Raw genomic sequence first — 288358 nt, 5'->3', positions numbered from 1 at the left:
GATGACTGTCCAGAACCCCAAGAAGTCTTAGTTAGCAAAGAAGCCTGCTTGCAGTTTGGTAGATAATGTCTCTCTGGGGCTGTGATTGCCCTCTTCCAGCTCTGGCTGCCTGTCACTGGAGGGGGATGGTCTTCAGCTGGCTAATTCTGTTCAGTCCTTTGTTCTGTGCGCGGTCCTGGCGGTGTCTTAGGTTAGAGCTTTTAGCGTGGTATCTATCCCACAGTCTGGTTTGCTAGCCCAAGTTGGTTCGCTCTGATTACCCTCGGGGCATTCAGGCCAGATCCTTACTCTTAACCATTGCAGCCCGCGCCTCCCTGCCCAGCCCCCACCTGCTAGTGGTGGATGCAGGCATCTGCACTGCTTCTTCGCTGGGGGAGTTACCGTTGGGCTCCTAATCTGTATGCTTTTGAACTGTGGTGTTGGAGAAGACTCTTGAGAGTCCCTTGGACTGCAAGGAGATCCAATCAGTCCATTCTAAAGGAGATCAGCCCTGGGTGTTCTTTGGAAGAAATGATGCTAAAGCTGAAACTCCAGTACTTTGGCCCCCTCATACGAAGAGTTGACTCATTGGAAAAGACTCTGATGCTGGGAGGGATTGGGGGCAGGAGGAGAACGGGACGACATTGGGTGAGATGGCTGTATGGCATCACCAACTCGATGGATGTGAGTTTGAGTGAACTCAAGGAGATGGTGATGGACAGGGAGGCCTGGCATGCTGCAACTCATGGGGTCACAAAGAGTCGGACGCAACTGAGCAACTGAACTAAACTGACCACATGATGTACCAGGAAAAAAACAAAACCTGATTAATGCCTGATTAAAGGCATTTAGTGGGAGAAGGCAATGGCACCCCACTCCAGTGCTCTTGCCTGGAAAATCCCATGGACGGAGGAGCCTGGTAGGCTGCAGTCCATGGGGTCGCTAAGAGTCTGACACGACTGAGTGACTTTCACTTTCACTTTCACTTTTCACTTTCACTTTTCACTTTCATGCATTGGAGGAGGAAATGGCAACCCACTCCAGTGTTCTTGCCTGGAGAATCCCAGGGACGGCGGGGCCTGGTGGGCTGCCATCTATGGGGTCGCACAGAGTTGGACACGACTGAAGCGACTTAGCAGCAGCAAAGGCATTTAGTGAGTTAGTGGTAAGGTGTAGGAGGAGGGGAGATATCCTTTAGTTCTGTGATTAGATTTCAGTCTTTTAGTGAGCGTGTGTCCTTGACTATGAACTTCATAATTGCTTCTCAGTTGCATCCCTCCTTGCTGCGTGCGTGTGCTCAGTCCCTTCAGTCCTGTCTGACTCTTTGCTACCCCTTGGACCGCAGCCTGCTAGGCTCCTCTGTCCATAGTATTCTCCCAGCAAGAATACTGAAGTGGGTTGCCATGGCCCCCACCAGGGGGCATGGATCAAACTAATTTCTCCTGTGTCTCCTGCATTGCAGGCAGATTTCTTTTATTCATGAGCCAAAAAGGGAAACCATATCCCTCCTTAATGGGACACAAAGGATACAGCAGACGGAAGTTGGATGTTTTCCTGCCCCCAGGTAAGTTAGACTCTGAGAAAATACCAATAGGTTAGGTTCTGGTAAAATATTGTCTCTTGAGGGCAGGCCTTGCTAAGAAGAACATATTTCAAAGTAATTGCTCTTCCCCTCCTCCTGCTAAAAACACAATGGCATTTCCCCCAATATTCCCTGTGAAAGCCTAGTAAAAACCATGGAGGTAAAACACAGAAGTGAGCTTTCTCATGATTGGGTCCCCTTGGAGTTTTTAACTTTCAGACTTGTCTACACTTGAGCCCGAAAGTGAAAGTGAAGTCACTCAGTCGTGTCCGACTCTTTGCGACCCCTTGGACTTGTAGCCCACCAGGCTCCTCAGTCCATGGGATTTTCCAGGCAAGAATACTGGAGTGGGTTGCCATTTCCTTCTCCAGGAGATCTTCTCGACCCAGGGATTGAACCCAGGTCTCCCACAGTGTAGGCAGACGCTTTACTGTCTGAGCCACCAGGGAAGTCTGGCCTACAGCAATTCAGTTATTACAGTTTAGATTTTCCTACCCTTGTACTGGCTTCCACAAAGATTTATGGCCTGGAAAGTTGTGAGTCTCTCTCTCCACTTAGGGCTTCCCTGATAAAGTGAAAGTGAAGTCGCTCAGTCGTGTCTGACTCTGTGGCCCCATGGACTGGAGCCTGGTGGGCTCTAGGTGCCAGTCTGTGGAATTTTCCAGGCAAGAGTGCCAGAGTGGGTTGCCATTTCCTCCTCCAGGGAATCTTCCTGACCCAGGGATCAAACCTGGGTCTCCAGCATTGCAGGCAGCCGCTTTTACCGACTGAGCCACCAGGCTTCCCTGATAGCTCAGTTAGTAAAAAATCTACCTGCAACGCAGGAGATCCTGTTTTGACTCCTGGGTCAGGAAGATCCCCTGGGGAAGGGATAGGCTACCCACTCCAGTATTCCTAGGCTTCCCTTGTGGTTCAACCAGTAAAGAATCCACCTGCAATGTGGGAGACCTGGGTTTGATCCCTGGGTTGGAAAGATGCCCTAGAGAAGGGAACTGCTACCCACTCCAGTATTCTGGCCTGGAGAATTCCATAGACTGTATAGTCCATGGGGTTGCAAAGAGTTGGACACAATGAGTGACTTTCACCTCAGTATCCACTTCTGTATTTCTCTAATTTGGGAAGGAGCAATTTGTCCTATTACCTCAATTCTCTGTTGGATCCAGGAAGAGTTGTTGACTTTCAGTTTTTTTCCGTTTTTTACTTGATAGCAGGCCATAGTAATGACTTCCAAGCTCCTTACATGCTAGAATGGACACTGTAGGTTCTTTCCACAGCTGTCACTCAGTAAGAAGAGAGTGGATGCTCTTACCTGAAGTTGATGTCATCACTTGTAGAAGAAGAAAGCTCACACAGGACCCAGAAAAAGAAGAGGATTTAAGCTTCATCATGCCTGGAAAAAGAGACAAGTAGAAAGTCATAGACTGAGATATGAGGCAGGAAATGTCAGGATGCTCAAAATTAAATCAAGATCATCAATAGGTACAACTTGGGACTCTCCTTTCAGAGTATAACCCCTCTCAGTATTCAGTAAAATGTCTGAATTTTACCATGTCTCCCCACTTGGTTCTTATCAGGAGAGGCCTTCTTAATCCCTCTTTCCCATAAATTCACACTCTGCTTTTTTCCTCTTTCACTTTATGACCTAACTGACTAAATAAGCATTTCCTATGGCACGTGTAACAAATGGAGCAGAAAAAAATATCTTAAGTGAATAAATCAGGGGAGGGAATAAAAAATGGCAAACACAAAAGCCTGAATGCTTAAATATGCATGATGAAATAAGGAGAGTCTTTTTTGGATTATGTCCTTGAACAATTAAGATGAGATCAAATTATGGTGGAACTAAAATAGCTTGTCAACAATTTTATATATTAATTATAAAAAAGAAAGAGTGCTGAATTATTAGCTAGGTATCTTGTATTTTATCTGGCAACCCTCTTGTAACTCATAGAAACATGTGAGTTGGATTACAAAGTCAGTAAGTAAAAAACAAAAAAACATGAGATAATAACAAGAAAAAAAGGGGTTCAAATATTTATATATCTTTAAGGGAAGTGTAAAACTGTATTCACATCATAGCTATGTGCTAAAAAAATGAGTTAAGAGCTGAAGGAAGAAGTTCCTCTGGTCATGGGAAACAAAATCTGTCTACTATTGAAACTAAACAAAATTAATCTACTTTCGAAAAAAAAAAAGAAAGTCCTATTTGGCCTTTATAAAGCCCATGTGAAAATATTTAAAGTAATTGTGCTTAAAATTTTATTATTGTACATATCTGATAGATATGACAAATGATTATCAGCAATGCTAGCCTTTAAACAATTCACATCAATGGATAAAAGTAGGCAATTGTTGGCATAACACCCAGAAAAACAGATTACAGTTTCCAAAGGAATGTAATCTCTAAATGACTCATAGTTATTTTGGTATCTCCCTCCACTACCTCTCATTCCTATTTAGAATCATTAACTTAAATTTTGAATTTATGAAAGATAAATAGTCATTTTTAAAAGCAAGCTACAAAAGAAATAAAGGCACATGTTCAGACTTATAACAAATGTTCATATTTTTATTTGTAATACTCCATAGCTGAAAATGGCTCAAAATTTTACATACAGATAAATGGATAAGCAAGTTGTGATATGTCCATATGATGTAATTAACTCAGTAATAAAATTATTATAATAAATAAATAATATATATTTAATAAAACAAATATATAATTAATTAATTAAATTATTATATTTCAATTATTCCTCATTAAATTTTTTAATCTACTTTTAAAAATACAGTTAAAACACTAGTAATATTCTTTTATGGGGTACTTATATTTAATAACAATACGACATATACTTAAGGAAAGGATTCTTGGTCACTGGGGATACCTACCGTAGTGTCTAAAGCATTGGCATCACTGTAAGCTTTTTGATGTCTTTAAAAAAAGAGGCTAGGGAAGGGGTTCCATTTCTGGGACCCAGTGCAGATAGGATTGGCCTTTAATTGTCAGCAATCGAAAAATGAAATATGAAAGCAGATCTTCCTTTTTTTCTTATTTTTAGCTGCCCTGGATCTTCACTGTGGCTCATGGGTTTTATTTGCCCCGTAGCATGTGGAATCTTAGTTCCCTGACCAGGGATGAACTGTATCCCCTGCAGTGGAAGGCAGATTCATAACCACTGGACCACCAGGGAAGTCTCCCAGATCTTCTCTTTTGAAACACCTCACTGTCTGTCACTTTTCTAAATCTACAAGTACCACTAGTCTCTGATAAAAAGATTGGCAAAATACTACACAATTAGAGCTAAAAAAACCCCTAACACCATGTTTAAGGAGGTGGAATATAGCCTTATCCTTATCTATCTTTCACAAACTGGTCACTTACTTGAGCTCCAGAATCCAGAAGAAATTTCTTTCCAGGTCCTTCATTAAGTTGTCTCAGTGTCCAAGGGTGAATCAGCCATGCTGCTGTACTGATAGTCGGTAAGAGACACTACAAAGTGGGTCCTGTGTACCACAGCGTCCACCTATTGCCTGCCACCTATTGCCACTACACAGCGTCCACCTATTGCCTGCCAGCTGAACTTGTTTTTATTCTAAATTGAAATCAATATGCTTTAATAGAGACAACAGCAAGGTGCCTGTTGTCTGTATTATAAAATCTCAAAACCACTTGCAGCTGCGCCTTGCATGACCTGAGAGAACTCATGTTATCTTTGCAAGAGACATGTACTGACATAACATGCCTTAGCCTGAAATGACATCTGAGCTCATCAGTCTTTATGTGTATTCCCCTGGACTTTTCCTTTACATCATGAGAATTCTGGGGAAATCTTAAGGGGAATTCTTTCTCTTATTAACAGACATATGCCATGCAAGTTACCTATGTAAGCACAATTTAAAATTTCCTCTTATTCATCCAGCCCTACTGAATACTATCTATTCTTCCCTACAACTGTTTTGTTTTCCTGCTGAAAACCATATTACATTCAATTTAGAGAAGGGCACAGGACAAACACTGGGAAAATAATTTTCTAAGCTGTTTTTAGTAATGAAACAATGGAATTTTTAAAGTAAGAGGAGCCTAGAGAAAGCTTAGACAGTCTGTGCTAGAAATTGTCTGGTCCATAGGAGACTTTAATGACAGCGTTCTAAAAAGGACATGAACCGAGGTCACTAGTGCCACGAAGTACAGCTATACGAGCTTATGGAGGACAGAACTTACAAGCTGATACGTGCAGGACCATGGACTAACCTCTAATTCTCCCTCTTTCATAGCAAGCTGTTCCGAGGCCAGGCACTGCTGAACTGAAGGCAGCATGGAGAGAGTTCCTCCTGTGATCTTCTGCTGTAATGCTCTACTTCTAAGACATGAGAAGTAGGAAGCATTCATGTGACTTTAGTCTCGTATGCATGCTAAGTTGCTTCAGTCATGTCCGACTCTGTGTGATGTTATGGACTGTAGTCTGCTAGGCTTCTCTGTCCATGGCATTCTCCAGGCAAGAATACTGAAGAGGGTTGCTGTGCCCTCCTCCAGGGAATCTTCCTGACCCAGGGGTCAAACCCAAGTCTGTAACAAGTCTGTGAATATGTCCTGCAATGGCAGGTGGGTTTTTTTTTTTTTTACCACTAGCGCCACCTGGGAAGTCCTGACTAGTCTTAGCCTGCTTTCTTGAGCTAACTCAGACCTTTTGAGCCATTTCTGCTGAGCTCCAAAAGGAGGGTTTGGAAATGAGGGCCATCTAGACTTTTTCCTCTATATCTCTGACACTTGGAGGTTCAGTAAATATTCCTTCCCACTGTGTACACAGACCGGACTAATCTGTTTTTGGACCAGAGGAAAGTTTCACAAGGATTCAAAATTTGCTATTCTTTCATCCACATAAACTTTAGGATTACCTAATAATTTTCAGTTAAAAACTGTTGGGATTTTGATTAAAGATAATTGACATATCAAGACTTCTGATCAATGATTATGGGTATTGCTCAATTTATTTGAGTCATCTTTATCTGATTACTAGCAAGTGTAATTATCTTTTTGTTAGACATTAGGGGTTTTCCCTTTGTGGAAAACACATAATAAAATTTTGTCTTAGATGAGGATCCTGGGAAACTGTCTCTAAAATGTGGAATTGGATATAGGAAGTTTAATTGGAGTATATACTTGGGATCAACACCAAGAATCAAGTGAGTGAAGTAGGATTTAGCAAGAACAGTTGTTGAACTGTAATGAAGCAACAATGAAGGTTGGTACCACAGGAAGCTGGGATGGTCCATTAGGGTTGCTCCACCATGAGGTGGGGTTGGGAGTTGTAGACCCGCGTACAACTATAAGGACAATCATTGGTACAGATTTTCCTTGTACCTGAAGAGGATGCATGACCTGTGACAAGGAAGCTTTGGTTTGCTTTGGTTGAGGACAACTCCCATGAAGGCACTTAGCAGAGAAATTGTAATCACTGGCATCTTGGGAATGGGTGACTCAGTCTTGAAGGGAGATCTGGAGGGCCTACCAGAGCATCTGCTATATACCACCCCATGCACTGCTTGATCCATGTGCGTTCAATAGTAAATTAATCTAGAAGTCTCCATGCTGTCTTTTCCGAGTGAGCTTACAGCTGATCTTAGGACCACAACTAACACCATCTCCCTCTTCTGCTACTTATTCTAGATTCCTCAACCTTTCAGCTATTCCTCTCACAGCATCTCTGTGAGCCTATGTAGCTCAACTAATGTGATGACTGAGCTTCTGATCCCTGAGATATGTAAGACCTTTATTACCACAACCTTCTCAAGTGATGAATGTTACATTTTACCATTTGCTATTAATATTTGACAAGTTGGGTGTCAAGCAGCAAGAAGGAACTTTTGGAAGTCATGGAAATGTTCTATACCTTGAATGTGGTCATGACTACAAGATAGAGATTTCTAAAAATGCCTCACACTATATTTTAAAAAGGTGCATTTTATCGTATATAAATGGTATTTCAATAAAATTTTTTAATTGAGAAATGGAGTAACAAATGAAGCTCTAATGGATTATCTGGCTGCCAAACTATGTAAATTATATACTAAGAACCTTAAGTGTTTGTTGAAATGACTCAGAAGACTTAGTTTATTAAAAAGGTTTTATTACAAAGGACATAATCCAGTAACAACAGAAGGGCATGCACTGAAAAGAGTTTGGAATTCCCAGAAGTGGTCTTCTTGGTCTACCTGTAGGGTAGCCTCACGCAGAATATGCATTGCCTCCAGATCTCGGATCACCACTGTGTTTGGTGAAGCATTCCAGGGCTAGAAAGCCCCAAATCTACCTATGGGGGGGTCTCATATTGAACTGTTCACATAAATCTATTCCAGCTATGTGACTAGACTTAGGCTTTGAACCCTGACATTACCTACTCCCTCCCCCCACCAAAATCTGGTGCTAATCTTAAATAAGATTATCATTCCTAAGCAATGAAGACAGACTGATGCTTCTGGCTTTGTAACAACTTACAGACCCATGGTTTCAGAACACCATTTATCTTTAATTGATAGATTTTACATTATTTACCAAGGGTCAATAGCTCTAGAGATAAGCATTCAGTCAATCCAGACCAGCTGAGATTAACTGATGCTGTAAACAAACATAGTCTTCCCTCCCGCCTGTGTATGCCTCTTCCTGATGATAAGCATAAATTGCCCCTGTCAAGATAGTGGCAACTTTCCTCACCTGCTATTTACTTGGCCTGAGAAACCCAAACATTGCGTGGAACTTCTGATTCCGGCTATAATGAAGTAACAAAGATAGGACCTAACATTAATAAACAATGATTAAACAAGAAAAATAAATAAAACACACGAAATAAATTTTAAGAAATGGATTTTTTTAAACTGTGGAAACAGACACAATAAAATCAATGAGGCAAGTTCTAAATCATCTAGGCTTCTGGGAGGCAAGATCTGATTACAGTTAGAGGAACAGAGAAAAGAAACAAAAGGGCTGGCTAAGTTGAGAAGATCTAATAGATTTCAGGAAGATAAGGTAGAAGGAAAAAGTAAGGCTGAATTCCAGGAAGAAGGGATCCATGAAGGAAAAGAGCTACCGAAATCTTCAGTTACAGCACCTTGAACATTTCTGATTATTAAATAGTACATGTATAAAGTAAAACTCCACGAAACTGGGCAAAGGATGATTAATATTGCCTTAATACCATCACCAAAGGCACTACAAGAAAATTGCAGACCAAAATCCCCTGTGAAAACTGATTCAAAAATCCTCAACACAATACTAGTAAATAGAAGCCAGTAGCATATTAAAAGGGTTATACAACATGATCAAGTAGGATTTATTCTTAGATTAAAAGGATGGTTCAATACAAAAAAATTGATCAAAATAATATACCATATTAACAAAATGAAAGGAGAAAAACCACATGATCATCTCAATTGCTGCAGAAGAAATATACAACAAAATTCAAAATCCTCACATGATACAAAAAACAACTAGAAATAGAAGAAAACTGTCTCAGCATAAAATATATGAAAACCCACAGTGAACATCATTCAGTTCAGTTCAGTTCAGTTGCTCAGTCGTGTCCGACTCTTTGCAACTCCATGAATCGCAGCATGCCAGGCCTCCCTGTCCATCACCAACTCCTGGAGTTCACTCAATCTCACCTCCATCGAGTCGGTGATGCCATCCAGCCATCTCATCCTCTGTCGTCCCCTTCTCCTCCTGCCCCCAATCCCTCCCAGCATCAGAGTCTTTTCCAATGAGTCAACTCTTCGCATGAGGTGGCCAAAGTACTGGAGTTTCATATTCAGTGGTAAAAGACGGAAAACCTTTCCTCTAATATCAGGAACAAGGTAAGGATGTCCATTTTTGGCACTTCTATGAAATGGTAGATCAGCAGTAAGATTATCTGCTTGCCAATTCGGGAGACATGTATTCAATCCCTGGGTTGGGAAGTTCCCCCGGAGAAGGAAGTGGCAACCCCACTCCAGTATTCTTGCCTGGGAAGTCACATGGGCAGAGGAGCTTGGTGGGCTTCTGTATTGGCAGATGTATTCTTTACCAATGTGTCATCTGGGAAACCCATGTATATACCACTTACATCTTTTGTCTATTGATGGATACTTGGATTGTTTCCAAATCTTCAGCATAGTGCCTAGTTCACAATGTAGTATTGTGTTCTTCAAATTTTTTTGAAAGCATAGACCTCGTGTTAAATTGACCACAAACACACACACACAAAATCAAACATAAAACAAAGGGACACGGAAACTTTGGGAAGTATTGGATATGTCTGTTACCTTGATTGTGGTGATGGAATCACAGGTGTTTGGGTTTGAACTCATCAAATTGTACTCATTAAATATGTTCAGTTCTTTGTATGTCAATTATACTTCAATGAAGCTCTTTTAAAAAAGAAAAAGAGTTCATGATTAAAGTACAAGTGCTCTTTCTCCTAAGCTATTGACAGAAATGTTGCCTCTCAATACTGACAAAGATTCTTTGCTTGATCTAACATTAGTCAGGGTCATGAGGCTTTCCTAGGCCCATCTGTGCACTTCCTTATAAAATTTCATTTTACCAGGAACCTTGCTAAATCAGTTTAACCAGAATCCCCACACCCCTCTCACTATCCAATAGCCTCAATGTCTGACCAGGTTCCTCATCCTCCACCATTACCTGTATCATGCCTGATCACCTTGACCTGTCTTCATTCAGCAAAAATCCCTTGTCAGATTTCCCCTTACTCCTGATGTTTCCTCTTAGTGCTTTTGTTCACTGACTTCCACTCTGCTGCTTGGCAATAAATTCCCATTTGCCCCTGCTGAATTTGGAGTTGAGCCCGATCTTTCTCCCCCCACTGTAAAATTCCATTCCATCTTACTTGATGGTCCTGCATAAAGAATGTATGACCATCTTTCACAAATATCACTGAATATTTTTGGTACCATGGTGGCTCCCTTGGAGAGAGAGTTTGGGACTTCATCCTAGCAGTCTTCAATATTTTGTTCACATATCCTCTAAAAGGATTTAAGTAACTCTGTAATCCCTTGAGAGCGTCCTAGGTAGTTCAGTGGTAAAGAATCGGCCTGCCGGTTCTTTGGCAAAGGCAGCAGATGATCTAACCAATTTAGATGTTGCTGTAAAAGTATTTTTAAGATATGATTAACATTTAAATCAGTAAGCTTAAAGAAAAGCAGACTACCCTCCACAGTGTGGGTAGGCCTTATTCAATCAGTTGAAGACCTTAACTAAAACTAAGATTTCCCAAAGAAGAAAAAAGAAGAAAACATCTGGCTCATGGCTGTAATGTAGAAACCTTGCTTCTATTTCCAGTTTGCAGAACTATCCTGCAGATTTTGGACTCAAGACAGCAATGTCAACTCTTCCTCAGATCTCCAGCCTGCTGGTTTGCCTCACAGATTTTGAACTTGCCAGTCCCCACAACAATCTCCTGACTCAGTTCCTCTAGTATATATATTTATAGACAGATATTCATACATATGTGTATTATATATATGATAGACTAATTAATATATATCAAAAATGGAAATTAATATAATTACCTCTCCCTGACCCAAATGACAGAATTCCTTAAAATCGCTGAGCCCAAAGCTAAAATCCTAAAAATAACCTTGCTAAATTAGCAGTTTCTCTCTCCATTAGTCATTTGGAGACCTGAGTTTGATATCTTTTATTATATTTTTACAGTTAAAAGTGCTGATAAAAGTTTCCAAGAAACAAGCAATATCCCTCCATTTCTAAAATTCTGGTAGAGAAGAGAAACTAAGCCAGAAGCTACTTCTTCAGAGAGATACAACTGATGAATCTTTGACAATACTAATCATGGGGAAAAAGTAAATATGAATAAACAATATTAAGAATGGAAATCACAATGTAATTGCAAAGTCAAGAAAAAATAAAGGTAATAAGACTGAAACAATGATTGTATACTAACATATTGGAAAATAGATGAAATGAGAAAATTCATAGGAAACAATCAACAGATTATGGCAGAGACTACCATTTTTCCTACAGTATTTGTTATCTTGTCCTTCTATCTCATTAGAACTTTTTTTTTTTAAGTGAGTACGTAGCCCAGTGAAATATAAACCACATTATTCAGCATCCTTTGTAGTCCTGGAGGCAGATGAGACAATTAAATATAAGGGTAATGATGGTCCTACTCTGAAGAAATATCCACAGAAAGAGGGTGTGTTCTCTTTACTTTGGTTCAGGTACTTTTATGTAACTGCATGGAAAAACAATACAATTGAAGAGATAACTGGTGACTGTGGAATGGACCTCCTGCCTTAGTGAGAGAGAGGAAAAAAGACATTGCCGTCCTGTTTAAGCCATGATTACTTGGAGTTTGCATTAACCTGCATCTAAATCTAATCTAGAAAAAAACAAAATTGATGAACTGGATTTCATCAAAATTAAAAACTTCTTATCAACAATACCATTAAGAAACTAACAGAAAAGACTTCAATCAGAAGAAAATATTTGCAATGTATACATCTGACAAAGGGTTTGCATCCAGAATATATAAATAACTTTTACAACTCAATAAAAAATTTTAAAACAACCCCATTGAAAAAGATTTAAACAAACACTTCAGAAAAGAAGATATATGAATGGCCAATAAGCACGCTAAAATGTGTGCAATATTACTAGGTGTTAGGGAATTGCAAAGTAAACTACACTGAGATTTCACCTCAGAGTCACTGAAATAGCTAAAATAAAAACACTGGCAACATAACACCCTGCCAAGGATGTGACAACTGGAACTTCTATATACTGCTGTTGTGTCCAAGACTGGCAGTTTCCAGTAAAGTATATATCTGCCCAATAACTCAAAAATTTCTACCCCAAGGCCTTAATCCAAGAGAAATGAAAACACATCTATAAATCTCTTTGTATAAGAATGTTCATAGTGGTTGTATGGTCAGGCCACTCAAGATGGCCATTCTCTTGCTCTCTGTATCTCTCCTCTGCTCCACCAGTGTTTGCTTTAGCTATGCCTTAGTTACATGACGGATCTTCTTTCTTCCCCAAGTCCCAGGTAATGATTGTTCCAGCTTTAGATCAGAACACTCCACTATGCTTCTCAAAAGGATGGTTAGGGACATGCCCCTTTGCTGTTTTCCCTGGTAAACAATGAGCCCACTAGATATCAATTGCCACTATACTGATAATCTCCCCTGCCATCAGACTTCCCTTGTGGCTCAGCTGGTAAAGAATCTGCTTGCCATGCAGGAGATCCAGTTTCAATCCCCGGGTTAGGAAGCTCCCCTGGAGAAGGGAATGGCTACCCACTTCCGTACTGTTGCCTGGAGAATTCCATGGACAAAGGAGCCTGGTGGGCTACAGTCCATGGGGTCCCAAAGAGTCAGGCACAACTGAGCGACTAATATTGTCACTTTCCTCCTGCCACCAGGAGTGAAGTCTGTCTCCACGTCTTGCCTTGCCATCCACAGTACATGGTGGAGTGTGGCTCTAGGACCTTCCTTCAGACATGTAAGCTCCCCCATTCATTAAACCATTGATATCTCTGTTGCCAACTCTGGGCTCTTTCTTCAGTCTTGAAGCTGGGTAAGCACAGCCCTTGTAGTCCTGTCAAAAACCAGAAATAGGGGGCCGCCCGGTTGGGGGCGCTGCTGACGGGTGCAGGAGACAGGCGGGGGCCCCCGGGGTGGTCGGGGCCGGACTCGGCGCCCCCGGGCGGGGCCGCGCGGGCGGGTAAGAAAAAAACAAACAAACCAGAAATAGTCCAAGTGCCCATCAGAAGGCAAATAGATACAATGTGGTGTATGGATAAAGGAAATATGCTATAGGGCACAATGAACAAGTGCATGCATTTTTCAAAATTCTTTGAACTGCACGCACGATTTATTTGTTGCACTGTAGTGTTAAATTATCGGAGAAGGTGATGGCACCCCATTCCAGTACTCTTGCCTAGAAAATCCCATGGACGCAGGAGCCTGGTAGGCTGCAGTCATGGGGTCCCGAAGAGTCGGACACGACTGAGCGACTTCACTTTCACTTTTCACTTTCATGCATTGGAGAAGGAAATGGCAACCCATTCCAGTGTTCTTGCCTGGAGAATCCCAGGGACGGGGAAGCCTGGTGGGCTGCCGTCTATGGGGTCTCACAGAGTTGGACACGACTGAAGCAACTTAGCAGCAGCAGTGTTAAATTAACCTTGATTATAAACAGGAGAATGATTCTATTGATTATCCTCATTGTTAAGGGTGGGGAAAGATAAATTAATTGATAATCAGTTGAACCAGGATGGGAATTTTTCTAACTCCCCCTAATTTTTTCCTTCCCTGGGGACGTTTACCTGTCTCTACATGTTAGAATCTCCTTGACATTTAACAGAGCTCATTCCTGAGGTATGAGTGGGAAAGACGAGGATAAAGAGGAAAATACTGAGCCGGGGAAATCTTAGAAAATTTTATTTTTGAATATTGGCCAAAAGCAATAGTAAAACATGGTAAGTTGTTCATACATGAAAAGATTCACTATAAAGAAAATCCCAAGGAATTGAAAACATGAAACAAAACAAAAAACTCCTGGAACTGATAAGCAGTGATAGCAAGATTGTAGGATACATGGTTAATATCCAGAAATCAATTGCTTTTGATTCTATCTTTGCCGTTCCTTGGGAATATGTAATTATCTAAAAATTAAGATTCTAAAGTGGGAAATTTTATCTACTCTCATAAACTACAAATATCTGTAATCTTGCCTACTTTTGATAACTTGAATGCTGATAATCCATCAAATGACATCAAAAATTGCTGCTCCACCCTTTGAGATTTATTGATGGGACATAAGCCAAGAAACCCACAAAAATATCTGAAAAATGAGGTAATTTATTTTAAAATCATCTTATACTGAAACACATGCACATCTGTAGCCCTATCTCTCAAAGAAAATTACTAGTAATGTAAGCAGCTTTTGGCAGGATGTAGTTTTTTGCAGGAACTTTACAGAAGGACCCTTTGTCTTGTCACTAACCTTAAACCAGGCACCTCTGGCTCTACTCATCTCCAGCCTAAGTGCAACTTTCAAATATTTTGATCACAGAATGCCTTGACTAATCTATTGGTTCTTTCCATACATCAAAGCAGAAAATGAAGAATAAATAATTAACAGATGACTAGATCTTTTCTCTAGCATCCCCTTCAGTAATTCTGGCAACAAATCGTGTGAACAAGACAGAATCTAAAGAAAAATCACAAGAAGTTGACAAGCCTGCACACAGTGGGGGATGGAGTCTACGTTGACCCCTATCTCAGTGATTAACTGAGACTGTTACTGAATCCGAGCTCGCTCTGCTAGCCACATGAGAGGCCAATAAATCTGAGGGACGAGATACTGAGACAAAGAATATGGCTATTTGGAAAGTCGGCTGGCCTAGGAGATGGGAGACAAAGTTTGTCAGAGTCCGGATGCCAGGTTCTTTTAGAGGGTCAGAGAGAGAGGCAATGAACAATTTACGTAAAAAGGCAGAATAGAGAGAGAGGGGGAGTGAGGAACTAAAGTCAAAAGAGTCCTCAGTCTTGCAAAACATCTCAGGGAAGGGCCAGCCTTTGGAAGGGGGTGTGTTAATCTCTTCTATTCACAGGTGAGCAGGGTCAGATTATCTTTCCGAACCAAGGCACTTTAGTTTACCATCAGGCAGAGGGGCAGGGTCTTCTGAGGCAAGTTATTATGTATGATTGTAATAACAAAAAACGAAAAGCAAATCAAAGAAACAGCTTCCAACATGGACTCAGAATTGGCTTCTTACCGACTCAATGGACATGAGTTTGAGAAAACTCCAGGAGATGGTGAAGGACTGGGAATCCTGGCGTGCTGCAGTTCATGGGGTTGCAAAGAGTTGGACATGGCTGAGGGCCTGAACAACAACAGGACTGCTTTCCTTTTTCCCTTTAAAGAACTTTCATGACAAAGCAGAATCTTCAGAAGTAGTTTTTTGGGGGACATTGAGTCCATCATCTCCCCAATTTGCTGGCATTCTGACTAAAGGCAACTTTCCTTTCTACCAACAACTGCCTCTTGGGTACTGATTTTCCAGCAGCAAGCAGCCAGTCCTAAAATGGTATGAGTAACATTTTAGTAAGTGTTTCCCTGGTGGTTCAGGTGGCAAAGAATCTGCCTGCAATGCAGGAGACCTGGGTTCGATTCCTGGGTCAGGAAGATTCCCTGGGAAGGAAATGGCAACCCACTCCAATATTCTTGCCTGGAGAATTCCATGAACAGAGGAGCCTGGTGAGCTACAGTCCATGGGGTCGCAAAGAGTTGGATATGATTAGATAACATTTTGGTATATTTTCATGAGTGCTTACAAAACTTCAGCATGCGTGAGAATCACTTAGAGAACTTGTTAAAACACGCACCACTGGGTTCTACCCAGAGAGTAGGTGGAGTTTCTGATTCAGTAGATATAGTCAGGTGGAGTCCAAGAAGTTCCAGGTAGTGGCAATACTATCTATGGATATCCAGATCACACCTTTAGAATGACTGATAAACACCATAATTGTATTTTCCAAAATTAAACTAATTGAGAAATAATACAAAGATTAAGGCAGATTGTGAAATAAAATGTCATTGCAACATTTTAGTCACTCAGTCATGTCAGACTCTTTGCAACCCCATGGACTGTAGCCTGCCAGGCTCCTCAGTCCATGGAATTCTCCGGCAAGAATACTGGAGTGGGTTGCCATTCCCTTCTTCAGGGGATCTTCCCAACCCAGGGATCAAACCCAGGTCTGCATTACAGGCAGATTCTTTACCATCTAACTACCAGAAAAGCAATAATAAATCATTGGTATAAGATACAGTTAGCATATATGAGTGGGTGGGTGATTCATGACTCTAGGATTTAGGCATATGACATAGAGTCAGACAGCTGCTAAATTTACCTCCGCTGAGAACACATGTGGTCCACTGGAGACGGGAATGGCAAACCACTTCAGTATTCTTGCCTTGAGAACCCCATGAACAGTATGAAAAGGAAAAATGATGGGATACTGAAAGAGGAAATCCCCAGGTCAATAAGTGCCCAATATGCTACTGGAGATCAGTGGAGAAGTAACTCCAGAAAGAATGAAGGGATGGAGCCAAAGCAGAAACAATAACCAGTTGTGGATGTGACTAGTGATAGAAGCAAGAGCAATATTGCATAGGAACCTGGAATGTCAGGTCCATGAATCAAGGCAAACTGGAAGTGGTCAAATAGGAGATGGCAGGAGTGAATGTCAACATTCTAGGAATCAGCGAACTAAAATGGACTGGAATGGGTGAATTTAACTCAGATGACCATTATATCTACTACTGCGGGCAGGAATCCCTCAGAAGAAATGGAGTGGCCATCATGGTCAACAAAAGAGTCCGAAATGCAGTACTTGAATGCAATCTCAAAAATGACAGAATGATCTCTGCTCGTTTCCAAGGCAAACCATTCAATATCACAGTAATCCAAGCCTATGCCCCAACCAGTAACACTGAAGAAGCTGAAGTTGAATGGTTCTATGAAGACCTACAAGACTTAGAACTAACACCCCAAAACGATATCCTTTTCCTTATAGGGGACTAGAATGCAAAAGTAGGAAGTCAAGAAACACCTGGAGTAACAGGCAAATTTGGCTTTGGAGTACGGAATGAAGCAGGCCAAAGGCTAATAGAGTTTTGCCAAGAAAATGCACTGGTCATAGCAAACACCCTCTTCCAACAACTCAAGAGAAGACTCTACACATGGACATCACCAGATGGTCAACAACGAAATCAGATTGATTATATTCTTTGCAGCCAAAGATGGAGAAGCTCTATACAGTCAGCAAAAAAAAAAGACCAGGAGCTGACTGTGGCTCAGATCATGAACTCCTTATTGCCAAATTCAGACTTAAATTGAAGCAAGTAGGGAAAACCACTGGACCATTCAGGTATGACCTAAATCAAATCATTTATGATTATACAGTGGAAGTGAGAAATAGATTTAAGGGACTAGATCTGATAGACAGAGTGCCTGATGAACTATGGACGGAGGTTTGTGACACTGTACAGGAGACAAGGATCAAGACCATCCCCATGGAAAAGAAATGCAAGAAAGCAAAATGGCTGTCTGCGACCAAAATGATTCTTTGTGACCCCATGAATTGCAGTACACCAGGCCTCCCTGTCATTCACCAACTCCCGGAGTTCACTCAGACTCACTCACTCACTCAGTCCATTGAGTCAGTGGTGCCATCCAGCCATCTCATCCTGTCGTCCCCTTTTCCTCCTGCCCCCAATCCCTCCCAGCATCGGAGTCTTTTCCAATGAGTCAACTCTTTGCATCAGGTGACCAAAGTACTGGAGTTTCAGCTTTAGCATCATTTCTTCCAAAGAAATCCCAAGGCTGATCTCCTTCAGAATGAATTGGTTGGATCTCCTTGCAGTCCAAGGGACTCTCAAGAGTCTTCTGCAACACCACAGTTCAAAAGCATCAATTCTTCGGTGCTCAGCTTTCTTCACAGTCCAACTCTCACATCCATACGTGACCACGGGAAAAACCATAGCCTTGACTAGATGGACCTTTGTTTGCAAAGTAATGTCTCTGCTTTTCAATATGCTATCTAGGTTGGTCGTAACTTTCCTTCCAAGGAGTAAGCGTCTTTTAATTTCCTGGTTGCAATCACCATCTGCAGTGATTTGGGGGCCCAAAAAAATAAAGTCTGACACTGTTTCCCCATCTATTTCCCATTAAGTGATGGAACCAGATGCCATCATCTTCGTTTTCTGAATGTTGAACTTTAAGCCAACTTTTTCACTCTCCACTTTCACCTTCATCAAGAGGCTTTTTAGTTCCTCTTCACTTTCTGACATAAGGGTGGTGTCATCTGCATATCTAAGGTTATTGATATTTCTCCTGGCAATCTCGATTCCAGCTTGTGCTTCTTCCAGTCCAGCCTTTCTTATTATGTACTCTGCATATAAGTTAAATGAGCAGAGTGACAATATACAGCCTTGACGAACTCCTTTTCCTATTTGGAACCAGTCTGTTGTTCCATGTCCAGTTCTAACTGTTGCTTCCTGACCTGCATATAGGTTTCTCAAGAGCCAGGTCAGGTGGTCTGGTATTCCCATCTCTTTCAGAATTTTCCACAGTTTATTGTGATCCACAAAGTCAAAGGCTTTGGCATAGTCAATAAAGCAGAAGTAGATGTTTTTCTGGAACTCTCTTGCTTTTTTGATGATCCAGCAGATGTTGGCAATTTGATCTCTGGTTCCTCTGCCTTTTCTAAAACCAGCTTGAACCTCAGGAAGTTCACGGTTCACATATTGCTGAAGCCTGGCTTGGAGAATTTTGAGCATTACTTTACTAGCGTATGAGATGAGTGCAATTGTGTGGTAGTTTGAGCGTTCTTTGGCATTGCCTTTCTTTGGGACTGGAATGAAAACTGACCTTTTCCAGTCCTGTGGCCACTGCTGAGTTTTCCAAATTTGCTGGCATATTGAGTGCAGCACTTTCACAGCATCATCTTTCAGGATTTGAAATAGCTCAACTGGAATTCCATCACCTCCACCAGCTTTGTTCGTAGTGATGCTTCCTATGGCCCACTTGACTTCACATTCTAGGATGTCTGGCTCTAGGAGAGTGATCACACCATCATGATTATCTTGGTCATGAAGATCTTTTTTGTACAGTTCTTCTGTGTATTCCTGCCACCTCTTCTTAATATCTTCTGCTTCTGTTAGGTCCATACCATTTCTGTCCTTTATTGAGCCCATCTTTGCATGAAATGTTCCCTTGGTATCTCTAATTTTCTTGAAGAGATCTCTAGTCTTTCTCATTCTGTTGTTTTCCTCTATTTCTTTGCACTGATCGCTGAGGAAGGGAATGGCAAACCACTTCAGTATTCTTGCCTTGAGAACCCCATGAACAGTATGAAAAGGAAAAATGATAGGATACTGAAAGAGGAACTCCCGAGGCCAGTAGGTGCCCACTATGCTCTGGACATCAGTGGAGAAATAACTCCAGAAAGAATGAAGGGATGGAGCCAAAGCAAAAACAACACCCAGTTGTGGATGTGACTGGTGATAGAAGCAAGAGCAATATTGTATAGGAACCTGGAATGTCAGGTCCATGAATCAAGGCAAACTGGAAGTGGTCAAATAGGAGATGGCAGGAGTGAATGTCAACATTCTAGGAATCAGCGAACTAAAATGGACTGGAATGGGTGAATTTAACTCAGATGACCATTATATCTACTACTGCGGGCAGGAATCCCTCAGAAGAAATGGAGTGGCCATCATGGTCAACAAAAGAGTCCAAAATGCAGTACTTGGATGCAATCTCAAAAACGACAGAATGACCTCTGTTCGTTTCCAAGGCAAACCATTCAATATCACAGTAATCCAAGTCTATGCCCCAACCAGTAATGCTGAAGAAGCTGAAGTTGAACGGTTCTATGAAGACCTACAAGACCTTTTAGAACTAACACCCAAAAAAGATGTCCTTTTCATTACAGGGGACTGGAATGCAAAAGTAGGAAGTCAAGAAACACCTGGAGTAACAGGAAAATTTGGCCTTGGAATACGGAATGAAGCAGGGCAAAGACTAATAGAGTTTTGCCAAGAAAATGCACTGGTCATAACAAACACCCTCTTCCAACAACACAAGAGAAGACTCTACACATGGACATCACCAGATGGTCAACACCAAAATCAGATTGATTATATTCTTTGCAACCAAAGATGGAGAAGCTCTATACAGTCAGCAAAAACAAGACCAGGAGCTGACTGTGGCTCAGACCATGAACTCCCTATTGCCAAATTCAGACTGAAATTGAAGAAAGTAGGGGAAACCACTAGACCATTCAGGTATGACCTAAATCAAATCCCTTATGATTATACAGTGGAAGTGAGAAATAGATTTAAGGGACTAGATCTGATAGACAGAGTGCCTGATGAACTATGGACGGAGGTTTGTGACACTGTACAGGAGACGGGGATCAAGACCATCCGCATGGAAAAGAAATGCAAGAAAGCAAAATGGCTGTCTGGGGAGGCCTTACAAATAGCTGTGAAAAGAAGAGAAGCAAAAAGCAAAGGAGAAAAGGAAAGATATAAGCATCTGAATGCAGAGTTCCAAAGAATAGCAAGGAGAGATGAAAAAGCCTTCCTCAGCAATCAATGTAAGGAATTAGAGGAAAACAACAGATAAACAGTGGATATTTATAAATAGGCCTGTGGTCATATCCCGATAAACATAATAGAATTTACCACTTTGTTCTGTTACAATTAGCATATTCTTTTAGGCAATGGAGAGTCCAAGTACAAGTCCTGAGGCTCTTTTTTCGGGGGGTCTGGTTTTCCGTTGGTATGCCATTTCTATAGACACCAGGCACAAAGTTCAGAGTCCATTGGGAGGGTGACCATGTGTGTACCCTAATGTTCACAGCCTGGCCTAAGATGGAGTCCAGCTCTGTCTGTTTCCTCCTTCAGAACCAGAGATCAAATTGCCAACATCTGCTGGATCATGGAAAAAGCAAGAGAGTACCAGAAAAACATCTATTTCTGCTTTATTGACTATGCCAAAGCCTTTGACTTTGTGGATCACAATAAACTGTGGAAAATTCTGAAAGAGATGGGAATACCAGACCACCTGACCTGGCTCTTGAGAAACCTATATGCAGGTCAGGAAGCAACAGTTAGAACTGGACATGGAACAACAGACTGGTTCCAAATAGGAAAAGGAGTTCGTCAAGGCTGTATATTGTCACTCTGCTCATTTAACTTATATGCAGAGTACATCATAAGAAAGGCTGGACTGGAAGAAGCACAAGCTGGAATCGAGATTGCCAGGAGAAATATCAATAACCTTAGATACGCAGATGACACCACCCTTATGTCAGAAAGTGAAGAGGAACTCAAAAGCCTCTTGATGAAGGTGAAACTGGAGAGTGAAAAAGTTGGCTTAAAGCTCAACATTCAGAAAATGAAGATCATGGCATCTGGTCCCATCACTTCATGAGAAATAGATGGGGAAACAGTGGAAACAGTGTCAAACTTTATTTTTGGGGGGCTCCAAAATCACTGCAGATGGTGATTGCAACCAGGAAATTAAAAGACGCTTACTCCTTGGAAGGAAAGTTATGACCAACCTAGATAGCATATTGAAAAGCAGAGACATTATTTTGCCAACAAAGGTCCATCTAGTCAAGGCTATGGTTTTTCCAGTGCTCATGTATGGATGTGAGAGTTGGACTGTGAAGGAAGCTGAGTGCCGAAGAATTAATGCTTTTGAACTGTGATGTTGGAATAGACTCTTGAGAGTCCCTTGGACTGCAAGGAGATCCAACCAGTCCATCCTAAAGGAGATCAGTCCTGGGTGTTCATTGGAAGAACTGATGCTGAAGCTGAAACTCCAATACTTTGGCCACCTCATGCGAAGAGTTAACTCATTGGAAAAGACCCTGATGCTGGGAGGGACTGGGGGCAGGAGGAAAAGGGGATGACAGGATGAGATGGCTGGATGGCATCACTGACTCGACGGACATGAGTTTGGGTAAACTCCGGGAGTTGGTGATGGACAGGAAGGCCTGGCATACTGCGATTCATGGGGTCACAAAGAGTCGGACTCCAAATTCCCGGCTCTTTTCTCTGGATCCAGTTCTAACTGAAACTTCCCTGTGGGAAGGGATCTGATTTCCACCTTCTTCTAAACCAAGACAGTTGTAGCACAGAACTAGAAAGTGCTAATTCCTAAAGTTTGTCCCAGATAGCACCTGTTTTTTGTCCCATATCCATTTATGAAAGGATAACAAGCTGTCATAGACAGCTGCCACAAAGGGTAGAGATGGTCAGAAAAGGACCCCCCTGATGAGAATAGATGAGTCATTGGAAAAGACCTTAATGCTCAGAAAGATTGAGGGCAGGAGGAGAAGGAGATGACAGAGGATGAGATGGTTGGATGGCATCACCTACTTCAGTTCAGTTGTCACTCAGTCACATCTGACTCTTTGAAACCCCATGTTGCAGCATGCCAGGGTTCCCTGTCCATCACCAACTCCTGAAGAGCGGCATGCTGCAGTTCATGGGGTCCCAAAGAGTCAGACATGACTTAACAGCTAAACAACAACAACAACAACACAGAGATTTTTAATTTTAGAGACTTATAGAAAGTCAGCATTTTGAGGAGTTTCAGAATATTTCAGGGAGATAGTTGGTGTCCCAAAAGTCTCAGAGAAATACAGAAAACTCTAGATATTTACATATTTTAGAAAGATATTGAGAGAGTTGATCAGAAAGTGTGAAAAAATCAGAGAAAGATTGAGATACTTCTCTGACACACTGACTCCTACGTGCCGGGAATGTCTCAGAGAACTTTTGACATCTTGCTGCAATTGAAAAATGCCATGACTCCCTCATCTATCTACAGATATTGTCTGTGGGAGTTTAGCTTTGATCATGGGTGTGAGAGGGAGTGAAGAAAGAATTCCCACCTATTGGTTTCTCACCTATTAGAACTAAAGAGCCTCTTGAGAGAATGAAAAAGCTGGCTTAAAACTCAACATTCAAAAAACTAAGATCATAGCATCTGGTCCCATCACTTTGTGCCAAATGGGAAAACAATTAAAACAGTGACAGATTTTATTTTCTTGGGCTCCAGAATCACCGCAGATAGTGACTACAGCCATGAAATTAAAAGATGCTGGCTCCTGGGAGGAAAAGCTATGACCAACCTAGACAGCATATTAAAAAGCAGAGACATTACTTTGCCAACAAAGGTCCGTCTAGTCAAAGCTATGGTTTTTCCAGTAGTCGTGTATGGATGTGAGAGTTGGACCATGAAGAAAGCTGAGTGCCAAAGAATTGATGCTTTTGAACTGTGGTGTTGGAGAAGACTCTTAAGAGTCCCTTGGACTGCAAGGAGATCAAACCAGTCAATTGTAAAGGAAATCAACTCTGAATATTCATTGGAAGGACTGGTGCTGAAGCTGAAGCTCCACCATTTTGGCCACCAGATGCGAACAGCTGACTCATTGAAAAAGACCCTGATGCTGGGCAAGATTGAAGAAGGAGACGACAGAGGATGAGATGGTTGAATGGCATCACTGACTCAATGGATATGAGTTTGAGCAGGTTCTAGGAGATGGTGAAGGATGGGGAGGCCTTATGTGCTGCAGCCAATGGGGTGGCAAAGAGTCAGACAGGGCTGAGCTGAGCGACTGAACAACAGCATTGGTTTTTCTGCCCAGGATGGTGGAATGGAAAATGCTAAAATTTGTCCTATGTCTCCTCCCTGTGGTCATCTGTTGAACTTCACATTCTGAAAACTGTTTCAGGGGCCCAGGCCCAGACTCATCCCAGTCAGAATTACCCGCTTTAAAAGCCTAGATCTTATAATTCACACATGACTATCTCCCTTCTCTAAATCCCTATCTCAGTTTAAATAGTTATAGTTGTGTGCATTCATCCTGCATTTGACACCACCAACAGCATTTCCCATGGATGCAGAACTGAGCAGTGTTTTCTATTCTCTCTTTAGTATTCACAAGCAAGCCAGGGATCCTGAACACTGAGCCTAAAAGAAGTGAATTCACTTGTCCACAGTTACACAGTTAGTAAACTGAAGTGCTGTCATTAAGACCTACCCCTGTCTTACTTCAAATCCCTCATCCTTATTCTCTGTCCCCACCTCCGAGCTCTTCAGTTGAATTTCCTTAAAGGAAAGCATCTAAGATCTGCTTTATTTCTGCCAATCACAGGCCAAGCACAGGGTTGGATACACAGTAGAAACTTGGTGAATAATGATAATTTAAAACTAATTGATGACTGACTGATTGATCACTTATTGATCAATGCCTGATTGGGGTCAGTGACTGCTTAGAAAGCCCTCCTAGGACAGATGGCTTTCCTGAAACCTAACAGGCTTGGTGAGACCACTGAGATATGTTACACCTCCATTTGCTGCATGATACAAAGGCAATTTTTTCCTGCATCACATTTGCCAGCATCAGCACGGGGGAGCCAGGAGCCCTACCGAAGCGGGTAAACTTCCAGAGAAAAGTTCCACAGGGAAAGGAGAGGAGGGGTAAATGCTGCAGACCAACCAGAGTGTCAGAGTCTAAGCTTCACACTACGGAGTCTAACAGAGCAAGCATCACACGCCTTCTCGTTGTTGTTCAGTCGCTGAGTTGTATCCGACTCCTTGCAACCCCATGGCCTACAGCATGACAGGCTTCCCCGTCATTTAACTGTCTCCTGATGTTTGCTCAGATTCACGTCCATTGAGTTGGTGATGCCTTACAAGGGGCAAATCTCTCCCTCAGTGAGACTCCTTCTTTCCAGTTGTTGGCACGTAACGCTGACAGCTCCTCACAGGCGATCAGGCTTCTAGCTGCAGAATAAACTCCAGGTGAGGGGCCTGGTCCAGTCCGGCAGGCGTGGGGCCTAGCTGGGGACTGGAGCAGTGGGAATGGGCTGGCGAGTCTCTCAGAGTCCAGTGCAGGAGGAAGTCCAGCTTAGATGTTGGGATACTGTGCTCAAGCCTTGCTCCACCACTCGCTTGCCTCCTGACCTTGGACAGTGACTGGAATTCTCTGAGCAAGGACTCTAACTTGCTTGTGGTCCTTTCACTGAGTCCTTGGGGAGCCCCCAGGCTGTTCAGGGTCTGAGCTCACAGTGGCCCATCAGAGCTGTTGTCACCCTAGCTGGGGACATAGCCAGGAAAAGCCCAGAGTGGGCAGTGCTCTGATGGGGAGTGCATGACCCCCCAACCTGGCCACTAGAAAGGCAGCAAAGAGCAGTCTGAGGAGAGGAGGGGAGGAAGGGAATGATCTGTCAGTCAGCGGACCTCCTGGAGGAGCAGGAAGGGCAAGAGCTATGCAGCCAGGGCCTTGACCACCCACCCTAGTCCCGTGTGCCCAAGCAGGAATCCTCTGCAGTCTCCTGACAGTGGGAGCTGTCCAGCTTTAGCGCTCCAGACCCTGGCCTATCCTGCTGGTGTCTCTCCTCCTTTCTCGATGCCCTGAGCCTAGACCACCTTGGACACACATACAGTTCTGCACAGACCCTCTGAAACTCTTCTCTCTCATTTTCACTAGAGGGTGAAAGAAGCTGCCTCCACCCCTTGCCAAAGGGAAGCAGGAACGGTCACCAGGTCACTCTAACAACTTTTTGCAAAGCAATTGCCATGGGATTCTAGCTCAGTTCAAACAAAATTTCAGCTGGCCCATGGAGTGTCCTCCAGCCAAAAATGTCATTATTTGAGCCCCACCTCCTGCAGTAAAAGGCCAGTCATCTGGGCTCAGTCACGGGCCAAGAGCGCCAGGGCAAGTGAGACCTCAGGGTGAGTGTTCAGTGCCAAGGGAGTGGCTGTGGCTAGGGCAGCAGGTGCCCTGAGCTTAGCTGTTGCCATGGTCTCCATGGCATGACTCCCCGGGTGTCCTGACTCACTTTTAGAATTCCAGGGAGGATACTCGGCCCCTATTATATTGTCCTCATCCATTGGACCTCAGCCAAAACTGAGACAGAAACTATCCCATTTCAACATCTAATTGCATACGCATTATCTCATGTAATAATCCTAACTTTTTAAGAGGTACATATTATTGCCTCACTCCTCACTTTGCAGATGCAAAATCTTGGCCTTGGTGGGTTAAATGATTCTTCTGTCATAGGTAAGCTAGTGAGCAGCAGAACTGGGACTCATACTCTGACTCCAATCTTGGCTCCGCTACTTCAGGAATGCGGGACTCCCCCTGGGAGCTCAGGGAACACAAGCATGCGCTGGTCACGCCTGTGCTTGGGCTGTGGCCCCACGCCAAGCCCTTCTTCCACGCTCCAGACAAAGCCCCAGTTGCCAAGTGTCGGCCCCACCTCTCCTCTTAAGAAACCTGTTTACCAGGCATGTGGGGACAACGGCAGCCACAGCAGCTGACTCTGAGCTGTAGGCTTCAGATCTGACCCTGGGGGCAGGGAGAGCCCCAAGTCCAGGACAAGATCTCTTTCTCAAGTTCAACATCAGGAAGTAAGGACAGGCACTGTCCCTCAGAACCCTGGGGGCAGTGGGCTGGAGTGAGATTTCATCACCACGGGGAGGAGCCAGGCTGCTCTACGTCCTAGACTTGAGTTGTCAGAAGCCAGGTCAGAGTCACATCAGACTTGGCAGCTTCTGCGCAGAGCTGAGGCTGAGACACTGAGCTCTGGAGGTTCCAGGCTGCGCTGTGCAGGTAGGGGTCTGACAGGGATCATTTAGTGATGAGTGTTTTTACTTCCTTCTTTTTCTTTCCTCTCCTTTCTTCATCCCTGGGTCTCTGTTATCATCTTTCTCAATCTTACCCCCATATACAGATGGCAATCCTTGCTTCTTGGAATTAAGTCTCCGGTCTGTCCACATGAGCCCCCATCCTACCTGGGACCTGGGAGCAGGTGTGATCTGGACCTGGGCACAGTCCAGTGACCTGGCCCTTTGGTGGCTGGAGCGGGAGGCCCTGTGAAGAGGTTAGTGCCTCCCCTGCTGCACAGATGGCGTAATTTTCTCCTCCATCACAGCCCCTCCTCCAGGATCAGGCCTGCTCTCCTCTCTCTGCCCAATACAGAGCACAGCCACTGCCCCAGGTACCACTGATATTGCGTTCTTGGGAATGGTGCCCCCTGGAGTTGTGTGATGGGACAGCCCTGACAGAGGGTGTGGCCCAGAATGTGCTCAGTGAGTGACTGGGATCAGTTAAATGGAATTGCAATTGAATTTGAATTTAGAGGAGCATGTGAAAAAACAATAGCATCACCAGACCACGTGGGCTGAGGGCTAGGACACTGGCAGGAAGGGGGCAGAGGTGGCCAGGGGAAGAAGGGTGGCTGGGGGCGAGGGTGGCAGGAAGGGGGCTGACAGGTCTCTGGAATCAGGACCCAGACCCAGGGGGGCTCCTGTCCTCTCTCAGAGCCCCTACAGGAAGGGAAAAAATGAAGAAGTTTCCTACACACCCTGAGAAGGGATAAACCTCATCTCTCTCCCTGTAGACATAGGACTAGGACAGAAAGGGTTGTGTGAGGCAGCCCAGCTTTTAGAGTCAGTCAGGCCTGAATTCAGAACCCAAACAAGCCACAGTTACAGGCCGTCACCAGTGAACCTCAGCCTCTCACCTGTAAAACAGTGATGAGAAAACCAGCTCATTCAGTTAATACAAAATTGTGATTGTACTGGGGTTGTGAGCCACACAAATCTTCTGCCACATGCTGGTAGATATTAGTCCTTACCTCCTGTTGTTCTGGAAGAGGACGTTCTCAGCAGGAAGGTTGGCTGCTGAGAGTGGTTTTTCAGGAAGAACTTGCAAGCAGCCAGGGTGGTGCCAGCCAAAAGAATAACACCATGTGCCCTGGTTTCTTCCTGGGCCTGGGAGCACCCCAAAAAGACAGGAACGTCCAGGCAGCAGCATGAAAGGGGGTTTCCTTCCACATGGAAAACTCAGCTTCCACAGTGTGGACTGGTCTCTGGGCCCTGAGAGCCCCCTCTGCATCAGCATTTCATTCTCAAGCTCAGGATCTCACCTTTAGAGCTTCACTCCGTCAAAGGTGTCGCTGGTTAGTCAGTCCCTTTAGGATTTGAACAAACCCAGGGCGGCTTCTTACCCAGAGCTCCATGTCAGGGATAAGTATTTGCAGGTGCTGGGAGCTGAGTGGAATGTCTGCCAAGGGCTGGAGACCCTAAATGGAGGATTCTGGACCTTGGCCTCACACGTGGGGCAGGGACCCCAGGGGAGAGGAAGCCACAAAGGTCTGCATGTTTGCAGCTCAGTAAGAACAGCCGAGACCCTGCGCTCTCCATCCTTTCAACTAGGTGCCCTTCTCTGCCTGAACCTCTGTGCCAGCTTCCTCAGCCCCATCCACCCCCATGCTGGCCCCAGGGGGGTTCTCTAAACTGCCAGTCTCAACACCACGTCTCCTCTGGCATCCCCCAGTCTCCCTGCAGACCCTGAGCCAGGCACACTCCAAGCCCTCCCCTGAGAGCATCACTGCTATTCACTCTTCAGTGCCTGCTGGTCCCTCTGCCTGGAGGCCCTTCCGCTGCCCCTGCTCCCGGCCCACCTCCTCGCTCCAACACCATGTGTTAGACACAGTTTCCACTCTCGGTGCATTGATCCTGCCCATCACTGGGACACAAATGTGAATGAGATACACAGAGAGCTAAGAGAGACATGCTCTAAATTGACAAGTACCTTCAGGGAGATAAACAGGGCTGCAGGCTGGGACTGTGGACGTTCCCCAGACTGGGAGTCAGAGAGGACTTCCAAGAAATGATGATGAGAAAGGACACAGAACAGACTGAGACCTGGTTGGCACGGCCCTGTTGGGGGTGGCACGTGGGCAGTGCAGGAATGAGGAAGCACACGCTGAGTTCTGACCCCAGCTCCAGGGGCTCGGGAGAAGGAAGAGCGTCCACGTGAGCAGGTGACCAAGGATGAAGGTGCCGTGGGACAAACTGGTCACTGTGACAGAGGATGGTGGGTCAGCAGTGACGAGCTTGAGGATAGCAGTATGTTTGCTCACCATGGGCCCTGTGGATGCTGGAGGCGAGCAGAGGAGCAGAAGGTTGGGAAGGAGCTGGGCAAACCCAAGCACATGGGGATAGGGAGACAGGAGAAGTGAGCTGTCCCATTGGATTGAAATTTTGGGTAGTGACCTCAGAGAACAAGTTCATGAGGCTAGTAGGAATAGCTGGCCCAGAGTCCAAGCAGAACTTTGGGCTCCAGAATCTTCCATGAGGGCACATGCTGGAGGCTAAGGGAGACCCAGGCTGCAGGTGGCAGCAGTAAGGGGACTGATCTTCCATTTACTGTGAGCTACGCATGGGGCTTCCCTTGTGACTCAGGGGTAAAGAATCCACCTGCCAGTGCAGGAGACCCAGGTTTGATCCCTGGGCCAGGAAGATCCCCTGGAGAAGGAACTGGCAGCCTGTTCCAGTATTCTTGCCTGGAAAGTCCCACAGACAGATAAGCCTAGTGGGCTACAGTTCATGGGGTTGCAAAAGAGTGGGATATGCCTTAGCGACTAAACAACAGCACCACACGGGCTAAACAGGATGCAGGGAGTGAGAATCGGAAAGCAAGTGTCTCAAGCAACTCATGTGAGCAGCCTGTTCAGCGGAAGTAGTTCCCCCTTCACCCCCAAAACACAGGCTGTTCTGTGAGTGTCCTGGTTACATTTAAACCATGACAACACCCCACTGTCACTAACTCTGACAGCACAGATATGATTCAGAAATGATAACACCCAGCACCGTATCCTATTCCACACTCCTTTCTTCACTTGAAATTAAGGCTTCTCCCGGCAGTTCCTGCCCTCAGTTGAGCTGGCTGCAGGCTGGCCTGCCTTGGGAAGACAGACCACTGCTGACTTGCTTTTTTCTCACTCCCCTCATCCTGCTGCTCCCCAGGACCTGCAGTGCCAAAGAGGAGAAATCGGGGCAGGAAGGTTTTGACTTAAAGGCTGTGGCTCAGCTCATGACCTAACAAGTTTTAGTCTGACTCTTCCTTGTGGGTGCTCCCATGGTCCACTGGGGTTTGCTCAGTTGGAAGAGCCTCCCCAGGGCTCCCTGCCCACATCCCTAATCCATTCTTCCATGGCTTCCAGGAATCCGGAGCTTCACTGCCCAACTCTTCCAGCTTAAGCCCCAGGCCCTTTCCAGGTGGTCCATTGGACAGGGTCTCAGAGGGTCCCCATGCTGTCTTTTTCACGCATGTGATCCATACCTAGTACACACACATACACAGGAGGAAAACATGCACTCTTTGCCCAGCCCCAGGGTACAGGTCAATCCCACACTGATAACTCCTGCCCACCCCATGTGGAAGCAGCTGGGCAGCCACAGCTTCTGCCTTCTACATGTGTCAGGCTGAGGCAGACTACAGTGACCCCAGCTGCAGGGACATGCACCAAGCTCTCCTAGTTTCCCTGCCAAAGCCCCTTTACTCAAAATCTTGGGGCAATGGGGAAGCAGCCCCCAACACCTTTCTCCCTTTCTTTTGGGAAAATATAGCAAAGATACACCCAGAGAAATATTCACAAAATACTTTATATTCTCCTTACAGAGCCTTTTTGTGATCCATAAGGCTTTAGTGTAGCCAATGAAGCAGAAGTAGATGTTTTTCTGGAATTTCCTTGCTTTTTCTATGATCCAACAGACCTTGGCAGCTTCATCTCCGGTTCCTCTGCCTTTGCTAAACTCAGCATGTACATCTGGAAGTTCTTGGTTCACATACTGTGAAGCCTATCTTGGAGGATTTTGAGAATGACCTTACTGGCATGTGAAATGAGTGTAATTGTATGAAAGTCTGAATATTCTTTAGTATTGCCATTCTTTGAGATTGGAACGAAAACTGACCTTTTCCAGGCCTGTGGCCAGTGTTGAGTTTTACAAATCTGCTGACATATTGAGTGCAACACTTTAACAGCATCATCTTCCAGGATTTTAATTAACTCAGCTGGAATTCCATCGCTTCTGTTAGCTTTGTTGGTAGTAATGCTTCCTAAGCCCCACTTGACTTTGTACTCCAGACGTCTGGCTCTGTGAGTGACCGCAGCATCATGGTTATCCAGGTCATTAAAACCTTTTTTGTATAGTTCTTCTGTGTATGTTTGCCACCTCTTCTTAATCTCTTCTGATTCTGTTAGGTCCTTACTGTTTCTGGCCTTTATCGTGACCATTCTTGCATGAAATGTTTCCTTGATATCTCCAGTTTTCTCAACGAGATCTCTATAGTTTTTCCTACTTATTATTTTCCTCTATTTCTTTGCATTGTTCTTTGAAGAAGGCCTTCTTATCTCTCCTTGCTGTTCTCAGTAATTCAGCATTAAGTTGGGTGTATCTTTCCCTTTCTCGCTTGCCTTCCACTTCTTTTCTCAGCTATTTGTAAAGTCTCCTCATGGGAATACCAGACCACCTTACCTGCCTCCTGAGGAACCTGTTTGCAGGCCAGGAAGCAACAGTTAGAACCAGATGTGGAGCAACTGACAGGTTCCAAATTGGGAAAGGAGTACGACAAGACTGTATATAGTCATCCTAGTTATTTATAACTTATGTGCAGAGTATATCATGTGAAATGCCAGGTTGGTGAATCACAAACTGGAATCAAGACTGTCAAGAGAAATAGCAACAACCTCTGATATCCAGATGACACCACTCTAATGGCAGAAAGTGAAGGGAAACTAAAGACTCTTTTGATGAGGATGAGAGAGAAGTGTGAAAAAGCTGGCTTAAAACTCAACATTCAAAAAATCAAGATTATGGCACCTAGTCCCATCATTTCATGGCAAGTAGGAGGGAGAAACACAGAAACAGTGACAGATTTTAATTTCTTGGGCTCCAAAATCACTGCAGATGGTGACTGCAGCCATGAAATTAAAAGACGCTTGCTCCTTGGAAGAAAAGCTGTGACAAACCTAGACAGCATATTAAAAAACAGAGACATCACTTTGCCAATAAAGGTCCATATTGTCAAAACCATGGCTTCTCTGGTAGTCATGTATGATGAGAGGTGGACCATAAAGAAGGCTTAGTGCTTAAGAACTGATGCTTTTGAATTGCAGTATTAGAGAAGACTCTTGAGAGTCCCTTGGACTGTAAGGAGATCAAATTAGTCAATCCTAAAGGAAATCAGTCCTGAATATTCATTGGAAGGACTGATGCTGAAGCTCCAATCTTTTGGCCACCTGGTGTGAAGAGACAACTCATTAGAAAAGACCCTGAAGCTGAGAAAGATTGAAGGCAAAAGGAGAAAGGAGTGGCAGAGGATGAGATTGTTAGATCACTGACTCAATGGACATGAATCTGAGCTAATTCTAAGAGATAGTGAAGGACAGGTCATCAACAGGCGTTTGAATCCTCAGCTGCCATCAATAGTGCCTGGGTTGGGGGTTGATTTGCCCTATTTTCTTGGTCTGTTTGCCCCAGTTTGGCCTGCACTTTGTGGCATCCTTTCTGCTTTGCCTGGTTTTAATGATGACTAGTGCACTGTCTGGCCATAAGTAGCAATTCTCCCAGCTATTCCTGTGCAGCCCTGCCTGCCTTGGGCAGCTTCTCTCCTACTAAATTGTTTCCAACAGGCTGTGAGTGGGAACATAAATGCCAAAGCACAACTGCCAGGCCCGAGTTGGGGCCTTAGGGCTCAGTGATACGGCAAAGGCTTGAGGTTTGAGCAGAGGCTTTATGATAGATATTCTGGTGGTTTCATAGTCTTTTGCGCCCCCACACACAGGCCCTTTTGCCCACCCTCCACACTCTCTAGGCTCTGAATCTCCAAGTTGCCTGATGACCTAACAGATAGTTCACAGGAGTGGCTGAAGTCAGCCCAAACCAATTTGTTTGGGGTTAGGGACTCCGGGAGATACTGAAGGGCAGGGAAGCCTGGCATGCTGTAGTCCACGGGGTTGCAAGAGTCGGACACAATCTGGTGACTGAACAACAACAAAAATGTCCAATGGGTTGCAGTTCAGCCTCGGCATCTGTGAGGGGTGGCTGGGGGACCAGTGCATGAGCAGCAGAACCCAGAGGGCCAGGATGGGTCCCTTGGGTGGTGGGCATAGGAGAAAGTGCACACCCAGGTCATCTCCCCACTATACTCCTCTTCTCTTCTCTCGAGTGATCAGTCTGGATTCCTCACTGTGGTTGAGGAGCCTGAGCTCAGACATCTCCCTCTCTCCCTGATTAACATTCAACCATGCGGCTAGCCTCGTAGCCTCTACACAGCTCACCCCCAGACAACTTGGGGCCCAGAGAACTCTGCTTCATTTTTAAATATGAGCAGGGAGTTCGCTGGACCCCTGAGCTGCCCCCAAGCTGAGTCTACTCCAGCCTCTCTCCCAGTGCAGTGGCCCTATCCCTGAGCTCAGCATAGGCTATGCCTGATGTTCTGAGCCAGAGGTCCAAGGAACTAGGAGGAGGGGTGTCCCAGGAGCTACGTTTCACTTCCCTCTCCTCAAAAGGGGAGGGAAGAGGGCCTGGCCCTCTACACCCAGGCCTAGAATCCTCATAGGGTGCTGGGTTGGGTGTGGATGGCAGTGAACAGGGCCCCCTGCTCCCCCGGCCTGGACCCCTGGCCCCTGAGTGTGCAGCCGAATGCAGAGCAGATGTTCCCAAGACTGAAACGTCCCAAATTCAGCAACTTTCAGGGGCAGTACGGGCACATCTGTGTGCCTGGTTCCTAGGGCCCTTGGTGCTTTGTGTTTGTTTCTTGGTGTGGCCCCCACCCCGCCCAAAAGCGGGCAATCCATCAGGGTTTGCAGAGGCCCTCAGGAGTGCATCCCAAACTCGGTTGCAATGTGAGGCTTCACTGAGGAGGACACAGGCTTAGAGTCACTGAGAAACCTGCCCACGGTCAGCCTGCTGCTGGAGACGTGCAGTGGGAACTTAAAAGCAGGCTGTGCAGGTCTCAGGCCTGGCCTGAACCTCCGTCTCCTGACTCCATGTCTCAGGGCATCTGCATCTCTCCCTGGACCTGGGGGGGCCTCTGTCCTTTCCAGGAGCACCCCTTTGTCACAGCACAGGGCAGGAGTGTAGATGCAGCAGGTGTGAATTGTAGCCATGCTCTGTAGCTTGGAGGAAACTACGTCTCTGCCCAGGCCTGTTTCTCACATCCTGAAAAAAGGAAAATGACACCTGGGTATGTTGGAGGTAGGAGCACGTGACATGGTGGACCCTTTGCAAGGGTCACAGCGGACCCCCCTTCTCCCTGTGCATGGATCTGACATTAAGACACCCCAACTCCAGGCCCAGCTTCACCTTTACTTCCGGGGTCCCTTTCCCTTCCTGGGCCTCAGTTCCCTCTCCACATAAGCATGACCTTGAGCATCTTGATTCTGAAATCTCCCTTCCACCCCCTGCCCAGTCCAGGTCGCCAGCACCCTGCTCTTTGCCTCCTGTTCTTCCTCCTACTCCTGCTCCTCTCAGGGGTGGGAGTGTGTGTGTCCAGGTGCGTGTGTGTGCGTGCGTGTGCATGTTTGTGTGTGTGTGTGTTTGCAGGGAAAGGGAGAGGCTTGGGGCTGGCAGTTAGGGGAAAGGGGCGGGAGTATCAGGACTTCATGTGCCAGTGGGGCTCGGGGATGGCTCAGCGGCCAATGGCGCTCGGGCCTGTTTAATCATTACAGGAAAGGAATGAAGCCAGGAGCACCTCAAAGTCCAGTCTGGTTGTGACTGACTAGCAGATGAGCACGGAGCTGGCAGCAATGGGGCCTGGCGCTTCGGGAAGTGGGGTCAGCACTGCGACAGTTCCACGCTCAGCGCCGGGTCCCAGAGGCAGCCTGCATGCCTACGATATCGCCGTCCTGGTCGTCTACTTTGTCTTCGTCATCGGAGTAGGGGTCTGGGTGAGTAGCCTGGAGGCTGGAGGTTGGCAGGGGAGGCAGAGACAGGCTCTCATCTGCAGCCGATTGTAGAGCTGGGGGCAGGGGTGGGCTGAAGGCAGGCATGTCTGGGAAGCACAGGGACTACTGTAGAAGGACTTTAAGGGGGGATCACCCTCTCAAGCCCTCCATTTAGAGATGGGCAACTGAGGCGCAGAGAGGGCTGTGACTTGTCTGAGCTCACACAGTGAGCCCGAGGCAGGCCAGGCCTGAACCCCAATCTCTGGACTCCCTGTCTCTGTGCATCTGATGCCTTTGACCCCATGTACCCTTGGCCTCCTGAGTCCCATTCCTGCCATCTTCCTCATGCCAGATCCCCAACTCTGTGAGTGCTTGACTCCTGACCCTGCCACACCCTCCACTGTGCAGCATCTTGGCATGGAGCTGAGCTTTCTAAAGGAGCTGGGGCAAGTGTGCTCATGGGAAGGGAGCCAGGTGGCTCCCAATGGGTTCTGGTCTCCAGCATGTACTGGAGCCTCAGTGTGATGTATGGGGGCCAGGGTTGGAGGCCATGGAGCCCCGAGTTCAGATGCCAACTCTAACAGTTAGGGCAGCGTGGTTCCGGGAATATACTACAGAGCCTTAGTTTTCTCACCCAGACAATGAAAATAAAAAGGACTACTTGCTTTAGGAACACGACACATTTAAGGATCTGGTACAGTGCCCAACACACAGCCTGCAGCAATAAATGACCCCTATTGTCTCCGCAGCAGTCGAGGGAAATGCCAGCACTTTTAGACTCTGCTGTGAGGCAGAGAGGGATCTGAGTCCCAGCTGATCGGTCACTTACAAGGCTGTGGCAAGGCCAAGAACCCTCTCTGGGCCTCAGTCTCCTCATCTGTAAAGTGGGACAAGCAGTCCCTGCTTCCCAAGTTGTGTGAGGAAGAACGGGGCAAACAGGCTCGTGTGAGGAAGAACGGGGCAAACAGGCTCATGTGAGGAAGAACGGGGCAAACAGGCTTGTGTGAGGAAGAACGGGGCAAACAGGCTCGCTGGCCCCCAGAGCCCGCGGTCGTGAGAAGCACCAGCTCCTCTCCTCCATGACTTTGGACAAATTGCTTCCCATCTGGGGACCCCAGTTTCCTCATCTGTAGTGTAAATTCTTCGGGTTCATCTATCCTTCCTGAGGACCAGGACTGACACAGAAAGTCCAAGCAAAGACTTGACAAGCCTCAGACCCTGCACAGCAGTCCTGCCCTACTGAGTAATATATGCCTTTCTCTCAGGGGAAGAGATGCTTCTTCCAATTTCCCTTCATTCTTCCAGTCCTTCAGGCATTTCCGATGTATGTAGACCCAACCAGACATTTACTGTCTTCAGCATCTTAATTTGTTTAGTCACTAAGTCATGTCCAACTGTTTGTGACTTCAGTATGCCAGGCTTCCCTGTCCTTAACTATCTCCTGGAGTCTGCTCGAACTCAGTCCGTTGAGCCAGTGATGCTATCTAATCATCTCATCCTCTGTCATCCCCTTCTCTTCCTGCCTTCAATCCTCCCCAGCATCAGGGTCTTTTCTAATGGGTCGCCTCTTCCCATAAGGTGGCCAAAGTGTTGGAGTTTCACCATCAGTCCTTCCAATGAATATTAGGGGTTGATTTCCTTTAGGATTGACTGGTTTGATCTCCTTATAATCCAAGGGATTCTCAAGAGTCTTCTCCAGCACCACAATTCGAAAGTATCAACTCTTTGGCACTTAGCCTTTGTAGTCCAACTCTCGCATCTTAATAATGGTTTTAAATTTATCCCCCCTACCCTCTACCCTGTCTCACTTTCTGCATTCTGAGAGAAAGTTCTTTCATTCCTCACTCCCTTTCAGTCCTCAGAGTAATTCTTCAAAAGGACAGCCACTGCCCCCCTCCCCGTGCAGGACAGGGTTTGCTCCAGGGTCCTGGGTGGGCCTCAGTGATGTGATCTGACTTGAGGCAGGGGCAGGAGGCCACCCCCCATTCCCATCCCCTGGCAGAGCCCTGCCTCTGTCTGGGGACCAAGTGCTTTGTGTCTTCCCAGCCCCCAGGATGGGAGTCTGGCTGGGTGGAGGGAGCAGGGTGGTCTCCCCACCATGGTAGCCTGAGGATGAGATCCCAACTCACTTCCTGAAGGAATATTTGGATGGGGTGGAGGGCAGAATAGGGCACAAAAGGACATGCCAATAATCTGGGCACATGCACAGTGCCATGCATTCAGTAGGGCATTTCACACACCCCACCTCACCTCCAACCCCCTCCTCCATTAACTCCTTTGTTCTTCCCACCAGTCCTGGTGGGCAAGGTGATTGACCCCACCAAAGCCCCATAGCTTAAAGATGGTGAAACCTCCAGCCTTGGTTCCCACCCTATGTCCCCATAGTGCCAGAAACCAAAGGGCAGGTAATCTGGGGCAGAGGGCAGAGCCTGGGGAGACTCGGGATTTCCTCACTCCTGCCGTTTCCCTTCCAGTCATCCATTCGTGCGAGCCGAGGGACCATCGGTGGCTACTTCCTGGCGGGGAGGTCCATGAGCTGGTGGCCAGTGAGTTCACCTTCCTCCTTCTCCTTCCCCCACCTCCCAGTCCCACCTCATCTTCTCCAATCTGGAACAAGGCTACAGCCTCTGAGGGGTTTCCTGGCTCTGGACTCCTTCTCTCAGGTCCAGAGACACCTAGCAACATGAGAGATATTGCAAACGCATAGCTGGGACCCGCGTCCACTGGGCGCCTCCTAAGTGTGGGTCCCAGGCAGGGCGCTGGACCTATAGAGCCCACCCAGAGTGTTCCCGTTCTAGAGGGGCTCAGAGCTGAACCAGGATGATAGACTCGTAAAAAACTTGATGGTTGCTCAGCCGGAGGGGAGCATGGGGCCTGTGAGCACATGGAGGAGGCCTCTATCCTCCGGACAGTGGAAGTGGGCTTAGGAAAGATTTTCTTGGGAAAGTGACACATAAATACTGCAGTTCAGGGAAGGAAATCTTAGAGGTAAAATTCCACCATCCTGAGGCCTTTGTGAAGCCCAGGCCCTCCCAGCAGGCCTCCCCACTTGCTCCCTTGGTCCTCCGGGCTAGCTTCCTCTTCCTGAAATAAGGAGGGAGGCGAGCCCTGCCTCAAAACTAACAGTGCAGAAGTCCGCCCCGGGGCCACTGAAGCTGGGCACATGCCCGGGCATGCCTGACGCATGGCACGTGTGTGCACGGACACACACCCCCACATACTCATACCCCTGTCTTGATTCTCACCAGCCTTCCCACCCAAAGAGTGGAGGAACCCAGGAGGCCCACAGGGCTCTCTGGAAGGTTCGGTGTCTGGGACAAGGAGAGGTGCAGGCAGGAGTATGACAGAATCCCCAGGGATGTGGGGGCTGTGGGCCTGGCAGCTCACAGGGACAGGGGCAGGGCCACTGGTACTGCCAGCAACCCCTCGCCAGAATAATGAGAACCCCCTGGAGGCTGTTCTGCTTAGCTTGTGCCCCTACCCCCAGCCCTAAACTGCAGCCCTGGAAGTGAGTCTGTGAGAAAGACAGAAGAGGACCGGCACGTCTCCTCTGGTCCATCAGGAGGGTGAGCAGGGGCTGGCCTGGATGTTCAGTCCTGCAGAGAACAGAGGCCTGGGGTGTGAGGAAAGTCAAGGCTTTGGAGCAGGACAGGGTTCCCCAAAGATGGAGGTGGAGCCAGGCTTGGGAATGTGTACCTCGGGAAAAAGGATGTGGGGCGCCCTCCTTGGGGGCCAGGGCTGGAGCTGAGCCACCTGCAGTGAGAGCAGCTACAGTCTGAGTTGGGGCAGAACCAGCCACGGATGAGGACTCTCGACCCCTCTGCCTCACTGGAATGTGTGTTTCTGGTGTCTGTGATGATTGTCCAACAACTTGCCTGCTTCCCTACTCAGCCAGTCCTGAGAAGTGCCTGGTTCCCCTCGTGTGTCCTGAGAGCAGTGTGGCTGGGAGTTAAGAGCGGAGGGAGCAGCAGCATCCTTGTCTCAGAGGGGCCATGCGGGTCCCCTGATGACCTTGTGGGTGTCTCCTTGAGTGACGAGTTAGGAGCCCTGGGCAGGGTGGAGGTGAAGGCACCTCGCTGTCCCGAGAGCAGCCTGGGGAGCTTCTTCCTCCAAAGTGGAAGGCCCAGTGCTCTGTGCTCTGGCCAGGGGTCCAGCCCAGCCGCAGCATCCCAGGACCACCAGACAGAGGGAGGGAGTATGCGCGGGCGGCAGAGTGGCTCAGAGTCCTCAGCTAGGTCAGACGGGTCATTATCTCTGTGCCTTTGCACGGCTGCCTCTTCTCCGAATGGTTCAGTACTTTCTGCTGCCCAGCGCCACGATTTTATTAAGATGACACAGGGTCCGAAACTGGCTCTTCCCCTCCAGCCCGCAGCCCCTCCTCTTACCAATAATGATCCTGTCTAATAATAAAAGCTAACACTAATGACCACTTACTAACTGCCTAGCACCCGTCAAGCAGTGGTTACTGGAGCAGATGGCTAGGGTTGAAATCCTCGTTCTGTCCCTGATTAGTTCTGGAACTTGAGCTAGTTATTTACCTGTGCCTCAGTATCCTCGAGAACAATGGGGATGATAACAGAACCTTCCTCCTGGGGTTGTCATGAGGAGTCAGTGAGTTGCTAAATTTAGAATAGAACCTGGCACTTGGCAATGCTGCTTGTGTACGGACCGCTATGACTGTCATCATTATCTGTCTAACAGCATGGCCTCGGAGTAGCTGGCTGCCTCCAGGAGAAAAATTAACTCAGAGGCTGGCCCATCCTGTGCTTAACTCCCGTGGCTCCTCCCCTGGAGTCTGCAGGAAAGCGGTGGCAGAGGGCCTCCCCCATCTCTCTCATGGGGGACTCTCCTTTTCCCTTTAGCCTTCTTCTCTCCAGAGGCCCTTAGGCCCATGGCCCCAGAGCAGAGCTTCATGGTCCTTAATGGATCTTGCTTTCCATGTCTTTTCTTCTTTCCCACTTGGCCTCTCAAATCTCTGGGTGTCCTGGAGGTGGTGACTTCATTTCTCCAAACATTAACTCCTTCCTCTGTAAAGTGGAAAGATTAGTACCATCCCTCCAAATACTTTTGGAGATTTAAGTATATTAGTGCATATAAAATGCCTAGCACAGTGCTCAACATACAGTAAGTGCCTAATATGTGTCTATTCTGTTCAGCCTCCTCATTGCTCCCCAGTTTCCTCTCCTCCCTCTGATCTCACATTTATGAGTTCAGGTTCTGCTTTCTCTGCCTCCATTCCAGATCCTGAAGCTCATAGTCCTGACTCCAAATTGATTCAGATGAAAACTGATCCCTGACCCTCGACCCCACTTGTGCCTTGCAGATCGGAGCATCTCTGATGTCCAGCAACGTGGGCAGTGGCTTGTTCATCGGCCTGGCTGGGACAGGGGCTGCTGGAGGTCTTGCTGTGGGTGGCTTTGAGTGGAATGTAAGGAAGCTGGCTGGAAGATTCTCAGGGATAGAGGGGTCTTAGCCCACTCCACCCTACCCTGTCCCTGACCTTAGTGCTGAGAGAAACCTCAAAGGTGCTTGGGGAGGCTGCACGGTAAATGGAGAACCCATTTTATAGATAAGGAAACCAAGTCCTGATGGACCTCATCAGGTCACACAGGACTGAAATCAGGCCTCCGGTCCCTTACTTCCCCGCCCAGGGCTCTCCTCTGCATGGACCACTCCCCCTCCATCTGCATTAGGAACATGAATCCCTTTTCCTCCCCATTCTCCCAGGCAACCTGGCTGCTTCTGGCCCTTGGCTGGATCTTCGTCCCCGTGTACATTGCTGCCGGTGTGGTCACAATGCCGCAGTACCTGAAGAAGCGATTCGGGGGCCAGAGGATCCAGGTGTACATGTCTGTCCTTTCTCTCATCCTCTACATCTTCACCAAGATTTCAGTGAGTACCGTTCCCATGTGGCCATATCATGTTGCTCTGAAAATGCTTAGTAGAGGACACAGCACGTTGTTGCTATATGTATGTACGGATGGATAAATTGATAGCTGGATAGATGGATGGATGGATGGATAAATGAATAGATGGATGGATGGATGGCTAGATGGAAGAGCAAGGATAACAGAAGTGGAGGATGAATTCACACCCCTTCATCACACACTCCCCGTCCACCCCCACTAACAGCAGGGTAATTAGAGATGGACGATAAATGTTTGTTGAGTGAATAACAGTCCCTCTATCCAAAGAACTCACAATTTCAAGTTCATTCACTCATTTATCTTCCCATTAAATTAGTCTTCATTCCGCACCAAGAATGTTACCATTAAAAAGGATGTATTCCTCCTCTATTGAGGCAAACTTGGAAGACAAACTCAGGTCAAACGATTTGCCAAGGTCCACACAGAGCACTAGCTCTGGGGCTGGAACTAATGTTTGGTTCCCGTGGCCCATTCCAGGCCTCCTGCGGCTCTGTCATGTTGAAGCCCCTGTCATGGGTCACAAAACACTCAGGGAAAGGGACCAGGAAGCATGCCCTGAGTTCAGGGCTGGAAAAACTATAGCCTCTTTTCCACCAATGCTTGTAAGCAACCCTAAATCAGCTCAGGCCAAGGCTGTGACCCCAAGTCCTCCAATAAAGCCCAGCACGTGGGTATCCAGGATCTGTGTCATCTGCGGCTCCTGCTCTGTCAGGTCACCTGGGGCCCACATCAGGTCTGAGTGGGCTGGTGCTCTTTCAGGGAGCAGTTGAAGGCCCTCTGGGTTCCCACCCTCTCCCCCAGGGGCCTCTTCTTCCTGACCCCCACTCCTGCCTCATTTCCTCAGCATGCTACTCCATCCTCTCACCGCCAGCACATGCCCCTGGGAGTGCAGCTGGATCACAGGGCCCTCAAGCTCAGAACTGTGTGCTCCTCTGCGTTGCAATCCCCCCGGCTCCTCAGTGTCCACAGGCCAAGCCCATTCTCCCGAGCATGTCACTTAAGGCTCATCCTCACTGTACTCTGAGGGCCGACAGCACCTGGCATCACTGAGCAGGAAGGAGACATTGCCCAGTGGCCACACAGAGGGCCTCGGGTGACCCGGACTCCTGGGTCCCTGTCCCTGCAGACTGACATCTTCTCTGGAGCCCTGTTCATCCAGATGGCCTTGGGCTGGAACCTTTACCTCTCCACAGTGACCCTGCTGGTGGTGACGGCCGTCTACACCATCACAGGTACGGCCAAGGGGAGGTCACGTCGGGTGCAGGTGCCGGGAACAGAGACACGGAGAGGTGGAATGGGAAGCTCTGGACAGCAGGGGCACAGAGGTCCAGGGAGGGACAGAGTGAAAACTGACCAGGAGAGTGAGAAAGAGAAGCATGAGGGGGAAAGAGAGAGGCAGGCAAAGATGCAGAGTCAGAGGAAAAGATGGAAAGGCACAGTGCATCAGAGAAAAGGGGAGTCGGAAAGGGAAGAAACAGGAGGAAGCAGAGTCGGCCCAAGAGAGCCAGGGAAGGAGAGACAGTAGGAGACACAGAGAAAAATGGACAGCAGGGACCTGGGTGATGAATGGGGGACTGTCACCCAGGCCAGAGTCACCACAGGCTGCTCCAGACAACAGCCACAAGCCTGCCTTCTCCTGTCTCCTCCAGAGCCCCTCACACAGGCCTGAATGCCCAAGATGTGGGCTCAGGCAGACTTCCTGCTGGCTAAGGTGTGGGGGAGTTTAAATGGGTGCTGGGGTGGGGAGGAAGGAAGGGAGGTCTCCTGGGGGAGCTAATAGCACAGCCAAGGACGGGACTTGGTATTTCACAAAAGCACAGCTGGAGGACAGAAAGAGCAGGACCTGAAGGCCCGACCATGACCAGCCTCACCTGCCGGGCGGACTGGAGGAACACGAGGGGCGGGGAAGGCAGAGGCCAGAGTCCACTGGCTGAGGGCTCCGCATGTTCTCTGGTCTCCCCAGTGTGGCTGAGCACAGGGCGGGTGCCCCGAGAGGAAGGCCCTGCTGGTGCTGACGAGCCCTCTCCTTGGGTCCCCAGGGGGCCTCACGGCCGTGATCTACACAGATACTCTGCAGACCGTGATCATGGTCGGGGGAGCCCTCGTCCTCATGTTTCTGGGTAAGGAAGAGGCCTGAGTACATCCCTGCCCCCCTAAACTCCTTTCTGATCTGGGTCTGGATGTCACCTCCATGGTCTGCAGAGCACAGAGCCATTCCCCACTTCAGGCAGGGCTCCCAAAGAACAGGATTCTCTCTACACCAAACAAGGGCTCTTGAGCCTGAGCCCCACTTTCCTCTCTCATCCCCAAGTCCCATATGAGTTCCAAGCTCAGGGATCCCACACAGGACTGGGATCTGGGGGTGGGGGTAGGTGACGAGCCCACTGGGGCCCCAGGGCTGTTTCATTCACTGAGGTCTCTCCCTGCAGGCTTTCAGGAGGTGGGCTGGTACCCAGGCCTGGAGGAGCGGTACAGGCAGGCCCTCCCTAACGTCACAGTCCCCAACACCACCTGTCACCTCCCCCGGCCCGACGCCTTCCACATGTTCCGGGACCCTGTGCGCGGGGACCTCCCCTGGCCAGGCCTCATCTTCGGGCTCACGGTGCTGGCCACCTGGTGCTGGTGCACTGACCAGGTGATGCCCTTGCCAAGCTTGGCCAGCTCGTCACCAACTGGGAGGGCTCCTGTGGGCAAACCGCGTGCGCCAATGCACAGAGGGCTGGGACTGGCTTGGGGGGATGGGTGTGGGGCACAGTCAGCGGCCATGCCAGGGCTCACCAGGGCTGAGCGGAGCCCGAGCCAGCCCAAGCGGCACGCCTGCCCTGCTGCCTTTCCAGGTCATTGTGCAGAGGTCTCTCTCCGCCAAGAGTCTGTCCCATGCCAAGGGGGGCTCCATTCTGGGGGGCTACCTGAAGATCCTGCCCATGTTCTTCATCGTCATGCCTGGCATGATCAGCCGGGCCCTGTACCCCGGTAAGAGCCAGTCCCCCTCTGGGCAATACTGGGCCAGAGCAGGGACCACACACACTATTTCTATTAAGAACACGTAGTAAATATGTTAGGTTTTGGGGGTCTGACATACAGTATGTATTTCAGTAGGAGAAACTTGTATCTGAATGTCATTTTAAAGTCTAGCTTTCTCTTTACAAGGGAAAGACAAACTGAGGCACTCATGGTGCCTTGTAATGATATTTACTATTTGTTAAAATAAAAGGCCTAAAATCTAAAGGAGTCTATCAGGCTTTGCAGGGTGGTTTGTGGTTGAGAAATTTACCAGATACCAATAAACCATAAGACCCAATATCAGCCTATTCTTGGACCCTCTAGATGCTGGTCCCTGCGAGTCACCAGTGAACATTTTTTCTATACGGTCAGAAAGCACATATTGAGCCAACCTGAGAAGGCATGGGATAATTTGGGTCTAACTACCATCACTTCTGCAGATGAGGTGGGCTGCGTGGATCCCGATGTCTGCCAAGCGATCTGTGGGGCCCGTGTGGGATGTTCTAACATTGCCTACCCCAAGCTGGTCATAGCTCTCATGCCTGTGGGTAAGTCCATCTCCCTCGCAGCATGCTTCACACCAGCTTTCCAGCAAAATCCAGAACCCACTATCCAGGATAGATTGATTGCATTAAGGATGCACATGGATGGGAAGAGAAAATGGGAACATTTACTTCTGCACCCCACTTCCTAACACACACACACACACACACACACACACACACACACACACACACGTTTTCACAGCATCTGTGAGGTGCTGCTCTGTGCCCTGGCTCTGGAGAGGCAGGGATAAAAAGCAGGACTCTGTGCAGTCTCCAGGGTAGAGGCACAATGCAACGTGACCAGCATGAGACTCAGTGGGGATGAGGGACCCATATGAAGGCACCTGACCCACTTTGGGGAATGTGAAGGAAGGTTTTCCAGAGGAGAGGACATACAGCTTAGTCCCAGGGGACATCTTAGGCAGACAAAGGGGGAGGGGCGTGGGAAATGTTATTCTGGGGAGGAGGGCTGCATGTGCAAAGGCCCAGGGTTGCGAGAGACCGTGAAGTCTGAACTGAAAATTGCCAGTGTGGACTCAGATGCAGCAGGAATGAAGATCACCTTTGTGGGGGGGACATGGTGGCCATGTGTAGCATGGCCTTTACTCTGAGGGCAGTTGAGGGTCACGGGGGTTTCAGGCCAGCATGCATGATTAGGGGCTTCCCTAGTAGCTCAGACGGTAAAGCATCTGCCTGCAATGCAGGAGACCTGGGTTCGGTCCCTGGGTCGGGAAGATCCCCTGGAGAAGGAAATGGCAACCCACTCCAGTATTCTTGCCTGGAGAATTCCATGGACAGAGAAGCCTGGTAGGTTATAGTCCATGGGGTCACAGAGAATCGGACACGACTAAGTGACTAACACACACATACGTATGATCAGATGTGTGCTTTAGAAGGATCACTCTACATGGAGGGTTCAGCTTAGGGGGAGGCGGGTGATGATTACTAAGGGATTTCCAGTGGTCCAGGTTGTGATGGGGGCTAGGCTAGGGTCAGTGGCTTTAGGGATAAACAGAAAGGGTTTAGTTTATATTTGTGAGAAAGAGTTGGCAAGACTTGATGACTGATCACATTTCAGAGACAAGAAAGACAGAGAGATCCAAAGAGGGCTCGCAGGTCTTGAGTTTATAGTAACATTGAGCCTGGGGACACAGAAAAAAAGGCAGGTTTATGGAGGAAAGTCGAGTTATTCCCTCCCTCCAGTAGAAACAGTGGAGGTGAAATGAAGGAAACAAATAGTGGAGGTGGGTGGAGACCCAGCTATGATGGGGCAGACACAGAGTGACCGGATGCAAGAGGTGGGAAGGAGGTAGAGGAAGAGGTCCGGGATAACTTGGAGGTGTCCGCTTAGAGACCAGAATTTATCATTAACCAACAGAAGAAGCAGGGGCCCCAGAGGAGATGCTGTCCTAGATCTGGGACACCTTGAGCCTTCTAGGGAGGCATGCGGGGGGTGGTTAAATATTCAGACTGAGGGGAAGGAGGACTAAGGTGGATCTGGCCAGAGAGTCATGTTTCTAGATGCTTCCTCATCAGAGTCCTCCAGATCAGATATCAGCAGGCCCCGCCCTCCCTTGCTACAGGTGTGAAACAGGCCCAGAAAGGGTCGGGACTGGTCCAAAGATCACACAGCGAGGTACTTGCAGAATCAGGAAACAAACCCACGGCTTCTGACCGTGGGACACAGTAAGGAGTTTTCTCAAAAAACTAAGAGTAGAACGACCGTCAGACCCCACAGTTCCACTCCTGGGCGTATATGCCAAAAACCCAAATACTAATTCTAAAAGATACATGCACTCCATTGTTCATAGTAGCACGAGTTATAATTGCCAGGATAAGGAAGTAAACTAAATGTCCATCAACAAATGAATGGATAAAGATGGTATGCACACACACACAGACACACAAATGGAATACTACTCAGCCGTAAGAAAGAACAAAGTTTTGCTATTTATAGCACCATGGATGACCTCAGAGGGCATTATACTAAGCGAAATAAGTCAGAGAGAGAAAGACAGATGTGGTATATTATCACTTGTATGTGGAATCTAAAAAAACAAACTAGTGAATATAACAAAAAAGAAGCAGATTCATAGATACAGATAAGGAACTAGTGGTTCCTGAGAATGGGGGACCCTGGGGTGGGGAACTGAAAGATGCAAATTACTGGGTATAAGATAGGCTCAAAGATACAGTGTACAACACAGGGAATATGACCAATATTTTTTAGTAACTGTAAATGGGAACTACCCTTTAAAGTTTGCATTACAAATTAAAATAAATAAAATAAAAATTTTAAAAAGCTCAGAGCTTTCTGCTGCCCAGGCTGGCGCTTTAGCCTGGCACCATAGTGTCCATGATAAAGGTACAAAACACTGAAAAAAACTCAATAATTAATCATCACCCTTCTCCCAACCAGGCTCCACTAACCAAGTGTCTACAGGTTTAAAACCCAGATTGAGATGGCCAAGCTGAAGAGAACCTTAAAGGTCACCTGGTCCCACATCCTTTAATGTTCAGATGAGGAAACTGAGGCTCAGGGAGGAGAGATGACTTGGCCACGGCCGCAGAGGAAGGCAGAGGCTCAGGGTGGCTGGGACCAGCCTCTAGTTCTATGAGTTTCCTGGGTTCCTGGAAGGGCACCTCATTCAATACCTCTGCCATCCCTTCTCCTCTGAGCTCCTGACTCTGCTGGACGCTGGTAGCCTCTATAGCTCCTGGCAGATCGGCTTTCACCGGCCAGCGGTCCACAGACACCTCGTCTCTCCCCAGGTCTGCGGGGCCTGATGATCGCGGTGATCATGGCCGCCCTCATGAGCTCACTCACCTCCATCTTCAACAGCAGCAGCACCCTGTTCGCCATTGACGTGTGGCAGCGCTTCCGCAAGAACGCAACAGAACAGGAGCTGATGGTGGTGGGCAGGTGCGCAGGCCCATCCTTCCTGGGTCCTCTCCCTGTAGGCAGAGGTCTTTCCCCCTGCCCCCTGCCCCGGGTTACCCCAAGGAGATGTGGCTGGGTCTAGACCCTGCCCCGGCAGCCAGAGCACCTGGAACCTAGGGCCACCTTTCTCTCTGACATGGGTAAGTTCTTCCCCAACTCTGGACCATTTACCTCCCTCCAGATAAGGAGAAAAAAAGTCTCTTCCCTGCCTGCCTGTTCAACTTTATCTTGGAACTGATCAAAAGGGTAAATGAGAGCAGCTGACAAAGCATTTAATCAGTCAAAGATGCACTGTATTGATGGGAAGGAGTTAGCAAGCAGCTCACCCCCAGTGTCTCCCAGACCAGCTCTGGCTGTCACCCCAGGATACCAGAAAGACTCAGTCTCAGCAGGCATCCTGCATCATACTTTTGTGCTGGGGATGCAGGGATGATTTATATGGTCCTGCCCCAAGGATGCACACAGTTTAAGAGAAAGGCAGAAACACAGGTAATGCAGTGAGGGGCATGGGTGGATGGAGATGTTCATAGAAAGTTTGTCTCCAAAGGATGCAGAGCTCAGCTGAAAATTTTGAACCTTATCTCATAGGTATTCATTTTATGGTTTTCAAGACATAACTTGGTGGCTATTTTTACTTTTTCTCCCTAGATTGGGGATTTATAGTTTACATAAAGTTAAGAGGACCTTTCCGAAATCTTTGCTTCATAATTTAAGGTTCTATAACTCAAGTTTCTGAATGTTCCTTCTCCCTTCTGGTAGATGGTACTTGAGTTTAGATAACTTACTCTTGTCCCTCTCCTTACCTTTGCCCTCACTGTTTCTTCCATCACGATGCCTCCTGCCCACGGCTGCCTAAGGGACCCCCTAATGCCCACTCATCTGTGCACCCCCAGCTCTACGCCCAGGGGCTGACCATTGAAGGACCTGAGTGCAGGACAGATTTTTACAAATGGGTGGAGCATGAGAGGGGAGTGAATGGCAGGAAGGCCATTAGGTAACTGCTGCTCTACTGGGGCCAGAAAGAGAGAATGGGAGGGAAAGGTGAGGAGAGGACAGAATCCTTTTCTCTCTGCCCACCTGCCAAGTTTTACAGCAATCAGTGGGGATTGGGCGCCATCTCCTGGCAATATTCACTATTGCACCCAACACACCCAAGAACAGTTTTTCAACAGAGGCCCTTTACTGAGGTGTATAAAGGAGAAAGGTATGGATTTCTTTCTGAAAGCAGGTGGTCCATACACCCCCTTCAAGGGATCTAATTTTTAAATTCTTGAGTTTTATTTGGGTTCTATAATTCTAATGTTCTGGGATTTTACGAAAATAAATTTCTGTAATCTTTGCATCTGTGATCCTGGCCTTCTATCCGTCTCTGATTCAGCGGCCACGCATCCCTCTCCTTTCTCCCTTCCTGGTTCCCACTCACCCCCTGCTGTGCTGCCCTGAGCACTCCTCACAGCGCCCTGTGCTCTCCTGCAGAGTGTTTGTGGTGTTCCTGGTCGTCATCAGCATCCTCTGGATCCCCATCATCCAAAGCTCCAACAGCGGGCAGCTCTTCGACTACATCCAGTCTGTCACCAGCTACCTGGCCCCGCCCATCACTGCCCTCTTCCTGCTGGCCATCTTCTGCAAGAGGGTCACAGAGCCTGTGAGTACAGAGCACACCTGTCTCTCCCAGAACGTCAGAGGGTCAGGAGAGCCACTCGGTCCATAACCTGACTGCCCTCTCCAGGCTTCCAACTCCCCGTCCACGTCGACAGGTCGAGATTTATTCATTCCTTCAACAAATATCACTCCCATTTTGGAGGCTCTGGGGATGCAATGGTGTACAAAGTTCACGTCTGCCACCACTCAGCCAGAGGGAGGAGAGATAATTCAACATGTGATAACAGCAAAGTCGGATGGCTTCCTAGGTGGTGCAAGCAGTAAGGAATCCGCCTGCCAATGCAGGAGGTTAAAGAGACGTGGATTCAGTCCCTGGGTCAGGAAGATTCTGTGAAGTAGGAAATGGCAACCTGCTCCAGTATTCTTGCCTGGACAATTCCATGAACAACAGACCCTGGTGGGCTACAGTCCATGGGGCCACAAAGAGTCAGACACAACCAAGCAATAAAAAAATATACACAAGTAGGATGGCTGCTAGGGGAGCAAAAAGCAGGAGCACCTAACCTATGGGACGCCTGGGAGGGGGGTCACAAAGTGACATCTGAGCTGAGATCTGAAGGATGAATGGGAGAGGAAAGAGTGTCCCAGACAGAAGGGTCAGTGTGTGTAAAAGCCCATGGGGACAGGAAGATCTCTAACACTGCTGCTGCTGCTGTTAAGTCACTTCAGTCGTGTCCTACTCTGTGCGACCCCAGAGACAGCAGCCCACCAGGCTCCTCTGTCCATGGGATTCTCCAGGCAAGAATACTGGAGTGGGTTACCATTTCCTCCTCCAATGCATGAAAGTGAAAAGTCAAAGTGAAGTCGCTCAGTCGTGTCCGATTCCTAGCGACCCCTTGGACTGCAGCCCACCAGGCTCCTCTGTCCATGGGATTCTCCAGGCAAGAGTACTGGAGTGGGGTGCCATTGCCTTCTCTAACACTGTAAGGTTCTAAATGTCAGCAAATTTACAGCAAAGAGGATGATGAAACAAAGTGTGAGCTTACAGGGGTGCATGTGTGCCATTCATGGAGCTGCACTGAAATCTAACAGGTCCTGGGAGGTACCGGGAGGGTGACCTTGGTCACTCCCTGGGATAGCCTGGAAAAGAGAGCCCCAAATCCATTGGCTGTACCTTGGGGGAGGTAAGAAACGTTGAGACATGACTGCCCAGGACCATGTGAGAGCCCAGGGTCATCAGGAAGGAGACCACAGAGCCCCCCACCCTCAGTGGGGTAGCTAAACCAGGCCTCTGCTGGGTCTGCTGTTTGCAGAGCTCAAGGCCCCCTGCTGATAACCAGCATGCACACTGGGACTCTGTTGCGTTCTGGAGGTTTCTATTCATTCCAGAATTTTTGAAACTGGGCCAGCATCTCATATTGTGCAAATAAAAGCCTTCTAACCCTTATACCTGGGAAACAGGTGTAGGTTAGGGCCCAACAGTGCTACAGAGAAGATATGAAATTGAGCTTTTCTTTAAAGAAGGAAGTGCTCTGATTCTGGTTTATTATGACAGGAATTTGGGGAGGAAGATCCTGGTTTTCCCCACTGATTACAAAGATTGCATTCTAGTTGAACATTAAACATCTATCCTTAGTACTTAGTAATTTGCTTATTGCTGCTCGTGAGTGAGGTCGAGTCACTGCTTTGGTCATTGTTCCACCGTGGAGCCTGGCCTGTCTGGTTCTGGAGCCCATGTCCTTTCCAGTGTATCACTCTGCCCGCTTTAGGATAAGACAGCACCTCAGCATTCATGGGAGAAGGCAATGGCACCCCACTCCAGTACTCTTGCCTGGCAAATCTCATGGACCAAGGAGCCTGGTAGGCTGCAGTCCATGGGGTTGCTAGGAGTCGGACACTACTGAGCGACTTTACTTTCACTTTTCACTTTCATGCATTGGAGAAGGAAATGGCAACCCACTCCAGTGTTCTTGCCTGGAGAATCCCAGGGATGGGGGAGCCTGGTGGGCTGCCGTCTGTGGGGTCGCACAGAGTCGGACATGACTGAAATGACTTAGCAGCAATAGCAGCATTCATGGGGAACTCACTCAGGCAGGCTTGCACACACTGTGACAACCTGTGGCTTTTAGCTTCTGAGGCTCTCCCACCTGGATCCCACCCCTGGTGTGCCCTCTCTCTGCAGGGAGCCTTCTGGGGCCTCCTGTTTGGCCTGGTGGTGGGGCTTCTTCGCATGATCCTGGAGTTCTGCTACCCAGCCCCAGCCTGCGGGGAGGAGGACCGCAGGCCGGCCGTGCTCAAGGACTTCCACTACCTCTACTTTGCACTCCTCCTCTGTGGGCTCACCACCATCGTCATCGTCGCTGTCAGCCTCTGCACAGCTCCCATCCCTGAGGAAAAGGCAAGTGGAGTGCTTGGAGTGAGGCCCCCATGCTCCCCTTCCCCAGTGCCTAGAATTCCACCATTGACTTTCACTCTACTGGGTTGCGGTCACAGATGTCTTAGGGATGGTGAGCTCCTTGTGCTGTTAATTCCCAAGTGAAAAGTAATTCATTCAATTGGAAAATTATTCAGCGGGCACCTACTCTGGGCCAGGCCCTGTCCTGGGCTTACAAAGATGAACGGTCCCTGCCAGCCACTGTCCATGGGAAGTGGGGGGCAGGGGGAGGAGGAAAGGAAGACCTCAACACCGCCAACAGTTACTCTACCAGGAGAAAGCACAGAGGACCAAGCTCAGAGGGAGCAGTCGAGAGTAGGAGAGGCAGGCGCCCCTGGGGGAGGGGAAGGGTGGTCTGACAAGGCCACTTTGAGTTGGACCTTGAAGAAACCAGTCTATGAAAAAATAAACAATCTAGCAAAGTAAGAGCTCAGCGTGAAACCCTCACAGCTCCCATGCTGATGGATTTACCAGTCCCCAGACATGGACAGGGAGGCCTGGCGTGCTGTGATTCATGGGGTCGCAAAGAGTTGGACACGACTAAGCGACTGGACTGAACTGAGACAGGGATGCTCTGTCTTTTGAAACTTTGTTTTCTTTAGAGCAAAAGGGCATTAGTTCGCTCAGGCTGCCATAACAAAGTACAACATACTGAGTGGCTTCAACGATAGAAATTATTTTCCTGCAGGTCTGCAGGCCAGAAGTCAAGGTGTCAGCAGGGTTATTTCCTCCAGGGCCTCTCTCCTTGGCTCATAGATGGCCATCTTCCCTCTGTCTTCATGTGGGCTTTTACCTATGTCTGCCTGCGTCCTAATCTCCTTTCTAAGGACACCAGTCACGTTGGATTGGAGTTCACTCATCAGACTTCATTTAACCTTAATCACTTCTTTAAAGAGGAGCTTCCCAGGTGGTGTTAGTGGTAAACAATCCACCTGCCAGTGCAAGAGACCTGAGAGATGTGGGTTCAACCCCCGGGTCGGAAAACTCCCCCGAAGGAGGGCATGGCAACCCACTCCAGTAATCTTGCCTGGAGAATCCCATGGACAGAGGAGCCTGGTGGGCTACCATCCATGGGGTCACAAAGAGTCAGACACAATTGAAAGGACTTAGCACACACCGCTTTAAAGAACCTCTCTCCAAATACAGTTACACTGTGAAGTAGGGGGTGATTAAGACTTCAGCATGTGAATTTGGCGGGAACAGTATTCTGCCCGTAACAGAGCCCATGCCAAAAGTTGGTCCCTGACACACTGGGTGGAAATAATAACACTCCTTACCTTTAGAGTTGGCAAAACAATCTAGACCTTTGGTGTAATGAAATCCTACAAACAAGCAGCATCTTCACAGATGAGCCGAGAGGTTGACTTCCCCAGGGGACTCACTCCAGAAATGATCTCCGCCCACTCCTTGATCCTGCAGCTTCCCCACTGTCTGCTGTCTCATTCCGCACCAAAATCCTTCCCAATGAAAAATCTCCTCCCTGGCTCCTGGTCTCCTCCAGATACAGTTGTCTCCCTCTCTGAGCCTCAGCAGAAAACTGTGAAGAATGGTCTCCATCCCCAGCCTCCGCTTCCCTCTCATCTACTTCCCATCCCACTGCCGTCTGGCTGGCGTCCCACTGCCCTCTGGCGTCGCTCATGCCAAGATGCCCAACAACCTTGTAACTAAAAATCAATGGCCACTTCCCCATCCTCACCTTAAGTGGATTCTGAGAAGAACCAGATATCACTGCCAACATGCTGCATCCTGGAGACCTCTTTTCTGCTCATTGTATTTTTTTCCTGCCAGCTGACTGCCCCTCTGCCATCGTCATGGGGTTTTCTTCCTGCTCCTTAAATATTGTTGTTCCTTGTGTGAGCCGTCATTTCCTCTCTCCCCCGCCTGCTTACTCAGTTGTCATAGCCTGCAGAGCTCACTCCTTAACCTTGACACTGCCCCCTCCTGTGACGTCTGGCTGCTCCTTTTTTCTTGTTTCACTTGCACAGCCGGCTCTAGGCTGAATCCCATCAGTTCACTCCAGGAGATCTTTCTAAAGCTAGAACTCAACCTCTTTGCTCTGCCTCTGTCTTCCGTGACTCTCCACTGCCGGCCAGTTTCATTTACCGTCAGCTCCTCCACCTGACCACAGAAATTGCTACGTGGGGCATGAAGAAAAGTTACATGGATCAAAATAGCCTGGAGTTAAAACTTCCCTTAGGGTCCTCCCCACCATTCTATGCAAAACAAAGAACTCTCTCACCTGAAGGAAAAAAAAAAAAAAAAAAGACATTAAGGTTGATTAAGCCCAGCTCCCAGCTGATTCAGCCTCTGGCCGATCTCCAGAATTTCTTGCCCCAGCCGTTTAAGAGATAACTACTCCGAACAACCTTGGAAAATAACAGGCCCCCTTAAGACAGTAGATTTCCACATATATGCCTATATACACTTACTCTTTTCTTGGGTTAGCGCAGCAGCTCACTAATCTGACTACTGCCCCTTCTCACCTCATTAAGGTGATCTGTTCCTGTAAAGTGCCGGTCTATTTCCGAACCTCGCCTTCTCTAACTCCCTTACCCTACAGGGCACCTGTCTGCCTGTCCCCAGTCTTGCTTCTCCCTGTCTGTGAGCTCTGGGAGGTCAGGGGCCCAGCCTGATCCGCTGAGATTTTGGCCCCCCGAAGGAGGCCTGCGTGGAGCAGGTGCAAGGAGTTCAGGTTTTCAAAGGGCGGGTGAGTCAGGTCTCAGAGCCCGACCTCCTCCAGCCGCGAGCTCCTTCTTGTTCTCCACAAGGCTCTGCCGGCCTCCCAGGAACAGGGTCCTCTCTTCTTACAGTCCGACTGCCCTCCAAGGCACCTGAGCTGAAACTGTTTGCTTTCCCTCCAGCTGGCTCGTCTGACTTGGTGGACGCGGCATCACCCTCTCTCTGAGCTGGAGAAGGAGCCCCCTGAGAGTACAGCGGGGACAGCGGAGGTGGCCTCTGGGGAGGGCCCCACAGGGGCCAGAGGAGCAGAAGACCCCGGCCAGGGCCAGGAGCAGCCTGGAGGTAGGCTGAGGGCATATGGGGTAGAGGGGAGCGATGGAGACAGACACCAAGTCGTGGGTCCTCAAAGACCCCATTTGGGAGTTCACTGGGATGGGGTCTCTAAGGGAATCCTCAAAATATCACCCTTCCTCTTCCCAGATGACTACTGATATTAAACGAGTAAGGCAGATGGGAGCCAAAATATTGCCCTCATTACTGTGAAAGTGCAGGTGTAGGATCTGGTTTATACCACAGGGCAGTGTGCTTCCTAATGCTGAGCCACTGGGTCCTCCGTCGCTCTGAACTGGGAGGAGCTCCATTACCCTCACCCCCAACACCCCCGCCCCTGGAGATGAATCCGCTATACAACAGTTTGGGGTTTCAGCATGAGGCCCTAGCTCAGCACTCCGCCTGCGGCTTGCACCAGGGCTAAGCTGACCTGCCTCTGCCCCTTCTGTGCGCCTCGCTCCTTTCCTGGGTTTCTCACCATCTCTCCCCTGGCCCTGCTCTCTCATCATCTCCTTTCTCCCACCTGTGCTCTGCTGCTCCCCTGCCTCCCTCCCCTCTGACTCCTGTCCCTCAGCCCCACGCAGGTCCTGGGGACAGTGGCTCTGGCGGTGGCTCTGCGGACTCTCGGGAGCCCCGGAGCAAGCGCTGAGCCCTGTCGAGAAGGCTGCCCTGGAACAGAAACTGACCAGTATCGCGGAGGAGCCGCTCTGGAGGAGCGTCTGCAACATTAACGCTGTGCTGCTGCTGGCCGTCAATGTCTTCCTTTGGGGCTATTTTGCATGACTCCGCAGGCCTGGCTTTGGCCCAGGCAGGTTCAGCACTGCCAGGCTTGGCCGGCTGCAGACAGGCTTTCCTCCAGCCTCGCTGTCCACACGGAACCCTGAGATTGAGACTGCGGGGGGCCCTGACAAGTACCCCGGCCAGGCTGCACACTGAGGAGAGGAGCCAGGAGGCCCAGAGAGGGCGCTTGGTCTGCTCAGGACACACAGCAGGCCTTGCACTGGGTCTCGGGCTCCAGCTCTCTCCACCTCAGAACCTTTCACTCCTACCTCAGAAACAGTTTTCCCTCCTCTGGTGAGTCTGTTCAGGAGCTTTTACTCTACATGTGTCATGAGTGGCAAGAAAGTTGCAAAAATCCTCCCATGTCTTTGCTCGCCCTTATTCTTTCCTTGTCCACCATCTCCCCCCTTTACCCTCTGTCTCCCAATCCCCGCTCATCCATTTCCAGCCGGAACCTCCCCAGGGCTTTATACTCTCATTGGCAGCTCTGCAGTGGTGGCTGTCAGACTGGAAGGAGGGACGGACCAGGTGGAGGGTAAGCAAGGTGGCAGCTGGCATTGGGGCAGGGAGCTCTTCTTGGTACACTCAGATCTCCCAGCTTCCTACACTCAGATGTCCCAGCTTCCTACTCTCACATCCAAACATGCACCAAGTCTCCAGCCCTTGAGGGACTTGGAGGCCAGCTGGAGAGAAAGGGCTTGTTGGGGACAAGAGAGATGAAGACCGGCTGCTTGGTGCTATGAGTAAGCCTGGCAGAGGGGCAGCGAAGACTACCTAGGAGCCCCTGCAGCTGTGCCTCTGCCCTCTCCCTCTGCCTGCCAGGCATCCAGCTACCCTGGAAAAAACCACGACCTTGCCTGGATGTCCCTCCTCCAGGAAGCTGCCTGATGCCCACAAATGGATCAAAGTCCCATTCCTGCTCCCACACCCGCTGGACCTGCTTCTGTGACAGTGCTGATCACAGGACTGTGAGATTTGGCTCCCAGACCAGACAGCACTCCAAGGGGGCAGGGTCCAAGTGACTTTGTACCCAGAAAGTAACAGGCGTTGCATTAGTAACAGTAAACGTTGGATGGTAATTCTACAAAATCCTGCCTGGGTGGGGAGCTGGGGGTGGCGAAGAATCTATTTCAGTTGGAGTTTACACTGAGTCTCAGATGTCTAGAATGAAACCACGGCCCTGTCCCATTGCCAGAGACACCCATGAGAATGTCCCTTCCTTCTTTTGTCTTTGTCCAGGCTGTCCCTACTCTCATGGGATACATTTTAATGCTGACTTTGATCATCACTTTATGTTAATCACTCATCATAATTGAATACAAATAAAATTATTGTTTTGAGGGCTTCAATACATCTGTGTATATGAATACCTCTTGTAGCTGCTGCCTCTACATTTCTGTGCCCCTCAACCTTTTCCCATTCTGTGTCACCTCCCATGTCTATGCTATCCTTACTGATCATCAGGACCCTTTCTGGGCACTCAGCTGTTTCCCCCAATTTCCCTCAAACCGTCTACATAAGGCATTTATGTGCAACCGATTATATTGAAGGTTTGGGGAGGGGAAGAGCTGTAAGCTACAGAAGCACAATTTAAAATTAAATATTGAACATCTCCATTTCTCAGAGCTCTTCAGCCTGCTCTGAGGACTTCCCATGGATCTCGCCAAGTCCAGCCTCCTGCTACTTGCTGTGGCCCCCAGCTCCCTCTCCCAGCAGCTTCTCTCACGTATCCCTCTCCTCTTTTCTCTTTCGAGGACCTCTTCCTCAGTTCCCCCTGCCTTTGTTATACTGAGTCTCATCTGAACTCCAGATCTATAGAGAAATAGATTCATGAGCACACTGTTAACCATGGTCAGACAGCAGGAAGGGTGGTTCATTCTACTTCTCTACTCTCTGTGCCTGGTTAATTCCTACTCATTGCTCACATCTCAACGTGAAAGTCATGTCCTTCCAAAGGGAAGTTATGTCATCCCAGGCACCATCTCAACTTGGCCACCTGCATCCCAGGGCAGGTGAGTCCCCAGTATCCAGCATGTAGTCTCATGGTTCCAACTTTACCTTTAAAGAAAGTGTCAGAGTAACATATTTGCATAATTACTACATTTACACTTATCTCATCCCCTAGATTGTAAAGTCCCCATCACCTAGGAAGTTCCCTGGTCCATGTTAGGTGTTTAAAAAATGTAAGTAAAACAATGAATGGATGAGTGAAAGAGCATCCTTCCCAGAGGAAATCAAATATTCAAAATAGAGGTGGGGAAACTCATGACATAATTAGGAAAGGGAAAGTAGTTTAAAATGTCTGGACTGGAGGGAAAACTGGGCAGGACCGCCACTACTCCACATGGCTTCTCTGTGCTGCAAGCAAGCCAAAGGCCCCCTTCCTTCTTGTATCTGAGACTCTTCACCAGGGCTCACAGGTGTGGCCAGAGCCAAGCTGCATCATCTCTGCCCCCACATGGCCCTTGGCCTGGTGCATTTGTGCAGGATGCCCACACATCTAGGAGTAGCAGCCCCACAATGTTGGGGAATGGCTGGGGAGGTAAGGGGGGTTAGTCCCGGGAGGAGGAGCCCTGCTGAACTTGGGACTTCATCATACTTGGATTATTGCACCAGTCAGAATGCTGTTATCTCTTCTCTGTCTCTCCTCCTCTGATTCACCCTGTGCATGATGGTGAGAGTGACCTTTGAAAAATGCAAATCTTGAGTCATTTACCTGCTTAAGATTCTTTGCAGACAGTGTTTCCTAGCCTGGCATGAGGCCTTACCAAAACTGCCAGAAATAGTCCCAGAGTTCAGTGCTTGGGCCCCTTTCTCTACCCCAGCCAAAGAGAGTAGGAACTTGGAAGCCTGACCTTCTGAACCAAATCCCAGCTATGCCACTTGCCAACTGTAAGATATTGGGATAGCCGCTAATCTCTGTCTTCATTTCCAGTCTACAAAATGCAGATAGTAATTGCAGATACTTCATTGAGTTTTTCGGAGAAGGCAATGGCACCCCACTCCAGTACTCTTGCCTGGAAAATCCCATAGGCGGAGGAGCTTGGTAGGCTGCAGTCCATGGGTCGAGAAGAGTTGGACACGACTGAGTGACTTCACTTTCACTTTTCACTTTCATGCATTGGAGAAGGAAATGGCAACCCACTCCAGTGTTCTTGCCTGGAGGATCCCAGGGACGGGGGAGCCTGGTGAGCTGCCGTCTATGGGGTCGCACAGAATTGGACACGACTGAAGCGACTTAGCAGCAGCTTTGAGTTTTTGAAAGTTTTAAATGAGTTAATTCACATAAATTACTTAAAACAGGGCCTGGAGCAAAAATTCGGAGAAGGCAATGCCAACCCACTCCAGTGCTCTTGCCTGGAAACTCCCATGGATGGAGGAGCCTGGTAGACTGCAGTCCATGGGGTTGTGAAGAGTCAGACACGACTGAGCGACTTCACTTTCACTTTTCACTGTCATGCACTGGAGAAGGAAATGATAACCCACTACAGAGTTCTTGCCTGGAGAATCCCAGGGACGGAGGAGCCTGGTGGGCAGCCGTCTGTGGGGTCACGCAGAGTCGGACACGACTGAAGTGACTTAGCAGCAGTAGGAGCAAAATTAGTCAATAAACAGTAGCTATTATTACTACCATTAGTAGCAAGTGCGACAAAGGCAGGACATGCTGTTAGAGCAAAGCAAGGGAGCAATTAATTCTGCCTGAGGAATCAGCAAAGGACATAATAGACAGTTCTTATTGGAACTGGACTTTGTAGGATGAATAGGAGTTTTCTAGCAGTTCATACAAGATAGAGGGACAGTATGTGCAAAGTTGGTAACGTGCAAAAGTGCATGGTGGGTTCTGTAAAGTAAGGATAATGCTTATTCATTTGCAAATACCAACCCTGTACATTTAATTTCCCCTTATAAGTCATGTTTTGTTTCAGCTTCTTACCTCTAAGGCAGTTAAAGTTTATTGGCCAGGGCAGGGAGGAATGAGCATTTGGCCGCTGCAGCAGGGGATGTCACTGCCCCACCCATATTTCCTACGCATGATTGCTGGGTGACTCTCACTGAAAGACTAAAACTCTGCTGAGGACTTCCTCCAGCTGCAGAAAAATACTCGGCCCCCTCCATAGAACAGGCTGGAAGTGCTGGGGAATTAACCACCCTTCAGCCAATGAGAAACAAGAGCTGGTGGGTCACTGTGGAACCATGGGTTCCTTGACCCCCTCCAGTGGGACAGCTCGGAGGCGTGTTCTAAACCATCTCCTGAGGCTCTCAGGGGGGTTGTGCCCCAGTTGCCCACAGAGTTAAGGCGCTCATTACATCCTGAAGAGCTGCCTTCCCTTCCGTCTTATTTCACCACGCCCTGCTCTGTTTCCCCGAATCACCTCCTAAATAAACTGCTTGCACTTGGTTTCCCGTTCCATTTCTGAGGAGGTCAAACTAAGAGAGTCTTAGGGACTTAAAGGTCCTCACATCCTGGCTTAATTTTATACACAATGGAGTATTACTCAGCCATTAAAAAGAATACATTTGAATCAGTTCTAATGAGGTGGATGAAACTGGAGCCTATTATACAGAGTGAAGTAAGCCAGAAAGAAAAACACCAATACAGTACACTAACACGCATATATGGAATTTAGAAAGATGGTAATGATAACCCTGTATGCAAGACAGCAAAAGAGACACAGATGTATAGAAGAGTCTTTTGGACTCTGTGGGAGAGGGAGAGGGTGGGATGATTTGGGAGAATGGCATTGATTTGAGAAATGGCATGTATAATATCATATAAGAAATGAATTGCCAGTCTAGGTTCGATGCAGGATACAGGATGCTTGGGGCTGGTGCACTGGGATGACCCAGAGGGATGGTACGGGGAGGGAGGTGGGAGGGGGGTTCAGGATGGGGAGCACATGTACACCCATGGCAGATTCATGTTGATGTATGGCAAAACCAATGCAATATTGTAAAGTAATTAGCCTCCAAATAAAATAAATAAATTTAAATTAAAAAAAATTTTGCTACTTGCTTTGGGATGCTCCATACCTCAGCTTTTTCATCTTTAATAAGGGAGGTGCAAGGGTTTGAATTCATTGAGATGAAATCTTGGGAGCCTTCTAATGCTGACACTGTATGCTTCTAATTTGATTTCACAGTGGTCTCCTCGGGGCGGGGAGGGCGGGGGGAGTGGAGGGGTGAGCGGTAGTGGAGAGCATCCAGGGAAAGCAAGTCACGTACCTTCACTTGAATAGAAACAGCACAGAGAGAAAAACCGACAAGTAGTTTTCAGAGAACTGAAATGTGATTGCCATGAGCAATAATAACATTAAGAAGCAGCTTTTGATGGTGAAAGGAAGATGTTTAAAAACAAGTAGGTGTTCTAAAAAATACCGTGAGGAAGCTATTCTTTGAGTGATTTGCAATATAGTTTAGATCCCAAAAGCACTCAATATGTGAAACTCTCAACCATGTCCCTGGGTGGGAACTGCCAGAAGCCCAGGCAAAACAGTGTCAGTTTTCCATTAACCTAGAGCGAGCATCTCTCTAGACTTCCAGCCCTAAGTAAGATGATTGTAATTTCTCCTTTTCTCCAGGGTGATAAATTGGGAGAACTTTAAAGTCTATCAGATAAATATAAATCCTAGAGGCTTAAATTGAGGTAATTACAGTTTACTTTCATATTTCAAGATCAAATCTCAACTTTTGCCAGGACTCACAAAGTAGAAATATCAGACTTTCTACTGCAATCTTATATAAACATTACAACTTTCATTTAAAGAGGAAAGGAAAAGCACCATTATATCTTCCCCTGAATAGAATGCAAAAGCCTGGGTCCATCTCTCAATATCGTTCATATGTAAAGTTTAGAATAATATATGTCCAGAATGGGAAGGAACCTTAGGAGTCAGCTAGCTTAGCCCTCCCACCCTCTTCAGTCAAGGTCAGTGTATCTCAGACAGCCTCCCTGACAGGCAAGTTTAGCCAGCCTCTGCTTCAGTCAGTCAGTTCTCTGGCTCAGTTGTGTCTGACTCTTTGCAACCCCATGGACTGCAGCACGCCAGACTTCCCTGTCAATCATCAACTCCCCGAGCATGCTCAAACTCATGTCCATTGAGCTGGTGATGCCATTAGCATCTGCTTGCACACCCCCAATAAAGAGAAACTAACTACCTGCCACCCCCTGAAAACAGCAACCATCGTCCGATGACACCGATGATAAGCAAGTCCTTTCTTTTGCTGCCTAAACTTTGCATCCCTGAATTTCCACCATTTACATCATACATGTCACATAATTTGTGAAAGCGTCACATAAATCATTTACGTTAAAATTACCCCACCATCCCCGCTATTTGTGATCTATTCACAAAACAGGGAATATCCTGTAGAACATCACATTTATCTGGGATGGGCAGCACACAGGACTAACACACGCATGCTCAGTTGCTTCAGTCGTCTCTTTTTGACCCCACAGACTGTAGGCCACCAGGCCTCTCTGTCCATGGGATTAATCCCAGCAAGAATACTGGAGTGGTTTAACATTTTCTCCTCCAGGGGATCTTCCTGACCCAGGGATCAAACCTGCATCTCCTGTATTGGCTGGTGGATTCTTTACCACTTGAACCACCTGGGAAGCCCCACTTAGAGACTAATAAAATAGGTCATTTTCCAAAAAAGAAAAAACCCTCACAACTATTGATATGAAAGTGCTTTTAGGCAAGAGCACTTTCATATCAATCGTCTCATTTGGTTCTCAATCCCACTATGGGATGTTGAATTGTTTACAGATGAAGAAGCAGCTGGGAGAGGTGCAGTGATGTGGCTGAGGCCTGACACTCAGTAGCTGTGCTGGCCTTTGAACCCAGAATTCTGACCCCACCTTCAGGCCTCTCCCCCTTGCACTACTCACGTATGCAGCATTCTTTGGGAATGCAACTCTAGGTTCTGGGCACATGGAATAAATGGGCAAAATATCTTCAGCCTCAACAGAGGCAATCTATTCATAACAATAAGGCAGGCAAGTAAGTAAGTTACTGCAGTCCCTTGCAATAGGACAGAGATTAGAGGTAGGAACAAAATACTTCAGGAAAAGAGAAAAGAGTAACGAATTCTTAGTAGAGAGGGAAGGAAGGGATTTACAGACTTGGATTTTGAAGGGTGAATAGAAATTTCCATGTGGAAAATGGAATGAATCCTATTTCCAAGCAGAAGAAACAGCACAAAGCTAGAAAGTTATGCTTAAAGTAAACTGAGGTACTCAGTGAAGCTGAAGCATCCAGTGTATAGGAGAATAAAGCAGATCAGCTAGGAGAAGTAGACAGGTGTCATCCTAAGGACATGAATGTCACTATGAATTGGGTGCAATGATGTAGCCAAAAATGGATAGGGTCAGGGAGGGAAAGTGGGATTCCCAGGTGGCTTAGCAGTAAAGAATCCACCTGCTGATGCAGGAGATGAAGGTTCGATCCCTGGGTTGGGAAGATTCCCTGGAGGAGGAAATGGAAATCCACTCCAGTATTTTTGCCTGGGAAAATCCCAAGGACAGTGGCATCTAGCAGGCTACAGTCCACGGGGTCACAAGGAGTCAGACAAGACTGAGTGACTGAGCTCGCATGCAGGGAGGGTGAATGAATAAAGGCAATGAATATACCCAAGGAGCATCTTTTGTTTTTAGAAAGATTGTTATCAACACAGAAAGAGAACACAGAAAGGGAATAAAGGATCAGAAGCTGTTGAGGGAGGGAAATTTATGAGGTGAGTGCAGTATCACTGAAAATAATAAGGACGAATGGACAAAAACAGTACGCTGTATTCCCACCCTGGAATGCTATTAAGCCTTATGGCATAAAGGTATGGAATTTTGATGTATGCTGTAATGTGGATGGACCCTGAAAACATTATGCTTAGTGACATAAGCCAGACACAGAAGAAAGACAAAGGTATGATTCCACTTATACCAAGTACGTAAAATAGGCAAATTCAGAGACACAATGTAAAATACAGGCTACAGGGTTGGGGAGAGGCAGGAACGAGGAGCAACTGTTAATGGGCACAGAGTTTATGTTGGGGAAGATGAAATAGTCTGGGCATAGATAGTGCAATGGTTACACAGGATGTGAATGGACAGAATGCCACTTACAGAATTGTACACTTACACATGGTTAAACTCAGGTTAAGAATTTTACATTTACAAGAATAAGGGCTGGTGGTTGTATAGAAATATCCTAAAGCAAATATAATAAAATGATGGGTTTAGACTTGAGCCCACTGATGCTGAGGTATCTGTGGGATGACCCACTAGGACTGCCAAAGAACTTTTTTGTATCTGTGGGTCTGGAGCTTGGTGGAGGGATCAGGGCTTAAAATATCCTTCAAATTCTTGCCTGGGAAAAATGGAACCTGCCTCATAGAACTACTATTAGAACTGTGCTTCTGTGTTGGGGGTAGTGGTACTGCCCAGTGGTGTAAAATAATTGAGGACAGTGAATTACTTGAGTCTTTTATTTTGCGGGTACAACGGAGAAAGGGAGTGGGTGAGGCCTCTCTCTGTCCAGTCAGGCTTCTGGGAACTGGTTGGTTCGCATATGTTATAACAGACCATGGAGGTGGAGGGGGAGACAAGGACAGGGCTTATTGCCCAGCTGCTGGCGGTTCTGGGGGGAGGCAGCCCCAACCAGCAGGGATGACCTCTGCTACAGAGCTACCCTGCCTGGGGTCCCACCCTTCTGAGGGCAGCCTGTGAAAGTGAAAGTGAAGTCGCTCAGTCGTGTCCGACTCTTTGCGACCCCATTGACTGTAGCCTACCAGGCTCCTTTGTCTGTGGGATTTTCCAGGCAATAGTTCTGGAGTGGATTGCCATTTTCTTCTCCAGGGGATCTTCCCAACCCAGGGATCGAATTTGGGTCTCCTGCATTGTAGACAGACGCTTTACCATCTGAGCCACCGCTCACCCAGTGACTAGTAAGTATAAAGTCCCAGACATTTCAGCCATGTCAGCCTAACATGAAATGACTCTGATGGGTCATTTGGTTCCAGAGCCCCCACCCAGTGGGGTTGGCCAAAGCTGCTATCACATCTACATCACAACTTAACCATCCCTCCCATCCACTGGAATGGTCCAAGGTGCTCCCTCACAAACATCCTGCATGCTAACCTGCAGTCTCTGAGTCTGAACCTCACCTGTGACAGGAGACTAAGTAGCTACCAGCTTTTTTGACTTTACCTAGAAAAGACTCTGATGCAGGAGGAGAAGGGGACGACAGAGGATGAGATGGCTGGATGGCATCACTGACTCGATGGACGTGAGTCTGAGTGAACTCCGGGAGTTGGTGATGGACAGGGAGGCCTGGCATGCTGCGATTCATGGGGTCGCAAAGAGTCGGACACGACTGAGCGACTGAACTGAACTGAACTGAGAGTAGTCATCCCAAACTGTGCTGACTGGATCCCTTAAGGCAGTCCCAAACTCTGGATTCTCCATGTGGACTGGTGAGTAGCTAATGGCTATTTTCTGTTTTATGAGATAAAGTGTTAACAGGCTTCAATTAATCCACTTGGACAACTAACAAAAAGACTATGTGTTCAGCAAATAATTCCATCCTGGCTACCCCAAAGCCCTCCTATAACAAAAGTCATTAAACCTTAATGTGTTTTATTTTCTTTCCTGCAGCCCTGAAGTGTTTGCTGACATTTGAAGCCTGGTAATAATCATCGTCCCCCAGCCATGTTTCTGAATCTTCAGGCAAATTCTTGGCTGTCCCATTTTCTGAGTCAGATGTTCTAATCAACTAATTCATTCTAAACAGCATTGCTTCTGGATATAAAGAAGGAAGAAAAAATAAACCTCTTTAAACTTTAGGGTCACAAAACTGCACTAGAAAAAGTCCCCAGTGGAATCACTGGATGGTCACAGATTACAGATTGATAAAAATCAATATAGTTGAGATGTTTATTCATTTGGCATGGATCAAATGAACCAAGATTGAAGACAAAAAAAAAAAAAAAAAATTGCTCATTCAAAACCTCTTAGAGGGATTTGTTTTGGTTTTGCTTTGGTCTTCAGCTGCTTTTTCACAGTACATTTTAAAGCCCAGTAAACTAAGAAAAGCACATTTTGCATTGTATTTAAAGTAATCTCAGGAACATATAGACTGATTAACTAGGATATAGGTATATAAACCTTTATAAATAAGAGATTTCAAATGGACTCATTCTTTAAAATTGCATCTGCCTGATTAACAGTAGCAAATGTTTATTGAGCACTGATAATGTGCATATATAACTGTTATACATGCATTGTCTTGCTTCATCTTCCAACCCACCTGAGACAGGTAGAGCCTGCAGGCATAAGGTGAATGACACCACTTGCAGTTGTGCAACGTGGCAGCCCGAGGATAGGTTCATTTTCTCTTTCTCTGATGAGGGAGGGAGGCGTGGAGGCACACAATGATTCAGCACCTTGCCACCAACTCACACAATTGATGCATGACATAGATAGGACTCCAACTGGCTGATTTAACTAACCCAGGGCTGTTACATTACCCTGCACCTTGCCCTCTGCTGCAAGACACAAGAGCTCACTGTGGCAAGGAACAGTGTCATCTCTGTGATAACTTCCTCTGTGTTCTAGCTGTCCCCTTTGCCTTCACTCTCCTTTTGCACATCTCTTCCTCCCCAGATCCCATGCATCCATTAAGGTCCACAGAAAATGTCTATAAAAATCTCCCTGGACCCCTTCTTCCTGTGGTAGAATTAACCACATCCTCTCTTTGTCCCCAGAGTACTCTGTACCTGAATATTTTCTAGTTTCCAAGACAGAATAGTAACAGCATTCAAAAACATTTAATGAATGCACTTCTAGTACTTATAGCAGTTATCTTATTCCTTGAGACACAGAAGGAGCATTTTCTCTTGCCCTTCTGCCAACCCGCCATCCCTCATCTCTTATTTTTTTTTTACTCTTCTTTTGGACTCTACAGTTACCGGACTTGTTTATATTCACTATAGTATCTTCTGTAATGAAGGGTTACCACCTGTTTTTCCCCTTCTCCTTAGGACTCTAAATTTCTCAAGAGCAATGATGAAGTTTCATTCACTTCTGTATCCTCTTTCCTTGGCACCTGACACTTTCCCCAACTGACTTCTCAATGAATTTCAAAGAAATCTCTCTCTGGCCAGCTAAATTTGTCTACTGGATGTGGAATTCCATGTCTTAGTTCAAGGAGAGAAAAGCTCTTATCAACTGTATCAACCTATAGAATATAATTCAAAATGCAATTTCAATTTCTTGAAATTAAGGTCAATGTTACTGAAGGAATAAAACATTTATTAGCCCATTTCAAAATAGCTGCACAGAATATACAAAGTCCTGCATTTTTAGTGCTTTCATTTGTACTGGAATTGAAGAAAGGTTTCCATTTCAGAAAGAAAACACCATGAGTGTAAATAAAATGTACCATCATGTCTGTATTGGGTCAATGATAATTCTTGCATCATAGGCTGTATGATACAATAGTTTAAAACATACTTTCGAATCTATCTGAGGGTGGAAGGTGTATGATATAGTAAATCACCATACAAAGGAACCTCAATGTAGCCTAAATGCACTTATGCTTCTCTCATATTAAAACTTATGTGAAAATTTATTAGAACATTAGGCCAAAGTAATTTCATCCTTAGATGTCCAACTGGATTTGGAGAGACTATTAACATTTACACTAACACCTACGCTACGAACACAGCAAGGTCATCCGCTTAGATGGAGCAAGAAGATAAAAGAACTCTTCATGATAGTCAGCGTTGGTGACACAAGATTAGTACCTCAAAGCTCCCCAACAGGACATTTTCATTCTTGTTTTATACAATCATATCAAACTAGTGACCTCGTCCCCAAGCCCACTCTACATCATAAACATAAGAGGAGGAGGAAAGGAAATTCTGCAATAATGAGATGAATGGTGAATGAGGGAAGGACTAATACCAAGGCAGCATAAATGCTAAAGACTAAACAAAAGTTATATTAGGGTGGAGGCAGTGCTCGCTGGCACAAGTGGGTCTCCTCCACCTTCACAGCCCTGCATTTATGTTGGCTGATATAACTACTGAAGTTGACTGGAAGCCAAAATCATCAAGAATGCATTGAAATATATCCGGGATCCATTTTTTTTTCCCCTAAAAAAAAGGAGGTTAGGAAATATGTGAAAAATTTAGATGTTCCTGTCAATTAGAAGAATATTATAAAGTACAACAGAACTACTTGAAAAATTCAGATATTCAGAACCCATTCATTAGGGTTCAAGGAATAGAGGTTTCCACTTTGAGGACTTAACACAGTGGAGAATGTAAAGCCTGTCCAGACTAGAAGTTTTCTTTAAAGGCAAAGCAAACTTTTAAATGCTATCAGGTCCAATCCCTTTCTCAATTCAGACTCAACTTGATATGTCACTGCTTTTTAAATTAGTTCATCTCTGACTACACCTAACCTGAAGTGCAACACCAGTCATCTCAAAACCACCTACATGGTGTGGACAATCCTGCAAACAGACTTTCAGATGGGAGCAGGATGGTGTGTGGCTGAAAAGTAACCTGATTTTTACGCTCCCTTTCCCCTTCCCTCCCTCTTCACATTTAGTTTAAAAATCAATACTAAAGAACTGCAGTTTATATAATGGGTGCTATTGCCAAGTAGCACCAATAGTACCATTTTTCTTTTTTTATTGGAGTATAATTGCTTCACAACGTTGTGTTAGTTTCTTCTGTACAACAAAGTGCATCAGTTATATGTATATCCATATACATGTATCCCCTCCCTCTTGGGCCTCCCTCCAACCCCCACCCCCATCCTACACATGGAGGTCATTATAGAGCACCGAGCTGAGCTCCCTATGCTATGCAGCAGCTTCCCACTAGCGATCTACTTTACACATGGCAGTGTATATATGTCAATCCTAATCTCCCAATTTGCCCCACTCCCCACTCCCCATATGCCCATTCTCTATGTCTGCATGTCTATTCCTGCCCTGCAAATAGGTTCACATATACCATTTTTCTAGATTCCACACATATATGTTAATTTACAATATTGATTTTTTGCTTTCTGACATTTCAGTCTGTATGACAGACTCTAGGTCCATCTACATCTCTACAAATGACCTGCAGCAAACGTAATTTTCAATGTCAAAAAGCACCAATAGTATCTTAATTATAATTACTCACATCTGGCCAGACTTCAGATCTCACTGGACACATTTTCAATTTTACAAACATTAGGAACTCAAGGCTATATCCTTTATCATCATGTATAACCTAACACCTCAAAGAATCATTCAGTGTTTCCAGTTTGCTGGTTTACCTTCTGACAAGTTTTCTGAGAGAGATGGGAATGAAATTAACTTGCATTACATGCAAGATGCTGCCCACACAAATGCCAGAAAGGGAAGCAAAATGAACAGCCAGACCATATGGCGTGAGCTTGACAGCATAAAGAAACTAGTTCTGCATGAGCAACAAGGAACATCTTGAAATGTACAAGACATATGTGTTTTAGAAAGAAGGCTGGAGTGTTTCATAATAAAAACAGGACAAAGTGAACCACGAGTGCTGAAAAAAGTTTTAATTAAAAATGGTTTTTTAGCCTTCAATGTGAATATACAATATGCTTCACAGATGGATTTTTATATTTAAATCTTATCCAAACCAAAAAGTAAGTGAGAAAAATAAAGCTTCTGGAAATGACACAAGAGGCTAAAATGTATGTAAACAATAGAGGATTCTGGTACAAACAAACAAGAAAGGAAGAACAATCCTTCTGTCACCCATTTGCTGCTTGCACACTGCGTAAGTAGATCATATAACCCACCTTTGGTGCAGACACGTTTCTCCCTGGTTTAAATACATAACAGAAACACAGACTTGGGAAACGACCTAAGTGTGCAGCCACAGAGCAATGATTAAATCAACTCAGAGTATATCAGTGCATTATTAAATAGTCATTAAAATACATTTATGCACCACTTTAGAAAAATGAAGAAATGCGTATGTGTTACCATTAAAATAGAAAGGTACAAAATTTGTTTGTAAAACCAAATGACTATAGAAATACATAGAATATTGCCAGTAAAATGTACAAAATATTACAAGTTATCTCATTTTTACTTTCACATGAGTACTTTATAAGTCTTCCAATTTTTATGTATCTTTTTAAAATCAGAAAATAACATTTGAAAAATCCAATTAAAAATATTTCTAGAAATGTTTTCCTAGAAAAAGTGATATAAAAACAATGACTCTAAGTTTATTAGAAAATGTTCTTATATTAATCTTTGATGTCTGACTTGTGGACCTTGTCTATATGGTTCTGCTCTGGGTCCAAGACAGGAAGGAATTATCCCTAAAGTTCACCGGCTATGGGCAAACAATGAATGAAACACAGACATTTAGCAGATGAAGACATGAAAATTATGCTCTGTGTGTACACAGGGCCAATGGCTATACTTTTCTACCTTTTCCTTGAAAAAAAAAGTCTAAACCAAACAAAAAGCTATCTAAAGCTCTTCCCAATGCATTTAAACAGCTTGACATTAAGCTGGAAAATCTCTGGCAATGATTTTAGTGTTTGAAAGTATCTTAATGCCAGGAATTACTCTTCTGTACAAAATATTTATTTTTTTAAGTTCAGCTGGGGTTTGAGCTTTATGTGAGATCTTTAAGATGGATCAAAAGTAAATTCAGGAATAGCATTTCTTATGAGGTTCTCTGAAGGGGTTTCATTTCAAAGCCATATTTATTTATTGTCAATGCTCCTTCCCTATGTGAAACTCTAGCTCCAGGCAACCAATCAACTTGCGATCCACGAATACACTTCACAAACACTTCCACATCTTTATGCATTGTTCAATTTTTTTCCACTTAAAAGTACTTTTCTCTTTTCCCACCTATTCTAACCAACCCATGCTGCATACTGGATTCCTCTGTATTCATAGAGCCTTTTCAGACAAGTGACTAGTTCTCTCCATTTTTTGAAACTTTACTACTCACTGACTCTTCAGCAATTATAGATTCTTATCTCTTACTAGATATTTGATACTTACTACAAGAATAAATTAAAAAGCAAAGATATTACTTTGCTGACAAAAGTCCATATAGTCAAAGCTATCGTTTTTCCAGTAGTCATGTATGGATGTGAGAGTTGAACCATAAAGAAGGCTGAGCACTGAAGAACTAATGCCTTTAATTTATGGTGCTGGAGGAGACTCTTCAGAGTCCCTTAGACAGCAAGGAGATCAAGCCAGTCAATTGTAAAGGAAATCAACCCTGAATATTCATTGGAAGAACTGATGCTGAAGCTGAAGTTCCAGTCTTTTGGGCTACCTGATGTGAAGAGTCAACTCATTGGAGAAGACCCTGATGCTAGGAAAGACTGAAGGCAAAAGGAGAAGAAGGCGGCAGAGGATGAGATGGTTAGATAGCATCACCAACTCAATGGACATGAATCTGAGCAAACTCAGGAAGATAGTGAAGGACAAGGAAGCCTCGTGTGCTTCAGTCCATGGGATCAGACATGACTTAGCGACTGAATGACAACAAGAAGTATGTCATCTGCTAAATTAGAGTGAAAATTCAATGAGAACAATTTAATAAGTATTTTTTATATTATCCAAAGTGTTTTGACATGCAAATGTTCAATAAATATGCAGAAGGATGAACAAATGGCTGGAGAAACAGACTACACAACTCTTGCCTTGGATCATAATATGACTTTGGGATGTCAAGTATATTCGCAAATGATACTATGAGAATGAAATGGTATTACATGAGTCCCTAAAACTTTCAGGGGTCTGAGGACAGAATTCAAATTCTATAGTAAGGCATATGAAGAAGGACCTTAATATAATGTCAACATACCCCCATTTCACCATACACCCCTGTACTCTAACCACACTGAACTGCAGTTCCCTGAAGATGCTGTGCCTCTTTCATGTCCACAAAACCTCTGATGCCCAGCCTCTCCTCTTCTGAGAAAATCATCCACTAAGACCAAGGTGAAAGACTGATTCCTTTGTGATGTCTTCCTTCACTCATTAAGGAAGTGGTTGCTTCCTCTTCCATACACCTTCCTTTTCCATACACCGACCCCAAATATCACTCACATACATTTACAACATTTTACAACTCACTGTATGTATGTTTGAGAGGTCAGGATTCAGTTCAGTTCAGGTTAGTCACCCAGTCATGTCCGACTCTTTGCAACCCCATGGACTACAGCATGCCAGGCCTCCCTGTCAATCATCAACTCATGGAGCTTACTCAAACTCATGTCCTTTGAGTAGCTGAGGCCATCCAACCATCTCATCCTCTGTCGTCTCCTTCTCCTCCCACCTTCAATCTTTCCCAGCATCAGGGTATTTTCACATGAGTCACTTCTTCACATCAGGTAGCCAAAGTATTGGAGTTTCCATTCAGCATCAGCCCTTCCAATGAACACCCAGGACTGATTTCCTTTAGGACGGACTGGTTGGATTTCCTTGCAGTCCAAGGGACTCTCAAGAGTCTTCTCCAACACCACAGTTCAAAAGCATCAATTCCTCAGTGCTCAGCTTTCTTTATAGTCCAAGTCTCATATCCATACATGACTACTGGAAAAACCATAGCCTTGGCTAGATGGACCTTTGTTGGCAAAGTAATGTCTCTGCTTTTTAATATGCTGTCTAGGTTGGTCATAACTTTCCTTTCAAGGAGTAAGCATCTTTTAATTTCATGGTTGCAGTCACCATTTGCAGTGACTTTGGAGCCCCCCCAAAATAAAGTCTGTCACTGTTTCCACTGTTTCCCCATCTATTTCCAATGAAGTGATGGGACCAGATGCCATGATCTTAGTTTTCTGAATGCTGAGCTTTAAGCCAACTTTTTCACTCTCCTCTTTCACTTTCATCAAGAGGCTCTTTAGTTCTTCTTCACTTTCTGCCATAAGGGTGGTGTCATCTGCATATTGGAGGTTATTGATATTTCTCCCATCAATCTTGATTCCAGCTGTGCTTCATCCAGCCCAGTGTTTCTCATGATGTACTCTGCATATAAGTTAAATAAGCATGGTGACAATATACAGCCTTGACATACTCCTTTCCCAATTTGGAACCAGTCTGTTGTTCCATGTCCAGTTCTAACTGTTGCTTTCTGACCTGCATTCAGATTTCTCAAGAGGCAGGTCAGGTGGTCTGGTATTCCCATCTCTTTCAGAATGTTCCAGTTTGTTGTGATCCACACAGTCAAAAGCTTTGGAATAGTCTAGAAAGCAGAAACAGATTTTTTTCTGGAACTCTCTTGCTTTTTCAGTGTCCAGCAGATGTTGGCAATTTGATCTCTGGTTCCTCTGCCTTTTCTAAAACCAGCTTGAACATCTGGAAGTTCATGGTTCACGTATTGCTGAAGCCTGGCTTGGAGAACTTTGAGCATTACTTTGCTAGTGTGTGAGATGAGTGCAATTGTGTGGTAGTTTGAGCATTCTTTGGCATTGCCTTTCTTTGGGATTGGAATGAAAACTGACCTTTTCCAGTCCTGTGGCCACTGCTGAGTTTTCCAAATTTGCTGGCATAGTGAGGGCAGCACTTTTACAGCATCATCTTTCAGGATTTGGAATAGCTCAACTGGAATTCCATCACCTCCACTAGCTTTGTCCATCAGATCAGATCAGATCAAATCAGTTGCTCAGTCGTGTTCAACCCTTTGTGACCCCATGAATTGCAGCATGCCAGGTCTCCCTGTCCATCACCAACTGCCGGAGTTCACTCAGACTCATGTCCATCGAGTCAGTGATGCCATCCAGCTATCTCATCCTCTGTCGTCCCCTTCTCCTCCTGCCCCCAATCCCTCCCAGCATCAGAGTCTTTTCCAATGAGTCAACTCTTCACGTGAGGCGTCCAAAGTACTGGAGTTTCAGCTTTAGTATCATTCCTTCCAAAGAAATCCCAGGGCTGATCTCCTTCAGAATGGACTGGTTGGATCTCCTTGCAGTGCAGGGACTCTCAGGAGTCTTCTCCAACACCACAGTTCAAAAGCATCAATTCTTCGGCACTCAGCCTTCTTCACAGTCCAACTCACATCCATACATGACCACTGGAAAAACCATAGCCTTGACTAGACGGACCTTTGTTGGCAAAGTAATGTCTCTGCGTTTGAACATGCTATCTAGGTTGGTCATAACTTTCCTTCCAAGGAGTAAGCGTCTTTTAATTTCATGGCTGCAGTCACCATCTGCAGTGATTTTGGAAAAATAAAGTCTGACACTGTTTCCACTGTTTCCCCATCTATTTCCCATGAAGTGATGGGACCGGATGCCATGATCTTCATTTTCTGAATGTTGAGCTTTAAGTCAACTTTTTCACTCTCCACTTTCACTTTCATCAAGTGGCTTTTTAGTTCCTCTTCACTTTCTGCCATAAGGGTGGTGTCATAATGATGCTTTCTAAGGCCCACTTGACTTCACTTTCCAGGATGTCTAGCTCTAGATGAGTGATTACACCATCGTGATTATCTGGGTTGTGAAGATGTGTTTTGTACAGCTCTTCTGTGTATTCTTGCCACCTCTTCTTAATATCTTCTGCCTTTGTTAGGTGCATACCATTTCTGTCCTTTATTGTGCCCATCTTTACATGAAATGTTCCCTTGGTATCTCTAATTTTCTTGAAGAGATCTCTAGACTTTCCCACTCTATTGTTTTCCTCTATTTCTTTGCACTGATTGCTGAGGAAGGCTTTCTTATCCTTGCTATTCTTTGGAACTCTGCATTCAAAGGGGTATATCTTTCCTTTTCTCCTTTGGTTTTCTTCTTTTCACGGCTATTTGTAAGGCCTCCTCAGACAGCCATTTTGCTTTTTTGCATTTCTTTTTCTTGGGGATGGTCTTGCTCCCTGTCTCCTGTACAATGTCATGAACCTCCATCCTTAGTTCATCAGGCACTCTATCAGATCTAGTCCCTTAAATCTGTTTCTCACTTCCACTGTATAATTGTTAGGTATTTAATTTAGATCATACCTGAATGGTCTAGTGGTTTCCCTACTTTCTTCAATTTAAGTCTGAATTTGGCAATAAGGAGTTCATGATATGAAACCCGTGACCCCACAGGAGACCTGCCTATGGGTGTCTGGGATTCTCCAGTGAAGGCATGGGTCAGGTGGCTTGCTGCAGGGTTGGGGGCATGGACTGTAGGGGTACATGCATGGGATCTTTTGAGGGAGGTCACCACTATCTTCATTACCTTCACCATAGTTTGGCCCCAGATAAGTAGCAGGGAGGGAACACAGCTCCACTCATCAAAAGAAAATTGGATTAAAGATTTACTGAGCATGGCCCCGCCCATCAGAACAAGACCCAGTATTCCCCTCAGTCAGTCTATCCCATCAGGAAGCTTTCATAAGCCTCTTATCCTTCTCCAACAGAGCACAGACAGACTGAAAACCACAATCACAGAAAACTAACCAATCTAATCACATGAACCAGAGCATTGTCTAACTCGATTAAACTATGTATGCCGTGTAGGGCCACCCAAGACAGATGGGTCATGGTGGAGAGTTCTGACAAAATGTGGTCCACTGGAGAAGGAAATGGCAAACCACTTCATTATTCTTGCCTTGAGAACCCCATGAACAGTATGAAAAGGCAAAAAGATAGGATACTGAAAGATGAACTCCCCAGGTCTGTAGGTGCCCAATACGCTACTGGAGATCAGCGGAGAAATAACTCAAGAAAGAATGAAGAGATGGAGACAAAGCAAAAAGAACACCCAGTTGTGGATGTGACTGGTGATAGAAGCAAGGTCCGATGCTGTAAAGAGCAATATTGCATAGGGACCTGGAATGTTAGGTCCATGAATCAAGGCAAACTGGAAGTGATCAAACAGGAGATGACAAGAGCGAACGTCGACATTTTAGGAATCAGTGAACTAAAATGGACTGGAATGGGTGAATTTAACTCAGATGACCATTATATCTACCACTGTGGGCAAGAATCCCTTAGAAGAAATGGAGTAGCCATCATGGTCAACAAAAGAGTCCTTATGGTTCAGCAACACCTAGGCAAACATCACAATCACCTAGAGAGACTCTTAAAAACTCTTTAATAAGTTAAATTTATTGTATCAGGATCTCCAGAGATTGAGAGGAGGAAACTTTCTAACTGCTTCCTGAGTGACTCTCATCAGTCAGGATTTGGAAATACTGAACTGGAACAGAAAAGCTTTACCAGCTTTAGACCTGGATGCTACATAATCACACTTTCAACTAATGAGTGGAATGTTAGGTATGTCTCAGATACTCTTTGCATCCTACACTTAAGTTACTTTCAAATTATGACAATTTCCAATTATTTGGAGTAACTAGATCACTGAATTCTTTAAATGTCATGGAACTCTTTACTACTAACCATTTCTAGTACAACTCCTCATAAGTTATAAGCTGGCTAGCTTAACTTCCCTTGCTCTTCAATAGACTGGCGGTGTGTTCGTAAGTGGAATAATTAGCCAACATGTAGGGCCTGGGTAGAGAGAAGGAAAAACAAATGGCTGGAGATAGTCACAAACATACTGAAGAGTCTGAATGATGAAAACTAAGCCTTCTCCAAATATAGATGTGATCAATCAACGAGAACCAAGTATCACCTCTTAAAATCCAATATTAAAACCAATATTTAAGAGGAATATCAAGCAATAGCAGGAAAAGTTCAATACGATATTTATGAGAAAATACTAATATTTGGTTTTAAGTCCTACTGAGCCACTTATACACCCACTTATATCCCCACTGTGTGACGTGCAAGACACTTAACCCAAATTTGTAAAACTGTAGATTATAACCCTGTCCTACCTAATTTATGAACATGTTATGGAGAAATACAACAAAGATAACTTATGTTAAAGGGCTTGAAAATGGTAATAGGTATACAAAATACAAGTTATTACTTATCATAGAAGTCTAGTGGAAATAGTTTTTCTAAGGTTTTAAAAGTTTGGTGGATTAAATTCACTGAAGTAAAATGTTCTTTTTCTTCCATTTTCCTCACATAAACACTTGGAAATACTTACTAACACAAAAGCTGGCATGTTCTCTCTCATTTGGAGAAAACAATTACCCCCCTGGGTTTCCAGTGGAACTGAAATTAGTTTGACTGTTTTAGTTTAAGATTATCAACAAAAATATCTCCAAATTATGCAGTTTCTATGCCAAAACACATTCTTTATTCCATATAGCTGTAGGAATGTATAATAAGTGAACAACTGCTGGGCCACAAAGGAGAGTCAGGATAATGCAAAATATTTTTAACTTATTCCTGTTGAGTGGTAGATTCCATTCAAGTATATTATTTTATTTAGCAACAGAATATTACTATAAACAGGATAAAGAGGGGGCTGTACTAAATAATTGTTTCAGAAAACATACATGTAATAGGTAAGTCCAGTAGATAATCTGTCAGCTGTGTAACAATGACAACAATAACTGTAGTAATCATATATTTATGCAGTCCTTACCATGTGCAAGGCATTGCTTTAAGCACTTTCTATATGTTAACTACTTTAATAGTCACAATGATCCCATGGGATTGGTAATAGTATCTTCATTGTATAGATGAGAAAACTAGGCACAAAGAAATCAGATAACCTGTCAAAGCTCACACAGTTATTAGGTGGCTGAAGTGGAACTAGAATCTAGAAGAGTGACTCCAGAGGCTGTGTATTTAATCACTAGGCTATTTTTCTGAGCAATGAATAATTCATATGCAGTAAGATGCAACAGCTAAAATATAATCATTCATCAGCAATTTCCAAAAACAAACACTTTAAAATTTATTTTATTTATCTTAAGTTATAAAGGAATTTTTTGAAATTGCTATTTTTAAAATTTAAAACTTCTAAAGAATTACATAGCAACCTGAGATGGGTCTACAGCTTTATGTGCATGTGTGTATGTAAGTAAGCGCACACACACACACTTCCGTGACTAGTGTCAAACAGCACAGTTTTCTGAAAAAGGTGACTACTCAATCACATTCATAACAAATTCTTAAGACTTACAGGGATGTTTATCTGACTGAGATGATCCAGGGTTACTTCTGTTGAATTATGGAGATTTAACTCTAACTTCCAAATGGGGGTTTCCCTCATAGCTCAGCTGGTAAAGAATCTGGGTTCAGGAGTCAATCCCTGGGTTGGGAAGATCCCCTGGAGAAGGAAATGGCAACCCACTCCAGTATTCATGCCTGGAGAATCCCATGGGCAGAGGGGCCTGGCAGGCTACCGTCCACGGGGTCCCAAGAGTCAGACACGATAGCAACTAAACCACCACCACCAGATGGGTAGATAGAGCCACTGACTCAATGGACATGAATTTGAGCAGACTCTGGGACATAGTGGAGGACAGAGGAGCCTGGCAGGCTACCGTCCACGGGGTCCCAAAGAGTCAGACGTGACTTAGTGACTGAATAACAATTTTAACTTCTGCCTCTAACATCCCCCAGATCAAAAGAATAAGGTTAATTTGCAAAACATAACTGCGCTAAGTCCAAAATAAACAGAGGACAAAATAAACTTCCTAGTATCAAAACTGGTTAATAGGACAGGCCCTCAAACAACTGAGAGAAGCCACATATAAAGTTCAAGTGGACAATACTCTCAAGGACTAAGTCATGTGTTTAGTTTCACTTGTAAAATCTACGTAAAACCTCTAGCAAAGTGCACAACGTATACAAGGTTAATAGGATTCTAAGTAATAAAAATAAATGATGTTAAGGTCTATGCCTGGGTGGATTTATACACAAAATAATGAAAGGGAAAGCAAAAGATGTCTACTTTAAGCATCTACTATTTTTTTAGGTATAATACTAATCACTTTGCAACATTTACCTAATATATTCTTCATAGTAACCATTTTAGGTAGGTATCATTCCCATTTTGTAAAAAATAAAATTAAGGTCTAATATCTTCAGATGGCACCACAGAATAGAATACAAGGCTAAGAAAGGCTCCGTGGCTTAGCTGGTTAAAGCGCCTGTCTAGTAAACAGGAGATCCTGGGTTCAAACCCCAGTGGGGCCTGCCGGTGTTCTATTTAGGCTCTGGAAGTTGGTGAAGGACAGGGAAGACTGGCGTGCTGAGATCCATGGGGTCACAGAGTCGGACAGGACTAAGTGACTGAACTGAAATGAATATTATACAACCTACATAAACTAAATAACTAGTAAACTTAAGAGCCATATTGAAAGAAATCTGATTTGGTCTTGTGTCCTGAAATAATTTTGAAATTTTTTTACATTTATTCCACTTTCTGTCCAATCAGATCCTCAAGATCTATCAGAATACTATCTCTATACTGACCTGGAAGCATAGCTACTACAGTTACCCTTTATTGAGCGCCATGTTTTGTATGAGGTAGTTCACATGCATTAACTGGTTAAATGAACTCTACGAAAACAGCTTCCACTTCACAAATGAGCAAATAAGTTCCGAAAAGTTAAGCAACACAGAGGTTACAAGAAAACACAGAGAACAAAATCTGAAGTTCATTCAACTCTGCAACCAACAGTATTGTTATTATGCCAGATGGATTATTTTTAAAATTGTTAATTTCTTTTCCCAGATCACTTCCAAAAAATAATTAGGATAGTGCCTAACATGTGTCAAAGAATGTCCACATTATGTTCCTACTTAATCCTAATACTTTTATGAGGAATGGAGGGCAATGTTTATCAATATCTTATTTCACAGGCTAAAAAAAGAGGTTCAGAAAAGTTGTGAAGAAAGCACTTTTTCTATTATTCAGTGTTGTTGTCAACCTCCTAGAAATAGATGTTACTGGAAATGTATGTACATAAATCTTTCAACATTTTGTTTGCATATATCACTAATTTTACGGAAAAACAAACACACACAAAAAAACTCCAGTGAAGAATGTGTTTCACTGATGAAAATAAGTCTCTAAGAGGATACACCTATTCTCAAATCTATTACAGTGTTCAAAGGCATTAAAGGTTTCCTCTCATTTCTGAACTATATCATAAACTCCAAAGATTAAACTTTTAAAAACTTAAACTGCAACAGAAATGTAGTGATGCTTGTGACAGACTTAAAGTCTATTTTTTTCCTGATAATACTATAGGCACCTGTGCTCTCTTGTTTAATATTTGCATGGAATACTATTTTGCCACTCCTCCACTTTTAGCCTATGTGTGTCCTTTAATATAAAGAGAGTCTCTTGTAGATAGCATATAGTTGGGTCTTGCTTTATTATCCATTCAGCCACTCTGTGTCTTTCGGAGAGCTTAATCCATTTACACTTAAGGCAATCATTGATAGGCAAGGATTTGCTTTTGCCATTTTGCTGTTTTCTGTTTTCTATTTTGTCCCTCTATTCCTCTCTTGTGATCTTCCTTTGTGCCTTGTTGATTTTTTGTAGTAAGATTCTTTAATTCTTTTCTTTTTTAATTTTGTGTGTCTTCTTCACACGTTTGTGTGTGTGTGTGTGATTATCATGTGGTTGGTTAAAATGTCCACTTCCCAAAGTGATATACAGATTTCCTATTAAGCCCATCAAAATCCCAATGACATTTTTTACAGAAATAGAAAAAAAAAATCATAAAATCGTATAGAACCACCAAAGACTCAGAATAACCAAAGTGATCTTAAAAAAGAGCAAAAAAGCTGGAGACATCATACTCCTGATTTCAAGCTAAACTATAAACCCACAGCAATTAAAACAGTATGGTACTGGGATAAAGACAGAAAAAGAGCAGTGGAACAGAATAGACAGCCCAGAAATAAAGTAACACACACAGAGTCAACTGATCTTTGAAAGGGAGTCAAGAACATACAAAGGGGGAAAACCAGTCTCTTCAACAAATGATAAGGAAAATTATATATCCACATGCAAAAAAAAAAAAAAAGAAAGAAGAAATCAAACCCTTAACTTACATTATACATAAAAATCAAGTCAAAGTGGATTAAAGATTTAAACATAAGACCTGAAATTGTAAAACTCCTAATAGAAAATATAGGGGGAAATCTTGACATTGGTCTTGGCAATGATTTCTTAGATATGACACTGAAAGCAAAAGCAATGAAAGTAAAAATAGACAAAGTGGAACCACGTCACATAGAACCACATAGAAAGGTTCTTCAGTGCAAAGGAAACAATCAACAACAAAAAGACAATCAATGGGATGAGAGAAAATACTTGCAAACCTTATCATCTATTATAGTACTTCTTTCATTGTAATAAGTAAATGTCAGTTTTTCCGCCTATGAACTTGGGTCAGGAACTAGGTTTTTGTTTATCTCTGGACATTAGACCTTCAATAACATTTGTTAAATGGATGAATACTCACAAATTCTGGTTGTCTAAGGATCTTCACATAATTAAACTCAAAGTATATCATTCAGAGATAAATAATACTCTCATAACCCCAACAACAAAAAATTGAGTTTCTCTCCTTTTTCATTTTTGTAAATAAATTTCTAGCTAGTTAGATAATCTGGGATTGGGAGGACAATATCTTTCTTAATTTCTAAAAGGGTGTTCCTCAAACTAACTTTCTCCCACCAGGGCCTCAATAATAAGTAAAAAGCACAATTGCTTGGGGTCCGCTACTCTCAAGGTGCTTATTATGGTCACATACAAATTAGGACAAGAGCAACATAGGTTTTTTGTTTATTTTGATCTGACTTCAAAAATCCATTTTCAATTCTTGAGTTCTCCCAAGTTTTATATCTTTAACTGATTTCTGGACATTTTCCTCAATCTCGCCTCCACCCTCGTAAAAACTGATCAATATTGAGTATATCCCATCTTGGTTTCTTGTTCACAAAAGTCCTTCCCATCTTCCAGTGTCCAGCTAAAAGGCTGCCTCATTTAATGCGGCTCCAAGCCTGTGGTTCTCTTTGTGGTCCATTTTAGCATTCATCATATCCCATCAAAGTTTTTGCAACCTTGTACACAATCTCTAGTTAACAGCATTTGGAGTTTTCTGAACAATCATTTTCTCTCCCATTTTCATGCTTTTACAAGTTCTGTTGCATCAAGCTAGCATACTCTATGCTCATTCTTGTATTATTTTATCATAGAAGTTACCAAATCATTCTATAAATGCTGGAATATATTGTTTTCTTGTCTCTCTCAATAGATTCTTTGTGCTTATGGAAAGATACATTTAAAAATTTTATACTCTATATCTAACACAGTGCTCAATAAATACGTGATAAATGGGTGAATGGGTGGTTGAACGTGTAACTAGCTTAAGTTCCTAAGATAACATAAAAATAAACATAATAGTTGTAAAATGATTGAGTCACTTTGGAAAGCAATTCTTCAAAATGTTAAACAAAGAGTTTCCATATGACCCAACAATTCTACTCTTAGGTGTATATTCAAGGAAAATAAAAACATATATCCATCACAAACTTCACAAATGTTCATAGTACCAGCATTTTTCATAATATCCCCAAAGTGAAAGCCATGAAAACACCCACCAACTGAATGGATAAACAAAATATGATATATCTATACAATAGATTATTTTTTAGCAATAAAAAGAAATAAAGTACTGACACATGTTACAACAGGTATGAGTCCTGAAAACATTATGCTAGATGAAAGAAGCCAGACAAAAAAACTCACATATTATATAATCCCATGTATATGAAATGTCTAAATGTCCAGAGTAGGCATAGAAACAGAAAGCAGATCAGTAAGAGTTGTGACAAGGGAAAAAAGGCATGGGGAGCAATTGCTAATGGATACAGGATTCTTTCTGGGGTGATGAAATATTTTATAATTAGCTAGTGGTTACAGTTGCACAACTCTGTGACTATACTGAAAACCACTCAACTGTATACTTTTAAAGGGTGAATTTTATAGCATATGAACTGTCTCAAAAAAGCCATTATTAGGAATGAGCACAATAATGAGAATTCTCTCCTTTTGGTCCAGATTTTTAATCAAGGGCTTAATCTTTGAAATCAGAATACAACTATGCTGCTGAAAACTTCCTAATCTACATCGATCAATTACACAATTATAAAAATGTTGGAACATTAAAAGATCATTCTAAATTAACCTCTTCCTCACCTTATAGCAAAGAAAACCGAGGTCTAAGAAGGATAGATGACTTAAACAAGGTTATATAACTAGTAGTGAAACCAGGGAAGACACACTCTCAGTCCAAATATTTAATTTTTTTCTTAGCTGAATTAACATTTTCCTTCCTGAAATTCCTAGGATTTTTTTAAGAGAAAAATTACATTAAAAAGAAGGAGACAGACCAATTTATCTTTCATATTGTCTAATAACTATTGCTAGATTGTAGGAAATATTAAAAGGGGGGTTAAGAGAATAAACTATGGCACCGTTCTGCTTCTTTCAATGAGAAAAGGCAGCTATTAGTACTTAGAGGTTTTACTCTTGAAAGATAATACAACATAAGAATTCATCATAATAGTTAAGGAAAACAACAAAGACTACTCTTCCCTCTAGGGAATGGAAATAGACACTTAGCAAAGATGTTAAGTATGTGGAAATTTATATTTGATCCTTCAGGGAGATGTCAAATTTAATTCAGAGGAAAATGCCTCTCAAATATTTTCTAAAGTTCCCCTTTGAGACCCATTTTTTGGTGGTCTTTGTATGATAATGGCAAATATAGGTGCAAAGTAATATATATATATATATATATATTTTTTTTTTTTGGTACTTACTCACTCAGGAAATTTTCTATGATAGCAAATATTTTCTTTAAAGTTCATATTTGCTCTTTTTACCAAGGAGCCTGGGCTTCCCTTGTGGCTCAGCTGGTAAAGAATCTGCCTGCAGTGTGGAAGACCTGGGCTCAATCCCTGGAGAAGGGAAAGGCTACCCACACTCCAGTATTCTGGCCTGGAGAATTCCAGGCACCATACAGTCCATGGGGTCACAAAGAGGCGGACATGACTGAGTGACTCTCACTTCACTTCACTGATCTTCCCAGGTGGCGCTAGTGGTAAAGAACCTGCCTGCCGATGCAGTAGACAGGAGGCTCAGGTTCATTCCCTGGGTCAGGAAGATCCCCTGGAGGAGGCCATGGCAACCCACTCCAGTATTCTTGCCTGGAGAATCCTATGGACAGAGAAGCCTGGTGAGCTGCAGTCTGTAGGGTCTCAAAGAGTCAGACATGACTGAAGCTATGTAGCACACCAAGAAGCAACTTTTAAATGGGGGAATTTTTCATTTGTTTCCATCAAGGAGGAAAAGATATTAAGTTTTATTGATGTATGATTTTTTAAAAAACCATCATTCAATGCTGACCTTCAAAAGCTTATACAAAAAATCATCAGAAAACTTACAACCAGAGGGTAGCTGAGTGATTGTGGAGTCCAGTATTTTCCTGACTCTGTCAACATGTGTCTGTAGATGGCATTTCAGAGGAAGTCTCGGGAGTTGGGGGAGAGGAATGGGAGGGGAAAGATAACCATAACAGCAAACACTGTTACACACTCAATTTAGTTTAGGAAAGTCTGGGTTAATCAATAAATATTTAATGAGCACCAAGTATGTATCAGACTTTCTATTAGATGCTAGAGCGAAGCATGTTTATGCCAGGATTTCTTACAGCCTCAAACATGCTAATGTTTTTACTAAGGTGACCATATGTAGTTTGCATGAACAATTTACCACTGTTTTTTTCAGTATTATTAGCAACCCCTTTTTATTCCTGTCATCTTACCCATGACTCTCTAAGTTTGAGTGGTACACAGATTTTTCCTAAACTTACATGACCAATGAAAATACTTGTATCTACATTCCTAAAGCCATCTCTTAGAACAGCAGTCTACAAACACGGTTCAGGAAATGCTGACCTATTCTGTTCCCTCCACTGATAACTGAGGAAACCAGGACCAGAGATCTGTAGCCTAGGATACCTGGCTCCTGTCTCTGATGTGCTTCCAATACATTGCAGATTGCCACAGATAAAACAATCAACATGAAGCTGAAAAGTCTTATTATTAGATAACAGGTATTACGTACTTTCTCCAATTAGAAAAATAAATTGCCCAATTTACATACCAATTCCAACTTAAACAGAGTTCAACTCAAGTATTTTAAGATCATAACTATAAAATTAACCAAAGATGGAATCAATGAGAAAACATTATCTTGTAGTCAACTCTTAAAGTTTGTAAGTCAAGTTTATCATTTCCTATTCTCTGCATTTCTTCTACTCTCTCTAATAAATATAAGGTAACTGATTTCTTCGTATCTTCAAAGCCTAACTGTCCTCAGATGTGTTTGGAGCCAGGGTAGAGGGGAGAGGGGGAAGAAGCTAATTTTATCAACCAACAACTTTTGAGTACAACGAGTTATGCTCTAATATTTCCTCCCCTTTATGGTTCCCAGGTTTTTTTTTTTTAAAGTAAGGTTGCTACTTTCATGGGCTATTTGATACCTATGAATACTCTAAAGAGATTAAATTACAACATAAATCCCTTATTCTTTATGAGTTTCTACAAGCTTTTTAACAAAGGCTATTTTCTGATTCTGGTTCCACCAAAAGTTTTGACTCTAGGAAAAAACAATGCAAAAAAAAAATCTATCTTTAAAAATCAGTTATTCATATCTGGGGTCACATTTGGCCATTCCTATTTCTCGCTATCTGTTAGGCATTTTAGGTAACTTAGCTAGCTCTTTTAGAGAAGAGGGAGTAAAGGATTATAGAAACTTTAAAAAGAAAACTATATCTTAGGAGCTAAGACATTAATAGCCTTTTCTTAGGGAGCAAACAGTAGAAAATACTAGTTAAAATAGAGTTTAAACTCCTGGGAAATTCATCTCTGTATATGTTTTTTTGCCTATGACCAAGAAACAAAAGTTAATAATAAAAATAATCTTAGTCAGATAACCAGTCGAGCAAATGGAAAGAAAATTACAAGGTGATGAAGGCAGAAGAGCATTTTTAGAGAGAATATGTTCTTGGATTTGTAGCTGGTGACATGAGAGACATGTGACAGGATAGCCTTCTCATAATCAGAATGGAGGTTTTAACTGTGTTGCAGAACTGTGAGAATATAGCACTCTCTACTGTGATTGGAAAAAGAAGGCTTGCCCATGATACTTTATCATTTGAAATAATAAAGTCTAACTACTGTGCTCAATTAGAACCACCTGATTAAAAAAAAATAAAAGAGTACAGGTATTGATCACATCAAACGTTTTCATTGAGAAGTTGACAAGGACACTCATACAGTTTATCGCGGCTGATCTCAGAAGCTTTCCTGTGTATGAGAAACAGAACTACAGGCCTTTTTGTATAAGTTCCTGTATATCTTGTCCATGCTGTTCTCAAAGATGGGTCGGTGGGATTTTCCTTTGTAAGAGGCTGCCCTGTTGGACCAGTATTCACCATCATCCAAATGGAGAGTGCCACGTGGCCGTTGAAATGAGCTATAGAAAAGGATATAAACGATTAAAACAATAGTGAAGCAAAATGAGAGGTGGGATATAAAAATTAAATATTTACTAAGAACTTTATAGGCTTGATAACACTTTTTTATTTGTTAGAAAGAAATACTGACTTTTTAAAAGGCTAAGTTTATTTTTTAAATAAATAATGAACCCACTTCAATAAATTAAGTACTTATTATAGATAAGACCTCTCAGGCATGTTAGATGTGCCATGTAAAACTGTTATGTTCTTGCTATTAAAGGTTACAAATATTTTATTCATCTATTTGGAATCTCAATCCACAGAAAACAATTTCTTCCCTGACTTATCAGTCTCATGATTTTACAGTACTTGTGAACTGTGAAACAAGAACTCTTGAAGCTGGATATCTATAAAAAGAATTTGCTGTTTCACCTGGAGTCAATCTGCCACATGAACACAATAAAAGTGGTCATGAAAAAAGGCACAAAGTGGCTTAGAGCCTGCCGCACCCTTAGAGCCTGACACAGTGTCGATGAGGATGTAAAATAATGAGAACACTTATACACTTTGCAAAACCGTTTGGCATGACTCAGTAAGGTTACATACACAACTCTAGCCAACCCCCTGGCTCCTAAGTATCCCAGCAAAATCCTCGCATGTGTGCACCAGAAGATATGTGCCAACATGTTCATAATCACACGCTTTGTAATAGAACTAAAAACTGCAAGCAATCTAAATATCTGTTTATGTTGGAACAAAAAACTGAGCTGTGGTGAGTGCATACAGTGGTATAATATGCAGCAGGGAAAATTAAAGATCTACGGCTACATGCATCAACATAGGTGAAACTGAAAAATTAATTCAGTGCAAAAAAGAAAACTTCAAACAATAAACAGTTAAAATTACATTTGTGTAGAATAGTTTAAAACAAGGAAAATTAAATAATTCATTGCTTAAGGGTAGATACATGTGTGGTATAACCATAAAGAAAAAAGAAAAATCACAATAGCAGTTATTTCTATGGAAATAGGTGCGACTTGTTAGCGGCATAAGGTTATGTTCTATTTCTTAAGTTGGATGATAAGTAAATGGGCACTCCTTTTATTGCTGTTGCTATTTAGGACACACAAGTCTTAAGTATATACCTCTGTTACGGCTGACATATTTTATAATAGCATTAAAAAATTCACTTCTGTAAATCGTGTTAATAGGTGTCTCTATCTCCTGATGGCTTTGCTAAAATGGGAATCTACCTCATATATTCCAGCAATCTTACTAGATTTTATCAAACTTTCTTTACACCTGGTACCACCTCTTTCACACTGGAAAATTTTGAAAATGATAACATGATTAACCTTACTTTTACTTTGTCCATTCAGTTTCAGAGAGGTAATTAACACAATTTTAAATAATGTTAGTATAATCTTTAAAATATTTCAAAAGGCCTTAGCCAAGTCTGCAATGCTATTGCTTTCATATAGTTTCCACCTTTCATTAGCTTAGCTTCAGAAACAGTCTAGCCAAATGAATACAAGTTCTTTCATACAGTTTCTCACAATCCAAACTCCTGCCTAAAAACAGTCACTCAAAACAGTTTTTTGGACATTTTGAGTCAAATGGTAAAGAAATCACATACATAAACACATTAATAGAATATTTCTGCATATACTCTGTACCTCTGCAAACATTCTACAAGTCTAAGGCCCCACGTTTGCCTCTGTTCCCTCATACTACTTTCAGTTCAGTTCAGTTGCTCAGTTGTGTCCGACTCTTTGTGACCCCACGGACTGCAGCATGCCAGGCTTCCCTGTCCTTCACCACCTCCTGGAGCTTGCTCAAACTCATGTCCATCAAGATGGTGATGCCATCTAACCATCTCATCCTCTGTCGGTCCCTTCTCCTCCTGCCTTCGATCTTTCCCAGCACAGGGTCTTTTCCAGGGAGTCAGTTCTTCGCATCAGGGGGCCAAAGTATTGGAGTTTCAGCTTCAGCATCTGTCCTTCCAAGGAATATTCAGGACAGATTTCCTTTAGGATTTCCTTTAGGATTGACTGATTTCCAAGGGACTCTCAAGAGTCTTCTTCAACACCACAGTTCAAAAGCATCAATTCTTCAGCACTCAGCCTTTTTAATGGTCCAACTCTCACATCCTTACATGACTACTGGAACAACTACAGCTTTGACTAGATGGATCTTTGTTGGCAAAGTAATGTCTCTGCTTTTTAATACGTTGTCTAGGTTGGTCATAGCTTTTCTTCCAAGGACCAAGTACCTTTTAATTTCATGGCAGTGGTCACCATCTGCAGTGATTTTGGAGTCCAAGAAAATAAAGTCTCTCGCTGTTTCCATTGTTTCCCCATCTATTTGCCATGAAGTGATGGGACAAGATGCCATGATCTTAGTTTTCTGAATGTTGAGTTTTCAGCCAGCTTTTCACTCTCCTCTTTCACTTTCATTAAGAGGCTCTTTAGTTCCTATTTGCTTTCTGCCATAAGGGTGGTGTCATCTGCATATCTGAGGTTACTGATATTTCTCCAGGCAGTCTTGATTCCAGCTTGTGCTTCATCCAGCATGGCATTTCACATGATGTACTCCACATAGAAGTTAAACAAGCAGAGTGACAATATACAGCCTTGATGTACTTTTTTCCCAATCTGGAACCACTGTTCCATGTCCAGTTCTAAATGCTGCTTCTTGACCTGCATACAGATTTCTCAGGAGGCAGGGAAGGTGGTCTGGTAGTTCCACCTCTTTAAGAATTCTCCACATTGGAAAGCCCTCATAATACTTTAGGAGTCCCCATATGTTCTTTTTTTCATTGGATTGTATTTGCTTTATTTGCTGCTGTGTTTTGTTTTACATCAAGTCATGCACTAATTAATATTCACAAAGCACAGATCTGTACTTTATGTCCCTGTTGTCCATAATCATCAACTTTACTGCATAATAATGTCCTTTTCTGAACTCTGTATTTTGCCAGGCTAGTTCTACCACAATAAACCTACTCAACACAAATTTGAATTTCTATTAAGCCACTACCCAAATCTCAGAAAAGTAAGCAATAGTAGGGACATTAACTTTGAAAATCATTGTGTAGGTTTTTCTGATATTGTAAATCTAATTCCTAATCTCTATCATAAATTATTATATTTAATGCCATCAGGCATAGATTTGCTACTGCTTTGGTATTATTAGACAATACTTTTTTTCATATCACAAAGCTGCTTTAAAATATCAATGCTATCTCAATGGCTTGCAATGAATAAATACAAGTCCAATAACCTTTTCAGAAGCACCTGTGAACCTGGAGAGTTTCTGTAAAAAAAGAGCTGAAGTGGTCAAAACAGATATCCTAAAACGCTTTAAAAATCTTGCAGATTTTGACAGGGAGATATTTCTTTTTAAAATTGTAAAACTCTAGACAGTATTGTGGTTCTCTGGAAAGAATTGGGAATTGGCTCATCCTGTAAGTCTGAATTGCAAAGTAGAGATGTTTGCAAAACAGGTCCTAATATAGCCCATGGATAGGTGCAAACAAAGAACAGCAGAATCTTAAAAGCAACATTTACTTCTAGACATAGAAGCACTGGCTATCTAACTAATAGATTGTGAACATAGTGAGTCAATTCTAATTTTCCATTACTGAGAACATTAATAAGCTTAAAATGGGTAAGCAACACTAAAACATCTTATTATAGTAATAGGCTTTTAAAGACCACACTTCTGTATTTTACTACGAGTATCTCCAGCATTCATTCATTCAAAGCACTCAAAGTTCCTACTCTACAAAGCATAGCATCAGTGTTATGTAACATAAAATGGTTATCTTCAAAGCAGGATAAAATTGCTATTTTATTAAATGCAGCATAGATATATATTTTTTTAGCAATTTTCTCTTGCTACTTCAATAGGGAGCTCTCTACTTAATTATGACAATGCTATTAAAAAAAAACACACACAAAAAGAACAGAGACTAGGATAATATCTGCGAAGTAAGCACTTTCAAAATTTAAATGTTGTTAAGATATAAATTATAAATTTTTAAAGCCTTGCATATATTTAGACAAGAGAAAGGTCTTATGCAGCTTAACATGTACTAGGATACCAAGGGCATGACTAGTTTTATACTCAGAAAAGGAGGAACTCACTTGAAACCCTGACAGTGTTTTCTGTATCAGTATGAAATGCAGACCAAGTACATACCACTTTACACACGGTATTCAGATAACATATCTATAAAGTGATATACATGAAGAAAAGGTCAGAGGGTAAGATATATGGCACACAAATGATAAGAACAGGTGGCAAGAATACACAAAAGAACTGTAAAAAAAGATCTTTATGACCCAGACAATCACTATGGTATGATCACTCACCTAGAGCCAGACATCCTGGAATATTAAGTCAAGTGGGCCTTAGGAAGCATCACTATGAACAAAGCTCGTGGAGGTGATGGAAATCCAGTTGAACTATTTCAAAATGCTGTTAAAGTGTTGCAGTCAGGTCAGCAAATTTGGAAAACTCAGCAGTAGCCACAGGAGTGGAAAAGGTCAGTTTTCATTCCAACCCCAAAGAAGGCAATGCCTAAGAATGCTCCAACTATGGCACAAGTGCACTCATCTCACACGCCAGCAAAGTAAAGCTCAAAACTCTCCAAGCCAGGCTTCAGCAGTATGTGAATCGAGAACTTCCAGATGTTCAAGCTAGATTTAGGAAAGGCAGAGGAACCAGACATCAAATTGCTAATATCCGTTGGATCATCAAAAAAGGAAGAGAGTTCCAGAAAAAACATCTATTTCTGCTTTACTGACTAAGCCAAAGCCTTTGACTGTGTGGATCCACAACACACTGTGGAAAATTCTTCAAGAGATGGGAATACCAGACCATCTTACCTGCCTCCTGAAAAATCTGTATGCAGGTCAAGAAGCAACAGTTAGAACTGGACATGGAATAGCAGACTGGTTACAAATTGGGAAGGAAGTACGTCAAGGCTGTATATTTCCACCCTGCTTATTTAACTTATATGCAGAGTACATCATGTGAAACGCTGGGCTGAATGAAGCACAAGCTGGAATCAAGATTGACTGGAGAAATATCAGTAACCTCAGATATGCAGATGACACCACCCTTATGGCAGAAAGCGAGCAGGAACTAAAGAGCCTTTTGATGAAAGTGAAAGAGGAGAGTGAAAAAGCTGGCTGAAAACTCAATATTCAGAAAACTAAGATCATGGCATCCGATCCCATCACTTCATGGCAAATAGATGGGGCAATGATGTAAATAGTGAGAGACTTTATCTTCCTGGACTCCAAAATCACTGCAGATGGTGATCACTGCCATGAAATTAAAAGATGCTTGCTCCTTGGAAGAAAAGCTATAACCAACCTAAATAGCATATTAAAAAGTAGACACATTACTTTACTGACAAAGATCCATGTAGTCAAAGCTTTGGTTTTTCCAATAGTCATGTATGGACGTGAGAGTTGGACCATAAAGAAAGCTGAGAGCCAAAGTTTTGATGCTTTTAAATTGTGGTATTGGAGAAGACTCTTGAGAGTCCCTTGGACTGCAAGGAAATCAAACCAGTCAATTCTAAAGGAAATTTGTCCTGAATATTCATTGGAAGGATTGATGTTGAAGCTGAAACCTGTTGTGAAGAATAGACTCATTGAAAAAGACCCTGATGCCAGGCAAGATTGAAGACAGGAGAAGGGGCTGACAGAGGATGAGATGGTTGAATGGCATCACCGACTCAATGGACATGAGTTTGAGCAAGCTCCAGGAATTGGTGATGGACAGGGAAGCCTGGCATGCTGCAGTCCGGGGGGTCACAAAGAGTCAGACACAAATGAGTGACTGAATAAATATACTGGATGGATGTATGATGGATATATGGATAGATGTAAGTAAGGAATGTAGGAAGGAAAGATTCAAAATCCTGGAGATCAGGATAGATGATAGGGAGAAGCTTTAATATGAGGTAATAAAATTGTGAAAGCATTTTGCATCTTTAAAGTTACAACAGAAAATAAAATGTCATAAAATATCATTAAAGCCATCAAGAGACTTCTGGTTCAAGATGCTGGAATAGAAAGACATGCACTCATCTCCTCCTGCAAGGGCACCAAAATCACAACTAGCTATTGAACAACCATCCACAGGAGGACCCTGGAACCTACCGAAAAAGATACCCCATGTCCGAAGGCAAAGAAGAAGCTGCACTGCGATGGCAGGAGAGGCACAATCACAGTACAATCAAATCCCACACCCGCTGGGTGGGGGACTCACAAACTGGAGACCGATAGTACCAAAGAAATTCTCCCACTGTTGTGAATGTTTGGAACCTGACATCAGGCTTCCTGGTCTGGGCACTCGACAAAGGGACTGGGAATCCTCAGGGAATCCGATCTTGAAGGCCAGAGGGATCTGATTATAATACTTCCACAGGGTTGGGGGAAACAGAGACTCCAGTCTTGGAGGGCACAAACAAAACCTTGAGTGCACCAAGACTCAGAGGAAAGGAGCAGTGATTCCACAGGAAACTGAACCCAAACTACCTGCTAGTGTTGGAGGGTCTCCTGTGGAGGTGTGGGTCAGCAGGGGCTCACCACAGGGATGGGGGGACTGGTGGCAGCTGTCTGGGAAAGCCCCATCTTGGCGGTCACCCTTAACTCCCAAGGGATGGGTCACCTCAGGCCAGAAAGCTACCAGAGAGGGAGCAAACCCTTCCCATCAGCAGATAATCAGATCAAAGATTTACTGAGCAAGGCCCTGCCCACCAGAGCAAGACTCAGTTTTTCCCACCACAGTCCTTCTCATCAAGAAGCTTACACAAGCCTCTTAGCCTCTGCCATCAGAGAGCAGACAGAAGAAGCAAGAACCACAATCCCACAGGGAGTAAAACAAAACCATGTTAAGAAAGTTAATTAGTATGAAAAAGCAGAAAGTTACATCTCAGATGAAGCGACAAGATAGTGTCAGAATAGTGATAGTGGTTGATCCCGCTGTCAGAGAATGTCTGCAGAGGGGTAATTTTGGCCAAGATCTCAAGTTCCCTTTTGACTTCTGCTGAGAGAAGCTTTAAGGCAAGCAAGTGGGTGATTACTTTGAGTGTGATTCCCTCATATTTGAGATGGAAAGTAGAATGGGAGTGACTTCTTGCCCTATTATATAACTTGGGGATAAAACAAATAATATCATAATCATTCATCCATGGACTAGTGTCTCCCTAATATACTCTCTAGTCTCTCCTGAACATATTTACAGCCTATGCATACACATAATATTCTAGACGACCAGGGATAGATAGAACTTTATCAAGGACAACTGTGGCTATCTTGTCCCTGGAATTTTATTGTCTGTCCATTAAGCAGTAAGTAAGATCTCAAGTACTCCCATACTGTTTGCTATTATCAGAATAATGATAGTGAATATAATTCAGGATCTTGGAAAAAGAACGGAGGTAAAGATTGAGATGATGCAAGAAATGTCTACCACAGACCTAAAAGAACTAAAGAACAAACAAACAAGAGATGAATAGTACACTAGAAGGAATCCATAGCAGAATAACTGAAGCATGGATAAATGACCTGGGGGACAGAATGGTGGAAACCACTGCCACGAACAGAATATAGAAAAAAGGATGAAAATAAAAGAAGCCAGCCTAAAAGACCTCTGGAACAACATTATCACATGAACATTCACATTATAGGGATCCCAGGAGGACAAGAGAGAAAAAGGACCTGAGAAAATATTTGAGGAGATAATAGCTGAAAACTTCCCTAACATGGAAAAGGAAATAGTCAACCAAGTCTTGGAAGCACACAGAGTCCCAGGCAGGATAAACCCAAGGAGGAATACACTGAGACACATAACAATCAAACTGACAAAAATTAAAGACAGAGATAAAATATTAAAGCAACAGGGGAAAAACAACAAAAAAACATATAAGGGAACTCCCATAAGGCTGATTTCTCAACAGAAACTTTACATGACAGAAGGGAACAGCATGACATATTTAAAGTGATGAAAGGGAAGAATGTACAACCAAGAATACTCTACTCAGCAAGACTCTCCTTCAGATTTGATGGAGAAATCAGAAGTTTTACAGACAAGCAAAAGTTAAGAGAATTGCACCACCAAACCAGCTTTACAACAAATGCTAAAGGCAGAAAATAAGAGAAGGAAAAGCCCTACCTAAAGAAAATAAGCCCCAAACAATTAAGAAAACGGTAATAGGATTACCTTAAGGTAAGATTTAATTACCTTAAATGTAAATGGATTAAATGCACCCAAAAGACACAGATTGGCTGAGCAGATGAAAACCTGTGCATGTATGCACTTCCACTTACAATACTCTACTTGACACCCCAAACTGTATGCAGTTATTTTATATTGTTAGGTTAATCATGTCCCCATTATGACTTGCAATTGTAATTATCTTTTATTTTTTGTCTGACTATTGATTGTGAAAACTGATAAACATCTTTTACTATTTGTGATTATGTAACTATTACTCAATACTACTGTATCATGATTGGTCAACAGAAATATTATAGAATTCTATATCACCAAAGCTACCATTTAATAGAAAAACCTGTAATCACTTTTTAAAATCCATATGCATATCAGAATTACCTTGGAATTTTTTGGAAAAAAAAAAAAAAAGACAACAAGATTTCTTGGTAAATTATAGCAGTAGTTCTCAAACTTTAACACACATCAGAGTCATCTGAAGGGCTTATTACAACTCAGATTATTGAGTCTCACACCCAGAATAACTAACTGAATATGTCTGAGGTGGGGTCCAAGAATTTGAATTTCTAACAAATACCAGGGTATTTATGATACCACTCATCTAGGAACTACAGTAAATTACTGGCTTTTCTATAGAAATGTGAAACTTTAGGGAAAAAATTGGATGTTGTTTAAGTTCTTTTACTATTCACATAAACTATATAGTAAACATTAATAGAAGTTTATTCAAATGAATTTACTGAAGACTGGTTACTTACAGGTCACTTACTTCCCTTTCTTGGATGTGTAGAAATGAGCCACTGACAAGAAATAAGATCTGGTTGCTTTCATCATCATTAATTCCACTGTTGATTCCTCATCTAGAGATGTTATTAAATATCACAACCATACAGTGTTTACTTAAGTAATGCCTTAAAGCTTCAACAAATGCAGTTGATCATTATTAATAAAGGACTTAATTTTAATATCTGAACTTTTTTTAAAAAACTGAGCTCCTAGTACACATCAGAGACCTTGATACACAGTCAAAAACAAAGGTAGGAAAAACATTGGTGCCTTATGCTTAACACGAGGAGGCAAGACAGACACAGAATGAAACAATCATTATGGGATAAATACTGCTAATTGAGAATATATACGTGAGAGGAAATGGTAGGATAAAGGAAAAAACGACAGTCTAAGATCCAACCAGTCCATCCTAAAGGAAATCAGTCCTGGGTGTTCATTGGAAGGACTGATGTTGAAGCTGAAACTCCAATACTTTGGCCACCTGATGCGAAGAGCCGACTCATTTGAAAAGACCCTAGTGTTGGGAAAGATTGGAGGCAGGAGGAGAAGGGGACGACAGAGGATGAGATGGTTAGATGGCATCACTGACTCAATGGACATGAGTTTGGGTAAACTCCAGGAGTTGGTGATGGACAGGGAGGCCTGGCATGCTGCGGTTCATGGAGTTGCAAAGAGTCAGAATATGACTGAGCAACTGAACTGAACTGAACTGAACTGAACTGCTGAGGTCATAAAAGGTATCTCAGAAGATGGAATAACTTGAGCTTAGTCCTAAAGAATGGATAGACATTCACTAGATAAACAAGATGGCATTGGTTATTCTCTATATCATACTATAACAGAACCAAGGCACAAATTATCTGAAACATCATAATATACCAGGTCACACAAAATCCAAAGAATTCAAATTAAAATTAAGCAACATTTTTCTCACTTAAAACTGAAAGTTTATTCTTGTTCAAGGGACTTTAAGTCTATGTATTATTTTGATTTTTTTTCCCATTTACTAGTACCAAAGACAGCTTTTTGGCTATGTGTTACACCTTGGTAAATTCATCAAGTTAACTGGATAGTGAGCAATGGCAGGAGATTAAAATTACAGTCAATCTGTGTTATTCAAGAACATATAGTTAAAGTTTAAACTAGTCACTTTGAGATTACGTTATAAACAATTTCATAATTATAAAATTTATGTTGAGCATATTCCTACTGTTAGTAACCTGCAAAATATGTACAAGTAAATAGAAAACAGTTTATATAAATAGCCAGTCCCATAAAACGACAACATAGCTAAAAATTCAGGGCGATAGTTATAAATGGCCATGTAATATTCTAAACATGAAATTAAAATTATTTTTATACTCTTCTCTATTTCTGTGGCCAACTCCCATCATGAAGTATCACCCCTTTCCTGATATTTCAGTTCAGTTCAGTTCAGTCGTTCACTCATGTCCGACTCCTTGCGACCCCATGAATCGCAGCACGCCAGGCCTCCCTGTCCATCACCAACTCCCAGAGTTCACTCAGACTCACATCCATCGAGTCAGTGATGCCATCCAGCCATCTCATCCTCTGTCGTCCCCTTCTCCTCCTGCCCCCAATCCCTCCCAGCATCAGAGTCTTTTCCAATGAGTCAACTCTTCGCATGAGGTGGCCAAAGTACTGGAGTTTCAGCTTTAGCATCATTCCTTCTAAAGAAATCCTAGGGCTGATCTCCTTCAGAATGGACCGGTTGGATCTCCTTGCAGTCCAAGGGACTCTCAAGAGTCTTCTCCAACACCACAGTTCAAAAGCATCAATTCTTCGGCTCTCAGCCTTCTTCACAGTCCAACTCTCACATCCATACATGACCACAGGAAAAACCATAGCCTTGACTAGATGGACCTTTGTTGGCAAAGTAATGTCTCTGCTTTTCAATATGCTATCTAGGTTGGTCATAACTTTCTTTCCAAGGAGTAAGCGTCTTTTAATTTCATGGCTGCAGTCACCATCTGCAGTGATTTTGGAGCCCCCAAAAATAAAGTCTGACACTGTTTCCACTGTTTCCCCATCTATTTCCCATGAAGTGATGGGACCGGATGCCATGATCTTCATTTTCTGAATGTTGAGCTTTAAGCCAACTTTTTCACTCTCCATTTTCACTTTCATCAATAGGCTTTTTAGTTCCTCTTCCCTTTCTGCCATAAGGGTGGTATCATCTGCATATCTGAGGTTATTGATATTTCTCCCTGCAATCTTGATTCCAGCTTGCGCTTCTTCCAGTCCAGCGTTTCTCATGATGTACTCTGCATATAAGTTAAATAAGCAAGGTGACAATATATAGCCTTGACGTACTCCTTTTCCTATTTGGAACCAGTCTGTTGTTCCATGTCCAGTTCTAACTGCTGCTGCCTGATATTTAGTTAGGACTAATTCTCAAACTGGACAGTGATGCTGCTGCTGCTGCTGCTGCTGCTAAGTCGCTTCAGTCGCGTCCGACTCTGTGCGACCCCATAGACGGCAGCCCACCAGGCTCCCCTGTTCCTGGGATTCTCCAGGCAAGAACACTGGAGTGGGTTGCCATTTCCTTCTCCAATGCATGAAAGTGAAAAAATAAAGTGAAGTCGCTCAGTCGTGTCTGACTCCTAGCAAATTATACATGGAAGAGAATTTTCAACATCCTGAAAACTGAAGAAATTTGAAATATATACAGAAGGTATTAAAAAGAGAAAGAGATCTAAGGACCCTGGTAATTGGTAACGGTACAATAGCAAATGTCCAAAATTTCCTGAAAGGCAGTATGAAAGTTGAGAAGGACTATCTTCACAGTAGTAAATTCTTTCCCGAATCCAGCTCTCAAATCCCAAATTATTAGAAAAGGTCGCTTAATAATTTCTTAATAAGAGATTTCTTTCAAGTGAATTTCATATTCAAAGGTGATAGAAGAGACAGGACAGTTAGCACGGGAAATGCAATAACAAGTACTCTGATAACCACAATGAATATCTAGATCATAAGATAAAGGATTGAGTCCTGGGCATAGATTTTTCTGGGAAAAAAAAATGAAAGAAAATAATTTCTCATTATGAATATTATTTATTTGATTGTCATTATATTTCCCCTTAGTTCTTTAAACATAGCTGCTACATCCTCGGGGCCAGCTCAAGCTGTTTTTAATAATTCATTTTCCATGTGTATGGGTCACACTTAACTGTTTCTTTGCATGTCCCATAATCTTTTGTCAAAAACAACAATTTAGATAAAAATTGCAGCAACTCTGGGTTCTGTCTCCTTACCTAGAGTTGTTGTTATTTGTTTAGTGACTTGTCTAGACCTATGCCATGGAGTCTGTTTCCCTTGCACACTGTAGTTGCTGGTGTCTCTTGTTCTTTTCTTTTTTTTTTTAAATTATTGTTTCCATTTTTAAGCCTGGCCTTCTAGAGGTTGCCCTGGGTCAGCATAGCTTCAGTCAGTTCAGTTCAGTTCAGTTGCTCAGTCACGTTCGACTCTTTGCGACCCCATGAATCACAGCACGCCAGGCCTTCCTGTCCATCACCAACTCCCAGAGTTCACTCAGACTCACGTCCATCAAGTCAGTGATGCCATCCAGCCATCTCATCCTCTGTCGTCCCCTTCTCCTGCCCTCAATCCCTCCCAACATCAGAGTCTTTTCCAATGAGTCAACTCTTTGCATGAGGTGGCCAAAGTACTGGAGTTTCAGCTTTAGCATCATTCCTTCCAAAGAATACCCAGGACTGATCTCCTTTACAATGGACTGACTGGATCTCCTTGCAGTCCAAGGGAATCTCAAGAGTCTTCTCCAACACCACAGTTCAAAAGCATCAATTCTTCGGCACTCATCATAGCTTGCTGCTGCTACTGCTGCTAAGTCGCTTCAGTCGTGTCCGACTCTGTGTGACCCCACAGACGGCAGCCCACCAGGCTCCCCTATCCCTGGGATTCTCCAAGCAAGAACACTGGAATGGGTTGCCATTTCCTTCTCCGATGAATGAAAGTGAAAAGTGAAAGTGAAGTCATGTCTGACTCTTAGCAACCCCATGGATTGCAGCCCACCAGGCTCCTCCATCCATGGGATTTTCCAATGATTGGGTCAGAGTCAATAACCCTATAAAGTTTCCATTTTTTTGCCAATGGATCTATGTGTGGCTTAGGGAATATATTTAACATTTATATGGTTGACAAAACTGCCCTGGAGTTTGCTTTCTGCCTTCACAAGATCTGACATTCATCCATGGACTAGTGGCTCCCTAATATACTCTCTAGTCTCTCCTGAACATATTTACAGCCTATGCATACACATAATATTCTAGACAACCAGGGATAGATAGAACTTTATCAAGGACAGCTGTGGCTATCTTGTCCCTGGAATTTTATTGTCTGTCCATTAAACAGTAAGTAAGATCTCAAGTACTCCCTTACTGTTTGCCAGTAGGATCATTATTGTTTCCATTAATCCCTCTACACATGTCATTTCCTATACTATGCTCCATATAAAGTCAGTCCCCTCAGGAAGAGGAACTGCCTGACTTTTGGCATAACTGCCCCAAAACTTTTGTGCCAAGGATCTGGGGGTCCAGGTGGGCCTTGGAGCTCCAAGGAAAATGGCATAGACTCCTAATGCTCTTATAGAACCTCAGTAGATTTTCTTGATAAATGCTTCTCAATTTGTAAGTTTTTAGTCAATTTCCAGAGTCCTTAAGTCCTTTTTTTTTTTGATAATTCCATTCAGTTTTGTTGCTTTTGGAGGAGAGGATTTGCTGTGATCCTCACTCAGCCATTCCAGAGGTCCATGTGGACTTCCCCTTGACCCCGGTGTCAGAGGATGTCTGCAGAGGGGTAATGTTGGCCAAGATCTCAAGTTTTGACTTCTGCTGAGAGAAGCCTTAAGGCAAGCAAGTGGGTAATTACTTTGAGTGTGATTCCCTCATCTTTGAGATGGAAAGTAGAATGGGAGTGACTTCTTGGCCTATTATATAACTTGGGGATAAAACAAATAATATCATGATCAGTTCAGTACCTTCTGGAGTTAATAACAAAGGTACTCTTATAAAATGTCTTGAAGCATTAACCATTCTGTCCTATTGTTTCAATTATGTCCTAAGGGTCCAAGAGAAGAGGCAAGGAGTGTACTGTGATCTTAAAAATGTGTCAGTATAACTTTCCTGATGCTCTGCTTAACTCTCTCACTGGAGAGGTACTAAAACAGTCTCAGGTGACCTAAAGCTGAGCCATTAACATTGCCTGTGAACTGGAAAAAGAATCAATACTAAGGCTTATGGCAAACTTTAAACAGAAACAAGTGCTTTTCCAAATATGGTCCTTATATTACTTGCATTAGAATCATGTACAATATTTTTAAAAATGCTAATTTCTAGGTCTCACTCCTATATATAAGGAACCAGAATCTATGGAAGTAGAAAGTAGAAATCTGTATTTTTAGAAGCAATATCATGCATATAAAATTTTGAAAATCAGACTGTTTACCAACCCCTTATCAACCCTACTCACTTCTTATCCAAAGTAGAATTAATTATGTGGATACAGAACACAAAATTGGAATGCTAATCCATATGACAATAATTTAGGGAACAGAAGTCTAAGTAACAATAGTAAATGGTAAAAATTCTTCCCAAGGTATGTACTTTCTTGCACCTTCCTTTTCCTGTTTGAATTACTTCTTCTTCAAACTCACTTAAAATACAGGGAAAGTAGAGTATTCCTTTAAGATTGGGAAGCAGTAACTTTGGACAGGAGTTTACATTTATACTCTGTGTAATGAACACAAGGAAAAGGCCTCACATGTTCGTGAAACGTTTACACGAGCCTACCACGGTAAAGATCAGAGATTTCAGTCCATATCCCTGGTTAGCAATAAAACATATTCCATTATCTGGAACTTTTTTCCTTACACTTGTTCAGAAAACTCAGGAAGGCGGAAGACATAGTAATCAGTGGTATAGCATCAATCAGTCATACAGACTCAGAGAAATTTTAGTTATATAAACTCAAAATTTACACATTCAGTTTTTAACACCACACTTAATGGCAATTAACAGTTTTCAAAAGTCTTCATGAGATATGTTAGTATAATTTTGCAAAAATTTTATTATTACTACAATATTTCTGAAATTTTAGGCTAGAAGAGCTGAATTTCTCCTATACTATTGAAAAATAATTTTTAAATTATAATAAATTAAAATAATTTAGCTTACTTATGGACAAAAATTATGAAACCTGTTGTTTGGATGAGAGTTAATACATCCTGAAATAAATTAGGACTATGTGGATTTGCAAGGCAGCCAAATACACTGTAAATTTTAAGTAGAAAGAAAGGCAACACCATTAACTGACCATATCTGTTTTCATTGAAAATTTTCAGTAATGCAAACATTAAAACATTTTACTAGGATTTTATATAGCTAAAATAAAATATAAATAAGTAAATAAATAAATATAAAAATTTGTCACAAATCCTGCAGATTAAAAACAAGGTTATTTGGACACTAACTATGAGAAGATCTCTGTACACTGCATTAGTCAAGCTCATACCTATACTCTGGGTCACTGTCATAGGCAGAGTCTCTATATAAAAGACCTCTTTTCAGTTCCAGTTCATCTTCTTTCTCTGGGTCTCGCTCATCCTGAAAAATTTAAAGATTTCCATTAATTTATTTTATAATTAAAATTACACCCATGTTTCTTTGGTAATTGTGATCCCCCTCTCCCAATACAAGAGATTGAATTAAATGCTGAATTTCTTAAGGAAAGAAACAAAAAGGTAAATGAGAATTTATTATTCTGTTAAATAAAACTAATATAGCTTTTTTTCTGTTATAGTATCACTTACACTGTTTATCAGAGACTAGCACACAGATGTTTCTTGCATCAGTGAATGATTAGGAATGGATACTGTCTCAAGATACATAATAAAATGTGCAGAAGTGATAGTTCACATACTTTTCCCTGGTGGCTCAGATAGTAAAGCATTTGCCTACAATGCGGGAGACCTAGGTTCGATCTCCAGGTTGGGAAGATCCTCTGGAGAAGGAAATAGCAACCCACTCCAGTACCCTTGCCTGGAAAATCCCATGGACGGAGGAGTGTGGTAGACTACAGTCCATGGGGTTGCAAAGAGTCGGACACGACTGAACGACTTTCATTTCACTTCAAAAAGATTATACCTACGCTCTGAAAAATAAGTATTTGGGAAAACTATGCAGATGTAAGCATTTAGACATACCTATGACCCCCCAAAGAAGTAACTTAGCTTTATCACTCATATGCCAAAATGCAGTAACAAGCCATGAGAAGCGAAAACAAAAGCAAAGTAGTTGCAATCAAAACACATGGCTCCTCCCACTCCAGGCAGCCTCTTCTTTACTCCTGACAGATCCACTCAAAGGCAGAAGAAAAAGAATTCTAAAGAGATAGCTTTTTTTGTAAACTATGTCATTCACAGTAGTGCTCTTATATATATTAACTTTATATAATTCAGTATCAAATATCTTTCTCAACTATTGAATAATACTCTTAATCTACAGTCAAATAGGCACAGAAATAGAACTGATGGTAAAGGAACTAGTAAGCACAAATAGACTGTTATAAGGATTAGTATTAATATGTTATTCTTCATTTTATGTAAGAAATTTGTTAAATAAAGATTATGAAGAAAAATGATTAAAAAAAAAAAAAGCTTCTGCACATCAAAGGAAACTATTAGCAAGGTGAAAAGACAGCCTTCAGAATGGGAGAAAATAATAGCAAATGAAACAACCGACAAATAGCTAATCTCAAAAATATACAAGCAACTCCTACAGCTCAACTCCAGAAAAATAAACAACCCAATCAAAAATGGGCCAAAGAACTAAATAGACATTTCCCCAAAGAAGACATACAGATGGCTAACAAACACATGAAAAGATGCTCAACATCACTCATTATCAGAGAAATGCAAATCAAAACCACTATGAGGTACCATTTCACACCAGTCAGAATGGCTGTGATCCAAAAGTCTACAAATAATAAATGCTGGAGAGGGTGTGGAGAAAAGGGAACCCTCTTACACTGTTGGTGGGAATGCAAACTAGTACAGCCACTATGGAGAACAGTGGAGATTCCTTAAAAAACTGGAAATAGAACTGCCTTATGATCCAGCAATCCCACTGCTGGGCATACACACTGAGGAAACCAGAAGGGAAAGAGACACGTGTACCCCAATGTTCATCGCAGCACTGTTTATAATAGCCAGGACATGGAAGCAACCTAGATGTCCATCAGCAGATGAATGGATAAGAAAGCTGTGGTACATATACACAATGGAGTATTACTCAGCCATTAAAAAGAATACATTTGAATCAGTTCTAATGAGGTGGATGAAACTGGAGCCTATTATACAGAGTGAAGTAAGCCAGAAGGAAAAACATAAATACAGTATACTAACGCATATATATGGAATTTAGAAAGATGGTAACAATAACCCTGTGTACGAGACAGCAAAAGAGACACTGATGTATAGAACAGTCTTATGGACTCTGTGGGAGAGGGAGAGGGTGGGAAGATTTGGGAGAATGGCATTGAAACATGTAAAATATCATGTAAGAAACGAATTGCCAGTCTAGGTTCGATGCACGATACTGGATGCTTGGGGCTAGTGCACTGGGACGACCCAGAGGGATGGTATGGGGAGGGAGGAGGGAGGAGGGTTCAGGATGGGGAACACATGTATACCTGTGGCAGATTCATTTTGATATTTGGCAAAACTAATACAATTATGTAAAGTTTAAAAATAAAATTAGAAAAAAAAATAAAAATGATAGTTTAGCCACACACAAAAAAAAAAAATTGGTGATGGCATGAAATTAATTAGGAAGAGAGCATTCACTGATAGTTCAGTGATTAAGAATCCACTTTGCAGTGCAGGGGATGCAGGTTCAGTCCCTGGTCAGGGAACTAAGATCCCATACGCTGTTGGAGCAACTAAGCCCACGTGCCACAACTACTGAACCAGCATGCTCCAGAGAGTCCACATTCTGCAGCAACTGAAGCCCACATGCTCTGCAGCCTGTGTGCCACAACTAGAGAGCCTACGTGCCACAACTACTGAAGCCCTGGGCACTGGGAGTCCACACATCACACTAGAGAGTCTGTGGGAGGCAAGATCCAGCATGATGCAACAAAGATTGTGTGCTGCAACTAAGACCCAACACAGCCAGATGAATAAGTAAATAACGTAAGCAATAAATACTACAACAGGTTTGAAAATCACAGAAAATGTGAACATATATTTAGAATTATTATAATTTCCAGGTGAATTGAGCACATTACCATTATGAAGCAACTCCATTTATTTCTATTAATGCTTTTTCCCCTGACATTTTTTGGTTTACTTTTAATACAGCTATAATAGTGCTTGGATGATAAGTATTTGTACTTTTATTTTCAACTTTTCCTTGTTATCATATATATATCTTTTTCTTAAATACTATATAGATGGATGTTGCTTACTTTTGTCCAGTCTGATAAATCAATGAAGAAGAGTATATACTATATTATCACAGAAAATGTTATTGCCAGTAGAGAGTACAAAAAACATTACAAGAGAAAGTGCAAGGAATAAAAGAAAAAATGTTTACTCATTTCTAGATCATATAATAAATGACATCAGAAATAAACATAAATCAATATTCCTTATTGAATTTTGTCAGTACGGTTGAAAAAAATTTTTGACCAGAAGTAATAAAAACGTAGACTGAATTTTAAAAGTTTTTGTATGAAAAAATACAGAACTGCCTTTAAGATCTGAATCTTAAATATTCATTAAATAACCCCTGTTTTGAGCTGAGGAGACACGGGTTCAATCCCAGGGTCAGGAAGATCCCCTGGAGAAGGGAATGGCAACCCACTCCAGTATTCTTGCCTGGAGAATCCCATGGACAGAACAGCCTGGTGGGCTACAGACTATGGGGGTCTCAAAGAGTTGGACATGACTGAGTGACTGAGCATACACAGCACACTTACTATCCTAGACTCTGAGGACAGAAAGATGATTAAGACATGATTCCTGCATATACATGAAATAAGATTAGTTTATTCTGTGAATATATATGAGTAGAATGGATCGACAGGTAGAATTATTATGAGATACAATAAAGGACAAAATGAAGAAGACCTTTCTAATAAATAGAACATTCTAAAGCCAGAACAGTGTCTTAAGAGGGAGTAAGATCACAGTCACTAAAGCTATTTCTATAGAGCACTGATACCTATCCAGAACCAAGGAGTTCAGGGAGGGAAATTCTGCCCCAAGAAACAAAAAGACTATATAGCCTTTATGGCTATTCTTTTCAAATTTTAAGACTGTATTTTGGGACATTTATCATACATATGCAAACACATACGTATCTCTTACAAGCATCCTTATAGGCTTTTTTTTTAAAGATTAAATTGTGAAAAAGCAGAGAGGCAACAAACAACACACTTTATCCAAAGCTATTAACTATGAGTAAAGCAAGTATTTGAAGAGATATATCAGTCTCATTAATGCCAGAAAAATTCAGTTCTGGGGCATGGAGGAGGGATTCCCTTCTTATTTCTCATCAACATTCCCATTTGCCCACATGTAAACACAGATGAATGACACCAATATTTGCTGAGTTCCTTCAAGGTATCCAGGACTGAATTAGGTACTTCTCATATGAATATCTTATAAGCCTTCAATAACCTTATAAAAAAGGCACTGAAACTTGGAAAAATTAATAACTTACCCAAAGATTCAAGTTATTAAGTGGCAGAGCTGGAATTTAAATCCAGATAATTTACATTATCTTGTCTGCTACAATGCAAATAAGTTGGGCTATAAAATAAAAATCTCCATTCTAAGCCATTAGATTATTCCCCTATATGAAAATTAAGGTCAAAGTCTTTCAGCTAATATCTATTCAGTTAGTTTTTTAAGAGGATATTCTGTAAAAATTTAACCTAGAAGAAACTTTTTTAGGAATTCCATGAAGAAAAATTTTTCTTTCAGCAAAAGTCATTAATAAAATGACACTTTATTAAAAGAAGCTGTGGGCTCTCCTTCCCTGAAACTGGCAGTAAGTTAAAGATTCTCTTAAGGTTCCCATCATTACACATGCAACTGACATCATACTTAGAACAACCCTGGAACAAAGAAATAAAAGGTATCTAACTCATGCTTGCAAACTGAAAAACTTAGGACAAAAGAAGTTCAACACTCTAAGATAAAGCCACAACTAAAAAGGTAGTCATCTCACTCATTAAATAGTATTTAATTAATTATACACCATCATTCTCAAATGAAATTCTCACGTATAGTTAAAATATCTACAAGATTTTTATTGCCATCAAATTCAAAACATTATTTATAATGAATTGTGTACAAGGACAAGAATTCAAATATAATTTAACTATTAGTTCTAATTTGCATTATCACCCTGGACATTTAATAGATTTAAATTTCTAAATCATAATATAGAGAAAATTTAGTTCAGTTCAGTTCAGTCGCTCAGTCGTGTCTGACTCTTTGCAACCCCATGAATCGCAGCACGCCAGGCCTCCCATGACTCAAACTCATGTCCATTGAGTCGGTGATGCCATCCAGCCATCTCCTCCTCTGTAGTCCCCTTCTCCTCCTGCCCCTAATCCCTCCCAGCATCAGTCTTTTCCAATGAGTCAACTCTTCACATGAGGTGGTCAAAGTATTGGAGTTTCAGCTTTAGCATCATTCCTTCCAAAGAACACCCAGGGCTGATGTCCTTTAGAATGGACTGGTTGGATCTCCTTGCAGTCCAAGGGACTCTCAAGAGTCTTCTCCAACACCACAGTTCAAAAGCATCAATTCTTTGGCGCTCAGCTTTCTTCATAGTCCAACTCTCGCATCCATACATGACCACAGGAAAAACCATAGCTTTGACTAAATGGACCTTTGTTGGCAAAGTAATGTCTCTGCTTTTGAATATGCTATCTAGGTTGGTCATAACTTTTCTTCCAAGGAGTAAGCATCTTTTAATTTCATGGCTGCAGTCACCATCTGCAGTGATTTTGGAGCCCCAAAAGATAATATCTGACACTGTTTCCACTGTTTCCCCATCTATTTCCCATGAAGTGATGGGACCAGATGCCATGATCTTCGTTTTCTGAATGTTGAGTTTTAAGCCAACTTTTTCACTCTCCTCTTTCACTCTCATTAGAGGCTTTTCAGTTCTTCACTTTCTGCCATAAGGGTGGTGTCGTCTGCATATCTGAGATTATTGATATTTCTCCCGGAAATCTTGATTCCAGCTTGTGCTTCTTCCAGTCCAGCATTTCTCATGATGTACTCTGCATATAAGTTAAATAAGCAGGGTGATAATATACAGCCTTGACATACTCCTTTCCCAATTTGGAACCAGTCTGTTGTTCTATGTCCAGTTCTAACTGTTGCTTCCTGACCTGCATACAGGTTTCTCAAGAGGCAGGTCAAGTGGTCTGGTATTCCCATCTCTCTCAGAATGTTCCACAGTTTATTGTGATCCACACAGTCAAAGGCTTTGGCATAGTCAATAAAGCAGAAATAGACGTTTTTCTGGAACTCTCTTGCTTTTTCGATGATCCAGCAGATGTTGGCAATTTGATCTCTGGTTCCTCTGCCTTTTCTAAAACCAGCTTGAACATCTGGAAGTTCACGGTTCACGTATTGCTGAAGCCTGGCTTGGAGAATTTTGAGCATTACTTTACTAGCGTGTGAGATGAGTGCAATTGTGAGGTAGTTTGAGCATTCTTTGCCATTGCCTTTCTTTGGGACTGGAATGAAAACTGACCTTTTCCAGTCCTGTGGCCACTGCTGAGTTTTCCAAATTTGCTGGCATATTGAGTGCAGCACTTTCACAGCATCATCTTTCAGGATTTGAAATAGCTCAACTAAAATTCCATCACCTCCACTAGCTTTGTTCGTAGTGATGCTTTCTAAGGCCCACTTGACTTCACATTCCAGGATGTCTGGCTCTAGGTGAGTGATCACACCATCTTGATTATCTGGGTCGTGAAGATCTTTCTTGTACAGCTCTTCTGTGTATTCTTGCCACCTCCTCTTAATATCTTCTGCTTCTGTTAGGTCCATACCATTTCTGTCCTTTATTGAGCCCATCTTTGCATGAAATGTTCCCTTGGTATCTCTGATTTTCTTGAAGAAATCTCTAGTCTTTCCCATTCTGTTGTTTTCCTCTATTTCTTTGCATTGATCACTGAGGAATGCTTTCTTATCTCTTCTTGCTAGTCTTTAGAGTTGTTCAAAGTCACAAGGCTAAGAAGTTGCAGAGCTGGCCTTGAACCAGGTTTTTATAATTCTATAAACTGCTTTTTATTGTAAGTATAATAGAGGATAACAAATTCTAAAGAGAAGATCACTTAAAAGAACACTTAAATGCTAACTTTGACATATTTCTGGAGGCAAAGTGTGGAAAAACATGGGTAATGGTTAACTTTATGTCAAACTGGATCAGCCATGGTGCCCAGATATTTGGTTAAATGTTATTATTGATATATCTGTGGTCCTTTTATGGCTGAGATTAACATTTATTTTTTTCTTTAATATATAATTTTATTTCTGGTTATAGAAACAAATGCTAAGAGGAGAAACAAAATATCCCAGGCCACATCAACAATAGATAAAAGAACAGTTAAAATAATGAAACACAAAAAGGTAGAAATTTTAAACATTGTTATAGCTTTAAAACATTAACATCTGGTACAATTAGAAATCACATTCAGGTCTCAAAATTTTTTAAAAAAAGTATGACTCCCTATTAAAAAAAAAAAAACAAAAAAACAACTGTATCCCATTTGAAATGAAAACACAGGCCGGCCCAGCTGCAGTGGGTTTCCCCCTGCCCAAGTGCCGGGGTGTGTGAATCCCTCCTGGGTGCCCCAGAGCCCAGAGCCCACGTGCAAATGGTGAGACACTCCCACCCAGTGTGCCAGGGAGCCTAATTCCCAGGATTCTATAGGACTCTGCTTTTTAAAGCACTGATGATGAAACATAATGTGAAAAATAGTCACCGTAAAAAAAAAAAAAAAAAAGAACATCAGCCCCCTATTAACATCCCTCCCCAACAAATGACCCTAACAGGAAAATTCTCAGTCAGTAAGAAAACACAATTCGTGCTGGGTTTATCCCTCGCCCATTTGCGCCCAGCTACCTGGGGTCAGAGTCCGACTGCAACCGATAATCAGGGACACACTTTCCTCTCTCCTCCCCATCCCTGTCCTGAAGCAGAAATCAAGCTGGGTCAGTAGCCCTCGACTAGGTACCCAGAAAGCCCATCTTGGAAGGAAGCTGGAAGAGGAGGAGAGAGGGGCCAAACTTAAAAGTGTTTAATTTTTAAATCCTATTTTTACTTATTAAAAACATTTTTTTGGACAAGTTAACCCAGAAATTTAGAGGCTATGGTCTTAAGAGGCTACAGACCTGGTTGAATATCCTTTAGGCCAGTTAACTTCATGCACAAAAATTCCCTTTTGGAGTCACAGGCCTTGTTGAAATTAACATTTACATCGTTGGATTTGGAATAAAGCAGACTGATCTCCATAAAATGGGAGATTTTATCTAGTCAGCTGAAGACCTTAATAGAACAAAGACTGATCTCCCCTCAAGAAGGAATTCCACCAGCAGACTGCCTTTGGATTTGAACTATAAACTCTCTGCTGAGTATCCACCTGACGGACCATCAGACTAACCCTCTGCAATCACATGAGCCAATTCTTTAAAATTTCTTTCTCTCTCTGTTATACACACACACACACACACACACACACACACACACACCCCTCCTGTTTCTTCTGTTTCTCTGGAGAATCCTAATACGGATGAGAATAAGAAACTCCTGATGCATACTACTTGGAGCCTTTAGCACCTCGTTTTCAACAATGGACAGTACAATCAGACAGAAGATTAACAAGTAAACAGAAGACCTGAGCAACACTATAAACCAGGGAGACCTAACAGACATCTACTGAACACTCTATCAGACAACAGAAGAATATACATTCTTCTTAAATACAGGAAATTCTCCAAAAGAGACCATATTATGTTAGACCCTAAAATGAGGCTCAAAAAATTTAAAAGGACTAAAGTCATACAAAGATTTTTCTGGCCACAATAATCAGCTAATTAAATCCATTATTAAGAACTGTCAAAGATGGGCTTACTTAAAACATTTAAGAAATAAATAATCTTACAAAAAGACTCTTTCAGAGAATGGTTGGTAATATTTTTTGACTCATTTTTATGAGGCAAGTGAAACCCTGAGGAGGACACCACAAGATAGGAAACTTACATATCAAGCACTATCATTAATTTAGATGTAAAAATCCTAGGAAAAATATCAGCAAATTGAAACTGGTGACATGTTTTTTAAAAATTATGACAAGAATTCTGTTCCAAGTATCCAAGTATGGTTTAACATCTGAAAATCAAGTAGTTTACCACATTAAAGTAAGGAAAAAAGCATATAATTATCTCAATAGATACAATGTAGTAAAATTCATACATTTATAATTTAAGTCTCTTTGAAGATAAGGAATATAGGAAACTTCTGTAACCTGACAAAGCATGCTCACAAAAAGTCTACATAAATCATCACACTCAATGTTCACTAATGATAGAAAGCTTTCTTTGGACGGCAAATAAGCCAAGCCTTTTCTATCACCACTTCTATTGGATACTGGAAACCCTAGAAGTGTAATAAGGCAAAGATAAATAAATAAAAGAAATAAAGATTAAAAAGGAAGAAATAAAATGTCATTATTTTCAGATTTTATGATTACACATAAAAATATCCAAAATCTACCATCTATTAACATTAATATGTGAATGTAAGGTCATCACTGGATACAGATAACTATACAAAAATCTATTCTAAGAAATCATCATACCAAGAATTAATAGACAATAGAATTTTAAAAGATACAATTTATAATAAAATAAATATCAGACATTAAGGAATAAATCTATTGAAATACATGCAAGTCTTCTAAAATAAAAATGACAAAATTGGAAGAAATTAAAGATCTACATTTATTTTTAAAGTCTATCTTTATGAATTAGAAGATTCAATACTGGTAAGATATCAGTTCTCCTCTAATCAAAGCACAGATTTAATGTAATCCCAATCAAAATCCTAGCAGGGTTTTTAAAACTGACAAGTTAACACTGGAATGCAGATAAAAATACAAAGAACCAAGAATAATCATAGCAATCTGCAAGAAAGAATAAAGCTAATGGACTTATGCCATAGGATATCAAGTTATTATAAACTTACAGAAATTGAGAGAGTATGGTATTAATACAAAATTAGACAATTAAATCAATTAAATAGAAGAAAATTCAGAAACAGACTTATGTATCTAAACTCCCAATGGAACAGAACAGAATCCAGGACTATCTCCAAGAACTTACAGTGAGGAAAAGAAAGGCTGTTTAGAAAAGATGCTGGATCATAATCATATGAGGATAAAATGAATCTTGATCCAAATCTCACATTATATATACAAATCAAATCCACATGCATTGTTGATTTAACGTGAAAGGCAACATGATTAAAGATTTTATAAATAGGAGAATATTTTTAGAACCATGGTTAGCCAAAGTTTTCTTACATGGGGTAAAGCAAGTGCTAACCAAAGCATTAACCAATATACCAGTGCAACTGAGCTACATTAAATTAAGAACTTGTATTCCCAAAAGGACTCTCATTAAGAAAACAAATATGCAAGTTACAGATTGAAATATATTCATAATATAAAACATGCCCATCAGAAAATGTCCAGGAATGAAAATAAAAGACCTTAAGAGACACATGGCAAACAGAGAACAAGTCTAATGTGTCTAATGTGTGCTCTTTGAGAAGCTCTATAAATGTCAAACAGTAAATACAAAGAAAACCACACATAAGTGTGTAATATTTAACTGCTAAAAATAAATTACAAAGAAAAAATATTTTAAGAATTGTCAGAGAAGGGAATTCCAGGAAGATGTTACTGGCACTGTGGTGGGTAGAATACTGGTTCCCAGTGATATCCAAGCCTTAATTCCCAGAACCAGGGATTATGATACTGCAGATTGTACAGATTTGAGGTGGCTGTGTAGTCGCAGGAGGGCCTAGAGGAGCTATCCCACGTTGAAGGTCAGGAAGGGCGACGGTGAGGAGATACCCCTTGTCCAAGGTAAGGAGCAGTGGCTGCGCTTTGCTGGAGCAGCTGTGAAGAGATACCCCATGCTCAAGGTAAGAGAAACCCAAGTAAGACGGTTGGTGTTGCAAGAGGGCAGACATACTGAAACCATACTCACAAAAAACTAGTTAATCTAATCACACTAGGACCACAGCCTTGTGTAACTCAATGAAACTAAGCCATGCCCGTGGGGCAACCCAAGACGGGCGGGTCATGGTGGAGAGATCTGACAGAATGTGGTCCACTGGAGAAGGGAATGGCAAACCACTTCAGTATTCTTGCCTTGAGAACCCCATGAACAGTATGAAAAGGCAAAATGATAGGATACTGAAAGAGAAACTCCCCAGGTCAGTAGGTGCCCAATATGCTACTGGAGATCAGTGGAGAAATAACTCCAGAAAGAATGAAGGGATGGAGTCAAAGCAAAAAGAATACCCAGCTGTGGATGTGACTGGTGATAGAAGCAAGGTCCTATGCTGTATGCAGCAATATTGCATAGGAACCTGGAATGTCAGGTCCATGAATCAAGGCAAACTGGAAGTGGTCAAACAAGAGATGGCAAGAGTGAACGTCGACATTCTAGGAATCAGTGAACTAAAATGGACTGGAATGGGTGAATTTAACTCAGATGACTATTATATCTGCTACTGCGGGCAGGAATTCCTGAGAAGAAATGGAGTAGCCATCATGGTCAACAAAAGAGTCCGAAATGCAGTACTTGGATGCAATCTCAAAAATGACAGAATGATCTCTGTTCATTTCCAAGGCAAACCATTCAATATCACAGTAATCCAAGTCTATGCCCCAGCGAGTAACACTGAAGAAGCTGAACGGTTCTAAGAAGACCTACAAGACTTTTTAGAACTAACACCCAAAAAAGATGTCCTTTTCACTATAGGGGACTGGAATGCAAAAGTAGGAAGTCAAGAAACATGTGAAATGTCATGTATGAAACGAGATGCCAGTCCAGGTTCAATGCACGATGCTGGATGCTTGGGGCTGGTGCACTGGGATGACCCAGAGGGATGGTATGGGGAGGGAGGAGGGAGGAGGGTTCAGGATGTGGAACACATGAGAAATAAAGGAATAAAAAATTAAAAAAAAAAAAAAAGAAAGAAACACCTGGAGTAACAGGCAAATTTGGCCTTGGCATACGGAATGAAGCAGGGCAAAGACTGATAGAGTTTTGCCAAGAAAATGCACTGGTCATAACAAACACCCTCTTCCAACAACACAAGAGAAGACTCTACACATGGACATCACCAGATGGTCAACACTGAAATCAGACTGATTATCTTCTTTGCAGCCAAAGATGGAGAAGCTCTATACAGTCAGCAAAAACAAGACCAGGAGCTGACTGTGGCTCAGATCATGATACTCCTTACTGCCAAATTCAGACTTAAATTGAAGAAAGTAGGGAAAACCACTAGAGCATTCAGGTATGACCTAAATCAAATCCCTTATGATTATACAGTGGAAGTGAGAAATAGATTTAAGGGCCTAGATCTGATAGATAGAGTGCCTGATGAACTATGGACTGAGGTTCATGACATTGTACAGGAGACAGGGATCAAGACCATCCGCATGGAAAAGAAATGCAAAAAAGCAAAATGGCTGTCTGGGGAGGCCTTACAAATAGCTGTGAAAAGAAGAGAAGCGAAAAGCAAAGGAGAAAAGGAAAGATATAAGCATCTGAATGCAGAGTTCCAAGGAATAGCAAGAAGAGATAAGAAATCCTTCTTCAGCAATCAATGCAAAGAAATAGAGGAAAACAACAGAATGGGAAAGACTAGAGGTCTCTTCAAGAAAATTAGAGATACCAAGGGAACATTTCATGCAAAGATGGGCTCGATAAAGGACAGAAATGGTATGGACCTAACAGAAGCAGAAGATATTAAGAAGAGATGGCAAGAATACACAGAAGAATTGTACAAAAAAGATCTTCACAACCCAGATAATCACGATGGTGTGATCACTGACCTAGAGCCAGACATCCTGGAATAAGTCAAGTGGGCCTTAGAAAGCATCACTACGAACAAAGCTAGTGGAGGTGATGGAATTCCAGTTGAGTTCTTTCAAATCCTGAAAGATGATGCTGTGAAAGTGCTGCACTCAATATGCCAGCAAATTTGGAAAACTCAGCAGTGGCCACAGGACTGGAAAAGGTCAGTTTTCATTCCAATCCCAAAGAAAGGCAATGCCAAAGAATGCTCAAACTACCGCACAACTGCACTCATCTCACACGCTAGTAAAGTAATGCTCAAAATTCTCCAAGCCAGGCTTCAGCAATACGTGAACCGTGAACTTCCTGACGTTCAAGCTGGTTTTAGAAAAGGCAGAGGAACCAGAGATCAAATTGCCAACATCTGCTGGATCATCGAAAAAGCAAGAGAGTTCCAGAAGAACGTCTATTTCTGCTTTATTGACTATGCCAAAGCCTTTGACAGTGTGGATCACATAAACTGTGGAACATTCTGAAAGAGATGGGAATACCAGACCACCTGATCTGCCTCTTGAGAAACCTGTATGCAGGTCAGGAAGCAACAGTTAGAACCGGACATGGAACAACAGACTGGTTCCAAATAGGAAAAGGAGTACGTCAAGGCTGTATATTGTCACCCTGCTTATTTAACTTATATGCAGAGTACATCACGAGAAATGCTGGACTGGAAGAAACACAAGCTGGAATCAAGATTTCCGGGAGAAATATCAATAACCTCAGATATGTAGATGACACCACCCTTATGGCAGAAAGTGAAGAGGAACTCAAAAGCCTCTTGATGAAGGTGAAAGTGGAGAGTGAAAAAGTTGGCTTAAAGCTCAACATTCAGAAAATGAAGATCATGGCATCCGGTCCCATCACTTCATGGGAAATAGATGGGGAAACAGTGGAAACAGTGTCAGACTTTTGGGGGCTCCAAAATCACTGCAGATGGTGACTGCAGCCATGAAATTAAAAGACGCTTACTCCTTGGGAGGAAAGTTATGACCAACCTAGATAGCATATTCAAAAGCAGAGACATTACTTTGCCTACAAAGGTTCATCTAGTCAAGGCTATGGTTTTTCCTATGGTCATGTATGGATGTGAGAGTTGGACTGTGAAGAAGGCTGAGCGCCGAAGAATTGATGCTTTTGAACTGTGGTGTTGGAGAAGACTCTTGAGAGTCCCTTGGACTGCAAGGAGATCCAACCGGTCCATTCTGAAGGAGATCAGCCCTGGGAGTTCTTTGGAAGGAATGATGCTAAAGCTGAAACTCCAGTACTTTGGCCACCTCATGCGAAGAGTTGACTCATTGGAAAAGACTCTGATGCTGGGAGGGATTGGGGGCAGGAGGAAAAGGGGACGACAGAGGATGAGATGGCTGGATGGCATCACTGACTCGATGGACGTGAGTCTGGGTGAACTCTGGGAGTTGGTGATGGACAGGGAGGCCTGGCGTGCTGCGATTCATGGGGTCGCAAAGAGTTGGACACGACTGAGGGACTGAACTGAACTGAACTGTACAGATTTGATTAAGGTTAAGGATCTTGATAAGAGGAAATTACCTTGCATTATTTGGGTGGGCACAATCTAATCAATCATATGTGAGAGTTGGACCCTATAGAAGGCTGAGAGTCCCTTGGACTGCCAGGAGATCAAACCAGTCAATCCAAAAGGAAATCAACTCTGAATATTCACTGGAAGGAGTGATGCTGAAGCTGAATCCAATATTTTGGCCACCTGAGGCGAGCAGCCGACCGTCTTTTCTCAATTGGAAGAGACTCTGGTACTGGGAAAGATTAAGGGCAGGAGAAGAAGAGGATGACAGAAGATGAGATGGTTGGATGGCATCACCGACTCAGTGGATATGAGTTTGAGCAAACTCTGGGAGACAGTGAAGGACAGGGAAAGCCTGGTGTGCTGCAGTCTGTGGGGGTCACAAAGAGTCGGACACTACTTAGCAACTGAACAACAACAACAATGTAATCAAATGATTTGTTAAAAGCAGAGAAACCTTTTATGGCTATGGTTAGACAGAGGGAAATGTGACTAAGAATAAGGGTCAGGGAGATGGAATTGTTGCTGGCTTTGCAAATGGAGGAAAGTGGCCACAAGCCAAGAAATGTGGGTGGCTGCCAGAAGCTGGAAATAGTAAGGAAATGGGTCCTCCCTGGAAACTCTAGAAAGAAAACAGATACCTTGATTTTGGCCCCATAAGACCCATTTTAAAACTCACGTCTACAGAAGTGTAAGATAATTAATTTCAGTCACCAAATTTATGATAATTTGTTATAGCAGCAAGAAAAAACAAATATACAGAGGTATAAATCATCTCATAAGAACATATAGAAGTTGTTTTGAGGTTAGATGGAATAATTCATGGCAGACCAATGCTATTGCTAAAAACTAGAAAAGCCAGAAAAAAATAAAAATTTACAGTTTTTAAACATATTAGAAAGGTGCAGAAACAATGAAGACTAGAGATACTAAAATTTCAGAGGAGAGAATCTTTCAAAAGTGGTCTAATGATCTATAGCTCTATTTTTCCTCAAAGCATTTATACATTCTGAGCATGGACAAGTGTTGGGGGCCAGAGTGAGGTACTCCGCCCATGGCAAAGGTCATGAGGAAGGAGGCTCGACATACGCAAAGGCGGGATCGAGCCTCAGGAGTCCCCCTGGAAATCCTCGAGCGTCTACCCCCATAACCAGAGCCTGCCTACTTTACTACTTTGTGCTCTTACCTACACCTCTGACTTTAAGGGGGGCTGTCCCCCACGACCTCTTTCAGAGAAGGAGTTAACCTAGAGATCCAGTTAATAATAATTCCTGGGCGTGATAAGACTGTTTTAACCTACAAATTCCTCTGAAGGTTCTCTAGCCTGCCTGACAGGCTTGTCCGGCCACATGTGATTGCTCACAGCCTCCCAACCGTGAGAGGCACGAGATGCTTTAAACCTTCTAAAAACAGGTTCCTTAGAAAAGTTAGAAAACTATTAGTATAAGTATAATGGGCTGATTAGAAATTGTATTGGTGAAGGGTTTTTCATTTGTTGAGCCAATGTTTGTTGCTAAGTCTCCACATCCCCTGCCCTTACACACATTAATGAATATATAGAAGAAATAAGTATTAACCTTTGATATTAATCACGTTAGACCTTAGGCTAAGTAAATTCTTTCCTTAACTAAAACCCACTACACCCTCACCCTGTAGGAATGTAACTTTATTTGGGTGGCGTCTGTTTTGAGAATAATCAGCCCTGGAGAAATAAGTGTCCTGACTGACTGACCACTGTCACAAGGAGAGGGTCGTAAATTGTCAGCAGGCCCCCCTGGCCAGAAGATGATGTAACACCCCTAAGACCTCTGTATACATTTGTGTGAAGCACCTGACTTTAATAAAAGTCAGGACTGCTGTCCCCACGTGACTTTTGTATAACATCTCAGTGTATAAAAACAGACTCTGGAAAATAAAGAATTGGGATCAGTTTTCTCAAAATACTGGTCTCCCATGTCGCTCTCTCTCTCACTCTGGTGAGTCTCCATCTGAAGCGTGGAACCCACCATGCTTACTAATTATGCTGGGCTTCTAAGATCCGACCGGGGAGGCCTCAGTGTCTCCTCTCCTTCGGGAGAATGGAAGGACGCCTGCGGCCTACGTAAGTGGTGCAAACTTCTTGTCTTGAAGTTTTATCGGTCTCCCACGTAAACCAAGCTACTCAGCCTCTTTTCTCCACTGAATTTTCTACTGAGCTATCCTCATCCTATTACTCTTTATATCTTTGATAAAATATTTAAATAAATAGGTCGCCGACGCCGTCCCCGCTTCGAATACCCTGGATCAGCCGGGGCAGGACCCCGGCAGACAAGAGGTGAAGAATCAGGGCTTATATTATGACAAGGGTCATTGCTGTGACACAGAAAAACTAACAAAGCTTTTGATGGCTATAGGGAAATGGAGTGATGAAACTAGTGATGAAACTGACATACAGCCAGTTTCTCAATCATGACATCTACTGATTTATAAAGCTGTACGGGACTGCTAGGTAGATAACTCAAAAGTATCTGAAAAGTAGAGCAGATATTAGCGCAGTCTTATGGTGCTTAAGAAATAAAGATATACCAGGGCAAGAAGCCTAGAAAATACAAGAAGCAAAATTCATAGAAGTAATATTGACATTTGAGGAACTGGATTCTTAACCTGAAGACTGAACAATCTGGACTAGTGAGGGTAAAAAAACTTGGTCCTGGCTCAAGCAAAGGTTATTTCTGGGGGACAGAGCACCCAGCAGAATTGTTTCATGAAACACACTAGGCTAGAGAGGTAAAACGGAAGACTCGAAGAGCCTCAAACACAGAAAAGGTCCTTATTAAGGTATTTACTAAATTTTGAAGGTGTGCTAGGTATAAATCAGGTAACTTCAAAATAACAAAAGAGTTTCACTCAAAAGCTCAGTTGGGGGAAGAAAAACCACAGTGGGCCAATTTGAGAACAGTGAAATTGGAAAAAGTTTCCCTACTTCCATAGTGATGAGTACAAATGGTTTACAGTGCATTCTGAAGGGGCTGGAGCAGTCTGGGATCCATTAACTCTCAAAACTAACATCCCAAAGTCACCTGTCAAGATAAAACTTTACACTGAATAAAAACATCTGGGAAAACAATCTAAATTGATCAGGGAAATAAAATTAAAATAAGAAAAATTCTATATAAAAGTTGGAAAGAGAAAATCAGAAAATCTAAATTGCCACATTTTCAAACAAATGACCAAAACAGAAAAAGAAGAGCTCTCAATCTACAAAGTTAGAAAAGTAAATCTAAATCATATGTCCTTCTAAAATTTAAGGAAAAAATAAATTTGCACACACACAAATCATCATAAGTGGGTTAAGCTTCATAAAAAGTTTTTTGAGAGGAGGGGGAAAAAGACCAAATAAGAGCCCTCGACAAATGCATGCCAGGAAAGATATGTTTGCAAAACAGATAAAAAATGTATTAAATTATCTATGCCCTCATGACAGACAGTTGACTTACCAAGAGTAAGTGGTCTTACAGGAGAACAACACAGAAACTTCTACATCTTTTATGATCTAGCCTTGGAAATCATACATTATAATTTCTGAAACAGTCTGTTGTTTACACAGATCAGCCCTATTCAGGCACAGTGGGAGGAAATTACACATTAATCACTTATACACGGAACTAACACTAATTGAAGGATAGAAGGGACAGAGTATAGTATACAATATGTTCTATGACAAGGTAGGTAAGTACAATTGTTCAAAAGTAGATGAGATAAAAATGTGGAAGGCATATGTTTTAAAAAAAATTAACTGTTTTTGGGTCATCTTTGGTGGTAGTTTGTTATTTTTGTCCTGAGAACATTTTGCTGAGAAAGCAAACGAGGACTTGTGTTATATTCTTTTTATATTGTATGTTTTATCTTTTATATACGTATATTTTTATATTCTCTGGTATCTTTGAGAAATGAGACTTGATGTGGGAAATAAGGAGACACATATAAGATATACTGCATTGGCCATAATGCTCATTTGTTACAGAAAAAAAATCCTGAACAAACTTTCTGGCCAACCCAATAAATTAAGGGGAGGAATCTGTGATCCTAATTTAGAATCTGAATATATGAAGTATCATTTGTTTAAAAATATGTCTTTTCTAGTTCTGCCCTGATGAAAAGACCTAAAAAACAATGACCAATTCTGTAGCATGAACACCACTAGCACACAAGTTTTGTTCTGAAAATATAACTGCCCATCAAAACAAACTAGAATTTCATAGAGAAATGGGTGCCATCAGATCTAGGTGAGGAAATGTGCAAGACGAGCCTGGAACTGTTACAGCCTACCAAGGTCACGTCCAAAAGACTTGGGAGCCAACACGAAGAGCTTCCTATTGCCCAAAGTTACGCTCATTAAATAAATACTGTAACTCCACTTATATGCATTAATCACATATAATGTATATGTGTCTGTGTGTGTGTGTGTGTATATATATATAAAATCCAAAATACACAAAGCTCAAATTGTTAGAACAGGGAAATTAAAATTGGCAAATTACAAAGGGAGATTTTTAAAAACTGTACTCTCAGTATCTGATAGAATTAACAGACAAGAAAAAATCAGTAAGGATAAAGAAAAACTGAACCATATTAACAAACCTGACCTAGTTGTCAAGCACACTACTCAACAAAAACAGATATGATGTGTTTTTTTTCTAAAATGCACTTGGAAGAAAAATGGACCACATATTGAGCATAAAAGAGATCTCAAAAGTTCCAGAAGACTGAAAACTCACGTGTACTCAAGCTACAGTAGAATAGAGCAAAAATTTCTTAAAAAAGAAAAAACAGACTCCTCCCACACCAAAAATGTTTGGGAATCTAGCAATATACTTTTAAATATCCCAAGGATAAAAGAAAAATTACAATGGAAATGGTAGCAAAAATATGACTGATTAGATGGGTATGAAATCTACAGTTTTAAATACATGTATACAATAGGAGAGAGAAGGCAATGGCACCCCAGTCCAGTACTGTTGCCCAGAAAATCCCATGGACCGAGGAGCCTGGTAGGCTGCATGCAGTCCATGGGGTCGATAAGAGTCAGACACGACTGAGCGACTTCTTTCACTTTCCACTTTCATGCATTGGAGAAGGAAATGGCAACCCATTCCAGTGTTCCTGCCTGGAGAATCCCAGGGACGGAGAAGCCTGGTAGGCTGCAGTCCATGGGGTTGCATAGAGTCGGACACGACTGAAGCAACTTGGCAGCAGCAGCAGCATACAATACGAAAAAGCCTAAACTTCATGATGTGAATAGTCACTGAAAGTTTCTAAGAGAAAGAACAGTAAACTAACTCCAAAGAAAGAAGAAGGAAGTGATATAGACCAAAAATTAATAATGTAGGAAACATATATACAACAGAGCCAATAAAACCAAAAGTTGATTTTTCAGGGGGAAAAAGTAACAAAAATCTTATTATTCCTTTGTGAGACTGACTTCTCAGTTGCTTATAATAATCTCCAATTTACTATCATCATAGAAAAGTGATTTTAAAAAAAGGATAGCAAACATTATTAAATACTTTCTATATGCCTGTGCCATTCTAAATATGTTATATATACCAATTCTACTAATACAAGAAACCTATCAAGAAACTGGAATAGAACAGTACTTGCTGAACAGACTGGTTCCAGACAGAGCCTCCCTAAAACAGCACACAGTCCTAGTTGCAGGCATACAGTAGCAATTTATTAAATTTGTTAAACTTACTAATCAACTTCAAAATTTTAATATTTAAACCATACTATTCCCTGGCAAATCATATACCCTTCTTGATTTATTCATTATTTTCACAAATCTCACTCTAAATTGTCATTCTTTCCACAAGCCAACTGACTACTTAATGCTATCAAATTCATTTCCTAAGAAAAACACTGATTATATACTGATCACACAAGAAGAGGTTGCCCGTTAGCAGTGGGTATATGTGCTTTGTTTGGACCACAAAATGTTTTGTTTTAATGTGAATTAAAGATAACAAATTTATATAAAAATGGATACTTTTAAAAAATAATTGGAAGATCTGGCAACATTGTGCCTGAATTCCTATATGGCAACACTTTTATCTAGAGCTGAGTAGTGGTTTTTTCATCCAGAGAGGTTACAAACTTTCTCTATTGGTCACAGTACTCAACACCTACCCTAACTCTTGAATGCATCTGACTTCATGACTCCTGGATTTCAGGATAAAGTCTATGCGTCCTATTCTGTTTTTCCCACAATTTGGCCCAACAAGAACCTTTCAGTTTCACTGGATTATACCTCACAGTTTCCAGAATGAGTTTTATGTAAAAACATGAATTTCTAGACAGTATAGGCTGATAGGATTATATCACATTCTTATTTGTGCCAAAAGGCACCAGAAACTGGGGTTTCAGACGCTGTAACAGAAGGACTGAGGTCTTTTTGTTGAAATTTTAGATTTTCTTGAAAAAATGTTTAAGTCAAAATGTCAAGAGTCTTCTCCTTACTCAACTGGGTTTTATTTCCAATGGGATCTTTCATGATCACTAACTTCCATTAACTTGTTTGAGACGGGTTCTCTTCATTTGTAAATGTCAAATTTCTGATACAGTATGTTTTACTCTCCTCTCTACTAATAAAATATTTAAGGATTTATGAAGGACCTTTTTACTGCCTCAGAAGAGGTTGATATTTAAATTCTTTGTGAAATAAAAACTTTTTACTTTTAAAAATTCTTTGTGATGTAATTTTTTAAAAAACCCAAAAAACCTAATGTTTGTATTCAAGACAGTACAGCTTTGTCTGGGAGTCTCTTTCAGGCAGGACCGACGTGGACTTTGGCCTGCTCTGTATTTAGGGAGTGTGTTTTAGTGTACAGTTTGCAACGTGTGCCTCTGGTATGCTGCTGTTTGTTTCTGAACATGGATCTTGTGTTTCCATGTTTTCACATGTTTATGCTTAGGTATATTGTAGATATATGCATAAGACTGTATGTATTCTTAGAGCTTAGTGTTCAAGATCAAAGAGTATTAATATAAATTTAAATCTTGGCTCCAATCATCCTAAGTAGCTATGTGACCTTATATGGAAGTCATAACTTTTCAGAGGCTCAGTTTCTCATCTATGAAATAGTACTTCTTAATAGTACTCACTCTGTAAAATTATTATGAGGATAAAATGGAATAATAAATACATGCATGGTGCCTGGCCATGTAAATGTTTAATAAAGTTATTATTCCTATGTAACCAATTTCAGTTTTTCTCTGGAAAAACAATAACATTTCCTACTTATGCTTTTTATTCTTATCCTTCATCATATACTGTGCCACACTACTTTTTTAATCTTTCATATTTCTTTTTTGGTTTAAAAATAATAACTGAATTACATAAGTTCCTTATGGAAAACTTGATTTCACGAAAATATCCCCAGTGCTTTGCATAGTCCAAGCAACAGAGGATGCAGATACTTGATGAAAATGTTCAATATATACCGCAAGAAAGAACTGAGGCAAAAAAAAAAGAATAATTTGAAGAGCTTGTGTTCAGACAGCTCTTAATGTAAAACAATTTAAGATACTGAGATTTAGTATATCATGTAAGTCAACGTGAGCAACCTTACTGCCTTCCACTCAAGAAAGGCAGGTCAGGGACAAAGACAAATTAAAGGAATTAAAAGAAGTGATGCTAAGGTCTTTTACTTTCGAGTAGGAAGGGGCTGTTTGTGTGTGTGTGTGTGTATGTGCATGTATATGTATACTTACATTGCTTTTGTTTAAAGGCATTAGAAAGCTGCTTAAACAACACTGTGAGTAGTGCTGAGATTCCTGAGGGCAGGGGTGAGCTAACAGCCTACAGCTGTTATTTTCCTAGGGGCATTTGTGAATTCTGAGAACAGAACAAGAAGTTGAGAAAAGCATGCTTTGTCACAGGTCCACTGCTGGAGGACAAACCAACCAGCAGTGTTTTGGCAGTCTTACTATGTTGGACAAAACTGAAAATCCGAGAGGCCAAAACTCAGTGAGACACACTGGGTGCAAAACTGCGTCGATGGGTCCTCAATACACTTGCAGAATATCTGAGACTGTCAAAGCTCCGCAAAAGTCTCTGAAGAAGTTTCTGCTATCCTGCCTGAGAAGATGAGCTTTATAAATAGTATCTATGAGAACGAAGCATGTGAGCAGGAAGGGGTCTGTAATCACACCAACTCTCAGGTAGAAGTCAAAAGGACTGAAAATGAAGAACTCAATAGGTTTTTAAAAAAATATTTAGAGAAAAATTGCAAAGATGAAGAGTTCTTGTACACAGGAATGTCACCCTTCATCCAAGTTCTCTTAATGTTAACATCTCATATAAGTACAGTAAATTTTGCAAAACTAAGAAATTAACATTGTATACTATTACCTAAACTACAGACTTTATTTGGATTTCACCAATTTTTTCAATAATGTATTATTTCTGTTCCAGGATCCAAAATAGGATGCTGTGCTGCATTTAGTCATCGTTTCTCCTTTGTTTCCTCGAATCTGTGATAAGTTTCTGTGCTCTCTCTTTCTCATGATTTTGACATACTAGTCAGCTATTTCGGAGAAGGCGATGGCACCCCACTCCAGTACTCTTGCCTGGAAAATCCCATGGACGGAGGAGCCTGGTAGGCTGCAGTCCATGGGGTCATTAGGAGTCGGACACGACTGAGCGACTTTACTTTCACTTTTCACTTTAATGCATTGGAGAAGGAAATGGCAACCCACTCCAGTGTTCTTGCCTGGAGAATCCCAGGGACGGGGAGCCTGGTGGGCTGCCGTCTCTGGGGTCGCACGGAGTCGGACACGACTGAAGCGACTTAGCAGCAGCAGCAGCAGTCAGCTATTTTGTACAATGGAGACGGCAATGGCAAACCACTCCAGTACTCTTGCCTGGAAAATCGTGTCCAACTTTTTGTGACCCCATGGACTGTAATCTGCCAGGCTCCTCTTTCCATGGGATTTTTCTCAGCAAGGATATTGGAGTGGGTTGCCATTTCCTCTTCCAACCCAGGGATCAAATCTCTGTCTCTTGCATTGGCAGATGATTCTTTACCACTGCGCCACCTAAATTATTATTTCTTTTTTCCATGTTCTATTCTTAGACATAAATCAAGCCCAGCCCAAGAGCAAGAGAAGAATTAAGCTCTATTCCTTGGAGTGGGCAATATCAACAACTATTATTTAGGATTCTTCTGTAAGGAAGATTGGTCCATTCTCATCATTACTCATTCATCGTTTCACTTACATCAGTGTGGACTCATGGATATTTATTTCACTGTCTGGATTATAATTCAATACTAATGCTATTTATTTTGTTGCTCAAATTATTCAAGAAATGGCCAGTTGGGGGGCTCATTTAGGTTGCTCCTGTGTCCTTTAGATATGCCCCATTCCTCTTACATTTTGAACAATTCATCACTTTCCATAACGTAAGATGTTCCAGGCTCTACCCTGAGAATTAACTATCGCTCCAAGAAAAAAGGCCTGTTGATTTTTATAGAAAATAAATATTCAGAAATAATAGGTATTAGATCTTGGAGCTGGGTATGCTTATTGCTATTGGGTTGTGACTCCCTCTAGGCCCTTTCAAAGGGTAAAGACAGGAAAATACACGGGTATACTAACACATGTATACTCATATCTATAACTCTGAATTAATCTGTCTGTATATATTTAAAAAAAACCATGAATTAAAATTGTCATCTCAGACTCTAATCCAGCTTCACAGAGTTCATTCTAGCTTTATCCATCTTGTTTCTTTGTAACTTCTTTTTCTGACAGTGAGAAACCTGGTTATTTTATCCACAATTTATTTACTTATTTGTCCAACTCTCATATAAATGTAAAGCATTTTCAGAGTTGTTAATCCATATCACTGTGTAAAGCACATTTATCTACTAGAGCAAGGGTTGGCAAACAGCTCCCAGGGCAATTCTGGCCCTTTGCCTGTTTTGGTATGACTGATAACTGAGAGTAATTTTTATATTCTTAAATGACTAGCTGGGGAAAGACAGAATATTTCATGAAAATTTCATGGAATTCACATTTTAGTGGACATGGATAAAGTTTTACTGGAACACAGTCATGACCATTTGTTTATGTGTTGTCTATGACTGCTTTTGTGCTCTGTTAGTAGAGTTGAGTAGTTATATGACAGAGATCCCACAGAATACACACAGAAAATAATTACTATCTGACTCTTTCCAGAAAAAGTTTGGTAATTTCCAAATAAGAATAGAGTGATCATGTAGTTCTTCTTGGCTTTAGCTTTACAGTATCCAGCCAAAACACCATATTTCAAAGTTATTTAGATAAGCTAATTTAAAGACAAGTCTTGTAATTTTAATACTGCTAGTTCATTATAATCTACATTAAATCTTCAAGAGTCAACATCACACTTTAAATTTTTATATAATAAATTTAACTCTTTCTAATGTATATTAGAAGAGTAAAATATTCTGTCTCCCCCCACCAAGTCATTTAAAAATATAAAAATTACTCCTAGCTATCAGCCATTTTCCTAGGAGTTTTGACAAATATATTAAGTCATATATCAGTTATACCAGTATATTAATCAGTCTCTGCACCCTAAAAATTCCCATGAGGCGAGTTTCTTTGCAGTTAACAGCTTCTGTGTCTCCTAACCTTTGCTATTTTAACAATGTCATATAAATAAAATCATACAATGTGTAGCTCTGGGGTTCTGGCTTTTTACATTTAGCAAACTAAATTTAAGATTCATCATGTAACATACATTAATAGCTTACTCTTTTTTATTGCTGAATTATATTCCATTGAGCTGTACCATAGTTTGTTCACTGTTCACAATTAAAGAACATGCTGTTTTTGGAAATGATGCATAAAGTTTCTATAAACATTCACGTACAGGTTTCTGTGTGAAGACAGGCTTTTAGTTCACTTGGGTAAATAGCTAAGAGAAGGACTGCTGGGTAATATGGCAAATAGGAAAACGAGTCCGTCAAGGCTGTATATTGTCACCCTGTTTATTTAACTTACATGCAGAGTACATCACGAGAAACGCTGGACTGGAAGAAACACAAGCTGGAATCAAGACTGCCGGGAGAAATATCAATAACCTCAGATATGCAGATGACACCACCCTTATGGCAGAAAGTGAAGAGGAACTCAAAAGCCTCTTGATGAAAGTGAAAGTGGAGAGTGAAAAAGTTGGCTTAAAACTCAACATTCAGAAAACGAAGATCATGGCATCCGGTCCCATCACTTCATGGGAAATAGATGGGGAAACAGTGGAAACAGTGTCAGACTTTATTTTTGGGGGGCTCCAAAATCACTGCAGATGGTGACTGCAGTCATGAAATTAAAAGACGCTTACTCCTTGGAAGGAAAGTTATGACCAACCTAGATAGCATATTCAAAAGCAGAGACATTACTTTGCCAACAAAGGTTTGTCTAGTCAAGGCTATGGTTTTTCCTGTGGTCATGTATGGATGTGAGAGTTGGACTGTGAAGAAGGCTGAGCGCCGAAGAATTGATGCTTTTGAACTGTAGTGTTGGAGAAGACTCTTGAGAGTTCCTTGGACTGCAAGGAGATCCATCCAGTCCATTCTGAAGGAGATCAGCCCTGGGATTTCTTTGGAAGGAATGATGCTAAAGCTGAAACTCCAGTACTTTGGCCAGCTCATGCGAAGAGTTGACTCATTGGAAAAGACTCTGATGCTGGAAGGGATTGGGGGCAAGAGGAGAAGGGGACGACAGGATGAGATGGCTGGATGGCATCACTGACTCGATGGACGTGAGTCTGCATGAACTCCGGGAGTTGGTGATGGACAGGGAGGCCTGGCGTGCTGCGATTCATGGGGTCGCAAAGAGTCAGACACGACTGAGCAACTGATCTGATCTGATCTGATATTTAAACTTACACAAAACTACCTTCAAACTGTCCTCAAGAGTGGCTGTAAGTTTAAGCATTCCCACCAGCATTAAATGATAATTCCTGTTGGTCCATATCCTTGACAGTATTTTGGGGGTTTCTTTTTAGGGAGGCACTGGGGGGTAGTTTCATTTAACAAATTCTAACAGGTGTGTAATAGTATCTCAGATTGTGTTAATTTGCATTTCTATTACTACTGAGCATCTTTTCATATGCTAACTGGATAAAATGTCTGTTCAGATCATATGCCCAGTTTTAATTTTATTTATTTTTTTATTGTTGAGCCTGAAGAGTTGTTTTATATATTTCAGTTTTGGATACAAGTCCTTAATTATATATGTGATTTACAAATATTTTTATTCAGACAAGGGTTAATCTTTCTATTATTTTAACAGTGTCTTCATAGAGCAAAAATTTTTAATTTTAATAACATTTATCAATAACTTGCCTTTTCCTTTATAGGGCTTCCCTGGTGGCTCATATGATCCCTGGATCAGGAAGATCATCTGCAGAAGGAAATGGCAACCCACTCTAATATTCTTGCCTGGAGAATCCCAAGGGCACAGAAGCCTGGCAGGCTGCAGTCTACAGGGTCACAAGAGTCAGACATGACTGAGTGACTAACACTTTCACTTTCCTTTTCCTTTATAGATCATGTGTTTGATGTCGTATCTAAAGTCGTTTTAAAATATAAATTAAATGGATTTTCTACTATGTTTATGCTGTGCTTAGTTGCTCAGTCATGTCCAGCTCTTTTGCAACCCCATGGACTGCAGCCTGCCAGGCTCCTCTTCCATGGGGATTCTCCAGGCAAGAATACTAAGGTGGGTTGTCATGCCCTCTTCTAGGGGATCTTCCCAACCCAGACAGCGAACACAGGTCTCCTGCATTGCAGGCAGATTCCTTACTGTCTGAGGCACCAGGTAAGTCCCAGTATACTGGAGTGGGTAGCCAATCCTGTCTCCAGGGGATCTTCCTGACCCAGGATTCACACCTGGGTCTCCTGCATTGCAGGCATATTCTTTACCAGCTAAGCTACCAGAGAAGCCCCTACTATGTTTTAGGTCTATGATATATTTTTGATATATTTGTAATTATGTGTTAGCAGTTTGTTTTTGGTTGTCCACAACCATGTGTTAAAAAGAGAATAAATGCAAAGACTCCATTTAATTGGGTTTATACTTTTGTTAAAGATCAGTACTTGTGTGGGTCTATTTCCAGAGGATTTCTTCTATTCCTTGATATCTGTGTCTATAAGTTAATCAATACCACAGTCTTCATTGGTGGCACGGTGATAAAGAATCCACTTGCCAGTGCAGGAGCCACAAAGGACTCGGGTTCAGTCCTTTGGTTGGGAAGATCTCCTGGAGTAGGAAATGGCAACCGGCTCTAGGAGTCTTGCCTGGAAAATTCCAGGGACAGAAGATTCTTGCAGGCTACAGTCCAGGGGTCACAGAGTTGGACACAACTAAGTGCCTGAGCAAACACACACACACATACACACACACAGTCTTCACTGCTGTGCTTTATAGTTAAATCTTAAAATTAGGGGGTGGATCCTCCAATTTTGTTCTTTCAGAACTTCTTTGGTATCTCAAGTACTCTTCCATTCACATTTTAGAATCAGCTTATCAATATCCACTTGAAAGCTCGATGGGGTTTTATGATTTCATTGAAAAATAGAGTTCAAACTGGGAAAAACTGACATCTTAACATTAAGTCTTCCAACCAATGAATATGGTGTAACTCTCTGTTTTAGTTCTATCTTCTTTGATTTCTTTCAACAGTGTTTTGTAGTTCTCAGAATGCACATCCTGCATTCTGTATAATCCTGCTAGAATTATATGTAAGCACTTCAGTTTCTGGTGCTATTGTAAACTATATGAATTTTCTTTTTTAAAATTCTAATTGTTCATGGCTAGTATATAGGAAAAAATTACTTTCTTTTTATCCTGTGACATTGATAAACTTACTTCTTAGGAGTTTTTCTGTAGATCATTTGGAATTTTCTACATAAATAACCATATCCTTTGCAAATAGTTTTGTTTCTTGCCTTCTAACCTTGATGCCTTTTATCTATGTTCTTATCTATCTGTATTATCTAAGACTCCCAGTATGATGTTAAAGAAATGGTGAGAGAGGGCTTGCTTGCCTTGCTTCTGAGCTTAGGGGGAGAAAGCATTTAGTCTTTCACCATTAAGTATAATGTCAGCAGTTAGGTTTTTTAAAGATGCTTCTTAATTACGTTAAGGAAGTATGCTTCTACCTCAACTTTACTGACAGTGTTTAACATGAATAGAGTTAAACTTTGCTGTATACTTTTTCTGTCTATTGAAATGACACAGAACAAAATGTATTTACTCTGTTAATAGGATGAATTTACATTGTGTTTCTGGAATAAGTCCACTTGATTACAATACATTTTCATTTTTATATATTGCTGATTCTAATTTCCTAACATGTTGTTAAGGATTTTTATGTATATATTGTATGGGATTTTGGTCTATTTTTCTTTTCTTGTAATGTCATTATCTATTTGACATTAGAAGAAATATTGATATCATGAGATGACCCAGGATGTATTTTTTCTTCTATTTTCAGGAATGTATAAAACCAGCATTATGTTTTCCTTAAAGGTTTGGTTGAATTCACTATAGAAAGCCTCTGGGCTTAGGGTTTTCTTATATGGGAGATTCCTAACTTTAAATTAAATTTCTTTAATGAGATAAAAAATTAAAAGCATCAAAACAAGCATAAGATACATATGATATACAGTCTAAAGACCCTATAGAAGTGTAATTTGAAATTCCAGAGGGACAGTATTGGAACAGAAGCAATGTTTAAAGAAAGAATGAATGAGTTTTCCAAAACTGATGAAAGATATCAACTTAAAAATTTAAGAAGCTCTGCAAACAGTGTAGAATTAATCCAAGAAAACTACACTTAGGCATATCATAGTAAGATTACTAAACACAAAGTTGAAGAGCAAATCTTAAATGCAAGAGCGTGGGGAAACCCTACAGTACTTCAAAGGAATGACAGGTGACTATTCAAGTGACACAGAAGAAGCCAGAAGACAGTGAATGGCTTCCTTAAAGTGTCAAAGGAGGAAACTCCCTAGTGGTCCAGTGGTTAGACTCCATGCTTTCACTGCTGAGAGCAGAGGTTCAATCCCCGATTAGGGAACTAAGATCCTTGTGGTATGGCCAAAAAATAGGACGATAAAGTGCCAAAAGGAAACAGCCACCAACCTGGATATAATACAGAATTTTATATCCAGTAAAACCAGCCTACATAAAAGTAGAACCATGATGTTTTTAAAAAAACAAAATTGGAATTCAAAGCCAGGATAGTAACATTAAAGAAAGTACTACAGGGAGGAGGAAGATGACTCAAAAACTGAAATTGGAACATGGAACCTCAGGAAAGGATGAAGAATAACAGAAAAGGTAAATATGTGATTAAAATGAATAAACATTACTACACAAACAAAATGAATTTGTTGTATGTTTTATATATGTAGAATCAAAATGCAAGATAATAGATATCAAAAAAATGAGACAGGTTAAAAAAACAGTAAATGTTTTTAGGTCCCAACATTATTGGCGAGGTCAACAAAGAAATAATTTGTTATGTATGCAAGTTGCAATCTCTAGGGCAACCAATAACATAGTTAAAAAAAGTGGATAACAAGTTAATAAAAAGGAAAAGGATTATAAAAAAGTTATTAATTCAAATGAAAGCTGCATCAGTCTACATGAAAATTCTAGATTTTCAATCTGGAAAAAAATCTCATGTGTTATTCACAAGACACACACTTTAAATATAATGATTAAAAAAAGGATGGAAAATATATACCATGTATATATGGCCAAAATAAAGTTGCTATAACTGTACACCTAGCAGTGTAGGTGCTGCTACATAGTACTATGAAACAAGAAATAACACTAGAAATAAAAAAGACACTTTACAATAAAAGATTTGTATCACAGTCTGAAATCTGTATCCAACTAACATGGCTTCAAAATATATAAAACAAAGTTAACAGAACTACAAAGAAAAAGAGATATCCACAGTCATAGAACTTGAAACTTTCTTGAAATTTGCCACCTTCCTCCACTATGCAGAAAAAATAATTCCAACTAGATCATATGTTTAAATGTGAAAGAAAACAAAAAGTCTTTAGAAGAAAACATAGGATGGAGTCCTGAAGTAGACTAAGAGAAGAAATTTTCACATACTGAGGGATGGAGAAGTCATTCTGGCCTGTCCCTCATGTGGCTTGAACTTTACGCTAAGTACAGCCAGCAGTTCTTATGAACTTTATCGAACTCAAGGATACTAGCAGTTCTCAAGACAACATCTGCAGCAGCAATCAGCTGCAATCTTAAGATCACAAAGGTCTCCTCTTATGACTACACAGCCATTTCGACCATAACCAACCCTAACTTATTAACTCATCTATCTATAACTCTGTGGGTTTTGCTAATATAAGCCTCCTTCATTTTGCAGTCTGGCAGAACACAATTCAAGAGCTACTCCGTCACAGTTCAAATCTCTTGGGCTATAGTTCTCAGTCTGGCTCTAATAAAACCTTTCTATTCTTATTTTAGATTGTTTATTGATTATTTCCACTGATAAGACAAACATTCTAAAAATGCTAATACAAAAGATAAATTGGATTCATTGGACTTAAGAACTTCTTTTCATCAAAAGATATCATTAAAAGAAAGAAAAGGCAAGATACAGAGTGGGAAAAGAAAATTATGAAACATATATCTGACATATCAAGAATCTATATGGAAATTTTAACAAATTAAAAGAGACAATGCAGTATAAAAATGGGCAAGTAACTTGAACAAATACTCACCAAAGAGAATACCCAGTCAATAAACTAGTCACCAGGAAACAGCAAATTGAAACCATTATGTGATAAAACTACTTCTCACAGTCAAAATGCCAAAATTAAAATGCATGTATGCACACACACATATACATGCACACAACCTATCAAGCAGAAGTGAGCATACGAAACAAACTGAACTCATTCACACTGGTAGTGGGAGTGTAAATCATTAAAATCACTTGGAAAAGCTTAATGTTTATACAGTTTATGACTGAGCAATACAGTGGTGGCAACATACCCAAATAAAATGTATACAATGTTATCTGAGGATACATACTGTTCATAACAGTTCTAAAATAGCTCAAACCAGAAACAACCCAAAGGCCCATCGATAGATGAATGCATTAACCAATGGTAGTATTTTCACACAATGAAATACCATGCAGCAGCAAGAGTGAAGAACTAGGTAACAAGATGTCTACATTACAAAAATATCCGAACTGGAAAAACAAAATGAAATAAGTAAGAAAAAAAAGGGAAAAGACACAGTAGGATGTCACTGCTATAAACATAAAAACATGCAATACTTTTACTTCTAATCTTCTAACACTTCTAATCTTGTTATTAGAAGTTAGGATAATGTTAACCTTGGGAGAGGCAGTCACTGGGACTATCTGTAATTATACTTTGAAAACAAGTTTAATTTAAAATTATGCATAATAGAAGCTTTCAACTATATAAAATGATGCCAATGTCACATAATCCAGTTACATTCCCAGGACCAAGCTTGGTGTCCAACATGACTCCTGATAAACAATTGTTTTTAAATAAATGACTGAAACAAGATACCAAACATAAAAAGAATAATATACTGTAATTATTTCCCACCTGTCATTTATTTATATGTTCATTTGCCTTATGTCAGATTTTCATACTGATGTTATTTAGTACTAAACTGATAAACCTGACCTCTTCTTGTCCTCTTTTAAGTATTTAAATAGCATAAAAATCAGCTGGGAAACTTCTCCAAAACACATGTCTCATCCCTCCTCTCATTCTACCATTCAATCAAATCTATTTGCAGGAAATGGAATTTATTCCGGGTCATAAAATAAGAGTTCCCGTATTTTGAAGGCTGTGAAAAATTATCGTGAAATCACTACTTACTGACTCTTTATGAGATAGGTATCACTAATATTTTTTTTATAGTTAACATGATCTGTGTCAAACATTTTGCATAATGACTCAGGTCAGGCAGGAAGTTAGATATGTTCCCTTTAGCTAAACCACTGACTTCCATTAAATGGAGTTGTATCTTTTCTTTTCCTTCCCAGGGATTAAATATTGTGAGCATTAAACATCTTGGGTGGTTTTCATGCCTAATTTTAAAAAAAGCCTTCAAGAGAAAAATTTAGAAACTAACATATAAATGTCTTTGATGAGCCTGATGTGATTTCAAGACATTCTTTACCCGGTCATGGATCTCATCACAGTTGGAAGGTGAACACCAATCAGAATGGAACCTGTAGGCATAAAAAACAAAGATGATTGCATTCCAGAGGGAGAGAAAAATAAATCACCAAATGCCAGACACATAGTTATTTTTTCTTATCCCTTTGTGATAACATATAAGGATTAGAATAACATATTTTCTTTCTTTGAGGATGAGAGACAGATATAAAATCAAATACTCAACCTCAACTATAGTATTAGGTCCTCACAATATGTTCAATTCATAGTCTAACAAAGTTGGACATGCTTTGGGGACAGCAAATCTATATACCTAACCATTTTAACAATGTCCATATATAATTCTTTAGAGCTTTATCTCTAAACAAAGATATAAATTTTTATACTAGAGCAATAATTCCACATATAGTACCTTTAAAATTATTTTCCATTCTTGGAATTAAACATGCCAAAGAAGAACTAAAGCAGCCCATCATTTCTCTTTCTCATGCATTTCCCAAACACAAAGCTGGCACTAGTATAATTAAGATATCTTGCTTTATCTAAGTGATAACGAAAATTTCTACATCCATCTGATTATAATGTATCTACATGACATATTCTTGATAATTCCTTTATAAAGGAAGTACGTGAAAATCACTCAGTCGGGTCCGACTCTTTGCGACACCATGGACTATACAGACCATGGAATTCTCCAGGCCAGAATACTGGAGTGGGTAGCTGTTCCCTTCTCCAGGGGATCTTCCCAACCCAGGGATCGAACCCAGGTCTCCTGCATTGCAGGCAGATTCTTTACCAGCTGAACCACAGGGGAAGCCCAAGAATACTGGAGTGGGTAGCCTATCCCTTCTCCAGTAGATCTTCCTGACCCAGGAATCTAACCAGGGTCTCCCGCATTGCAAAAGGATTCATTATAAAGGAATGAGTTATTAAAATGCTAATAGTTTGCTTAAAACCTTCTAGCTTCTAGTTTGTCCTTACAAAGTTATAATTTTATGTGTTTACACAAAGTATAAACTATTAGGCAGGATAAATGACTTACATAATCTGTTTTAAAGAATGCAATCAATAATGGATGATCGACTATATCTAAATCTTAATCTCCTGCATTTGTAATAGGAAGTGTTGCCTGCACTGATGGAAATATATTGGCAGGCCTTATTACTGGCTACGTATGTAACACATCTTGAAAATCAGAGACTCAAATGTGCAGCTCCAGGAGGATCTCTTTGATGATACTGTGAGAGGATCCACTAGTCTGTGCTGTGGTATAAGGAATGACTGCCTAACAGTCTTACTGCATTTAGAAAGCAAAACCTTTAGCATGAGAATATCAGCTCCTATTAAATTAGATTTGCTATTATTTCTTAGTCTGATTTTATTAATAACTCTATAAGCTAATATAATTATTATGCCATAATATTAATATTTATACTTTGAAGAGAAAACTGGTTTTGAAACATAACACTTATAATCAGAAGTGAAACCCGTTTATGGTGTACTAACTCTACTGGAGTTATTCTTTTGAAAGGATTAAAGCAAAAAGGACCTTCATGATAAATAAATAAAGTCATTTGCTTAGAGTCGCTGATAAAGCTTTCAAAATGTGTTTATTCCTATATATGATAAGGAGTCAGCATTTTACAGCAATCTTAGAGGAAAACTTATTTAATTTTAATGAATATGTACCTAGAAAAAATAGAGCTCTATGTTCTGTCATACTCCCAATTTTGCCAAGGACATACAATCTATGTTTACATCAGTTTAAATTGTTTATTGATTCCAATGGATTGTATAAACACTCTAGTATATTTCTCAGTGACCTAAAAGCCAGATCATAGAAAGTCTTATATTTAAACATGTGGTACTAAGCATGCTAAAAAGAACAAAATGTTTTTTCTTTTGGTAATATGTCTTAAAGACATATTGTCTGATATATTTTACTTTCCTTTACAGACTAGATCTAGATTTTTTTAGAAAATACACTCGAAGTAGAGGTGTTCTTAGTGAAAATAAAAAAGTTTATTTATATTATAAAGTACTAAAATAAAATTTTATCAACTTATTTAGATGTGTTCAAACTAAACAACTATTATATTCTTTAATTTTAAAAGTACCTCAAATTTCTTCCAGTCATAGGTAAAATATGTAATGTTTAACATTTGAATCACTGGTATCCTTCTAGCAAAGAACTTATTTATCTATATCTACTATCCAACGCCAAAATAAATGCTGTCACCTACTCTAAACCATCCCCTGCACTGAAATATGAAAAAGGGACAGCTGACATTAGCTAGCCTCAATAAAGAAGTTTTGAAAACAGCCTCAATGAAGAATTTATCAACCTGACTTCAAAATACTGAGACAAAATTATATACAAGGAAAAAAAAACAACACAAGATTAAATTTGATATTTTACTATAGCAGTAGACAATTGCAGACTTCTTCAAAATATGCAAAAAGATAGAAAAATAAATCAAGGTTTATAATAAGATATTCAAGGAGTTATAGGTTTAAAAAATGCTTGAAAACCTACAGATATAGCAAAGAACCTAATCAGGAAAACCACAAGTGCTTAATTCTAAAAGTAGGGAAAAGCAGAGTAGCACCAACTGAATGTTTGAGCATCAGAGCAGTCGTGGAAGCAAAGAAAGTCCCCTGGTAACAGAGACACAAGTTATCAGACTTCAGTAGAAAAACCTCTCTTTAAGAGCTTCTCTTGAACTTTTAAAACCTACAGATACACAGACATATCTCTCTATATAGATGTACCTACCTACCTATCTGAACTTATATCTATATAGATCTTATACCTATATATAGAACTTATACCTATATAGATCTACCTACCTACCTACCTACCTACCTACCTACCTATCTGAACTTGATTTCCAGAGGCATGATTGACTTTAAGTAACGTTAGTCAAAATTCCCTAATTTAGGATGAGTGTTTCTAGCATTCCTTCATATACCTATTTCAAATGGTTACAGGACTAACGATGAAACAAATTTATGTGTTCATAACAGGGGTGCTTTAGTACAGTTCCCAAACTGGCACACTCTTGTTTGAATCATTGGTTTTGAGATGAACTTTTGATAGATTCTCTACAGCTAATTTAAACTTTCTTATTTATGCCTGATGCCCCTAGCACACTGTAGAGATTTAGTGTGCCTCTTTAGCTTTTTGATACCATGTGTGATGATAGATTATATTTCTATGTGTTGACGGTATATCTCTTAGGTTTTCAAATTTCTACAAAATTTCTTAAATACCGAGGGTTGGGTTTGTTTGCTTTTTTTTTAATTTATGACAATTCTTGTTTTCTATGTTACTAAATGTGAGGGAGGCAAGGAATTTTCAATTTGGATTCAACAACAACAAAAACAGATGAAGAGGAATTATTTCTTTCACATTCAAATTATAACAAGTGTCTTAACTTTGTTTGCCAAAACGTTTTTAGAGGGAGAACTAGATCATTAACATGATTAAGATTCTCTTGGCAGTTGGGGATAGGTAATTTGATGAAAGCAGGTGCCATGAACCCATAATATACAGTATCATTATTATCAGTAAAAGAAAAAATATAACCTATGCTATTTTTATACATAAGTCATGACTATAATGTTAAATTCCTATGAATCTCTTAAAAACAATTATCATATACTCTATTTTTCACTTTGGGAACTACAATATTTAATTAGGGTTAAAGTGACTCTAATTAATAAACTCACTATAGTTAATAAACTCACTTTGAGAGAACTGAGCTGGGGAGGAGTATCTGACACTGTGCAATATGTTCTAAGCAAAAACAATTTAAAGTAACTCTCTTAAAATCAAATAACCCTTTTGCAAATAATCACGTGACATACATAATTACTGCCTGCTCTTTTCTAATGATTATTCAAAAATTAATACAGAAATAGAAACTAAGCATTACCTTTCCCTGAGAGAAGCTCGATTTAACACAGGGCTTGGAGAATGCTTCGGCATGGTAGAGGGTGCTGAATGAACAAGTAAGGTCCTGGCTGAATGCTGGGGCTTGCTGCATGACCTTGAACTCAAGTAGTCTTCGCACCTTTCCAAAGACTCATCGAAGTCTCTCCCATGAGGTGTTCTGATGACCTGTTTAAAAATTACATATGTAAAAAAAAAAAAAATTACATATGTATACACAGGATATATATATATATATATATATATATATAGTGACATTATACACATACACATACAACATTTGTAAAAATAAAAAAAATCAAATATAATGTCACAGCTATATTTGAAGATAAATTTCATTAGGGGGTTCCCTGGTGATCTAATGGTTAGGATTCCATGCTTTTACTACCATGGCCTGGGTTCATTCCCTAGTTGGGGAACTGAGATCTCACAAACTGCATGGCAAAATAGGTTTAAAAAAAAAGATAATGTATGTAAAAACACATGAAAATTCTCAACACAGAACAAGTCCTCAGTAAGTGGATTCAAACGTTAAAAGCTATTTTGGGCTTCCCCAGTGGCTCAGCAATAAAGAATCAGCCTGCTAATGCAGGAGACGTGGGTTCGATCCTTGCGTTGGGATGATACCCTGGAGAAGGAAATGGCAACCCACTCTAGTATTCTTGCCTGGAAAATCCCCTGGACAGAGGAGCCTGGCAGGCTACAGTCCAGGGGGCTGCAGAGTCAGATAAAACTGAGCTACTGAGCATAGCAATCGTTACTACCACTATATGACTAAACATTGAATAATCTGACTATTCAATCCACATGTCCAAAATCACTGCAGATGGTGACTGCAGCCATGAAATTAAAAGACACTTGCTCCTTGGAAGAAAAGCTATGATCAACCTAGACAGCATATTAAAAAGCAGAGACATTATTTGCCAACAAAGGCCCGTCTAGTCAAAGCTATGGATTTTCTAGTAGTCATGTGAGGATGAGAGTTGGACTATAAAGAAAGCTGAGCTCCAAAGAATTGATGCTTTTGAACTGCGGTGTTGGAGAAGACTCTTGAGAGTCCCTTGGACTGCAAGGAGATCAAGCCAGTCAGTCAATCCTAAAGGAAATCAGTACTGAATATTCATTGGAAGGACTGATGCTGAAGCTGAAGCTCCAATACTTTAGCCACCTGATGCTGGGAAAGATTGAAGGCGGGAGAAGCGGACGATAGAGGATGAGATAGTTGGATGCCATCATCGACTCGATGAACATGAATTTGAGCAAGCTCCGGGAGTTGGTGATGGACAGGGAAGCCTGGCATGCTGCAGTCCATGGGGTCACAAAGAGTCAGACACAACTGAGTGACTGAACTGAAAATCTATAGAACTTTATCAATTCCAAGGCCTTTTGAGTAGGAACGGGGTAAAGGTAGGGATGGATATATAAAGCAAAGGACAAATACACATGAACTGATAATAGTCTAGCTGAGGCCAAACAGAACAGAATGCTAGTCCTCATACTCATCCATTGCTTCATAATAAATCAAGGTAGATAAATGAATAAATTCCTACCCTTGTAGAACTTACATTCTAGTAAAATTTACATTCTAGTAAGGAGAAACAGATTTAAAAACACACAACCCCCTGTAAAATAAATAGGTAAAATACACAGTATATTGAAGGATGGTAAATACCATGGGAGGAAAATAAAGGAAATAAGAAGTGCTGCCAGGTGGGGTGGGAGGGATATGTAGGGAAGCAGCTGTAATTTTACATAGGGTGGTCAATGGGGACCTCACAGAGAGAACCGCCCTAGCAAAATTCTATGGAGTATAGGCCTGAAGACCCTATTAAACATCACAAGACGTAAATCATGGGGACATTCCAGAAAGAGAGAAACAAACAAAAACCACACACAAAGATCCTGTGGGTGGGGTAGGGTATATGCCTGATAATTAGAAATACCAAGAAAGCCAATAGGGCTAGATTGAATAGTAGGAAATAAAGTAAAAAAGGCAAATTTTAAGGATTTAGACTTCTATTTTGAAAAGACAAGTTCTTTTATTTATTTTTTGGGGGGAAATAATATCTTCTTGGCTACTGTGTCAAGAACAATCTATAGTGTCCATGGGCAGAGTCAAGGAAATCAATTAAGAAATTATTAACAACAAAGCATGGAAGAGAATGCTGGCTTGCCTCTGAGTGATGGCAGTGGAGGCAAAAAGTGATCAGATTCAGATGCCATCTGGAAGATACAGTCCACAGGAACTGCTGATAGACTGTCAATGAGAACATCAAAGTTTTTTGGTGAAAGCAGCTGGAAGAATTGAGTTTGTGTAAATTAGTTATGCCCTTCCAATGGGACAGATGGAAGAATAAGATATTAGGAGTCTGGTTTTTGATATGTTGAGCTTCACGTATCTATCAATCATCCAAACTATCAGAGTAGAGGTTCAGGGGAAGACTCAAGGTTAAACATATAAACTGGTCATTTTTAGAGTCTAAATGGTATTTAAAAATATGGCACTAAGTGATATAACCAAGGAAGTGAGCATAAATAGGAAACCTCTGAAAACTGAGCCCTGGGAATACTCCACTGTTTATAATCTGGGAAGATGAGAAGCAGACTAAGGAATGGCCAGGAAAAAAGGGGAAGAAAATGGAGAATGTATTATGCTGGAAGTCAATTAAATAATGTATTTCAAGGAAGGGGAGTAACTAGTTCAGTCTAATGTTGCTGATAAGACAAGGTAGAAAAGACTTGGAATAGTATCAATAATTTTAATAAGAGTAGCTTTGATGGAGTGATGGGAGTGTTAATCTGGAGTTAAATAAATTCAATTCCTCTTTCTTGTTCCTTAACACATATTTAACTTCCCATCACCATATTACTGGAGAAGGGAATGGCTACACACTCCAGTATTCTTGCCTGGAGAATTCCCTGGACAGAGGAGCCTGGTGGGCTACAGTCCATGGGGTCGCAAAGAGTCAGACAGGACTGAAGCAACTTGGCATGCAAGCACCAAGTGCTGAGACTACAATAGTGAACACGACAAAGTCCCTGCCTTTATGAAATTTTGTCCTAGCAGTTATTATCAACTAAATATTTGACCTTTAAGAAGGTCACTATGACCTTTCATCTTTCTCAGACTCATTTCTCCAGGTTTAATAATGGCTACCTTATATCTAAAAATCTTCCATAATTTATTTTAAGTTTCCTGCAGAATAGGCAATGGCACCCCACTCCAGTACTCTTGCCTGGAAAATCCCACGGACGGAGGAGCCTGGAAGGCTGCAGTCCATGGGGTCGCGAAGAGTCAGAAACGACTAAGTGACTTCACTTTCACTTTTCACCTTCATGCATTGGAGAAGGAAATGGCAACCCACTCCAGGGTTCTTGCCTGGAGAATCCCAGGGATGGGGGAGCCTGGTGGGCTGCTGTCTATGGGGTTGCACAGAGTCGGACACGACTGAAGTGACTTAGCAGCTTAGCAGCAGAATATCTAGATGTGTGAATTAGTTATAAAACAAATGTAAGCAATTTATTATTAAAACACCACTCCTCCTTCAATACTACCACAACTTTCACTGCTTTCCAGAATTACAGCAACATATGGTGAGCCAGCAGTCAACAGAGAGAATCAAACTTTGATTCCAGAACCAAATAGCATGTAATTCAAATGACTCAGTTATGGTCCCAAATAACTGACCAAGAATATGTGATCCAGACTGAATGAGAGGAAAAAACTGAAAAATGCTCTGAAGACTGATGGGAAAGGGAAAAAAAAGTGCTATAATGCTGTTTCTCGAATTATATCCAAATCTGAGCCACTTGGCTTATAGAGATTATTTATCTCCATTAATTTCAATGCCAGTTGAGTCATGTTGGCTGCAGACCATTTCACTTTTTGTTTACTAAAATTTCTCCACAAACTAGTCAGCAACGCTCTACATAAAGCCTCTTCTAGGTGACTACAACTGTTTCTCTTTATCAGACTAGTCACGAAGAATCTCTTGGACAACACATTAGCTAACACAGAGATCTAGAGAGGTACAGGGATTTGAACTCACAAACCAGATAAGAGAGGGTATTAACACAAAGAAAACTGGCAGATATGCTAGGGGGCAAATCTATATGACAATACCTGCAGAAGGACATTTATAAACTTCTAATGGTCTAAATGGTGGAGGGCTCATGGAGGAGGTAGGTTGGAATCAAGGTGCTAAGCAGAGAAAAGGGGGAGATAGGGCATTCCAAGTGGAAGAAAAGGCACAAGGAATAAACAATGAAGATACAATCACATGGCTAGTTGTGTAGGAAAGTAATTGGAGAGAATATCACAGAGGCGGAGAGGGGCACACTGCAGAGAACCTTGAATACTGTGTATAACTCAACACTATCCAATATTTATTAAGCATCTTCTATGTATCAAGTACTGAACAAGGTAGGAGACAGTAATCACAGATAAATATAATAGGAGACTTCAAAGATATTACCGTCCAGAATGAGAGACATGAAAAAACAAATAATGATAACACAATGAGGAAGGAGATTAGAACTAAATAGATATACAATGAGTAACAGTGCAGTGGGGATACAGCTGGATATATTCCTTCCATGGAATTAGAATAAATATTTTGGAAAATTATATTTCAAAATGAGGGAATGGAAGGTATAATAAGGGGATGAGATAAGAATCCACTTCAAATTTTCAACCTAGACTTAGCTAAGAAGCATTTTCATAGCTCTTGTGAGTTTTCCATAGGTTGCTCATTCACCTCCAGAAATCAAAGGGAATGTCCTTACTTTGGCTCATAACGGAAGAGGCATATTTCTCGGATGATTCCTCAAGAACCCTAGCTTAGAGTGTTCAAAGAATTGGGTTCAAATCCCTGCTTGTTATGTGACCCTGAGCAAGTCATTTACTCTAAGTTTTCATTTCCTTATCTATAAACTGGGGAAACAACCTTATAGGTTTGCTACAGAAAATAAACAAGACAAAATTAGTACAAACACAAAGCAGAGAGCTTGATTCATGAAAGACAACAGTATTTATTTCCTCTGTTTACATAAACCTTCATATTCCAGCATAAAGAGTTTCTTCCTTTTTACATTTATGGAAATAGTTCTTTAAATCCTTTTTATAAGATCGCGGAAATGCAACAATTCCAATATTGCAGATGTTGAAATGCATCAAGATAAAATCTAATAGTTTTAAACCAATCTGAAATTGTTATAGGTTAAAAAAGAAAATTTCATTTCACCAAGTTCATTGTAACTACATAAATGTAATTATGTAGATAACATACTTTTCAAATATGTGATATATAATGGTTGAGTTATGCCATACTGCAGAAATAAGGTTCCTGAAAAGCTGCTTATACAATAAGTTAAATCATATTTGTGCCCATAAAATTTATAATTTACAGGAACTTCAAAGTTAAATTAATGGAAGAAAGAACCACTAAGTATAAACAGGAACCAGGAAACTCACTTATCCAAAAAATATTTGTTGAAGACTGGTACTACATGCCATACTTGACAATTTCTCTTTCATCATGGGAAATATATTAAAAAAAATAATTCTAATGGAATTTGCTGGGAAGTAGTTGAGGAGGATGATGACAGGAAAGAAGTGTGGTAGAAGCACTACTTTCAGGATAGTAAGGATAAGGCAGGTGGCTGCTGCAAGTGCCAAGCTGCTTCAGTTGGGTTCGACTCTTTGCAACCCTATGGACGATAACCCGCCAGGCTCGTCTGTCCATGAGATTCTCCAGGCAAGAATACTGGAGTGCGTTGCCGTGTAGTCCTCCAGGGGATCTTCCCAACCCAGGGACTGAACCCACATTTCTTACATGTCTCCTGTATTGGCAGGCAGGTTCTTTACTACTAGTGCCATAGTTCTGAGTAAAAAGGAAGAGAAGCAGATTTTTGCAACTGAGATGAATTTCTCAATTTTGCTGAAAACATTCCTTTTGAATCCTACTCAAGTGAATGATCAATTCCTACCTCACCCAATTTAAAAATCCATATGCTCAACTATCCTGTTTAGTTTAAGGAAAATGTACTTTCTTTATACTAGAGAAAATTTTAAAAGAAATTCCAAAATAATGCAATGAAATTGATATGTAATTCTTAGGTGTGCCAATATTTAGGGGGTAGGGGGAAATTCCTTCCTTCTTAGATTACTCCTTGCACTTACATAAATAATTTGTTTAACCCTCACAACAACCTTTGTGGTACTTTTACTATCTACACTTTATAAGAGAGGAAACTGAAGTAAAGTCAAATAGCTACTGTTTGGCGGTAGTAGTCCCAGGTCAGTGAACTATGAGAGATCCACGGCAGAAAAAAAAAAAAAAAACAGAACACTCCCACAGCCCAAGCCTCAAAGGATGCCTATAAGGAAAGTTCCACAGAAGATACACTAACAGTCGGACTTACTAACAGCCCAATAAAGAGTGAAGGAACAAACTGGTAAACTGCTTCCAAGAAAGAAAATATCCCCCAATTAATTTTATGATGTGATCATAACATTGCTACCAAACCACTGAAGAAAAGTAGGAGAAATCTAATTATAGATCTCTCTTACTAGTGACCATGGGCTTCCCAAGTGGCACTAGTGGTAAATAACAGATGAGGGTTTGATTCCTCAGTAGGGAAGATCCCCTGGGGAAGGGCATGGCAGGCTATAGTCAATAAGTCGAAAAGAGTAGGACACGACTGAAGCGACTTGGCACACATGCATGACAATATGTGGAAAACTATCTTAAACAAAATATTAACAAATTAAAGTTAGTGATGATCAAAAAAGAATATAACATGATTAAGCTGGGTACTTTCAAAGAATACAAGAATGGATTATTAATAGAAAATCTATTAATTCACCATAGGAAAAACATTATCAACTCACTAGAAGCTGAAAAAAGTATTCAGTAACATCCAACATCCACTCATAATTCAAAAATGTAAATTCTTTGAAAACAAGGAATTTCAAAGGGAACTTCCTTAACTTGCTAAAGGATATCCAACAAAAATCTACTGCAAACAACATTCACAGGTGTGAAATCTGTGACATGATCCTATCTAAGACAGGATCAAGACAAGAAGGCACATAGTATTAGTTTTGTGCTGCAACCTATCAGGTTGCACTGCAAGAGCAAATTAAGTCTGAAAATTAGTGGCTTAACATAATAAAGGTTCATTTTCCCCTGTACTTTATGGTAATACAGGTTAGCAAGAGAATCACACTTCACAAAATTGTCCAAGGACCTGTGCTGATGAGACAGGCTGAACAATTTGCAGCTGTACCATCGAGAACAGGTGACCTCACTGTCACTGTAACAACAGAGAGTTCTTATCAATTCTTCTATGCCGCTCCCTGGAAGGGATCCACATAATTTCCATTTATAGTCTACTGGCTGGAACTAGGCCCTATACACCTGCAAGAGGGCTTGAAAATATTGGAGAGGAAATGAATAGCCAGTAGGCAATAAATATCTCTGCCACATGCACAATCACCACTTTTATTTCAGTACATTGAAAATTCTAGTAAGTCAAGACAAGGTAATCTGTAAGGCAGAATTAAAATTCATTGTTTGTAGATGATATGGCTTCCTCTACTAAACAATTCAAGAATATCTAAGACAAGAATGTTATACAAAAATCGATTTCAAAACCATAGATTAGCAAAACACATACACAAGTATTTTTACATAAAAAATTGTTTACAATGGGAACCAAAACTATAAGGTTTCTGAGACTAAATCTAACAATGTGTAACACATTAATGGAAAAGTGTATATAACTTTAGTAAGACATGTGAGACCTGAGATGACCTGCATTCACAAGGCTAACAGAACTAAAATCTTAGGCTCACCTACCTCAAGGGGACTTTATCATGAGTTTTAATGCTATAAACCAGTAAATAGCTTCATTATTTGCTTTAGTATCTTCCCATAAATCATTTGCCTGAACAACAGTCTGCTCAATCATCATTCAGCTCCCTTCTCATAATGATAGATTCTTAATCTGAGCAAACAGTCCCCTTCTCAGCCCAAGAGATAACTCAGGAAGACAAATTTCTTCCCTATTAAATACTTGCTTACTTATCAAGACTTGCTTTAAGACTCTAATCTTCATGTCCAACGTTGTTGTTGTTTAGTCACTAAGTTGCATCCAACTCTTTGCAACCCCATGAACTGTAGCCTGCTAGGCTCTTCTGTCCATGGGACTTCCCAGGCAAGAATACTGGAGTGACTTGCCATTTCCTTCTGCAGGGGATCTTCTCAAACCAGAGATCGAACCTACATCTCCTGTTTGGCAGGTGGATTCGTTACCACTGCACCACCAGGGAACCCTAATCTTTTATATCGCAAACATTGCCAATGAGATTCCCTGCTTTAAAGTTCAGTTCAGTTCAGTTGCTCAATCATGTCTGACTCTGTGACCCCATGGACTGCAGCATGTCAGGCCTCACTATCCATTACAAACTCCCAGAGTCCACCCAAACTCATGTCCATTGAGTTGTTGATGCCATCCAACCATCTCATCCTCTGTCATCCCCTTCTCCTCCTGTCCTCAATCTTTCCCAGCATCAGGGTCTTTTCAAATGAGTCAGCTCTTCACATCAGGTGGCCAAAGGACTGGAGTTTCAGCTTCAACATCAGTCCTTCCAGTGAACACCAGGACTGATCTCCTTTAGATTGGACTGGTTGGATCTCCTTGCAGTCCAAGGGACTCACAGGAGTTTTCTCTAACACCACAGTTCAAAAGCATCAATTCTTAGGCGCTCAGCTTTCTTTATAGTCCAACTCTCACATCCATACATGACCACTGGAAAAACCATAGCCTTGACGGACCTTTGCTGGCCAAGTAATGTTTCTGCTTTTGAATATGCTATCTAGGTTGGTCATAACTTTTCTTCCAAGGAGTAAGCCTCTTTTTATTTCATGGCTGCAGTCACCATCTGCAGTGATTTTGGAGCTGCCCAAAATATAAAATCAGCCACTGTTTCTCCATCTATTTGCCATGAAGTGATGGGACCGGATGCCATGATCTTAATTTCTGAATGTTGAGCTTTAAGCCAACTTTTTCCACTCTCCTCTTTCACTTTCATCAAGACGCTCTTTAGTTCTTCACTTTCTGCCATAAAGGTAGTATCATCTCCATATCTGAGGTTATTGATATTTCTCCCAGCAATCTTGATTCCAGTTTGTGCTTCATCCAGCCCAGCATTTCTCATGATGTACTCTGCATATAAATTAAATAAGCAGGGTGACAATATACAGCCTTGACGTACTCCTTTCCCAATTTGGAACCAGTCTGTTATTCCATGTCCAGTTCTAACTGTTGCTTCCTGACCTGCATACAGATTTCTCAAGAGGCAGGTCAGGTGGTCTGGTATTCCCATCTCTTTCAGAATTTTCCACAGTATATTGCGAGCCACAGAGTCAAAGGCTTTTGAATAGTCAATAAAGCAGAAGTAGATGTTTTTCTGGAACTCTCTTGCTTTTTCGATGACCCAGCAGATGTTGGCAATTTGATATCTGGTTCCTCTGCCTTTTCTAAAACCAGCTTGAACATCTGGAAGTTCACGGTTCACGTATTGCTGAAGCCTGGCTTGGAGAAATTTGAGCATTACTTTACTAGCATGTGAGATGAGTGCAATTGTGCCGGTAGTTTGAGCATTCTTTGGCATTGCCTTTCTTTGGGACTGGAATGAAAATTGACCTTTTCCAGTCCTGTGGCCACTGCTGAGTTTTCCAAATTTGCTGGCATATTGAGTGAAGTACTTTCACAGCATCATCTTTGAGGATTTGAAACAGCTCAACTGGAATTACTCAACAAAGCAATTTGAGCTCAACAAAGCTCAACACTAGCTTTGTTCGTAGTGATGCTTTCTAAGGACCACTTGACTTCACATTCCAGGATATCTGGCTCTAGATGAGTGATCACACCATCGTGATTATCTTGGTCATGAAGATCTTTTTTGTACAGTTCTTCTGTGTATTCCTGCCACCTCTTCTTAATATCTTCTGCTTCTGTTAGGTCCATACCATTTCTGTCCTTTATTGTGCCCATCTTTGCATGAAATGTTCCCTTGGTATCTCTAATTTTCTTGAAGAGATCTCTAGTCTTTCCCTTTCTATTATTTTCCTCTATTTTTTTGCACTGATTGCTGGGGAAGGCTTTCTTATCTCTCCTTGCTATTCTTTGGAACTCTGCATTTAAATGGGTATACCTTTCCTTTTCTCCTTTGCTTTTCACTTCTCTTCTTTACACAGCTATTTGTAAGGCCTCCTCAGACAGCCATTTTGCTTTTTTGCATTTCTTTTTCTTGGGGATGGTCTTGATCCCTGTCTCCTGTACACTGTCACGAACCTCAGTCCATAGTTCATCGGGTGCTCTATCAGATCTAGTCCCTTAATTCTGTTTCTCACTTCCACTGTACAGTTATAAGGGATTTGATTTAGGTCATACCTGAATGGTCTAATGGTTTTCCCCACTTTCTTCAATTTAAGTCTGAATTTGGCAATAAGGAGGTTCATGATCTCAGCCACAGTCAGCTAAAGCCCTTCTTGCTTTAAAGCCCTTCCTTAAAACTGTGGAGCCAAGACTCCCAAACACTTAACCTTTAAATATTTACCTATAAATATCCACCCTTAACTTTTCAGAGATATTACTCTTAACCTTTCAGAGATACTACTAAGTCTGCAAAGGTGATGCTCTCCCTTACTGCATAATCAAAGCTCTGCTTTGCTTGATATCAACAGATTCTTCAGTTATTGTGGTGATGTTTTTGGTGAGCTGGCAATTGACAACCCTGAAATCCAACTTAGATCCTGAAGATCCAAATAGACCCTCCTTGTTGCCACATCTAAGACACTCAACTCAGAAATATTTTTTTCCTCTGGGACTCTTGGGCCTCCCTCCTTGGTGGGGGGGGGGTCTCTCTTAACTATCAATACAATGGTGTGGGAACTGAATCTTCTTGTTAGGTCTGGACTCTGCTCTCCTTTTGGTAAAGCTCCCAAATGCTGAGTTACTTTGTCTTGTAGGAATGGAGAACCCTTGTCATTATCTGGTCAAATCTGAAAACTTGTATCTCAGGTGGAAACATGTCTTGTTATATATGTTACTAATATGTCTCTCTGTCACTTTCTGCTCTGAGTCTGTAAGAGGAAGTCCACAGCAAAATGACCAGGAATGAACTACTAAAGCTATCCTGTAGCCAAATCTAAGAACTGACAGGTTCAGATGTCCTCAATCTACCAGAATCCTTAGTAAAAACTTTGCCCTTGGCCACCTGTCAGAAAATCATGAAAACTTTCCTCAGTTTCTTCTTTTTATTTTCCTCCATGGGAGAAAATGCTTCTGAAAGAAACCACTACCAAACCTTCCATCTTCTTAGAATTACAGATCTGTCAGGTCTCCAATTTAAGATACCAATCACTAGGTTGGCGCCCAAGACATAAGCTGTATCAGCAACATAATGACCAATGCTGTCAGATTCTTATGCCTGTATTTCAGTTTAGACCAATGCCCCCTCCAAGTCAGATTCAATCTTTTGATCATCTTACGTATATTTACACGATGATTTTAAATTGCACATTACTGTTCCAAAAAGCATAATTTCACTAAGTATATTTTAGAATTACAGTGGCTACCTTGGAGGGTGTTTTATATGAACAAGACTGTTTATGTAAAAGATGCCTTAGAATGAAAAAGAGCAAAATCCTACATATCCAATAGTCTGCACTTCTCAACTGGCACAATAAAAATTCCAAAAAAAAAAAATTTCAGCGTTTACAAATTGCTTCCTTAAAAGATCTGTTGGCCAAGGCCAATTTTTAAGAATGTGAAAATGTAAAATTATGTCTTGTTAGGATACCCTCACACCCCACGAAAGAAATGGCGTTCAGCCCACTATTTATCTCCTGCCCTATCCTCTCCCTTGCCTGAGAACCCTATCCTCTTTCTGTGAGCTTTCATTCCCATCTCAAGTGCCAGAAACAAACGCTCAGTGACTTCTTAAAATTAATCCCCTTCAGAATACATCAAGTGCCATATGGTTTACTTTTAAGCTCTGATCTTTTTCTGAGCTGAATAGTCAAGACATTCTCCAAAGTCTAACAAACAAGATAAAACAAGAAATTGCAGCAGAATTTAGAATTCTGTATACTTTAATTCGGCTTTTCCACATTTCCTATCTCAATAAAAGGTATCAAGAAAACACTGAGTTGTCAAAATCAGAAATACAAAAGTTATTCATAATACTGCACGGCTAAGAGCCTTTCAATACTCTCTGATTTCAAACTTTTCTTGACTTTTTTGCTTAGTTCATAGAATTAAAAAAAAAAAGGGGGCCTGGAGATATTTTTATTGAGATTTTGTTAATTTTTGAATTACCCTACATAGAAGTATATCTTTATGACACTGATGTTTTCTCTAGGAGAACATAGTACATCTTTTCCATCTGTCAAGTCTACTTTTCTGTCAACATTAACCCTAAATATCTGTCTAATATCTCCACTGCAATTGACCTCCATTACTATCATCTTAATCCAAGCCATCATGTCTCACATTGACTATTCAATAGTCTACTAACTTGTCTACTGTCTCCTTTCTTTTCCCAGTCCACGCTACTATCAAGACTAATATTTTCAAAGTACAAAGCCAACTGTATCATCTCGTTGTTTAAAATAACTTCATTTGCTTCCCATTGTACCTAGGATAATAATCAAAATTCTTAACATGGCAAAAAAGATTTATCCCTATCTACTCTCCAGCCTAAGCTTACACCATGTGCCTGCTCATGTCTGTCACTCCTAGCAACACCGGTCTTTTAGCTGCCTACCCACTGAGCCTTTGTAAATGCTACTTCCCCCTTTTGCTTTGGGCATGTGCTTCCCTCCTTTTCACACAGTAAATTCCTATCCACCTTCAGAGCTCCAGAGCAGTCACTGAGCCTCAAAATCCTTTTTCCGTTCTCCTTCACCAGATCAAATCCTCCTAATATATAACTAGTCGAAGCCAGCATGCATATCCCTCGTGATATTTGTCACAGTTCCAATATATATTGATTTTTGTGATTTTATTATCTCTCTCATTATCATAAAATATCCATGAAGGCAGAGACAGTTACTAGTTTTGCTAATTTTTTGCTAATTTCTATTAATAATATAATAGAGTTTTAGTCATATCATCTTTCTTAATAGTAAAAGAGAAGCTGGGAGTAGAGAGGAACAAGGCATTCTAGATATGACAGAACAAAGGACTAGCTTTCCATCACGATTCATCTTTGCTTCCTTCAGAGCAGAATTACTGCTGAGAAGCAATCCCTGCATGTAGGTGTGGCCATCTGGTTAGTTCTTGACAGAGTGTAGGTAAAAATGTCATGTGTCAATTCAAGGCCAAGGCTTTTAAGAAACAGATATGCCTCTTCAGGTTCTCCTTCATTTTCCACTATGTGAAGAGGACAGCAATGCTCTAGAATAAGGTGAAGACACAAAATGGGGTCACTTCGTGGACCTCTCTTCTCTTGCCTCTGCAGAATATATTTCTCAACAGAGCAAGGCAAAGTCTTGCTTTTCTAAAAATTTCTTGCAAACACTCCTAGTTTCATAACTCTTTTCCTTATAGATACCGTATAGCGTTCCACTACCAACTATTATACACCTATAAGAAAACAATCCTTTATTTCTCCATGGGAAAAACAGCCCCGTTCAATGATGAATATGTATTTCTATGGAAATCTATCTCTTCAATACAAAAAATAATCCTGTGAGCTGACTTACTACCCACACAGACAGCCTTAGAAGGGTAGTATGAATGATTAACTTCTACTCTAACTCTGAAAGTGAAGAATACAGAGTTGAGGGTGGGCAGATAGTTAAGGGATAGAAGTGAAGCTCTTTAAAATATTTCATTTAGAAGAGGGAATTCTGAATATATACACCTACCTTTAAATAGACCAGTCAACACAGAACTGGATTATAGTTACCTTAGGATAAAGATTAGTGTCTGATAAACTTTTTCACCTTTCTATACTTTTATATATTTACTTTACTTCTTTTCTCTTTATAATCCACTCACACGACACACATATTTTAGGAATCCACACTATGTATTAGACAATATGCTAAGTACTGCTGCTGCTGCTAAGTCGCTTCAGTCGTGTCCGACTCCGTGCGACGCCAGAGACGGCAGCCCACCAGGCTCCCCCGTCCCTGGGATTCTCCAGGCAAGAACACTGGAATGGGTTGCCATTTCCTTCTCCAATGCATGAAAGTGAAAAGTGAAAGTGAAGTCTCTCAGTCATGTCTGACTCTTAGCGATCCCATGGACTGCAGCCCACCAGGCTCCTCCGTCCATGGGATTTTCCAGGCAAGAGTACTGGAGTGGGGTGCCATGGCCTGCTAAGTACTAGTGATTATCAATAAGTAAGACCAATAGGATCCTTGCCATTTTGGAACGGACAGTTTTTTTTTTTTTTTTAAAGGCAGACTATAAACAAAGATGTAAATAAAGAAGGAAATAAATACATAAAAATTGTGAAACATGACTTGAAGAAAATGTACAAAGACAGGCTTATCCCTTGGTGTTACAAGTAAGGTGGCTTCTCCAGGTCCCATACAAGACAATGAACATTATGCTTTTTGATGTATGTGTGTGTGTGCATGTGTGTGTGTTTACAGGCATGCTCACAAGCACATATATTACACAGATCGGTATACATGTATGTGTTTAAGTAAATTCCACATAATAGAGTGGGTCTGCACCAGGTGAACTATGCCAGGCCCACACTCCTCTAGGGACAGCCTTAAACAAGGGCACAGCCCTATACAAACACTATATGAGGGATGGTTCTATTTAAGTGCTATGATCTCAGATGCCAATGCTTGCATAGACAGCAAAAGAATGCATAAGAATCACCTGGAAACTTGTAATAAAAATTTCCAGTCTCTATTCTCAGCAATTTTCATTTAGTAGGCCTGGAATGGATTGTCATAAAGTTCCACCTATACGATTCTGACACTTTGGTAGATTTGGATCCTCAGTCACAACTCTGCCTTGGCTCTTCCGTATTTCTTTCACCAAAATCAAAGCATGGCAAAGAACTATGCTATTCAGTGCCCTAAAGCACAGAATAAATCGTCTTCAAGTAAATAAACAAAAGTATTATAAAGAAAGGTGTGATTTTTGTTTTGTTTTCCTAAATATAATGCCTCCTCTTATTAAGAAGTTTTCACTTAGAGGCAGAAAAGATAAATCCTGGGGAAATACTTCTCAAAATGCAGAACATGAACTACGAGTGATATAGCAGGTTTTTAATATGCTGCCCAAAATAAATTTAGATAATACACAAGATTATTTTACATGGTGCATGGACATCCACTAAAAGACAGTGAATCACAAAGGAAAAAATGTACTTTCTTTTCAGTTCTCTTTCAATCAGAAATCTTCAGTTAGCTATTGGTAATGTCTGCTACACCTGTATGTCATTGCTTATCTCATTTTAAGAAATAGAGAACATGTCTCAGAGTCTTGTTATCTAGCTAGAATTTAATACCATTGTTTTGTTTTCCCTGTATTTTTAAGGCTATCATCCATTTAAAGCATATGATACTGATTTTCATTTATATTAATTTTCATTTATACTTATAAATGAAAAGAAGATGAACTTTCAGTTTTTGAATTTTTAAATTAACTTCTATTACAGTTGATTTACAATATTGTGTTAATTTCCACTGTACAGCAAAATGAATCAGTTATAATATATATATATCTCTCCACTCTTTTTTAGATTCTGTGGATTTTTTAAAGATAGCATAAATTATATGCAGATATTACAAAAATTATGAGGATGCTGCTGTATGAATGAATGAATGAATAAAATTTAGCATTACTACTGTGAGATATCATTAAAAGTAACAGCCAATTTTGCTGTCTCTAACTCCCTCTCATACAAACACACACACACACAAACACAAATAACTAGTCCAAATGAACAATCGAAAGTCGCAAAATAGTTATAGGAGACACGCAATGAAAAGTCTATTCCAGACAAAATAATGACATTCCATAAGATGACAATTATTGTTTGTAAATTTCTTGACTAAATGAATATGATAATATCTGACCATACATTTCAGAAATTTACGTATGCTCTAACCTGAAAGCCAGGATAACTATCACATGTAGTTTTTATTACATACCTTATAGTCCTTGGGTCGATAGCAGCCAAGATGAGAATGATCTAAAAAAGGACATGTAAAAGAAACTATAAATATTTCTACCAAAAATAAATTTGGTTTAATCTTTGCTTTTTCCTACAATCACTGTTTCTATGATTATAATTCACACAGCAGTTTTCAGAAATACGTTCAAAATCCTTCAACAATGTTACAAAGATGATAAGCATAAGTTCAAATCTATAAGTTCTTTAGCAAAATGATTTCACAAATATTATTTTCATTACAGTAGGAGATATCTGATATAGACCATGTTAATTTTTATTTGATAAACCAATCTGTGTGCATGAAAAGGACACTTTTTAGTTGACAAACCAGTTTATGATGATACATATTTTGAACATGCAGACTTGATAGATATTGCCAAACTACAAGTGTTCCTAATCTTGGAGTCTACGCCTGAATCAAGTGAGTGTAATGGAAACAGGACCAGCTTTAGCAAGTGGGAGCACACTGTCCTGTAGTGTATACATCTTGCTGACAAATAGATGTGCATTACAGTTTAGGCACCAGCACTTCTAATATGGCGACGGGCATATTCTCTGACTTTTCCAGTACTTCAGTTGTCCCATGTACCTCTTTCATTAGATTACATTAGATATTACATGTGAGGCAGTAAAATAAACGCTAACTATTATTACTAACAGCTTTCCTGGTGGCTGCAATGTGGGAGACCTGGGTTCAATCCCTGGTTCGGGAAGATCCCCTAGAGAAGGAAATGGCAACCCACTCCAGTACCCTTGCCTGGAAAATCTCATGGATGGAAGAACCTGGTAGGCTACAGTCCATGGGGTCGCAAAGAGTTGGACACGACTGAGCGACTTCACTTTCTTTCTATTATTATTAACACAACATCAACACATTACTATTGAATTCTAATTCAAACAAGGCCAGGTTCAATCTACCACAGATGCTAATTTGGTCAAGTTACACAATTAATTTCATGCCTCATTTTAAAAGTATAAAGACAATGCTTACCTTACCTCAAAACAGAGTTATAGTTATGATTAAGTTATACAATTCATAAAAGTAACTATTCTCAGTATTTACAACAGTGGGTTATAAAATTATTTCAAATCTCTCCCTAAAACAAACCACTACATTATAAATGTACATTTGGTGTTCTATTTATTACTTAAAGGAGTCAACTTTGTAGAATTACAATCTCTATTATATTGATAGATGAGAAAATCAGAACCATAATTTGAAACTCTACTTTACTAATACATTTCAATAAAAAAACACTCTTAACAGTCTATATTTTACCTTCCCTAACCACTTTGTACAGAAAAACAGGCTATACAGATACAGACCCAGGATAATCTGTGCCGTGCTGTGCTTAGTTACTCAGTTCTGTCTGACTCTTTGTGACCCCATGGACTGTAGTCCGCCAGGCTCATCTGTCCATGGAATTCTCCAGGCAAAAACCATTTATAAACTTACTCTAATTCAGACAAACTTCTACAATTTTCTTTCATTTTTATAAATTAAACTAATACTTTGATCTGAGGTTTCCTAATGTTCATATTTAATCACCCTTACTAACAATTAGGCACTAACTATATCCTAAATGTAGGAGATAAAGGAGATAAAAATCATGGCCCATGGTTGTACAGTGCTTATAATTTACTTAAGTTATTACCAAGTCAAATAACAGCAGCATAAAAGGACAAGCTACATCAGAATGGTACTGGCAATTAATGCTATCAAAAAGTCATATCAGAGCCCAGTGTCTCAAAGTTGAAGACAATCAGGCAAAACTTCCTATAGGAGGAAAAAGTTGAGCTGGGCCTTAATGTATGGGTCACACTAAAGAAAAGTATAAGGAAAATGAAAGAACTAATTTAGATTGTGTGTGAGTATATGTGTGCTCTTGAACAATTTACATTTCCTTAAATCTCAGATTTCTTCATCTGTAAAGTGAGGATAACTAATAGTACCTAAAATTTTTGAGGTTACTGTGAGTAATGAATCAATGAAATATAAGTACTTAGAATAGTGGCTAGCAGAAAACACAATATATATTAGCTATTATTTGATTCTCCTATAATCTCATGAAATCAGTGTTACAAAATGAATATTTGTGTCCTCCCAAAATGTGTATGTTGAAGCCCTACTCCTCAAAGTAACAGCATTTGGAAATGAGAGGTATTTGCTAAATCCTAAGCAAATTAAAAAAGGACAACTTTAAAATGCTCAAATGACCAGATGAAGCTTCCAAATATTCTTAACGTACGAGAGATACTAAGTTTCTTCAAAAGGATTGCATAGATTAGAATTATATTTCATGGAAATTCTAGCCAGAGAAAACTTGGAGATTTTATCTAAAAAAAAAAAAAAAATCTAAAGGATAGTAGGGAAAGGAGTAAGAGAGTGGTGGAAAAAAAAGGAACTTGGGGTTGTAAGATCTGGGTTCAAGTTCTATAGTGCTCCAACAGGTCACATAGCCTCTCTAAGCTTTGGTCACTCTCTTCCTGATCAAACATAGTTAAATCCACCTTCACATGACTCAAATGAAGACTAAATCAATCAACACTGGTGAAAATGGTATCCAATAGGAATTTAAAAATTATTCTGCAAGATAATTTGATAAGAAAATTTTCTAAAAGAATTTCCAAGATAGTCATAAGTGAAAATTTACTATGCCTAAGACAGTCTATCGTAAGACATTTCCACAAGCATTTAAATAGCTGATGAGAATCCAAAGTACAGTTGCTCAACTACGAGACAGAAAGAAAAGCAGTCCACAGAATAGGGGCATTAAAATTAGAGAAAAGAGAAGGGAAGCTCTTTATGGCAAAAGGCAAATAATAAATGTATAAAGAAAAATGGAATTTTTAAAATATTTGGTAAAAATCACCATAATAAACTGTTTCCAGCAAGAACCATCAACATATGGTAAAGAGGTCAAAGTCAAGGAGTATTAACTGAGTCTTGATCTCCCCAAAATTACAAATGGAAGGAAGAAATAGCAGCTTTTTCCTGCAGAAACCTAGCAGATACCACCGTAATCAAGTGAGCAAATTAACATCATCAGTAACAAAGCAACATCACATACATCTTGACGTGCTGCACTGAGAGTAATATATCACTTCTGTTGTATTTTGGGAGAAAAAGAATAAATCTAATAAAGAGGAAAATAGTAAAACAAACCCAAATTGAGGGATTTTCTATTTAAAAAGTGGCCTTTACCCTTAAAAATGATCACAAGCACAAAGAAAGGCCAAAGAACTGATCCATATTAAAGAAAACAAAAGAGATGTGGCAACTGAAGGATATGCATGATGTGGCATTCCTTTTGCTATAAAAGTATTAGAACAAGTGGCAAAATCTGAGTTAGGTTTATAGATTAGTCAACATTATTATATTGTTAGTTTCTTGTTTTGATAATTACATCACCTTAAGATGAAAACTGTTGTTAGTTTTCTCGGGCTGTCTTCTACCATAAATTAGGTGAATTAAACAATAAACATTTATTTCTCATACTTCTAGAAACTGGAAGTCTGAGATGTGGGTGCCAACACAGCCAGGTTTTGGTGAAAGCTCTCATCTGGCTTGAGGATGGCTGCCTTTTGGTTGTGTCCTTACATGATAGAGAGAAAGGAACAAAACTCATTTAACCTAATTACCTCCCAAAGGTAATGACCCATCTCCAAATAACACCACTGGGGGTTAGAACTTCAACATGTGAATTTTGAGGGACACAATTCAGTCCATAGCAACGTCGGGAAAAATTTTTACGCAGACACACATACAGAGATGGAGGCAAGGAGGAGAAAGAAAGAGAAAGATTGAGGGAGAAGGAAAAGCAAATATTAGTATTTGTAGATTCTGAGTAAAAGGCATAGGGGAATTCTTTGTACTATTTCAACTTTCTATAAGTCTAAAATTATATCAAAATAAAAAGTTAAAAGAAAAAGCACCTCATTATTGACCTAATTGTACCTCTATATAGGCAGCTGATTGCTTTGATATGAAGTTACTAGAAACTATAATAGTTCTGCTGGGAAATATATAATAATTGTTAGGGGAAATCAGATATTTAAGTGCATTCCAAAAACATCTTCCCAAGAAAAGTCTATATTGAAGTCATTTTCAATTTTTCTGGTCTTTAAAGCATACTTACTCAATGTCTATAAATTTAGTCCAAGAGGGGAAACAGTATAACATCTGTTCCTAATTTCATATAATCTATTATTCAGAGTACAAAAGGCTTATCAATTACCCTATTTATCTCCCAATTAATGCTAAAAAAGGAAAATAGGTGAGCGCAAACTCTTCATGTTCTTAGATAAGAATGTTTTATATTCTAATTTTAAAAGAGAGAGATTATATACTAGAGTTTAGAATCAGAAAGAGACAAAGCTCACAATATGTTGATTATATTTTTTTACTCTTACTTTTCTATGCCTTTTTCTTAGTGTGCAATAAATTAACTTAAAAGCTTCTGGTGAATTGACTAGCCAGCGTCTACAGATATTAATACTTAGACGTCCCTAATTAGGCTTCCCAGGTAGCTCAGAGGTAAACAATCCTTCTGCCAATGCAGAAGACGTGGAGATGCTCGTTCAATCCCTGGGTCGGGAAGATCCCTTGGGGAAGGAAATGACAACCCACTCCATTTTTGTGACTGCCTGAAGAATCTCATGGACAGTGCAGCCTGGTGAGTTACAGTCCGTAGGGTCACAGAATCAGACACAACTGAGCGCGCATGCACGCGCGCACACACACACACACACACACACATCCCCAACTATAAAATACTATTTAATCTTCTTTATTAAAATCATCTTCATATTGAACTTAGAAATAACCTATCTAACTATTAGGATCAGGCCTAAAAATGAAAAAAAAAAATTGTTATAAACTAAATCTAAAGAATGTTATCTTTCCCGAAATATAAATTTTATTGTGACAGTTGATATTAAGTGTCCTGTGTGCTAGGGCATCTTGCATAGTAATATTTATCATGTTATCTTCATTCTTCAATAAACTGATAATCAGAGTAGTTAAGATAATTTGTTCAAGAATGCTCCATTTATAAATAAGTGGCTGAGCAAGCATTCAAATATACGTGTAAATGTATGTCTAAAAGTATCAGCTTGAACTCTTTCTACAACTGTATTTCCCAAAGCCTGTTCCACAAGCAGTAATGCATGTTAAAGCAGGAAAAAGGTTTCATGGCCAAATAAATTTAAAAATTGTTGAGCAAAACAAAATCAAAGTTTTTTGTTGTTGTTTTGTTTTACTAAAAGGTATCACAGTCTTTAATATGCTAATATGTGTTTTGAATCACAAAGAAGATGGTTTATAGCAGCATTTAAATTCTATTATTTTTAGAGAGTATCTACCTGGGTGTCCCATAGGTTTTAAAAAGTGTCATTGTAACATACTTTCCAATATAGCCACGATTCTGTTTTTTTTTTTTTAATTGATAGGAAAGATAACTAAAACAATAGAGATAACTTGTATATTACCATTGTGCAGCCTGGACCATCCATCTCTTTCACAGTCTCTGCCAGGAGATCCAAATAGAGCATCGGCCCTGGGACTTGGGGGATCAACCTAGAATAAGGAAAATTTCAATGTAACAAAAAGCTTAATTTTTTTTCAGTCTAATGGTAACAGAAAATCAAGTAAGGTGTATAGATCACATATCATCAGGTTTACATGATACTGCCTACATAGTTCAGGCACGTTCCAAAATCAGAGCTTAGCCAAGTATTTTGCGGTTTTAAGTAAAATTTAAATCCCAGAAATTTAAAATTATATTCTGAATCCACTCTAAAATCAACAGATTTACAGTTGAAATGTCCATTATTCTATTGCCTAATTTGCTTCCCACTACAGAGTTAAAAGGCAATGGCACCCCACTCCAGTACTCTTGCCTGGAAAATCCCATGGACAGAGGAGCCTGGTAGGCTGCAAGTCCATGAGGTCATTAAGAGTCGGACACGGCTGAGCGACTTCACTTTTACTTTTTACTTTCATGCATTGGAGAAGGAAATGGCAACCCACTCCAGTGTTCTTGCCTGGAGAATCCCAGGGACGGCGGAGCCTGGTCGGCTGCCGTCTATGGGGTCGCACAGAGTTGGACATGACTGAAACGACTTGGCACAGAGTTAAAAAGAGAAATCTTACTTTGCTACATTTCAATAACAAGTTTAGCCTTTTATTACTTATCTCCTTAGCATACAGATTTTGAATTTAGTGTCTTTACCTGGCTGTGTTTAGGAGCCAGCATTCTGAGTATAGGAATAACATATTAACAGTCATCCATGTTTTCTAACAAAAAGAGTCAGACTGATTTAAATCTGTGCAAAAAAGACAGCTCTATCTACCAAAATTAAAAGTTTTTTACATAAAAGGGCAATATCAAGAGAGTGAAAAGGCACCCATGTAGTAGGGCAAAATATTTGCAAATTATTATCTGAAAAGGCATCAATATTCAGAATATATCAACAAACTTCAAAAACTCAATAAAAAAAAATTGAGCAAAGGACTTCAAAAAGACACTTCTCCAAAAAAAAAAATATATATACAAATGACCAATAAGCACATGAAAAACCATTCAGCATCACTAGTCATTAGTAAAATGTAAGTCAAAAGTCTATTTTACCCCCATCATGAGATACCATTCTACACCCTCAGGATAGCTACAATAAAAATAAAACAGAAAATAACAGACATTAGTGAGAATGTGGATAAATTGGAAACATCATACACTGCTGGTGAAAACACAACAAACTCTGGAAAAGAGTTCGGCAATTCTTCAACAAGCTAAACACAGAATTACCACGTGTTAGTCCCTCAGTTCGGTCTGACTCTGTGAACCCACAGACTGTAGCCCACCAGGCTCCTCTGTCCATGGATTTCCCAGGCAAGAATACTGGAGTGGGCTGCCATTCCCTTCTCCAGGGAATATTCCTGACCCAGGGATTGAACTTAGGTTTCCCGCATTGTGGGCAGATTCTTTACTGTCTGAGCCACCAGGGAAGCCCATATGGCCCTGCAATTCCACTCCTAGGTATTAAAGCAGTTGGGAATTAAAACAGATATTCAAACAAAACTTGTACACGAATGTTCACAGAAGTACTATTCACATAACTAAAAGGTGAAAACTCAAATGTCCATCAACAGATTAATGGATACACAAAATGTACACTGAATTATTCAGCCATAAAAAGAATCAAGTGCTGATACGTGCTGCAACACAAATGAAACTTGAAAGCACTGTACTAAATGTACTAAATGAAAAACAACAAAAAGGCAAAAATTGTATGTTTCTATTTATATGAAATGGCAGAATCAAAATATTATATTATGACTATTTTACCATAATAGAAAAAAATACTAACTTCCACATAAATAAAAAAAGCAAAGAATGTAGCTTAACTCATAGAATGGTTGTACTGGTTTGTTTGGGAGCGTACTAGTTCCTTGAAACTTCTTTATTCTTTAAGATTACTTTTTATACAGTACCTATAAAACTAGAATGTCTTTCCTAGGAGTATTATATTTTGTATATTCATATATCAAATTAAAATTTTGCTTGGTTACCAATTTTGTTAAGTGCTTTGAAAATCATGAATGGTTACAGAGGTGGGAGGCATATGTTTATAAACACAGTTGGAAAAATCTAGTCCTTTACAGTCACTGTAAGTAATTTTGTAGCTATAAACTTAGAAGCATGTATTTCTTCCTGTTCATTGCAAGTTGAAAGGGAAATTATTTAATAAAAATCTCAAAATTTATACCAAGAATTAAAAAAATTATTCTATTTTAAGTAGTGACATGAAAATAATACTAAACATTTTAAGAGTAGTTATTTCCCTAAGCAATTTTTATGTGGCTAATGTTCAAAATATTCCTAGCTATCTTTGTACATAGGTATTTTAATTAAAGTGCTAATATTCCTTCAGGTTAGAATTTAGTCCTTTCTTTTCAATTTAATTTGCAATTGTGGGCAAACAAAATTAAAGGCATTCTGGAACTGCCATCAAACAAGCAAGTAATCATATCTGGATATTGTTCAAACAACCAAAAACAGTGACCAGAACCTATAAACAAGTTCTATAATTAAGACAAGTGCAATTACAATGATCTCAATAAAATGTAACCATTTAAAAGTTACCGTTAACTATTAAAATTTTTTTTTACAATAAAAATCTATTACTTTAGGCTAAAATAATAAAAGATACATAGTCAAAATAAGAAAATGGAATGAAATATTGCTTAAAGTATATCTAAATATTTTTAAAATGCTATCACAAATGTTAAAAAAGCTATTAGATCATCAAAGGAACATGTTTACTTGTTTGCATTTACATTCACATTTTAAAATTTGGGAAAATGCACTGGAAACATTAAAGTAAGAAAGTGTTTTATAGATACCTCAAAAAGTTGTTTTGCTTCTATAGGCACTTGAATCTTCAAGTTTATTATTATATAAAGCAATTTTTTAAATTAATTTGCAATTTTTTGATACTGAAATGCTTTTAAGGTAAAATACTTTTATAAAAATTAAAGAAATTATGAAGATTCTGAGAAAGATTTTTATTAAGTATTATTCAGTTCAGTTCAGTTCAGTCGTTCAGTCGTGTCCGACTCTTTGCGACCCCATGAATCGCAGCATGCCAGGCTTCCCTGTCCATCACCAACTCCCGGAGTTCGCCCAAACTCATGTGCATCGAGTCGGTGATGCCATCCAGCCATCTCATCCTCTGTCGTCCCCTTCTCCTCCTGCCCCCAATCCCTCCCAGCATCAGGGTCTTTTCCAATGAGTCAACTCTTCATATGAGGTGGCCAAACTATTGGAGTTTCAGCCTCAGCATTAGTCCTTCCAATGAACACCTAGGACTGGTCTCCTTTAGGATGGACTATAGACCCTTAAAAATTAGCCAAAATCTTTTTGACTATCATATGGATACAAGCTTTAAACACAAAACACATCATAACAGGCTTCCATACAGAAAGATTAGAAACTCTATTACCCTTAAAGTTAAGTCTTCTCTTTGAAAGGCCTTTCTGTTCCCATCAAATGATGATTTGCTTCAAACTCCATTATATAAGGTTTACCCAAGGGACATAATTACAAGGGAAACTTTTCCATTACAATTTTTTAAAGGGCTGGGGGGTGGGTGTCTTCCTTTTCACAAAGAAAACTAGTTCCTATTTTAAAATCCTACTCTGCCATTTTAGTACTAATGTCAATTATATATCAGTTCAATTTGTAAAGTTATTACACTGTCCACTTATAAGAAGAAAGGAAATGGCTACTTAGAGGACTTATGGGATTCATAATGGAGCTTGATCTCTGTCAGGTTTAAAGGCTGCAAAAGAATGTTTTTATTAAGTTAATTTTCCATTTTAGATTGCTAGGCTAACATACAGTTCATGAAGAAAAATCATTCATATAAGCTAGAACTTGAAAGAAGTTTGAGTAATATTTTAGTGCAATTACAAATTAGATCAATTTCAAATGGAAATGTTTCAAAGAACACATACATGTCTAATCACAAATGGAGGTTTATCTGTTTCTTTTTTGAATTCATAAGGGCCGAGATTTAAATGGGCCAGCCGCCGCCTGGTGTCTTCCGATAGCTCACACATGCGTCTTTTTGTGTAAGGAGATGGAGAGTGTGATTTTGAAGAAATTGTAGGCTGTTCGTAGTTTTTTGCATTTATGCAATACTTATTCCTCTCAGGTGACTTGGATTTTTTCTTTTGTGACCTTGATGTTCTGTTTTGTAGTCTGCCGTGTGGTTTTTCAACTGGAGCCGTATGGTAAACAAATTTATCCTAAACATAAAAAATAAAAATTAGTTTGGCCAGGAGAATATATTTTATACATATTATGACCCTTGGGTAAACCATATATATAACCAAGGTTAAAAGGTACATATAATCTATCAAAACCAACTAGATCAGTCTCTCTTATATGTGCAGATTCTGGGGGAAGTCAAATCCATATCCTCCCAAATAACTCTATCTAGTAACAAGTAAAATATACTGTACCATACTTCTTCTTAAGTATAATAAGTACTTTATAAAAGTTAAAGCCCAATATTTAATCATTTGAAAAATCTAAGAAAAAATTAAAAAGTTATTTTTCAATATACTAAAGATTAATGTAAATGTTGGTTTATCATTTATAACTATGTATTCAAATAATTGGCTATATAATTTAAGAGGGTAAGTATAATAATCTTACAAATACACATCTAATTAGTTGATTATAAAATCCTAATGGAGAAAACTATATATGTTTTATTCATACTATTATAATTACATATACTTGCACAATATGAAAATCTGAAGTAAAGCTTTTTACATATTTTCATTGAACATATTATTTGAATTATACAAGGTGATTAGAATTTTAATATCTCTTCTAAACTTTAAAATTCAATGGCAGATAACCATAACGTCTTAATTCTGTACTTTCATAAAAGTAAAAATATCCAAAAGACATGTTACAAATTTTAATAACTAGTACTCTATCTTCTAATAATATTGGCTAATAGTCCAAAATTTTAAAAACAAACATGATATTTCTAAAATTTTTGAGTTATTAGGATATTTTATTCAAATAAAAATTATTCTGCCTTACAAAAGCTGGGTCACAAATAAACAATGTTAAGACCACTTCAAGCATTATCTAGATTTGTAAGCTTTCCAATATTAGAGAAAACAGACGGTTAAGAATCTGTGAATGTCCTCCTAACTTTATAACTTTAAAAAACCACCTAACCTACCTCTGCCCTTTTCTACCTTCTCCCTACCTGCTATGGGTATCTATTTCAGAGTAAATAAAATACAAACATAAAATAGAAAAGTCATGCATTTTTAAAAGCAGATAAACAGAAAAGAAAATAGGAAAACAAGAAAACATTTCCTGATTAGGAAAAAAGTAAGTCCACAAGTTTCATACAGACCAGCAGCATCAGATTATTTCATCATCTTTCGTTCTTCTCTAGCTCTTGTTAATGCTCCTGGACCTTCTCCCACCTTGTTCAATGACTTCAACAAGTAATTCAGAATTTTCATCCCATTTCATGCATCTTTATGACATCACACTGACTCAAAGCAGCAGCAATGTTAGCACATGAACCTTTGAGGTTTAATAAAATGTTCAAGCAATGAATCTTTCCAAGACCTTGGACTTAGACTTTCTACTGCTGAGCTTTAACTATTTCTTTCTACCTTATCTTAGATTTCATCATTATTCAGATTCACTGCACCCTAAACTCTGAAAATCTCTTGTTGACCAAACCTTCTTTTCCTCAACCTACTCCTTTTATTTTCACTGAATCTGTTACTTGCCCTCCTGTCCTCTTCAGCCCCTAGATCTCTTTCCCCTAGATCTTCATACATTTTTAGTGTCTCTTACTTTCAGATGCAGATGAATCCATCATTACCTATTTCAGCAATGCTGTAAAGTTCCTTCTTACCCACTTCTATTTATACCAAACCAACACTAACTCGAACTTTCTTCTTCATTACACTTTTTAAATGCTGAATATCATACAGAAAGTGAGCTATATCTGTGCTGCATCTACCACAGATTCATGCTTTCTAACCTAATCAACCCTTAATGTATCCTATTAATGTCCAACAAAACTTAAAATGCTAAGTCACTTCAGTCGTGTCCGACTCTGTGCAAACCCAGTAGACAGCAGCCCACCAGGCTCCCCCGTCCCTGGGATTCTCCAGGCAAGAACACTGGAGTGGGTTGCCATTTCCTTCTCCAACACATGAAAGTGAAAAGTCAAAGTGAAGTCACTCAGTCATATCCGATTCTTAGCGACCCATGGACTGTAGCCTACCAGGCTCCTCTGTCCGTGGGATTTTCCAGGCAAGAGTACTGGAGTGGGTTGCCATTAGTGGCTGTTTTATACTGTTTCATACAAAATGGCTCCCTCCATCAGCTACCAGGCAACAGCAATTGTAACAAAAGGAGACTTGAAAAGTGCTTGTCTTCTTTTACTCCAGAAAAACTTTTCTGCCTTATGTGAAGGAGCTGAAATTTGCCTGCTAGATGAGGACAGTCTATGGCCATCACCCCAGTTGACATCAAGCCAAATACCAGGAATGTAAAGTCCCTCTCAGACCAAGAAGTCATCTAGCTGCCAAACATTTAGGTGAAGCCATCCTAGACCACTCAGCCCTAGCCTAGCCAGCCCAAACCAAAAGAACAACACAGCCAAGCCACACAACAGTGAGAAACATCTTAAGTTACTTAGTTACACAGGAAACCTGATACAGATTATCAGACATACTAATAAAGTCACTTTATTAATATGTAATACGTAACTACTTACTACTAATGATAAACTCTAATCTGTGGTAGGTAAAAGAAAGTAAGTAGAAATGATTTATTCCAGAAAATCCCAATAATATACCTTATTATTATCAGTCCATTCAATTGGTGACATCAATTGTGATTTAAAAAACTTGAAAAAAAAATGTTCCCAAAGGAATAAAGATCATTATAAATAGTTATAAACCTAAATTATCATATGAAGTTTATTTTACTCACTCTTAAAAATTAAAATGGTTTGTCTTATTTAAAACTGTATTTAAAGCTGAAAATGCTGTTTTATAGCCATTAAAAATTTAATTGTAACTAATACTTACTTGGGAAAAAAGTGGATTTAGCATGTTCTCAAACAGTATCACATAAAATTAAAATTCTGCCTGTTACCATCCACAATTTTAATGTAAAAATGTATACTCTGTTGCACCTATCAGACAATATATTCTAATATCTCATCTATGTCTTCTACATCTCAATTATCTTAATTAAAACCATAACCTCAGTAACAGTCACAAAATTTATTAATTATATATTACATGCCAGGCACATATATTCTCAAATCTTTAAATCAGTCTTATGAGGAACTTGAAACCAAATCTGTCTTATTTTCAAGAATATTGTCTTAAACACTAACATCAGTAACTAGTTTCTCACATTTCTGTTCCACAAAGAACAAATGACAAACACTGAAACAGCAAGTCAGCCGAAAGCTTAGAGAGGAAAACGCTAGTCCAGTGAAACTACCAGTGGGATGACAGCTCTCATTAATTAGTAAGGAGTCTCCCACCAAGCTGTACACTTAGAGCGTGTGCACTCTTCTGTGTGTACGCCACACTTCTGACCGAAAAAGAGAACTTTCCACCCATCAGCAGAAGCGAACACCCCAGCGTGGAAAGGAAACTTGTTCTGATCAGGGAAAGAATTTACGACAATTTATAAATGTGCACAGAGCATATCTCCAAACAAGTCAGTAAGCCAGCTCTACGTCTGGCAAGCAAGTCATCAGACCTCTAACAGCAGTATTTCATCTTGCATTTAAAAGAAAAATAATTAGGCTAAACTCTGACATAGCAAATGTCTTGCTAAACAAAGTAAAAAAGATCCCCTTGATAATCTTAAAACTATATTTTACCTTTTTTAGCTTGTTGTCACCCTGAGAAAATTTACTGTTAAACTGTGGATGTAGGAAATTAACATTCTACTTTTCCCACCATAGGTCCAGTCCTGCCCTGTTTGGGGCCACTAGGCTTTATATAGTCCTGGCTCATCGTCACAGGCTGCCCATTGTTACCTGGTCATAATGCAGCCACATATGTATGAGTAATGCCTGGACATTGTTAGATCATCTGCGGACAGGGTAGCAAGATGAGCCTGGTGACTCAGCAGAAAGTTGGACCAAAATGGAGTATTAGATCCAGATATCTGAGTTTGCTAAAGACAGTTTTTACAAACATAGAAGGTACTTAAACTGAAATAGCCAAGCTTCTCTTGATCTGATAGCATTAGAACAGCCACCAAACTCGAGCAACAGTCCCTTAAGGAATCAGAAACACTCAAGAAGCTATACCTACTAAACACCTATAACCCAGTCTGAGTACCTGTGGTCCCATTTGATAAAAAGGGAACTTTTTAGCAAATCCTTTGAACTTTAAGTTCTTTAAGATTTATAGAAGCCTCCAATCTGGTTCTCTGTGGGACTTCTTGATCCCAACATCTTTCTGGCAGTTTTAATTTCTTTCCATTTAAAACAAACAAACAAAAAAACATGAAGTAAGTAAGTCAATGTACCATCTACCAACTGTAACAAGCTTTTCACATTAACACTTATTAACATGTAAACAAAATGCTAAATATCTATGATAACTGCCTTAAAGATTCAAATATAATCCCTTACGATTATACAGTGGAAGTGAGAAACAGATTTAAGGGACTAGATCTGATAGAGTGCCTGATGAACTAAGGATGGAGGTTCATGACATTGTACAGGAGACAGGGAGCAAGACCATCCCCAAGAAAAAGAAATGTGAAAAAGCAAAAGCAAATGGCTATCTGAAGAGGCCTTACATATAGCTGTGAAAAGAAGAGAAGCGAAAAGGAAAGATATACCCATTTGAACGCAGAGTTCCAAAGAATAGCAAGGAAAGATAAGAAAGCCTTCCTCAGTTATCAATGCAAAGAAACAGAGGAAAACAATAGAATGGGAAAGACTAGAGATCTCTTCAAGAAAATTAGAGATACCAAGGGAACATTTCATGCAAAGATGGGCTCAATAAAGGACAGAAATGGTATGGACCTAACAGAAGCAGAAGATATTAAGAAGAGGTGGCAAGAATACACAGAAGAACTATACAAAAAAGATCTTCACGAGCCAGATAATCACGGTGGTGTGATCACTCACCTAGAGCCAAACATCCTGAATGTGAAGTCAAGTGGGCCTTTAGGAAGCATCACTACAAACAAACCGAGTGGAGGTGATGGAATTCCAGTTGAGCTGTTTCAAATCCTAAAAGATGATGCTGTGAAAGTATTGCACTCAATGTCAGCAAATTTGGAAAACTCAGCAGTGGCCATGGGACTGGAAAAGGTCAGTGTTCATTCCAATCCCAAAGAAAGGCAATGCCAAAGAATGCTCAAACTACTGCTCAATTGCACTCATCTCACATGCTAGCAAAGTAATCCTCCAAGCCAGGCTTCAGCAATATGTGAACTGTGAACTTCCAGATGTTCAAACTGGTTTTAGAAAAGGCAGAGGAACCAGAGATCAAATTGCCAACATCCACTGGATCATGGAAAAAGCAAGAGAATTCCAGAAAAATATCTATTTCTGCTTTATTGACTATGCCAAAGCCTTTGACTGTGTGGATCACAATAATCTGTGGAAAATTCTGAAAGAGATGGGAATACCAGACCACCTGACCTGCCTCTTGAGAAATCTGTGTGCAGGTCAGGAAGCAATAGTGAGAACTAGACATGGAACAACGGACTGGTTCCAAATAGGAAAAGGAGTACGTCAAGGCTGTATATTGTCACCCTGCTTATTTAGCTTATATGCAGAATACATCATGAGAAATGCTGGGATGGATAAAGCACAGGCTGGAATCAAGATTGCCGGGAGAAATATCAGTAACCTCAGATATGCAGATGACACCATCCTTATGGCAAAAAGCGAAGAAGAACTAAAGAGCCTCTTGATGAATGTGAAAAAGGAGAGTGAAAATGTTGGCTTCAAGCTCAACATTCAGAAAACTAAGATCATGGCATCTGGTCCCATCACTTCATGCCAAACAGATGAGGAAACAGTGGAAACAGTGACAGACTTTATTTTGGGGGGCTCCAAAATCGCTACAGATGGTGATGGCAGCCATGAAATTCAAAGACGCTTACTCCTTGGAAAGAAAATTATGACCAACCTAGACACCATATTAAGAACCAGAGATATTACCCTACCAACAAAGGTCTGTCTCATCAAGGCTATGATTTTTCCAGTAGTCATGTATGGATGTGAGAGTCAGACTATAAAGAAAGCTGAACACTGAAAAATTGATGCTTTTGAGCTGTGGTGTTGGAGAAGATTCTTGAGAGTCCCTTCGACTGCAAGAAGATCTAACCAGTCTATCCTAAAGGAGATCAGTCCTGAGTGTTCATTGGAAGGACTGATGTTGAAGTTGAAACTCCAATACTTTGGCCACCTAAGATGAAGAACTGACTCATTTGAAAAGACCCTGATGCTGGGGAAGATTGAAGGCAGGAGAAGGGGACGACAGAGGATGAGATGGTTGGATGGCCTCATCGACTCAATGGAGATGAGTTTGAGTAGGCTCCAGGAGTTGGTGAAGGACAGGGAGGCCTGGCGTGCTGTGGTCCATGGGGTTGTGAAGAGTCGGACACGACTGAGTGACTGAACTGAAGTAACTGAACTGAAAGATCCAAAAAATGTGAAATGAACTGCAGCCAAAATAAAAAAAAATAGCACTTGCCACATGACCAATAAATATGAACTAATACATTAAATCATTAAATACTTTAATTAAATTATTTTAACCTGAGTGCGGCACTTCCTTGAACTTATCAGACATTCAGTAATCACTGAGGTTGTAGAAAATTCCAGCTTTGGAGCAATTCCCTGAAGAGAAAAGACAGGGTATCATTAGACATTTTAACTTTTAAAAAGATAATTATTATTGATGAAAATAAAACCTACAGTAACAAACATTTATCAAGGTTCAGCTGCTTTATTTGTTAGTTTGAACTTCTTATTAAGGATAAAGACAACAAACTAATGTTAAATGTTATCAAGAAACAGTTTCACTGCTGATGATTCACTTACAAGTGATTATATCGCTTTTATGGAGAAATTAAGAAATTTTTCATTTTCAAGTATTTCCCTATAAAAAATTTTAAAGATTGTTAATAATAATATTAAAGTTCTAAATATGTGAAAATACTTAATGGATTCCAACTCTTTTAACTCTTACAAATTGAGACATACATAACTACATAATCAAGAAATACTTTCATAGTCTCTAGATGCTAAAAAATATTCACAGCTCCTGGGTATATAGTTCTTGAATATAGAAGACAGATAAGTCTCTACCAATTCTTCCAACAGTGTTTCCCATAATGAAGCTTAAATCCAGATCTATGAATGAATGAATCTGGTTTCTATTTCTTGCAACATTTCAATCATCAGCTTAAACACTGTTTTGAGATAAGTAGAGAAAAATGGTAAAATTCAAAGGAACAGTCACAGAGTACCTGAGAAAATATCTGGAAGCACACAAATGACAGCCACGCAAATTATAGTTCATCAAAACATCAAAGATACAGAGTTGTCTGTGCTCAGGGCTGCTTCATTCTAATATAATGGAAGTCAAACATCTTACCCTGTCTTTGACTTACTAACTTTAAAGTTTCAAACATTATACACTACAAAAAAGTTAAATATGAGCTACCTATGAATTAAGTGGATGACTTTTTCAGCAAACATACTTTTATTGATGATATCCACTATGCTTATTTATTAGTTATCTATTGTTGCAAAGCATGTTACTTGGCAGTTTAAAACATCATTACACGTTTATTATGTCACATAGTTTCTAAGGGTCAGCAATCTGAAAGAGGCTGAACTAGGTGATTCTGGCTTGAAATGTCTCCTGGGATTTGAGCAAGACATTGTTTGGGCTGTAGTTATCTGAAGGCTTGTCTGAGCCAAGAGGATTTGCATCCTAAGATTCACACAGCTGCTAACTAGAGGACTCACTTCTTTTCCATCTTTTAAAAAAGAGGACATGGCTCCTTATCATACACACCTCTCCATAGGACTTCTTGAAAGTTCTCATGATATGGTAACTAGTTTTCCCAAAGAAAAGCAAGGAAGAAGACACAATTCTTTTTATGCTTTAGTCTTATAAGTCTAACACTGTCACTTCTGTCACTTTCTATTCATTAGGGCTCCTAAGTACAATCCACATTCTAGAACAAAAGAAGCAGACTACATTTTTAGCAGAAGGGCATGAAAATTGGGGGGGGGGGCATGTTTTTAGACAATCACAATTCACTCTTTGTTCATAAATTACTTAGATTTCTCTCATGTGTAAAATAAATGCATGCCCTACAGAAGGAAATAGAAAGAAAGGGAAAGGAAAAAGTTTCACCCTTTTAAAACACCAGCTTGAAATCCAGGATGTTGACATCTAAATCAAACCATTATTTAGCCGTCTCCAGTATGGTTCTTTAAGTACAGTTCCAAGAATATAGTTCCTTACAATTAGAATATATATGAACTAATAAAGAAACAAGTTATGTGCCCCACATATAATCAAGGTATGTATGTAGCAGACAGGATAATCACTATAGAATACAAGAGGCAAACAGGAATCACTTTGTTATTATTCTTATTCAGTGGCTAAGACATGTCTGACTCCTTACGACCCCATGGACTGCAGCACATCAGGCTTCCCTGTCCTTTACCATCTCCCGGAGTTTGCTCAAACTCATGTCCATTGAGTGAGTGATGCCATCCAACCATCTCATCCTTTGTCACCCCCTTTTCCTACTTCCTTCAATTTTTCCCAGCATCAGGGTCTTTTCCAATGAGTAGGCTCTTTGCATTAGGTGGCCAAATGACTGGAGCTTCAGCTTCAGCATCAGTCCTTCCAAAGAATATTCAGGGTTGACTTCCTTTAGGACTGACTGGTTTGATCTCTTTGCAGTCCAAGGGACTCTCAAGAGTCTTCAGCACCACAGTTCGAAAGCATTAATTCTTTGACACTCAGCCTTCTTTATGGTCCAACTCTCACATCCATACATGACTACTGGAAAAACCATACCTTTGACTATTCAAGACCTATAGGCAAAGTAATGTCTCTGCTTTTTAATATGCTGTCTAGGTTTGTCATAGCTTTCTTTCCAAGGAGCAAGTGTTTTTTAATTTCATGGATACAGTTACCAACCCAGTGATTTTGGAACCCAAGAAAAGAAAATCTGTTACTGTTTCCACTTTTCCCCCTTCAATTTGCCATGAAGGGACTGGTCCAGATGCCATGATCTTTGTTTTTTGAATGCTGAATTTCAAGGCAGCTTTTTCACTCTCCTCTTTCACCCTCATCAAGCGGTTCTTTAGTTCCTCCTCACTTTCTGCCACTTGAGTGGTATCATCTGCGTATCTGAAACTGCTGATATTTCTCCTGACAATCTGGATTTTGATTAGTGATTCATCCAGACTGGCATTTCACATGATGTACTCTGTATATAAGTTAAATAAGGAGGGTGAAAATACACTGCCTTATCTTACTCCTTTCCTAATTTTGAACCAGTCCGTTGTTCCATGTCTGATTCTAACTGTTGCTTCTTGACTCACATACAAGTTTCTCAGGAGATAGGTAAGGTAGTCTGGTACTCACATCTCTTGAAGAATTTTCCAGTTTGTTATGATCCACACTAGCAAAGGCTTTAGTGTAGTCAAAGAAGCAGAAGTAGTTGTTTTTATGGAACTCCCTTGCTTTCTCCATGATCCAACAAATGTTGTCAATTTGATCTCTGGTTCCTCTGCCTCTTCTAGAACCAACTTGTACATCTGGAAGTTCTCAGTTAATGTACTGCTGAAGCCTTGCTTGAAGGATTTTGAGCATAACCTTGTTAGCAAGTGAAGTGAGCCCAACTGTATAGTAGTTTGAACATTCTTTAGCATTTCCCTTCTTTGGGATTGAAATGAAAACTGACCTTTTCCAGTCCTGTGGCCACTGCTGAGGTGGCCATATGGAGTGTAGCTGACATACTGAGTGCTGACATATTGCGTGTAGCACTTTAACAGCATCACATTATCTTTTAGGATTTGAGATAGCTCAGCTGGAATTCCATCACCTCTACTAGCTTTGTTTATAGTAATTCTTCCTAAGGTCCACTTGACCTCGCACTCCATGATGTCTGGCTCTAGGTGAGTGACCAAAACATCTCGGTCATTAAGATTTTTTGTGTAGTTCTTCTATGTATTCTTGCCACTTCTTTTAATCTCTTCTGCTTCTGATAGATTGTTATCGTTTCTGTCCTTTATCATGCCCATCCTTGCATGGAATTTTCCCTTGGTATCTCCAGTTTTCTTGAAGAGATCTTTAGTCTTTCCCATTCTATTGTTTCCCTCTATTTCTTTGCTTTGTTTGTTTAAGAAGGCCTTCTTTTCTCTTCCTGCTAGTCTCTGGGACTTTGCATTCAGTTGAAAATACCTTTCCCTTTGCTCCTGGCCTTTTGCTTCTCGTCTCCCCTCAGTTATTTATAAAGCCTCCTCAGACAACCACTTTGCCTTCTTGCATTCCTTTTTCTTTGGGATGGTTTTGGTTATTGCCTCCTGTACAGTGTTACAAACCCCCACCCGTAGTTCTTCAGACACTCTGTCTATCAGATCTAGTTCCTGGAATGTATTCATCATCTTCACTGTATAATCATAAGTGCTTTGATTTGGGTCATACCTTAATGGCCTAGTGGTTTCCCCTACTTTCTTCACATTACCAGTAGGGGGAAGGAAGGGGGAATCTAGAGACAGGGGACAGAGAAGTACAAACTACGAGGTGTGAGCCAGCTTCAAGTATGTATTGCACAACACAGGAAATACCCAATATTTTATAATAACTGTAAGTGGAAAGTAACCTTTAAAAATGTGATAAAATTTCACATCCTTTTATAATATATATGCTCTAGAAAGTGGACGCAGAGGAAACATACTTCAACATAATAAAGGCCATATATGAGAAAGCCACAGCTAACACCATTTTCAATGGTGAAAAGCTGAAAGGCAACAAAGACACCCACTCTCACCACTTTTCTTCAATGTAGTTTTGGAAGTTCTAGCCACAGCAATCAGAGAAGAAAAACAAATAAAATGAATCCATGTTGGAAGGAAGAAATAAAACTATTTGCAAATAACATGATACTACACAGAAAATCCTAAAGACACCACCAGAAAACCACTAGTGCTCATCAATGAATTCAGTACAGCTGCAAGATACTAAATTAACATATAAAAATCAGTTGCATTTCTATACACTAACAATGAGCTATTAGAAAGAGAAATTAAGGGACCAATCTCATTTATCATGACATCAAAAGGAATAAAACACTTAGGAATAAAACCTACCTAAGGTGGCAAAAGATCTGTACTCCAAAAATTATAAGACACAAATTGGAGACAACACAAACAAATGCAAATGCATGCCATGTTCTTGGATTGGAAGAATCAAAATTGTTAAAATGACCATACTACCAAGGCAATCTACAGATTCAATGCAATCCCTATCAAATCACCAACAGCATTTTTCACAGAACTAGAATGAATAATTTTAAAATTTGTATTGAAACACAAAAGACCCCAAATAGCAAAAACAATATTGATAAAGAAGAATGAAGTTGGAGGAATCATGCTAACTTGAGACTACACTACAAAGCTACAGTCATCAATATAGTATGAAACTGGCATAAAAACAGACACACAGACCAATGGAACAGGTTGGAAAGCCCGGAAATAAACCCAGACACTCATGGGGAAAAGATAGTCTCTTGAATAAGTGGTGCTGGGAAAACCTGGAAAACTGGATGGCTACATGTAAAGGAATGTAATTAGAACACTCTAACACCATATACAAAAATAAACTCAAAATGTATTAAAAACCTAAATATAAGACCAGATACCATAAAACTCCTAGAAGAAAACATGGGCAGAACACTCTGACATAAATTGCAGCAATACTTTTTTTTTGAATCAATCTTCTCTAATAATGGAAATAAAGGCAAAAATAAACAAATGGGACCCAATTAAACTCAAAAGCTTTTGCACAGCAACAGAAATCATAAACAAAATGAAAAGACAATGTACAGAATGGGAGAAAGTATCTGTAATGGGATCAACAAGGGCTCATACAGTTCAATACAAAAAAAAAAAAGCAGAAGACCTAAAAAGACCTTAATGGCCATCTGTATGTTCATTTTTAGATTTATTTACAACAAGCACATGAAAAGATGCTCAACATCACTAATTATTAGAGGAACACAAATCAAAACTACAGTGAGGCAATACTTCACACCAGTCAGAATGGCTGTTATCAAAAATTCTACAAATAATAAATGCTGGAGAGGGTGTGGAGAAAAAATAATCCTCCTACACTGTTGGTAGCAATATAAATTGCAACCACTCTGGAGAATAGTATAGAGGTTCCTTAAAAACCAAAATTGGAGGTACCATATGATCCAGCATTCCTACTCCTGGGCACGTATCTGGAAAAGATGAAAAATTCTAATTCAAAAACGTACATGCACACCGATGTTCACGGCAGCACTATTTACAACAGAAAAAAACATGGAAGCAACCTAAATGTCCATCGACAGATTAATCGATAAAGAAGATGCAGCATATATACAATGGAATACTACTCAGCCACTAAAAAGAATGAAATACTAGCATTTGCAGCAAAATGGATGCATCTAGCGATTTTCATACTAAGTGCCATAAGTCAGAGAAAGACAAGCATTATAGATTACTTATATGTAGAATCTAATACATGATGCAAGTGAACTTGTTTAAAAAACAGAAATAGACTCAGAGATACAGAGAACAAACTTGGTCACTAAAGTGGAAATGGGAAGACTAAAAAATTAGGAGTATGGGATTAATCAGATACATATTACTATGTATATGATTTAACAACAAGGGAACTATATTCAATATCTAGTAATAACCTATAATGGCAAAGAATTTGAAACAGATGTGTATATATACATATATATACACACATACATATACATGGGCTTCCCAGGTGGTTCAGTGGTACAGAATCTGCCTGTAATCCAAAAGACGTGAGTTCCATCCTTAGGTTGGGAAGATCCCCTGGAGGAGGGCATAGCAACGCACTCCAGTATTTTTGGCTGGAAAATCCCACGGATGGAGGAGCCTGGCAGGCTATAGTTCATAGGTTTGCAAAGAGTCAGACACTACTGAAGCAACTTAGCACACATGGATGCACATAGACACATATATACATATACAGAGAAATGGATAACTAAATCACTTTGCTATATACCTGAAACTAATAGAACACTGTAAATCATCTTTACTTCAATTTTTTAATTATATAAAAATTTTAATTAAAAAATTTAAAAATAAAATACAAAAAATAAAGTAGAATAAAACCTGCTTCATTAAATTATTTTCTGAGGCAACAGCTTAGATATTTGGAGATTTTAATAAAGGATTTTATAGTTATAACCTTGGTTTTACCATCAGACCATAATTTCCTGAAAGTGCCCTAGAATAATTTTTGCTCATAAGTCATTCCTTAATTTCAGCATTACTTGCCATGGGGGAAGGCTGAGAATCCTTAAAAACAGTAAGTTCTACCTCCTTTTTGTATTATTAACAGCATTTCCTTTTGCATTTCTCTCTCCTCTCACATTTTTCTATAAGCAGCAGTAAGAAACCAGAGAGCCCCCCTAACACTGTCAGAAAGTCTCCTTAAAAAGACCACCCATTTCATAAGTTATTTTTAATATCCTACATGGCTGCTAAACTTTACACCATTACATAACAAGGGTTCCTTCTTCCACTAATTTCCAATAACATTTACCTCATTTTCCTGCAAACATTCATTTGATAGTTTCTTCAAGACTCTTCAAGCTCTTATCTACACTCCAAGAAAGCTGTTCCAGCTTCTGCCCTCTTCAGAGAGGTGCCTGAACGTCCTCAAACATGGCAATTGGTTTCCCCAGGAGTGAGTGATATAAGAGTGAGAGCAAAGAGGAAGCCACAGTGCATTTAATGACCTGGTCTCAAAAGTCTAACACTGTCACTTCACCACATTGTATCTGTGAGAATCACTAAGTAGAGTCCATACTTAAGAGCAGCAGAGTTGGCTCTGCATTTGGAAGACAGGAGTGTCAAACCGTTTGAGCACATATTTTATAACTACCACAGCCTGGACTGCAACTTATCACTTTACCCCTCCCCATATATTGCTGGTCATACAGTAAATACTTGGTGTTTTAGCCATTAATTAGATCTTTCAAGACCCATATGTATCAGTTGAGATTTCAGGGAAACAAAATTACTAGCATATACACAGAGATGGATATTTATTTTAAGGAATTGGTACATGCAATTGTGAGAATGACAAGTCCAAAATCCATAGGGAAAGCTAGCAGACTGGAAACTCAAGCAAAGTTGATACTGTAGTTTTGAGTGTGAAATCTCTAAGCAAACCAGAAGGCTGGAAACTCGGGATTTCTATATTACAGTCTTGAGGCAGAATTTCTTATTCTTTGGGAAACTTCAGTCTTTGCTCTTCATGTCTTCAGATAATTGGATGAGGTCTACCTACATTATCAAGGGTAATCTCCTATACTTAAAAGTCAAGTGACTATAAATATTAGTCACATCTACAAAATACCTTTACAGTAACATCGAGACTAATGTTTGACTAAACAATTGGGCACTACAACCTAACCAAAAGAAATATAATCATCACACATCTGAAATGTCAGTTTCCTCTATGAAGTCTACAGTAAGATGTGATTCATTTATTCAATTCAATCAAGAGGCATATAAGTACTTTATGCAAAGAACAATGCTAAGAATTAAGATCAAAGACAAAGTCACAGATTTTGTTTTTATGGGGTTCACAGTGTAGAGATGATATTAACATCACCACTACCATCCATAACAAACAGCACCTTGCTATGATCTCCCTGGCCATTACCATATCACTAATATTTATTGATCATTCTCTATGTGCCACGTTACTATAGTAACCATTTACAAGCATTCATTAATCCACAAAAAACATGCTATCTCCAAGGTATAGCAGTCTCGTTTACTCAGGCAGTCTGTGACAGTGCCAAGATTTAAGCCCAAATGTGACTTGAATTCTTGCTATAGTGATGGGTTCAGAAAGATGCCCTAAAACCCAGATAGATTGTCTATGCTAAGAATTATGAGGAGGAGTGCATTGTGTCCTGCCAGGACAATGAACTACTGATTATAGAGTGTGTTGTTTACTCACATTTAAATACAATAACTGATGTGATTGAATTTACATCTGCTATTCTGCTGTTCAATTTATATATGTGCCATATCTTTTTTTCTGTTCTTTCTAGTGGTCATCCAACAAACCTATAAGGGTTCTACTCTACTGATTATCTGTGTGTGGGCTGGGGAAAGGCACTCCAAGATACAGCAGGTCTCTAGTTCCCTCAGCTTTCCCTGTTTGTTGGACTCCCACTGTCTCCCCCAAATATGCATAGTTTCAGCCAGCAAGGAAGGAGTGGAAAGCTCGCTTCTGCCTTTTGACTGCACCCTCATTTCCAGTCAACTTTCTGGCAGGTGTGCAGCTCGCTAATTGGAACTGCAATCAGCCTAGCAAAGCTGTAGGTTTCCTCATGTGCTTCCAACTGAATAGTCTGCATTAAGCTGGTAAAGCCACGATATGTACCCCCATGATTGTGACACCAATTCCAATGTGTGGGTTTTCTAGCACCATCAAGATGTCACTATCACAAGTCTCTGTAACACCATTTGGGTGTTCTGCAATTTAACCCAGTTCTGACTATCTGGAGATGGCATCAGATCCCATAGGTTAAGGGCTCAGTTCCACAAGACTGCTCCCATCTGACTTCAGTTGCTAATCACAAGTCTTAGGTTGTCACCCATAAGCTACAAGTAAGAGGCTTTCACAACCCCCTCTGCGGGTTCCATCAATTTGCTACAGCAGCTCATAGAACTCAAGAAATATTTTACTTCCTGTTTCCCAGTTTATATAAAAGGATATAATGACATGCAGATGGAAGAGATGTACAGAGCAAAATACACAGAAGTCTCTGTGCCCTCACCCTCTGTGCTACTTTCCCAGTACCTCCAAGTGTTCACAATGTGGAAGCTCTCCAAACCGCATCGTTTTGGGTATTATAATCACTTAATTACACAGGCTTGGTTGATAAAATCACTGGCCGTTGGTGATTGAACTCAATCTCTAGCCCCTCTCTTCTTCAGAGATGTGGCTGAAAGTTCCAATGTGGTTGGTTTCCCTGGCATCTAGTTCCCATCGTTAGGTTCCCAACTAGCTCTCCAAAAATCTCATCAACCTAACTCTTAAACACAGGAAATTCCAAGCGCTTTATGAGTTCTGTGCTAGGAATGGGGTAAGAAGACCAAATACATGTTCCTTACTACAAATTACAGTATCACTGCCCCAAAGTCATTCTGACCTCTCTGCTTGCGAACTGCTGACTTTTGCACCCTGCCACATGCTTGGTGAAGCTACACTCCTCACTGGCCATGCAGGGTATGACAGCAGCCTATGCTGGATGACCACATACTTCTGCCATTTTTACCAAAACTCTTAGTAGTTATTCAAGCAAAGATACTTCTTAATTTGTCCTAATTGCTGATCACTTTCCAGTGCCCTGAAACTGTTGTTTGTGACAATTTTGTCCAGTTTTATACTTGTGTGGTGAGAGTAACTGATAAACTCTTTGCACCACCATCACCAGAAGTCTCAGTTTTTATATTGTTAAAAACAAGACAAGAGGCCCAAAATGGAGTTGCTTACACTAAGCCCCATGTCATCAAACAGATTAAAATTAATTACAGTTTCTGTTCTTCCAGAAATAGAATTTTAAAGCAATTCATCCGGAATAGCCTAATTAGCTAAAGGAAGCAAATCTTGTAACACCCAGCACACTTTTTAGCCTAGTATGATTTCCTTGTTCTATACCTTCTGAATATAAAAGTATTTCACTTTGTGCAGCTCCTTGGAGCTTCTATCTGCTAGATTAGATGCTGCCTAAATCAAATCAATTGTTGCTCAAATAAACTAAAAATTTTTAATATGCCCCAATTTATCTTTTAATATATATATAGATTTTTTTGCCTTAGTAATCCAACCTTTTCTGATATATGAAAAGGTAACTCAAATTCAATAAAGTAAATACCTGTTATTGGTCCATATTATGTTTATATTGTGAAATTTAGTACAAAACAGCATTTTAAATTACTTTAAAAAAAGCTAATTTTAAAATTGGATTTTTCCTTTCAAGTTTCTAGAAAGGTCCTGCAACATGCTTTAAAGTCTTTTTTGGCTAAAGAACATGGAAAATATATCAAAGGAGGTATATTTTAATACATTTGCTAGTGAACTGTTAAAATTTCAACAAGCTGAAATTTGCTATTTCCTGCTGCTGCTGCTGCTAAGTCACTTCAGTTGTGTCCGACTCTGTGTGACCCCATAGACGGCAGCCCACCAGGTTCCCCCGTCCCTGGGATTCTCCAGGCAAGAACACCGGAGTAGGTTGCCATTTCCTTCTCCAAAGCATGAAAGTGAAAAGTGAAAGTAAAGTCGCTCAGTCGTGTCTGACTCTTAGCGACCCCATGGACTGCAGCCTACCAGGCTCCTCCATCCATGGGATTTTCCAGGCAAGTACTGGAAGTGGGTGCCATTGCCTTCTCCTATAGAGCGCCAAAGAATTGATGCTTTTGAACTGTGGTGCTGGAGAAGACTCTTGAGAGTCCCTTGGACTGCAAGGAGATCCAACCAGTCCATCCTAAAGGAGATCAGTCCTGGGTGTTCATTGGAAGGACTGATGCTAAAGCTGAAACTCCAATACTTTGGCCACCTCATGCGAAGAGTTGACTCATTGGAAAAGACTCTGATGCTGGGAGGGATTGGGGGCAGGAGGAGAAGAGGACAACAGAGGATGAGATGGCTGGATGGCATCACCGACTAGATGGACGTGAGTTTGAGTGAACTCCGGGAGTTGGTGATGGACAGGGAGGCCTGGTGTGTTGGAATTCATGGGGTCGCAAAGAGTTGGACACGACTGAGCAACTGAACTGAACTGAACTGAGGATAGAATATATCAAAACCTAGACCTACAGGAAATATTACTTAATTTACCATACTGACTCATATATCATGCTAATTTCCTTACTTTTATAAAGTTAGCAAAAAAAAAATTATCCCAAAAACTTCACCTAGACAACTTTTACTTTTTTTTTCTTTGAAACAGCAGGGGCTGCACTCAGTCTCTCTTAACAGAAAGTATTTTCAGGAATAAAAATATGATTAAATCATCCAGTGAATATTGAAAAGGTTGTTAGGAAAAGATGAGAGTTGGCTATCACCTAATGCAGTTTTCACTTTTAGGTGTATGAATATCTATTTCCATTATATGAACATATAATAATTATTCTATATAAACTCCTGCAACTCAACAGACATGAATTTGAACAAACTCTGGGAGCCGGTGAAAGACAGGGAAGCTTGGTCCATGGGGTTGCAAACAGTTGGACACAGCTGAGCAAATAAACAACAAAAACCTCCTACTAATGGACATTTAAATTATTTCCATTTTTCATTATCATGAATAATGCTACAAATGAACATTCCTAAGAAGGTTCTTAGTATGTCAGACAGAATATATCTCAAAGACATATACCTAGAAGACCAGTGCTATGAGAATCTTTGCCTTTACTAGATAATTCTGAATTATGGTTGTTCCACTTCACACAGCATACAAACATACACCTATCCACTTTTCCACACTTTTGGTATTTGTCAGATTTATTAAATTTTACCAATCTTATAGCTATAAAAACGAAATCATCTGTTTAAATTTGAACTTTAAATGCTAATGGGATTATGTACCTTTTCAAATGTTTATTGGTCATTTTTTTTGAGAGAAAAATAAAGAGAGAGAATAAAAATAAAGAGAGACAAGGAGACAGATAGGGCCAGTGGGGAGGGGAGATAAGGAGAAGAGGAGAGAAATCTGAAGAATGTAAGGTAAAATAATACTTGTTAATTTTGAAAAGTAGATGCATGCATTCTGGTAAATTATTTTTATTTAGGTTTCAATACGTTTACAATAACATCATAAATTCATAGGGCTCCCCCAGTGGCTCAGAGGTAAAGAATCCATCTACAATGCAGGAGTCTCAGGAGAAGCAGGTTCAATCCCTGGGACGGGAAGATACCCTGGAGGAGCACATGGAAGCCCACTCTGGTGGTCTTGTCTGGAGAATCCCATGGACAGAGGAGCCTGGTAGGCTATAGTTCATAGCATCGCAAAGAGTAGGACATGACTGAAGTGACTTAGCATAGATTCATAACACAATTGTGCTTTAAACAGAATTAAACTTTAAATTAGTTCTTCACATTTCAGGTACTAACGGCTATGTGGTAGTTTTGGCAATGATCCTGCATGATAATTTGATTCAGAAAATAGTAAGCACTTACTCGAAGGCCAGAAATCCTCCTCATGGTAACCTGGCGGTTTGAATCATGGTGTCCAGAAATTTGATTTGGACCCGGGAACATGAAATCTCGTGTATTCTCATCATATGTAGACAATGTTTCACCCACTACAAGAAAGATATCCTATGATTCAAATTATAACAAAATATGCTATTTAGAAACAGTATCATCAAGTACAAATATATAATGCCTGATGCCTTAAAGAAATACCTGCTTCAGGGTCATGCTTTTAATTTTTTTCTATAAAAGGAAAAAAATTAAAATAAAGTTATGTTAAATGAATTAACACATTTCCTTATAGGAGATGTCATACATACTACAGATTCTCTCTCCCCTTTTGTAGAAAGGGGATATTCATGTAAATTTTTTATGTACCTATGAATTCCTAGGGAAAAAAAAAAACATTTTAAACATATAAAACTGACATAATATTTACACATCAAAAACTTAATTACCATCTCCACAATTTATTTTGCTATCTTCCATTCCTTTCTATCTGCCATTGTAAGACATTAGACTACATGTTGAAAAATATATATACATTTTTTAGAATTTGTGGTTACCAGAATTAGGTATATATGTGACACTCAAAAATGTTAGATTACTAGCTTTCAACAAAATATAGCCTCCTGTGACTCACATAAAATAAGGACTTAAGATAGAGTCTTCTATAATCATAGAAATCAATAATATAAATATAACTATCCTTCAGGTTTTAACTGTACCTACCACAGGGATCTATACTGCTTAGGTACAGTTTTAATTCCCCGACATTTCTAATAACAGCCAATACCCCAAAACAAAGATAATGAACTACTTTATCAGTAAAAGCATACTGTTTTAGAAAAATCACAAGAACTTTTAAGATGTTAATTTTTATGAATGTCACAAAATATGCTAGGATGATATCAGGTTTTTTTCACTTTCAATCATGATTATTTATTCAATTTTAGAACAACGTGTTCACATATAATTTATGTCAATCTTTCCGTATATATTATTTTGGCCTACTGACATTTCACACAGAGTGGACCAATGCTAGAAACTCAACATTGCTCTTAAGGTGGCAAGAAGTGGAAAAGATGACATTTTTAAAAAGCATTTCATTAAAATGGGTTCACATGTCAATTACCTTATCAAAATACAATACAGTACCTGGTGGAACTAGCTGAATCAACTCAAACAATGCTGTATCATCTGAAAGTTTAAAGAAAAATTTCCTTAAATAAACAAATTTATAATAAACAATAACTACTTTAACCACAGAAGTACATAAAAGCCAAAGTAATTTTCAGTAGACTACACATATGTTTATATCTTAGTATGAAAGTGAAAGTGAAATTGAAGTCGCTCAGTCGTGTCCGACTCTTTGTGACCCCTTGGACTGTAGCCCACCAGGCTCCTCCATTCACGGGATTCTCCAGGCAAGAATACTGGAGTGGGTTGTCATTTCCTTCTCCAATATCTTAGTATACTGTGTGTATTTTTGGTTGCTCTTTATCATATAGATTTATTAATCTGTAGTAGAAATTGATCTTTTCTAGGTTTTTTCCTGATTTTAAGGCCTTAATTTTTTAGAGTACTTTTATTTAGGTTTACAACAAAATTGAGACAGAGGCACACAGATTGCCTCTATATACCCTTTGCCCCTAAACATGCACAGCCTCCCCCACTATCATTCACAGGAACGGCACATTTTTTAAACAAGCATGAACCTACACCGATACGTCATAAATGCCCAAAGGCTGTAGTGAAACTTAAGTTCACTCTTAGTGATGTACACTCTGTGGGTTTCAGTTCAGTTCAGTTCAGTCGCTCAGTCGTGTCCAACTCTTTGCGACCCCATGAATTGCAGCACGCCAGGCCTCCCTGTCCATCACCATCTCCCGGAGTTCACTCAAACTCACGTCCATCAAGTTGGTGATGCCATCCAGCCATCTCATCCTGTCGTCCCCTTCTCCTCTTGCCCCCAATCTCTCCCAGCATCAGAGTCTTTTCCAATGACTCAACTCTTTGTATGAGGTGGCCAAAGTACTGGAGTTTCAGCTTCAGCATCATTCCTTCCAAACAACACCCAGGACTGATCTCCTTCAGAATGGACTGGTTGGATCTCCTTGCAATCCAAGGGACTCTCAAGAGTCTTCTCCAACACCACAGTTCAAAAGCATCAATTCTTCAGCGCTCAGCCTTCTTCACAGTCCAACTCGCATCCATACATGACTACTGGAAAAACCATAGCCTTGACTAGATGGACCTTTTTTGGCAAAGTAATGTCTCTGCTTTTGAATATGCTATCTAGGTTGGTCATAACTTTCCTTCCAAGAAGTAAGCATCTTTTAATTTCATGGCTGCAGTCATCACCTGCAGTGATTTTGGAGCCCAAAAAAATAAAGTCTGACAGTGTTTCCACTGTTTCCCCATCTATTTCCCACGAAGTGATGGGACCAGATGCCATGATCTTCGTTTTCTGAATGTTGAGCTTTAAGCCAACTTTTTCACTCTCCTCTTTCACTCTCATCAAGAGGCTTTTTAGTTCCTCTTCACTTTCTGCCATAAGGATGGTGTCATCTGCATATGACAAATGTAATAATGACATTGCGTGTTAGTTGTTCAGTCATGTCCGACTCTTTGCGACCCCATGGACTGTAGCCCATGAGGCTTCTTTGTCCACGGAATTCTCTAGGCAAGAGTATTGGAGTGGAATGCCATTCCCTTCTCCAGAGGAACTTCCCAACCCAGTGATCAAACCGTGGTCTCCTGCATTGCAGGCAGATTCTTTACCGTTTGAGCTACAGGGAAGTCCTAATAATGACATTATCCATCATTATAATACCATACAGAGTATTTTTCACTGCCCTGTTCCTCTGCTCTCTGGTTATTTACCTCTCTCCCCTCCACAATCCACCACCACCACAATCACTGATCTTTTCGTTGTCTCTACAAAGTTTTATCTTTTCCAGAATGACATGTACTTGAAAACACACAGTATGTAGCCTTTCAGATTGGCTTCTTTCACTTAGGAATACGCATTTAAGGTTTCCTATGTGTTGTTAGAAGGAAATGACAATTGACTCCAGTACTATTGCCTGGAAAATCCCATGGACAGAGGAGCCTGGTAGGCTACAGTCCATGGGGTCACAAAGAGTCGGACACGACTGAGTGACTTCACTTCACTTTCACTTTATGTGTTGTTAAGAATTGATGCTTTTGAACTGTGGTGTTGGAGAAGACTCTTGAGAGTCCCTTGGACTGCAAGGAGATCCAACCAGTCCATTCTGAAGGAGATCAGCCCTGGGATTTCTTTGGAAGGAATGATGCTAAAGCTGAAACTCTAGTACTTTGGCCTCATGCGAAGAGTTGACTCATTGGAAAAGACTCTGATGCTGGGAGGAATTGGGGGCAAGAGGAGAAGGGGACGACAGAGGATGAGATGGCTGGATGGCATCACTGACTTCATGGACGTGGGTCTCAGTGAACTCCGGGAGTTGGTGATGGATAGGGAGGCCTGGCGTGCTGCGATTCATGGGGTTGCAAAGAGTCGGACACGACTGAGCGACTGATCTGATCTGATCTGATGGCTTGATAGCTCATTTCTTTTTATTGCTGAACCATTGTCTGGATATTCCACAGTTTACTCCTTCACCTATTGAAAGACATCAACTGCTTTCAAGTTTTGGCAATTATGAATAAAGCTGTATAAATATCCATGTGCACAGACTTTTGTGTAGACATAAATTTTCATTTCTTTGCATAAAAACAAGGAGCAGTATTGCCCAATCATATGGAAAGGATGCGCTAGCTTTTGGAAAAAATCCACCAAACTGTCTTCCAAAGTGTCTGCACCATTCTGCATTCTCACCAGCAATAAGTGAGAGTTCTTGTTGCTCTGTATCCTCGCTAGCATTTCATGTTGTCACTGTTCCAGATTTTGGCAATTCTAAGGAATGTACAGCAATTTCATTGTTTTAATTTGCATTTCTCTAGTGATATGTGAAGTATCTTTTCACGTGCTTGTTTGCCACCTGTATATCTTTGGTGAGGTATCAATTAAGGCTTTTGACCCATTTTTTAATTAGGTTGTTTGTTTTCTTATCATTGAATTTTAAGCATTATTGGCATATTTTAGATAATAGTCCTTTATCGGGTGTGTCTTTTGCAAATATCTTCATCCAGTCTGTGGCTGGTCTTCTAATTCTCTTTATTTTTCCCTTCACAGAGCAGAAGTTTTTAACTTATCAGTTTCAGCTTATCAATTATTTCTTCCATAGTTTCATTCAAAAACAACTATGGTGTCTTTCGTGTTGTCTCTAAAAACATATCACCATGCCCAAGATCATCTAGATTTCTCTCCTGTGCTAACATCTAGGAGTTTTATAGTTTTGCATTTTCCAGTTAGGTCTATGATCCATTGGTGGTGGTGGTTTAGTTGCTAAATTGTGTCAGACTCTTGTGACCCCATGGACTGTACCCCACCAGGTTCCTCTATCCATGGAATTTTCCAGGCAAGAATATTGGAGTGGGTTCCCATTTCATCCTCCAGGGGATCTTCCCAACTCAAGGATCAAACCTGTATCTACTGTATTGCAGGCAGTCTCCTGCATTGCAAATGGATTCTTAACCAATTGATTCATGAGGGAAGCTGATAGAATATACATTTAAGAGTATATATTTCCCTCTAAGTACTACTACAGCTGCATCCCACAACTTTTGTTCTATAATATTTTTATAATTCAATACAAAACATTTTCTAGTTTCTTATATGCTTTCCTCTTTACCCAGGTGTTCCTGAGAAATAAATTTAATTTCCAAACACAAGGCAATATTCTAGTTGTCTTTCTGTTACTGCTTTCTAAGCTAAAATTTAACTGTACAGTGTGATCAGAAAACATGATTATGGTTTCAATGCTTTGAAATTTGAGACTGAATTTGTGGCTTAAAATATGATCAAATGAAATAATTTTGTAGTTGGAAGGTGTTGATTAGCATTTTATATATGTCCATGCAAAAACATAGTAATCCTTTTGTCCTAATCTTCTATATCCTTATTGATTTTATGGTTGTTCTATAACTACTGAGAAAGGGGTGTTAAATCTCCCATTGCAGTTGGTAACAGTTGGTCTTTATATCTCATTTACTTTGAGGCTATACTATTAGATCTGTTCAAACTGGAAACTATTGTCTTCCTAGTTAAGTTTTATCAATATGACATGAGCCTCTTGAACATTTTTTTCCCAAGGATTATATCTAAGTCTTAAAAACTACTTGATTAGGTTTTTTAAATCCAGTCTGACAATGTTTATCTTTTAATTGGAAGTTAATCCACTTACATTTAATGAGAATTACTTCTGAATCTACATCTACCTCTATCTACTTTGTCCTGCTTTGAATTTATTAAAAAGAATTATTCCAAATTATTCCAAAACCCCAAATGTTTGGAATTTTTATGCTCAAATTGTGTTTTTTAAGCAGTTACCCTTGAAAATATTACATGTATCCTTTTATCAAAGTTTAATGTTAACACCTTATAAAAATACCTTTTTCATTACGCCTGATAGGTTGCTGTTAGTTTAACTCTGCGTATTTTTTAACTTTCATAATTACCTTTTTAAGCAGTCAATGCTCATTATATTTATTCATACAAAATGACTTTCATTTTTCTACTATCATTTTTGCATCTATGATCTTCATTTTCCTTCTGCCTGAAATATATTCTCTAGAATTTCCTTCGGTAAGCTGACTGGTAGCACACACTTTCAACTGTGTGTCTAAAGGTCTGTTGTACAATCACTCTTACAAAATATTTTTTGTTTAGTGTAGGATTTGTGGTCAGTTGTTTTCTTTCAGGCCATTACAGATATCCCACTCTCATACAGCTTCCACTATTGCTGCTGAAAAGTTATCAAACTAACTAACGTGACTTTGAGGGACTTCTGAGATGTTTCATATTTGGTTTTCTGTAGTCACCATAACTTTCTACATGTGTGTTTCTTTTAATATTGACATCAAATCAGAGGATAAGTAAGTCTAACAAATTCCAAAAAAATATATGATCCATTAGGAGTTTTAATTTTTGTGAAAGGTATATGGTTTGTATCTAGATTCATTCTTTTTTGAATGTGTATGTCCAGTTGCTCTAGCACCATTTACTGAAGAATCTATAAATACGTTTGTTCTACAGTATTGTCTTTGCTCCTTTGTTAAATATCAGTTGACTATATTTACAGAGGCATATTTCTGTTCTTCTCATATATTTTTATAAATATAAATTAAGTTTACTTCTTAAACAGAGTGATGGGCACAGCTGGGTATATTATACAACTCCTTAGACTTTTAATATGTCTGAAATACTTTATAATAAATTTATAAAAATAAGAACAAAATATAAATTATATCCTTCCTCCCTTCTAAGAACCCATGAATGAGACAAATCTTTTTCTTCCTTTAAATTCTGTTACTTTCAACCAAGGGAAATCTCAGTCATTTAACTCAATAAACTATATGCCCAATTTATGAAGAAATAGTAACTATTCCTTGTAACTCATAAATTGGGGCTGTAATAAGGAAAAAAATAACTGATACAGCGCTTTTCCTCAATGATCTGACATTGTGTTGAAAAGACAAACATTAAATAAAATAAAGAAACAAACATTTATAAACTACAACTACAACAGAGGCATTCAGGTAGTGCTGTAAGAGTATTATAACAAGATAATCCAGTCAGGGAGTCAGCAAAGTCTGAAGAAGAGAAGATCTCTTTAGAACTTAACCCATAGCATGAATAACTGTAAACCAGGAGTTAGGAAAGTGAAAGAAAAGAAAGAAGTCGCTCAGTCGTGTCTGACTCTTTTCGACCCCATGGACTGCAGCCTACCAGGCTCCTCCGTCCATGGGATTCTCCAGGCAAGAACCCTGGAGTGGGTTGCCCTTTCCTTCTCCAATGCATGAAAGTGAAAAGTGAAAGTGAAGTCGCTCAGTCGTGTCCGACCCTCAGCGACCCCATGGACTGCAGCCTTCCAGGCTCCTCTGTCCATGGGATTTTCCAGGCAAGAGTACTGGAGTGGGGTGCCATTGCCTTCTCTGAGAAGATAAGTATACAAATTACAAATCTGAAACTCAGTATAAGAAATAAATACAGATAAGTAAGCCTGGTATTTGAGGCTGCTTCTCTTTTTGTGTATCTGACGGTTCTGACAGAGGTAGCTAACAGGATAAGAAGCAGAGTATAACTTTTTATAAGCTCATGAAGTAGAGTTACAAAAACTGGACTATCATGACCTTGGGAAGAGATGAGAAGGGAGGTCCACAGGTAAGAGACAACGGCTGTGAAGTAGCTAGGCCTTAGGACTCAATCTTGAAAAGATAAACCATAAGAGTAAACTAAAAATAGATAACCCATGCTATATACTGAATGTCTGCATCCCCTCAAAATGCATATGTTGAAATTCTATCCACCGACCCCCCTACCCCGCCCAAGTGTGATATTTAGAGTTAGGGCCTTTATGAGGTTATTAGGGCTAAGGCTTCATTAATGGGATTAGTGCCCATTAGTGCCACTGGTGACCAAAAGACCCCAGAGAATGTCCTTACCCTTTCTGCCACATGAGGAAACAGAGAGAAGATGGTCATCTATGAACAGAAAGGGGACCCTCACCAAATCTGCTGACTCCTTGACCTGGGATTTTCCAGCTTCCAAAACTATGAAAAATTAACTTCTATTATTTATAAGCTACCCAGTCTATGGTATTTTGCTGTACCAGCCCAGCAGTCCAGTCTTAGTCCAGTCAACTAAGAATTTAGGCTTAAATCTGAATCATCCCAAATCTTGTCTGAATTAAGTTGGTCTAGAATTCCAAGTGCCCTTTAGAAATCTTCTAAAACAATCATAAACCTTGTCTGAAGGAAAATATCTTCACAAAAGGTTTTTAATAATTTCTAAAATTTTTATATACAAAATCTGACATTTAATGAAAATCAACCAGGGATATAGGGAAAAAATCACTGGGATCAAAACACAAGAGAAATAACAGGAAATAAAAACAAATCAACAGGAAATCCAGAAAAAATAGTTTCCAGACTGCAACTTAAAATATGCTTACTATGCTCAAGAAAATAAAATACAAGATTGAAAATGTCAGCAGACAACTAGAAAGCATTACAAGAAACAAGTGGAAAATTTTTAAGTAAAAAATAAAATAACCAAAAATTAACCATAACAAATGTATTTACTAACAGATTATAAATTACTCAAGAGAGAATTATGGAATTGGAAGACAAAAGCATCTTGGGAGAAGCACAGAAAACCAAAAAGATGGAGTAACATAAAAGAAAAAAAAAAAAAAAAAACAAAAACAGAGTAAGAAGATATAACAATGTGTAATTGGATTTGTAAAAAAAGACAAAAGGAGAAAAATATTTGAAAAGTTAATGTCTGAGAATTTATCTTAAGAAAGACATCAAGATACAAATCCCAAGAGAACAAATTTTAAAACACACACACACAAAGAGTTGGGTACACTTGAAGTAAAGCTACAGGAAAACAGATGTAAGAGAATGTATTAAAAGAAGCCAGCAGAAAAAGAAAAAAATACCTTCAAAGAAGTAACAATAAAATTAACAGATGATTTCTCATCAGAAAGTAAGGGAGCAAAAAGACAATGGAATAGTGTTAATATTTTCTAAGGGCTGGACGACACTAACACCGACATTCAGCACATGTGTAACTGAATCACTTTGCTGTACACCTGAAACTGATACACAGTGTTAATCAACTATACTCCAATACAAAATTTAAAAAATATATCCTTCAGAAAAGGTGAAATAAACATATTTTCAGAGAAATAAAAATCAAGATAATGTATCAACAAAAGACTATAAGAAAGGGATCGTGAAAGGATATTCCTTAGAAAGAAGCAATAAATCTTGAAGGTTTTCAAAAAATGAAAGGAAATAAAGAACAACCAAAAGGCAAAATATAAAGTGAAATAAATGATGCCTATATAATAATAGCAATACTATTTTGTGTGGTTTAATTGCACACTACATTAAAATGCATAACTAAAAATAATATATTATCTAGAAGGGTTACAAATGAAGTGAACCATGAACTTCCAGATGTTCAAGGTGGATTTCTAAAAGGCAGAGGAACCAGAGATCAAATTGCCAATATCTGTTGGATCACAGAAAAAGCAAATGAATTCCAAAAAAACATCTACTTCTGCTTCATTGTCTACACCAAAACCTTGGACTATGTGGATCACGACAAACTGTAAAATTCTTCAAGAAATGGGAATACCAGACCACCTTCACTGCCTCCTGAGAAATCTATATAGCAGGTCAAGAAGCAACAGTTAGAACTGGACATGGAACAACAGACTGGTTCCAATTTGAGAAAGGAATACATCAAGGCTGTGTATCGTCACCTTGCTTATTTAACTTATACGCAGAATACATCATGCAAAATGCTAGACTGGATGAAGTATAAGCTGGAATCAAGATGCAGGGAGCCATCTGTATGTTTTCTTTGGAGAACTGTCTGTTTACGTCTTTTTCCTACTTTTTGATTGGGTTGTTTGATTTTCTGGTATTGAGTTGTATGAGATGCTTGTATATTTTGGAAATTAATCCTTTGTCAGCTGCTGAAAAGATGCTCATTATTAGAGAAACTCAAATTAAAATTACAATGAGATATCACGTCACAGTGGTCAGAATGGCCAGCATCCAAAAGTCTACAAACAATAAATGCTGGAGAGGGAATGGAGAAAAGGGAACACTCTTGTGCTGTTGGTGGGAATGTAAATTGATACGCCACTATGGAAGACAGTATGGAGATTCCTAAAACTCTAGGAATAAACCCACCATATGATCCGGCAATCCCACTCCTAGGCATATACCCTGAGGAAACCAAAATTGAAAAATACACATGTACTCCAATGTTCACTGCAGCACTATTTACTACAGAACATATTTATAGTATGTTTACAATAGAATATATTTACAATAGCTAGTAAGCAGCTTAGGTGTCCACCGAAAGATGAATGGATAAAGAAGTTGTGGTACATATACACAATGGAATACGACTTAGCCATAAAAAGGAATGCATCTGAGTCAATTCTAGTGAGGTGGATGAACCTAAAGCCTGTTATACAAAGTGAAGTGAGTCAGAAAGAGAAAGATAAATATTGTATACCAACACACATATATGGAATCTAGAAAGATGGTACTGATGAATTTATTTTCAAGGCAGCAATGGAGAAACAGACACAGAGAACAGACTTATGGACACAGGGAGAGGGGACGAGAAGCTGAGATGTATGGAGAGAGCAACATGGAAACTTACATTACCATATGTGAAATAGATAGCCAATGGGAATTTGCTGTATGTCTCAGGGAATTCATATAGGGGCTCTTATCAACCTTGTGGGATGGGATGGAGGGGAGGTGCGAGGAAGGTTCAAGAGAGGGGACATATGTACACCTATGGCTGATCCATGTTGATGTTTCACAGAAAACAACAAAATTCTGTAAAGCAATGATCCTTCAATTAAAAAATAAATAATTATTTTAAAATGTGCATAAAAAAGTTTGCAGAGAAAAATATCAGATATGCAGATGACACCACCTTTATGGCAGAAAGCAAAGAGGAACTAAAAAGCCTCTTGATGAAAGTGAAAGAGGAGACTGAAAAACCTGGCTTAAAATTCAACATTCAAAAAATGAAGATCATGGCATCCTGTCCCATCACTTCATGGCAAATAAATGGGGAAACAATGGAAACAGTGACAGACTTTATTTTCTTGGGCTCCAAAATCTCTGCTAATTGTGACTGCAGCCAGAAATTAAAAGACACTTGCTCCTTGGAAGAAAAGCTATGGCCAACCTAGACAGCATATTAAAAAGTAGAGACATTACTTTGCCAACAAAGGTCCGTCTAGTTAAAGCTATGGTTTTTCCAGTGGTCATGTATGGATGTGAGAGTTGAACCATAAAGAAGTTGAGCACAGAAGAACTGATGCTTTTGAACCGTGGTGTTGCAGAAAACTCTCCAGAGTCCCTTGGACTGCAAGGAGATCAAACCAGTCCATCCTAAATGAAATAAGTCCTGAATATTCATTGGATGGACTGATGCTAAAGCTGAAGCTCCAATACTTTGACCGACTGATGTGCTCTGACTTATTGGAAAAGACCCTGATGCTGGGAAAGGTTGAAGATAGGAGGAGAAGGGGATGACAGAGGATGAGATCATTGGATGGCATCACTGACTTGATGGACATGAGTTTGAAAAGCTCTGGGAGTTGGTGATGGACAGGGAAGCCTGTTGTACTGAAGTCCGTGGGGTTGCAAAGAGTCGGACATGAATGAGCGGCTGAACAACAATCTTATTGTATACACTTAGTAACTTTATCTCCTCTTTTTAAGTTTTTATGCTTCTAATTTCTTTTTTGTGTCTAACTGCATTGGCTAGTACTTCTACAACAATTTTAAAGGATCATCTATTTTCTCTATTTTTTTTTTTTTTTTTTGGCCATGCTGCATGGCTTGTAGGATCTTAGTTCCCTGACTAGGATTGACCTCAGGCCACCACAGTGACAACACTAAGTCCTTACAACTGGAGCATCAGGGAATACCCAGAGATTATTTACTTTCTAAGATCTCTTCCCTCTCTGAGAGTCTAGATTTTACCTGGAATAGAAAAGGGTCTAGGAAATTAACCTACATGGGGTCTGAGCTGAAGTTCTAGTTCTTTTCCTTCTTCATTACACATACTGAGCACTTTGCTGGCAATACCAAAGGCCACAGATACTAATTTCATCACCATCCTACTATGTTTTGTGCCTAAACTGCCCTGATGGGCTCGTGTTGGTCCATAAGAATAGAGGAGGAAGGCAGGCAGAGTTCCTAACTCTGGTTCTAATGTTCACATAATCTATAACCATGAACAGCAGCAGCCATTCACTGTACCTCGATTTCTGCATCTTTAAGTGGCTGTTGGATAAGAGAAAACAGACATGGCTTTCTTAAGTTTTCCATGATTTTGTCTCATATTCTGTTAAAATAAATCCCTTCATCTTCTGCAAACAGCTTCTTGCTTGGGCCTTGATGTCAGTACTTGTTACTGTATAGGTATCCTTGTGTACTGTATAGATATACTTGTTACTGTATAGGTATACTTGTTACTGTAATCTGGTTAGAAAGTATGTCTGTCTGCCTATGGCCACATTGAGGACACGGACCAAGTCTGACCCCATTCCATCATCTCTTTCTTGTTTTACTACAATAGCTTCTGACCTGGTTTCCTTGCTGCTTCAGAGCAATCCTTTAAAATGTAAACAAATAGTGGTGCTTCTTTAAGTGAAACTGCTCTATCCCTCCCTATCGCCCACAGGACAGACTCCAAACCCCTTCATATATTATAAAAGGCCTTGTGTGATCTGGCCCTTGCCTCCTGCCTACTATCAGCTCTCACAACTTCTGGTCTGATACTCTATACTTCAGTCCATGGAGCTGCCTGAGTACTTCAAATCTCTAGGCTTGTGACTTTCATCTCCATATTTACACATAATGAATATCTCCTCTGCCTGAAATACAAGTTCTCTTTATCTGGGTAACCCTGAGACAACCTTAAGACTTAAGGCAAACTAAGGAGATGCTCACAGTTCCATATCCTTTTCCTGGACCCTGGACAACATGTCTCAGTCTCCCTTGGTATTTGGTTGGGATCAAAAGGGATGTGGGCAGTGGTAATAAGTGACGCTTCCAGGCCTGGTCATCAAACACATACACAATTGCCCAATTCTTGCTCTTGGGCATGGAAGCTGCATGTAAAATCAATGGTATCGTAATAAGGAAAAAGGCTAGTTCGCCAAGTCAACACTGGGAGGAAAATTGCCAGACAAGTCACTTGACCTGCATCAGACTGTAATGAACCTTTACTGTATTAAGCCATTGAGATTTGGGGACTGCTTATTATAGCATCTAAAATTGTTCACCTGACTCGTACAAAAAGACAAATTCAAACAGCCATTTTTATCCCTCAGGGATGAGTGAACAGCCTCCTGTGTGCTCTCACAAGTCTCTCTCCTGGCACTGACATGGCATAATCATGCTTTGTTTATTTCCATCTCCCATTAAAATGTGAACTCTTTCAGGGAAGGGACCATACATTTTGGTTTTTTAAATTCATAGGACCAGAGCAAGCCCTGGTATATAGTAGGTTATCACTGGAAGTTTAGTGGGAGAATGAATAGAAAATGAGTCAATTAACTGATGGAAGAATGAGTGAATTAAATGAATGAACAGCTACATCTGAACTTTTTCACAGCAGTCAAATGAGGTACTTTTTTTGTGGCTATGTTAGAGCAGAGGGTGTGCTGCTAATGCAGGGCCCTTAATCATGTGAGGATGTGAGAGCTGGACTATAAAGAAAGCTGAGCACCGAAGAACTGATGCTTTTGAACTGTGGCATTGGAGAAGACTCTTGCAAGTCCCTTGGACTGCAAATGACCAAAACAGTCAATCCTAGAGGAAATCAGTCCTCAATGTTCATTGGAGGGACTAATGCTAAAGCTGAAGCCACTTGATGTGAAGAACTGAGTCACTGGAAAAGACCCCGATGCTGGGGAAGATTGAAAACAGGAGGAGAAGGGGACAACAGAGGATGAGATGGTTGGATGGTATCACCAACTTGGTGGACATGAGTTCGAGCAAGCTCCAGGAGTTGGTGATGGACAGGGAAGCCTGGCATGCTACGGTCCATGGGGTCGCAAAGAATTGGACAGGATTGAGCGACTGACCTGAACTGAAAAAGTCAAGAAGGCAAGTTGTAGCACTGACTCATGAATGGACATTAATAAGGGTCTCCTATATGTTAGCTTTGATGTAATACATGACATAATGCAATCAGTAAGCTAAAGTAAGATATAGAAAGAATGCTTCAAATGTTGTTACCAACACAAAGGGAACACACCTTTTTAAGTAAACAAGTCATGTTTATATTTGATTCCTAGCCCAGATGCTCAGGGAAATCACCATTAAATTCCAAGAAGCAGTACTATTATAGGCCACATGCTCTGATTGAAATGCAAACTAACAAATTTTTAATACTTAGACTAATCATGAATAAATATCTGAAACAGACTGAAAAAAACAACAGCGCCAATATGAAGGTTCAGTGAAATGACTGGCTCCCCAACAAATATTTTTTCACTTTCTTGCATATTAACTACAAAAAAAAGGAAGAAAGGAAAATCATGCGAAGAATCTTATTCTCAAAAGTCACAAAATATGCAACAGATAGAAATAAATATGAAAATAAACACGAAATACATGGCAACTATACACACACACACACTCACACACATACCTCAAAACCTTGGTAACAGGGTGAAAGAAAACATAAGTTTAATAAATCAATATATATCACTTATCTACATGGGAAGAATGAATAATATAAAGATGCTAATTCTTTCAAAATAATTAAAATTCAGAGAGGTTTATCTTAGATCTTAAAAATGAGTTTAAGTTCATCTAGAAAAATAAACAAGTAGGAATATAAATGTGTGCTTTTTAAATGAAAGAATATGGATTATAGAAAGATGTCGTAATTAGCTATGCAATGTTAGCCCACATATAGATACTTAGGATAGGTAAATAGATACAATGAGGTGGGGACAAATGGGAGAGCACACAGAGACACGGGACGAGGGTAGAAAGGGTATTGATGAGGAATGGATTTCTGCTTCAGATAATGGCAACTTACATAAAGCACACCAATCATCTTACTAAGAAGACTAAGAAAATCTGGTCAAGTTATTTTTTAATATCTGCTTGAAGGCACAGAGAAGCTAATATGGCAGTGAAGAATTACAGGGCCAAGTTCTAGGAAAACAAAGAGTCAGGGAGATGAGCCAAACATTGGAACTGCTTTCTCCCCAAGGGCATCTGCTAATTCCAGAAATGGCAAACTAAGGATTAATAAACTTAGCTGAGATTTTGATGGTCTCAATAGACCTAGAAGAAAAATATCACTACAGGAGACCTCCCCAGTGGTCCAGTGGTTAAGAATTTTCCAGCCAAAGCAGGGGACATGGGTTTGATCCCTGGTCTGGGAAGATTCTACACGCTGCAGGGCAACTTAGCTCACGTACCACAGAGCATGTGCTCTAGAGCCTGTGAGTCACAACTACAGAGCCCAAATGCCACAACTACTGAAGCCTGTGTACCTAGAACCTGTCTCTGCAACAACACAAGCCATCACAACGAGAAGCACACACACCGCAACTAGAGAGTAGCCCCCACTTGCAACAACTAGAGAAAGTTCACTCTCAGCAACAAAGGCCCAGGGCAGACAAAAATTAATTTAAAAAAATCACTGTAGGGCCTACACCAAGAAGGAGAGGTCTTCATAAATTCTCCACAGTTTAGATAAGAGTGTCTAAAAGACAACATCACAGCAGCAAGGATAAATTGCAAATATCCTCCCCTAGTCCTTGCACTCAGAAAGAAACCCAGCTTCTAATCACCTTAATCTCTGACATCAGACTGACATAATAGAGGTTTGCTGGTACCACTGACACCCTACAGAAGGGAAATAAAAGGCAAACATAAAGCCTATCTGGAGAACAATAGTATGATGTTATGTCCCCAATTATTTCTATAATTTTTCACATACAAAGTTCAATACTCAAAAGGAATTGTACAATTATTTTTAGGAAAGTGTTCAGCAGTATCAAATAAAGCTAAATATACATCTATTCTATGACCCAGAAATTCCTCTCCAAGAGAACTGAATATAAATGTTTATCAAAAGATATTTGTAAGAATATTCATAATAAGCCTAAAAACAATCGTCATTTACAAGAAATGAATAAATTACTTTTATATAATGGAACAATAAAAAGCAATAAAAAAAAGAATGGACTAATGAAATACAACATCATAGGTGATTCACAGACATTAGGTGGAATGAAAAAATTCAAACAAATATATATTTATGATTTAACTTATAGGAAGTCCAAAAATGGACAAAAGTAATAAATACTAACAAAAGTTACAACAGTGATTATCGTGAGGGGGCTACTGACTGGCAGAGGTACAAAACCTTTTCAGATGTTGGAAATATCCTCTGTCTTGATGAATGGTGGTTATGGAGTACTCAAATGTGAATATTCATTCAAGGGTACATTTAGGGCTAAAATTAGCATACTTTAGGCACTAAAAATACCTAAGACAGTCTTCATAAGGGATAAACCTGGAGGGCTTAAACTACCAGATATCAAAACTGAAGTTCTAGTAATTAAGAAACCATAAGGTTTATGCAAGGATCCATGAAACAAAACAGAAAATATATAAATTAAAAAAATCCACAAGTAGGTAGGCATTTAGCTTGTGATAACATTTGGAGCAAGGGGAATAAAAATCTCTTCACCAAATGGTATTGCCCAATTAGATATACATAAAATAAAAATAAAATATTATCCTTACTTCAACCATATATAAAAGTAAAATCAAAGGAAGACAGCAAATCTGAATGTATATGATAGAAATAAGTCTTCTAGAAAATTATATAGAGTATCTTCATAACTTTAGTGTGGGAAAATTAACAAGATGGTTCCAGTCTGGCTCTTTTAACCTGTGCTCTCATGCTCTTTCACTCCATGTTCTGAAAACATGACTTTGCACAATTGTGTAATGGCTGAGATCACTTATAGCACTGTGTATGACTGTCACGAGTTACTCACTTGGTCATGGGCTACTTTGTGCAGTACGCCTGTATGAGCTTCACCATGAAAGCCCTGGCTGCTGCTGCACTGGGGCTACACTGGAGTGAAATCATGGTTACGTTACATGAAGTTATGTTATGGCAACCTTATGGCTACATTATGGTTATGTTACGGCTGCAGCTTCAGCTGCCATGTCAGCCAGGAGAGAGACTGAGTTGTGGCTGCTGTGCCAACCAGAAGAGAATAACCGTGTCTGCAGTTTCCATGGCTCTTAGAGGCTTCTTCCAGCCTCTTAGCTTGCGCCTTGCCTACCCTAGGTGCAGTGAATGGGGGAACAGCAAGAAAACTGGCGTCACAAACAGAAACAGCGACATACTGGGATAGGGAAAAACACAACCCCAAAAGGACTAAGCATAAGGGGCTTCCCTGGAGGCTCAGCTGGTAAAGAATCTGCCTGCAATGAAGAAGACAACAAGAATCACTAATGGATTGAAAATGCAAGCCACAGAGTGAGAGATTATTGTACTTACAACACACATAAATGACATAAATCTTGCTAACTAGAAAATATTGAGAAACCCTACAAATTAGTAAGAAAGTAATAAACAGCCAAAAAGAGAAATGAGCAAAAGACAAGCATTTCACACACACACAAAGATGTCCAGAAAAGATGATGTCATTTATCTTCACAGAAATGCAAAATGAAACCACTGTCCACGTACCATAATGACTAAAATGAAAAAGTCTGGCAATTCCAGGAGTTGGCAAGGATGTGGAGAACAGAACTTTCACCAATGGCAGAGTGTATATCAACAGAGAAACACTGGGAAACTGCTTGGCACTGTCTACTCATATTCACCTTAAGACTCAGCAATTACACACGCACACACATTTATATATATATATATATATATATATGTATATGTATGTATATATATACACACACTCACATATATGTGTATATATATATATAAGTGTATGGGTTTCCCAGGTGGCACTAGTGGTAAAGAACCCACCTGCCAATGCAGGAGATGTAAGAAACACAGAATCAATCCTTGGGTTGGTAAGATCCCCTAGAGAAGGTCACATCAACACACACACACATACCAAATAGATACGCATGCTCATGAACATCAAGGCATGTAATCAAGAATATTCATAGTAATTTCATTCATAGCAGCAAAAAGGGAAATAAGCAAAATGCCCATTAATAATAGAATAAACAACTTGGAGTATAGTCACATAAGGAGATACTACATAGCAACAAAGACAAATGAAAGTTATCAAAACAAAAATCAATTTCTCAGCAAAAATGCTAAGCAAAATAGGCCTAGAACAAAAGAATTTGCAAACAATGATTCCATTTATTTAATTTTCAACAATAGGCAAAACTAAACTACAATATCAGACTTTAAAATGGAAATTTCTTTCTGGAGCATAGAGGAAATAGAGATTGAACACAAAAGTAAAAGTGTTACTGGCTCAGCTGTGTCTGACTCTTTACAACTCCATGTACTATAGGCCACAAGGCTACCCTGTCCATGGAATTCTCCAAGCAAAAACACTGGAGTGGGTAGCCATTCTTTTCTCCAGGGGATCTTTCCAACACAGGGATAGAACCCAGGTCTCCTGCAATGCAGGCAGATTTTTTACCATCTGAGCCACCAGGGAAGCCTTTAGGTCAATAAATAGATATAGCCAAATTTCAGATGTTCAAGCTTCATTTTAAAAAGACAGCAGAACCAGAGATAAAATTGCCATCTGCTGGATCATTGTAAAAGCAAGAGAGTTCCAGAAATATACTACATCTGCTTTATTGACTATGCCAAAACCTCTGACTGTGTGGATCACAATAAACTGTGGAAAATCCTGGAAAGACATGGGAATACCAAACCACCTTACCTGCCTCCTGAGAAATCTGTAGTCAGGTCAAGAAGCAACAGTTAGAACCAGACATGGAACAACAGACTGGTTCCAAATTAGGAAAGGAGCATGCCAAGCTGTATATTGTCACCCTCCTTTTTAATTTCTATGAAGAGTATATCATGTGAAATGCAGGCTGGATAAAGCACAAGCTGGAATCAAGATTGCTGGGAGAAATATCAATAACCAGATATGAAGATGACACCACCATTATGGCAGAAAGTGAAGAAGAACTAAAGGGCCTCTTGATGAAAGTGAAAGAGGACAGTGAAAAAGTTGGCTTAAAAGTCAACATTCAGAAAACTAAAATCATGGCATCTGCTCCCATCATTTCATGGCAAATAGATGGGGAAACAATGGAAACAGTGACAGACTTTATTTTTGAGGGGGCTCCAAAATTACTGCAGATGGTGACTGCAGCCATGAAATAAAAGACACTTGCTCCTTGGAAGAAAAGTTATGACCAACCTAGACAGCATGTTAAAAAGCAGAGACTACTTTGCCAACAAAGGTCCATCTAGTCAAAGCTATGGTTTTTCCAGTAGTCATGGATGGACGTGAGAGTTGGACTATAAAGAAAGCTGAGTGCCAAAGAATTGATGCTTTTGAACTGTGGTACTAGAGAAGATTTGAGAGTCCCTGGAAAGCAAGGAGATCAAACTAGTGAATCCTAAGGTAAATCAATGCTGAAGATTCACTGAGAGGACTGATGCTGAAGCTGAAACTCTAATATTTGGCCACATGATGCAAAGAACTGACTCATTTGAAAAGACCCTGATGCTGGGAAAGATTGAAGGTGGGAGGAGAAAGGGACGACAGAGGATGAGATGGTTGGATGGCACCACTGTCAACGGACATGAGTTTGAGTAAACTCCAGGAGTTGGTGATGAACAGGGAAGCCTGGTGTGCTGCAGTCTAAGGGGTCGCAAAGAGTCAGACATGACTGAAAGACTGAACTGAACTGAAATTTCAGAAAGCTTTCCTTATCAGTTCAGTCAATCAGCTGTGTCGAACTCATTGCGACCCTATGGACTGCAGCATGCCAGGCCTGTTAGGTCCATACCATTTCTGTCCTTTATTGTGCCCATCTTTGCATGAAATGTTCCCTTGGTATCTCTAATTTTCTTGAATAGATCTCTAGACTTTCCCATTCTATTGTTTCGTCTATTTCTTTGCACTGATCACTGAGGAAGGCTTTCTTATCTATCCTTGCTATTCTTTGGAACTCTGCATTCAAATGGGTATATCTTTCCTTTTCTGTTTTGCTTTTCGCTTCCCTTCTTTTCATGGCTATTTGTAAGGCCTCCTCAGACAGCCATTTTGCTTTTTTGCATTTCTTTTCTTGGGGATGGTCTTGATCCCTGTCTACTGTACAATGTCAGGAACCTCCATCCATTGTTCATCAGGCACTCTTTATCAGATCTAGTCCCTTTAATCTATTTCTCACTTTCACTGAATAATCATTAGGGATTTGATTTAGATCATACCTGAGTAGTCTAGTGATTTTCCCTACTTCAATTTAAGTCTAAATTTGACAATAAGGAGTTTATGATCTGAGCCACAGTCAGCTCCCAGTCTTATTTTTGCTGACTGTATAGAGCTTCTCCATCTTTGGCTGCAAAAAATATAATCAATATGATTTCAGTGTTGAACATCTGTCGGTGTCCATGTGTAGTCTTCTCTTGTATTGTTGGAAGAGGGTGTTTGCTATGACCAGTGCATTCTCTTGGCAGAACTCTATTAGTGTTTGCCCTGCTTCATTCTGTACTCCAAAACCAGGTGTTTCTTGATATCCTACTTTTGCATTCCAGTCCCCTATAATGAAAAGGACATCTTTTTTGGGTGTTAATTCTAGAAGGACTTATAAGTCTTCATAGAACCGTTCAGCTTCTTCAGCATTACTGGTTGGGGCATAGACTTCGATTACTGTGATATTGAATAGAGGTTAGAGAGTATAAGGTAGGTTTTCTGAAATTTGGCAATGTTCTAATTCTTGACCTAGGTTGCAGTTACACATGTGGTCATACTGTAATATTTCAGTCAGCTACTGTTAGAGATAGCAGGTTAAATGTATGCATATAGTTCCTTTCTGAACTCTCACTAAATGAATAAAGGAATTAAACACACACATACACACCAACTCACAATGACAAAACTAAAGAGAAAAAAATTTGAACAAAAGTGGTAACTGAGTTAACAGCCTAAAGAAAGAACCTTAAGCCAATAGAGAGAAAAGCTTAGAAGCAAGCTTTTTTATACTAAAGAACTCCTAAAAAACATAGCAATTGGTGGTACAAAGGTACAAAAAAAAATGTACCTTTGGCAATGACAAAATCAGTGGAGCTAAAACCAGAGAAATAACTGAAAATTTCAGAAACAGTCTACCCCATATCCTTCTTCTAACTTACTGCTAGGAAACTGCCCTTACCCATTCTCAGACACATGAGAGGGAGTTATTCTCTAAAGAGTTAGAACAGGAGGGTAAGGGGAAACGAATTGAAAGTTTTTTAGAGAAAGGAGAAGCAGAGGGAAGAAGAGGGTTAGGAGGAAGAGAAAAAGAAGTAACAGTAATAGTCACTGTTGTCCTCACTGTCATGGAAACAGCAAGTACAAATGAAAACAGGTAGATTAAGAATCTCAGCTATGTAATGAGATTTTACTATAGGTCCTTACACCACAAGGTTCTAAAAACAGGTCATCAAGTATATAGCTTCCAGGAGAAATATGTAAATGATTTTTCTACTGAATACGATCTGCTGAAGAGAAAAGACATTAAAAGATGCTGACATAATTTCCAATAAAATAGCTCAAGAAATCACCCTACAATAAAGTTCACACTGAAATCTCCATCCTAGAGGAACCCCAATAGACTTAGTAATTAGTGGCACCTCTGGGAAAAATTGAGGGCAGGAGGAGAAGGGAACGACAGAGGATAAGATGGTTGAATGGCACCACCAACTCAATGGACATGGGTTTGGGTGGACTCCAGGAGTTGGTGATAGACAAGGAGGCCTGGTGTGCTGTGGTTCATGGGGCCGCAAAGAGTTGGACACGACTGAGCAACTGAACGGGAACTGGAACTGGATGTTCCTATTGCCATTTTAATTGTTTGGGGTTGATTTTGTAGATCTTTTTTCTTCTCTTCTATTTCTTGACTATATAAGTCCCTTTAACATTTGTTGTAAAGCTGGTTTGGTGGTATGGAATTCTCTTAACTTTTGCTTGTCTGAAAAGCTTTTTATTTCTCCATCAATTTTGAATGAGATCTTTGCTGGCTACAGTAATCTTGGTTATAGATTTTTCCCTTTTGGTATTTCAAATGTATCCTGCTATTCCTTTCTGGCCTGCAGAGTTTCGGCTGAAAGATCAGCTGTTAAGCATATGGGGTTTCCCTTGAATGTTACTTGTTGCTTCTCCCTTGCTGCTTTTAATATTCTTTCTTTGTGTTTAGTCTTTGTTAGTTTGATTAATATGTGTCTTGGCGTGTTTCTCCTTGGGTTTATCCTGTATAGCACTCTTTGTGCCTCTTGGATCGACTATTTCCTTTTCCATGTTGGGGAAATCTTCAACTATAATCTCTTCAAAAATTTTCTCATACCCTTTCTTCTTCTCTTCTTCATCTGGGACCCCTATAATTCAAATATTGGTGCATTTGATATTGTCCCAGAGATCTCTGCAACTATCCTCGGTTCTTTTCATTCTTTTTACTTTATTGTGCTCTTGAGAAGTTATTTCCACCATTTTATCTTCCAGCTCACTGATTCATTCTTCTGCTTCAGATATTCTGCTATTGATTCCTTCTAGAGTATTTTTAATTTCAATAATTGTTTGTCTAGGTATGCTTATTCTCTAATTCCTCTAGGTCTTTGTTAATTGATTCTTGCATTTTCTCCATTTTGTTTTCAAGGTTTTTGATCATCTTTACTATAATTATTTTGAATTCTTTTTTAGGTAGTTTGCCTATTTCCTCTTCATTTACTTGGACTTCTGTGTTTCTAGTTTGTTCCTTCCTTTGTGTAGTATTTCTCTACCTTTTCACTATTTTTTAAAATCTTATTGTGTTTGAGGTCTCTTTTTCCCAGGTTTCAAGGTTGTAGAAAGAAACAAATCGTAAAGATTTGAGCAGAAATAAATGAAAAAGAAATGAAAGAAACAATAGTAAAGATTAATGAAATTAAAAGTGGGTTCTTTGAGAAGATAAACAAAATTGACAAATCTTTATAAAAATAAACAAAATTGACAAGCCAGACTCATCAAGAAAAAAAGAGGGAAGAATCAAATCAACAAAATTAGAAATGAAAAAGGAGAGGTAACAAAAAACAATGCAGAAATACAAAGGATTATAAGAGACTATTATGAACAACTATATGGCAATAAAATGGATAACCTGGAAGAAACGGACAGATTCTTAGAAAAGTTCAATCTTCCAAAACTGAACCAGGAAGAAAGAGAAATTATGAACAACTCAATTATAAGCACTGAAATTGAAGCTGTGTTCAAAAATCTCCCAAAATATGAAAGTCCAGGACCAGATGGCTTCACAGGAGAACTCTATCAAACATTTAGAGAAGAGCTAATACTTATCCTTCTAAAACTCTTTCAAAAAATTACAGAGGAAGGAACACTTCCAAACTCATTCTACAAGGCCGATTAACCTGATACAAAAACCAGACAAAGACAACACAAAAAAAGAAAACTATAGTCCAATATCACTGATGAACACAGATGCAAAAATGCTCAACAAAATGTTAGCAAACAGAATTCAGCAACACATCAAAAGCTCAGATGCCATGATCGAGTTGGGTTTATTCCAGGAATGCAAGGATTCTTCAACATATGCAAATCAATGTGGTACACCATATTAACAAACTGAAAGGTAAAAACCATATGATAATCTCAATAGATGCAGAAAAATCCTTTGACAAAATTCAGCACCCATTTATGAATAAACTCTTCAAAAAGTGGGCATAGAAGGAACCTACCTTCACATAGTAAAGGCCATATATGATAAGTCTACAGCAAACATTATTCTCAATGGTGAAAAACTGAAAGCATTCCCCCTAAGATGAGGAACAAGACAAGGGTGTCCACTTGCACCACTATTATTCAACATAGTTTTGGATGTTGTAGCTACAGCAATCAGACAAGAAAAAGAAATAAAAGGAATCCAGATCAGAAAAGAAGTAGTAAAGCTCTCACTGTTTGCAGATGACATGATACTGTACATAGAAAACCCTAAAGATAGTATCAGAAAATTACTAGAGCTAATGAGTGAATTTAGCAAAGTTGCAGGATATAAAATCAATACACAGAAATCACCTGCATTTCTATATACTAACAATGAAAAATCAGAAAGAGAAATTAAGGAATCAATCCCATTCACCACTGCAACAAAAAGAATTAAATACCTAGGAATAAACTTACCTAAGGAGACAAAAGAACTGTACACATAAAATTATAAGACAGTGATGAAAGAAATCAAAGATAACATAAACAGATGGAGAGATATTCCATGTTCCTGGTAGGAAGAATCAATATTGTAAAAATGATTATACTACCAAATGCAATCTACAGATTCAACGTGATCCCTGTCAAATTACCAATGGTATTTTTCACAGAACTAGAGCAAAAAATTTCACAATTCATATGGAAATACAAAAGACCCCAGATAACCAGAGCAGTCTTGAGAAAGAAGAATGGAGCTGGAGGAATCAATCTTCCTGACTTCAGATTGTATTTCAAAGCTACAGTCATCAAGGCAGTATGTTACTGACACAAAAACAGAAATACAGACCACTGGAACAAGATAGAAAGCCCAGAAATAAACCCATCCACCCATGGGTACCTCATTTCTGACAAAGGAGGCAAGAATATACAATGGGGCAAAGACAGCCTCTTCAATAAATGGTGCTGGGAAAACTGGACAGCTACATGTAAAAGAATGAAATTAGAACACTTCCTAACACCATACACAAAGATAAACTCAAAATGGATTAAAGACCTAAATGTAAAATCAAAAACTATGAAATTGTTAGACAAAAACATAGGCAGAACACTCCGACATAAAACAAAGCAAGATCCTCTATGACCTACCTCCTAGAGTAACGGAAATAAAAACAAAAGTAATCAAGTGAGACCTGATTAAACTTAAAAGCTTTTGCACTGCAAAGAAACTTTAAGCAAGGTGAAAAGACAACCCTCAGAATGGGAGAAAATAATAGCAAATAAAACAACTGACAAACGATTAATTTCCAAAATATACAAGCAGCTCATAGAACTCAATATCAGAAAAACAAATAATCCAGTCAAAAAGTGGGGGAAAGACCTAAATAGACATTTCTCCAAAGAAGACACACAGATGGCTAACAAACACATGAAAAGATGCTCAACATCACTCATTATTAGAGAAATACAAATAAAAACTACAATGAGATATCACCTCACACTGGTCAGAATGGCCATCATCAAAAAGTCTACAAACAATAAATGCTGGAGAGGGTGTGGAGAAAAGGGAATGCTCTTGCACTGTTGGTGGGAATACAAACTGATACAGCCACTATGGAAGACAGTATGGAGATTCCTTTAAAAACTAGGAATAAAACCACCATATAACCCAGCAATCCCACTCCTAGTATATACCCTGAGGAACCAAAATTGAAAAAGACACATGTATCCCATTATTCATTGAAGCACTATTTACAATAGCTAGAGCATGGAAATAATCTAGATGTCCATCAACAGATGAATGGATAAAGAAATTGTGGTACAAATGCACAATGGAAATATTACTCAGCCATAAAAAGGAACGTATTTGAGTCAGTTTTGATGAGGTGGATGAACCTAAAACCTATTACACAGAGTGAAGTGAGTCATAAAGAGAAAGATAAACATTGTATTCTTACACATATATACGGAATCCAGAAAAATGGTACTGAAGAATTTATTTACAGGGCAGCAGTAGAGAAACAGACATAGAGAATAGACTTATAGACATGGAGAGAAGGGAGGGGAGGGTGAATGTATGGAAAGAGTAACATGGAAACTTCCATTAACATACATAAAATAGATAGCCAATGGGAATTTGTTGTATGGCTCAGGAAACTTAAACCAGGGCTGTGCATCAATCTAGAGGGGTGGGATGGGGAGGGAGATGGGAGGGAGGTTCAAAAGGGAGAGGATATATGTATACCTATGGATGAAAGTGAAAGAGGAGAGTGAAAAAGTTGGCTTAAAGCTCAACATTCAGAAAACTAAGATCATGGCATCTGGTCCCATCACTTCATGGCAAATAGATGGAGAAACAGTGGAAACAGTGTCACTTTATTTTGGGGAGCTCCAAAATCACTGCATTTGGTGATTACAGCCATGAAATTAAAAGATGCTTACTCCTTGGAAGGAAAGTCATGGTCAACCTAGATAGCATATTAAAAAGCAGAGATATTACTTTGCCAACAAAGGTCCATCTAGTCAAGGCTATGGTTTTTCCAGTGGTCATGGATGGATCTGAGAGTTGGACTGTAAAGAAGGCTGAGCGCTGAAGAATTGATGCTTTTGAACTGTGGTGCTGGAGAGGACTCTTGCGAGTCCCTTGGACTGCAAGGAGGTCCAACCAGTCCATCCTAAAGGAGACCAGTCCTAGGTGTTCATTGGAAGGACTGATGCTGAGGCTGAAACGCCACCTCATGCAAAGAGTTGACTCATTGGAAAAGACCCTGATGCTGGGAGGGATTGGGGGCAGGAGGAGAAGGGGACGACAGAGGATGAGATGGCTGGATGGCATCACCGACTCAATGGACATGAGTTTGAGTAAACTCCGGGAGTTGGGAGGGACAGGGAGGCCTGGTGTGCTGCGATTCATGGGCTCGCAAAAAGTCAGACACGACTGAGCGACTGAACTGAACTGAACTGATGGCTGATTCATGTTGAGGTTTGACGGAAAACAACAAAATTCTATAAAGCAATTATCCTTCTATAAAAAAAAAATTTTTAAAGAAAGACTTTAAATTACTAAAGAAAAAGCTTTTACAGAACTAATGTTCCTGGAAACCAAATAGTAAGTTCCAATTACTGGAACATATAATTAGTCCCATTTTACTGTTGTTTTTTTATCTTATAACTAAGTAATGACAATTTCCCTTCTTTCTCTGTAAAAATTCAAATTTTTACATGTACTTTCAGTGTGAGTTACAAAGTAAATGTACTACAGTATTCCAGACATCTTAGTCATGTGCAGTAAGTCAAAAGCTATAGTAAACTTCTTAAGAGACAGTGCCAGAATACCATTAATCCTTTGTACCAACAAGAGTAATCGCTATAACAATTTCCAATAAATGTCTATTTATCCGCTTTAACTACAAGGGCAATTGGTGGGAATGCATTTGCCATCATGGATTTAAAATATGAATCCTGAGTCCTACAAGCTCTCCTGATGACTGAGGCAGGGAGTCTCTCACTCACAGACACTGAAGGATTTATTCTCAGGCTTCAAATCTTCACGTGAAAGCATTTTAAATACTGCAGACACAAAACAAGCAGCAAATCTCAGAAGCGATAAAGCAGGGGCTATAATGAAACTGCTATTTTTCCCTATAGGCAAGAGAAAACAATAGGGACAGCTAGTAATCTACTGCAATAAAAATAAAGATCTTATCTTCTCTTTATCCAAACGTTGAAGGGTATGATACCAAGGTAGTTATTAATATATTACAAATTTTCAAATACAAAATATATTTCCTAATCAAAGGATTATAGTACAAACAGGTATCCTTCAATTGCACAGTTCCAGCACTCATGAAAAGAGTAATGAGAGGCAGTTATATGATATTTATGGTATTTTATTTAACTCCTTTGAACATTAAACATCTAGTATGTATCAGGTATTGTCATATGCACACAGCAGCCACAAAAAAGGAAAAGTCAATGCTCTTATGAAACTATCATTCTGATGAGAGAAAAAATAAAAAATAATGTATCAGTGCTAAGAAGAAAAACAGGAGGACTATCTCCATCCCTATTTACCCTGAGCAGTACCCTTTTCACAGCTGTTGTCTTAGTGGAAATACTAAAAACACTCTCTTATGCGCAAAGTATCCTGCTAGAAGATAGGATAACCTTAAAGACAACGGGATAGAGATGGAGATATTGACCAAAAGGCGAGGCCATTATTAAATACTTGGATGAGAAAAGATCTCTCATTATGATGATAAATTTGAGGAAGGACTGGAGAGAAGAGAGGGAGCAAGCAATACCCACATCTGCAAGAAAAGCTTTGAAGGCCGTATATTTGTGGCAGTATGTAGCTCACCCTTGAACAATGTGAGGGCCAGGGGTGCCCATTTTCTCTGCAAAAATCCACATACAGCTTATAGTCAGCCCTCCATATTGGTTTCTCCGTGTAAGTGGTTCCTCCATATCTGTTTCAGTTCAGTTCAGTTGAGTCGCTCAGTCCTATCCGACTCTTTGCGAGCCCATGAATCGCAGCACACCAGGCCTCCCTGTCCATCACCAACTCCCAGAGTTTACTCAAACTCATGTCCATCGAGTCGGTGATGCCATCCAGCCATCTCATCCTCTGTCATCCCCTTCTCCTCCTGCCCCCAATCCCTCCCAGCATCAGGGTCTTTTCCAATGAGTCATCTCTTTGCATGAGGTGGCCAAAGTATTGGAGTTTCAGCTTCAGCATCAGTCCTTCCAATGAACACCTAGGACTGATCTGCTTTAGAATGGACTGCTTGGATCTCCTTGCAGTCCAAGGGACTCTCAAGAGTCTTCTCCAACACCACAGTTCAAAAGCATCAATTCTTCGGTGCTCAGCTTTCTTCACAGTCCAACTCTCAGATCCATACACGACCACTGGAAAAACCATAGCCTTGACTAGATGGACCTTTGTTGGCAAGTAATGTCTATGCTTTTTAATATGCTATCTAGGTTGACCATAACTTTCCTTCCAAGGAGTAAGCTTCTTTTAATTTCATGGCTGCAATCACCATCTGCAGTGATATTGGAGCCCCGAAAAATAAAGTCTGTTTATTTGTTTCCCCATCTATTTGCCATGAAGTGATGGGACTGGATGCCATGATCTTAGTGTTCTGAAAGGTGAGCTTTAAGCCAACTTTTTCACTCTCCTCTTTTACTTTCATGAAGAGGCTCTTTAGTTCCTCTTCACTTTCTGCCATAAGGGTAGTGTCATCTGCATATCTGAGGTTATTGATATTTCTCCTGGCAATCTTGATTCCAGCTTGTGCTTCATCCAGCCCAGCGTTTCTCATGATGTACTCTGCATATAAGTTAAATAAGCAGGATGACAATATATAGCCTTGATATACTCCTTTTCCTATTTGGAACCAGTCTGTTGTTCCATGTCCAGTTCTAACTGTTGCTTCCTGACCTGCATATAGGTTTCTCAAGAGCCAGGTCAGGTGGTCTGGTATTCCCATCTCTTTCAGAATTTTCCACAGTTTATTGTGATCCACATAGTCAAAGGCTTTGGCATAGTCAATAAAGCAGAAATACATGTTTTTCTGGAACTCTCTTGCTTTTTCCATGATCCAGTGGATGTTGGCAATTTGATCTCTGGTTTCTCTGCCTTTTCTAAAACCAGCTTGAATTTCTGGAAGTTCACGCTTCACGTATTGCTGAAGCCTGGCTTGGAGAATTTTGAGCATTACTTTACTAGCATGTGACATGAGTGCAATTGTGCAGTAGTTTGAGCATTCTTTGGCATTGCCTTTCTTTGGGATCGGAATGAAAACTGACCTTTTCCAGGCCTGTGGCCACTGCTGAGTTTTCCAAATTTGCTGGCATATTGAGTGCAGCACTTTCACAGCATCATCTTTCAGGATTTGAAAGAGCTCAACTGGAATTCCATCACCTCCACTAGCTTTGTTCGTAGTGATGCTTTCTAAGGCCCACTTGACCTCACATTCCAGGATGTCTGGCTCCAGGTCAGTGATCACACCATCGTGATTATCTGGGTCGTGAAGATCTTTTTTGTACAGTTCTTCTGTGCATTCTTGCCACCGCTTCTTAGTATCTTCTGTTTCTGTTAGGTCCATACCATTTCTGCTCTTTATCGAGCTTTGCATGAAATGTTCCCTTGGTATCTCTAATTTTCTTGAAGAGATCTCTAGTCCTTCCCATTCTGTTGTTTTCCTCTATTTCTTTACATTGATTGCTGAGGAAGGCCTTCTTATCTCTCCTTGCTATTCTTTGGAACTCTGCCTTCAGATGCTTATATCTTTCCTTTTCTCCTTTGCTTTTCACTTCTCTTCTTTTCACAGCTATTTGTAAGGCCTCCCCAGACAGCCATTTTGCTTTTTTGTATTTCTTTTTCTTGGGGATGGTCTTGATCCCTGTCTCCTGTACAATGTCACAAACCTCCATCCATAGTTCATCAGGCACTCTGTCTATCAGATCTAGTCCCTTAAATCTATTTCTCACTTGCACTGTACAATCATAAGGGATTTGATTTAGGTCATACCTGAATGGTCTAGTGGTTTTCCCTACTTTCTTCAATTTAAGTCTGAATTTGGCAATAAGGAGTTCATGATCTGAGCCACAGTCCGTATCTGTAGTTCCTCCTAATCTGTGGTTCAGCATCCATGGAGTCAACCAACCAAAGACCATGCACTGTAGTATTTACTATAGAAAAAATCTGTGTATAAGTGAACCTGTGCAACTCAAATCTGTGTTGTCCAAGGTTCAAGTGCATTGTGTGTGTGAGAGACACAGTGTGTGCTATGTAAGAGAGAGAGAGAGTGTGTGTATCTACAGAAGAGAACCTACAAACCTTCAATGAGAAAGAATGAAAATTCAGTTTCAATAGAGAAGTCTACATGGTAGCAAACTTTTCATTCTCTTTCTTACCTAAAAATGGCTCCCAACAAATAGCTTTCATCATAACTATAATTTTATTCTGGTAAATTCCAGAATTAAAACCATTTCCCTAAGGAGACTGCCTTCTCTATGAATGCAAAATCACCCTATATAGCTTTTAATGTCACTGGCCCTCATATATTACTTTGTATTTATGTATTATAAATATATATTTCACCAGAGACTTAATGTGGTTCTGGGCCTCTAGAGGCTCCTTACAGGTTCAGATATGGTATGAATAGAATGTGGCAGTTCCCAAATAATAAAGAGTAATAACACACTACCAATAAAAATAAGCAAGGATATTTTAAGTGTTTCCTGTGTGCCAAGACTTTTCTAAGCACTCTGTCTGAGGTTACTCAAGGATCTGACCATTCATCAGAATGCCCAATTTAAGAGGGTCCTTGGATATCCTTGAGCATTTGCACAATCCCCCAAAACAAAAAACAAAAACAGATCCTTACCTCTCACCGTACACACAAAAATTAACTCATAATGGACCACAGGCATATATGTAAAGAAAAAAATTATAAACTTTGTAGAAGAAACGGGAAAATTTTTGTGACCTTGGTAAAGCAAACATTTCACCAAACATATGATCCCATTAAAGGAAAAAAAAAGTTGTTAACGTGGACTTCCTTTGTTCTTCAGAAAGTGAAAAGTGTTAGTCGCTCAGTTGTGTTCAACTCTTTGCAACCCCATGGACTGCAGCCCACCAGGCTCCTCTGTCCATGGGCTTTTGCCAGGCAGGAATACTGGAGTGAGTTGCTATTCTCTTCTCCAGAGGATATTCCTAATCCAAGGATCAAACCCAGGTCTCCTGCATTTCAGGCAGATTCTTTACCCTGAGCCATAAGAAGACACCATTAAAAGAATGAAAAAATTAAAATAGGATGAAGTATTTACCAATCTTATATCTGATTAAGGACTTATATTTAGAATATGTTTAAAAAGAAAAAAAAAACTTGATAAGAAGACAAACTACCCAGTTCAAAATGGATAAAATATTTGAATAAGCATTTTACAAGAAAAGGTATATGAAGGATGCTCAAGAGTATTAAAATGCAAATTAAAAATACGGGAAATCACTACACATCCATCAGAATGACTATATTCCAAAAAGACTAACATTATCAAATCTTGGGGATGATATGGAACATGTTCATACTTTGCTACTGGGAATGTAAAATGGTACAGTAACTTTAGAAAGGGCTTCTCAGGTGGGGCTAGTGGTAAAGAACACATCTGTCAATGCAGGAGACACAAGAGACACAGGTTTGGTCCATGGGTTGGGAAGATATTCTGGAGGCGGGTATGGCAAGCCACTCCAGTATTCTTTCCTGGAGAACCCCATGGACAGAGGAGCCTGGCGGGCTACAGTCCTTAGGGTTACAAAGAGTTGGACATGACTGAAGTGACTCAGCATGCACACACTCAACTTTAGAATACAGGCTGAGAGTTTAAGTTAAACATATACTTAGCATACAACCCAGCATGCATCCATATACTCATAGCAAATTGCTCATAATAGTCAAAAACCGAAAGAATCCAAACATCCGTCAAATAGTGAATGGAAAGGGAAAAAAAGTTCTATGAATAGAGTATCATTCATCAACAAAAAGGAATGAACTACTAAATGTAGAACAACACGGATAAACCTCAAAAACATTATTCCAAGTAAAAGAAGTCAGACACAAAAGACAACATATTACATAAATCCATTTAAATAAAATTTCTAGGAAAGAAAAATATACAAAGATGAAAATAGATCAGTGTTGTTGGGACTGAAGTACACATAGAAACTGAGTACAAATAGGCATTAGGAAATATGAGGTGATAGAATATTCTAAACTGGATTGTGGTGATGGCTCACAACTATATACATTTTCTAGAAATCACTTAACTACATTTACAATGGGTAAATTTTGTGATATGTAAGTTATACCTCACTATAGCTGTTAAGGAAGGAAAGGAGAGATGACCCCACTTTTCATATAAGAACAGTATTTCAAGCTCACTACCTTGTTGATATGGAGAAGGAATGGCAACCCACTCCAATAATCTTGCCAGGAATCCCATGGACAGAAGAGCTGGCGGGCTACAGTCCATTGGGTCACAAGAGTCGGACACGACTTAGCGACTAAACCACCAACCACATTGCTGATGAGGGAAATTAATAGAAGAATTCCAGCTAACAAATACAGAAAAAAGACAATATTAGAAAAACCACATTTGGTAACTGCTAATGAAAACATGGGTCTCAAGGAATACTAAAGCTATCAGATGAAAGACTGTAGAGGAAATTTATTATGGAATAACATCAGGCTGATACTGCCTGAAGCAAAAAAGATCAATCTTAATATCACCAAACTTAAGACAATCAGATATTATATGCCACCTGATATGATGTAATAAATACAGAACACCAATTATGAAGGATTCTTCTAGGGGGAAAAAAAAGAAGCCTGAATTGAACCAAACCTTTAGGTCTAATCAGTTTACATAACACTCTTGCCCAAAAGAAAATAAAATAGGCACGAATTAAACAAAACCTTTAGCTCTAATTATCCGTTTACATAATACAAGTGATGAATAAGCTAAATAACACTTTAAGGAAGCAATCAACCAAATCCAAACTATAGGATATGCTAAAGAACTTGATTTTTCTAAAAAACTCAAGCATTAGGGGGGGCGGGGGGAAAGTGAGAGATACTATTACAGAAAAAAATAAACCTAAGAGCTAAATAGCCATAAACAGAATATGAACCAATGGGATCCTGATTTTAACAAAACAACTGTATAAAGACATTTTGATGACAACTGGAGAAATTTGCACAATGACTAAATATTTGATGTTAACAGGGAACTATTACTATTTTTGTTAGGTATGATACCAGTATAGAGGTTTTATTTAAAAAAAAAAAAACAACTATCAATTAGAGGTCATGCCAGAATATTTGCAATGAAATAATGTATGTAGAGAATTTTCTTTTAAATATTCCAACTTTTCTTTAAGTGTCAGGGTGAGAGAGTCAATTCCTAGGCAGATTGATAAGAAGTCCAGGGTCCCCAAGGAGGAGAAAGGGTTCTGGGCCTCTCAAAGTGGAGATGGGGTCTGGAATTCTCAAGGAGAAGGAAAGGACAAACTTTTTTTGTCTACATTTCTTGCTGCTGCTGCTAAGTCACTTCAGTCATGTCCAACTCTGTGTGACATCATAAACCGCAGCCCACCAGGCTCCGCGGTCCCTGGGCTTCTCCAGGCAAGAACACTGGAGTGGATTGCCATTTCCTTCTCAAATGCATGAAAGTGAAAAGTGAAAGTGAAGTCGCTCAGTTGTGTCCAACTCTTCCTGACTCCATGGACTGCAGCCTACCAGGCTCCTCCATCCATGGGATTTTCCAGGCAAGAGTACTGGAGTGGGTTGCCATTGCCTTCTTCAGTTCACTTCAGTTGCTCAGTCATGCCGACTCTTTGCGAACCCATGAATCGCAGCACGCCAGGCCTCCCTGTCCATCACCAACTCCCGGAGTTCACTCAAACTCACATCCATCAACTCAGTGATGCCATACAGCCATCTCATCCTCTGTTGTCCCCTTCTCCTCCTGCCCCCAATCCCTCCCAGCATCAGAGTCTTATCCAATGAGTCAACTTTTTGCATGAGGTGGCCAAAGTACTGGAGTTTCAGCTTTAGCATCATTCCTTCCAAAGAAATCCCAGGGCTGATCTCCTTCAGAATGGACTGCTTGGATCTCCTTGCAGTCCAAGGGACTCTGAAGAGTCTTTGCCAACACCACAGTTCAAAAGCATGAGCCTTCTTCACAGTTTAACTCTCACATCCATACATGACCAGTGGAAAAATCATAGCCTTGACTAGATGGACCTTTGTTGGCAAAGTAATGTCTCTGCTTTTGAATATGCTATCTAGGTTGGTCATAACTTTCCTTCCAAGGAGTAAGCATCTTTTAATTTCATGGCTGCAGTCACCATCTGCAGTGATGGGACCAGATGCCATAATCTTCATTTTCTGAATGTTGAGCTTTAAGCCAACTTTTTCACTCTTCTCTTTCACTTTCATCAAGAGGCTTTTTAGTTCCTCTTCACTTTCTGCCATAAGGGTGGTGTCATCTGCATATCTGAGGTTATTGATATTTCTTCCAGAAATCTTGATTCCAGCTTGTGCTTCCTCTAGTCCAGCGTTTCTCATGATGTACTCTGCATAGAAGTTAAATAAGCAGGGTGACAATATACAGTCTTGATATACTCCTTTTCCTATTTGGAGCCAGTCTGTTGTTCCATGTCCAGTTCTAACTGTTGCTTCCTGACCTGCATACAGATTTCTCAAGAGGCAGGTCAGGTGGTCTGGTATTCCCATCTCTTTCAGAATTTTCCACAGTATTGTGATCCACACAGTCAAAGGCTTTGGCATAGTCAATAAAGCAGAAATACATGTTTTTCTGGAATCTCTTGCTTTTTTCATGATCCAGCGGATGTTGGCAATTTGATCTCTGGTTCCTTTGCCTTTTCTAAAACCAGCTTGAACATCAGGAAGTTCACAGTTCACGTATTGCTGAAGCCTGGCTTGGAGAATTTTGAGCATTACTTTACTACCATGTGACATGAGTGCAATTGTGCGGTAGTTTGAGCATTCTTTGGCATTGCTTTTCTTTGGGATTGGAATGAAAACTGACCTTTTCCAGGCCTGTGGCCACTGCTGAGTTTTCCAAATTTGCTGGCATATTGAGTGCAGCACTTTCACAGCATCATCTTTCAGGATTTGAAAGAGCTCAACTGGAATTCCATCACCTCCACTAGCTTTGTCATAGTCATGCTTTCTAAGGCCCACTTGACTTCACATTCCAGGATGTCTGGCCCTAGGTGAGTGATCACATCATCGTGATTATCTGGGTCATGAAGATCTTTTTTGTACAGTTCTTCTGTGCATTCTTGCCACCTCTTCTTAGTATCTTCTGCTTCTGTTAGGTCCATACCATTTCTGTCCTTTATCGAGCCCATCTTTGCATGAAATGTTCCCTTGATATCTCTACTTTTCTTGAAGAGATCTCTAGTCTTTCCCATTCTATTGTTTTCCTCTATTTCATTGCACTGATTGCTGAGGAAGGCTTTCTTATCTCTCCTTGCTATTCTTTGGAACTCTGCCTTCAGATGCTTATATCTTTCTTTTTCTCCTTTGCTTTTCGCTTCTCTTCTTTTCACAGCTATTTGTAAGGTCTCCTCAGACAGCCATTTTGCTTTTTTGCATTTCTTTTTCTTGGGGATGGTCTTGATCCCTGTCTCTTGTCAATGTCATGAACCTCTGTCCATGGTTCATCAGGCACTCTGTCTATCAGATCTAGTCCCTTAAATCTATTTCTCACTTCCACTGTATAATCATAAGGGGTTTGATTTAGGTCATACCTGAATAGTCTAGTGGTTTTCCCTACTCTATCTATCAGATCTAGGCCCTTAAATCTATTTCTCACTTCCACTGTATAATCATAAGGTATTTGATTTAGGTCATATCTGAATGGTCTACTGGTTTTTCCCTACACAGCCTTGTCTAACACAATGAAACTAAGCCATGCCCTGTGAGGCAACCCAAGATGGGCGGGTCATGGTGGAAGAGACCTGACAGAATGTGGTCCACTGCAGAAGGAAATGGCAAACCACTTCAGTATTCTTGCCTTGAGAACCCCATGAACAGTATGAAAAGGCAAAATGATAGGATACTGAAAGAGGAACTCCCCAGGTCAGTAGGTGCCCAATATGTTACTGGAGATCAGTGGAGAAATAACTCCAGAAAGAATGAAGGGATGGAGCCAAAGCAAAAACAATACCCAGTTGTGGGTGCGACTGGTGATAGAAGCAAGGTCTCATGCTATAAAGAGCAATATTGCATAGGAACCTGGAATGTCAGGTCCACGAATCAAGGCAAATTGCAAGTGGTCAAACAAGAGACGGCAAGAGTGAATGTCAACATTCTAGGAATCAGCGAACTGAAATGGACTGGAATGGGTGAATTTAACTCAGATGACCATTATATCTACTACTGCAGACAGGAATCCCTCAGAAGAAATGGAGTACCCATCATGGTCAACAAAAGAGTCCGTAATGCAGTACTTGGATGCAATCTCAAAAACGACAGAATGATCTCTGTTCGTTTCCAAGGCAAACCATTTAATATCACAGTAATCCAAGTCTATGCCCCAACCAGTAACGCTGAAGAAGCTGAAGTTGAATGGTTCTATGAAGACCTACCAAGACCTTTTAGAACTAACACCCAAAAAAGATGTCCTTTTCATTATAGGGGACTGGAATGCAAAAGTAGGAAGTCAAGAAACACCTGGAATAACAGGCAAATTTGGCCTTGGAATACGGAATGAAGCAGGGCAAAGACTAATAGAGTTTTGCCAGGAAAATGCACTGGTCATAGCAAACACCCTCTTCCAACAACATAAGAGAAGACTCTACACGTGGACATCCCTAGATGGTCAACACTGAAATCAGACTGATTATGTTCTTTTCAGCCAAAGATGGAGAAGCTCTATATAGTCAACAAAAACAAGACCGGGAGCTGACTATGGCTCAGATCATGAACTCCTTATTACCAAATTCAGACTTAAATTGAAGAAACTAGGGAAAACCACTAGACCATTCAGGTATGACCTAAATCAAATCCCTTATGATTGCCTTCTTAGTCTTAGTCAATTACACAACTCAGTTTAAACTGTGTACTAGGGATTATACAACAACAATGTATCCTGCTTGAGGATAGTTTCTCCTTCCTGAAAATGTTCTGACTAGTCTTGATAGTTTAGAATGTATATTATGGGAGTAGGTCTGGTAGTATCTTTCTATTGTTAAATTCTAATCTTGTTATCATAAAATGTAAATTGTGGGAGTGGGTCTGGTAAAATTTTCACAAACTCCAGACATTCTTTTGATTCATTGTAATAACTAATTAAAAGGTATATAATTCCATTGCTAACACTAGCAAGGGGGGGGCACTCTCTGTCCCACTTCTGATAACTGTGCCAGAAGCTTTCTCTATCTCTTTTATACTTTAATAAAACTTTATTACACAAAAGCTCTGAGTGATCAAGCCTTGTCTCTGGCTCCGGATTGAATTCTTCTCCTCCGAAGGCCAAGAATCCCGGCGTCTTTCGTGGTTCAGCAACAACCTTTCAAGGGTTAACATACAGTACAATAGGCAAATGTCAAAAACTATTACAGCTGATAGGTATTATGGGATTTCAGCACTCCATCCTTTCTACTTTTAGTATGGTTTTAATTTTCATATCAGTAAGGTTAGGACACAACAAAAAGTTGCAAAACTGAGAAGAAAATAAGAGAAAAAGGAGCCCAAAGCTCACCAGAGAGGTCAGGGATAAAGACTCTCGTGAAGTCATCAGAAGACAGGTTAAAAACAAAAGACAGGTAAAACATGAAGCCAAGTGCTTGGAGAATATCATATAAGGAGAGAGTAGAAACTAAGTAAAGAGAGACCACAGAAGTAAAGCCAGAAGAATGCCAATATTTAAAGACAGGATGGACAAACATGAATTTGAGAAAGATACCAAAAAGTAGAATATCAGTGACAAGAGAAGAGACTTAACAGCAAAATTGAATCAGGGAAATCAAGGCAAGAAAGATTCCAGATAATAATAATCATCAAGTACCCTTCTTAGAGTTCCTAAATTTCAAATCAAAGAGAAAAATAATCATGTTTAACAAAATTTCAGCATGATGAGAGAAATAATTATCTTCATATTTTCTGAGATGTACAGTTTACCAGATACTGAACAAAATGTTCAAAAAAATTATAAGCCATTTACCCACTAGCACCTGGTGGCTCAAATGGCAAAGAATCTGCCTGCAATGTAGGAGATCTGGGTTTGATCCCTGTGTAGGAAAGATCTCCTGGAGAAGGATTTCCAAGGGTAGAAATGAACCAGCCCTATTTCTATCCATATGTCCAGATTCTAGCATGGTGCCAAGTTGCAATGCTTCTATATTGCCAGACTCCCAGTGGGGTGCAAACCCCATGGAAGGGACAGCTGACACTGATGAGGCTCAATATCGTTGGTGTTTTGAGCCACAGTTATACATTAGACCAATCTGGTAATTCCTAATCCCTTTCTGATTACAAAGATAAGTAACAGAGCTTTTCACTTCATATTCAAAACTTGAATAACTTCTCCCCAATATACTTTGCATTGATGTTCCCACAAATAACTGGATCTTTTTATAGTTGGTTCCTAGCACTTTGAGGAACTTACTGCTAACCACAACCTTGAAAATGTTGCTTTCAAATAATTGATTTATATACTATGTACAATAAAAACACAAAAGCAAATATATATTTTAAGCTACTATTACTTTAATCTTCTATTATTTACTCTCTTGACTTGATGTTAAAGCTGAAACTCTAATACTTGGCCACCTGATGCAAAGAGCTGACTCATTTGAAAAGACCCTGATGCTGGGAAAGAATGAGGGCAGGAGGAGAAGGGGACGACAGAGGATGAGATGATTGGATGGCATCACTGACTCAACAGACATGGCTTTGGGTGAACTCCGGGAGTTGGTGATGGACAGGGAGCCTGGCATGCTGAGGTTCATAGGGTTGCAAAGAGTCAGACATGACTGAGCGACTGAACTGAACTGAACTGACTTGCAACACGATGAGGTTAAAGACAGATTTTTGTATGCAGGGCAGAATCCCACTTAACACGAATCATAATCCTTACATCATTAACAACCCATAACATCTTAGTCAATAAAAAGTTCAAATAACTCTTTTTGTTATTTACAGATCAAACCCAGAAAAAGGAAAGATTCCCCATCTCTGCAGCACATGTATTTTTTTTTATTATTGCTTCCAGGTATATTCCGAAATTCTAAAAAAAGTAGGAAAAGAAAAAAGGCCTCACCTTGAGATTTATCAAGTTCTTATTAGACCCTCTTTGACTTTTATCTAACTCAGGACTAAATATCATAATTCTAAAATCTCTCAGAATCAGGAATTAAGAGTTAAAAACTTACATTCAAGCTGTGCAACCACATCTCCAGGGTCCACTGCTTCAGGGAACACCTATGAGAGAAGGCAGAGAGAAGAAGGATGGAGAAGAGAAAGTAAAAGGAAGACATATATGAGACAGTCTTTGTGCTTTCCTTCTCTTTACCAGAATATTCCTTTCCCAACCAAAGAAACTTTTGACATTATTGAGAATTGTCACTTCTCTGTTTCCCATGATCACCATGCAAGATTTTACCAACAAAAAAAAATTACAGCTGGCTCTGCTTCCCTCTCCAATTTCATCTGCTAGCAGTCCTCTCTTTGTTACCATGGTCATATTTGCCTTCTTGCTGTTCCTCCTGCTCAGTAAGCTTATTCCCAAGAAGACACCTTTATATTTGCTGTTCCTTTGCTTAGAATGCTTCTACCCTAGACATTTAAATACTACCTCATAATTCAGACTCAATTTCAATGTTATTGCCTTCTCTGACCACCACCTTCAAAACAGACAATCCTCTTAATCCCTCTGTTCCCTTACCCTCCCTTTATTCTCTTCATGACAACTCAGTTCAGTTTAGTCGCTGTCGTGTTCAATTCTTTGCACCCCCATGGACTGCAGCATGCCAAGCCTCCCTGTCCATCATCAACTCCCAGAGTTTACTCAAACCCATGTCCATTGAGTCAGTGATGCCATTCAACCATCTCATCCTCTGTCGTCCCTTTCTCCTCCCACCTTCAATCTTTCCCAGCATCAGGATCTTTTCAAATGAGTCAGTTCTTCACATCAGGTGGCCAAAGTATTGGAGTTTCAGCTTCAACATCAATCCTTCCAATGAATATTCAGGACTGATTTCCTTTAGGATGGACTGGTTGGATCTCGCAGTCCAAGGGACTCTCAAGAGTCTTCTCCGACACCACAGTTCATGACACTCACCGTCTAAAAGTGTATTACTCATGCATTTACTTGATTACTGTTTGTTTTTCCTATTATAATGAAAGCTCCAAGAGGGGAAAATGTTTGTCTTATTTATTCAGTGCCTAGAATAGTACATAGAACAGAGCTGGTACTCAGTATTTATTCCTGGAGAAGAGAAAGGAAAATAAGAAAGGAAGTAAGGAGGAAGGGAAGAAAGGGAAGGAAAGAAGGAGGGAAGTCGGAAAGGAAACAAAGGTGAGGAATACAATTGGTAAGAATTAATCAAAAGCATCAGATTCAAGGGAAAAAAAGAAAAGAGATCTAAAGAAAGAAGCAGCACAAGACAGCCATAAGTAAAATATGACCTATTCTTCCCTATTAAAATCTCCCCTTTCTCTCTAAGATAAGTATTTATAATTCAAGGTGCTATTTTTTACATAAAGACCACTAAGACAATTTTAGAAGTAAACTGATACATCAAGAAAAAGAGGTAACTGATTCAGTGTATAATATAAGGAATACTTATTTTCAAGCTTCCAGATTTAAGTCATAAATCTTTTCAATTAAAGTGCATATTCAAATTTTGGAACCACTTTAATTTTTTAATTTGTTAACCTTTGATAGAATATTTGAACTCACCTTTTCAAACACCATTCTGGCATTGAAGACCAATGGAAAATTGGCTGGGACACATTGTGTCTTTTTGTATTGGCCAAACACACAGATGCTAAGATAGATGTCCTCCTTGTCTTTCAGCACCACTCCTGGGCAAGTTACCTGAAAGAAATTAGAGAGATGAATGTGACTGCTTCATGAATTCCCTAAACTATCATATTAAAATAACTTACCAAACATTACATAAAAACACTAGTCTGCTAAGCTAATAAAAATGTGCACAGGTTAAAAAAAGAGAGAGATTCTAGTGTTTACAGAGTTAAATGAAATGCCTTTATAACTTCCATCCCTCTGAGAAATCTATGATTTTCCACTTGGTTACTTGTGCGACATTTGAAGCTCTACGTACTGGCTCTTGGGACAGACACTAATAGTTTTAAACAGTTAGCCTTAGGCTTCCACTTTGTGTAGAATGCTGACATAAACTTATTCAGCATCATTTAATCACAAAGGATAAAGATTCAGCAGAAATAAAGCACTATACTAGAAGACAAGAAGATACCAAAACAAAGCACAAATCTGACCTGTAGTGCCGTAAGTCACAGCCCATATACACCCTCATCAAAAGAAATATGACAAACTTCCAAAGCAAATGAATTGTAAAGTTTCCAGCCTGTGAAATATTTTTTAAATATAAAACTGTACTTAACTATTCTCAGGATTGACACAATGATGTAGAGTTTCTAAAACATACACAGCAAGGTCTTTCCAGTTTCTGCCATATTTCATTGCCAGTGATCAACTATCCTTAGTAGAATATAGAAGACTGTCTAAGATTTGAATCCAATTTATCACATAACTATATTACTCAATATCTCCTAAAACTACAGAGTATGTGTGTTATTATTCCCTGAACACATACCTGGATTTCTTGCCACATTATCTGGATTACTACTCCATTCTATCTTCTCTTCACCTACATCTATCTCCCAAGGCTTTCATTAACTGCCATCTCAATACACAAAACTTCTCTTGATTTTCCAATTATCACTACTGAATTCACTCTAATTCAAACATTTGTTGTGAATTTATTATATTCAAGTAAATAAGTCGTAGCTTCTCATAGCATTTTACAATTCTTTTAAGGCCCTAATTATTGTCTCCCTGCACATCAATCAAATAGGTACACCTCACCTCTTTAACTGGAGAAGGCAATGGCGACCCACTCCAGTACTCTTGCCTGGAAAATCCCATGCACGGAGGAGCCTGGTGAGCTGCAGTCCATGGGGGTCACTAAGACTTGGACACAACTGAGCGACTTCACTTTCACTTTTCACTTTCATGCATTGGAGAAGGAAATGACAACCCACTCCAGTGTTCTTGCCTGGAAAATCCCAGGGCCGGGGGAGCCTGGTGGGCTGCCGTCTATGGGGTCGCACAGAGTCATACGCGACTGAAGCAACTTAGCAGCAGCAGCACCTCTTTAACTTGACTATAAACTCCTGAGAACAGAAACTCTGATTTCCTCATTAATGTATCCAAATACTCAGACTCTCAGTATTAAAAGGCAACTTAGAAGTAATCTAGTAAAGCTTCAAATTTTTTACGTAGGGAAACAGTTCAGTCGCTCAGTCGTGTCTGACTCTTTGCGACCCCATGAATCACAGCACGCCAGGCCTCCCTGTCCATCACCAACTCCCGGAGTTCACCCAGACTCATGTCCATCGAGTCAGTGATGCCATCCAGCCATCTCATCCTCTGTCGTCCCCTTCTAGACCCCCAATAAAGACAAGGTAATTTACTACTTAAAGTCACACAATAAATGAGTCACTTCATGTCCCTTTGTTATATAGCAGCTAAAATTATTTTCTATGCCAGTTACTTTGAGTCTATCTACCTCTTATTCTATTTTGTACTTTTGTCCTAATAATTCACTACTGATTATTAAAATCAATCAAGGTCCTCAGAAATTTCACTGTCTGAAAGCTTCATTTTCTACTGCCTCATTTAAACGAAACCTGTTAGAGTCCTTCTACATATCTGCTATGCTTACAGATGTGACTGCTCCAAATTGAGATGATGGTTAGTATAAAACACAAGATTTTGAAGATTTTTGAAGACTTGTTCTAAAATATTTTAAGGAATTTTTACCAAAAAAAGTGTAAAATATCTCATTAACAACTTTTATATTAACTACATGTTGAAAGGATAATACTTTGATATACTGAATTAAGTAAAATTATTATAAAGTTAATTTATCATTTATAATTTATGACTTACTTAGTGCAACTAGTTTATACTGCACAGTATAGCTCTAATTATCCTCACTGGAAACTGCTGAGTGTTTTCCCAATTTGTTGTATATGTAAGAAGACATGACATTTTTTCTTATCTACAATTCTACAAATTCTGCCATTCTTTAAAGGAATACCATGGAACATTCCAAAAAGAAGGCATTAAAAGAAGGTTTAAAGACAATCCTATGGAACAAACAGAAAATAAATAGCAAATTGGTTGACTTAAAACAGTCATATGGATAATTATTGCTTTTGTTTTTGTTGTTTAGTTCCTAAGTCATTTCCACCTCTTTGCAACATCATGGACTGTAGCATACCAGGCTTCTCTGTCCTCCACTATCTCCTGGAATTTGCTCAAATTCATGTCTGTTGAGTTGATAATACTATCTAACCATCTCATCTTCTGCTGATCCCTTCTCCTCCTGCTCTCAATCTTTCCCAGCATCAGAGTCTTTTCCAATGAGTCAGCTCCTCGCAGCAGGTGGCCAAAGGACTGGAGCTTCAGCATCAGTCTTTCCAATGGATAGACAGGCTTGATTTCATTTAGGATTGACTGGTTTGATCTCCTTGCAGTCCAAGGGACTCTCAAGATTCTTCTCCAGCATCACAACTCAAAAGCATCAAGTCTTTGGTGCCCAGCCTTCTTTATGGTCCAGTTCCACATCTGTACATGACTACTGGAAAAACCATAGCTTTCACTATACTGACCTTTGTCAGCAAAGCAGTGTCTGTGCTTTTTAATATGCTGTCTAGGTTTGTCGTAGCTTTTCTCCCAAGGAGCGAGCATATTTTAGTTTCATGGCTACAGTCGCCATCTGCAGTGATTTTGGAGCCCAAGAAAACAAAATCTGTCACTGCTTTTACTTTTTTCCCTTCTATTTGCCATAAAGTGATGGGACTGGATGGTCTGATCTTAGTTTCTTGAATGCTGAGTTTTAAGCTAGCTTTTTCACTCTCCCGTTTCACTCTCAAGAAGTGTTTTAGTTCGTCATCACTTTCTGCCATTAGAGTGGTGTATCTGAGGTTGCTGATATTTCTCCCAGCAATCTTGATTCCAGTTTGTGATTTATCCAGTCCAGAATTCTGCATAATAAACTCTGCACAGAATTTAAATTAACAGCCTTGCTGTATATTATCACTCCTTTCCCAATTTTGAACCAGTCAATTGTTCCATGTCTGGTTCTAACTTGCTTTTTGACCCACATAGATGTTTTTCAGGAGACATCTCTTAAAGAACTTTCCAGTTTGTTAAGATCCACACAGTTAAAGGCTTTAGCTCAATCAGTGAAGCACATGTTTTTTCTGGAACTCCGTTGCTTTCTCCATGATCCAATAAATGTTGGTGAATTATAATTTATATAGGACAACAAGTTTATCCTTGTTCTTAGGGGATTTACACTGAAATATTTAGTGGTAAAGTGTCTGAATGTAAGCAACTTCCTTTCAAATATCTAATCACTATATTTATATTTCTATATCTCTACTTATAGAGAGAAAGAAATAAATCAGATGTGAAACAATCAGACTCTCTGTAAAAGCAGTGAGAATGTCAACAAAAACTGTCAAAATCAACTCTTTAGGGGTCTGGAAATTAACCAGAGGTTTGCAACAATCTAAGGAGCATTTATTCAAGAAAAACTGTTGACATACTTTATTCGCAATGTCCTCCACTCAGGTCTACTACACCCTTGAAAACCAAAATTCTTATGAAAATTAGCAGCCACACTGGCATTGTAGGAATTTGAACTGCAGATTTAAAGCTACCCCAAGGCCCACGCCTAAAGAACTGTCATTATTTGACCCGTCGGACAGTACTCTGAAAACCCCCATTCACAGGGCTTCTCTTTATTTGACCTGAATCAGAACTTGGTTGCAACAAACATCCTTTACCTGCAAGGCATCTGTCAAGAACAATAAGCAGCTATTATTTAACATCATGGATGCTTGAAATTGGAGCAAAAAATAAGTGATCAAAACATTTAAAAGGCAAAGCTGGATAACTGTGTATTTGTGTGTGTGTGTGTCTTGTCTGTGTGTCTGTGTGTCTCTGTGTGTGTATGAGCTAGGCAGGGTGTCTTTGACAAGCTATGATATTCTTGGCAACTGAGAAGATCACGCACATGTGCGGGGATGTGTATGCATCCGGAAATTACCTAAGGAAACCCTAATCTCTCACCTCAGGACTGATCTGAGGTTTTGAAATGTTGAAAGTGAAGACTAAGACAGAGTTGAAAACCGTGTGCATGGCATAGAAAGCATGTCCCAACATGCAACAGAGGTACTGAGCAAAGGCTGGGGGACTTATTGGTTCAAGGCATTTAAGGAAGTATAAATCCTGTCATTAAAGGGCCATAAAGCTAACTAAGCAGAGACTTCAATGACAACACTCAACAAAGAACACAGATTTTACAGAATACAGACTTTAGCTCAGAAAAGTAACTAAACAAACAGAAAACAACAACAACGGCAAAAATAAATAAACTCTGAGAAACAGAGGGAGTCTTATTAACACAGTTCCACATTATATTATTTAAAATGTCTAGTTCTCAACAAAATTTATGACATGTAAAGAAACAAGAGAATGACCCATACATGAAGGCAGTCAACAGAAAGTGTCCTTGAGGAAGGCCAGAAGTTGGGCTTACTAAATAAAAGCTTTAAATCATCTGTTATAAATATGCACAAATGACTAAAGAAAACCTTACCTCAAGATCTAAAGCAAAGTATGGCGGTGTGGCAATGATGTCTCATCAAATAAGGAATATCAATAGATAGCTAGAAATTACTTTAAAAGATAGAAATTTTAGAGTTGAAAATACATAATAAATGAAAAATTCACTAGAGAATCTCAAGAGCAGATATAGGCTGGCAGAAGAAAGAATAAATGAACCTGAAAAGTAGTCAATTGAGATTATCCAGCCTGAGGTACAGAAAGAGAAAAGAAAAGTGAATAGTCTCTGAGACCTGTGCGAAACCATAAGGCACAGTAACATAGATATAATGGGACCCCTACAATAGAGGACAAACCCATGGGGTCACTAAGAGTCGGGCACGACTGAGCGACTTCACTTTCACTTTTCACTTTCATGCATTGGAGAAGGAAATGGCAACCCACTCCAGTGTTCTTGCCTGGAGAATCCCAGGGACAGAGGAGCCTAGTGGGCTGCTGTCTATGGGGTCGCACAGAGTCGGACATGACTGAAGCGACTTAGCAGCAGCAGCAGCAGCCAGAAAGAACAGTTGCTGAAACAATGGATGAAAACTTCTGAAATTTAAAGAAAAACAATCTATATATTCAATCCAACAAACTCCAATAACTCCAATCACACATCATAATCAGACTTTTCAAATACAAAGATGAAGAATCTTGAAAGAAGCAAAGGGAAAATGTTTCAGTAGGTACTAGAAAACCTCACTAGTAATAACAGCTGATTTCTCATGAGAAACATGAAGCAGAAGAAGGTAGAATGACGTATTCAAAGTACTAAAAGAAGACATTCGATAGTTCAATATCCAGGATATTCTCCTTTACAAAAGATGGAAAATTAAGGCTTTTCTTACACAAAAAGATAATTCTGTTTAAGAAAAGAGAACTTCCCTACAAGAATTACTAAAGAAAATCCTTCAAATTAAAATGAAAGGACACCAGCTAAAACGTACAGGAAAAACTAAACACCAGTAAGGGAACTACACAGGTAAACCTAAGACAATATATTGTATTTTTCTCTCATTTATCCATTCTTATTTAAAATAAAATTGAATAAAGCAACAATTACTAAATTATGTTGAAGAGTGTATATGTATAGAGATGTTATCTGCATGATAATGAAATTATAAAGAAGAGGAGAGGGAGCAAACTAAATACAAGCAAAGGTTTTATGCATTATTCAAATTAAATTGGTATTAATCCATACTATATTGTTAAAAATTAAAATATTAACTGTGAACCCTAGAACAACCACTAAGAAAATAACTCAAAAAATACACTAAAAGAAACAAGGGAATTAAAATGGCACACTAGATAATAGTTAACACAAAAGAAGTCCCAATGTAGAAAGAGAGAAACAAAAAGGCATTAATGCAGAAAAGACAGAAAACAAATAGCAAAATGACAAAGGTAAAGCCTACCTTATCTTACATTAAAGGTAAACTGACTAAACACTCCAATCAAAAGGTAGAGTTAGCAAAATGGACTAAAAACTATAATCCAGGTTTCCCTGGTGGCTCAGTGGTCAAGAACGCACCTGCCAACGCAGGAGACATGGGCTTGCCCCTGGTCTGAGAAGATTCCACATGCCATGCAACAACTAAGTCATGCACCACAAGCACTGAGCCTGTGCTCTAGAGCCCAGGAGCCACAACCACCGCGCCCACATGCTGCAACTACTGACGTCTACACACGCTAGAGCCTGTGCTCTGCAATGAGGGAAGCCACTGCAATGAAACGCCATGTACCACAACTAGAGAGGCGCTCCTGCTCGCCACAACTAGAGAAAAGCTCGACAGCAGTGAAGACCGAGCACAGCCAAAAAGTAAATTAAATTTTTACAAAATACGTTAAAAACAATTACAATCCAACCATGTGTTGAAAACAAGAGACTCACTTTAAATTCAAAGACACAAATGGGTTGATAAGTAAAAGAGTGGAAAAAATAACCTATGCATTATAAATGACATAACAATTAAAAACATAGGCAATAATTAAACTTTAGGACACAACATATAAAGATACATGTACTTAACAACCCCAAAATACATGATGGAAAAACCAACAGGCATCTCTCTAAAGAAGATTAACAAATGGCCAAAAAGCACATGAAAACATATTCAACATCATTAGTCACTACTACTGCTATTGCTAAGTCACTTCAGTCGTGTCCGACTCTGTGCGACCCCAGAGACAGCAGCCCAACAGGTTCCCCCGTCCATGGGATTCTCCAGGCAAGAACACATTAGTCACTAAGGAAATGTAAATCAAAATCACAATGAGATTTCTCTTCATACTCACTAGGATGGCTATAAATAGAAAGATGGACAAAACAAGTGTCAGGGAGGGTGTCAAAAAACTGGAACCCTTATACTGTGCTGATGGAAAAGTAAAATGGTGTAGTCACTATGGTAGAATTTTTATAGTTCCTCAAGAAAAGTAAACAGTTACCTCAAGAACCAGCAACTTGCTAGGTATACACCCAGGAGTAATGAAAACATACATCCACACAATAATGTGTACAAGAGTATAACAGCAGTATTCATAAAAGCCAAAATGTGGATACAACCCAAATGTCCCGTGCATAAGCTAAATGTGGTATATCCATACAATAGAATATGATTTGGCCATAAAAAGGAATAAAGCACTTATAAGATACTGATATATACTATGACATGGATGAATCTTAAAAACATTATGCTAAGTGAAAGATGTCAGACACAGAAGTCCACATATTATATAACTCCATTTATAAAAATGTTCATTATAGGCAAATCCATAGATCTAGAAATTAGCTTAGTGGTAGCCAGGGGTTGGGGGAGAAGGGAAATGAAATTATGAAATTTCTTTATGGGGTAATGAAAATGTTCTGGAACTAGTAGCGATTATTGCGCAACTTTGTGAATATATGAAAATTTACTAAACTGTATACTTTAAAATTGTGGATTTTATGATATGTGAATTATTTCTCAAATTTTTAAAAGATTCAGGATTAAACTAAAATTATAGAAAAAGATATACCATACATTCACTAATCATAAGAAAGCTAGGGTAGCCATTTTAATATGATATAAAGTAGACTTTAGAGAAAGATTACCAAGGTTAAAGTGGAACACTTCATATTAATTAAAATTTTGATTTATGAAAAGATATAGAAAATTAAATTGTATGTACCTAGAAGGCAATGGCACCCCACTCCAGTACTCTTGCCTGGAAAATCCCATGGACTTTCCCTGGTACTCTGCAGTCCATGGGATCGCTGAGGGTCGGACATGACTGAGCAACTTCACTTTCACTTTTCACTTTCATGCATCGGAGAAGGAAATGGCAGCCCACTCCAGTGTTCTTGCCTGGAGAATCCCAGGGACGGCAGAGCCTGGTGGGCTGCCATCTTTGGGGTCACACAGAGTCGGACACGACTGAAGTGACTTAACAGCAGCAGCAAATAATACAATAATAAATAATACAGTGGAAACAGTGTCAGACTTTATTTTTGGGGGGCTCCAAAATCACTGCAGATGGTGATTGCAGCCATGAAATTAAAAGACGCTTACTCCTTGGAAGGAAAGTTATGACCAACCTAGACAGCATATTCAAAAGCAGAGACATTACTTTGTCAGCAAAGGTCCGTCTAGTTTTTTAGGCTATGGTTTTTCCAGTGGTCATGTATGGATGTGAGAGTCGGACTGTGAAGAAAGCTGAGCGCCGAAGAATTGATGCTTTTGAACTGTGGTGTTGGAGAAGACTCTTGAGAGTCCCTTGCACTGCAGGAGATCCAACCAGTCCATTCTAAAGGAGATCAGTCCTGGGTGTTCTTTGGAAGGAATGATGCTAAAGCTGAAACTCCATACTTTGGCCACCTCATTCATGCAAAGAGTTGACTCATTGGAAAAGGCTCTGATGCTGAGAGGGATTGGGGGCAGGAGGAGAAGGGGACGACAGAGGATCAGATGGCTAGATGGCATCACTGACTCGATGGATGTCAGTTTGAGTAAACTCCGGGAGATGGTGATGGACAGGGAGGCCTGGCGTGCTGCGATTCATGGGGTCGCAAAGAGTCAGACATGACCGAGTGACTGAACTGAACTGGACTGAAATAATACAATGTCAAAGTAATGAAGCAAAAAATTATATAACTGAATTTTGACACTTTCCAGTAAACGATATAAGAAGAAGAAAAAAATCATAAAGGGTATAGAAGACATAGACAACACCATTCAAGTAATTTGACCTAACTGACATTTACATAATACTCTATACAACTGAAGGATATACAGTTTTTTACAAGTACACATGAAAACATGCAATAAGATGATATGACCCATAAAACAAGTCTCAATAACCATAAAAGGATATAGGTTCAATATGCAAAAAATCAATTTTATTTCAATATATTAGAAACAACATTTTAGAAAATTTAACACCATTTATAATATCACTAAAATCTAAGGCATGTACTACTTAGGTACAAATTTAACAAAACATGTGTAAGACATGTATTCCTGAAAACTACAAACATTACTGAAAGAATATGAAAGAAAATTAAAGAAATTTACACAACCTGAAAATAATGTTAAGTATTTAGAATCTTTCATCTAATAAGGGGAGAAAATCCCATAAAAAACAAAAATTATGAAGTCAAAATAGGTAAAAATGTAATTATTTGGCATATGTTTAAAAAGAGACACTAAATGAAAAATCCTAGAATATGTAGTCAATGAAGTTAAATATCTTAATAAAGATTTAAAATTTTAATTTAATAAGAAAATAATACTACAGAATTATCTCAAAACAAGAGGATATAAAAATAAATATTATACCAAAAAGTACTTAAGAAAGAAAATATAAAAGTTCCAATATATGTCTAATTGTACTGTCAGCAGAAAAGAGAGAACAGCATAAAAAGAATATTGATAGGTATAAAAGCTAAGAATTTCCCAGAACAGCAGAAACCCATAAATTCTCAGATCAAAGTACAAACCCAGTGCAAAACAGAAGAGAAATGAATATAATTCTATACATCATAGTGTACTAGAATGCATCAAGGAGAAAGTGAAAATACATTATCATACTGAAGATTTTAACATCAAGACTGAAGATTTTATTACCTCCATTACAGTCTGATACAGGTTATATGCAGACAAAAAATTTAATATAGACTTAAAGATATTTCAGAGAAAATAAAGGATCTGATAATGGCAGATAGAACCCTACATCAAACAAATAAATTAATATATCATTTTCAGGTAAATACGGAACACTTGCAATAATTGGATTATTTATAAATATACACAAAATAATTGGAAAACAATACATTGGAAATTGCAACAAAAACAATCAGTATTACCCAAATTTCATTCAATACTCACAATGCAATTAAATTAAAATACATTAGGACTTTGCTGTTGGTCCAGTGGTTAAGAATCTGCCTCCCAAGGCAGGGGACACAGGTTCAATTCCTGGTCTGGGAAGATCCCCCATGGTGCAGGGCAACTAAACCCATGAGCCACAACTACTGAGCCAGTGCTCTAGAGCCCGTATGCGGCAACTACTGAAGTCATCTGCAACAAGAGCACCAAGATGAGAAGCCGCCAAGATGAGAGAAGCCTGTGCACCACAACCAGAGAGCAGCTCCCACTCACCACAACCAGAGAAAGCCTGCACACAACAGTGAAGACCAGCATAGCCAGAAACAAATGAATAAGGGAATGACTTAAAAAAAAAATACCACAACAAAAGACAGAATGTATGTGTATGTGCGTGAGCATGCATGGAGCCGCGGCGGGGTGGGGGGGAGTGGGGGGGCGGGGAGGGAAGGGAAAGAAGAAAAAGACACATATAAATCCTATATATCTTGTAATTTAAACAAACTCTTAAAATAGCTCATAAGCCAAAGTAAATAGTATAAAATAAATTTTATAAAAATTATAAAATATTCAGTATTTTCCTGGAGGAGGAAATGGCAAACAATTCCAGTATTTTTGCCATAAAAAAATCGCATGGACAGAGGAGCCTGGTGGTGTGCTACAATCCATGGGGTGGCAAAGAGTTGAACACAACTGAGCAACTGAACAATGCAACATTAGACTTAGGGAAAACCATTCAGTATAATTCAAGCTCAGAATATTTTTAAAATTATGGGGAATTCCATGGTAGTCCAGTGGTTAGGATTCTACACCCTCACTTCCAAGGTCCCTGGTTCAATCCCTGGTAGGAAACTAAGATTCCACATCACATAACCCAAACAGTGTGGGGAAAAAAAATTAGGAATAGAAGGGAACTTTCTTAACTTAATAAATAAAATCCTACATCCAATATTATATTAGGTTGAAATATATGAAATTGTCATTGCTTTTTAAAGTCAAAAACTAGTCCACTGACAACATTTTTGTAAGATTCAATCTAATACTGGTGACTTCAGCATAACTTAAATAAAATGACAAGTATATGCACTGTTATTCCCACTACTTAACACTGTACTAGTCAAGACATAAGTAAGAAAAAGAAAAAAGATTGTACAGAAGTCAAAACTGACTTTATCTGTAAACATGATTTTCCACACAGAAAATCCAAATAACTTATATGAGATTTCAGCAATGTTGCTGAATTCAAAATATGCAAGGACATGTACAGAAATGTTCATAGGAGCCCAATTCATAATAGTACAAAATTGGAAAAAAATGAAAATGTCATAAACAATAGAATTGACATAGAGAAAAGGAATAGTCTTCCAAGTTCAGTTCAGTTCAGTAGTTCAGTCGCAGTCGTGTCCAACTCTTTGTGATCCAATGGACTGCAGCATGCCAGGCTTCCCTGACCATCATCAACTCCTGGAACTTGTTCAAACTCATGACCATCGAGTCAGTGATGCCATCCAACATTCTCATCCTCTGTTGTCCCCTTCTCCTCCCACCTTCAATCTTTCCCACTATCAGGGTCTTTTCCAATGAGTCATTTCTTCGCATCAGGTGGCCAAAGTATTAGAGCTTCAGCTTCAGCATCAGTCCTTCCAATGAATATCCACGACTAATTTCCTTCAGAATGGACTGGTTTGATCTCCTTGCAGTCCAACACTGTTGCAAGAGTCTTCTCCAACATCAAGTTAAAAGCATCAATTCTTAGGCACTCAGCTTTCTTTACAGTCCAACTCACACTTATACATGACTACTGAAAAAAACATAGCTTTGACTAGACGGACCTTTGTCGCCAAAGTAACGTCTTTGCTTTTTAATATGCTATCTAGGTTGGTCATAGCTTTTCTACCAAGGAGCAAGCATCCTTTAATTTCATGATGTAGTCACCATCTACAGTGATTTTGGAGCCCAAGAAAATAAAGTATCTCACTGTTTCCATTGTTTCCCCATCTATTTGCAATGAAGTGATGGGAGAGGATGTCATGATCTTAGTTTTCTGAATGTTGAGTTTCAAGCCAACTTTTTCACTCTCCTCTTTCACTTTCATCAAGAGGCTCTTTAGTTCTTATTTGCCTTCTGCCATGAGGGTGGTGTCATCTGCATATCTGAAGTTACAGATATTTCTCCTTGTAATCTTAATTCCAGCTTCTACTTCAATCAGCCTGGCATTTTGCAAGATGTACTCTGCATATAAGTTTAAAAAGCAGGGTAACAATATACAGCCTTGATGTACTCCTTTCCCAATGTGGAACCAGTCCATTACTCTATGTCCAGTTCTAAGTGTTGCTTCTTGACCTGCATACAGATCACCCAGGTAAGGTGATCTGGTATTCCCCACTCTTGAAGAATTTTGCACAGTTTGTTGTGACAAGCACAGAGAAAGGCTTTGGTGTAGTCAATCATGCAGAAGTAGATGTCTTTTCTGGAACTCTCTTGCTTTTTGTATGATGCAATGGATGGTGGCCATTTGATCTCTGGTGTCCTTGTCTTTTCTAAATCCAGCTTCACAGTTCATGTACTATTGAAGCCTCGCTTGGAGAATTTTGAGCATTACTTGCTATTGTGTGAGATGCGTGCAGTCGTACAATAGCTTGAGCATTCTTGGGCATTGCCCTTCTTTGGGATGGGAATGATAACTGACCTTTTCCAGTCCTGTGGCCACTGCAGACTTTTCCAAATTTGCTGGCATACTGAGTGCAGCACTTTCACAGCATCATTTTTTAGGATTTGAAATAACTGGAATTCCCTCACCTCCACTAGTTTTGCTGGTAGTGATGGTTCCTAAGGTCCACTTGACTTAGCACTGCAGGATGTCTGGCTCTAGGTGAGAGATCACACCACTGTGATTATTTGGGTCATTAAGATCTTTTTTGTATAGTTCTTCAGTGTATTCTTGGATCTCTTCTTAACATCTGCTTCTGATAGGTCTATACCAATTCTGTCCTTTACAGTGTCCATCTTTGCATGAAATATTCCCTTGGTATCTCTTAGTTTTTTTGAGGAGATCTCTAATCTTTCCCATTCTATTGTTTTCCTCTATTTGTTTGCACTGATCACTGAGGAAGGCTTTCTTATATCTTCTTACTTCTGTTTGGAACACTGCATTCAGATGGGTGTATCTTTCCTTTTCTCCTTTGCCTTTAGCTTCTCTTCCTTTCTAAGCTATTTGTAAGGCCTCCTTAGACAACCATTTTGTCTTTTTGCATTTCTTTTTCTTGGGAATAGTCTTGATCACTGCCTCCTGTACAATGTCATGAACCTCTGTCCATATTTCGTCAGGTACTCTAACAGATCGAATCCTATGAATTTATTTGTCACTTCCACTGTATAACATTGAGTTAGACAAGGCTGCTGGTCCATGTGATCAGATTGGTTAGTTTCCTGTGATTGTAGTTTTCATTCTGCCTGCTCTCTGATGGAGAAGGATAAGAGGCTTATAGAAGCTTCTCGATAGGAGAGACTGACTGAGGGGGAAACTGAGTCTTGTTCTGATGGGCAGGGCTATGCTCAATTCAGTTCAGTTCAGTCACTCAGTCGTGTCCGACTCTTTGTGATACCATGAATTGCAGCATGCCAGGCCTACCTGTCTATCACCAACTCCCGGAGTTCACTCAAACTCATGGCCATCGAGTCGGTGATGCCATCCAGCCATCTCATCCTCTGTCATCCCCTTCTCCTCCTGCCCCCAATCCCTCCCAGCATCAGTCTTTTCCAATGAGTCAACTCTTTGCATGAGGTGGCCAAAGTATTGGAGTTTCAGCTTTAGCATCATTCCTTCCAAAGAACACCCAGGACTCATCTCCTTTAGAATGGACTGGTTGGATCTCCTTGTAGTGCAAGGGACTCTTAAGAGTCTTCTCCAACACCACAGTTCAAAAGCATCAACTCTTCGGCACTCAGCTTTCTTCACAGTCCAACTCTCACATCCATACATGACCACAGGAAAAACCATAGCCTTGACCAGACGGACCTTTGTTGGCAAGAAATGTCTCTGCTTTTTAATATGCTGTCTAGGTTGGTCATAACTTTCCTTCCAAGGAGTAAGCGTCTTTTAATTTTATGGCTGCAATCACCATCTGCAGTGATTTTGGAGCCCAACAAATGAAGTCTAACATTGTTTCCACTGTTTCCCTGTCTATTTCCCAGGAAGTGATGGGACCAGATGCCATGATCTTAGTTTTCTAAATGTTGAGCTTTAAGCCAACTTTTTCACTCTCCTCTTTCACTTTCATCAAGAGGCTTTTCAGTTCCTCTTCACTTTCTGCCATGAGGTGGTGTCATCTGCATATCTGAGGTTATTGATATTTCTCCTGGCGATCTTGATTCCAGCTTGTGCTTCTTCCAGCCCAGCGTTTCTCATGATGTACTCTGCATAGAAGTTAAATAAGCAGGGTGACAATATACAGCCTTGATGTACTCCTTTTCCTATTTGGAACCAGTCTGTTGTTCCATGTCCAGTTCTAACTGTTGCTTCCTCACCTGCATATAGGTTTCTCAAGAGACAGGTCAGGTGGTCTGGTATTCCCATCTCTATAAATCTTTAATCCAGTTTTCTGTTGATGGGCAGGGCTGTGCTCCCTCCCTATTGTTTCACCTGAGGCCAAACTATGCAGGAGGTAATGAAGATAATGGCAACTGCCTTCAAAAGGTTCCATGCACACACTGCTGCATGCCCTCAACCCAGCAGCAAGCTACAACCAACCCACGCTTTGGCTGGAGTCTCCTGAACACTCATGGGCAAGTCTGGGTGAGTCTCTTCTGGGGTCACTGCTCCTTTCTCCTGGGTCCTGGTGGGCACAAGGTTTTATTTGTGCCCTCCAAAAGTCTATTTCTCCAGTCCTGCGTAAGTTCTGGTAGCTTCATGGTGGGGTTAATGGTGACCTCCTCCAAGAGGGCTTATGTTATACCCAGGTCTACTGCACCCAGAGCCCCTGCTAATGCGTACCTTTCCAGGAGACACTCAAACACAGTTCTGGCTCAGTCTCTGTGGGGTCTCTGGGTCCTGGTGTGCATAAGACTTGTTTGAACGCTCTGAGCATCTCTGGTGGGCATGGGGTTTGATTCTAAACATGATTTCACCCCTTCTACCATCCTGCTGGATGGTTCTCCTTTGCCCTTGGATGTAAGGTAACTTTTTTTAGTGGGATCCAACTTTTCTTGGTGGGATCCAACATTCTCCTGTCAATGGCTGTTCAGCAGCGAGTTGTAATTTTGGAGTTTTCAGAAGAGAAGATAAGTGCACATCCTTCTACTCTGACATCTTGAGAACTATGAGCCATGCTGTGTAGGACCACCCAAGATGGACGGTTCATAATGGAGAGTTCTGACAAAACGTGGTCCACTGGAGAAGCGAATGGCAGACCTCTTCAATATTCTTGCCTTGAGAACCCCATAAACAGTATGAAAAAGCCAAACGATAGGACACTGAAAGATGAACTCCCCAGGTCAGAAGGTGCCCAATATGCTCCTGGAGATCAGTGGAGAAATAACTCCAGAAACAATGAAGAGACAGAGACAAAGTAAAAACAAAACCCAGCTCTGGATATGACTAGTGATGGAAATAAAGTCCGATGCCAGAAAGCCCAATATTTCATACCAACCTGGAATGTTAGGTCCATGAATCAAGGCAAATTGGAAGAGGTCAAACAGGAGATGGCAAGACTGAACATCGACATTTTAGGAACCAGAGAACTAAAATGGACTAAAATGGGTGAATTTAACTCAGATGACCATTATATCTACTACTGTGGCCAAGAATCCCTTAGAAGAAATGGAGTAGCCATCATAGTCAACAAAAGAGTCCAAAATGCAGTACTTTGATGCAATCTCAAAAATGACAGAATGATCTCTGTTCGTTTCCAAGCCAAACCATTTAATATCACAGTAATCCAAGTCTATGCCCCAACCAGTAATGCTGAAGAAGCTGAAGGTGAATGGTTCTATGAAGACCTACAAGCCTTTCTAGAACTAACACCCGAAAAAGATGTCCTTTTCATTACAGGGGACTGGAATGCTAAAGTAGGAAGTCAAGAAACACCTGGAGTAACAGGCAAATTTGGCCTTGGAGTACAGAATGAAGCAGGGCAAAGGCTAATAGAGTTCTGCCAAGACAACACACTGGTCATAGCAAACACCCTCTTCCAGAAACACAGGAGAAGACTCTACACATGGACATCACCAGATGGTCAACAGCAAAATCAGACTGATTATATTCTTTGCAGCCAAAGGTGGAAAAGCTCTATACAGTCAGCAGAAAAAAGACTGGAAGATGACTGTGGCTCAAATAATGAACTTCTTATAGCTAAATTCAGACTTAATTGAAGAAAGTAGGGGAAACCACTAGACCATTCAGGTATGACCTAAATCAAATCCCTTACGATTATACAATGGAAGTGACAAATAGATTCAAGGGATTAGATCTGATAGAGTGCCTGAAGAACTACGGACAGAAGTTCATTACTTTATACAGGAGGCAGTGATCAAGACCATCCCCAAGAAAAAGAAATGCAAAAAGGCAAAATGGTTGTCTGAGGAGGCCTTACAAATAGCTGTGAAAAGAAGAGAAGTGAAAGGCAAAGGAGAAAACAAAAGATACACCCATTTGAATACAGAGTTCCAAAGAATAGCAAGGAGAGATAAGAAAGCCTTCCTCAGTGATTACTGCAAAGAAATAGAGGAAAACAACAAAATGGGAAAGACTAGAGACCTCGTCAAGAAAATTAGAGATAACAAGGGAACATTTCATGCAAAGATGGGCACAATAAAGGACAGAAATGGTATGGATCTAACAGAAACAGAAGATATTAAGAAGAGGTGGCAAGAATACACAGAAGAACTATACAAAAAAGATCTTCATGACCCAGATAACCATAATGGTGTAATCACTCACCTAGAGCCAGACATCCTGGAATGTGAAGTGAAGTGGGCTTTAGGAAGCATCACTGCCAATAAAGCTAGTGGAGGTGAGGGAATTCCAGTTGAGTTATTTCAAATCCTGAAAGATGATGCTGTGAAAGTGCTGCACTCAATATGCCAGCAAATTTGGAAAACTCAGCAGTAGCCACAGGATTTGAAAAGGGCAGTTTTCATTCCAATCCCAAAGAAAGGCAATGCCAAAGAATGCTCAAACTACTGCACAACTGCACTCATCTCACATGATAAGAAGGTAATGCTAAAAATTCTCCAAGCCAGGCTTCAACAGTATGTGAACCGAGAACTTCCAGATGTTCAAGCTGGATTAGGAAAGGCAGAGGAACCAGAGATCAAATTGCCAACATCCGCTGGATCATCAGAAAAGCAAGAGAGTTCCAGAAAAACACCTACTTCTGCTTTATTGATTACGCCAAAGCCTTTGACTGTGTGGTTCACAACAAAGTGTGGAAAATTCTTCATAAGAGGGGAATATCAGACCACCTGACCTGCCTCCTGAGAAATCTATATGCAGGTGAAGAAGCAACAGTTAGAACTGGACATGGAACAACAGACTGGTTCCAAATTGAGAAAGGAGTACGTTACATATTGTTACGCTGCTTGTTTAACTTCTATGCAGAGTACATCATGGGAAATGTTGGGTTGGATGAAGCACAAGCTGGAATCAAGATTGCCAGGAGAAATATCAGTAACCTCAGATATGCAGATGACACCACCCTTATGGAAGAAAGCAAAGAAGAATTAAAGAGCTTCTTGATGAAAGTAAAAGAGGAGAGTGAAATAGTTGGCTTAAAGCTCAACATTCAGAAAACTGAAATCATGGCGTCTGGTCCCATCACCTCCTGGCAAATAGATGGGGAAACAATGGAAACAGTGACAGACTTTATTTTCTTGGGCTCCAAAATCACTGCAGATGGCAACTGCAACCATGAATTTAAAAGACACTTCCTCCTTGGAAGAAAAGCTATGACCAACCTAGACAGCATATTAAAAAACAGAGACATCACTTTGCCAACAAATGTCCATGTAGTCAAAGCTATGGTTTTTCCAGTAGTCAGGTATGGATGAGAGCTGGACTATAAAGAAAGCTGAGTGTCTAAGAATTGATGCTTTTGAACTGTGGTATTGGAGAAGACTCTTGAGAGTCCCTTGGACTGCAAGGAGATCCAACCAGTCTATCCTAAAGGAAATCAGTCCTGAATATTCATTGGAAGGATGGATGCTATAGTTGAAATTCCAATATTTTGGCCACCTGATGTGAAGAACTGACTAATTGAAAAAGACCCTGAGGCTGGGAAAGAATGAAGGTGGGAAGAGAAGGGGACTACAGAGGACGAGATGGTTGGATGGGATCACTGATTCGATGGACATGAGTTTGAATAAACTCTAGGAGTTGGTGATAGACAGGGAAGCTTGGTGTGCAGCAGTCCATGGGGTCACAAAGAGTCGGACCCGACTCAGTGACTGAACTGACTGTATAATCATAAGGGATTAAACAGCCAACAGGTACATGAAAAGATGTTCAACATCACAAGTCATCAGGGAAATGCAAATCAAAGCTACAATTAGATATCACTTCACACATGTCAGAAGAACTATCATGAAGAAGACATGATATAACAAGTGTTGGTGAGGATCTAAAGAAAAGGGAATCATAAAGACACTGCTTATGGGAATGCAATTGCGCATAGCCACTATGGAAAACACTATGGAGGTTCCTCAAATAACCCGAAATAGAATGACCATATATGATCCAACAATCCTAATTTTGGATGTATACACAAAGGAACTGAAATCAAGATCTCATATCTGCACTCTCATGTTTACAACAGCATTACTCACAACACCCAAGATAAGAAGGCAACCTAAGTGTCTGTCAATGGATAACTAGATGAATGGCAAAGAACAGGGGATATACATGTAGCAATACCATTCAGCCAACAGAAAAAATGAAATCCTGTCATTTGTGACAAACTGGATGGACCTTGAAGGCATTATGCTAAATCAAACAGAAAAAAAACAAACACTGTAAGATATCACTTATATGTAAAATCTAAAAAGATCAACTCAGAGAAACAGATAGTAGAGTGGTGTTTACCAAGGGTTGAGGAGGTGGGGGAAATGGGGAGATAATGGTCAAAGGGTGTAAACTTCTAGTTATAAGATTAACAAGTATCTAATGTAAACAGCATGGTCACTATAATTAATAATACTGTACTGTATACTTGAATGTTGCTAAGAAAGTAAATCTTAACTGTTCTCAACTCAAAAAAGAATGTCAACTATGTGACAGGATGGCGACAGTAGCTAATATTTTGGTAGCAATCATTTTGCAATTTATAAACATAAATCAACATACTGTACACTTTAAACACATATAATGCTATGTGTCAATTATATATCAATAAAGTTGGGGAAGAGACAATAGAAAGGATAAAGAATTATTGCTTCACATGACAACATGGATGAATTCTCACAAAGAAGTCATAGAAAAAAGTCGAAGGAGACAGGGAGTGAAAGGAGGGACAGAGAAAGAGAGACAGAGAAATTGACATTACAAGTTCAAAATACATTGAGATAGAAGTTAACATAGTGGTTACCTCTGGGAAGAGAAGAGTGGAGGTGGAGTAGCCAAAAGGAATGGAGCACAAGGAAGCAACCCGGAGTGCTGATACTATTCTAACTATCCATCTGGGTGGTAATTATACACTTTGCATATGTACACTTTCTAAATATATGCTATAGTTCCATAAAAAGTTAAGGACTCAGTGGCATTCTTTATCAGCAACAACAACAAAAAGAACAAAGAAAATGAAAACAAAAGGCATTACTAAAAAGAGCAAAAACAAAGTGAAAAAATTATCTTCAACTGGAAGATCTCTGAAATTTACATTACATATAACCAACAAGTTATATTGGTGATTTCTCATAGAAGCCCTACGAAATTAACACAATTCCCTAAGATTCAATAGTTTCATTTCTAAATCTATACCCTAGAGCACTGGATGTCTCTAAGATCCAAAATCCTGCTTTTACAACTAACATTTTGTAGTTTATCTATACCTATAACTGAAAAAATAAACCAATGCCAAAACTGAAAAAAATACAGAAATACTTTATAATTACATATGTCTATGTGTAAATCCTGAGACAGGACTAGGCTTCAAGATACACTCTTTGCACCTATTCACAGAATCAACATGAACTGGTCAGTTTCAAATGCCGAATGGTAGCTGTCAGTTCAGTTCAGTCACTCAGTCGTGTCCAACTCTTTGCGACCCCATGAACCACAGCACGTCAGGCCTCCCTGTCCATCACCAACTCCTGGAGTCCACCTAAACCCATGTCCATCAAGTCAGTGATGCCATCCAGCCATCTCATCCTCTGTCGTCCCCATCTCCTCCTGCCCTCAATCTTTCCCAGCATCAGGGTCTTTTCAAATGAGTCAGCTCTTCGCATCAGGTGGCCAAAGTATTGGAGTTTCAGCTTCAACATCAGTCCTTCCAGTGAACACCCAGGACTGATCTCCTTTAGGATAGACTGGTTGGATCTCCTTGCAGTCCAAGGGACTCTCAAGAGTCTTCTCCAACACCACAGTTCAAAAGCATCAATCCTTCAGCGCTCAGCTTTCTTCACAGTCCAACTCTCACATCCATACATGACCATTGGAAAAACCATGGCCTTGACTAGATGGACCTTTGTTGGCAAAATAATGTCTCTGCTTTTTAATATGCTGTCTAGGTTGGTCATAACTTTCCTTCCAAGGAATAAGCGTCTTTTAATTTCATGGCTGCAATCACCATTTGCAGTGATTTTGGAGCCCTGAAAAATAAAGTCAGCCACTGTTTCCCCATCTATTTCCCAGGAAGTGATGGGACTGGATACCATGATCTTAGTTTTCTGAATGTTGAGCTTTAAGCCAACTTTTTCACTCTCCTCTTTCACTTTTATCAAGAGGCTTTTTAGTTCCTCTTCACTTTCTGCCATAAGAGTGGTGTCATCTGCATGTCTGAGGTTATCGATATTTCTCCTGGCAATCTTGATTCCAGCTTGTGCTTCCTCCAGCCCAGCGTTTCTCATGATGTACTCTGCATATAAGTTAAATAAGCAGGGTGACAATATACAGCCTTGATGTACTCCTTTTCCTATTTGGAACCAGTCTGTTGTTCCATGTCAACTCAATTTAAGCAGAGCTGCCAGTGATGCTATGATTTTCTGAAAAAGTAAACTCTTAACAGAGTTCCAAACAAAACAAAGTACACTCTTTCCTCACTTTAGATGATAATTGCATCACTGGAAAAGTCACTGTACTTAAAACTTTTCCACACACAGACACACATACACACACACAAAAGGTCTGTCTTTATACATAAAACAGAGTTAGATTCTTAATCTCTAATCATAAACAGGCTTTCATATATATGTATAGATATATATTCAACGGAATATTCAAGTCATGCAGAATAACAGACAATCAACACCAACAGAAACACCCCCAACACACACACACACTGCAACCACTATGACAAACACAGGTAGCCAACAAATTTCTTAGAATGATCCCTAGGGCATAGTACCAGCCCTTGAGAACAACAGATTCATGGACACCAAGATATGTACGAATATTCTCACTGCAATGCTATCTGTAATATTCAAAAAGAGGAACACTGGTAGTTAAAAGTCCATCAATAGGGGAATAAGAATTAAATCTCTAATGCAAACATACAGCATTATGCAACAATCAGGGCTTCCTAGGTAGTTCAGTGGTAAAGAATCTGCCTGCCAATGCAGGAGATGCGGGTTCTATCCCTGGGTTGGGAAGATCCCCTGGAGAAGGAAATGGCAATCCACTCTAGTATTCTTGCCTGGGAAATCCCATGGAGAGAGGAGCCTAGCGGACTATAGTCCATGGAATCACAAAAACGTCAGGCGTGACTTAGCAACTAAACAACAACATCAACAACAACAAAATCTAACAATTAAGGAAATGAACTAGATTTCCAAGAATCAACACTTGGCGACAAATTTTAGAAACAGTGAAGTGGGAAAACAGATTTGCAGAAGGACACCTACATTATTTCCTGCAGTCTATGGGGTCGCAAAGAGTTGGACACAACTTGGTGACTGAACAAGAACCTACAGTATTAAACCATTTGTGTAAGATTTTAAAAGAGAGCAATAGTATACAGATTATGTAGGCATACACAAATATGTAGCAACTGTAAAAAACCTGAATGAAAAGAACACAGTCCAACTTCAGGATATTTATTACATTACCTTTAGGAAGGGAGGGAGGAAAACTGGACTCAGAAAGAGGTGCAAAAGGGCCTTAAACTAGATCTGTAACATTTTCTTAAAAACAAAAATCTTCAGAAAATGTAAAATGAGCATTTGTTAAATCAGGGTGGTGAAGGATGACAGTATTTAGATTTTCTTTTTCTGTAAGTCTGAAGCACTTTATAGGCAAAGTTTTAAAAAGTCTGTATTCCAGGGAAATACCAACTGCAGCATAACTGAGTAAGGAAACCAGATGACCATCACAGACGATCAGATGAATAGTAACAGAAAAGGACCTAGATCTGTTTGCTTCAATGCTGTCAGTAATGTGACTGAGGCGACTGAGGTAACAAGGTGAGGTCAATATAGAGAAGAAAAAATGGGAATTATATAATATTGACTAACTCCAAACTGACACTATTCAGGTAAAGCAAATTGGCTGGTTTTACTGCCCAGGCATTGGGCTTTACTCTTATACCTCCAATTTCTTCTGTCTATATTCCTAAAAAAAAAAAATCTCATGGAAACTGCACTACTGAATAAGAAGAAGGTAGAGAGAAGCAGTGGTAAATATACTTTTTTATATCACATTTGTTTCAAATATCAAAAGTGTAAGTGATAGGAAATATAATTTTTGGCTGCTCTTTAAAATTGAGTTACTTGGCATATTATATCATTCTCCCAAGATTCCTTGAGAAAAGTCACACTTTCTTTCCCAGCAATATATTTTCTCTCAAATCTTGGTTCTGTTGAGCAACTCAAAATATTGTGTTATACACCAAAACCTTTCCTGTTTACTCATTTTTGCTCTCATGTGATCACAGTATCAAAGATGAGCTTGCCACAAATACAAGACTGCAACAAAACATAAACATGGAAAGGGGAGAAGAAAATGAAGTGCCACATTTTCAATAAGCCAGTAGAAATTAAACACCTAATTTCCAGTTTAGAAGAGCAAATTAAATGTCACCACAATGGGAAAAAAAAATCAGACAATAACATGGGATATCCTGTATCCGAGTCTGGTCTCCTTAACATAATGTGCATAAAAAGACCTTTTCAGGAATGAATGTGCCTAGTAGCTTTATCCAAGACAGTCACAACCTGGTAACAATCCAAATAATCACCAATAAAGAGAAGGCATAAACATGCTGTGGTGTACAACAAAATCTGGTGTGAACCATATGATAGAAATCTATTGTGAACCATATATATATATATATGATATATATAACCATATAACCATATGATAGCTACTACACAATATAAAGGAATGACTACTGATAAGCACAGCAACATGGATGAGTCTCAAAAATACAATGAGCAAGAGAAGCCCACAGAAAATATTATACACTATATAGCTCATTTCAGAGAAGGCAATGGCACCCCACTCCAGTACTCTTGCCTGGAAAATCCCATGGACAGAGGAGCCTGGTAGGCTGCAGTCCATGGGGTCGGTAGGAGTCTGACATGACTGAGCGACTTCACTTTATTTTTTCACTTTCATGCATTGGAGAAGGAAATGGAAACCCACTCCAGTGTTCTTGCCTGGAGAATCCCAGGGTTGGGGGAGCTTGGTGGGCTTCTGTCTATGAGGTCGCAGAGTCAGATACGACTGAAGCGACTTAGCAGCAGCAGCAGCATATAGCTCATTTAATATGAAGCTCAAATACTGGCAAACTAATCTGTGGTGAGTGACAGAAATCAGAGTAAGTGTTCCCTTTGTGCAGGGTTTAAAAGGAGGAACAAGGGAATTTACTGGGGTGCTGCAAGAGTTCTAAACCTTGATTTGAATAATGGTTATATAAAAGTGTATGAATTTATCTAAATCCACAAAAGAAAAGACATTGTGGAAAAGAAAAAGTAGAACTGCTTTATATCAAAATGAACTAAAATGATCTAACAACCAAATGCAACATGTAAACTTTGATTGGATCCTGGTTTGGAAAAGCCAACTATACAAGTCATTTCTGTGACGATGAGGAAAACCTGAAAGTGGACTAGATACTAAGAAAGCATCGATAATTATCATAGCTGTGATAATAGTCTTGAGGTTATGTAGAGCAATGTTCTTATTTTTAGAAGACATATACTAAAGTATTTAGGACTCTCATAGCAACAATTCTGTCATATTTTAGCAAAAAAAATTATTATAAATATACAAATTTACAGATATATCAAACTAACGAACACAGGTCATGGGATATAGCTACTCATTGTACTATTCTCTCAACAACTCTGTATGTTTGGGAAAATGTCAGTAAAAAATTGAGGGGGAAAAGAAGATGTCAACTTTTTTAGATCTTGAGTGATCTTCAGGATACATTATAGAAAGTATAAAAGCAAAGTGCAGAGTAGCTTATGTAATATGCTATCTATCATGAAGGAAAGAAAGGAAAGTAAAAAATATATATGGGAAGGGGCAGTGTACTGTGTGTGTGTATCTAATGAGATTATATTACAAGTGGAAATACTAGAAGAATCAATAAAAATGGTTTCTTATAGCAGATGAAAATAGATGGAAGATATGTTTGAATAGGGCTGGAAGTGAGACTTCTTGGAATGTATCATTTTATACAGTTTTGACTTTTAACCCATAAATGTAAAGAATTGAATTAAATTGAAAAAAAAAATGAAATTGAAAAGACGTTAAAAATATCTTTGCTCATATAATTCCTCTATTCAATCAAAGCTGAATCAAGCTTGTTTAACCTATATGATTATTAACAGTTTTTATATATATATTTTTTGCTCCTTCTGAGCATCAGAGTAATTTAATGGGGCTTTTGCTGGTCAGAAATCTTAGCCTGTTGCTGCAGATCTGCCCCTAAAAATAGTCATGCTATTTTCTCATCTGTAAAATAATAATAATAATAATAATCCAATGAAAGTTAAGATTTCTTAGAACTGTAAAATTCTTGATTCAAATGTTTGTTGAAAAAAACCAGGAATGTTTCCACATGCATAATTTCTTAAGCCACGATGAACAACAAAGTTCCACTGTATAGTCATTCACTTTCCCTCTGATAATACTGGAGAGAAAGGCTGGTGAAATAACTTTTCTCTCTTCAACCCCTTCAAGCAGTAGTCAGTTACCACAAAGCACTGTACTTCCTCTAAACAAGAATGGATTGGCCAAGGAAGGGATGCAACAGCCAGCCCATCAGGCAGCTGCTCTCCGCAGGCTGCTAAACTCCATTGGTCAGCACAGGAGGAAGCAGCCAGAAACAAAGTCTAGAGAGGCTGAACTCCAGAGTTTTACTAACTGCCAAGCAGTTCAGGAAGCTTTGTGTATTCTTTTGCCAAATGAATCCTCCTTTACAAAAAGGCAGCTGTGGGATTAGAAAAGCATCTGAAACCAAAACTACAGAGTTTCTGACATTGCAAGGAATAAAATCTCTGCAGCCTTAAACATAAAACAAGGGAGCCAGAAACTCTGTTCTTCACCCCTGCCTCACACTCTGCCCTACCCGGCCTGCCTTTCTTTAAGACCCAGCAAAAGATGTAAGACAGTCTTGTGATTTCCCTGGAGGTTTCAGGGGCTGTGCCTCACTGGCCTCACTGTAATGTGAGGAAGAATAGACAGGAAAGCAGGGGATGCTTTCGGAGAGGTTGGGGGGCGGGGGGCCTGGATGGCAGGGTGTGCAGGAAGGAAGGGGAGTTACTGGCTATGTAATGTATTAAAACACACCACACATCCATGCACCCATACACACACACACACACACAGTTTTGCTGGGAGATGAAAGAGCTGAGAAATAAAAGGACTTAAAGAAGTAGAAAAAGAAAAAAAAAAAAAGGACTGAAGGAGGAGGAATTGTGTTTCCAAACTGCTTACAGGTCTAAAACAGAGGTATGGAAAGACTTTTGGGTGGATTTCCTCTAGAAGAGAGAAGCTGGGCTTTCGTCTTAAGAGGAGAAAGGAGGGTTCTGTAAAGAATGAGGGGGAAGGAGATCAAAACCCCTTGGAAGGTCCTATGAGATTGTTCAGAGGGATGGTGTTTGCTCAGAGCTTGGAGAGGTCCTGGGCCCTTCTCTTGAGGAAGGACACGGGAGTTCTCTGCCTCAACTGGACTTCCACAGCAACGTCGGGGACAGGACCCTCTTTGGCATCTCTTCCGTAGGGTTGCGGGTCGTCTCCAGCAAGTTGAGAGAATGAGTAGTTTCCTCTTAACGTTGGTGTCTTTCTTGGAGTGAAGGGAAGGATCGGGGATCCCTCTCAACATTGGGAGAGTTTGGGGACTGCAGGAACTTGAAACGGTTTCTGAGGGGTGGCCCTGGGGTGGCGGGGCGGGGGGCGGGGCGGGGGGGGAGATGGCAAGCTGCCGCGCGCAATGATGACACACTTCGGTTGTGGAGTGCAGGGATTCTACTTTGGAGATTTGAGAGGAAAGGCTCCTTCACTAATCAGAAGCTTGCTAAACAGTTCGAAGGAATCCACCAGCACTGATTTGAGAAGAAATCCATCCCCCAGTCCCCGCCCCTAAGACTGGGGAGAACTCAGGTCAGTAATAATCTCTCACGAAAAGAACAGGAGCAGAGAAGAGGAATTTTTAAAAGAAACCCCTACCCCCCTACCCCAATCCATGGAAAGTTAAGCACGCGGAGAGCAGGACTTTCAAAAGTGGTTTAGAAAGGATGTGAAGAAACTCTAACTGGAAGCTGAGAGGAAGTTAGGGGAGCTGAGGGGTGGGGATCAGAACTCTGTGTGGCTGGAGTGAGAGGGCATTCATGATTTTTGAGGCAAAGGAAGACCCAAGTGACACGGGGTCAGGGCTCCACAGGGATGACTCAGAGGGTGGAGGAAGTTTCTAGGTGAACCTGGGTTCTCGGAAGTAAACACAGGCGGCGTCCCGAGTAAATTCCCGAGGCTCACGACACCCCGGGCGGCGGCGATGGGGCCGCGACCAGTACTCACAGAGCGGATCTCCAGCGCCAGGGCGCATTGCAGCGCCTTCACCTTCGGCATCCGGGCGGGGTTGGGGCGGCGGGGACAGACCCCGGCCGCGGACCCGAGGGAGGCGAGGAGACGCAGGGCGGGGCTAGGACGGGGAGGAGACGAGGTGGCGGCGGCGGTGACGGCTGTGGCCCCCAGGCCGGGGCCCGCGGTCCAGCCTGGGTCCCGCCCGAGCAGCAGCGGTGCGCGGGGCGCGGACTCGTTGTCATAGCAGCTGCGAGGGGCGGGGCCGGAAGAGAAGCCCGGCGGGAACGCGCGGGAGCCGCCTCTAGAGTACGGTGGCCTGGGGGAGGGGCTTGGCGAACGCCAGGAGGGGCAGGGCCGCCGAAGAGTCAGGGTGGGCGGGGCAGTTCGTCTGTGACGTCAAACTACGAGCCCAAATCCAGAGGAGGAAGAGAATAGCTGTATTAATAGCACAGTATGCAGGGCAGGGAGGAGGACTCAAGAGCCCTGAGTTCCAGTGTGGCAGTGGCAACTTGTGGTAGTGGCGTCTCCAACTATAAAGAATTATAATGGTTTTTCGTTTTCTTATTTGAATTTCACGATATAGTTTTCAAAGCCAGCATGAGAAAACAGGGTTGGAGAAGATCCTTGTTCAATTCAAAGTTATAACCAAGATTGCACCTTAAGAACTCTCCTGTAAAACTCTGGTTCCTCCCTGAGAAGAGGATTGTCAGTCAAATCACCTATCTCTTCCTAATCTCCTATTCTGTGACTTTTTTGTTACGGCATCCACCTTCCCTTCAAGGATTCGTGTCTAATAACTATATGCATCCCAGAGTATATTGTTTTAAATTGTTTAAAATTGAACTGTCAGTGAAGTGCCAACAGTGTTTATTGTTTTAAATTGAACTGTCAATGAAGTGCCTACAAATCTAGTTGTGAAGCACCTGAGCCATAGACTGTCAAAGATTAAACGAATCTAAGATTTTGCTCAAATCAATCATTTTAAAACCATGTTTAGGGTGAAATTTAATCTCTGGTTCCTCTCTTTTCTAAGTCCAGCTTGAACAACTGAAAGTTCATGGTTCACATATTGTTGAAGCCTGGCTTGGAGAATTTTGAGAATTACTTCAGTAGCATGTGAGATGCGTGCAATTTTGCAGTAGTTTGAACATTCTTTGGCATTGCCTTTTTTGGGGATTGAAATGAAAACTGACCTTTTCAAGTCCTGTGGCCACTTCTGAGTTTTCCAGATTTGCTGGCATATTGAATGCAGCACTTTCATAGCATCATCTTTTAGGGTTTGAAATAGCTCAATGGGAATTACATCACCTTCACTAGCTTTGTTTGAAGTGATGATTCCTAAGGCCCACTTGACTTCACATTCCAGGATGTCTGGCTCTAGGTGAGTGATCACACCATCATGGTTATCTGGGTCATGAAGATCTTTTTTATATACTTCTTCTGTGTATTCTTGGCACCTCTTCTTCTGCTTCTGTTAGGTCCATACCATTTCTGCCTTTTATTGTGCTCGTCTTTGCATGAAATGGTCCCTTGGTATTTCTAATTTTCTTGAAGAGATCTCTGGCATCTAGCAGATGCCAACATCCACTGGATCATCGAAAAAACAAGAGAGTTCCAGAAAAATATCTATTTTTGCTTTATTGACTACACCAAAACTTTTGACTGTGTAGATCACAACAAACTGTGGAAAATTCTGAAAGAGATGGGAATACCAGACCACCTTCCCTGCCTCCTGAGAAATCTGTATGCAGGTCAAGAAGCAACAGGTAGAACTGGACATGGAACAATAGACTGGTTCCAAATTGAGAAAGGAGTACATCAAGGCTATATATTATTACTCTGCTTGTTTAACTTCTCTGTGGAGTATATCATGGGAAATGTTGGGCTGGATGAAGCACAAGCTGGAATCAAGATTGCCGGGAGAAGTATCAATAACCTCAGATATGCAGATGATACCACCTTATGGCAGAAAGTGAAGAACTAAAGAGCCTTTTGATGGAAGTGAAAGAGGAGAGTAAAAATGTTGGCTTGAAACTCAACATTCAGAAAACTAAGATCATGGCATCTAGGCCCATCACTTCATGGGAAATAGATGGGGAAACAGTATAAAGAGTGGCTGACTTTATTTTGGGGGTCTCCAAAATCACTGCAAATGGTGACTGCAGCCATAAAATGAAAAACGCTTGCTCCTTGGAAGAAAAGCTATGACCAATCTAGCTGCTGCTGCATCGCTTCAGTCGTGTCTGACTCTGTGCGACCCCATAGACGGCAGCCCACCACGCTCCCCCGTCCCTGGGATTCTCTAGGCAAGAACACTGGAGTGGGTTGCCATTTCCTTCTCCAATGCATGAAAGTGAAAAGTGAAAATGAAGTTGCTCAGTCGTGTCCGACCCTTCACGACCCCATGGACTGCAGCCTATCAGGCTCCTCTGTCCATGGGATTTTCCAGGCAAGAGTACTGGAGTGGGTTGCCATTGCCTTCTCCATGACCAATCTAGACAGCATATTAAAAAGCAGAAACAATACTTTACCAACAAAGGTCCATCTAGTCAATGCTATCGTTTTTCCAGTAGTCATGTATGGATGTGAGAGTTGGATTATAAAGAAAGCTGAGGGCCAAAGAATTGATTCTTTTGAACTGTGGTATTGGAGAAGACTCTTGAGAGTCCCTTGGACTGCAAGGAGATCCAACCAGTCTATCCTAAAGGAAATCAGTCCTGAATATTCATTGGAAGGACTGATGCTGAAGCTGAAACGCCAATACTTTGGCCACTTGACGTGAAGAACTGACTCATCTGAAAAGACCCTGACGCTGGGAAAGACTGAAGGCAGGAGGAGAAGGGGACGACAGAGGATAAGACGGTTGGATGGCATCACCAACTCAATGGACAAGAGTTTGAGTAAGCTCTGGGAGTTGGTGATGGACAGGGAGGCCTGGCGTGCTGAAGTCCATGGGGTTGCAAAGAATTGGACATGACTGAGCAACTGAACTGAACTAAACTTAGTGTGAAATACATTATACATACAGAAGTATATAAACCAATTTCATCTTAAACAATAATAATAATACAGCAATACCTGTGCAACTAACATACAGCTTAATAGAACATTACCAGCATCTTAGAAATGTCCCAAACATTTCATTGCCTTCCTTTCCCTGAAAGTAACCACTACCCTGACTTTGTCACAATAATTCCCTTGGTTTTCTAAATACTTTTGAGTTCATGATTGCATTTCTAATCAAAAAATTATTTAACTTTTTTCTGTTATTGATGTGATATAGACGTAATTAATACTATATGTATTCTGTGACTTGCTTCTATCACTCTTACGCAGTAGGATTCTCCCAATGTTGATGCTGTGTAACAGGAAGCTTTTTCCATGATTGGACGGTGAAATATGTCCGACATAACACAAGAATATACATTGATTTCGTTATACTTAAAGAGCCCCTTGATGAAGGTGAAAGAGGAGAGTGAAAAAACTGACTCAAAATTCAACATTCAAAAAACTAAGATCATGGTATCCAGTCCCATCACTTCATGATAAATAGATGGGGGAAAAGAGGAAACAGTGACAGATTTTATTTTCTTGGACTCCAAAATCACTGTGGATGGTGACTGCAGCCATAAAATTAAAAGACACTTGTTCCTTAGAGGAAAAGCTATGACAAACCTAGACAGTATGTTGCAAAGCAGGGACATCACTTTGCTGACAAAGGTCATACAGTCAAAGCTATGGTTTTTCCTGTAGTCATGTATGGATGTGAGAGTTGGACCATAAAGAAGGCTGAGCACCAAAGAATTGATGCTTTCGAAATGTGGTGCTGGAGAAGACTCTTGAGAGTCCCTTGGACAGCAGGGAGATCAAGCCTAAAGGAAATCAACACTGAATATTCATTGGAAGGACTAATGATGAAGCTGTAGCTCCAATACTTTGGCCACCTGATGTGAAGAGCTGACTCATGAGAAAAGACCCTGATGCTGGGAAAGATTGAGGGCAGGAGGATAAAGGGATAACAGAGGATGAGATGATTGGATGGCATCATCGATTCAATGAAAGTGAGTTTGAGCAAATTCTGAGAGATAGTGAAGGGCAGGGAAGCCCGACATGCTACAGTCCATGGGTTCAAAAAGAGTCAGATGTGACTTAGAGACTGAACAGCAGCATTGATGGTTACCTGTACTGTTTCCATTTTTAGCTGTTAACAACAATGTTGTTGTAGACATTCTAGTCCATGTCTACTAGTGCATATATGCTACAGGAGTGGATTGACTGGGTTTTAAGTTTTGCACATGTGGGACTTTAATAAGTAATGACACACCATTTTCCAAAGTTGTTGTATCAATTAATATTCCTACTGGGAGTGTATACGAGTTTTTATTTTCCACAGATCTCATGATATTTGGATAGAAATCCAGGATCCCGGTTTTGTTTTGTTTCCTGAATAAGCTAGATTTCCCAACAATATCTACTAAACATTTTATATTTTATCTCATTGATTTGTGTCACTGCCTGTATCATACATTAACTACCCAAAGTTCTGTCTTAAAGATTTCTATTCTGTTCTTGTGTTCTATTTGTCTTTCTTGAAATAGTAAAACACTGCATTATTACTAGGCTTCTTAATACCCCATTTAGCAAGTTTCTTTCTCCATCTTTCTCGATTTATTTAACTCTGTGATCTTTTATTCTTTTTTTATTTTAGAGTAAGCTTATCAAGTTTCTCATGCAGTTCAACTGGAATTTTTATTGTGATACATTAAATTTATAGACTAATTTGGGGAACTGACATCTTTGTAATATTGCATCATCCTATCCAAGAACATAAAATGTTTCTCTCTCAGTTCATCTTCTATATTCTTTGCTAGAGTTTTCAAATTTTCTGCATAAAGGTCTACTTAATCCTGGGTGTTTAATTATAGTTTTTTTTCTTTTTACTATTGAAAACAGTTTCTTACTTTTCATTATATTTGCTAATTATTGCAACTGTAGAGACATTTTTATTTTTATAAGTTTAATCTGCCAAATCTGTTAAACTTGTACTATTTGGAATAGTTTCTCTGTTCCATTGTTATTGATTTTTTTTATTGCAGAGATGATAAGCACTGTATTGCATTTTGATTGCCACCATAACAAATCACTACAAACTTGGAGGTTGAAAACAATACATGTTTATTATCTTACTGTTCTGTAGGTCAGAAGTCTGATGCAGGTCTTCCTGTGCTAAAATCAAAGGATTTTATTGGGTTCCTTTCTAGGAGAACCTGTTTCCTTTTCAGCTTCCAGATGCCACCAACATTCCTTGGCTCATGATCTCCTTCCTCCATCTTCAAAGCCAACAGTGAAGAGTCAAGTCTTTCTCAACTTGTTTCACTCTGACCTACTCTTCTGTCTCCCTCCTTCCTCCTTGAAGGACTCTTATGATTACAGTGAGGCCACTCAGATAATCACCTTTCTCAAGGTCACGTGATTAACAATTCTAATTCCATGTGTCAACTTAATTCTCCCTTTGCCATTTAAGATAACATGTTCATAGATCTAGGGATTAGGATATGGACATCTTTGGGGGCTTATTATTCTGTCTCCCACAAGCACCAAGTGAAAGTGAAAGTTGCTCAGTCGTGTCCGACTCTCTGCGACCCCATGAACTATACAGTCCATGGAATTCTCTAGGCCAGAATACTGGACTGGGTAGTCTTTCCTTTCTCCAGGGGATCTTCCCAACCCAGGGATCAAACCCAGGTCTCCCTCATTGCAGGTGGATTCTTTACCAGCTGAACCATAAGGGAAGCCCAAAAGGAATTATAATTGTATTGCATCAAATTGCTTCCCAAGTGGCACTAGTGGTAAAGAATCCTCCTGCAAATGCAGGAGACACAGGAGACATGGGTTCAATCCCTGTGTCGGGAAGATCCCCTGGAGAAGGAAATGGCAACCCACTCCAGTGTTCTTGCCTGGAAAATTCCATGGGCAGAGGAGCCTGGCAGGCTAGAGTCCATGCAGTCTCAAAGAGCTGGACACAACTGAGCATCTGACCACACACACATTGCATCAAAATACATCAAATGTGTTAAAAATCCTTGAGTTGGTAAAAATACTTGAAGGGGAAAAAAGGCATGAGTCAGCTTTGAGTAATTTAAGAACCAACTCATTCTCTAATTTGATAAATAAAAAGAAAGAAGCAAGCATTCATACTGAATTTCTTGTTGGAATTATACCCCAGGGTGACCAAAGAATTGATGAGTGGTCTTTATAGAAGACTCCAAGTGATAAATGAACAGAGAGAATGAAGAATTAGAATATTCATGGCTACTAAAACCATTAGTGAAAAGCTGAAAAGGATTTTTATCATGGGTTGGGTCAGTGTGACAACATTCAAACACATTGATCAATCTTAATATCACAAAAAGAGAGAAAATCAGACATTATATCCCTTTTGGTACAATAAAATATGAACTTTCATGACAAAAGAATCAAACTTGAATCTCACCAAAGCATCCAAATATATCACCAATGTACAGGAAATATAATGTTTAAAGTAACTAACTTGTTAAATAAAACCATAGGGATTTAAGCAGCAAAATGAAGACCATATGATTTTTTTCAACAAATTGCAAAGGAAAAAATCAAAAAAGAGACCCTGTGGACCCTGTGTATTAAAAGAGTGAAAAAGACAGTCTAATATGAAGTGCTTATGAAGCAAGAGTAGAAATTTGAATGCTGACTTACTTAAGATAATCTTAAATAATTTTTAAAATCTTTTTTTTTTTTAGGAATGGAATGGTGCTGGGATCTAGTTATTAAAAAAAAGAGCCTATATATTTTATAATATCATATACACTAAAGCATTTATGGATGAAATATGATGTCTGGGATTTGCTCCAAAAACTTCCAGTGGAGGTGGGAGCTGTTAGTGTTGAACAGTGGTTGAGGTATGGATAAAACAAACTATCCTTCTAATTGGTGATGGTAAGTATGTTGGAGTTCATTATAGTGGTTTTTTCTATTTTTTGTATGAACTTAATTCTTATTCAGTTCTGTTCAGTTCAGTCGCTCAGTCGTGTCCAACTCTTTGTGACCCCACGAATTGCTGCACACCAGGCCTCCCTGTCTGTCACCAACTCCCGAAATTCACTCAAACTCATGTCCATCGAGTCGGTGATTCATGCAAAAGTAGTAAGTGTTGAACAGTGCCAAATGCTCTTTCTATACTGATTGTTGAGATAATCATGTGAGCTTTCAACTTTAGCCTATGTGCAAAGTGAATTACATTGAGTTACTGGTTCCTGATATTATACCTTTCTTGTTGTCTTATACTTCGTTATTTTGTAAATATGCTTTTTATATGATTATAGGTAATATTTTATTTAGGTTTTCTCATCTGTGTTCATATGAATATTGGACCTATAATTTCCCTTTGTCATTGTTTCTTGATTTTAGAATATGGATCATAAAAGCATATAATAGACTGCATGTTTACTCTTGTCCACAGATCTCTGATGTTCTCTTCATTTTTCTTCAATCTTTTGTTTCAGATTTTCAAATTGTATAATTTTTTGATCTGTATTCAAAGGAACTAACACCTTCTGCCATCCCTAATCTTATGTTAAGCCATTCAGTAAAATTTTCATTTCATTTACTATACTGTTTAGCTTTTACTACTGTTTCATCTAGTATACTAATTAAATTTCCATTAAATCTTTCTTTTAAGTTTCCACATGACTGCTGAGATTCCCGTTTTGCTCATACATTGGGATCATATTTTCCTTTACCCTCTGAGCATATTTTCCTTTAATTCTTCGAACATATTTACAGTAATTGTTTTAAAGTCTTACATCTGACATCAGACATCTATACCATATCAAGTTCTGTTCCTATTAGCTGCATGTTTCATAATCACATTTTCCCATTTCTTTGTATGTCTAGTGGTTTTTTAAATTGAATATTGGATATTTTGAATAACACATTGTGAAATCATGGATTCTGGGTTATCTATTATCTTTTCTCTGAAGAGTGTCGTTTTAGCAGTCAGTTTAATTAAACTGATGCAGACTTAATGATATACTTTGTTACTTCAGATATGTGAAAATCCTAAGATGTTTTTATAGCCCTTCTAACTTGGTAAAACTCAACTTCTAAATTCTGTCTCTCCTATGAGTTTGTCAGTCTTGGTTATAGACTTTAAGGCAAATCTGCTGCTGTGCTTAGGCATTCAGTTATGTCTGACTCTTCGCTACCCCATGGACTATAGCCTGCCAGGCTCCTGTATTCATGGAATTTTTCAGGCAAGAACACTGGAGTGGGTTGCCATTTCCTCCTCCAGGGAGGCAGATTCTTTACCACTAGTGCCAGCTTCTTCCCTATAGTGTGGGCCTTACTATACGACACGGTCCTTTCTTCTAAAGTACAGCCATCCTGGTGTATCAGCTGGATTCCAGGAATATTAAGAGTGTTAAATAGATCGCTCCACAATGGAAAGTTCAGAATTCCAGTGTCCCCCAGCACTGCTTGATCTCAAGTATCTCTCTTCTGTTCCCAACCCTGGAACAGCTGCTAAGTGGCAAGCCTGAGGTGGTCTCACTTGCACATGTAAAGCTCATCCCTCATCATTGAAATTTTGAGGGAATTGCTCATAGTTTCTAGGCTCTCTCCACACAGCTCCTGTCTTACTAAAGTCTGCTAGAACAGTACATCACAGTTTGAGTGGCTTGTAAACCACAGAAATTTATTTCTTACTATTGTTGAGGCAAGAATTCAAGATCAGGGTGCCAGCACAGTTGGGCTCTGGTGGAAGCCTCTTCCAGGCTCTTCCAGAATCCTTGTATCCTCACATGGTAAAATGGGTGAGAGAACTCTCTGTGGTCTCTTTTATTAGTGTATTAATCATATTAATGGGGCTTTCCTGGTGTCTCAGTGGTGAAGAATCTGCCTACTAAGGCAGGAGACACAGGTTTGATCCCTGGATGGGGAAAATCCCCTGGAGAAGGAAATGGCAACTCACTCCAGATTTCTTGCCTGGAAAATTCCACGGGCGGAGGAGTTTGGCAGCCTACAACCCATGGGGTCACAAAGAGTTGGACATGATTAGTGACTAAACAACAATCACATTAATGAAGGCTCCATTCTCATGACCTACTTACCTTTCAGAGGCCCTAACATCAGTGCAAAGAAATAGAGGAAAATAACAGAATGGGAACAACTAGAGATCTCTTCAAGAAAAGTAGAGATATCAAGGGAACATTTCATGCAAAGATGGGCTCAATAAAGGACAGAAATGGTATGGACCTAACAGAAGCAGAAGATATTAAGAAGAGGTGGCAAGAATACACGGAAGAACTGTACAAAAAAGATCTTCACGACCAAGATAATCATGATGATGTGATCACTCAACTAGAGCCAGATCCTGGAATGTGAAGTCAAGTAGTCTCTTAGAAAGCATCACTATGAACAGAACTAGTGGAGGTGATGGAATTCCAGTTGAGCTATTTCAAATCCTGGAAGATGATGCTGTGAAAGTGCTGCACTCAATATGCCAGCAAATTTGGAAAACTCAGCAGTGGCCACAGGACTGGAAAAGGTCAGTTTTCATTCCAATCCCAAAGAAAGGCAATGCCAAAGAATGCTCAAACTACCACACAATTGCACTCATCTCACACACTAGTAAAGTAATGCTCAAAATTCTCCAAGCCAGGATTCAGCAATACATGAACCGTGAACTTCCAGATGTTCAAGTTGGTTTTAGAAAAGGCAGAGGAACCAGAGATCGAATTGCCAACATCTGCTGGATCATGGAAAAAGAGAATTCCAGAAAAACATCTATCTCTGCTTTATTGACTATGCCAAAGCCTTTGACTGTGTGGATCACAATAAACTGTGGAAAATTCTGAAAGAGATGGGAATACCAGACCACCTGACCTGCCTCTTGAGAAACCTGTATGCAGGTCAAGAAGCAACAGTTAGAACAGGGCATGGAACAACAGACTGGTTCCAAATAGGAAAAGGAGTATATCAAGGCTGTATATTGTCACCCTGCTTATTTAACTTCTATGCAGAGTACATCATGAGAAACGCTGGGCTGGAAGAAGCACAAGCTGGAATCAAGATCGCCAGGAGAAATATCAATAACCTCAGATATGCAGATGACACCACCCTTATGGCAGAAAGTGAAGAGGAACTAAAGAGCCTCTTGATGAAAGTGAAAGAGGAGAGTGAAAAAGTTGGCTTAAAGCTCAACATTCAGAAAACGAAGATCATGGCATCTGGTCCCATCATCTCATGGGAAATAGATGGGGAAACAGTGGAAACTGTCAGACTTTATTTTTGGGGCTCCAAAATCACTGCAGATGGTGATTGCAGCCATGAAATTAGAAGACGCTTACTTCTTGTAAGGAAAGTTATAACCAACCTAGACAGCATATTAAAAAGCAGAGACATTACTTTACCAACAAAGGTCTAATCAAGGCTATGGTTTTTCCAGTGGTCATGTATGGATGTGAGAGTTGGACTGTGAAGGAAGCTAAGCACCAAAGAATTGATGCTTTTGAACTGTGGTGTTGGAGAAGACTCTTGAGAGTCCCTTGGACTGCAAGGAGATCCAACCAGTCCATCGTAAAGGAGATCAGTCCTGGGTGTTCATTGGAAGGACTGACATTGAAGCTGAAACTCCAATACTTTGGCCACCTCATGCGAAGAGTTGACTCATTGGAAAAGACTCAGATGCTGGGAGGGATTGAGGGCAGGAGGAGAAGGGGACGACAGAGGATGAGATGGCTGGATGGCATCACCGACTCAATGGACATGGGTTTGGGTGGACTCCGGGAGTTGGTGATGGACAGGGAGGCCTGGCGTGCTGCAATTCATGGGGTCGCAAAGAGTCAGACACGACTGAGTGACTGAACTGAACTGAACTGAACTGAACTGAACCACGGATCCATTGCATTGGGGGTTAGGGTTTCAGCATGTGTACTGGGGAGAGGACACAGACGTTCAGTCCATAGTGATAGTTTGAACGTGTTACTTCTGTCACAGTCTTCAAGTTTCAACCTCATACAAAAATTCAGCTGCAAATTTCTAAGTCCCAGTCCTAGAATTTTTAGTAAAAATTCTAGCAGGCCTGGAATAGCAGCGTTGTGAATGGCACCACTATAATTAATGATATCTCAGGAAGATTTATAACTGCAGGTAGCAGATAAAACAGAAACAGTGCTGCTTCTACACTTCCCCTCCTTTTATCCTCTATGAAATTTTATGGGAAGCAGGTCTAATAAAAAATGTAAGCCCTTAATCTTTCTCAGAGATCTTATCTCATTTGATGAATACTTGGAGGGAATCAATTATTTTTTTTCTTTTATGTAGTCGACTTTGCATTTATGAAGGGAGGATGGTAACTGACTCCCTGGCCAAATGGCCAGAATGTCAGAGACATTTTTAAAGACCTCTATTATCTTTCATTTGTGTTCAGTCTCCTAAAGGGATTGATTTAGTAATAACAAAGTCAGTGTCTTCATTAGTTATAAGCCAAACAAATAGCCATAGTAACCATTCAGTGATGGTGCATTATAAACAGGCATTGCACGGGGTATTTTATATGAATAATTATATACCTCACACATCTCTACAAGGTAAGTACTTGAATCCTCACTTAAGAAATGAAGAAAAAACTCAGACTAAAGACTTACCCGTGCTCACACAGATAGTACCTGGCACGACAGGAATGTACACCTTAGTCTCCCCTATTCCAAAAGCAGCCTTCTTTTTGTTATAAAATGCTGCCTCTCATTACATATTAGCTTTACAATATCAAAAGCAAACATGCCAATTAGTTTAGGATGCAATACAACCAGATAATCATGATGACAGCAGTAACTGTTATATTAATAGAATCTGTTACATATGTTATTATGATCTTTCATCTGAATATGAATTTATTTCTGAAAGTATGTTTCTACCACTTGATTCTCAGAATGATTCTGTGTATTTTAAAATAGAACTATTTCTAAACCCCTAACACTAGACTGTAGGCTTATCACTGACCATGGTGTGGAAGGTTTATGAGAAACAAGACTTTTAAATTTTCAGATAGAGTTTGAAATGAAAAGATAAAGCAGGAGTTGCCCTGTGGTAAAATTTTCTTATATAGAACAGTATGAATTTTACCCCTTGGAAAAATGTACTTTGTCTTGATATGCATTATGCAACTATAATAATATGTACCCAAAAGAATATTTTGTTTTATTAATCTTGCCTCCCTATGTAAGATATGCTGGTTCAGCCAATAATAATTACGCTGCCATTCCCCTGATGGAGTTTTAGAAATTAATAAGCCAATGAGGAAACATTTACAATTTTTCATATAAAAGTCTTAGAGAAAATGGCTGTGTAACAGGCCAGCTTGCTTTGGACAAGCAAGAAGTTAGAGTGGGAGGAGACACTGTCAAAGTTCTGAGCCCAAGTTACAAACTGGGTCTGCTGGAACTGAGCATTACTTCCAACTTGGGAGTCATGGTCTTGAGATTCAACCACAGTGTCTCCAATGTGCAAAGGTCCCCAAATGGCTAGGAGCTTTGCATCAACTGTAAGCCATATCAGTCTTAGGGAAGACTTCTGAACAAGGAAGATCCTCTTGTGATGTTGGACTTAGTTGTTGGGGGAAGGAGGATATTCTGATGCATGTACCATTTGTCTTTGTCCACGACTACCAAGCTGGAAGCTCCTGGAACACTGAGCACTTGTGGTAAACTGAATAATAGTCTCCCAAAGATGTCTATGGAACATATAGATATTACTTCCTATAGCAAAGGACTTTGTAGATGTGATCAAGTTAATGATATTGAGATAGGGAGATTATCCTGCATTATCCAGATGGGCCTTATGTAATCACAAGGGACCCAGAAGAAATCAGAGTCAGAAAGAAGGCAATGTGATTATGGAAGCAGAGGGAAAAAAAGTGATGTGGGGCCCTGGGCTGAGAAATGAGGACAGCTCTTAGGAACTGGAAAAGGCAAGGAATGGATTCTCCCCTAGAGAGTCTAGAGGAACCACACTGTCAACACCTTGATTTTATCAGACTCATTTATAAGACATTTCAGACTCATGACCACCAGATTTTAAAAAAATGTGTTGGGCTTCCCAGGTGACTCAGTGGTAAAGAATATGCCTGCCAATGTGAGAGACACAGGAAATATGGGTTTGATCCCTGGGTCAAGAATATCCCCTTAAGGAAGAAATGGCAACCCACTCCAGTACTCTTGCCTGGAAAAAAAATCCCATGGACAGAGGAGCCTGGCAGGCTACAATCCATTGTGGTTGCAAAAAAGTTGGAAATGACAGCGACTCAACACATAAGCCATTAAGCTTGTGATAATTTTTTATAGCAGCAGTAGTTAATTAATAACAGTACCTGATTTGGTCAAGTTAATGAAATTGGATTGGGAATTCCCTGGAGGTCCAGTGGTTAGGACTCAGAGCTTTCATTGATGGGTCCCCGTGTCCCCTGGTTAGGTAACTAAGATCCCACAAGCTGCAGGGCACAGCCTCCAGCCAAAAGAACTGTAGGTGAATTGAGTTAATGGGCTGACTGTAAATTTCTTAAACTAACCCAGAACTAATTTTGCAACAGAAATTACAAATTTAAAAAGCACGACACAAATAGTGTCAAAGGACTTGTTAAGCCATGCTCTCGGGAAATGAACAATTAATTCCTTGGCAGTGTCTATTGAGGGTGGTTTCTTGGCACACTGGGTGATAAGCAGCCTCTTCCAGTCCTTCTTAGGCATCTGCAAGTTTCAACAAAGTGTAAGTGAAAGTGAAGTCACTCAGTCGTGTCCGACTCTTTGCGACCCTGTGGACTGGAGCCCACTAGGCTCCTCCGTCTGTGGGCTTCCCCAGGCAAGAATACTGGAGTGGGTTGCCATTTCCTTCTCCAGGGGATCTCCCCAACCCAAGGATCGAACCTGGGTCTCCCGCATTGGAGGCAGACGCTTTAACCTCTGAGCCACCAGGGAAGCCCAAATATAAGTTTAATACCAGTCCCTGGGGGAAAAAAATCAGGCGTATTAATTGATAGCATAGACAAAAAACATAGGGCCATGTTGGCACCAAATGACTGGCTTCCGGCCCTGTGCACCCCTGTGTATTCCATTTCAGATATCCTTTCTCAAACAGATGTGGCTGCCAGTGCCTCTGGGCATCTTCGTCTGCCCTGTTCTTATAAGGACCAAGAATGAAGATAAGCTGGGTTTCTCCCCATTTTATGGACAAGACATGCAGTTTGACCCCAACACAAAGACCTCTTTGTGCATTACTCCTCCCTCAGCGTCTACCCAAGAGAACAAGGTGGGCCTCTCACCTCTCCCTCAAAGTTCTGGGGATTTTTAAAAATAAAGTTGACAACTCTCATATGAGAAATAATGGTTGCCAATACTTAACATTATATATCTGGCCCACCCAGACTAATGAAATCACCTTTGGGAGCAAGGCTTGTGTGTCTGTGTCTGTGTGCACGCTCAGTTATGTCCGACCGTTTGCTGCCCCACGGACTGTAGCCCACCAGGCTTCTCTGTCCATGGAATTTTCCAGGCAAGAATACTGGAGTGGGTTGCCATTTTCTTCTCCAGGGGATCTTCCCAACCCAGGGCCGAAACGTAACATTTCTGTCTCTTGCATTGGCAGGCAGATTCTTTATCACTGTGCCCCCTAGGAAGCCCTGGAAGCAAGGCTTAGGCATCTATAGTTTTACAATTTCTCCACGTGATTGTAGTCAGGATTCAGAACAACTGATCTAAGCCAATCATGAAAATCATCAGTTCGGTTCAGTTCAGTTGCTCAGTTGTGTCCGATTCTTTGTGATCCCATGGACCACAGCATTCCAGGCCTCCCTGTCCATCACCAAGTCCCAGAGTCCACCCAAACCCATGTCCATTGAGTTGGTGATGCCATTCAGCCATCTAATCCTCTGTCGTCCCCTTCTCCTCCTGCCCCCAATCCCTCCCAGCATCAGAGTCTTTTCCAATAAGTCAACTCTTCGCATGAGGTGGCCAAAGTATTGGAGTTTCAGCTTCAACATCAGTCTTTACAATGAACACTCAGGACTGATCTCCTTTAGAATGGACTGGTTGGATCTCCTTGCAGTTCAAGGGACTCTCAAGAGTCTTCTCCAACACCACAGTTCAAAAGCATCAATTCTTCGGCACCCAGCTTTCTTCACAGTCCAACTCTCACATCCATACATGACTATTGGAAAAACCATAGCCTTGACTAGACCTTTGTTGGCAAAGTAATGTCTCTACTTTTTAATATGCTGTCTAGGTTGGTCATAACTTTCCTTCCAAGGACCAAGTGTCTTTTAATTTCATGCCTGCAGTCACCATCTACAGTGATTTTGGAGCTCCCAAAAATAAAGTCAGCCATTGTTTCCCCATCTATTTGCCATGAAGTGATGGGAACAGATGCCATGATCTTAGTGTTCTGAATGTTGAGCTTTAAGCCAACTTTTTCACTCTCGTCTTTCAGTTTGATCACTTTCACTTTAGTTCCTCTTCACTTTCTGCCATAAGGGTGGTGTCATCTGCATATCTGAGGTTATTGATATTTCTCCTGGCAATCTTGATTCCAGCTTGTGCTTCTTCCAGCTCAGCATTTCTCATGATGTACTCCACATAGAAGTTAAATAGCAGGGTGACAATATACAGCCTTGACATTCTCCTTTTCCTATTTGGAACCAGTCTGTTGTTCCATGCCCTGTTCTAACTGTTGCTCCCTGATCTGCATATAGATTTCTCAAAAGGCAGGTCAGGTGGTCTGGTATTCCCATCTCTTCAGAATTTCCCACAGTTAATTGTGATCCACACAGTCAAAGGCTTTGGCATAGTCAATAAAGCAGAAATAGATGTTTTTCTGCAACTGTCTTGCTTTTTCTATGATCTAGTGGATGTTGGCAACTTGATCTCTAGTTCCTCTGCCTTTTCTAAGTCCAGCTTGAACATCTGGAAGTTCATGATTCATGGATTGTTGAAGCCTGGCTTGGAGGATTTTGAGCATTACTTTACTAGCATGTGAGATAAGTACATTTGTGTGGTAGTTTGAGCATTCTTTGGCATTGCCTTTTTTGGGGGATTGGAATGAAAACTGACCTTTTCCAGTCCTGTGACCACTGCTGGGTTTTCCAAATTTGCTGGCATATTGACTGCAGCACTTTGACAGCATCATCTTTTAGGGTTTGAAATAGCTGACTATGCCAAGCCTGTGTGGATCACAATGAACTGTGGAAAATTCTGAAAGAGATGGGAATACCAGACCACCTGTCCTGCCTCTTGAGAAACCTGTATGCAGGTGAGGAAGCAACAGTTAAAACTGGACATGGAACAACAGACTGGTTCTAAATAGGAAAAGGAGTACGTCAAGGCTGTATATTGTCACCCTGCTTATTTAACTTACATGCAGAGTACATCATGAGAAATGCTGGGCTGGAGGAAGCATAAGCTGGAAGCAAGATTGCCTGGAGAAATATCAATAACCTCAGATATGTAGATGACACCACCCTTATGGCAGAAAGTGAAGAGGAACTAAAAAGCCTCTTGATGAGAGTGAAAGAGGAGAGTGAAAAAGTTGGCTTAAAGTTCAACATTCAGAACACTAAGATCATGGCATCTTGTCCCATCACTTCATGGCAAATAGATGGGGAAACAGTGGAAACAGTGGCTGACCTTATTTTGGGGGGCTCCAAAATCACCACAGATAGTAATTGCAGCCATGAAATTAAAAGACGCTTACTCCTTGGAAGGAAAGTTATGACCAACCTAGACAGCATATTAAAAAGCAAAGACATTACTTTGACAACAAAGGTCCATCTAGTCAAGGCTATGGTTTTTCCAGTAGTCATGTATGGATGTGAGAGTTGGACTATAAAGAAAGCTGTGCCAAAGGATTGATGCTTTTGAACTGTGGTGTTGGAGAAGACTCTTGAGAGTCCCTTGGACTGCAAGGAGATCCAGTCAGTTCATCCTAAAGGAGATCAGTCCTGGGTGTTCATTAGAAGGACTGATGTTGAAGCTGAAACTCCAATACTTTGGCCACCTCATGCGAAGAGTTGACTTATTGGAAAAGACTCTGATGCTGGGAGGGATTGGGGGCAGGAGGAGAAGGGGACGACAGAGGATGAGATTGTTGCATGGCTTCACCAACTCAGTGAACATGGGTTTGGGTAGACTCCAGGAGTTGGTGATGGACAGGGAGCCCTGGCATGCTGTGATTCATGGGGTCGCAGAGTTGGACACGACTGAGTGACTGAACTGAACTGAACTGGAATTCCATCACTTCCACTAGCTTTGTTCATAGTGATGCTTCCTAAGGCCCACTTGACTTCACCTTCCAGGATGTCTGCCTCTAGGTGAGTTATCACACCATTGTGATTATCTTGGTCATGAAGATCTTTTTTGTACAGTTCTTCTGTGTACTCTTGCTATCTCTTCTTAATGTCTTCTGCTTCTGTTAGGTCCAAACCATTTCTGTTCTTTATTGTGCCCATCTTTGCATGAATATTTCCCTTGGTATCTCTAATTTTCTTGAAGAGATCTCTAGTCTTTTCCATTCTTTTTTCCCCCTCTATTTCCTTGCCCTGATCACTGAGGAAGGCTTTCTTATCTCTTCTTGCTATTCTTTGGAACTCTGCATTCAAAATTGCTGACCAAATTTTAGTCATCAGTATTATGGATAGAGGGCTTCCCAGGTGGCGCTAGTGGTAAAGAGCCCGCCTGCTAATGCAGAAGTTAGAGATATAGTTTTAATCCCTGTGTCGGGAAGATGCCCTGGAGAAAGAAATGGCAAAGCACTCCCGTATTCTTGCCTGGAGAATTCCAAGGACAGAGGAGCCTGGTGGGCTACTGTCCATAGGCTCGCAAAGAGTCAGACATGACTGAGTGACTAACAAACACACACACACACACCCTCACCCACACACACATTGTGGACCTAACTTTATCCCCTAATACTCGTACCTTGACATCTTAACAGTACCTCAGAATGTGATTGCATCTGTAGACAGAGTCTTTACAAAAGATAATCAAGGTTAAATGAGAATGTTGGGGTGGGACTTAATCCACTGGCATCCTTATAGGAAGAGGATCTTAGGACACGGCACATACAGAGGAAAAAATATGAAGACAGAGAGAGAAGATGGTCTCTCTCTAACAAGCTGAAGAGAAAGCCTCAGAAGAAATCAGTCCTGCCAAACTTTGATCCTGGACTTCTAGCCTCCAGAACTATGAGAAAATAAGTTTTGGTTGTTTTATCCTCTCAGTCTGTAGTACCTTGTTATGACAGTCCTAAAAAGCTGCAGTCAGTTTAAAAAAATTGACCTCAAATCATTGTACACTGTTATCCAAGGAACAGTCATTTTCTGAACTCCTTTCAATCATAATAGCCTTTGTCCTAAGAAAATACCACATATGCGGGTAAATTGCTTTTACTCGCAAATAACAGAAAACTCGATTATCTTTGGCTTACAAAACAAAGATATTTAAGAATTTCAAATAACAAGTGCTCTTGAGATGGTCAGGAGAGGGATGCTGCAGAAACTCACCTGGTCTGAAAACTGAGGCCTGTCTACCTTTCTCTTTCACTGTCTTTAGCACATATTTGTGGATATTGTTCTTGCTGTTTGAAAAGTTTTTTGTCTTCAGGCTGGTTGTCCATAGTTATACCAGGAAAAAGGAGAAATGGCAGCACCCATGAACCAGAATGTTATGCCTATCCCTTTTTATAGGAAAATAAAAGCTCTTCCAGAAGTATTTCAACAGACCTCTGTTTACTAGGTAACATGGCTTCCTTGAAGCTGTTCAATTCAGTTCAGTTCAGTCACTCAGTCGTGTCCAACTCTTTGCAACCCCATGAATCGCAGCATGCCATGCCTCCCTGTCCATCACCAACTCCTGGAGTTTACCCAAACTCATGTCCATCGAGTCAGTGATGCCATCCAGCCATCTCATCCTCTGTCGTCCCCTTCTCCTCCTGCCCCCAATCCCTCTCAGCATCAGAGCCTTTTCCAATGAGTCAACTCTTTGCATGAATGAGGTGGCCAAAGTACTGGAGTTTCAGCTTTAGCATCATTCCTTCCAAAGAACACCCAGGACTGATCTCCTTTAGAATGGACTGTCTGGATCTCCTGCAGTCCAAGGGACTCTCAAGAGTCTTCTCCAGCACCACAGTTCGAAAGGATCCATTCTTCGGCGCTCAGCTTTCTTCACAGTCCAACTCTCACATTCATACATGACCACTGGAAAAGCCATAGCCTTGACAAGACGGACCTTTGTTGGCAAAGTAATGTCTCTGCTTCTGAATATGCTGTCTAGGTTGGTCATAACTCTCCTTCCAAGGAGTAAGCATCTTTTAATTTCATGGCTGCAATCACCAGTGATTTTGGAGTCCAGAAAAATGAAGTCTGACACTGTTTCCCCATCTATTTCCCATGAAGTGATGGGACCAGATGCCATGATTTTAGTTTCCTGAATGTTGAGCTTGAAGCCAACTTTTTCACTCTTCTCTTTCACTCTCATCAAGAGGCTTTTTAGTTCCTCTTCACTTTCTGCCATAAGGGTGGTGTCATCTGTATGTCTGAGGTTATTGATATTTCTCCTGGCAATCTTGATTCCAGCTTGTGCTTCTTCTAGCCCAGCATTTCTCATGATGTACTCTGCACATGGTGAGGCTAGAGTGAAATAGCTCACAAATGGAAAAAGAAGTTAGTATCTCAGAACCTGTGATTCCAATCCTGACTGGAATCACCTGGGGGAATTTTACACTATATATGCCTGGGCTTTAGTCTCAAAGTTTCTGATTACATATATATGGGTAAATTAAATTGTACATAATGCAAATATTGGGCTTCCCTGATGACTCAGTGGTAAAGAATCTGCCTGCCAAAGCAAGAGACATGGGTTTGAGCCTTGGGTTGGGAAGGTCCCCTGAAGAAGGAATGGCAATCCACTCCAGTATTCTTGCCTGGGAAATCCTGTGGACAGAGGAGCCTGGTGGACTACAGTCCAAGGGGTTGTAAAGAGTCAGACATGACTTAGCAATTAAATAACAACAACATAAATATTATAAATCTATACTTTTATGTAAAATTAGCATAAACGTAGATATAAACATTTAATGTAAATACATAATGTATATATAGCAGTAATGTTTGTTTTACATAAATACTAATAAAAATATACACATAAAATTTATATAAACAATATATAAAAATAACATTAATAAATATATAGGGAAATATAATGTTGCTATCTATAAGCTTTATATAAACATAAATATAAACTATTATATATACTTTTATATAAAATTTGTATAAATATATAAAGTTCTTAACTGTAAAGTTGATTCTACTGTGTAGTCAGGTTGAGAACCACTGGCATAGACCCAATATCATTCATTCCATGGTACCGCCTGGAACAAAATTGGGATTCAAATAGCAAGTAGGCAGGACAGGAAAATAATAGGATAGAAATTAACATTTTGTGGTAGACACATCTAGAAATGATTTGCTCATGAAACAGGGAAGATGCAGCTGGATCTGGGCATATTTGGATACTATAAAATTAAAATGGTCAATCAATCTCTTTCTCTGCTCTTTCCCTTTCTCCTCCATCTCCCTTCCATCTAATCTCTCTTCCCCTCCATCTTCCTCTCTGTCCATCCCTCTCTCTTGCGCTTTATTATTTCTTCCCTTCATCTCCCTCTCCTATGTCTAGCACATCTTCATTACAAAGGTTAGATCATAGTAAGCAGGATTATAAGAAATATTTCCTAGGAACAAAAACAGATCATCCAATCATTGGCTGAATCCTCTCAGTGACTCACTGAGAGGATTCAGTGAAATCTCACTGCCTTCCATGGAGTTAGTACATGAGACAGCATGAGTTATGTTCTGCACTAGGCCACCTGCCCAAACTAACAAGTGGGTGCTGAGGGCCATTGTGTCAGGCTTAAACTTGCTACAGAAGAAGCACCTTTTTCTAGTTCACATGAAGATGTCGCATAGGTTACCAGAGACCCTTTCTACTGCTACATGGCTGTAACCTTTATGAAGTTCTCTTTCAGTAAAGCAAAACCTACCTCCTCAAATATTAATATTCCACTCAATGATCTATTTAGTGACTTGGAGGTGCTTAGAGCACATTGACTTCCTCCTTTCCAGTCTCCATGACATGTTTTCCTCTCTAGGTTTCTCAGTCCTGGTTCATCCTCCTGCTTTAACAAGGCTCAGATTCCACCACGATCACACCTCTCTCTTCTCTGAATATGCTGTTGAGTGGTCAGTGGCCCTCTTAAGCTACAGCATCCTGCCCTGATCACTGTAATAGGGAGAGACTTCCCACAGATGGGGTGACTTCATTACTCTTCAAGAAGAGAAAGATGATGTGGAAAATCAGAGCCTCATTTGCAGAGATCACCTGCTGCCAGCTATGAAGAAGGTAGATCTAGGGAGGCTCAAGAACAAGTGGCAGTTTAGTGGAAGTCAATCATGGAACGAGTTTCAAGGATGCGGTGATGACCGTCAGTGCTCTATGCTGTTAGAAGGGGAGCAGAGAAAATGCTTAAGGGATGGGGCAACTGGTCGTCAGTGACTGTCATTAGGTAAGTTTCAGTTAATGGATAAATGCCAAATAAGGCAGTAGAGACAGCAAGTGCAACAGAATGAAGAGCTTGTAGATGGCAGTTACAGGGAGGAAATAGTCCAGAAGGTGGAAGTCAGGGGGCCTAAGGGTGGGAGAAGTTTGAGTGTGGCTAAAGGCTGACCCAAGAGAGGCAGTAGAGAAATGGAGAGAGGCTGAACCTGGGAGCAGGAAGATGATTATCAGAGCTAAGCCTGGAGGATTCAGAGGATTCAGATTTAGCTTGCTGATTTTAAGAGTCAGCAAACTAAAATGGACTGGAGTGGGTGAATTTAACTTGGATGACCATTATATCTACTACTGAGGGCAAGAATCCCTTAGAAGAAATGGAGTAGCCATCATGGTCAACAAAAGAGTCCAAAATGCAGTACTTGGATGCAATCTCAAAAACAACAGAATGATTTCTGTTCATTTTCAAGGCAGAACATGCAACATCACGGTAATCCAAGTCTATGCCCTGACAAGTAATGCTGAAGAAGCTGAAGTTGAATGGTTCTATGAAGACCTACAAGACCTTCTAAAACTAACACCCAAAAAAGATGTCCCTTTCATTATAGGGGACTTGAATGCAAAAGTAGGAAGTCAAGAAACACCTGGAGTAACAGGCAAATTTGGCTTTGGAGTACAAAACGAAGCAGTGAAAAAGCTAATAGAGTTTTGCCAAGAGTACGCACTGGACATAGCAAACACCCTTTTTCAACAACACAGGAGAAGACTCTACACATGGATATCATCAGATGGTCAACAACGAAATCAGATTGATTATATTATCTGCAGCCAAAGGTGGAGAAGCTCTATACAATCAGCAAAAACAAGACTGGGAGATGACTGTGGCTCAGATCATGAACTCCTTATAGCTAAATTCAGACTTAATTGAAGAAAGTAGGGAAAACCACTAGACCATTCAGGTATGACCTAAACCAAATCACTTATGATTATACAATGGAAGTGACAAATAGATTCAAGGGATTAGATCTGATAGAATGCCTGAAGAACTATGGACAGAGGTTTGTGACATTGTACAAGAGGCAGTGATCAAGACCATCCCCAAGAAAAAGAAATGCAAAAAAGCAAAATGGTTGTCTGAGGAGGCCTTACAAAAGGTGAAAAGAGGAGAAGCAAAAAGCAAAGGAGAAAAGGAAAGGTATATCCATTTGAATGCAGGGTTCCAAAGAATAAGAAGGAGAGATAAGAAAGCCTTCCTCAATAGAGGAAAATAATAGAATTGGAAAGACTAGAGATCACTTCAAGAAAATTAGAGATACCAAGGGAAATTTTCATGCAAACATGGGCACAATAAAGGGCAGAAATGGTATGGACCTAACAGAAGCAGAAGATATTAAGAAGAGGTGGCAAGAATACACAGAAGAACTATACAAAAAAGATCTTCACGACCAAGATAATCACAATGGTGTGATCACTCACCTAGAGCCAGACATTCTGGAATGTGAAGTCAAGTGGGCCTTAGGAAGCATCACTATCAATAAAGCTAGCGGAGGTGATGGAATTCCAGATGAGCTATTTCAAATCTTTAAAGATGATGCTGTAAAATGCTGCACTCAATATGCCAGCAAATTTGGAAAACTCAGCAGTGGCCACAGGACTGGAAAAAGTCAGTTTTCATTCCAATCCCAAAGAAAGGCAATGCTCAAACTACTGGTCAATTGCACTCATCTCACATGCTAGCAAAGTAATGCTCAAAATCCTCCAAGCCAGGCTTCAACAGTACGTGAACCATGAACTTCCAGATATTCAAGCTGGTTTTAGAAAAGGCAGAGGAACCAGAGATCAAGTTGCCAACATCCATTGGATCATAGAAAAGGCAAGACAGTTCAAAAAAAAAACATCTATTTCTGCTTTATTGACTATGCCAAAGCCTTTGACTGTGTGGATCACCACAAACTGTGGAATATTCTGAAACAGAATGGAATACCATACCACCTGACCTGCCTCTTGAGAAATCTGTATGCAGGTTAGGAAGCAACATTTAGAACAGGACATGGAACAACAGACTGGTTCCAAATAGGAAAAGGAGTACGTCAAGGCTGTATATTGTCACCCTGTTTATTTAACTTATACGCAGAGTACATCATGATAAACTCTGGGCTGGATGAAGCATAAGCTGGAATCAAGACTGCCGGGAGAAATATCAATAACCTCAGATATGCAGATGACACCAATCTTATGGCAGAAAGCAAAGAAGAACTAAAGGGCCTCTTGATTAAAATGAAAGAGAAGAGTGAAAAAGTTGGCTTAAAGTTCAACATTCAGAACACTAAGATCATGGCCTCTGGTCCCATCACTTCATGGCAAATAGATAGGGAAACAGTGTCAGACTTTATTTTTCTGGACTCCAAAATCACTGCAGATGGTGACTGCAGCCATGAAATTAAAAGACTCTTACTCCTTGAAAGGAAAGTTATGACCAACCTAGACAGCATATTAAAAAGCAGAGACATTACTTTGCCAACAAAGGTCCATCTAGTCAAAGCTATGGTTTTTCCAGTAGTCATGTATGGATGTGAGAGTTGGACTATAAAGAAAGCTGAGCGCCAAAGAATTGATGCTTTTGAACTGTAGTGTTGGAGAAGACTCTTGAGAGTCCCTTGGACTGCAAGGAGATCCAGCCAGTCCATCCTAAAGGAGATCAGTCCTTGGTGTTCATTGGAAGGACTGATGTTGAAGCTGAAACCCAATACTTTGGGTACCTGATGTGAAGAACTGACTCATTTGAAAAGACCCTGATGCTGGGAAAGATTGAAGGCGAGAAGAGAATGGGACAACAGAGGATGAGATGTTTTGATGGCATCACCGACTCGGTGGACATGAATTTGAGTAAACTCTGAGAGTTGGTGATGGACAGGGAGGCCTGGTGTGCTGCGGTTTATGGGGTTGCGAAGAGTTGGACATGACTGAGCGACTGAACTGAACTGAACTGAAGCCTGGAGGATTCAGGAGAGTCTGAAGTCAAGGTGGAGGGACTGACCCTGAACAGGTGGAATAACACATGTTCCCAGGAGCTGAGGGAAGGATAAATGATCTGTGCATAGAAAAGGGTTCACTTCTTTGAAATGAAGGCACAGAAAGGATTACTTTTATCAGATGAAGCATCTCAGTGCAAATATGTCCCTCAGTTCTTTTCTCCTCCTTCCATCAAATATTTATCCAATCCCTACCTTTCTCCCCTCTGCCAGGAAGCAGATACAGAGAAATATAAGACAAAGGCTTTGTCCTTGCAGAGCTCCTAGTCTCAATAAGGATGACCCTGCTCTTTACCTGTCACTCTCCACCGACAGAACCCAGCCCAGCACCACACGTGTGTGGACCACTTTTCTGGTAGCCCACAATGTTTCCTCTAAGTCTCCAGATGCTCTTGATTTCTTAATCATTTTGTCAAAGCGGTATGGGAGAGAACACAACCCCCTGGGATGCTCAGATGAGGGAAAAGAAAAAAGTCAGGGATGGATCAAGTAGGGAAGAAATAATAAATTGTTGGTTTAAAGTAGATGGCCTAAGCCCTCTTCTCAAGAGAACTGTGTCTGTGTGGAGAAATAATTTCAAGACATATACACTACCATGTGTAAAATAGATACATCATGGGAAACTGCTGTATAACACAGGGAGCCCAGACTGGTGGGTGCTCTGTGATGACCTAGAAGGGTGGGAGGGAGGCTTGAGAGAGAGGGCTTGTGTACAAAAATTACGGATGGCTTGTGTTGTGTTGGCAGAAGCCAACACAACATTGTAAAGCAATTAACCTCCAATTAAAAAAAAACAAACTCTCTGCAGTTATTAAAAAAGAAACCCAGAGGACACACAGGACAGTCCAGTGAAGCAGAAACGGGACAGAAGTGCTTTACACAGGAAGTGGGATGAGTTCTGAGGCGTGGGTGTGGGGAGGAGGGGGCCCGAGAATGCCTCACGTGTGAAGGAGGAAGGGGGGAATGGAAGCACCTTAAGGTAAGGTATGTGAGCTCCTAAAAATTCATTTCTGGATAGAAAAACAAGCAGACTGAATTGAGGGATGGAAGTGAGGTGAGGCCCTGAGCTTCCAGGTGGCACACTGCATAATTCTTAGTTTGTGTATGAGGCTGGTCCAGTGGCCTGGGGACCCTTGAAGCCAAGGACCACATCTTGGCTACTTTATGCCCAGTAGTCGTTACTGTACCTGAGCAGATCTGGGTTTTTTGAACCCTGAATCTTATACAATTTGGAGGCCCCTTTAAGAAAAAGAATACAAAATTTATCATGAAAATCAAGAAAGTGATTATTTAAAATGAAAGAACAAATCAAAGATTAATGTTTTAATTTCAAAATCCAGGAAAAAAATCACATTATTTTTATTATTGAATAGCTGTCTGATACACTTCTATACTACTTTTCATCCTGTGTTTCTTGGATTTTCTCTTTGATCATCTTTTTATATGACAACAGTTTTTGTCAAATAATTTTCCTTTCAGAGAACAGAAAGATAATTTACTTTCTTCTAGCATGATTGATCGAAATTGGATTTTTATTTTCCAGAATGCAGAAGAGTTCATTTTAGCTTGGAACACTCCTTATTTGTCATGTTTTGTAGAGTTTTCAGACTGTTGTTTTTGAAATTTCTATTGAGTTTCCTGTACTAGGTGCTATATGAGTTCAGGCCATCTCACTGCCTCGTGCACACTCTAAATCCCCACCATGTTATTGCCCATGTCTCTGTTCTAGAGGCCCTGCACCTTTGGTGCCAATGGGTGAGTTGGTCCCATGGGCAGTGGCAATATTCCTGGAAGCCATTTCTACATTTGGGATGGCTAACAATAATTGAGCAGTCCATAGGGAGTGACTGTGAGTCCCATAAACAACCCAATAAATGGGCTTCTTAGGTGGTACTAGTGGAAAAGAACTTGACTGCCAATGTAGGAGAGATGAGAGAGACGGGTTCAATACCTGGGTTAGGAAGATCCCCTGGAGGAGGGCACAGCAACCCACTCCAGAATTCTTACCTGGAGAATTCCATGGACAGTGGAGCCTGGCGGGCTATGGTCCATAGGGTTGCAAAGAACTGCGGCATTCAGGATATGACTGAAGTAACTTAGCATGCAATCCACTGAACCCAAACTTCAACCCAACTTCCCAAAGTGCTTATGGCTACCTCATTGCCACCATATGTGAAACCAAGTAAGGCAAAGGGGAAACTGGAGACAAGGGTCTTAGAAGACCGCCATTAAAATCTTTATGCAACTTGCAAAACATATCCTCAGGTGAACATAGCACAGGGGAAGGGGCTAGTGTGGGTCAGGGACCCTGTAGCCTCCTGAACACACAATAAATCTCTGGGTCTGGCACATAGTGGACGGGTGCTCAATGAATGGATAAACGTGAAAGGGAGGGGAAGGAGGAAGAAGAGATGTGAGTAGGAGCAAGAGCGTCGATGCCTGAAAGGAAGGGGGTGCCCAATTGGCTGGGGGTAAGGTGCCATTGGTACCCTGCCTGACTCTAGCCCAGAAGTTTGGCTTTGATCTCCAGTGGGGTTTCTGACCTCCCGGGTAAGCTGCCTGTGATCCCCACTCCTCTTCACCCTTAGCTGTTCTGGCCACACAAAGGACTCTATTCTTAACCCTGTAACAGGAAGTTTGCCAACCACCAAGCCCCCTCGTGTTCCTCTTTGATTTGCAATGTTTAAAGGGCATGAAGAGATGCATTCAGAGGCAGGCTTTTACATCTGAAGTTACCCTCGTGTGAGTCCCAACTGAAACTTCTCGCTGGCAGTCACTGCTGAGCGCAGCTGGGCAGATAGTAGCATTTGCCCTAAAAAACATCTGATACTTTGCCAGTAAACTGTAAAGAGGAAAAGAAAGCCCCTGTCTGGCTTGAAGTTACAGGATGGCTCTGGAATGAGTTGACTGAAGCAAAATGTGCTCCATCAGATTACAGTCCCCCTCGACCCAACCCTGCTGATGAATACAAGTATAGTTATCCGTGACCCAGGCCTCTGACTCAAGACCTCACTCAGCAAAGCCACTGGGGCTCTGAAGCCTGCCCCAGATCCCTCGCTGCCCCACTGGGGCTGCATATTGAAGGATGTCCTAGGGAGCCACTGAAGCTGTCTGGCCATGGGTACCACAGCTGCTCTCCACTCCATCTCTTTGTGGCCCTGTTTGTCAGCTGGTGCTACTACCACCCTGATAAAGAATGGAGACCTGAACCTCTGCGGCCACTACTGTCACCCTAGAGCTGTCTCCTCATTTGTACCCTCGCTTCCCCACTTTCCCTGTAATCGCGGTCCTTGAAAGGGGAGTCTCTCCAGTCAGTGAAAACCCCCTCAGTCAGACTTCAAAGGGTCCAGCAATCTACTGAAAACAGCTATTTTAAAAGTTTACTGAGGGTTAATGCCCTTTCTGATTTTCATATCCATTCTTCATCAGTGTGGGTCATGTTAACCAGAGCCCAAGTGAAAGACAGTTAAATGGTAGTATTCAGTATCAAGTACAAACACCATTTCTTCCTACCAGCCCAAGGACTGCAAACACTCCAAGGCAGGAGTCATTGGTCTCCTACTTTAGGATGAGTTCCTTGAGCCTGAGCATGCTGCTGGAGGGCATCCTATGAGATGCAGTTTACTTAAGGATTCAAGCGCCAGGAATCTGGACTTGGCTTTCAGGTTCAAGTTTCAACCACTGTTTCTCCCTGGGAGACCTAGGAGTCCTTATGTAAACAGGATTCCTGGAAGCTTTGCCTTCCCAGAGTTCCTGCCTCAGCTTGGATTCCCCCAGAATTGTCAGACAATTATTTAAGTAGTTTATTGAGGTGATGATCCCAGGAAACTAACCAGAGAAGGGAAGAGACCAATAAAGGGTACGTTTCCAGGCAGGTTCCCATCGTGAGCAAGCAGGGTTTAATCCTACTCAGAGCCAGTGCAGAGTCTACAACTTAGAGTTACCCTGTCCTAGGGGTGAAGAATCTGAGTTCTTTATCTATCCTTTCCCATCATCAGTTGAAAGTGTTAATTCCAGCCTTTCTGGCCTGCCATGAGGGCAGAGTTGGCTCAGTCTCTGGAAAAAGCAGAGACTCAGAGTTGTTGGCAGTTGGAAATCTGGCCGATGAGCGCAGACGTGGTACATACCGGGTAATAGGAGCTGAAGCTACATGGAGGCTACAGTTCCCAAGGCAGACAAACAGGACCCTCTCATGATCCATAAAGGCCATAACTGAGGAAAGGGAGTTTGTATGATCTTTGGAGTAGGATGATAATCTGGATGAGATTCATGAGTAGTCTATTCAGGAAGGAGCAGCTAGGAATATAAGGACTGGATCAGTCCTACATCCCTAAGCCACCAGGCACTGGTAAGAATAAAGCTGGGGATTCAGGACAAAAAAATCTTAGTTCAAGGGGAATTGGGGTCAGAAGGAAGGAAAACTGAGGTATCAGTCTGCATTGCTCTAGGTGAGTGTTTCTTCATGAAGATGCTATCACCCTGTATATGTTTCAGAAATATGGGGGGTCACATTTTTAAAATGGCTGTCACAATAATTGGGGGGGGGGTGCTCTGGCACTTACTAGGAAATATTCAGAAGTGTCAGGTAGTCTGACATACTAAAGGATTGTCCAGCATCCCCAAATCCTATCTCTCCACACATTCTTAGATGTGAAAAAGCTATTTATAAATATCTAGAGTTTATATCCTAACTTCATTTCCCATATAAAATTACAGCCTTTTTTGCATGATTTAAATACAGAGCAGTTTTTCCAGGAGTAATGAAACTTCCTTTTAAATCAAGAGAAAACTATATTTTATTTAGAACTCTACCGAGAGTTGTCCAAAAGTTTAGAAAAATACATCATTTTCAATTAATGGCAATATTTCAATCACCAAGTCAATATACCTGCCAGAGTCAGTTTGCATTTGTAGGTCAGGTAATTATATAAAGCATGTGCTCCTTTATTATATCTTTTTTTGTAGTTGTGCCAGAATACTTGTATATGGCAATACATCTTATTCTATTAAATGTTACTCCTTTTTTGTTTCTGCTTTATAGTACAATTGGAGAAGGAAATGGCAACCCGCTCCAGTACTCTTGGCTGGAAAATCCCATGGACTGAGGAGTGTGGTAGGCTACAGTCCATGGGGTCGCAAAGCGTCGGCCACGATGGAGTGACTTCATTTATAGTACAATTAGAATAATATTTCTATTTTTTAAAGTTGTATATGTATTCAAGTTCTATTTTCTGTGAATTTCACATAGATAAGAAAATGTTACAAATACCTATTATAAAAAACAAGTGTTGGGTCTGGTAGCACTGATTCACTGCTCTACAGTGTTAGTAGCTCCATCATGTCGAGCTCTTTGGGACCCAGCCAAGAATACCACCACTCCCTCCTCCAAGAGATCTTCCCGACCCAGGGATCGAACCTGCATTTCCTGTTACTTCCACGATGAGGGTGGATCCTTTGCCACTGGAGCCATCAGAGAAGCCTCTTGATTTGAGTAAGCTTATCATGTAAACACAAGGAAGAACAAGATTAGCTCTAGACGCCCCCTGCTGGTGGGGATGAGTTGATGCCATTCTGATAGCCTCTCCCACACTGTGGTGACAGATTCTGGAATTTGCCTTTAGATTTTGGCATCTGCTTTAAAAAAACTGAGCCACCAGGGAAGCTTCTCTGGTGGCTCAGATGGTAAATAATCTGCCTGCAATGCAGGAGACCCAGGTTCGGAACCCTGAGTCGGGAAGATCCCCTGGAGAAGGGCATGGCAACCCACTGTAATATTCTTGCCTGGAGAATCCCGTGGACGGAGGAGCCTGGCGGGCTACAGTCCCTAGGATCGCAAGAGTCGGACACAACTAAGGGACTAACCCTTAAAAAGGTTATCAACAGGTATTTGGCAGAAAACAACAAAATTCTGTAAAGCAATTATCCTACAATTTAAAAAACAATTTTTTAAAAAAAGGCTATCAACAAATCCAATACCTTCCAGGCAAGCATAACTAAGTCATCAATGTATCTGAAAATTGTAACCTAAACAACAGCTCGGGGCGGGGGCGGGGAGGCGGGGTGTATTAAGACGCCTTGGAGATATTTAGCTTGGTTATGTGATTCAGACGGAGAAGGCAACGGCACCCCACTCCAGGACTCTTCCCTGGAAAATCCCATGTACGGAAGAGCCTGGTAGGCTGCAGTCCATGGGGTCGCGAAGAGTTGGACACGACTGAGCGACTTCACTTTCACTTTTCACTTTCATGCACTGGAGAAGGAAACGGCAACCCACTCCATCGTTCTTGCCTGGAGAATCCCAGGGACGGGGGAGCCTGGTGGGCTGCGGTCTATGGGGTCTCACAGACTTGGACATGACTGAAGCGACTTAGCAGCAGCAGTAGCAGCAGCATGTGATTCAGGAGTTGCGTGCAGGTGGAATGAGATAGAACTAAATTCTATCGTTTAGTTTCTGCAGGGCTGAGATGGATAAACTAGTCCTGAGTGAGGGAGAGGGGAAAGCTAGGATCAGTAGCCCCATAACAGGAATGAATGCTTCCAAAATATTAGGGTGCAAATATGGTCATTTTAAAGAAGTTAAATAAATTATCCTTTCCCTCTCTCCTCAGATGACCTCCCAGGTGGCTCAGACGGGGAGGTGTCTGTCTCTCAATGAGGGAGACCTGGGTTCGATCCCTGGTTCGGGAAGATTCCTTAGAGAAGGCAATGGCAGCCGACTCCAGTACTCATGCCTAGAAAATTCCCATGGACGGAGGAGCCTGGTGCAGGCTACTGTCCATGGGGTCGCAAAGTTTCGGACACGACTGAGCGACTTCACTTTCTTTCTTTCTTTAGAGGACTTATTTCCTGAGAGTTCAGTATCTCTTTCCTGAGTCTTCCTTTTATTCGTCTAGGAGTCAGCTTCAAACTGGGGTTTGTTATGTTTTCACAGCCAAAGGGAGACCGAACGAGGCCGGGTATTCCGGTCCTGCTGTTCATCTTGCTACCACGTGGTAGCGCTGTTGAAGACAGTCCAGTGGAATATAACAAGAGCGGCAGGCGAGCTGCGGAGTCCGTAGGAGCGATTGCCCTCGTCCTCCGAGGAAGACTAGCAGTCGCCGAAAGGAATTGCATACTCTGGCCCCTGAAGTTTTCAATTTATAGTACTTGCTCTTTCAGATGAAATGTCCATTTACATTTCAAGGAACAAGCCAGCACCATTTGCACTGTGGCTCTGGTGTCTGACTCTTCAGACCCAAACCTGTATCCCTTCCCCTTGGCGGTATGGCAGTTTTTCCTCTAGAACTCAGAATACAGAGTCTCATTCTCCCCATTTCTCAGGCTATTTGCTATCCCTCCAATAGTACTCAGCCCATTTCTGTTCCTGCCTATTCTGTGCTCTCAGTTTCTCTTAATATACAATTATGGTTATATAATAATTATACCCCTGGCAAAACATCGTAGCAGACACCTACCATAAATGAATCAAGGAGGAGGCAGATTTTAACTTAAGAGAGAACTTTTAAAATCTAGACCTCTATAATGTCTGCCTCAAGAGGTAGTGAGTGCCTCCTCCAGAAATACTTAAAAGAGGCCCTTTGAGCATTCCCGCAGACCAGTACCCCAACAGGCATACATGACAGGGACACCTGCCATCTGGATGCCGTGGCCCAGAGAGGACAAATCCCCAGTCCCCCAAATGTATTCTACTATCACAGTCTCCCCCTCTTTTGTCGAAACTAATGAGTCACGATTCGAGTAATGTTTTTCTGTGGCTCCAAAACCATTTTGCTTAATGAGGTACTAAGTCTTTATAATTAGGCCCAGAAGGAAATCAGGACATGGCCCTTAAGAGCAATAATTATTTCAGTTATTTATGGTAATAAAAAACTGAAAATAGGAATTCTTCCTCAGAATGCGACTATTTATTCTTTTACATATTGCCTAACAGGCAATTACCCTATTAAGGCTGCGTTTTGTTGCTAAAGACATTAATTGAAATGTAAATTAAATGTAAATCAGCTAATTAAATTGATATGTAATGAACTTGTCAGACTGGCCTCTCTGATCAGATGCATTTCACTAATAAACAAGCATTGCAGCCGGCCTGACACGCAGCTGGGGTGCAGGATGCCTGTGCTGTCCCCCACCAGACATTCTGGTGATGAAGGGAGGGTCTGCATTGCCCAGATCTTCAGGGAGAAAGGAGAGCAGTTCAGTCAGGCCCTCAGAAACATGTTTTCCTTCTGATACCTCTCTGTGGCCTCATTTTTTCTTGTGATTTCAGATGGAAAAGCTGGAGAATTCACCTAAAGCTGGATCAAGTAAATGGAACATCTAGACGTAGGGTGAGTTTGGAGTGGCTCCTTTAGGGATGCAACTTCGTTTCTCTGATACTTTCATCTGTGTACTCCTTGTGTTCACTTCTTCTGTAGGTTGGTGTCTTCACAGACCACATTCTTACCACATGCAGCAGGAGGCAGGCTGTTGTTTCTACAATGACTGGACAAAAATACTGAGTCTTGTGCCAGTTGAACGAGAACAGCTTTGCAGCTGGTATGCACTGGTACAACTGTGCCCGTTGTTAAATGGTGAAACACTTCCCTATAGTTGGTAAATAGCTGCTTTCCCCGATAGCTGCTTCCCCATCAATGGTCTCTCCCTTCCGTGGTCTCTCCAGCTCCTCCTCCCCGACCCCCAGCCCTTCAGTGGACTCCTTGATTTAGCAAGAAAAGGATCAGTGCCGGGTGTAAGAGGGGGCCTTCAGAACCCCGCTGTGGCATCATGTCTGCACCTATTCTGATTGGTTGGTGCCCTTGCTCTGCTGCTTGCTAGATATTTGGAAAATTTTTCCCATATTGGATCACTCTTAAACCAATCCCTGTGATTAGGGAAATTCCATTTACTGCTTAGCTACACTTCTGAATTTACACTGTGGCAATAAGAAGACTTTTTCTTGATGACTCTAGAGCAAGTTTGAATATGCACTAGAATCACATGGAAGACATTTTACAAATGCAAACTGTATTTATTTTTCTCTGACTTACTTCACTATGTATAACAGGCTCACTAGAACCGAATTCAAATATGTTCTTTTTTATGGCCAAGTAATATTCCATTGTATATAGGTACCTCATCTTCTTTATGTATGGCAGAAACCAACACAACATTGTAAAATGTTTAATTTTCAATTAAAATTATTTTTTAAATTTTCAATTAAAAAATAGAAAAAAAAATGCAGAGTAAGACTGCTGAGCCCCCCCCCCCCCCCCCACAGAATATTTGATTCAGGAGTGAGTCCTAAGACTTTACCTCTCCATCAGGTTCTCAGATGACGCCAGTGGTACAGGACTGACTGAGGAACACCCTTTGAGAACCCCTGCTCTGGGTCTTTGCCATCTTCTGGAGAACTGAGAGCACAGTCATTCAAATCATTTCCTGTGTTGGGAAGTTAAAAGAGGGACCTGGTTGATGAAAGCTGTTATGGTCTAGGGGTCAGAAAACTATGGGCCAGAGACCAAATCCGCCTACCATGTGCTTTTGCAAATAAAGTTGTTTTGGAACACAGCCATGTTCATCTGTGTATGGATTGTCTATAGTTACTTCCATACTGCATTGGCAGAATTGAGTAACTGGGACAGAGATCTTACGGCCTGCAAAATCTACAATATTTACTAACTGGCTCTCTCAGAAAAAAAGTTTGCTGACCCTATTTGAGATTAATCAGAGCCCACCCCTGCATTCGAAAGTAAAAGATAAATCTCATTTATTAATTAGCCTGGCTGCTACACAGCTGAAGACAAGTAAAATGGGTGGAAAAAACCAAATCATGTCTACCATCCTCATCAACTGAGTGGGTATGACAATACTTGCTATAAAGAAGGTTTAGTATTTTGCAATCAAATGATCAACCTTAACACATGAGCAGAAGCAAGCAGAAATATTCTTTAGCATCAGGGATAAGGGTACGAAGCATAACAAGATTTATTTTACTACAGTTCCCTAGCTAGCTCAGAGACCCATTTACCAGCAGACTGGACTCTTAACTCTATCTGCAAATCTAGAGCCCTTCAGGTCTGGTAAACCTAAGAACTATTCCAGACTTCTACATACCAAGGTCTGGGGAAGGAGGCACAGGTGGTTCTTATCCAAGCAAGACAAAGCTGAAAACATTCAATCATTTAACAAATATTTACTGAACATCTGCTTCAAGTAAAAGAAGGGTACAAAATGGGGTCATCCTAAAGTTCACCGTCATGGAGCTTTGCCCATGCCCACAGAGTTTTCCAGAAATCTTTTAGTGACTACCCTTTTTAAATCTCATTTTTTGATATAAAATGTAACACTTCCTGATAAAGAAATAGAACACTTCCAGCCTCTCAGGATTAGCCTTCAATACCTCCTACCCTTGTGATCCTTCCTTCCAAAATTCTTCTCTCTTTAGAGGTAACCACTATCCTGACTTTTGTGAAATTACTTTCTTGCTTTGTTTTATACTTTTACCACCTAAGTGTATATGCCTAAATGATTTAATTTAGTTTTCTCTGTTTTGTGACTTTATGTGAATATGATCACACACTATGTACTTTTTTGTCTTGATATTAAGATTCATCCATACTTTGTGAGTGACACTATTATGATTTTTGAATAGCATTTCATTGTATGAATCTGCCATACTGTAGGTATCCATTCTACAGGTGAAAGTGGAAGTCACTCAGTTGTGTCCGACTCTTTGCAATTCCATGGACTATGCAATCCATGGAATTCTCTAGGCCAGAATACTGGAGTGGGTAGCCGTTCCCTTCTCCAAGGAATCTTCCCAACCCAGGGCTCAAATCCATGTCTCCTGTATTGGCAGGCAGATTCTTTACCAGGCAAGCCACCAGGGAAGCCCCCAGGTGGGATGTTTCCAATTTGAGGCTATTGCAAACAGTGCTGCTATGAGCTTGCTTGTGCATGCCTCCTGGAGCACTTGGGCGTTAGTTTCTCTAGGGCATGATACCCAGGGGTGCAATTGCTAGGTCACAGTGTAAGAGGATCCTCGACTGTATTAGGTCATGCCAAATTGGTTTTCAGACCTCCCAACTGACATCCTTAACAGTGGAAGAGTGTTCCCATTACTCCATATCCTTGCCAGCACTAGATACCATCTGACTTTTAAATTTTGCTAATCTGATATGTGTGTTTAGAGTCATCTCATATGGTCTTAATTGGCGTTTCCATGACTCAATGGAAATTCACAAAAATGGAATTTTTGTATGTGTTTTGGCCATATGGATTCCTTTTTATGAATTGCTGTTTAAGGGCTTCCCTGGTGGCTCAGAACAGTAAAGAATCTGCCTGCAATGCAAGAGACCCAGGTTCAATCCCTGGATGGGGAAGATACCCTGGAGAAGGGAATGGGAACCCTCTCCAGTATTCTTGCCTGGAAAATTCCATGGACAGAGGAACCTAGTGCTACAGTCTATGGGGTTGCAAAGAGTCAGACACGACTGAGTGACTAACACACATTTGAGTCTTTTGGCCATTTGTCTACTGGGCTGAGATGCTGGACATCTTTCACTTGCCCCTTCAGATCCACTCACAACTTCTTCACTCTGCTCTATGTCCTTGGGGGCTGATCCTGATGAGTTACAGCCCTGGGCAAACTGATCCTCTGACTTCAGCAGTGGACCATTGAGGAGCATTGGAGGGAGAGAAGAGGAAAGGAGGGATGAAAGGAGACAGGGAGAAAAAAAAGGAAGAGAAAGGGTTGGGTGTTTCGTTCTTCAATTCTCTCTCTGCTTGGGCTTCCCTGGTGGCTCAGTGGTAAAGGATCTGCCTGCCAATGCAGGAGACATGGATTAGAGCCCTGGGTTGGGAAGATCCCCTGGAGAAGCAACTGAAATGGCAACTCATTCCAGCAGTCTTGCCTGGGAAACTCCATAGACAGAGGAGCTTGGTGGTCTATAGTCCATGGGGTTGCAAAAGAGTCAGACACAACTTAACAACTAAACAACAACAATCTCTCTGCTGAGTCACTAGGGGCTGACTCTATTCCTTGATCCACCATCACAGCTCCTGGCAGGCAGCTCTCTCCAATAGTTCTTTCTGTTTCTGAGTTCTAGGGACCATTACTTCTCCTTGTCCTTTTAGACTTGGAGGACTACTCTTGTGACATCCCTACACGCCACTCTCAACTTTGTAAATTGTCTAAT

At 40.5% G+C, this 288358-nt stretch overlaps 2 protein-coding genes, 2 long non-coding RNA genes and 1 other non-coding gene across 10 annotated transcripts; 4 read left to right on the top strand and 1 right to left on the bottom strand.

Moving 5' to 3' along the window:
- Positions 1-26711: 26711 nt before the first annotated feature.
- SLC5A9 (solute carrier family 5 member 9) lies at positions 26712-56508 on the top strand. 4 transcript variants are annotated; one of them, XM_024989389.2, is made up of 16 exons: positions 26712-26788; positions 26910-27059; positions 34701-34919; positions 37391-37462; positions 40240-40344; positions 40644-40808; positions 41970-42075; positions 42883-42963; positions 43273-43478; positions 43681-43816; positions 44287-44394; positions 47164-47314; positions 48809-48977; positions 51117-51332; positions 54230-54389; positions 54952-56508. In XM_024989389.2, exons 3-16 carry the CDS (start codon positions 34758-34760, stop codon positions 55158-55160), a joined length of 2046 nt encoding a protein of 681 aa, XP_024845157.1. In that variant the 5' UTR covers positions 26712-26788; positions 26910-27059; positions 34701-34757; the 3' UTR covers positions 55161-56508. The 4 variants fall into 4 exon arrangements, with proteins under 4 accessions (XP_024845157.1, XP_059740579.1, XP_015321808.1 ...); XM_059884596.1 differs by lacking the exon at positions 26910-27059 and having other exon boundaries at positions 55980-56508; XM_015466322.3 differs by lacking the exon at positions 26910-27059.
- A 3809-nt stretch (positions 56509-60317) lies between these two features.
- On the top strand, positions 60318-66606 carry LOC107132336 (uncharacterized). The gene is made up of 2 exons (XR_001498149.3): positions 60318-64628; positions 64810-66606. It is a non-coding gene; the product is annotated as an uncharacterized lncRNA (long non-coding RNA).
- An 11538-nt stretch (positions 66607-78144) lies between these two features.
- TRNAT-AGU (transfer RNA threonine (anticodon AGU)) lies at positions 78145-78218 on the top strand. The gene has a single exon. It is a non-coding gene; the product is annotated as a tRNA-Thr (tRNA).
- A 7121-nt stretch (positions 78219-85339) lies between these two features.
- On the bottom strand, positions 85340-252083 carry SPATA6 (spermatogenesis associated 6). Of its 3 annotated transcripts, none has more exons than XM_005204783.5 (13): positions 251522-252083; positions 224003-224140; positions 222474-222522; positions 184071-184112; positions 182898-183022; positions 170171-170251; positions 163317-163610; positions 159287-159374; positions 153774-153814; positions 137558-137742; positions 133621-133672; positions 101165-101256; positions 85340-85587 (listed from the first exon to the last, which is right to left on the bottom strand). In XM_005204783.5, the coding sequence occupies exons 1-13, from the start codon at positions 251570-251572 to the stop codon at positions 85407-85409; spliced, it is 1419 nt and encodes a 472-aa protein (XP_005204840.2). In that variant the 5' UTR covers positions 251573-252083; the 3' UTR covers positions 85340-85406.
- Positions 252084-252184: 101 nt separating this feature from the next.
- LOC132344916 (uncharacterized) lies at positions 252185-262814 on the top strand. The gene is made up of 2 exons (XR_009493991.1): positions 252185-258706; positions 260678-262814. It is a non-coding gene; the product is annotated as an uncharacterized lncRNA (long non-coding RNA).
- Positions 262815-288358: the final 25544 nt, after the last annotated feature.

This window comes from Bos taurus, chromosome 3, assembly GCF_002263795.3.
Source record: "Bos taurus isolate L1 Dominette 01449 registration number 42190680 breed Hereford chromosome 3, ARS-UCD2.0, whole genome shotgun sequence".
Taxonomy (NCBI): Eukaryota; Metazoa; Chordata; class Mammalia; order Artiodactyla; family Bovidae; genus Bos; species Bos taurus.
Note: the sequence above shows the minus strand (reverse complement) of the source record. Positions and strands in the feature narration are given on the sequence as shown.

Bases quoted from the DNA above. Each gene is read 5' to 3' on its own strand.
- SLC5A9 (NM_001205936.2), top strand. From the start codon at position 34,758: ATGAGCACGGAGCTGGCAGCAATGGGGCCTGGCGCTTCGGGAAGTGGG. The intron at 37,463-40,239 runs GTGAGTTCACCT...TGTGCCTTGCAG, and splicing joins GGTCCATGAGCTGGTGGCCA to ATCGGAGCATCTCTGATGTC. The intron at 44,395-47,163 runs GTAAGTCCATCT...GTCTCTCCCCAG, and splicing joins CATAGCTCTCATGCCTGTGG to GTCTGCGGGGCCTGATGATC.
- SPATA6 (XM_005204783.5), bottom strand. From the start codon at position 251,572: ATGCCGAAGGTGAAGGCGCTGCAATGCGCCCTGGCGCTGGAGATCCGC. The intron at 183,023-184,070 runs GTACTGTATTGT...TCTTTCTTGTAG, and splicing joins GATTCAGCTAGTTCCACCAG to TGGGTGAAACATTGTCTACA. The intron at 159,375-163,316 runs GTATGTGTTCTT...TCCTTATTCTAG, and splicing joins CTCCATTTGTGATTAGACAT to GTTGATCCCCCAAGTCCCAG.